Here is a 288,358-nt window from a genome sequence, read left to right as displayed (position 1 = left end):
TGTACCCAAGGCACCACCACAATGACTCACTAAATATTAATTAGAAAGGTATATGTAGTAGAAAGGTTGGAAATCAAGACTTTCTGGTTGACGCTGCCATGCCCTCAAGTTGTTTACGTCAATGGAAAAATTGGCAACCTGTGCTTTTGAAATGTATCCAAAATAAAAAAAATAAAAAATAATTGCTGTGCAATTAGGTCTCTTTTCTCACTCTGCTCGTCATCATCCAACCCAGCCATTGTTTAAAGATAAGAGGAGTTTGTATCACTGGAGGAAAGGCAAAGCACTGTGCCGCTTGCTATGGGGGTTGATGAGACAAATACTTCATCAGAAAGCTGAGAGAGATGACAGTTTCATCGGAAGATAACATAACATAACTGGTGTATTTGTAAAGCGCACGCTCACCCCTGCAACGGGGCATTTTGGCGCTGAAATAACAGATGTCTATTGCTATCCAACAGTACTGATTTTATTGACCACAAATGGATGAAAGGCTGAGTGAATTTTAACCTGTGGCCATGAGGTCGAACACAGGCCCCTGCATTGGATGCATTAGGCCACTGAGCCACCAGACCCTGAGCCACCAGACCCGGCTTCTACCCTGTGCATCAAAATATGTTTCCCTCCCAAAATTCCATGATAAATTAACCTCCAGTTTCCTATTTATCATATTCTTATCTGCCTCATTTTCCTTGTTTTACTGCTTGAGGTGCTTTTGAGCAGGCATTCATTTTAGCCTCTCTCCCTGAACTCTATCTGTGGTTTAGGCCTTCGGATTAACAACATGCTTAAAACACTCCCCTTGAGGATTCTATTGTGTGTGTAGTTGTCCACGTTGCATGCATGGATCCCTGACGCCCACCAGCACATACTTTAGAGTAGCCCACTACCAAGCCCTTAAATGAGAATAGGAGCCATATAGCAAATGGAACCTTATTCAAAACATATAAATAAATAAATCCGTATTTGTAAAGCGCAAACTACTCACCCTTACGGGTTTCAAGGAGCTGGGGAACCGTCGTGGAAAAAAAGTGAGCTGTTGCCCAGAGAGAAAGAGAACATCTGGTCTGCCAGCTGGTGGCCCGACTCCTTAGGAGCCTGCCCTTCCCCCACTACATCGGCTAAGAACTTAGGGGTGACTATAGACCCGGCCCTGGATTTGGGCAAACAGGTGAGTAGGACCATCTCCACCTGTTGGGGCCTAATCCACACCCTACGAAAGATCAGGAAATACCTTTCCTTGCAGTCCAGAAAGCAAATAGCGGCTGCACTTATTGGCTCACGCCTGGACTACTGTAATGCGCTGTATGCGGGGCTCAATAGGAGCCTCCTGCAGCGCTTACAGGTGGTTCAGAATGCCGCAGCCAGATTTGCACTGGATGCCCCTTGACGCTCCTCGGCCACAGTGGCCAGGAAAGCGTTGCATTGGCTACCAGTGGAACACCGTGTTCGGTTCAAGGTCTTATGTATGACCTATAGAGCCATTGCTAAAGGTAGTGACACGGGAGTTGGATCTATCATCTCCCACTATATCCCTGGAAGGAACCTGCGCTCCTCCGGGAAATTGCTCCTGACAGTCCCCCGGATTCGGAGATCCAAGTGGGGTGGTAAGGCCTTTTCTACCCTGGCCCCCAAATGGTGGAATGATCTTCCGCTTGATCTCAGATCTTTACCTTCCCTTCTGAAATTTCGAAAGGCTTTAAAAACTCGCCTCTTCCTACAAGCCTATGTGTAAGGATGGATGTTTTAATTTTGATGTGATTGTTAGGCGCCTTGATACCTGCGGGTTATTGTTTTTGCGCGGTATAAATTTTATTCAAATTAAATCAATCAAATCACATGGTGCTGAGCTGAGCTGCAGCCGGAGCCAGGGATCGAACTGAACTGCTGTGCTGCGAAGTCAGCTCCCTGGCCACTGCACCACACCTCTCCACATATAAACTATCCTGCCCACAACCTTTTCATGATGGGTGTCTGGTTCATCTGTATTCTGCCACAAGGGATGATTCAGGGTCAGAAGGATGTTTTGTTATCAGTAATTGGCATTTGGTTGTTTGATTTTAACTTTATTTGAACCTACATGTTACTCTCTAGTTCTGCCTTAAAGCTAATGGATATTAGACCCTCATAACAGTGATTGTGTAAACCAAATTAAGCTTACGAATTCTAAAGGTGCAAATGTGGGTAGATCCTGATTCACAGAATTAGCATCAGTGGATAGTCATTCCTGTAGATGGATCTTGGGACTGGAACATCTGCAAGTAGTGGGGCTGTTTCACTGTCCTATTTTCAGAATTAGATATTGAAACACGGGTTCCAAATAAAAGATAGGATGTGGGTAGTAGGAAGGTAATGAATATAGTCAGTCATAAATGTTGTTATAGTATTTATAAACCTTAGCAATGCTGCTTCACATCCAATGTGCAAGTGCACACAGAGGATCTAATTACGAATCTGGTGGTCCAATGACCACCAGACCTGCGGGGCCGCGGCGGTGGCTGTCCAGCCACCGGTGCACCGGCAGTTCAACCTCTCTATTAGGACTTCGGCGGTCGGACCGTCATTGCACCGCCACAGCCGCCAGAGAACCGCACTGAGGCATTGCCAAGCATGTTATGACTTTCCTCACCTCCTTCCTCCATGAAAAGGCTGGTGGTGAGGAAAGTAAGAGGGCCCTACATGGCCCCCTCTTGCCCCTGTGCACAGGGGGCATGCAGGGTAGCACATGTTGTGCTCCTTTTATTTTTGCACCCCCAGTTCCTGTACAGGAAGAGATGCACGACACAGTACATTTCTTCCTGTGCAGAAACTTGCACAGGCGGTGTTGTTTCAGGCTCACAATGAGCCTTTTAAACAACACCTCCGTGGGACTGCCACGCCTCCCGCTCGCCGGACTACAAAAAACTTGTAATATGGCAGGCTGGTGGTGGCAACTCTTGGCAGTACAGGGGCACCACGGTGGTGAGCCCCCCTCCCTCGCACCACCAAAAGGCATATTTGGGCCCTTGGACTTTAATTTAAATCTTGCTAGAGCAAGCAGCCAGCCTCCATTTACCAGCACCACCTCCCACCATCCAGCAGCAAATTCTAGTAGGTGATAGAGACACATATAGCATCTATTAGATGATGAAATCTCTGCATCTGTCGCTGTCAGTGACTTGCCATGTAAGGATTGGAAGCCAGTATCCGGCACACTACTTTTACATGGCCTGGAGAAGTACAAGGATTATGGTGGGTGGTGGTGGGGCCACCAGCTGTGGCTACAGACAGGCCCCTGTGCCTCATTCCCTGGGCCTGAGGAAATTTCCAGGCATTTACATCCAGCCTGTTGAACATCGGTAGTAAGCCAGCAGTGAGCCTTGGAGTTCTCTAAGTTGCAGGGACGGAGAGGTGGCTCCCTCGCAGCAAGACACCATGGCAATCCACTGGAATACCTCCCCTAGGCTGTTTAGCCAACCTCCTCATGAAAGGGGATTCAACATATGGTATGATGGTAATAAATCTGTTTTGTTTTGTAATGATCCTATATTTGATTATTAGGTTAGTGATGTCTCCTGGATACTGCTCTGTTCTGCTTTACAAACTACATATTTATGTGCTCTACAAGTGATAATGTTCTGCCTTGATTATTTCGAATTAGAGAATTGTGAATTCATCCATTTTGGGAGTTTGAGAACTTTGATTAGTCAACCCAAATTTAATTAATGACCTTAGTGGCTGAAAGGCCAGAAAAAGTGTTCAGATTGGGTAGCTATAAACGTCTCAACATCTACAATGTGTCTTGGAATCTGTCCACCTCGAATCTATTTTCCAGGTGGAGAAAACATAATAAAAGTTGAGCTGAATTTGCATCTTACCACTTACTGTAAACTAGACATTTTACTGATGTATGGTTAGGAACGCTCCTGGAAATCTACAATTCTGAAAGATTTATGGGCACAGGAAGTGGCACTTTGTTAAAAAATTGCAATCCTATGACATATAAAGTTATTGCTTCATTTGTGAGTCATCCCATTGCATCCTGGCAAATGTATTTTTCTATCTCTATGCTCGTGGAGCTAATAAATATTATGCTCAATGTAATGTATGCCCTAATGTTGTTTTATTACAGTGAAACCTTTAGTTTTAATCAACACTTTGTTTTCTGAAGACATACTGTGCTCCTTGACGCAAACTAAAACAATATCTACTAATTTCAGAAAGTTTGAAAACATATTGCCAAGGATTTAATTGCAGGTTTTTGAAAATTATAATGCAGCTTGTTTATTATAATATTAATATTGGTCAAAAAAAGATCATTTATTCACCCTTGCATTAGGGTATTGTTTATGATCAGTGGCTTTTACTACATATCAATACAGGCACCACTACACCTTCTATAATCATTCATTGAGTTGGGTAACAATAAACAACAGTTATTCAGCGCCCTGAGTCCCATGGGTGATAAGTGCGCTTTACAAATACATGTGTTTTGTTATGTTATGTTATGTTATGTTATGTTATGTTATGTTATGTTATGTTATGTTATGTTATGGTATGGTATGTATTCAGTAGAAATACCTCAAGAAATAGAAATGCAGTATTTGTTCAAAAAAACATAACTTCCTGTAGCAAACACTGAGAGAAGACTTAACAAAGTCGTCTGTATAAAGCTGAGGTGAACTCGATGGTCGTATCTCTATGGGAGGCAGTGAGTAGTAACGCTCAGACCTTCAGTCCAAGTTGGCCAACAATTGCAAATCTAGTGCAAACACCTTTTGTCCTTATCTGAAGAAAACAAGCTGTGCATACTTTGTGCATCCCTAAGCAATTTTCTCCAGGAACAAAGGGCAAATGTGCACAGAAAAAAATAAATCACTAATTGAAAATAAATTGATATTTTGGTAGCTGTAAAACCGCAGCTGCCTGTTATTCCTCATTCCGACCCCATTAACTGGTAATGGTGCATTAAATACGAGCAGAATAATAATAAGTGCAGTATCACATTTTTCAAGAGGTATAATTATCACCCTATAACACCTTGATACCCTCAACTAAGAAAATTGAAATACGCGCTCTAGAGAAATGGGAACAAGTAGAAAATAGCGATACAAATAATTCAACTGTAAGGTAGAGCTATGATGCCAGTAATACTTCATGTGCCTCATAGAAATAATAACAATGGGAACTGCCCATCACCTCCATCCGCATTTCATTTACACAGTCTACAAGCTTTGATCTTTCATATTGTGAATTAAATTTTGGGTCTGTCTTACACAGCAAGTAGAACAAGCCTAGCTCTAGCTAGCATATATCTTAAAAATATTTTAATTACTCGGAGTCCCTTGTCGTAAATGGGATGAAGGGCTAAATTGAGGACCTTAAACACTCTTATTTTGCTTATTGGAAATTAATTTAATTGGATCATTGCAAAATGAACATCTTTTTAGACCAATAGATGGATCTTACAACCTAATTTCAACGTTCTATGACCTGTTATTTTGCTAGGAGGTTGGCCTGGTATATGATAAATTCATATACGCTAGCCCAGACACGGTTCAGATTTTAATCTTAATTGTTCTTGAGGGGTGTCCAGGAATATTTGAGATGTTTTGTCGGCTGTGTCTGGAAATTACAACTTTGTGTTCTATTTGTGCATTTCTACATCTTGATACAAAAGGACCTTGGGGTTTTTCAATACCAGAAATCTTAATTGAAGGTCATCCTGACCCTCAGACCACACAATGGATTTAGGGATGGTCCCGCTGCTGTGAATAATATCTTTGTTTTAGAGCCTCCACGATCCAACCTACTAATCATCATTCATTTACTATGCAGATACAGATCCCCCCCACTTCACTCTCCTGAAATTCCAGTTTCACTACCAGCTGTAAGTCATTATTGGCACTGACTACCCAAGCGGAAATATACCCAATGAAAGGAGTGGAGGGACCTGACCGGTCAATTCCGTAACCAGGGGAGAGAATGGCCTAATCCTGCCATTTTGCCTACGCCCTGGTAGAAAATATATATGTCATTGATTATGTGGCCCACTTCATGCCAAGCTCTAGCCTAGAATATGATAATCAATGCTATCAAAGGATTATGACAATAGAGTGTATCACCAACATGTAATGCCGGCTGGGGTCACGGGGGCCTTGGGGTTCACTTTGGTCCCCCAAAGAGCATGTGGTGAGTGCCCAAGGTGGGTACCAGGACTCCAACCTTTCAGTAATGCGTGCCAGGGGATGATGTTCCCGGGGCCAATATTGGCTTAGGGTGGGTGGCTGCGTGCCCCCCCTTTATTTTAAATAGTGGCCCAGGAGGTTGGAGTCTCCCGGGCTTAACAAACCTCCCCTTTAAAAGAGATATGGTAATTGGGGGCAGGCCCCCAGAGTCTTTTAATTGCTCGGGGAGAGAGGGCCTCTTGGTCCCCTCCACTTAAAAAAAAGGCCTTGGGGATGGGGTCTTTTTACTTTTTAACTTCAGGACAGAGGACTAAATCCCTGAGTCCTGTAATGGCTGCCCGTAACATTTATCTTCATGTTTATGGCAGACAATCAGAGTGCTCGCTCCTGCCAGAACATGTCTCCCATGAGAGTGAATTGGCTCAAGGGAAAAAGATTCAAGGGCCAATCAGAATGCTTTATTTTTTTAAGTGGGTTTGAGGGACTCTAGCAAGAGTCCCTTGAATCCAACCATCTAGATAATATATTTTCCCCTTATTATTTTAAAATCTATTAAACGAATTTACACCAAATCAAAATGGCACGCTTTCTGCACTAAGATCTAGGTTCCTGCCAAATTTGGTGTAATTCTGTTAAGCAGTTTTTGCGATATAGCTTTCCAAATCAGTCTATGAAAAACGCAAATGGATTTTGTGTTTTGAGACCATCCCTTTTTTCCAGCTCCTGCTTGACGGATCACCCCGAAACTTTTCATCTAAGCCACTAACTCATTAAATGATCAACTCGGATGTATGACGGTACGAGGCGTACCGTTACAACGCATCCCTTTACCACGCAGTTTTAACAACGCAAGTCGTTAAAACGACTTGCGTTGGGGGGCGCTGATAGTGAATAGTTTAATTTACTATTCCATCACCAGTCCCCGTGGATAGAAGGGAAGGTGTTGGATAGTAAATTAAACTATCCCCTATCCTAGAGCGCCCTCCAGCGAAAGTCGTTGTAATGACTTTCGTTGTTAAAGCTGCGTCGTAACGCAACCGCGTTGTAGCGGTTGCGTTGTAAAGGATGTTCCCCGACCAACTCATTTGGAAGAAATCAAGACCTCTGAATTTGACAAATATCAGGGATGTTGCCCCCTTTGTTCCTTAACTGGGCTGTTATGGTTACCAGACTGGAAACAAGGCACTCAGCTGCCTCCTGAATGTGATCCCTGAAGAGCACACACAGTGCGCCCTCTAACCTGAAAGGGGCTCTCTTTAGCACCTGCAGCCCACTGTATGCCATCTTGGTGGGTTTCCATCAACCTGAATAGTTGCTGCCACTAAATCACCTTGCATCTGGGATTCACAGGGTCAGGAGAGACGGCTTAGTCCTCCCCACTACCTCTCCACAGTAAGTGAAATAACATTCTACAGTCAATGCCCTGCACACGCCTGCTCTATATGTCTGAAAGTCACAATTACTTTAGATTGGTGCATCTGAGAGGCAGGACTGCCTCACTATGTAATACATTAAAGAGAAGAGGTAGGAGGAGGAGGGGGAGGTAATATAGGAGAAGCTTAAAGCTGCTTATTTGCATATGCTTTTCTCAGGCCTGACGTCTTCCTTCTCAAAGATGGATTCAGAGTAGCCTGCTCCCATCAGTCGAAAAGGGAAAGGCAGCGCAAAGAAACCTTTAATTTTTACCTTGTTAGATTACGAAAGTCTACACTACTATCAACTGGTGTGAGACTGAATGCAGCAATATGTTTATCTAATTGTTCTACGGGGCTGCAGAATATTATTAATTCTAGTTATCATTTGTTTATGTTATTAACTGGAATTTGTGATAATGCACAGAAATATTAGCTATTAAGTCAGTAACAATTATTGTTATTTACAAATTTTAAAATATAAAAAAGACAATTATTATTCCGTTGTGAATAGGGTTGGCTCGTGGATTCTGCTTGAATATTGTGCTGAATTTTAACATTGTTCAGTGTTTCTATTTTGTACTGCAGCTGGATTTAATTTAATTCTGTTGGAGTGGTGTCTAGTGATGTGTTACAGTTTCATTTAAAGTCTTGTGCGTGACCCGTCTTCCTTCCAGATCAACAAAGGCATAAATTCCACTCCCTTGCTGGAGGGTCATCTGCCGAATTTAGAGATCCCTGTCTGCCTACCAGGTATATGTAAGCCCAGGAGAGTATCCAGAAAATTAAAATACTCCCTACTTAGAACTAAAGCTCTGATGACACCTTATAAGTGAAGCAAGTGAGCCCAATCGCCTTTAGAAGAGTCTCTTCCTATAAAGCATCTATCCATTCACATTTTTACCCTTCCGTCCACTATTTCACCTTTACATTCTGCCATCCATTCTTTCTTTTATCCAACATTCAGTCTTTCCCAATTCCATCCATCCATCCATCCACTCTGCCTTCCATGCATCCAGTCTGCCATCCATCCATCCACTCATCCATCCATTCATCTATTCATCCGTCCACCCTGCCATCCAACCATCCACCCTCTCTGTTATTCATCTAACCATCCACTTTGCCATCCGTCCATCCACTCTGCCATCCATACATTCATCTATTCATCCATCCACCCTGCCGACCACCCGACATTCATCCATCCACCCACTCTGCCACCCACCCATCATTCATCCACTTTGCCACTCATCTATCCACTCACTAATCCATTCCCTCTACCTTCCACCCCCCGCCTTACTTCCATCCATTTCCATTCATCCCACCGTTCATACATCCATCATACACTGACCCACTCTATCATTCACTCTGCCATCCATTCACTCATCCTTTCACACACTCATCCATCCATCTTTTGAACTGCCCACCTGCCTATCACTGCCCCGGTGTGCAGAGAGTTTTCCCCTGTGTGTGGGGCCAATAGGAGATTCCCTGACCGGGGACCACCATGCCTCACATTACAGTCTCGGGCAGGAAATATAGAGATGTTTCTCCACCCTAATCCGGACATAGTGACCATAATTATCACTTGATGACCCTGTGGCAAAAAAGGTTAGCAATGGTGGAACTAGCTACACCACTGAAAACCCTGCTTTTCCCACCTCTAAATGGGCAGCGGAATCAGCAGATTGGTGGGATGGGAGCACCAGTGATTTACTATATTGCTCTCACTTCGCCAAACTCTGAGTGCCCCTAGTTTCTCTAACATCAAATCTAGTGGAAAGTATTCGATCTGTATATGATGCTTCAGTACCCTTATGATGCAGTCCAGTGAGGTTGGTCAGTGTGCCTAAGATGTGCTGCATTGTTATAAGCTGGTGACCTTGGCATGTGACACAGTGTGTTATTTTAACAGCTATTCATTACTGTGCAAAGTTTATTAATCATGTTATAGTTCATGAAAACCTTTACATAATATGGAAGACAATGTTAAAGGAAAACTAGGAAACAACAAAAGGACAGGGACAATAGCAGACTCTTAGGACGGAGGTCCATACAGAACTGGTGAGTCACAGGTGAGGGTGGAGAATGGGAAGGGGTATTACCACTATGCAATCAGTTAAAAAGAACTATGACAACTTAAAACATGAGGTCGTTTTAGTAAATTACCTAATTACCTTGGGAGAGGATGTAGCCTAACGGCTAGAGCGGTCGACTTCGAAGCTGGGGAACCGGTTCCCATGTCTAACAACAAGCATTTGCAATGCAATAGGTCTCGCATTAGGAAAGTTTGAGCTATTGGTCTTGTAAATGACAAATTTTTTATTTATGTGTTGGTTTTGAAAATAGCGAAATTAATAGCTTTGCCATTTGCAATGCCAATACTTTTATCGTTTGCAAATGTGACACCTATAGCATTTGTAATGCAACATGTTTTGTATTTATGTGACTTAGGTGTATTGATATTACAATGGCTTTTAATTTTTCTAAATAATTAATACTTAAATAAAAGTTATTGTAATTTATAATGGCAATAGCTTAAACTTTTGTAAATAACTTTTGTGAAGATTATATTCAGTGTATTTTATTGTGACGAAAATCCAAGAACAGAAGTGAAATATTAACATCTTTTTATGACATTTGTAATAAAGCTTGAAACATTGAGAGAAAATATTTGAACCAGTTGTTGTTGAATGGTTGCACAGATTGATGCTGTGTTGGCGCTCAGTGATGTTGTGGTGGCGACGAGTGATGCTGTGGCGTTCAGTGATGCTGTGGTGGCGCATAGTGATGTTGTGGTGCCCCTGAGTGATGCTGTGGTACCCCTGAGTGATGCTGTGGTGATGCAATAGATAGAGTGAGTGCGATAGATAGCTAGAGGGAGTGCGATAGATAGCTAGAGGGAGGGCGAAAGATAGCTAGAGGGAGGGCGATAGATGTAATGTAAAAATCACTTATATAGCGCAAAAACTGTCACCCTATGGGTATCCTGGCGCTTTTAGAAATGGTGATGGTCAGCACGTTACCAGCCCGTAATAGGCAGTGAAAGAACTAGTTTTCCATCCTAGGAAACAACCAGGTTTTCAGATTCTTTCTGAAACAGGTCCATGAACTGGCCTGTCTGATGGTCTGGGGCAGCTAGAGGGAGGGCGAAAGATAATTAGAGTGAGGGCGAAAGATAGATAGATAGAGTGAGGGCGATAGATAGATAGCGTGAGGGCGATAGGTAGATAGCGTGAGGGCGATAGGTAGATAGCGTGAGGGCGATAGGTAGATAGCGTGAGGGCGATAGGTAGATAGCGTGAGGGCGATAGATGTGTGTGGTTGTGTGTGTGTGTGGTTGGGTGTGTGGTTGGGTGTGTGGTTGGGTGTGTGGTTGGGTGTGTGGTTGGGTGTGTGGTTGGGTGTGCGTGTGGCTGTGCGTGTGCCTGAGCGTGTGCCTGAGCGTGTGCCTGAGCGTGTGCCTGAGCGTGTGGTTGAGCGTGCGGTTGAGCGTGTGGTTGAGCGTGTGGTGAGCATGTGGTGAGCGTGTGGTGAGCGTGTGGTTGAGCGTGTGGTTGAGCGTGTGGTTGTACATGTCATTTTGCGTGTAGTTGTGCGTGTAGTTATGTTTGTGTGTGGGGTGATGTTTGTGTGTGGGGTGATGTTTGTGTGTGGAGTGATGTTTGTGTGGTTGTGTATGTGTGGTTGTGTGTGTTTGTGTGGTTGTGTGTGCAGTTGTATGTGTGTGTGTGCGTGGTTGTATGTATGTGTGTGTGCGGTTACAGAAGGATGTATGTGGAAGAGAGCAGCAGATCAGCACAGCAGAAGAGAACAGGGAGTTAAAGAAGGAGGCGGGTGGAGGAGAACAGCAGATCGGTACAGGAGAAGAGAACAGAACAGGGAGCTAGCGAGGGAGGCGGTGGAAGAGAGCAGCAGATCAGTACGGGAGAATAGAAGAGAACGGGGAATTAGAGAAGGAGGTGGGTGGAAGAGAGCAGCAGATCAGCACAGCAAAAGAGAACAGGGAGTTAAAGAAGGAGGCGGGTGGAAGAGAGCAGCAGATCAGCACAGGAGAAGAGAACAGGGAGTTAAAGAAGGAGGTGGGCTGGAAGAGAGCAGCAGATCAGCACGGTAAAAGAGAACAGTTAGTTAAAGAAGGAGGTGGGGTGGAAGAGAGCAGCAGATCAGCACTGGAAAAGAGAAGAGAACAGGGAGTTAGAGAAGGAGGCACGGTGGAAGAGAGCAGCATATCAGCACGAGAGAAGAGAAGAGAACAAGGAGTTAGAGAAGGAGGTGGGTGGAAGAGAAGAACAGATCAGCACAGCAGAAGAGAACAGGGAGTTAAAGAAGGAGGTGGGGTGGAAGAGAGCAGCAGATCAGCACAGGAGAAGAGAATAGAACAAGGAGTTAGAGAAGGAGGTGGGTGGAAGAGAGGAACAGATCAGCACAGCAGAAGAGAACAGGGAGTTAAAGAAGGAGGTGGGGTGGAAGAGAGCAGCAGATCAGCACAGGAGAAGAGAATAGAACAGGGAGTTAGAGAAGGAGGCGGGTGGAAGAGAGCAGCAGATCAGCACGGGAGAACAGAACAGGGAGTTTCAAGTAGGAGGAGGGTGGAAGAGAGTAGGAGATCAGCACAGGAGAAGAGAAGAGAACAGGGAGTTAAAGAAGGATGTGGGGTGGAAGAGAGCAGCAGATCAGCACAGGAAAAGAGAACAGGGAGTTAAAGAAGGAGGCGGGTGGAAGAGACAGAAGATTCGCACAGGAGAAAAGAACAGAGTTAAAGAAGGAGGCGGTGTGGAAGAGAGCAGCAGATCAGCACAGGAGTAGAGAACAGGGAGTTAGAAAAGGAGGCGGGAGGAAGAGAACAGCAGATCAGCATGGGAGAAGAGAACATGGAGTTAGAGAATCAGGTGGTGGAAGGAAACAGCAGATCAGCACAGGAGAAAAGAACAGAGTTAAAGAAGGAGGCGGGTGGAAGAGAGCAGCAGATCAGCACAGGTGAAGAGAACATGGATATAAAGAAAAAGGCGGGTGGAAGCGAGCAGCAGATCAGCTTGGGAGAAGAGAACAAGGAGTTGGAGAGGGAGGTGGGTGGAAGAGAGCAGCATAACAGCGCAGCAGAAGAGAATATAGAGTTAAAGAAGGAGGCGGGTGGAAGAGAGCAGCAGATCAGCACAGGAGAAGATAACATGGATATAAAGAAGGAGGTGGGGTGGAAGAGAGCAGCAGTTCTGCACAGGAGAAGAGAACAGGGAGTTAAGGAAGGAAGCGGGTGGAAGAGAACAACATATTAGCAAAGGAGAAGAGAACAGGGAGTTAGAGAAGGAGGCGGGGTGAAAGAGAACAGCAGATCAGAACAGGAGAAGAGAAGCGAACAGGGAGTTAAAGAAGGAGCTGGGGTGGACGAGAGCAGCAGATCAGCACAGGAGAAGATAATAGGGAGTTAGAGAAGGGGGCGGGTGGAAGAGAGCAGATCAGCACAGGAGAACAGAACAGGGAGTTAAAGAAGGAGGCGGGTGGAAGAGAACAGCAGTTCAGCACAGGAGAAGAGAACAGGGAGTTAAGGAAGGAAGCGGGTGGAAGAGAACAACATATTAGCACAGGAGAAGAGAACAGGGAGTTAGAGAAGGAGGCGGGGTGAAAGAACAGCAGATCAGCACAGGAGAAGAGAAGCAAACAGGGAGTTAAAGAAGGAGTTGGGGTGGACGAGAGCAGCAGATCAGCACAGGAGAAGATAACAGGGAGTTACAGAAGGAGACGGGTAGAAGAGAACAGCAGAACAGCATAGGAGAAGAGACCAGGGAGTTAAAGAAGGAGGTGGGGTGGATGAGAGCAGCAGATCAGCACAGGAGAAGAAAACATGGAGTTAAAGAAGGAGGCGGCGTGGAAGAGAGCAGCAGATCAGCAAAAGAGAACAGAGAGTTAAAGAAGGAGGCGGTGGAAGAGAACAGCAGATCAGCACAGGAGAAGAGAAGAGAAGAGGGAGTTAGAGAAGGAGGTGGGTGGAAGAGAGGGAGGGCGATAGATAGATAGAGGGAGGGTGGGCGATAGATAGAAGGAGGGCGAAAGATAGAGGGAGGGCGATAGATAGAGGGAGGGAGGGGGATAGATAGAAGGAGGGCTATCGATATAGAGGGAGGGCGATAGATAGATAGAGTGAGGGAGGGCGATAGATAGAGTGAGGGAGGGCGATAGATAGAGGTAGGGCGATAGAGTGAGTGAGGGCGGTAGAGTGAGTGAGGGCGGTAGAGTGAGTGAGGGCGGTAAAGTGAGGGCGGTAAAGTGAGGGCGGTAAAGTGAGGGCGGTAGAGTGAGGGCAGTAGAGTGAGGGCGGTAGAGTGAGGGAGGGTGGTAGAGGGAGGTCGTTAGAGGGAGGGCAGTAGAGGGAGGGCGGTAGAGTGGTGATGGTGTGTGAGAGGGTGAGGGTGTGTGAGGGTGTGTGTGAATGAGGGTGTGTGAGGGTGTGTGAGAGTGAGGGGGTGTGAGGGTGGGTGAGGGGGGTGAGAGGTGTGAGGGTGTGGGGGTGTGAGTGTGTGGGGGTGTGAGTGTGCGGGGGTGTGTGTGGTGTGAGGGAGTGGGGGTGTGAGGGAGTGGGGGTGTGAGGGAGTTTGAGAGTGAGGGGATGTGAGGGTGAAGGTATGTGAGGGTGAGGGTGTGCGAGGTTGAGAGGGTGTGTGGGTGAGGGTATGTGAGGGTGAGGATGAGGGGGGTGAGGGGGTGAGAGGGGGAGTGAGGGTGAGGGGTGAGAGGGTGTGTGAGGGTGAGGGGGTGTGTGAGGGTGAGTGAGGGTGAGAGGGCGGGTGAGGGTGAGAGGGCGGGTGAGGGTGAGTGAGGGGCTGTGAGGGTGAGAGGACGAGTGAGGGTGAGTGAGGGGCTGTGAGGGTGAGAGAACGGGTGAGGGTGAGAGGGGGTGAGAGTGAGTGAGAGTGTGAGAGACTGTGAGTGAGGGTGTGTGAGGGTGAGGGTAAGGGTGATGGGGTGTGAGGGTGAGGGGGTGTGGGGTTGAGGGGGTGTGAGGGTATGTGAGGGTGAGGAGGTGTGAGGTTGAGAGGGTGTGAGGTTGAGAGGGTGTGAGGTTGAGGGGGTGTGAGGTTGAGGGGGTGTGAGGGTATGTGAGGGTGAGGGGGTGTGAGGGTGAGGGGGTGTGAGGGTGGGGTGTGTGAGGGTTGTGAGGGTGAGTGAGGGTGTGTGGGTGAGTGAGGGTGTGTGAAGGTGAGGGGGCTGAGGGGGTGTGAGAGGGTGTGTGAGGGTGCTGAAGGGACGTGAAATAGCGTGTCCCATCTGTAATGTACTGGTCGGTGAAATAACGTGTTTTGCGAGTGCTGAAGGGGACCTTATAAGTGTTGAGTCACAGATATTGGCAACGTTTTTAAGGTATGTTGTAGAGCAACGTATCTGCTGTGTTCAGTACTGTAAAGTTTGTGTGCAAGTTGTGCTTAGTATAGTGACGTGAGGGCAGTGGCATGGTGTGGAATGTCATGGTGAGTTGTGATATGATGTGTAATGTTTTTAAAATTAAATAAATTTTTTTGTTGTGTGTTATTTTTCTATATTTACTGTTCAATCAAATATTAACCTATGGACGGGCTGGAACATTGTGTATGGTATTTCCACCGAAAACAAAGTGAATGCTCTTTGTTGTACTTACTGTACTGCAAATGCTGGTAAATGAAAGCCAACGTGAATATCTATTTAGCAGTGAAACTTGTATGTGTTTGCGCATTACCTTGCAATCCGCACCTTCGTTTAGCTTGCAAATCCAGTAAGTGAGGAAGGGGGCGGGAGTAAAGACAGCAGGGACAATGGGCGGGAGTGAAGAGATCACAGACAACGGGTGGGGGCGGGAGTAAATAGGGCACGGACAACGGGCGGGGGGAGGAAGTAAAGAGATCACGGACAACGGGTGGGGGGCGGGAGTAAAGACAGCAGGGACAATGGGAGGGAGGCAGGAGTGAAGAGATCACGGACAACGGGTGGGGGGCGGGAGTAAAGACAGCAGGGACAATGGGAGGGAGGCAGGAGTAAAGAGATCACGGACAACGGGTGGGGGGCGAGAGTAAAGACAGCAGGGACAATGGGAGGGAGGCAGGAGTTAAGAGATCACGGACAACGGGTGGGGGGCGGGAGTAAAGACAACAGGGACAATGGGAGGGAGGCAGGAGTAAAGAGATCACGGACAACGGGTGGGGGCGGGAGTAAAGACAGCAGGGACAATGGGAGGGAGGCAGGAGTAAAGAGATCACGGACAACGGGTGGGGGGCGAGAGTAAAGACAGCAGGGACAATGGGAGGGAGGCAGGTGTAAAGAGATCACGGACAACGGGTGGGGGCGGGAGTAAAGACAGCAGGGACAGTGGGCGGGAGTGAAGAGATCACGGACAGGTTTGTAAAGAGGGCACAGGCAACGGGCGGGAGTAAAGAGATCACAGACAACGGGTGGGGGGCGGGAGTAAATAGGGCACGGACAACGGGCGGGGGAGGAAGTAAAGAGATCACGGACAACGGGTGGGGGGCGGGAGTAAAGACAGCAGGGACAATGGGAGGGAGGCAGGAGTAAAGAGATCACGGACAACGGGTGGGGGCGGGAGTAAAGACAGCAGGGACAATGGGAGGGAGGCAGGAGTAAAGAGATCACGGACAATGGGTGGGGGGCGGGAGTAAAGACAGCAGGGACAATGGGAGGGAGGCAGGAGTAAAGAGATCACGGACAACGGGTGGGGGGCGAGAGTAAAGACAGCAGGGACAATGGGAGGGAGGCAGGAGTAAAGAGATCACGGACAACGGGTGGGGGCGGGAGTAAAGACAGCAGGGACAATGGGCGGGGGGGCGGGAGTGAAGAGATCACGGACAGGTTTGTAAAGAGGGCACGGGCAACGGGCGGGAGTAAAGAGATCACAGACAACGGGTGGGGGGCGGGAGTAAATAGGGCACGGACAACGGGCGGGGGGAGGAAGTAAAGAGATCACGGACAATGGGAGGGAGGCAGGAGTAAAGAGATCACGGACAACGGATGGGGGCGGGAGTAAAGACAGCAGGGACAATGGGAGGGAGGCAGGAGTAAAGAGATCACGGACAACGGGTGGGGTGCGGGAGTAAAGACAGCAGGGACAATGGGAGGGAGGCAGGAGTAAAGAGATCACGGACAACGGGTGGGGGGCGAGAGTAAAGACAGCAGGGACAATGGGAGGGAGGCAGGAGTAAAGAGATCACGGACAGCGGGTGGGGGCGGGAGTAAAGACAGCAGGGACAATGGGCGGGGGGCGTTAGTGAAGAGATCACGGACAGGTTTGTAAAGAGGGCACGGGCAACGGGCGGGAGTAAAGAGATCACAGACAACGGGTGGGGGGCGGGAGTAAATAGGGCACGGACAACGGGTGGGGGTCAAGACTGATTTGCATAATGCTGGGTCTGAACTGAGGTGGCATGGGGAGCACAAGAACTATGGCTGTTTATGTCTCATGTGGGACCAGCAGAGATGTCCTTGTGTGATACGCAATCAGCAGTGACGTACATTGTCTATACATGATAAGTAGGGATGATTGCCGGCAGATTATAAACCGCCATGAAGGTCACGCTGGGTTGATGCACACTGGGCGTGGACGTATATGATGTAGACATTGTAAGTTTGGTTATCCATGGTTTAGGAACGCTTACATTGATGTATATGTATTGTTTATAGTTAAGGAGCATAGAGGGGGGCGTGGCTTACGCGCCGGCGTGTGATGGCGCTTCACCCGTGAGCTCCGGACCTACGTGGGATTCTTCACTGCTTTTCTGCATTTTTCTCCGCACACGGAGTCTGGCAAACGGCATCATTACACGGCGGAACATGGTCCCCGTGTCTTACGAGCATCAGCGGCGCTCGTAATTGCCGCTTTCTTATCTTTTGGCTGCCGTCTCTTCTCCACTTGTCACGGGACGCGGGCGGCCGCCATTTTGTGCCGCCGCGCTCGCGTCCCGTTTTCTGGCATGTACACCGCTCCAATGGCCCGTCTGCTGCACTGAATGCTCATCTTGGGAAAAGGTATGTGCCAAGGTATGCGCCTCCTGCTACTAATACGTTTTCTTGACTTTTACCGCCAAAGTTCTCCTCAGGACTTCTAATCCTATTCACAATACATCTTGGCGGCCATTTTGAGGTGCTCCTTGCGCATTACCTCATACCTTCCTTTCATATGCTGTTAACCCTTCATGGTACATTTAATACTTACCTTGGGTCCCATATTTCATGAACGCTTTGCTGTCTTTTTGATACCATATTCCTGGATGGTTTCTTTGGCTTCGCTTGAAATTAATTTTTGCTGCATCTCGATGCATACCGTGTAGGCTTGCAGTATTGCTTCTCCATTGCCACATGTTACCTCTTACATGAACTCTTCTTTCCAGTACTTCGTTTACCTCGGCTCATAGGGTCTCAACGAATCGATTGTTACGGTGTGACTTTCATGCCTGTGGGCCTCCCAGTTTGCCCCTCTGTTGGCATCATGTCTCAGAACGCAGGCCATGCGAGGTCGTCTGTCACCGGTACCACACCGAAACGCCTTAAGAATGACCCTCCATCTCCAATTCGCTCCTCTCAGAACCCCGTGCTGGATTCCATTTTAGAAGAGGTTCGTGGCCTACAACCTTTCATGGTGGCAACTAATGAGAAGCTCAAGCAGATAGAAGACAGATGGGTCGTCATGGAAAATAAAGTCCTGCAACTAGAACAACGCATTAGTGACGTCCAGGATGTCTCTACAAAAATTCCTATTCTTGAAAAGGAGATACAGCAGTTGAAACTTCACACAGAGGACCTTGAAAATCGTAACAGGCGGAATAACCTCCGTATTTATGGTGTTCCGGAGTCCCTTGGGGAGGGTGATATGGTGTCCTTCATTCGCAAATTCCTCTACGAACTTTTGGAACTCCAACCTGAATCTATTCCCCTAAATATTCAGCGTGCTCATCGATTGGGACGTCCAACATCTAACCCGGCCAAACCCAGAGGCATTATCCTACTTTTTCTGGAATTCACTGAATTGATGACTGTTCTTAAGGCTGCAAGAGCGAAACGTCGCCTTATTTGGTCGGGCCACACCATCTTCATAGCCCAGGATTTATCGAATGCCACGAATGCACGCCGCAAGGAGTTCCTTAATCTGCGTCCACGTATGAGGGAATTAAGCATTCAATATGGAATTCTTCATCCTTGTCTCTGCAGAATAACACACAATGGTCGTTCCCGTACCTTTGATGATCCGCAGAAGCTTCGAGAGTATCTACAAACCGTCTCTACTTCCACGATGGACACTAATGACTGAAAATAACTCTTTTCTAAATTCTGCCCTCACTTTTCTTCTGTCATGACGACTGTTGTGGCCTTGTCCAGATCTCTTTCGTGTAATTTTTTACTATGACTTCTCTTCTTGTTGATTATATCCTATCTCTATTCCCGCGTTGTCCTTGCTCTGTGGGGTGGACGCCCGCGTTGGCGTCTCCATGCTCCTACTATCTAAACATTCTCTTTTTTCTCAGATCTGGCGTCTTTGCCTTGATCTGCTTCTTATCCATTTCCTTCTTTTCTTTTCCCTTCTTTTTCTTCTTCTTTTCACAGGCCATTCATGTTTATCCCTTGCTCATTTATGCTCCGTTCTCTTCTTTGTGTCACTGATTTCCTCTCTTGTTACTAACTCCAGTACTCCTCATTGTTCCTCCCCACATCTCCTACTGAATATCATGCTTCCTCGTCTACTGTTTCTCTTTTTTTACCCGATATGTATTGTCTATGTTTATATTGCGTATTTGAATCTCATTTTTGACATGTTTGTCTCCATTGTTTCTCCTTGTAGTTCCCTACCTGCAGTGTTTTGGATCCAGATGTTACCCTCCTCCCTTGTCTTCCATCATGTGTAACTTTGTTACGTGGAATGTTCGTGGTCTCGGCAACCCTGTTAAACGTCAAAAGGTATTGTCCCACTTATCCAAGTTAAACGCTCAGATTGCTTTTCTCCAAGAAACGCATTGTACAGATGTCGAATCGTTGAAACTTAAGAGGGCGTGGGTGGGTCAAGTTGTATTTTCTCCAGCTGTTGATAAAAAAGGTGGTGTTGCTATATTATTTCGTAAAGGTTTGGATGTTCAAATGTTATCCTCTCAATCGGATGCAGAAGGTCGTTGGGTTATGTCAAAGGTGACTATACAAAACAAAACTATGGTGCTCCTCAATATTTATGGCCCTGTCCGACCTGACCCTAAATTTTGGACTGATGTCAAAATCCTCATTTCCTCCATTGACTGCCCTAATATTGTCTTAGCTGGCGATCTTAACCAATGGTTAGACCCCTTTTCAGATAGACTATCCTCCTCCAAATTCCACCCTGATAAGTCACACAAATCCTTCCAATCAGCCATTGCTTCACGTCCCCTCTTCGATGTGTGGAAAACATGTAATCCAAATTTACTCGAATATACATTCTACTCTAATGTTCACCACACCAGGTCCAGAATTGACTATATTCTAGTCAGCAAATCCCTTCTCCCTGTGATTCAGAAATCTGAAATTGGTTCTATTTTTCTTTCGGATCATGCACCTGTTTATGCCACTTTTGACCTAGCCCAAACCTCCTCCTCTTTCAATCGTTGGAAATTTAACACTTTCCTTCTCTCCGATTCTGCCTTTATGTCTAAAGTTAAGGATTTTATCTCTGAATACTTCGCCCTCAATTTACCCCAAGACACGTCAGTTTCAAATAATTGGGATGCTTTTAAAGCTGCTTTACGAGGTTTCACGATTTCTTATGTGTCTCGGAAAAAGAAACTCAATCGTGATAAATATACCGCCCAACTTTCTAACATTAAGACCCTAGAACACTCTTACTTCTCGTCCAAGAATCCTGACGCTCTCCACCAACTTATTAAAGCCAAATCTGAACTTAATCAAATTGCCACAGTTGAAGCTTGCAATACCCTCTTGAAGGTTAAATCTAAATTTCATGGGGGTCAGAATAAAGCGGGGAAAATGTTAGCAAACTATCTCAAAATTAAAACTGAGCGAAAATTTATTGGATCTATTTTCAATGAGGCAACCAATACAACGGTTTCTTCTGATGAGGATATTGCACAAGTATTTCATAACTACTATAAACTCCTGTATACTGATGATACGCAACCTGATGATGATGACCTTTCCCGCTTCTTCCAAGACCTCCCCCCTCCTCCATCTCTCCCTACCGAATTCCATCAATTAGAGTCTGAAATTACCCCTCAGGAAATTCTCAAGGCAATTACCTCCCTCAAGAAAGCGAAAGCCCCTGGTCCAGATGGTCTCCCAATTGAATTTTACTCCAACATGCACGCTATTTTTGTACCCCATCTTTTACAACTTTTTAACTCCTTTATCGCAAATGCCAAAGCATCTGGCTCATTTTTGGATGCCCTCATAATCATAATCCCCAAACCTGATAAAGACCATTCCCTGTGTAAAAACTATCGTCCCATATCCCTTATTAATTACGATTGTAAAATTTTTGCCAAAATTTTAGCGGCCCGCCTTGAATCCCTTATTCCTCTGCTAATCACAACCGATCAAGTTGGTTTTGTAAAAGGAAGACTTGCAGCTGATAATGCCCGTGTTTTTGCCAATATTATCTCCCACAGTAAACGATTCAAAGCCCCTCTAGCTGCCCTATCCTTAGACGCTGAGAAAGCGTTTGACCGAATTAATTGGAAATTCATGTTTAAAGCATTACATTGGTTTGGGTTTGGCCCCCACTTCATTTCCTTAGTTAAACTACTATATTCTGCTCCCCGTGCTAGTGTATTTGTTAATAATCAATTCTCAAAATTCTTCCCCTTATCCAGAGGGACAAGACAAGGCTGTCCTCTTTCCCCTTTACTTTTCATTCTTTGCCTTGAACCCTTCCTCACTAAAATCCGCTCTAACCCCCTAATTCAAGGGTTCACACAGTCCTCGATTGAGACAAAAATTTCAGCCTATGCTGATGATGTCCTGGTTTACATGGCTAATCCTGTTTCTTCCCTTCCTCCATTTTTAGAAGAAGTCCGCTTATACTCGTCTGTTTCTGGCTATAAGCTTAATCTTTCTAAAACGGAGGTCCTACCCCTCAACTCATCTTGTTACCAATATATGTTTGCATCGACGGATTTTGCATGGTGTCCCGCTAAGATCAAATACCTGGGTATTTGGTTCTCCTCTACCTTGCGTGACACACTCAAACTGACCTTTACCTCCCTTACTCAAAAGATCCAATCACTCCTCCAATTATGGTCTCCCCTTTTCCTTTCCTGGTGGGGTCGTTTAGACACCATCAAAATGATGATTTCTCCACATATTTTATATACTGTATCCATGCTACCTGTGAAAATCCCTAAATTCTATTTCAATCGGCTGAACTCCATCTGCTCCAAATTTCTGTGGAATAATAAAAGATCTCGTATTTCATTACATAAACTTATACGCCCAAAATCTGAAGGTGGAGTCCGCTTTCCTGATTTTCAATCGTACCATTCTGCCTTTTTACTAAAACAAGCCTTCTCATTGGCGTTCGATTTCAATGATACCCCTCTACCTAGATGGATTGCTGTCGAAAGGTCCTTGTTAAAGGATTTTTCTTTCCAACACACCCTTTTCATGTCAAATTGTTCATTCTTGAATATACACCCTGTACTGAAATACTCACATACTCTGCTGCATAATATATTCTCGAAAGACTCGTCCCCACTACAAACTTTTCTTTCCTCTAGCGTATGGTATAACAAATATCTTAAGTACAAGGGTAAATCTTTTTACTTCAAGTATTGGAAAGAAAAGGATATTATGTTTGTGTACCAATTTTTTTCTGATTCATCTATTATTTCATTTGATATAATGCAAACTATGTTTGATTTACCTGCACATTTTCGCAAAGAAGTTGACATCATTACTTCTGCCATTTTATCTCACTTATCTACCCTTCCTACTTTTGATTCCCTTCCTTCCCTTACTCCTTCCACTCCATTGTATACTATGTTTACTCAACAAATACCCAAAGCTGCGTTAATTTATAAACTGTTATTAGAGAATGTAGGCCTTAGGCCTAAAAATGGTATTGAAACTGTTTGGGAAAATGATTTATCTTTCTCGTTATCTGTTGATGTTTGGGATCGCTTATGGTCTAAGCTGTTTAAGACTTCGATTTCAGCTCGTATTACTCAGTCACTTTTTTTTCTTTACCATAGAGCTCTAATTACCCCCGTAAGCATAACAAAATTCTCCCCTTCCTCCTCACCCCTTTGTTGGTCATGCTCCTCTCACCCAGGCACACTTACTCACCTCTTTTTTGATTGCCCATCAGTTCTCACTTTTTGGAACGCAGTTTGGAAATACTGCATGCGTATTTTTCATTTCTCTGAACCATTTTCATCGTTGCATATTTTTTTAGGTTCCCTATCTGATGTTTTGGATTTACATTCTTATAACGCAAAATTGTTTGATCTTCTCATTGCAACTGCTTTCAAAGTAATTCTGTCTTGTTGGAAGGATAACTCTAAACTGTCTGTGCATACATGGTGGAATTTTGTATGTGATGAGCACAGAATTGCAATTTCTTCCTCCTCTTCTGTCACCTTAAAAATTAAATCTGACCTTACCTGGCTACCTTTCTCTACCTTCTTATCCTCTTATCCCCCTCCCTAACCTTTCCCTCCTTTCTCTCTCTCTTCTTCTTTCTCTCTCTTCTTTGCTTCTCTTTCTTTCTCTTTACTATTTTCTTCCATTTCATATTTTCTCTGAACCTTTTTCATCTCCACTTATCTTTTATGATTATTGCATATTGGTTCTGTTATATGTCATGCTGTTATATTATACTGTACTATCTTTCTTAAACAAAATAAAAACCTTATTAAACTGAAAAAAAGGAGCATAGAGGTTCATGATTTATTAATGGTCATACCCAGGTCCGGTAGCTCAGTGGACTAATGCGTCCCCTCCAGGAGTGTGTTTGGGCCAATGGCCAAAGGTCCACTCAACCTTTCATCCTTACAAGATTGATAAAATGAGTACCACTGAGTTGGATAACAAACGCACCTGTTATTTAGTGCCAAGATGTCCCAGGGGATGAATGCGTGATTGATAAATGTATGATATGCTATGGTATGTTATGGCATGTTATGTCATGTAATGTTATGCTATGTTATGTTCTCATGGAAGGAGGTGGTTTATATAGACTTTAAAATCATTTCAACACTTTATACACTTTATACAATGTCAGCCTGGACGCCTGTCACTTACCTTTGTTGGTCCCGCCCATTTCAGCTGGAGGCTCAGCTCACACTCTGTATTTACTGTCTGTGCTAACATGCCATTCACATGACCTTCACATGAGCAAGGGTCCTTCCTGTCCTCTCCCTCCATCAGCACTGGCAGTGACAGTACCAGGTGCCACTGTTGTATTCGCAGCCCCGTCCCAGGGTCATGCTGCAGACCACGTGACGTGCACGGGCAACGGGCGGGGGTAAGGAGATCACGGACAACGGGTGGGGGGCGGGAGTAAATAGGGCACGGACAACGGGTGGGGTCGGTAGTAAAGACAGCAGGGACAATGGGAGGGAGGCGGGAGTAAAGAGATCACCGACAACGGGCGGGGGGAGGAAGTAAAGAGATCACGGACAACGGGTGGGGGGCGGGAGTAAAGACAGCAGGGACAACGGGTGGGGTCGGTAGTAAAGACAACAGGGACAATGGGAGGGAGGCGGGAGTAAAGAGATCACGGACAACGGGCGGGGGGAGGGAGTAAAGAGATCACGGACAACGGGTGGGGGGCAAGAGTAAAGACAGCAGGGACAATGGGAGGGAGGCGGGAGTGAAGAGATCACGGACAACGGGTGGGGGCGGGAGTAAAGACATCAGGGACAATGGGAGGGAGGCGGGAGTGAAGAGATCACGGACAACGGGCGGGAGTAAAGACAGCAGGGACAATGGGAGGGAGGCGGGAGTGAAGAGATCACGGACTACGGGCGGGAGTAAAGAGATCACGGACAACGGGTGGGGGCGGGAGTAAAGACAGCAGGGACAATGGGAGGGAGGCGGGAGTGAAGAGATCACGGACAACGGGCGGGGGGCGGGAGTAAAGAGATCACGGACAACGGGTGGGGGCGGGAGTAAAGACAGCAGGGACAATGGGAGGGAGGCGGGAGTGAAGAGATCACGGACAAAGGGCGGGGGCGGGAGTAAAGACAGCAGGGACAATGGGAGGGAGGCAGGAGTGAAGAGATCACGGACAACGGGCGGGGGCGGGAGTAAAGAGATCACGGACAACGGGCGGGAGTAAAGAGATCACGGACAACTGGCGGGAGTAAAGACAGCAGGGACAATGGGAGGGAGGCGGGAGTGAAGAGATCACGGACAACGGGCGGGATTAAAGAGATCACAGACAACGGGAGGGGGTCGGGAGTAAAGACAGCAGGGACAATGGGAGGGAGGCGGGAGTGAAGAGATCACGGACAACGGGAGGGAGGCAGGAGTAAAGAGATCACGGACAACGGGCGGGGGCGGGAGTAAAGACAGCAGGGACAATGGGAGGGAGGCGGGAGTGAAGAGATCACGGACAACGGGAGGGAGGCGGGAGTGAAGAGATCACGGACAACGGGCGGGGAGCGGGAGTAAAGACAGCAGGGACAATGGGAGGGAGGCGGGAGGCGGGAGTGAAGAGATCACGGACAACGGGAGGGAGGCGGGAGTGAAGAGATCACAGACAACGGGCGGGGGCGGGAGTAAAGACAGCAGGGACAACGGGAGGGAGGCGGGAGTGAAGAGATCACGGACAACGGGCGGAGGGAGGGAGTAAAGAGATCACGGACAAGGGGGGGAGGGAGTAAATAGGGCACGGACAACGTTGTATGGAAAACAAACGGAAGAGAAAGCACGCCTGTTCCTCTGGGAAAGGTGTTGTTGCAGCAGGCCTAGGCAAACACACCGCTCATCCACCAAGGCCTGGAAGACTTTGGGGCCGAGGTGACAAGGGAAGGGGTCAGAAAAAGCACAGAGCTGCTACTGCTCCAGCAACAGGAAGGAAACAACGGACATGCACTGGTAGCCGTGGGCTGTAACGGAGCCCCTAAAAACACAACTCTAACCACCCTAAGACCCCGGCCCATCATCGCTCAGTGCCTGCCTTCCCAGTGCGGCCCTGCTGAAGGGAGCGAGCGAAGGATAATGTCGTGAGCGTGCGAGCATGCGCCTCAGCTGTACGGGCGCACACTCAGTCACGCTGTGCGTGGTTCCGTGTACCGTGAGCGTGCACATTGAACGTCTAGGAAACTCGTCATCCGGGAAGCCAGCCAGGAAGATTTGCGGTGCGTGATCATGGAGAGCCCCGCCTGTTGCCAAGCCTGAGCCGCTGACACACACCTGAGGAGGAAAGACCGGCCTGGAGAGCAGCGGGGGAGTCCTGAGTCAGCCCGGTGAGTAGGGGGGACGTGTTTTTTGGTGCATCAGGCTAGCGAGACAGAGATGGGCACTTGGAGTGTATGGACGTGCGTGTGTGACTGTGTGTGTGTGTGCGCATGAGTGGGGGGGGTCACCTGTGTGTGTGAGCGTGTGTGTATACTGTATGTGTGTGTGTGTGTGTGTGTGTGTGTGCGCGCGCGCGCCCGCGAATGAGAGGCATGGCTGACTGACTGAGATGTGCACGGCTCGGGAGGCGAGGCATGCGCGTCCACGAGGTGCAATCGGCGCTCGTGCCCCCGTCTGTGGTCCCTTCAGAGCTAGGTGGGCAGCAATAGGTCTTTCGCTAACGCGAGACCTAAAAATGAAAGTGTCCTTCTGTAACGAAACTGGTGCTCATGTAAAGCGCTCTGATACCCGATTTGGGTCTAGTTTGCGCTATATAAAACTCAATTAAAAAATTAATACAAAAGTACACAATGTAAACTGCTAGTGCCTGGACTCTTCATTAATTGTCCTTAATGCTACCTTATAAAGATACTGTGAAGCCGATAAAACCGAAGGATGGGTCGCCTTTTACCAGAATGAAACAATTAAAAAGTGCAGTAGCATGCAAATTACTAAAGGACTCTTCATTAAATCTCCTTAGTTGAGACAGTCGAACGCATTGTAAAGTGCCGGTGCATGGAAAGTGCAGATGACAAGGGGAAAGCCTTTAGGAAAGAATTCATCCATTTGGTTGTGCGACCCCTTTAAATTGTTGTTCCACAGTGATAGTGAATTTTACCAGGCCAGCTATTACTTGTGGGCTCCGGCCTTGCAAGCAGAGCAGCAAGGCTTGTCTGCATGTTCTTACTCCATCAGCATTAAAGAGGTTGTGTAAAAGCTTTCTGCACGCTGGTTGCAAAATGGGACATATGCATAATATGTGCAAAACAGATGAGTCCGGGACCTGACACAGCCTGCATGAGGGTGAGGCCAGTTCTGGGGCCCATGGTGGCATTGCATCCTTTCCTGGTGACAGGCCGAGTCTTAACCCTAAAAATCTAGATTTGTAAAAGTCTTTGATGGTTTCGAAAAAATAGCTCTGCGGCATTTTAGATTTGTATGTGGTGATGTGTCAGTACTGTGCAGGTTTGTGAAACTAAAGTGCATTGTAGTGGTGGGTAGTTGTCCCTGAAAGGCAGTGCAGTGTGCGGATTAGTGTTACTTAGATATTGTGTAGTGGTTTAGTGTTCCCCACACAGTGTGGTGGATTAATGCCTCTGGAGTGCAATGCAATGCAGTTGGTTAATGCTCATTGGATTTCAGTAAAGTGCAGTGAGATATAGGTTCATGTCCATAAATTGCAATGCAATGTATGTGGTTAATGCCCCTTATGATGCAATGCAGAGCAGTCCATGAGCGTTCCAAGGATCTAAAACAGACTTTTTGGTTTATCACCCTGGCATGCTTGTTGTACAGTAAAACATCTCTCAAGACTGATATAAAAGAACAATAACTGATCCCTAAACTGACTGCCAGAGTTACTCTCTCTCTGGCAGGTTGTGCATCCTAAATATCGAAACCAGACTATCGATGGTACGGAAAATCGAGCAGAAAGTATTGAAACTGAAATATCGAGAAGTAAATCTAAATTTTCTATGCCTAACTCCACATATATTTACATAGGATACACACACATATATATATATATCGCAGACTTCGTCTGAAAATATCCACTTGAATTCGGACAGACGAATGCGGACCCAAAAGTTCTTCGTGCAGAAAATATTTTATTTGTTACCCTGCATCGCCACCATAACGCGTTTCCACCTGGGCCTTGATCACATGACGCGTTGCATATTTTTTAACCATTATTTAAAGTGCCAGTGCAAATTGAAAACAGTTGTTCAAACAGTAGACATCGAAGACATACTGCATAGTGCTTGAACGTAATACAAAGCACCACCATGTGTAAAGGTTGCAATACACTTGATTGTATATTAAATATATCAATAAATATACTCATGAATGCCAAAATAAATATGATTTCAAGTGTAAAATATGGGTCCCAACTTAGTGGCATTTAAATTCTATAAAAACATTCGGTCAAAAATGTAAAAAAGCTAAAAATGCCAAAATAAATAACATATATGTTATAAACATGAATAAATTGATCCATAATACCTAAAGACTGCTACTGTATGATATTTGACTTTTCCAATCTGTCAATACAGCTTAATGTAAATGCAGTTTCTTGTTGTCTATCTAGTGGCAAGATGGTAATATCTTTGCATGTATACGTTCACTAAAATCAAGCCCCAGTTGGCAACTGATCACTCCGTGTCTAGAAAGAACACCAATTGTGTTAAGCAAAAGAACGTGTTACCCACTTGAACCGGCCGGTTCAAAAAGTGCTACAGTGCCTAAAAGTACTAGAAATGTTAAATAACAATTTCATATGTAAATAAATGATTAAAATGGAATTAGCAAAAGCAAGGGAAATTATATCGAATATATACAAATATGGGAATTCATTTCCAAAAATTCATTTAGATCTAGTGCTTTTACAGTATTTTAAAACAATGGATTAGCTATACTATACATCCTATAGACAAGTATAAAAGTCCTCACTCGCATTGTGTCTTTGTGTCGAGCTCCAATATGTATTGTGTTTCAAGTAAACGGAGAAGGCCTTCATGATTCCCACCCCTTCTAAGAGGGGGAATGGAGTCTAATACAAAGTAAAGGAGGTGCGATGGATTGCTATCATGACTCCCCTCAAAGTGCCTAGCCACTGGATAGGCTTGGCCCTTGTTTGTAATGGCTCTAATGTGTGCTGGAGTATCCTTTTGTGTACTGGGAGCTTAGTGCTCCCAATATATCTTAAACCACAAGGACACTCAGGCTCAAATACAGCATACTCCATTTTGCAGTTCAATCTTTTGCTGACAACTACTGGATCTGGCTTGAAAGGGGTTGTGTAACTTGTCTTATTTTTAGCAAATTTACACGCTTTACATGACACGCACTTTATAAATCCTCTATGCGAGGTGAGCCAATTAGTAGAGGCTCTGGTTTCTGGACTATTTTTTACAAGCCTATTACCCATTGACCTGGCTTTCCTGAATGTTACTTCCTTTTTTTTGGGACAAATGATTGCCCACAACCGGGTCACTAAGTACCAAACCCCAGTTCTTGTTTAATATCTTTCTAATGGCTCTATGTTGTTTATTGTAGGTCAAGATCACCCTACAAGGCTGTTCCAATTGATCTGAACCGGTTTTTATTCGCCATTCTTAATTGCAAGCGCCTGGTCCCTAGTAAGGAGCCTGGTTTTATTCATAGCTCTGTCTATGACTTCCGGAGCATAGCCTCTTTCTCAAAATCTCTGTTTGCTAGCTTCCTGCGCTGCATGACAGTCATCTTCGCTGCTGCAAATACGCCTCACCCGTAGCATCTCCCCAAAGGGGATGCTTTGAATTAAATGACGCGGGTGATGGCTTGTGGCATGCAGCAACGAATTACCAGCAGTGGGTTTACGATACAGTCTGGTTGCAATGGTGTCATCCTTAATATAAACCTCTACGTCAAGAAAACACACTGAAGATTTGCTAATACTTGCCGTACATTGTAGGTTTAACTGGTTATTGTTGATCTGTTCAATGAACTGGACGGCAAGTGTCTCGGAACCCCTTCAGATCAAGAACAGATCGTCGATGTAATGCAACCATAAGGGTACATGTTGGTCTATAGTGATTTTAAGTTGCTTCATGAGGACATGCTCCTCCCACAGCCCCATATGCAAACAAGCATAGCTGGGCGAGAAGAAGGCCCCCATCACAACTCCCCTAGTCTGCTGGTAAATTTGCTTCTCAAAAGAAAAGAAGTGCTGCTCCAGACAGGTAGTGACCATATTGACCAACATTTTGTTATGCATGCAAAGGTATGCCGGTCTACGGTTTAAATAATGCTCTATGGCTTTAATGCCATCCTGGTGACGGATAGATGTACATAACGAAGTTACATTCATAGTTATTAAAATCAGGTCTGAACTCCATTCAATTCCCTTAACTTTCCTAAGAAAATTTGAAGTGTCCTGCAGGTAGGAGGGTAAGATCTTAACCCACTCTTGGAGAAAGTAGTCAATATACCTTGAGGTATTTTCCATTATACTGTTAATGGCCAACATAATTGGCCTGTCGGGGGTTTGGCTTCATTCTTATGGATTTTGGGGATGTACTAAAGGGAGGGGATAACTGGATGCTCTTTTTTTTTTAAACGGTATTCATCATCACACAGCAATCCCCCACTCTTCCAAGCCAATAGTTTACCATTATAGTCATTCCAAGCAGTTTTGACAATCTTAATGTTGCTCTTTTTATAGCATTCATTGTCACTCAATTGGAGGTGAGCCTCCTCCATATATAGTTTACGCTGCCACAAAACAACATTCCCTCCCTTATCTGATTGCCTCACTATTAGGTTATAGTTGTTTTGTAACTTCTTAATGAGTTGTATGTAGCATTGATGTTGATGACTACATATCTGGCTTGCATTGTTAATTGACTTGTACAGATGTTTCAACTCGAGTACAACGTGGTCGTGGTAGACGTCCAAGTTGTCATGAAGCATAACCAGTTGAAAAATGGACTTAGGTTTAAACTGTGTTTTCATAGTGCCACTCATATCGATCAGTTCCAAACCTAAATTGGTTGTCGCAGCCGATTGTTCATTTTGGAGAGACGCCAGGTCCTGGAATAGGTTAACATCACTCGCTGTAAAAAGGTATGGGCTACCTAGCATTTGTTCCCCAGGATCTGGTTGCGTTTTAGCCCGCAATAGATGAAATTTGCGTAGTTTAAATGTTCTGATAAATCTAAAAACGTCCATCCGTGTTTCCGAATAATTAAAACTACTTTCTGGGCCTTACGAGAGTCCTATGGCCAGAATTAGTGTTTCCGCTTTTGTTAAAGTAATGTCAGTTATAATGACAACCGTATTGGAATCCGCAATTTGCCTTATTTCTGTTTGCGGTTCCATCTGCCTGTTGCTGGTTTTTTGGTTGTCTGCATTGTGTCGCTGGCTGCGCATTCTTCTTTTGCTGCACTTTTGATTGACTCTTTTGTTTTTTGGCCAATCTGGGCTCGTGGTCTTAGCGTGTCCCTCCTGTCCTGGCACAGGCAGTCGACCTCCTGCGCCAGGGATAGTTTTGAAAACCCCAAACCCGAGGTTCTTGCCACTTCCCCCTCAGGTTCGCTTTCTGGGGCGGAACTTAAATCAGAAGCAGAGGTTGACGCCAAGGCTGTTTCATCAGAACCCACTTCATTTCTTGGCTGGCGACCTATGCCCGTTTTGGCTTTCACAGCTTCATACTGGCGGGCAAAGGTGAATACTTGTCCATTCAAATAATCAATTTTGTCTGGTTGAAACTTATTGGCTTTGTGTCTCTTAATTATATCTTTATCTTTTCGTAGACGTACATGCATTTCATCCCTTAGTTTTTTTTATATTGTCTGTCGTGTCCAATTTCCCTATTTCTCTCATTAAGATCATCTATTTTGGCTTGTAGCTTCACCCGGTCACTTTCATCGTATTTCACAAGAATCCGGACCAACCTGCTGGAGGACTCAAGGTTGCAGTCGGCCCACTCTGCCAGCATATTGGGGTCTGGATTCTCGTAACTTGGTGCCAGTGTGATCCGTAAGCCTCTAGGGATCCTGCCTACCCCCCGGTAACGTGATAGGGACCTGTGCTCCCACCACTTCGATTGCTCGGAGCGCATGAGCTTTTCAAGTCTTTTGAATAGATCCCTTGCATTTCCCAATGGTGCCCCCAATGGTGCCGTATGTTGTTGCACAGTCATGGCCAATCCCCCAGCCGGGGAATCACTAAACAGTCATCCGCTGCCTCCTCGTGGTTACGCAAAGCGCCCGTGGACATGATGCACTCGTGTGGGATAAATTCACTATTAGCAAAGTTAGACGCACAAATCAGTATTCGTGTCTAAAATGCACACACTCCTTAACTGGACAGTCAATTGTTTCCTACCTTCGCTGAATATCATATAGCGATCCGGTCCTAGAACTCCGGTCACATCGATTTCGGCATCCAGGTAGGAAAAGTTTCCAGCGTCCAGGGGCTTCCATGGTGTGCTCCTCACTGGAGCCTCTGATTCAAGTTCTGGTGCAACCCAAACCAACTGCTTCCTGCCACGATGTCCAAAGTAGAGGAGGGGTTTCCGCTGGTACCGCTGAAGCAACTCGGTACTATTAAATCGCAGACTTCGCCTGAAAACATCCTCTTGAATTCGGACCGACAACCGCGGACCCAAAAGTTCTTTGTGCAGAAAATATTGTATTTGTTGCCCTGCATCGCCGCCATAACGCGTTTCAGCCCCACCTGGGCCTTGATCACATGACGCATATTTTTTAACCATTATTTAAAGTGCCAGTGCAAATTGAAAACAGTTTTTCAAACAATAGACATCGAAGACATACTGCATAGTGCTTGAACGTAATACAAAGCATCCACCATGCGCAAAGGTTGCAATACACTTGATTGTATAATAAATATAATAAATACATCAATAAATATATCAATATATATATATATATATATATATATATATATATATATATATATATATATTTAGTTTTTTGGAGGCTATTCTATAATTTCCTATATGTATTAACTTTTAGATATTTTGTCACTCTACATTTTGTCGTGGATATTGTTGTACCACAATATTCTTGGGGTTCAAATTTAGCAGTACGACCCTCCGGCTTCAATTTGTATACACAACTGCACTCACCCTCTTTCGTTGTAAATGCATGACCTGTGTGAAAACATATTTTTGTGTTTATTTATTTATTTCGCAGGAGCCATAGCAATTTTCTTTAAACTGTGCAAAACACAAATCTCGGTCATAGCATAAACATCTGTTGTGGTTTATGTAAAATACAAATGCACAAAATTGATCTATGAACTGTGACCACAGCTGTAAGAGAGTTGGAACAGGAAAGACTGATAAACATTTTTCTTCATAATTACATATTTATACTTCAGTTTACATGGGCTGATCAAGAGCAGGGGTTCAGGGAAACAAGACATTTAGATGGTGTATTTGGGACTCATGATTTATGGTGTGATTTTTAAAAATCTTGAAGGTAGATGGGAATAGTCAGTGCAAGGGTGTGCTGATGTAGAGGTCTACTAGGTAGATGAGCATACGTGGAGCTGTGTGCTGAGACTTTTGGGTACCATGAGCAGGTGAAGGATGCTGCTTCATAATGATTGAGTTACGGTGTAGCTGGTGAATGAAGCAGCAAGATAAGGTGGACATAGGCCATGATTTGATTCTGAGATTAATGTAAGGAATTTAAACTTTTCACAGTGCAGGATTTTTTTTGTTGAGCACCGTATTTACATTAAACATTTAGGCATTGGGAGATTAAGTGATTTGCCCAGAATCATAGGATGTGGATGCGACCCCAAGGCTCAAACCCTGGTTTCCCGCACCAAAGTTCGCAGTCTAGCCAATGGACCACATCCTCTTCCCAATGTAATATGAGCATTAATGTTCTTGTTTTATTTTAAGGAGCTGATATCTTGTGGCTGTAGAAGAAATAAGTAGTCCAGCCTCAGTAGAAATTGGACAGCTCCCCTTGATTTTTTTTCAGTTTCTTTGTGATGCCTTGCCATAGTTGCCCACCCCCACTCACATCTACCTCTTGTACTGGGCCTTATTGCTAGCCCTGTCTACCCCTTGCTCAGGGCATTACCACTCAGAATGTCATATAGGCTGGTGTGATACTCCCCGGGATTGTGGCTGCCTCTTGGGTGTTCCACCATTTTGACTCTCCCCACGTCGGCACACCAAAAGCTGTAACAGGTGTACAACCTTTACAACGCAACTTTTACCGCGCAGTGCCTTTACGACGCAACTTTTACAACACAAACCATTACAACGCATTGCGCTGGGGGGCTAGGGAATATATTTAATTTACTATCCAACACCTTCCCTACTATCCACGGGGACTAGAGTTGGAATAGTAAATTAAATAAATCACTATCCAGCGCCTAAAATCACTATGCGTTGTAATGGTATTCGTTGTAAATACCGCGTTGTAAAGGCATGCGATGTAAAAGTATGCGTTGTAACGTCATACATCCGCTGTAACAGCATGCCCCATCTGAGTGGAGACTACAGCGGAGTTCAAGGCTCTACTGCAGGATGTAAGGGTCCTAGGTTTTGAGAATCTATCACAGGATTCCAGGATCTACTGCAGAATTCTACAGTCTATAAAAGCCGCACCCCAGGAACTTGGCCTTCTTTGCTATAGATGAGAAGAAGCCTCTTATAGTAACCTGTGTCCTCTGTTTGGTTTCTACTCTTCATCTGTGTTCCTAGCTCTCCAGCTGAGACAATCTTCAGGCTTGGTGCCAAGCTCCTCTTCCTATATATTTACTTCTTGTGACACATCTTGGAACTTCTTCTGCAGCACAAAGGAATTTCATTGAATCCTTGGAACTCCAGTCTCAAAAGTCACAAATGCAAAATAGTATATCTACCTAAATTGTGGTTAGAGTCTGCTGAAAAATGTACAGTTTTTCACGTCAGCATACAAACTTACAGGAAGGGTGGAAACTGAGAATCATTTCTTCCTGGTTTTCATAACTGATCCCTCAGAAGCAGCATAGCCTGTCCTGTGTTAAGAAGAGGATTCTGAATATGTTGGGACTCAGTCTACTGCCTTGACAGCACCAGAACAGGCCCCCTTTATGGTCTGTGGAACTGGGCCTGCATGTCCAGCATCAACCTAGAGCAGTGGTCAAATCACAGAGCTCAAATGCACAGGTTTCTTACTATATCATCCATAGAATTCCCGTTTGGAATAGCAGAGTCTCTGACATTTGGAGTTGTTTTGAGCCTTAGGTCTTAGCCCTCTCTTAATTTTCATATGATAAGGTTGTCACTTCTTTGCAGCAGCTATGTTTACGGCTTCTGTATCTTTTTGATATATATAATAAATAAACCATGTGAAATATATTTTCCTGGTGAAGAGAAAGTATCAGCAAGCCTATATATTTCTCCCAAACTATGTAAAGAGTAAATTAATGCTTTAAAAAAATTCTTCCATAAATTCCATCTTGCACCTGGCTATCATAAACACAACACAGGAGTTTAGAAAGATGAATCCTGACATGTTAATGTCGAAATAATATTGTGTTTTGTCTGAACGGTATGCACACTATGCGTACATTTACCTGTAGGGCTGCATTTTCCTGTAAGGAACTTTAGGATTGGTCTGTTTGTCAAGTCACAAGCCTTCACAGATAAGAGTGTTTTCTGAACTTGTTTTTACCAAGTAACAAGCTAAAGTCGTAAATCTCCACTTACAGGTATATGACCTCATATGGTTTCTCGAAACATTTCCGGGGGGTAGGGTGGGAAATCTTTTCAGCTTTTTTTTTTAATTGCACTTTGTATACTGTGAACCAGATCCAATGGGTATCAGAGCACTTTAGAGAAGAACAGATTTGTATTTAAGAACGGCTGTGTCATTATTTTACTTTACATTTGGATTCACCTTATATATAGATTCCATTCCATTATCACTAGAGATATAATGAAACAAGTTATTTCTATATACCTACTGACTACCCCAGTCTAAGCCGAAAATGATTACTTCAGAAGCAGACAGGTTTCAGGAGCCACTGAAGCAGTGAAGTTGTCTCCCATTCGGAGGGCTGCTGTGGATCAATATACATATAAAATAGACTATTTTCACCCAGACCTGGATCTTTGTGTATGACAGCTTTGCAGGCCTGAGCGGAGTTCTGCTGCGGGGAACTCCGCGGAGTGTCCAAAACACTCTGCTGCGCTATGTGGAGTTCCACAATCAGCGGAGTGGTTTACATAGCGCCGTTCGCACTGAACTTTTGCATCAGGTGTTTGTCTTGTGCTGTAAAATCAGCACACACGTCAGCACGTGCTTTGCAAGCGGGCTCTGCTTCTTTCTGCCTTTTAAGTAGATGTTCTACTCGAGCAGCAGATTCCTCAACACAAAAGGAATTTTCCTCAACGTGAGCAGTAGAAACCAACCACGTTGAGAAATCTCGCCAGGAGGTGGTCTGGAGTAAGATTTTCCTCGCTCCCGCTCGCCATCTTAGAGTTACAGATGAGCAAGCAAGGAAAAAACTCCACACTGCAAGTTTTTCAGAGTGGGAAAAACTCTGCAAAATTCTAGAGCGGAGGGAATTTCACACCCAGGTCTACAGCTTTGTTGCCATTGGGTCCTAAAATAAACAATATGGGGCTATTCACATATAGAATTACAGATAGGTAACAGTGAATTACAGGGCTGTTTTTCACCAAGGGGTTCTGAGTGACGTCAAACAGACAAGAGCGAAGCTCAAGTTTTCTATGATGTCACTCAGAACCCACAGGTGAAAAACATCCCAGTAATTCACTTTTTACCCATCTATGATTTTATGTTATGTATGGCCCCCAAAATCATCTGCCCCTGCCTTCAACTGCTGAGCAGGGACAGAAGATAATGGGAGAGCTATACATAACATACAATCTCCTTTTTGAAGCAAATGTGAAAAATAAATATCACACGTGCTATCCCTAACCAAAACCTGCTACCTTTCCTGCCTTTCTCCCCCCTCATGCAGCTGTGCTTTCTGCTGTCAGTCCCCAGAAAGCCTCGTCACCTGACCTGAAAGTCTTTTATGATATCACAACAGAGCACTTTACATGAGCACCAGTTGCGTTACAGATGGACACATTAATTTTTTTAGGCACACAGAGATTAAATGATCTGCCCAGAATCACATTATGTTGAGGGACCCTGCTGAGGCTTGAAACTGGTTCCCCAGCTTCAAGGTCGACTGCTGTAAGGGAGGTGTAATGCCACCTGATTACTGTATCCCCTAGTTTTCCTGATCCGATTGTGGGCTCTGCCTCCATACTTCCATGCTTTTTACATGCATGCTCCCAATGTCCTCTTGTGACTGTGGGAGCAGCTAACATGCACTAACAGGTCTTGCTGGGGAATAATGGAGTGAAAAAACAAGAACTGATACAGGAAGGTGAGGGGTTTAAGTGCAGTGGCATGGGAAGTAACTTCATGTCAAACTTGGTCTGTAGATCGGTGAGCCAAATTTCGATAACTACAAATCCAAGCAAACATACTATTGTATCTCCTGCTGGCATAGGACGCAGTGCCAGTTTGATGGTCAGGCTGCTAGCGACACCTGTGTCCAATAAAAAAGCAGAAAGCTTTTCTGGGTTATTGTTAGAAATGGGGGTCTCTAGTTGGCAGGGGTATGTACCCCTGTCCAAATAGGGACCATTGCTTCTAGTCAGGGTAAGGAGGAAACCTTCTAAGATAACCCCTGCTCATCCTCTAGGTAGCTTGGCACGAGCAGTCAGGGCTAACCAAAGGCAATGTGTAAAGTATTTGTACCAACACTCACAGTAACACAGTGAAAACATCACAAGCTGACTCCACAACAGTTTAGAAAAATAAAGGTATTTAATCTAAACTACACAAGACCAAAACGACAAAAATCCAACATACGCAGTTCAAGAATATGATTGCAAAAGAGTTCTTAATGTTAGTGATAACTTTATGCACAGTTGCGTCACGTTTTAGCCACAGTACCATTGTTAGCGATAAAAAGTTCCAAGCACAGAAGCTGTAGCGGTGAAAAACAAGCGATACGTTGCTCCTGAGACCCTGGGGAGGTGTTAGCGACATCCCCGCTGCAGCAGCGGGCGTGTTGCGACGAATCCGGTCTGTATGGGGAGGAAGGCCACTTGTATGGATTCCGGTGCATAGGTTCTGTAGGAAGTTTTCTCCCGCAAAGGCACGATGCGACGATTCTCGGGTGTTGCGACGATCTTCGGGGTGGCGATGCAAGGTCCAGCGGCGATCTTTCTCTCGCAGCTCCTCGTTACGGTGGCTCTGCGACAATTCTCGCAGCGACGTGATGCGATGGTTTCACCCAGCAGTAGCAGGCTCTGCAACGATGTTCGCAGCGGCAGAAATCTTCCCGCTAACGAAGGATGCGGCGACTTTGGGCAGCGCAGCAGCCGCTGCGACGATCTCGATCTTCGTCGCGGCGGGAATTTTCACGCTCGGCCGGGTTTGCAATAGATTTTCTGTAGCAAAGTCTTTAAAAGCATGAGTTCCAGCTCCCCTCCACAGATACAACTTCCAGAGCCGCCACACATGGGCCAAGCACTCCAGGAAGGACAGAGCTCTCTCAGCAGAGCTCAGGAAAGCTGGGGGTGAAGTCCTTTTGTTCCTGGGACTTCAAAAACAGGGAGCCAGCTCTTCTCAGGCCCTTGGAGATTCCTTCAAGACGGGGGACACAGCACAACAGCAAAGTCCTTCCCCTCTCCTTGGCAGCAAAGCAACAGCAGGTCAGTCCAGCAGAGCAACAGCAGGACAATCTTCCTTTTTCAGATTCAGCTTTCTCCTTGGCAGAGGTTCCTTCTTGATTCCAGGATGATCTAATTTTCTGTAGTCAGGGGTCCTGTACTTATACCCCTAAAAGTCTTTGATCCCTTTGTGAAGGAGGGCTCTGAGCCCGGTCTGAACCGGTTCTGGGTGTTTCTTGAGCACTTTGTTTTCCTGGCTTCTCCTTTCCTTTCAGAGAGAGGGGCAGGGTCGTCAGCCGCCCAGTAGGAGGTAGAGCCAGCATTGTGGAGGGAGAGTACAGCCCTGGAGCACTTTGTTGACATGATTCCTTCTCTCCTTTCACAGAGCGGGCAGAGCCATCAGACACACCACAGGGGGTGGAGCCAGCACTGTGGGGCATGCAGGCACAGTCCTATTCAGGTCCCGGTGCTATCCCCTCCTACCACTCAAGATGTAGATGCAGTCATTCAGCCTAGGGCTGACTCAGCCAGTATCCTGGGGAATCCCCAGCCCCTGTCACTCTCAAACCAGACAGTCAATTCACAAACAGGCCAAGGCACGCAGAAAGGTCAGACAGAGAACAGCAACTTTCTAAAAGTGCTGTTCTCAAACACAGGATTTAAAAACAACCTTTCCTAAAAGATGTGTTATTAAATTCTGAGTTCAGGGATACCAGACTTTTATGTCCTATCTTGTTCCTATGGGAAGATATGCTGGTAGCACTGTAGCCAGCATCCCCCATGATAGCCTAAGGAGCAAGATAGCCTTGCAGCAGTGAAAAACGAAAATGGCTGTAATTCACTACCAGAGCATGTCACCTGCACAAGTACATGCTCTACCTTTCACATACACTGCACCCTGCCCAAGGGGGTACCTTGGGCCTTCCATAGGGGTGACCAATGTGCACAGAAAGGGAAGGGTTAGGCCTGGTCAGTGGGGACACTGACCAGGAGGACATGGCTATTCACATACTGCACACAGGCACTACGGTGGCAGGCCTGAGACACCATTTTAGGGTTATTCATGTGGTTGGCACAATCAGTGCTGCGGGCCCACTAGTAGCATTTGTCATCACCAGCCCTGGCACACCCAGTGCACTTTACTAGGGACATCATGGTGATACAAATATGCCAATCATGTATATCCAATCACAATAACAATTTTACACAGGGAGCACTTACACTCTGACACTGATCATCAGTGGCAGAGTGTCCAAAGCATCTAAACCAGCAAAAACAAAATCCAGCACAGCATCAAAAATACAGGAGGTAGAGGCCCAAAAGACAGGGGAAACCACGCCAAAGATGCCAGGTCAAACAGTTATGATGTAGGGTCTGACAGTACCCTTTTCCCTGCCCAAACCGTTTTTCATGATCTCCTCTATTTATCACACGTTCCTAATGTTTCTTTTTCTAAACATTGCAATCTGGCCCATTGATTATACTTTATCCGGCGCCAGCCAGAGATTACGTCTCGAGCTGGAGAGTACGGGCCTAGTCTGAGAGTACGGTCTGGGTGTTGAGAGTACGGTCCGGGTGCGGCGAGTACGGTTCGAGTGCGTAAATTCCGGCCCGAGTGAGGACGTAAAGTTAGGATTCGTAACTGCGTTCTGTAAATACCAAAAATTGTAAGTGCCTTCTGTGAATGCCAAAAGTAGTAAGTTTAGGATTTTATCTCAGATTAGTTCTGGTAATCAGCCCCAAAGAAATTAAATTATGTTTGGGTATGATGAGTAGTGATGAAAATGAGGTTGAAAATAATTCTAAAATGATACGAATTAGAATAAAATAATATATATTAAGAGATGGCTTACGGGTCACAATCAATGTGGCTCCAATCACAGTGCTAGAAGCCTTCTGGCTGTGGAAGGGTGCTCAGGATGGTGCTTGGGCGGGACCCCCCCTACAGCACAAGGGTGGAGGCAGTGCTTGGAATGTCCGTGGGAAAAGTTAGAAGAAGGTACAAAAGGATATGGTATCAAGAAAAAGTCTTTAGTCTCCACAGGAGCTATGCGGTATATGTAGGAATCTGACTCTTTATGTGATAAATGAGTTATATTGTGTAAAGAGTCCAGAGATTCCCCCAGAAGTGTACAGGTCTTCTATGAGAACTCAAAGTGCTCTATTTCTGGCAGTGTGGCCAAGCAGCCTTAAGCCTAACACAGAGGAGTGTAAGACATGTGTTATACACATATTAACAACTGATTAACAACTGACACACATATCAAAAATTAAGATAAAGATTTACATTAAAAGCCGAGTACGTTTTTCAGTAAAAAATACTTTTCACTTTAAAAAGAGGACACTTAGGACCCGATTACGACTTTAGCAGTGTAGTGCTGGGCCCACCCCACTGCTGCACCGCCAAAGCGTGGTCAGACCACTTGCCAGATTAGGAGTGTCCTCCTATCTGGCAGGCTTTTTTGGGGCGTTCCAACAGCGGTGCCTCTAAAAACAGGCATCGCAATGGGAACACCAAAAACAGTGCATAAACTGGTGTGCATGCACACAGGGGGGCACATTGTAGGACCCCCTATGTTTCCTCTTTGCCAGGGTTTTCATGGAGGAAGAACCGTCATTAAAACCCTGGCAGAGAGGAAACTCCTAATACGCTTGATTGGACCACTGCGGTCTCACCATGCATATTGATGCCCTACACCACCGCAACACACCCAGAGAGTTGTGATTCTCTATCGGCTATGGCGGGTTATGGCGGTCCCACCTCCCAACTCATAATAGGGTGGAGGGGAGACTGCCACAGCCCGCGAGTCTGGTAGTCCGTGGATGCCAGATTCGCAATCGGGCCTTGGTGCAATTTTTTCAGGTCAGCAATGTTGACCTAGGGAGGAAAACAAGAATGCAGTTTTGCAGCTAAGTATACAACTTAGAGTCTTGGTTTTCAGCATAAAGAATCAACACAAGGCAAGGTTCAGGTAGGTAATAACTCTACACCTTCGGCGGCACAGGGGCAGCGGAGTACAGGGTTCAAATTCAGAATCTGGCACCAAATGTTATTCAACGGAGAAAGGGGGTAATCGAAGAGATGCTGCTCACAGGTAAGTAGCATGGTTTAGTAGCCCAGTCTCCGGGGATTAAGGTAAGCACAGGGCCACAAGTCAGCACCAAATGTACACCCTCAGCAGCACAGGAGAGGCCGGGTGCAGAGTGCTAACACATTTTCCCAAGCCCAATTCAAATCAATAGGGGAGATTGGTTTTGGAAAATTATTGTAGGGTATGGCCAGGAAGCTGGACGAAGAAAATCATCAGCTGCCCAGGTAAGTACTGATGCTTGGGGACATAGGGACACCATTGGTCGAGGTCCCTAAGGCCTAGGGGCTTTGGGGTGCAGGGGTGTCATTACATGTTCAAAAAGGCTTACCGGAGCAGGTCGCAGTTAGGGGGCCATCAAGCAGAGGCTGCAGGTGTCATCGTGTAGTCCGTGAGGAGTCATCACACAATGAACTCTTGCTCAGTCGCTGGGGAGCCTTCGCAGGACTGGTGAGCCACACAGACACGGACCGTGGGTGTCAGCTGCAGAGGTGGGTCCGGTGTGTGGTTTCGTGGATCCTCTGGGCTGAGCTCTTGTTCTTTAAAGATGCTTTCTTCTGGACAGGTCGGCTGTCCATGGGAGTTCTTGATCTTTATTGAAGGCAGGCAGTCCTCCCAGGGTTTTTGATGTTGCTTGGCCTGCAGGACGAGTTGACTTTTGAAGCAGGGGCGAAAGGCAGCAGAAAGGCCAGCAGGAATGGCGCTGAATCAGTCACTGGTCCTTCTTCTTTCTTGCTGTTGTGGCTCTTCGGTGTACGGGCTTTATAGGTAGTCAGCAATCTGCCTTCAGGGCCTGGGGATGCACCTAAATACTAGATTTAGGGGCATTGCAGGGGAGTGACAGGTAGGGACCAATGGGTCCCTTATCTGGGGTGTCTACACCCTCTATTATGCCACCCTCTTGTGGGAGGGGGCATAGTCCTAGTCCTGATTGTGTACATCCCACCATCTTCAAGATGGTGGGCACTGAAAAATGTGCTTCACTTCGCCTCCAGCATCTTAGAGGTGGAGTTGGCAAAGGAAGGCACGTCCCCTATTCCCACTTAGTTTTCCAGCCAGTTCTCCCACCAAAAGTGGGGGTTTGCACTGGAGGCTGCCATCTGCTGCTAGCAACAGAGGCTGGGTATACATTACAAATGTGGAAAGGCCTTTGATGCTTCCCTCTCGAGCACTGTGCCTGTCTGGAATAGGAGGTGACGCCTCTGCAGAGAATGGGCGTTGTTTCTGTTCTCAGAGAACAAAGGCTCTCATCCCATGGATCCAGAAACAAGTCTGGAAGAGGCAAGCTGCCTAAAGCCTGTCAGACACCACACCAGGGTTAGCATGTTTTCAGGGGGCACCTCTGGGGTGCCCTGTGTACACATGTTCCAATAAATCCAGCACTTGCATCAGTGTGGATTAATTAAGAGGAGGTGTTTGGTACCAAACACTCCTGGGTTCAGCGAAGCCATCATGGTACTGGGGAATTTGAGTTGCAGAGTTTCTAGCTCATGTAATCTCTGTGGCTTCCCTGGCACATACACAATATTAAGAATTAACTTAACTATTGTAGGCGCATATCTGCTCATGCAGATATGCCCACCTCCGAGTTATAGTGCACCCTGCCTTAGGGCTTGTACGGCCTGCTAGAGGGGTAACATACCTATACCTTAGGCAGTGCTGCTTGACATGGCACACCGGCAGTGTGCCATGTCGACTTTGTCATTTTTCTCTGCACCAAGGCATGCAGGCTGCAGTGGCAGATTTGGTGGCCTTGGTGAGCGGTCCATAAGGGACCCTTTCAGTCCCAATGCCCTAGCTACCAGGTGTACCATTTCCTAGAGACTTACAAGGGGGGGGGTGTCTGAAGTTGTGCCAATCATGGTACAGTTTTAGGGAAGGAGCTCTGGGACAAGGGACCTGGTTGGCAAGGACCCTGTGCACTTTCAATCAAACTCACATCATTTTACAGGCAATAAGTGCGGGGCTAACCTTATCAAATGGGGTACTTTCTCACAGAATGTATTTTTTTTAAGACCTATGATGGAAGAAAGAACACACAGCACTTTATTTAGAGTGAACATGTTTGATGATTTTGCACTTTTGCACAAATCACTAGGGGCCCGATGTAGGTAGGCAAATACCGGTCGGAAACGGCCGAAAATACCGATTTTCGTCCGTTTCCCACCGGTATTTGTATATTGAGATGTAGTGGCATGTCAAATTACAGAATCGGTAATTTTACCGATTCAGTAAAATACGGAATCGGTAAAATTACCGATTCTGTAATTTAACATGTAGGTAGCACTGTAATCAGTGCTACAAGGGTTTAAGAATTCGTTATTTACCACCAACTAGAAGTTGGTGGTAAATAATGAAAACCCTTCAAAAAGCATTTTTTTTGCTTTAAAAATGTGCCATGTTGCAGACATACATGCCCTAAGGGCATGTATGTCAGCAACGTGTGCACCCATGCACAATTGAGGGGTGCAACAGGGTGACAAAGTGACACCCTGTCCCCCTTGCAAATTCGGTAATTTTACCGAATCGGTATTTACCGATTCGGTAATTGCCATTGATTCCCATGGGCCTCAAGGCCCATAGGAATCATTGGCAATTACCGAATCGGTAAATACAGATTCGGGAATTACCGAATTTTACCGATTCGGTAATTTAAAAATAGAAATTACCTACATCCCAATTACCTACTCTTAAATACCGAATACTGATACGGTATTTAACCTGTTCCATGCTCATGACAAGGTCAGCTCGTCATGCAGTACACTGGATGTGTGCTTATGACGAGCTGACCTTGTCATGAACAATGGTAAATATCCATTTGCAGCACAGGAGAAAAATCTCCTGTAGCATTGAAGGTGTTAAGAGTAGGTAAATCGAGATTACCTACATCACGCCCTAGATTATTTAAGCATTGGTTTAAATTATTCTTTGTACTTTATTATTTACTATGTGGATGGTGGTATTATTTAGGATGATTGATTGAAAAAAAGTTGTGATAAAGGGAGGGCGCATTTAAGGGTGCTGAGTAAAGGCAGCACAATATTTCATTAATTGGCAGATAAAGTGAAGATTTTTTATTTTAATGTGAAGGGCCTAAACAATAAAAAGAAAGCGTAGAAGATTAGAGTATGGATCTTGGTGTCTATGATGTTATCAGATGTCTATGCTCTTTAGACATTTTTTAACCTTCATTAAGATAATGTAGAGTACAGCACATGTGCTATTATCCTCCCCTTTGACAATGGAAAATGGAAAGGCCCAGTTCCCTACATGCACATGCTCTAATGCTGATAATGAGAAATTGTTCAATATGGTTCAGATCTGCCCAAAACTGGAAATAAATTATGGCTACCCTATTAATTGTCTTGAAAATATCTGTTACCCAAAATTATGTCTCTTGGGTACTATGAGTGAGTAGGTTAAGACCCACCACAGCTGTCTCTTACTGAAAATGGGATATCTCTTTCCAAACGTTTAGACATTTTTTCTTGGTGACCATAACCCCTGTTTTTTTTTTAACATGATTATAGAATGTGAGTCTTGATTGGACATATTCTATTTATCTCCATCAATTATTTTGTGATGGCTTATCCTAGATTGTGTGCTGGTGCACTTGATGTAGTAAGGTTCCTAAGATTAAGGAATTGACACACCCTCTGTTTCTCTGAAGAACTGGGCAAGCCCTACTAGCTTTGAAATGCCTTGGTTCCCCGTCCCTTAAATCACATCATCATGCTACATCTGATTCACCTTATGTCTTAATATCCCCTGAGTTCATGACAAGCCTATTCTTGCCTCCTTCCTGACATCACACTGTAATTGCGTCATCACTAGATCTACGTAACTGCTGCTATGATGCCAGGCTCATTCGTTGAGGTTTGTTTCCATGGATCCCAATGCTCTTAATGTGTTTCCTGATGCCTGCGGTCCCCCACATGTAAGTTTAAGGGAACTAACCTTTATGGCCTTTACAGGTTGGTTGCCATTGGGAATACCTTCCACCCACTTCAGAAGCACGTCAGCCTCCTTGATTAACTCTCTTTGTTGAGTTTGCTCCCCGATGCTTCCTGTACAATCCTACAAATAAGAAGTATCTGTGGCATCACACTAATTCCATTGGGAAACTAAAGACTTTCAGCTGATATCATATACTTTTGTACCTTCTTTAAAATGTTCCCACTGCAAACTCAAGCACCGCCTCCACCCTTGTGCTGCAGTGGGTGTTCCGCCCAAGCACCCACCCAGTGCACCCTTCCACTGCCAGAAGGCTTCTTGCATGGTGATTGGTGTCTGCGTTGTGATTGATTGTGACTTGTAAGCACCATTATCTTAATAATTTAGCGACTGTAACCTAATTTGTTGTCTTTTACCATTATTTTTCAACCTCATTTTCATCACTACTCATCTTACCCAAACATAATTTAATTTCATATTTTTCAGAAAAAAATGTGCATCCTTCAATTCCCCAACAGTTGCTCTTAATAGTGGCCTCTTTTAATCACTTCTTGTAGCTTCCCATGGATCTCCATGGATGATAATTCCCCACATCAGGCTTCGTAAATGCAGTTGGAGGTGCCACATCAAGTGAGTTTCCCCCCTTTTATTTTTATCCCTTTTATTCACAAATTATTCATTGTTATGTGTGCTAAAAAATAATTCCACTCAAAGTAAGGAACTGGCGCTTCCTACAAAACAAATGTGAGTTTTATTCATGTGTGACAAGGTGGGCGCACATTTATGAGTTTGTTTCCATTTTTAAGTTTTATATGACAAATTGTATGACTGTTTCTTCTTATTTTTCAGATTTTATTAACATATGAAACCACAGGTATGTACTGAATGTTACTGTATTAATTTATGGACATTGACTTCTTTCCAACGAATAGTCTAGGTTGATTTTAATATTGCTTTATTCCATATATCATCTACATTCATTGTGCTCAGCTATTCTTCATTTTGTCCTTATGAAGACCCGTTAAATTGTCCTGGATTGAAAAGCAGTCAAAATGTACTAGCCAGACAAAGCAATCATTCATTGACTCTAATTAGAGAAGATTGTTTACAAATATTGAAGGAACTTTGTTCATTTGAAACACCTCCCTCCATCCACAAAAAAATATGTTGGTCTTCTCAATGATTCTTTTATTGTGATAAAAAACGTCTTTTTTTTTCTTCTTTTATTTTATAAAGTTTTATATAGCGCAAACTTGACCCAAGAAGGGTATCAGAGCGCTTTACATTTAGGATCGTTACGTTAAAAATTAGATCAGTTACAAGAGCATAGAAATGTACAGTACACAAAAATAATGTTGCAAGAATTCGTAAAAGGGAGGAAAGAAAGGAGTCAGTAGCAGGCAGACGAGGAGGAACTGTGCCCAATGTCCGGCTGGGTAGGTGACGGTCAGGGGGAAACCAGGGCCCATCTCCTCTGTAGCTGTCTAGCAGCTCCACCGGATATCAGCCATGTTGCTCAGGTCTCAGCGAAACAGGGGAACCAGTTATGAGTTTATTTGATGTGAAAAGTTTATATAGCACTGGCTAGACCTGGAGGTATCAGAGCGCTTTACCAGAAGGACTTTGCGTTACAAGCTACACCAGTTACCATAGCTTAGTAACGTAATAAGGTACAGTAAACAAATGTTGAAAGAATTCGAAGGAAAGGAGGGGAGGAAGGAGCCATAGCAGGGAGACAAGAAAGAACTGTGCCCAATGTCCGGCTGGGTAGGTGAAGGTCGAGGGGGAAACCAGGGCCAATCTCCTCATTAGCTGTCTAGCAGCTCCATGGGCATCAGCTATGTTGCTCAGGTCACAGAATTCAGGTCTTGTGCCAGCATTTCGCTCAAACCCTGCCTGTTCAACTGATACACAGGACACGTGCTACACTTTTTTCTTGTCTCCTTCATGCTGCTTTAAATATTGGTTTCATAAGGAAAACTGCAAATCAAAATATTTTTCGGTCATTTCCCTTCTTTGCAGTTGACTGCATGTGATGATACACTGCAGGGCATTGAATTAAATTATATTAATTATTTACTCATGGTCTGGTGAGGAGGGGAAAAGAGGCATCGGTCACTCTTCTGTGGTTCCTGATCAAAATTTACCTGGAGTTTTCTTTGCTCAAGAGATTCAAAAGTTAATCCAGGAAGTTGCCTCTAGTGCTATTGGCTGCAGAAAGAGCTAAGCAGAGAAAGAGGCATCAAAGCCTGTCTGCACATCATGATGATGTCTCCTCTTCCTCTCCTACAGAACCAGAAACTAGTACCTCAAGCTTGGAAAAATGCAATAGAAGAAAGCAGGTCAGACAAGTACTGGACCACATTAAAAGCAATTTCATTTTCTAGAGAATCCTGTTCTAGAGGTTTCACAAGGGCTGTTTATACCGTTCGGTAGACTTTCCAGGGTATCTGTTCCTCTCCATGAAAAGATGAAAGGCCTAATACTCAGGAAGTGGAAAAACTTAGAAAACATTAATATATTGTGTTTCCGGCAAAGGATGTATGTGTTGGGATATGCTCAAGAGGTTCTTCCTGACTCTAGCAGAACTGACTCAACTCTGGCTACCCTTAGGGCCTAATTACGAGTCTGGAGGTTAGGACTGCCAGACTCGTGATGAGGCGGTGGTGGCAGTCTTATGACCACCACATTAAAACTTTAGTAGACGTGCCTCTCTGGAGCTACCAACATCACCAGGGAACCGCCGCTCCCTGGCGGTGGCGTGGCAGTCCAGAGGCATCCATATGCTTGGCTGAACCGCTGTGGTCCCCCCAAACATATTACAAGTTTCCTCTCTGCCAGGATTTTCATGGCGGTTCCTCCTCCATGAAAACCCTGGTGGAGAGGAAACAAAGGGTGCCCTACAGGGCCCCCTTGTGCCTCACGGCCTGTGGATGCACACACGGGGGGCACAACATGTGCCCCCCTGTGTGCATGCACAGACGTTCCAGCATGGCATGGACTTTCCAGTCCATGCCGGGTTGGAACTGTTTTTGACGTTCCCATTGTGGTGCCTATTTTATCGGCACCGCCGTGGGAATGCCAAAGGAATCGTCTGCCAATGACTAAAACATAATTATACTGCAGGCGGTTCTAGCGCTGGTTTGGTGTTGTGGCGGCCGGGTGGTCCGGCCGCCGCATTGTCAAACTCGTAATTGGCCCCTCAGTGTTCACACCTATGTTATTCCAGAAGATTGCTGCCCAACTGATCCGGCGGTGAAACAAATTGAAAAAGCCCTGATGAAGGCAATAGTCTGACACTGAGAGCTGGTATTTATGTGGCATATACAGCTCAATCTCTTGATGAAGTGTTTGAATATTTGGCAACTGCTATGAAAGAATGGGGGGGGGGGTTCTCATAGTTATTGTCTTACATGGGCCCCCAGTCCAGATTTCTTGTAGCTATTTGTAATGCAATACTATCAGCTCATCAGCGTTTGTATCAGAAGTCTCTATTATCACTAAACACCAGATGTTGCTAAGAAACTGGAATGCCAACACATCTGAGAAATCAGCTTAGTGTAAATTCCTTTCATGGGGAAAAAGCCACATGATTTAATGGTAACAAAGACCCTTAAAAACAAAAACGCACTCTGCCGTATAAAGACAAATCTTCATCATCATCGTCTCAGTCATATGGTGATTCCAGAAAATTAACCAACTCCAGTCAACAAAATGGAAGCAGAAAAAATCAGTTTCTGTTTCTCAGTGGCCATGGCAAAGAAATCAGAGGTCCTGACTATCATGGAAATGGAGAAGGGTGGCTCCAGTTGGAGGTCATATTGAACACCTGGGAGACGGATGCAATGGACCAATGGTTGCTGAATATAATTCACAGAGACTTTGTCATCAAATTCGAATCCATGCTTCAAAACTCGAGTGCATCCTCACTGCCATTCCAAGGAACAAATCCAAAGTACAGACTTTGCAAAGAGGAATTTCATCATTGTTGGGGAACAAAGATCTCACAGTCACCTTGGCGAGAATGAGGGAAAGGATTTCTTTAAAAAAAATTCTAGTGGAAAGAGTTTAAGGAGGATTTGGGTCTGTGCTTGATCTAAAGGAGTCAATTCTTGGACAAAAACTTTCAATTTCAAAATGGTCTTTCTGCAGAACATAATTCCAATGGTGAGGCCAGAATAGTTTCTAAGAGTAGTAGACTTCCAGGATTCCATAGCAGTAGACTTCCAGGATTCCTATCTACATACCAGAGGTTTTAGCACCTTCACAAGGATAGAGGGTATCTGCTTCTGAATGTCCATGACACGCCGGTTCACTCTCCATCAAGGGATCAGGTTATCAGAGATAGAGAAAGAGTTCGGAAGTTGTTTATAAACCATGTTTTTTTATAAAATGCCAAAAGTCTCAATTAAAAGCTCCCAAGACTTGGAGCTTATAGTCTCATGGTTTCTTATGGACATGCTCATGCAGAGACTCCAGACAATCTGGGATGCGGCAGCCAGACTGACCCTCAACCTACCCAAGAGGACACACATCACCCAGCAGCTAAACGATCTTCACTGGCTCCCCGTCCCAAAGAAATGCCATTTCAAGCTCCTGCCCATGCCTACAAAGCCCTCCATGACCAAGGACCAGCCTACATGAACCACCGCCTGATCTTACACCAACCTACCAGAAACCTCTGCTCCGCACAGCTCACCCTCGCTCAGACACCACGTATCCACTGCAACCGCTCCGGAGGACGCTCCTTCTCCAACCTCGCCCCCAAAGCCTGGTACATCCAGCACCTCCACACTACACCCTCACTGACCCACTTCAGGAATAGGCTCAAGACCTGGCTCTTCGACTGATACGTGCAGCATAGCGCCTGGATAACCCCTGGGGTGATTAGCTGCGCTATACAAATACTACTTGATTGATTGATTGACATTGGTATCAGATGCCTCTCAGAATGCAGGCTACTGAGAATGAAGAGAGGTCTGGTTCAGAAGCCAATAACATCAGGAGCATTGTCACAGATCCAGGGAGAGATGCTGTCAATCCTCCATCAGGTACCCTGTTCCAGGTTTCATTTAGGAATCCCAATCACTCCTCAGGTGATAGAGATGGCAACTTTCAAACACCATAGCATGTGTTCATTAAACTGCTTTATGATAACTCCTGCCCTGGAAAACCTGAAAAATCCCTTTCTTCTGTGTTCAGTGGACCCACTCTGAAAAACTGGACATATGCTAAATTTGCTGGGATAGAAGGTGAAACCCCAGAACTGTCCTGGCAAATCCAGGACTCTGTTTTGAGCATATGGGTTAAGTTGCAAACAGCTTCTCCCTCATCCAAACCCACAACTTGAGAACAGCCACCAGGTGACCCTGGCAGTTGTGCTGGAGGGTGGAGGGTAAACACCCACGCTAGGCCACAAGAGACCCAGACCCTTGGAACACACTTCCACCAATAATTCACTCCAGAACACCCAGCTTGCTATGCAATTCAAAATAAATAAAACCATGAAAAGCTATTCCTTTTTGGGCGTCAGGTGCCCAGGCAACACACAAAGACACTTAATAATGCATAAGACTGGAAACAGCTGTAAAGCTATAATCAGTATACCCCAACGGAAATTAATTGTAAACTTATTTAATATGTTATACAATATTACTGGGTATTTTTTTAAATAAATATAGCATTTGCTACCACCGCTTCGCAGTGTTGTATGTGTCAGGCGTTGCTACGATGGTGCCCTTAGAATCGGCCTGAAAATGATGAAAGGCTGAATCATCCCTTGGAGGTTCCACACTTCTCATACAACTCTTAGTATCAGGCGCTTAACTCGCTGAGTTAGCCGCCTGTCACAAAAAATGAGTTTCTCCTTTCAAGAACTTGCTCCGAGGGTACTCCTCTCTGCAGTAGGAAGCATGGAGTGCCTGCCGGGCTGAGCCGTGCCAGAGTTTGTTCAAAGTTTAACCCGGTTCTTCGCGGGCCCGTCGGCTGCCTCTCGGGCAGGTATATTTGCACAGCGCGTCGCCTGGGTGTTGATGGCCGCAGACCTGCACTTATAAAGGGTGGATTTCCTTAAGACGCTGCTGACATCACGGATCTGCTCTCGGATTCCTCGCCCTGCCTCTCTCGCGCGCCTTCCATTCAGGTAATTTCAGCTCCAACGTGAACGGACCTGTTTGTGGGTGTCTCGGTGGAGAGTGCGGGGCCGGCTGCACTCGTCTTCCTTGCAGGGCAGGGGTGGGAGCTGTCATGCTGCGGCGTCCCTGGAGCAGGGCGCACATTGACCTGTCGCAGGTAGGCGGCGGAGCGCGGCGTCTTCCAGCTGCCTCCGAGACGCCTCGAAAAACATGGCATTTAAACTCCAAGCTTTCCCCCGTCTCGGATCCCTCACTGCGACCCTTCTGGCGATTCGGATTTGATTAATTGTTACGGAAACTGGGCAAAAGGGGGCTTCCAAAAACTTGTAAAACAGAGTCCGTGGGAGTCGAAAACTTTTGCACACTGACGTGAGAACAGCTCACGCTTTACGGCTGGGTAAGGTCAGTTTATCGTAATTTTTGCTAAAGGTGTCGCTGTGTAACAAACTTTTAACCTTTTAAATCCTGCCTTGATTTAATTTTTCTTACAGCACTTTAAATGCATTGTTGGTCTGGGTATTTTATGTCGAATTATGCTATGATATTCTGAGCTGTGTATGCTCTGTTATTTTATACCAAATTCTGTGTGGAATTTTATGCTATGCTGCTTATGTTATGCTCAGCGGACTGATTTTGGGAGCGCTTTTTCACTGGGAAGGCTGTCAGGTTGCTAAGCAAATGTTTGCGGTCTGGAGATTAGGTTTCTGTCTGTTGATTCGCGAGACCTTGTATAAAATCCCAGCTTCCCTATCTGACAACACATTGTGTGATTTGGGTCAAATGACCGCCCTCTCTCCGCCGTGTGTTAGATACATTTCCCACTAGAGACCTCAAGCAGTAGAGATTCGCAGTGGGCTAAATGCTGCGATGAATCGCCATATACATGCCTGGACATACATGTGTGTGTTATTGTTCCACATTTCATATGAAGGCTTGCTGCCAGTATTTTGACTGGAAGGCCGATGCAAATGCCAGTGCAAAGAATAATCGGGCTTGCTGTTGAGGTTTGTCATTCTGTATTTAGGTGCTTTTCTCTATAAGAAGTGTCTTTAGAAATCAGAGAGTTAGTTTGTCTGAGAAGTGTTCATTTTGAACTAGTGGCAAAGATGCGTATTTGGCACTAGAAGATGGGACACAGTTAGCTCAAAATGTGTGATCCTTTGTGATTCATGTTCAGTACAATTGATTCAGTTTAATTGCCTGCTACAATAGGGAGCACATAGAAAGAAATTAGCTTCTAGTATTACATGCTTTGTAAAAAAAGAACATTCCCTCCAGTGCCCTGGGGCCATCCGTTGACTTTTCAGCACGCTGTCATTCAAGTTTGTACAATCACAGCCATCCAGTGCAAAGTTCGTGTTCAGCTCTGATCGTGACTTTCCCGGCGCTCGCGCTCACACTGACTGCTAGTGTAGTGCCTGGCAGGAACGGATTGCTTTCAATGCGCTTATTCAAGACGCGGGGCCTATAAATCGAGTCTGCAGTACTTGTCATTGGCATCAGCAGGATGCAAGGCTGAATGGACCCTGTCGCAGCTAGCACGTGACAGTGCGGCCTCCTAGAGATCGCTGCAGGGGGCGCTCATCCTGCTGTTGTACATGCTGGATTCCCGCAAGGGCCCTCAAGGCGCCTTCTCGAACATGCTTCTGCTATTTCTTACTGTTTAGCTCTTCGAGTTCTCAGTTGGAGTCCCCCTTTTCGCGCTTGGAACTACTTTACGTCACTAAAAAGGTACCAGTAGTGAAATGAACGAGGCAGAGCTACACATGTTCACAAAGGCTATGGATTCCAGTGAAGCGCCTCCTGCGCGTGCTTCACCTGCCTGTGATGTTTGATGTATGTTGGTGCATCCGGCCAGTGCAAGGGCTAGTGTCCGAGGTACGAGGTCACTCAGTATGTGCACACACGTTAATGGACCGGCCAGCGAGACAAAGGGAGTGATACCTCTGCCCGTGAGCGCCCATATGCCTATAGAAAGGCCACTCAGACACCCACTGGGCCGCTGGCTGTTCAAACAATAGACACCGCTCCCAAATCGGCCCCTAGACTGCTCAAAAAAGCAGCCCACAACAGGAACTCGGGCACCGGCCCCTCGGGCATTGCCCGAATGCCCGCGTTACCAATCCGACGCTGATCTTTGCCATGCAGTCGGAGGAGCGCTGAGCAGATGTAAACACACGTGCGTTCCTCTCCAGTGACACAGACTTCAGGGAGCTTGAGCGCTGTCTCCATTCCTGTGAGTGAGAGGCCTGTATCGTGTCACCGTTGATGCCTCACCACGGACACTTGCCGCAGATACAAGCCTTGCATTGTTGTCACGGGTGAGATGACTTCAGGGTCAGATTGGTAAGGCGGGCACTCAGGCAATGGGCTGGTATCTGAGTTGCAGCTGTGGCCGCTTTTTTGGCCAATGTGGTGGCCGCTTTGGGCTCTGCCGGTGCTGCTCAGATGCCGCCAGCAGCCCAGTGGGTCCTGAGCGGTGTTTCTGGAGGCAGTTGGGCCATTATTACCTCCCTTTCACCAAGGGCTCAGAATGTGATTCCCAGTCTCTCACTAGGCGGGCCCATTAATGTACGCGGCCTTCGTTTCTCTTTTTTAGGTCCCACTTTCTGGAATTCCCTCCCTTCTTTCTTTCGCCATTGTCCCACCTACGAACTGTTTCGAAAAACCCTGAAAACTCACCTCTTCAAGTTGGCTCTTGAGTAATTCTCCCTGCCCCGGCTCGTCAGGTCTGTTATGAGCGCCAAGAAACCGTCTCGGTGTACGTGCGCGGTATAAATTGTTTAACATAACATAACATAACAGCAGGGCAGGCGGCCAGAGCAGAGGTGGCCTCCCTTATATTCAAAGTGGTACAAAAGGTGGTGGTGATGGACGGAGCATCTGAACCAATCAAACACTCACACCCAGTCAACAGATCTGGGTTTAATCCACCACCGTTCTTTAGCCCACTCGGCCACCCCAGTTCAGACATGGCCATATGCAAATCAGTCTGACCCTGTGCCTCATGGGAACAGTCTAGCCCGAACTGCCAAGCCATACCTTCCCTGGACCGGAAACAAGCTTCCGAGGACCGGTTTCTGGCATTTCAGCCGTCTTTAGCCCGGCTTGCTTGAATCCAGTGGCAAAGTGAGCAAGGGACTCACGTCTGAGCATACCCTGCCAACTTATGGCGAACAAAGTGGTACAAAAGGGGGTGGTGATGGACAGAGCATCTGAACCAATCAAACACTCACACCCAGTCAACAGATCTGGGTTTAATTCATCACCGTTCTTTAGCCCACTCTGCCACCCCAGTATATTCAGGCGTGGTTCACCAGTGTGAAATAATCCGTGCACAAAGAGTGCTGGCAACAAATGCATTTTGTTTTATCTCAGTGAGGTCAGGAAAACATGCCTCTTTTACATCCATCTTTTCATAATACTTAAAACACTGAAGCAGTGTTTTCCGAAAGCGCATTCAGCAAATGTGGCCCACTTTTTTTTTTTAGGATTCCCGGGCCAATTTATTTATCCCAATCCAACCCTGGATGACTTGTGGATTGTGTTCTGGGTAGCCACATGGTCCAGCTCCGTGTGGTCACAAGAGGACAGTAGCATGACCTCATCCGCCCCCAGGACTTCGCAGGGGCCCACCAGGGCCAGTCATCATAACTGTGCTATAGTGAGCCTCATCCGTCACCCAAGTCCCTCATTTCATCACCGCTCAGTCGAACCCTGCCTTTCTAGAGGAATCCCGGGTGCACCTCTATGAACTCCACACCATTGCATTGTTTGACCCCTGGAATGTCCAGTGCTTAGAAGTGTGGTATGAAGTGCTATGAAAAAACAAGACATAATTACAGATGCCCGTTGGAAAGCATGGCTGCCCGGGTAATGGCCATGTTGACACAGTGGTCAGATTAATACAGTGGCCATTCACTGTAAAGGGACTCAGGGTGTGACCTCTGTCTATCCTATAGTATAACTCTCCCATCTCTTAGGATGCCTTATTCCTTTGAAAGTCTTGATAGCTTTCTTCCAAGGCTCCTTCTCTACTCATATCTCAATCCTTAATGTCTTTCTTCTGTGATTCATCTGATCACCTTCTGACTTGAGACATCCTCTTCTTGTCCCTGCTTTTGTGGCATCCTCACTTTTCTTTTTGTCCTCATTATGGCCTTATACATTAAAATGTTATTATTACATTTGATCTTTTCACCTTTCATGAATACATAATAGTCACACATATATATATATATATATATATATATATATATATATATATCGTGACCAAGATCTCGCCAGAGATCGAAACGCGTCTTCTTTTTGCCAAAATAAGCCTGTAATATTTTCACCTTGAAAACCGGAGTGGCTTACTTTTTCCTGCCAGGATATACTCATACACCTATGCAGACAGTCACACACTGCCACTCATCCATGGAGTTACTCACACACCAAGTCAGTCCTGTAAAGAATCAATCACACTTCCATTTCTTCATCTATACAGTTAAATACAGAACACCATACTTCAGTGACATCACTGATGACATCACTAATGACATCTGAAATGACATCACTGATGACATCTCAAATGACATCACTGATGACATCATGACACACCAATACCAGTTACTACATACGCACTCACTGATTCGTACGTCTACACACACATTCACTCATTCGCCCATACAATTACTCATACATACAGTCAGTTATTATTAGAACACTATCATATGCACTCATACACCTAGTCAGTCCTGTGAAGAATCAATCACACTTCGATTTCCTCATCTATAGTTAAACACAGAACACCATACTTTTCACACATATACTAACACATACTTACTCTCTTATACAATCACTGATACAAGTACACATTGATATGCACAGCGTCACACACCTCCCAGCCAGCCACACACACACTCAGTCTTCCATCCATCCAGTCATTCTTCAATATGTAAAACGTATTTAAACTTTACAAAAACACACAGACACTAGATGATGTCATCAGTGATGTCATCAGTGATGTCACTGACCATGTCATGAATGATGTAATATGTGACATCATCAGCAGTGGATTGCGGGTGCGCAGGGATCCTCGTTTGCATATATATATATATATATGTATATATATATATATATATACAAACGAGGATCCCTGCAATCCTGGCAGGAAAAAGTAAGCCACTCCGGCTTTCAAGGTGAAAATATTACAGGCTTATTTTGGCAAAAAGAAGACGCGTTTCGATCTCTGGCGAGATCTTGGTCACGATATATATATATATATATATATATATACATATATATATATATATATATATATATATATATTCACTGAAAAAACCATAGGTTATAGACCATATATAGTTAGGAATTAGCATTTAGAAAACCTTATTTTACTCACACAAAACCATTGAAATTCCATATATAGTTAGTTGCACTAACTATATATCGCGCACCCGCAATCCACTGCTGATGATGTCACATATTACATCATTCATGACATGGTCAGTGACATCACTGATGACATCACTGATGACATCATCTAGTGTCTGTGTGTTTTTGTAAAGTTTAAATACGTTTTACATATTGAAGAATGACTGGATGGATGGAAGACTGAGTGTGTGTGTGGCTGGCTGGGAGGTGTGTGACGCTGTGCATATCAATGTGTACTTGTATCAGTGATTGTATAAGAGAGTAAGTATGTGTTAGTATATGTGTGAAAAGTATGGTGTTCTGTGTTTAACTATAGATGAGGAAATCGAAGTGTGATTGATTCTTCACAGGACTGACTAGGTGTATGAGTGCATATGATAGTGTTCTAATAATAACTGACTGTATGTATGAGTAATTGTATGGGCGAATGAGTGAATGTGTGTGTAGACGTACGAATCAGTGAGTGCGTATGTAGTAACTGGTATTGGTGTGTCATGATGTCATCAGTGATGTCATTTGAGATGTCATCAGTGATGTCATTTCAGATGTCATTAGTGATGTCATCAGTGATGTCACTGAAGTATGGTGTTCTGTATTTAACTGTATAGATGAAGAAATGGAAGTGTGATTGATTCTTTACAGGACTGACTTGGTGTGTGAGTAACTCCATGGATGAGTGGCAGTGTGTGACTGTCTGCATAGGTGTATGAGTACATATGATAGTGTTGTAATAATGAGTGACTGTATGTATGAGTGATTGTATGGGTGAATGAGTGAATGTGTGTGTAGACGTAGGAATCAGTGAGTGCGTATGTAGTAACTGGTATTGGTGTATCATGATGTCATCAGTGATGTCATTTGAGATGTCATCAGTGATGTCATCAGTGATGTCATTTGAGATGTCATCAGTGATGTCATCAGTGATGTCACTGACCATGTCATGAATGATGTAATATGTGACATCATCAGCAGTGGATTGCGGGTGCGCGATATATAGTTAGTGCAACTAACTATATATGGAATTTCAATGGTTTTGTGTGAGTAAAATAAGGTTTTCTAAATGCTAATTCCTAACTATATATGGTCTATAACCTATGGTTTTTTCAGTGAATTTTCAAGGTTTTGTAAATGCTAATTCCTAACTATATATGGTCTATAACCTATGGTTTTTTCAGTGAATTTCATTGGTTTTTTAACAGCTAATATCTGTAGCTGTAAAATGTATTCTTCTTTAAATCCAAAAATATATTTTATATGTTTATTAATAATTTTTTTTTAAAATATTTTTTTTTCTTCGTTCCCGCTTCGCGAATCGGGAAGCTTCCCGTTAGCTGACCTTGATGCCGCGAAATAGACCGCGAGCCGGTAAACGTTTCTTTACCGCAACTGCCGCGTTAGAAAACAACATTGTGACGCCTCCCGTCGTCATGACGTTTCGCGTTGTCGCGTGATACGTCATATGACGTGCTACGTTAGCGAACTGGTACGCTTACCGAGTCGCAAAGCACAGGTTTCTGGAAGCAAACCGGGAGGCCCTGCAAAGCGCTTAACGTAAACACAGCAGGTCATGTGACTTGGTAATAACACTTTTCATTGGTTCATTTCACTTTTGGTTTCCTAATGATGTAAGACTAGGTCATATAATCTAAAATGAACACTTTTCATTGGTTGAGAACTATTGTTTTTCCCAAATGATGAAAATCCCTCCTTCTTTCCTCACTCTGACTTTCATCATTGTGAGAGAAAGACCCTTTGTTACCAGTGAGCAATGGCTTCTTTAGTAGCTTCAGCTGGTGCTTCCCCACCACCTCCACCACATCCAAGGAAGAGTGGACCACCTGCTCAAGTTATAATTCAGCAAGAAGAGGAAGAAGAGGAACAGGACGACGAGCACGAAGAGAGGCACTTTTTGCCTGAGGAGCCCAGGACGTCTCACCGGAAAGAAAACTTCATTTGGCAATTTTTTAAAATTCCCAAAGGTCAGAAAAAAGTAAATGCAAGATACGTAACTTGCCTTATATGTCAAGATAGACTGTCCAGAGGGACCGACAAAAAATACAGTTTCGGAAACTACACAATGCATCGCCATATGACTAGGTGGCATCCTAACAACTACAGTGCTGCACAGTTTCGTAACGACCTAGATAATCTCCCTATTATGGCCAGAAGATCTGTTGTACCGGAAGTAACGGGACCAGAGGGCAGGGAGATGGTGCCAAATATACAAACGAGATTTCATGAAGTAAAACAAGTCTGCGTACATTGCAGTGGATTCATTTGCTACGGAGAAAGAAGCATCACTCTGATCAACAGAGCTATTGACTATCATATGCAAGTTTGTACGAAACGCCCCAAATAATAAATACTTTTTTTTTGTTTTGTTGCTCCTGTTGAGCCCTTTACAATGAATCGTTTTCATTGCCCCCTCCAAGAAAACCCCAAAAAAATATAAAACTGTTCAGAAAAATTCAAAAAAAATAAATAAATGTTCAGAAAAATAATAAAAAAAATATAAAACAACAAAAACAATAAAAAAAAAGGTTCTTTTCAGAACGACTTCCCCGTTATTAAAAAATTGGTACAATATTTGGAACTGTGCCAACCTCTATTTCTCGTAGTTCGCTTCCCAGTTCGCTCGCCGGTACGCGAACCGGAAGTGAACCAAAACATTTTTTTTTAAAAAAGAACAGTAAGTATAAGGGAAGGAAACAGACACTTATGTTAAAAGAAAGACAGCTATAGGGGAGTAAACTAGAGATACTATTACCCGTAATCCACTGCTGATGATGTCACATATTACATCATTCATGACATGCTCAGTGACATCATCAGCAGAGGATTGCGGGTTTTTTGGCAACGTGCCTTATCCACGGTTTAATAACGCTGCCTTTTGCTTTATATAAGTTTTCAAATTGTATGAAATATATACCAATAGGTCATTATGAACCTTTAGGTAGTGCTTTTCTTCATGAGGTCTGGTCGCTTCCATACACATACAGATGTTTCAAAGATGATCAAGAAGTTTATCTGAATGGAGAGGAATGCACTGAGACGCCAGATCATTCACTAATGTGTAGGCACATACAGTTGCACGGTTCATGCAACAAACACCGACCAAATATGGCTTGCGTGTTGCAAGGCACGCCAGTTCCTGCTATCATCCCCACGTTCAAGTTGTTGGAAAATGGTAGTTATTTGATGCTCAATAATGAAGATTGTTCTGGGTTAATTAAAAGTATTCCTTTTATCGTAACAGTAAGTGAACGGGTTATTTGCTGCAGAAATGTTCTATTTCCTCCCACACATGAACATAGGGAGTTTTCAATCTGGCCACAAATACCAACCTTGGGAGCAGATTTCAACGGCATGGCAAGAAAAAGAGCTCTTTTGTCTCAGAGAGAGGTGGCCTTGAGTTCGGCCCGTGAAACTTTCGTGCTTCACATAGCGAACACCCGTACAGAGGTGCAGACCCTTTTAAATACTGATTCGCCTTTGCATTTCAGCGAGATGGTTCGGACTATCTTTAACGCGTCCTCCACAAAGGCCCTGGCGCACTTTTTTAAAGTTGTTACCAGTGGTCTCGTGACTTCATTTGAGAAAATCTTTGGAGTCATCCCTGCTTTCTTTCATTCTATTTTTTCCACTGTGCTTCGTGGATTGCCATTTTTACTTGCATTACCAGCGGACGCTCTTGTGCTTTTTTACATTTTTAAATATGGATGTCCCTCCTGTGCAAGCTCCCGCCCTGCAGCTGCTGACACTGTTCCGCAATCGCATGCTAGAATATTATGGCACAATGCCGTTGGCGATATTAAGCACGGCATATGGATTATCTTTTCGATTCTCCTACTTCACCTGTGTCCAGCCTGTATTTCACTGCCTGACCTGTGATTTCGATTGGGCCATTGATTTGTGTCTCGGCGGACCGGTTTCTCCTGACGTCGACTTTAATCAGCTGATGACTCCTATCACAACCTATTGTTGTGAAGTAGTGTGGCTCACTGGTTAGAGGCGGCAGACCCGAGAGCAGAGGACGGCCCGGGACCAGGGTTCGATTCCCAGCGCGGCAGGTTTCTGGACCAGGGTCAGCGGACTCGATAATTCTCTCGCCTCGGTGCCCACTCTGATCAGCGTTCACACTCGGCAACTCTGGGCATTAGCTTGCCTCATCTTCACTAACGGCCCCACCAGACCGCCGGGGATGCCTGGTCTCACCCTGGAGATACCCATTAAGGGACCATCTCTCAGGGAAGCCAGGAAGGGTTTCGCAGCGGTCGAAGCGCCTTGGGACCCTACGGGTAAGTAGTGCGCTATATAAATGCCTATACATTTACATCATTACTCACGAGTTGGTTTGTCCTGGCGAAAGGATTATGGCTGTGGCATTGATGCATGGACTAATTGGTCCCTGGAATTTACTGGCGGCAACGCAGTCTTTCTTGGAACAGAGCTTTCTTGAAAACCCACCGAGCTGTCCTCTGATGGTGATAGAGGATCCGGTGCTGGGAGAGCACGTATGTTCTTTTCCGCTTTTAAATTGGATGGCTGAACTCTTTTCGGATGAAGACGGTGACTTCCTATTGGAGGCTGTTGCAGCTTATTTTGCATACACAGTTATGTCATAGACCTTTTTCATGTTTGATATGCTGAGTACTAGCATTTCATTGACAATTCATTGACTTATTTGTCAAGTTTTTATTATTTAGCTTGCCTATTGGCTTAAGACTCGATAAAGTACTTGGCTGTTTTATTTTTCTTTAGCATTAAATTTTCCTAGTTTTTAATGTTTTACCTTGCGGACCGTCCACATATAAAGTTGCAATCTGCTCTCATGAGATGGCACTTCTATTATCTTATTCAGTTCGTTTCCGGATCATGGGGAGGTGTCATCTAGGTCCTGGATATCTTTACACCGTGTTAAGTTAGCATGGGCTCATTACCGGTTTAAACGCCATTTTTCCTTTTTTGCAACTTCTGCACACGACACTTAGTTGTTGCTTTAGCTTTCAACCTAGTAGTTCATCGTGGTTTACATGAGAATAATATGTTATTGCTCTACTATCTGCTTTGCTTGTTAAACTATATCTGTACAGCGAGTGCTGAAGTTTCAAGAACAACACGATACAGAATTGTTATGAGGTCTGATCTCCACGACTTCATACTCATAACATAAGTGCAGCTTCTGCCAATTCTGGGCATTAGGCGGGTTTTATATTGCTTTGCCGAAAACACATACACAACAGTTGATGCGGTTCACATGAAGAGAGAGCTGGTGTATGCTGATGTGATTCCTTGAAATCTAAGACACTAAAGTATGGGCACGCCCTAAACCAACACAAACAGACCTTCTTAGCAAATAATATAATATGTGTATTAGAGAGGGTGAGATATAAGCAGCCGCGGGCCGTGGAGGCAGTTACGGTGGGGCAGGGAGGCGGGGAGGGGGAGGGGGAGGGGCAGGGTGGAGCCCTCTCCACCCTGCCCCTCCCCCTCCCCGCCTCCCTGCCCCACCGTAACTCCCTCCACGGCCCGTGGCTGCTTATAAGTGTTGCTAACTCTTATCCATTTACAGCATGTTAACATACTGTCACCATTTGCTTTTTATGTACTAGTAACTATGCTGATAATTTTGCTACTGATAATATGTGTACTTTTATTATCTAAGATACTACGCCTGAGAAGACGGCATTAGTAAATAAACATTTCAAATACACATGTGTTCTTCTTAACTCCATGTTCTGGTTTCTAAGAAATATATAACGACCGACTGTTCATGAGTTCCACGTATCCTGAGGTACTATAAGTTCATATTCTGGATTGTCTAAACATTGAGAGTTTGTTATATCCAATGTGACACTGTACCTAGCTTGCTAAGGGGTTTTTGATTACTAAGGTGAGTTTTGGGGCACCCTAATTCGCCGAGGTTCCAATCCTCTGTCCACAGTTCTGTGTGAGAACAGAAACCCTGCGACAGGGGCACCCCCGACCCTTGCTGGAGCTTCATCACACTTGCGATACAACTCCAGCAATGCGCCACCTTTACGGCACAGATACATCACGCATCTGTGCTGTTTTTGCCCCATGATGCGCCGCATTGTAAATGCAGCACACCATAGGTGACGGAACAGCGGCACAGAATGACTAACACATCCCTGGTAATGCGCCAGTCATCATAAATCTATCCCTATGCTTCTTATCTTGTTAGAGATGAACCGCCATATGTATCATCAAAGTTTTTTGCATTTCCTAAATAGCGAACTTTAAGGAATAAATAGCGATTCTTTACCATTCCTAGTTTGCGATGAGCTATTTGCTAATTACAAATTACCCATTCATTTCCTTCATTTCCATAGGGCGGTTGGACTCACTTTTAGCTCGAACGGCTGAATGGATTTCCACGAAACTTGGCAAAATTGTAGGGACTGGTAGCCCGATGTGCCTTTGCTATGTCTCAAGATATATGCTCCAGTGGTTTTTACGAAAATTAACTTTGAAAAATATATATTGAGCTACATTGGCCTATATATATGTTGGAGCCCAAATGTAGCCCAATGTAGCCCAATGAAGCCCAATGAAGCCCAATGTAGCCCAATGTAGCCCAAAGATGGCCGCCAGAGACAAAAAAAACAAATGTAGCCCAAATATCAGCCAGATGTAGCCCAACTATAGCCCAGTGACAGAATGACCAATCAGCTTCGCAAACCTCCGTTACGCGAAGCGGAGCGCTGTTACAGATATATATCTTTTTTTGAACGCTAATTTCTCAAAATCCACTGGAGCACATATATTGAGACCTAGCAAAGGCACATCGGGCTACCAGTCCCTAATATTTTACCAAGTTTCGTGCAAATCCATTCAGCCGTTCTATTATTATTATTTATTTTTTTTGCCCCGCGGGGCCCTTTTAAAACCTCCACATCAAACCTAGGGGGTCAGCGAGGATCTACTATGCCCCCTTATGGTCATTTGCCCCTTCGCTTTGGCCTCCTCTTGTCTCTCGATCCTACTGAGAGACAAGATGGCGGCCGCTACGGACTGTTTGGAATGTTTACAGACGCCGGAGAACCAATCAGCTTCGCTTCACAAAGCTCCGTTGCGCGAAAAGTACGCGAACTGGAGCGCTGCCTGGTCCGCTGTTACAGATATATATCTTTTTTTGAACGTTAATTTCTCAAAATCCACTGAAGCACATATATTGAGACCTACAAAAGGCACATCGGGCTACCAGTCCCTACAATTTTGCCAAGTTTCGTGCAAATCCATTCAGCCGTTCGGGCTAAAAGTGAGGCCAACCGCCCTATGGAAAACTCAATGTTAAAAACACGTTTTGGGACCCCCCTTTTTTCTCGGCCCCCCCTTGACGAACCCCCCCAACTTTTCAGGGGCTGCTCAGAAACAAAATGTTCCATTTTCCTGAAAATTTCAGCCAATTCCGTCCACAAACGCCAAAGTTATTAGACATAGAATTTTCAAAAATCCCATAGAGAAAAAATCCTAACTATATATACCTACTGGCGACCGCCAGTAGGTAATATATATGTGTGTGTAAATACATATATATATGTGTGTGTGTGTGTGTGTGTGTGTATATATATATATATAGGAAGCACCTTACTAGCTTACATTCCATACCATATCTATGTATGTATATTTAAAAAAGTATGTTTTATCATGTTTTTGCTCAATATCTATAATCCTTTTAATACTACCAATTTATCTATTTATACACCAACAACATCTAAGATTTTCTGTACCATTTTGTTGTTAACTTTAGGCATGGGTGAAATGTTAATTAATTTAGGATTTTTCGCATTACGCTTGTTGAAATTCTCGAAATTATGCCATTGTGCTAGTCACGAAATTACACCGCTATTTTTGTTAAAAAAAGAGTGTAGCGCGGTAACAATGCTAACAACTATAAAGCGAGCAGCTATCATTCACGGCAATTTTTATTTTCACACTATTTTTTCAGCACCATTTGCATCCTTACCTCGAAAACTGACACAAGGGTACATTTCGCGCTAAAATATAGCAGTAAATGATGGATTTACATTTTGTGTAATTACGGGTAATTTTCACAAAACTTCTTGGTAATACATGAAAGCACATTACACACATTTTGCCCACCCTCAGCTGTTATGAGTTGCATTTCTTGTTGAAAAGCTCTGTTGCTGCAGAAATATGTACCGAAAAAAATATAAAGAAACAGGTGTAAAGTTTAAGACGGTTATGGATGGAAACTGTGTGCCAGGTTTGGAACAGCGGAGTGCACAGATTTTGTTCGCAGGAGAAAAGCAGAAGTAAAATTAAACAAAAACTACCCATGAAACTAAGCATTATGTACCTGGCCCTAGACACGAAGTGGAAAGCACCTGTCAGAGAGGCGCATGAACCCCTACCTGTGATACTGTTAGCATAATAGGCTCTTGTGCTGCTCTCCTTGGTTTCCTCCTGGTGTACCAGGGGTAGGTAGTTTCTTACCTTGTTTCCATGGTGATGTGCTGTCTTCATTAAATCATGTGATGCCTCCTCCCCAACTGTAGAGTTAGCTTGGCTCCCTTGCTGTAGGGTCGCTGCTTCTGATCTCATTAGGTATTTGATTGTCTGGTCCACTGTCTTGACTGAGTGGTTCTTCTAAGCAGGCAGACCATCACGATTGCCAGTTAACACTCTGTAAAGTAATTTGCATACTTTTTTAACGATAGCTCAAAATTCTACTGGTTATAAAGCAAATGCTCTCAAAATCACCCTTATTTAGCTGGATAATACTTTACAGAGACTTATGGGCCGATTTCGGTGTACATCGAGCTGGAACTGGGACCGACTGACCTCCTGTCGGTGGTACCAAACCACAAATTAGGATGCGACCGAACACTGTTCGCACCTCAAGGTGCCTGCCACTGTGTGCAGGGATCAATGCCCCCTCTGCTGCCATCCAAAGGCCTTGCACCCATGGGGGCCCTGCGGGGGGGCCCTCAAAGTCAGATTCCGACAGCCTTTCTGTGTCAGAAAGGCCAGCACTGAAAGACTGTAGGAATCTGCCTTTGTAATCCCTTGGGCAGAAAGAGCCACCCTTGGGATTATTGGCCCCTTTCCGAATGGCAGACAGGCTCTCCCAGCCCGTCGAAGGCCATTTTGAAAGCCCGTTCGTATTCCTTTCCAACTAACCACATCATAATGGGTTGGTCGGAAAGGAATCCGAGCGGGACATTTCAATGCGGTCGGAGCCGCTTCCGACCGCATAGAAATCGGCCCCTAAATTGTAAAGGAAGGTAACAATGTGAACTTTCACAAAGTGCAGAAATCATGAATTTCACCCACTATGCTGGTGAATTATACATTTTGCTTACCATTAATCCTGGCTATTCACAATCCTCAAAGTCATCATATATCTTGATTCTGGTTGAAACCTGTCATGTAGGTCAGGAATATAAATCTTGGTACGGCCAACTCAACCTTTCAATCCAGTGGTTTTCAGTGAAAGGCTGCTTTTCATCTTCAATGTAGACATGTGATGGGCCAAGCAGTGATAGACCATAACAGTTCAAGTTGTTTTTTTTGCATTAATATATAGTCGCATCTTAGAAGTCTGAGGCACTAGCAAGAGGCGATGACTCGAGTAGTGCTAAAAATGGGCGGGTACTGTCCGGCACTGAGTGCCTGCACTTCTTTAATTTGTGAAGGAGAGTACCTGCACTTCTCAGCACAGCTGCAATGCATTTAAAGGGAGAGCACTGTCACTTCTCAGGATCCAACAGGTACTCTGGATAGTGAGTACCTGCACTTCGTTAATATGTGAGGGAGAGTACCTGCACTTCTCAGCACTGCTGCATCACATTTAACCACTTAACCGTGGGGGTAATTCCCCTCCTGTGAGGGGGGAGGGGGGGCTGCGCGCGGCGCCGCGGTGCTCATGATGAGCCCAGCTCGTCATGAGGCACAGTGCAGCTGTGCTCATGCCGAGCTGGGCTCGTCATGACTCCGCCCACTCCCATAGAACGTCTGCACATGTGTTGAATTCACCGCGCGGGGGAGTGGCGCAGCTGTTATGACGAGCCCAGCTCGTCATGAGCACAGCTCCACTGTGCCTCATGACGAGCTGGGCTCATCATCAGCAGGCAAGGACCGGTATTGATCAGGAGCCAAGAGGTACTTTGAATAGTGAGTACCTGCACTTTTTTAATTTGTGAAGAAGAGTACCTGCACTTCTCAGCACTGATACAATACATTTAAAGGGAGAGTACTGGCACTTTTTAGGAGCAGCATGTTCTCTGAATAGTGGGTACCTGCACTTATCTAATTTGTGAGGGAGGGTCAGGGCTGGACTGGCCATAGCGGGCACCGGTTTTGGGCCACGGGGGCCGTTTTTGTTACAGGGCCGTTTTTGCAGCAAATCGTCCTTGTACCAAAATTGGCCGAAAAACGGCCTCGGCAAAGCGCTCGGCTGCACCCCCAAACCCCCCTCCCCTTCGAGTGGGGAGGGGGGGGGGGGCCGGCCGAGCGCTTTGCCAGTGCTGGTTGTGGTTCCCAGTCCGGCCCTGGCGAGGGTATACCTGCACTTCACAGCATTGCTGCAATGCATTTAAAGGGAGATTGCCAGCACTTATCAGGAGCAAAAAGTACTAAGTATAGTGAGTGCGCACCTTCTTTAATTTGTATGGGAGAGTACCTGCACTGTTCAGCACTGCTGCAATACATTTAATGAGAGAGTATCAGCACTTCTCGGGGAAACAAATATTTTGGATAACGAATACCTGCGCACATTTATTTTCATTTAAAACACGGGATTAGAGGAATTGAAACACTAGACAGGCGTGAAAGTGCTGCTTTGGGAAACCAGTGCCCACCTCCCGATCAGAGCCCAGGCACGGAGTATGACACTTCTCTCACTTTCCATGGGCTGTACCTGCACCATGCCCAGATTGCTGAACATAAATACGCCCTCTATTATCCATCTTCAAAGTGAAACATAGGCCACCAGATGATTATATGGACAGGGTCACCACTTTTCCATTCCAGGTCAATGCTTATACAAATCACTGTTTTTGGGTGTTGTAGTCCAATTGTTGATAGAATGCCACGTACACTACAACTCCCAGAATTCACTGATTTGCTAAATGAAAAGCAATAGCTAGAAATGTGGAGTCAGATGGTAGCACCAGAAAAAAACGACAGTTCAAAACGGTACATTAGCTTACTATTAATTCACCTATATTAACTTTCATTAACCCCACCGCTGCTGCCGATGTTCAGCGGTCGTCGCGTGCACTACCTCGGTAGTGCTGCGCACGTCCCTTGAGCGTCGCGGCCCCGCCCACGCAATAGAACATTCTGCACTAGCGCGGAACGTTCAGCGCAGGCAAGGGGTTAATATATTGGTGACTTGTACTAGAACAGACAGCAGCACGCGCCTTACTAGCTGCCTAGCACACCTATCCATCTGCTGGGCAATGAGCACATGAGCCGAAAGAGAAGATAAGTGACCCTACAAGGCCCTCTGACATGACCTTACAAACCCAAAACCAATAAGGCTGACACACTCACCACAGAGGGGCTTTCCTTCACTGTAAAGACTGCATGACGTCAACCCAAATCACACTGCAGTCTGTTAAATTATGTTATGTTACCTGACATTTAAATAGTCCTTATACACCTGAGTATGTTTCAAGGCGCTGGAAGTGGGAACACAACGGAGTACTCGAGTAACTGCCCTCTAAGGTGGGCCAAATGCTCAAGGATTTGCAAAAGACAAAGAGATGGAATAGCGCTAAAGTTGAAAGGTACTGATTTAAAAAATTAGAGGGACAGAAAAACTGTGGCCTCCCAGGTAAGAACTAATGAATTTAGGGGTAGAAAATAAGAGAGTTGAAGAGGATGCATGCCCGGCTTTAGGGCGGTGCAACCGGTGCAGCTGCACTGGGGGAGTAGCAGGGGGCACTGTGCTTTTCAATAACACGATTTAAAAGCATCTGCTGCAAAGTTCCTTGTGGGTCCAGTTTTCAGGCACCAATAAAAATGTTAAGATAACTCTTGAGATTGATGTTCCTGCTATAGAGATCAGAGTTTTGTCTACTTGCAGTTTTGACCCGCCATAAAGTACTGCAGAGGGTTAGTATGCCTGCTGCAAAGAAAAGCTCTGTATTTTATGTGGATAGCTGAGTGAATAGTAAAGCCAGCCCTTAACAATGCTTTCAAACAAATTAAATGTATGTGAGAGAGGGGCTATGCAGAGATGAGGGGCACATTTGCTGGGTGGTAGTGCGAGAATGCGCGAAGGAGGCCATGGATGGAGACCCAAAAAAGATTGTTGCCCCAGGCGCCTCTAGCGCTAACGCCGCACCTGCTGCGATGTCGTAGAAATAGCACACTGTGTTCTAATTAAAAGCTAAATAATAACTTTTTAAGTCAAGGAACGTGCATCACCCGTTTGACTTTTCACGAGCAATTCAAGCGAACTTGTACTGTTTCTTGATTTTGTAGCTTTCGCCCTCGTTGAAGAACAGCATAACTATTTTCAGGAAGGCGAATTTTCTTGCAGTAAAATGTGATTGCAGGTGTTCTTTCGCACAGCCAAGTATTTTTTCTATACTTTGAACTTGGCCCAAGGGCATTAGAACTGTTTACATAAGCATCGGGTTGGATTACTCAAGGTAAGATTCGTCTATAGAGGCACGTTGAGATTAAGTGATTTGGCCAGAATCACAAGATGCTGAGTCAACGCCGGGACTCGAATCAGGTCCCTGAGTCCCGAGGTCGCCAGCTCTGGCCATTAGGACAGGTCTCCTCCACTTTCCATACTTTGACATCTGCCTAAATTTAGTTTGAATTGCATTGGTGTATTTTAGTAATTTTCTCTGAATCTCAGATCCATGTCTAATACCGAAAAGCTTATTTCTTTGAGTATTCATGGCCTCTAGTCCAGCACAGCACGTGGGCAAGAACATTGAACGTGTTTCTGTGTTCTTTTGGGATTGGGCTAGCTTGTCTGCCTCCTCTGGATTGGGCTAGCTTGTCTGGCTCCTCTGGATTCGGCTAGTGCCCCCGGATCCTCTGGATCGGGCTAGTCTGTCTAGCTCCTCTGGATCGGGCTAGCTTGTCTGACTCTTCTGGATTGGTATAGCGTATCTGGCTCCTTTAGATCGGGCTAGCTTGTCAGGCTCCTCTGGATCGGGCTAGCCTGTCTGGCTCCTATGGATCAGGCTAGCCTGTCTGGCTCCTATGGATCAGGCTAGCCTGTCCGGTTCCTGTGGATTGGGCTACCTTGTCTGGCTCCTCTGGATTGGGCTAGCTTGTCTGACTCCTCTGGATTAGGCTAGCTTGTCTGGCTCCTCTGGATTCGGCTAGTGCCCCCGGATCCTCTGGATCGGGCTAGTCTGTCTAGCTCCTCTGGATTGGGCTAGCTTGTCTGGCTCCTCTGGATTGGGCTAGCTTGTCTGGCTCCTCTGGATTCGGCTAGTGCCCCTGGATCCTCTGGATCGGGCTAGCCTGTCTGGCTCCTCTGGATCGGGCTAGCTTGTCTGACTCTTCTGTATTGTGATAGCGTGTCTGGCTCCTTTAGATCGGGCTAGCTTGTCTGGCTCCTCTGATTCGGGCTAGCTTTTCTGGCTCTTCTGGATCGGGATAGCTTTGTTTGGCTTGTCTATCTCCTCTGGATCGGGCTAGCGTGTCTGGCTCCTCTGGTTCGGCCTAGCGTGTCTGGCTTGTCTATCTCCTCTGGATCGGGCTAGCGTGTCTGGCTCCTCTGGTTCGGGCTAGCGTGTCTGGCTTGTCTATCTCCTCTGGATCGGGCTAGCGTGTCTGGCTCCTCTGGATCGGGCTAGCATGTCTGTCTCGCCAGGTTTTGGCTAGTGTGTCTGGCTCCTCTGGTTCGGGCTAGCGTGTCTGGCTTGTCTATCTCCTCTGGATCGGGCTAGCGTGTCTGGCTCGTCTGGATCGGGCTAGCACGTCTGGCTCGCTAGGTTTTGGCTAGTGTGTCTGGCACCTCGGGATCGATCTAGCATGTCTGTCTCCTCTGGATTGGGATAGCTTGCCTGGCTCCTCTGGAACGGGCTAGCATGTCTGGCTTCTCTGGTTTGGGCTAGCTAGTCTGGCTCCTCTGGATCAGGCTAGTGTGTCTGGCTCCTCTGGATCGGGCTAGCATACCTGGCTCCTCTGGGTCAGGCTAGGTTGTCTATCTCTTCTAGACTGGGATAGCGTGATAGTGAAAGGGTGAGATTTTGATCGATAACTTATCTCTATTGATCCAAACCTCGATCTGGTCGACTGAACCTTTATTGCCTGTCTTGGAAGGAAACAGTACACCTATCTGCAAATTAGTTCACCCAAGAAAGGACTCTGCTCTCAAAGATCACGGACAACTTCTAGGTTTCAAAAGTTTATTGTAAAGATATAATGAGCTGCAAATACAAGCATCTCAGAATGAGATTCACGAGATACACAGGTCCAATTACATACATGTGCTCTCGAAAAGCCCTCAGACGAGCAACAGAAATCACTAACACAAGTTCTAAAAATAGCAAAGCTATCAGCATAGACGCATATCTCTCCTTCATTTAGGTTGGAGGAAAACGAACACAGGTTAGGCGTCCCTACCCTGTTCTAGATGGTATCCCTACTTAACCAAATCCCAACCTAACAAAGGTGTCAGCAATGAATGACCCCCAAGGGAAGTCACCCACTCTAAGTCTCTTGGTGAAAACCTAAAGTTCTCCAGTCATGACCCCTCACTGCCTACCCATCCGCTCTCTAAAGGGTCCTCAGGTCTCTGCTCTAACTCCACCCAGGGGTGCTGTCCCTAATACAAAATAGTCAACAACATTTGAGACGCCCCTTGCGAAACGCCTCTCACGTGGTGCAACTTCAGGCTTTTTCCATGATGCTTTGTATTGGGCCTCAGACGTTAGAGTTGACCTTGCTTCTCAGTCTCTTCTCCGGCCCGCTGATACCCCTTAAACATTCCAGAACCCTCCTCCATGTCTGGGCCGTCTACTGAACAGGCCTCTATTCATTCACTTATAATTGGATCCCCCCTTTCCTGTTGCAGACAGATATCTGCCGCCAAGAACCCAACTCTCATAGACTTCTAAAAAGGCTTGCAACATTTCTCAGCCCAGACATGTACGTGTAAATCAATGCTAAAACATTTCAGGCCTACAATATTTCACATTATGATTATAGCATTCTATTTCTTCATTTAATTAAAGCATGTTAAAACTCTTATTCTATTATTTAGAAAACATTACTCTAAATCATGGCCCATTAATGCAATGACCAAAAACGTTAAACAATCTGTGTCGTGAAAAGAAACACCTTCCCTTTTAGCTCCAGCTCTGGCCCTGAGGCCTACCACGTTCTGCGTTTTACCACAGACCATCTTATATGTTAGCAGCTACACGACATAGATTCAAAATAATCACATCTAATAAAATCATATAATGTCACACATTTCTGTATTAGTTCCACTTCTACTTAAATCTCTATATTAGCTATACATTTAGAATATAATTTCAGATACTATTAGCACTCATGGCATTTCTCTTCATGAATTATGCTCTCTATAGGTAAATGTGATGTACTCATATATTTATATCAGTTTGCGCTCTCTCAGTTCCCCCCTTTGATGACCTCTCGGGGTCATCACTAACATTTAAACTGCAGTTATTGCTGGCATTCTCTGCGCTTCCAGAGCTCTCAGGCTCCTGTACTGATTATCTTGTATGGCAGCCAATCTCTGCAACTGTTCTCTTTGGGCCCTTTCTGACCTTCTTGCTCTGTACCATTTGAATACCCTCACCAATCCCCACAATATTATCCCACAGATCAATATTATGATGATAGGCTTTAGGATATACCAAATAAAGCTTTTGCCTAAGGTGGAAAACCACCCCCCAACTGTACTCATTCCGTGGCCCACCTTTTCCCAGACATTTTCTCTACTCAAGTCTTCGATCTCTTTGTGTATATTAGTTATGTTCTTAATAACTTTCTCAAGGGGCTTTGAAAGGTCTGGAATGTAAGTGCAACATTCCTGAACCTTCAAAGCCTTACAGACTCCGCCCTCTTTTGCTAATAAGACATCTAATGCAAGCCGATTTTGAAGAACCATAGCCCTTATCGATTGCATCTCTCCTTCTACCAGCATTAAGGACTGAGCAGTGCTGGCAGACAACCTGTCGACAACTGTTGCCAGTCGTCTAATTTTAACATCATTAAGGATTATTCCCAAAAGAGGGAACATAGCTCCAAAGACATCTCCAACCATTTCTGCATCGCCTAAATCCCTCCTTCCCCTCGATGATGTCTGGCCCTCAATGATCAATAAGTCTTGTGCATGATATATTTTGGGGAAGACAATTGCCAAGTAACATGATCCATACCAGTTGTCAGGTAGTCTCACGTAAGCATTTCTTCCACATACAAAATACACATTTGGAATCACTTGCATTCCCTTCAGGAAATCCTTAGTGTAGTACTCTAAATTAAAAGCATGTTCACAGTCAACTTCACCCACGTATACATTTTCATAATACGTTTTGGCTCGGTGAAGACATAACTTTCCTTTCTGTGCTTTATCTAAAGCTATTGGACCACTACTACCCTTTCTCTTATGTGACTTCTCTTCCTCGGTCCAATCTAATTTCCCTTGTCCTGATTTTTTCAAAATCTTTTGTCTCCTGTAACGATCATCCACCTGCCCTATGAACTTTTTCTCGACTTCGGACACCTTACATGTCAGGTTATTTCTACGGGCATGTGAAGTATCTAAGGTAATCCAAGGAATGAAGAATTTGGCCAATCTGTCTTCACTCTTCCAGTAATCCCATTTATTCATCTGCTTATAATTCGGGACTTCTGGCAACACAGAATCATAATTGGAGAAATAGTATTCAAAACTATCTCTCTCATAAAATATACTAAGCAATAAGCTACATGTAATGCCATATGTCAGAGGGAGGTGATGATATCGAATTCCTTCATCTACAGACGCAGGCAACTGCATGCAGACGTAGCAATCCTTAACCTCCATGGCATCCACGTATTCATACAAAAGTTTAGCATAAGCATTTGACCTAAAGTCTCCTTGGGACTCGTCTACATGTAACCTGCGGGCTTCTGCAGCCAATAACGCTTTCTCTTGAGTGTTTTCCCTTTTCTCACCTGCAACAGTGGGTGTAAGTGTTACTACAGAATTCGCATCAGTTACCTTTACCTCTTCCTCATGTCCCTTTACATAAGAAATTGTTACCACTAAAGCTATTAATATTATCACTCCTACTATTAGTGTACCTATTATACATTTAGCTCTGCGGTTCGGGGTGCCGGCCTCCATTTCGTCAGACAATCTAGCTTTTCCCTTTCTCTTTGCAAAAAAAGTTCTTTTCCTCTCGTTCCTTTACAGTCTCTTTCAATCCTTTTTTATCTTTAGAATCCACACAGCTGGAGGCTGACAGCCTTTTTCGCAAAAAGTCCTTTCACAGTTCAAAAGACAACCCTAGCCCTTCTCCATCCACTCAAGGGGTTCCCTAAAATTCTCTGCTTCCTGGGCGCTAGGTAATCTTCTTTTCTTCTGCTTGCTTTATTTACAAAGTCCTTTAACAATCGACTATTAGATTTGTGGTTGCAGCTTCAATAGCATAGTTCAATATTTCCAAGCGAAGAGTGTGCTCTTCATGTGCTGTTATCGTTGTACCAAAGTCGGGGAATTGCAATTCTGTAAGAAACATGTGCTTTAACTTGCTGAGGCGGGGAGGTCTGGGGAGCACGAATGTTAGTGACCCTTCTTGTTCGACACCGGGTACCAACAGTTGTATTTCCACGGTGATAATGGGCTCAGAACTGGACACCACCACCGCTCGGATCCTCCCTGTCTCTGGTTTCACAGACATTTGTCGCCAGATATGTCCACTCAGGTGTGGAGTATCTTCTGTTAGGCACACGCACTCTTCTTGACCTTCTTCGGTCCGGTGCTTCAGCGCCCTGAGCACTTTCTTCTGGGTCTGAGTCTTCTGATATCGGAGGAAGGGTTGCTTCTGGAGTTGACCTCAGGCTAGAACTTCTTCTTTGCGGCCAATTTGCTTCTCCACGTGCCCTTCTACTCCTTCTCCTTCTGGTCTGTTCTCGCTCTCTTTCAGACCTGTCAGGGTCAGACTCGTACTCCCAGCTGTCTTCTCCTTCTGTAGCGTCTTCTGTTTCGCTGTTGTACTGACCGTCCTCAGCTTGGTCAGACTCGTTCCCTGCTTCCACTGGCACCTCTACAGCTTGGCTAGCCCCCTCTATGGCTTCTTGGTCCTCAGCTGGACGTCCATCCGAGAGAGGAGCTGTTTCCAGAGGTGCTGGAACCCTTTTCGTATGCGACGCGTGTATCCAGTTGGGCAGGCCTCCCACCTTTACAGCTGTACTTGTGATCAGGATGACCTGGTAGGGCCCACGCCAACGAATATCCAAGCAGCTTCTTCTCACATGTTTCTTCACCAGGACCCAGTCCCCAGGATACAGGTCATGGCAAGGGCCCTGGCACGCTGGAACCTCTGCAGCCTGCACCTGAAGGGACACAGAACGCATGGCGTCAGACAGCCCCTTACAATAGTCCAGGATCATATCATCTGTGATATTTAACAGTGCAGTAGCTGGAATAGATGGCAGTCTCATTGCTCTCCCCATTAACACCTCATGTGGTGACAACCCTGTTCTTCTGTCTGGGGTACTACGAAGGCTCATGAGTACTAATGGCAGGGCGTCAGGCCAATTCAGAGTCGTTGAGGAGCAAACTTTCGCTATTCTGGACTTGATCGTGCCATTAATTTGTTCCACAATTCCTGAGGCTTCTGGTCGGTAACTGCAATGGAGCTTTTGGTCTATATTCAGTGCAACACAAATCATCTTCACAAGCTCGCTGTTAAAATGTGTTCCCCTATCTGATTCCAAAAAGGCCGGCACCCCGAACCGAGGGATAAGTTCTCTAAGCAGTAACTTAGCCACTGTGAGGGTGTCGCACCTACGTGTAGGGTATGCCTCAACCCATCTGGAGAACACACAAACAACCACCAGAACATAGCGGAGGCGGTTGCATCTTGGCATTTCAATGAAATCTATCTGCATTCTGTTGAATGGACCTCCAGACCTTCCTATGTGACTTAGTGCAACTGGTGTTCTTTTCCCTACATTCAGCTGCTGGCAGGTCACACAACGCTGGCACACTGCTTCTGCTGCTATTCTAAACTTAGGATTGTACCAAGTCTGTCTAAACACTCTCAGCATAGCATCTCTCCCTAAGTGTACTGGACCATGTATGAGTCTAGCCATTGGACTCACCATCTCATTGGGCAACACTGCTCTGCCGTCTGCTGAGACCCAAAAATGAGTCTCACCCATTACACATCCTGCCTTTTCCCATGTTTCTTTCTCAGAATCAGGAGCATTTTCTTGCATGGTTGACAATTCATCCCAAGTATCAACAGTTTCCAGTATCATGGCTAATTCAGTTCTTACATTTATTCCACCCACATCCACCTCTGTGAAAGAATAACCTTGTTCTGCGCAATACCGCGCAACTTCATCAGCATATCTATTGCCTTTTGAAACAAAGTCCTCATTTTTGGTATGTGCGATGCACTTTACAACTGCGATACTTGCTGGACATTGCAATGCTTCTAACAACAAGCGCACAAACTCTCCATTGCGAATGGGAGAGCCTGAAGAAGTCATGAACCCTCTTTGAGACCATAACTGCCCGTAATCATGAACTACCCCAAACCCGTATTGGCTGTCGGTGTAGATGGTGACTCGAATTTGATTGCCTGCTAAGCAAGCACGTGTTAGGGCAATAATCTCGGCTACCTGAGCGGAGTGTACTCCTTCCAGGCACCCAGCTTCCACAACTCCTTCAATTGTACAAACAGCATAAGCTGCTCTCAACTGCCCAACTTCGTCTCTTACACATGAGCCATCGACAAAGAAAACTTCATCTGGGTCGGTCAGTGGCTCATCTACGATGTCGGGTCTGGGTTTGGTGCATAGTTCAGTCACATCGAGACAGTCATGGTCTGCATATTCATCATCATCATCAATATCATTTGGAAGTGGCATTAAGGTAGCAGGGTTCAAAACAGAGCATCTCTTGAGGGTCACGTTCTCTGCAGCAAGAATAACTTGCTCATAGCGCGTGAGCCTGCTATTGGTCAGATGCTGTGTTTTGGTCCTGGTCATCAACAGTTCAACAGAATGTGGCACGCACACCTCTAACGGGTGCCCCATAACAATATTTTCACATCTCTCAATGCTGACACCCGTTGCAGCAACGGATTTGAGACATCCGGGCAACGCTGCGGCTACTGGGTCTAAAGTAGCTGAGAAATAAGCAACTGGTCTACGGGCATTCCCATGGATTTGGACCAACACAGACAACGCACAACCTTCTCTCTCACAACAGTAAAGAAAGAATTGTTTATTGTAATCAGGCATTCCCAATGCCGGAGCACGACACAGGTCCTCTCTCAGCTGTAAGAATGCCATCAAACAGTCTTTGTCCCATGGTACCGGATCACTCACCTCTTTGTGCGTCAGTTTTTGCAAGGGCTTTGCTTTCAGTGAAAAGTTCACGATCCACTGTCGGCAATAACCCACCATCCCTAGGAACATCCTGACCTCTCTCTGTGTCTGAGGCGCGTTCATTTTCATGATCGCCTCTATCCTGTCTGGTGACACCTTTCGTTTGCCTTTCTCAATTCTGTGTCCCAAGTACTGCACTTCTGTCAGGCAGTACTGCAATTTTCCCGGGGATACCTTATGCCCATTGGCAGCTAGGTGATTTAACAAAGCAATGGAGTCTTCCCTGCAAGCTTCTTCTGTGTCTGACGCCACAAGGAGGTCGTCTATGTACTGGACCAGAACTGACTTCTGGGGCAGCACTAGACTTTCAAGATTTTTCTTCAGAAGCTGGTTAAAGATCGATGGACTCTCTGTATACCCCTGAGGGATACGACACCATGTTAGGACGCGATTTTCCAGCTTAAATGCGAAAAGAAAATGGCTATCTTCGTCCAAAGGGATCGAAAAGAAAGCCTGACAAAGATCTATCACAGTGAACCACTCAGCTTGGAATGGAATCTGAAACAGTATCACTGATGGATTCGGTACCACTGGACAACATGAAACGACTATGTTATTAATCTTTCGAAGGTCCTGCACTATCCGAAATTTCCCATTTGGTTTCTGCAGACCCATAATCGGGGAGTTACATGGACTACCCACGATTTCTTTCAGTATTCCCTGTTTAATCATGGACTCGATCACGGGTTTTATGCCTGCAATCGTTTCTGGAGTCAATTTATACTGGGGTGTTCTTGGGAACTCAGCATGCGGTTTCACTACAATTTTCACTGGGTCCACCCCTTTGACCAATCCAATCTCTTCCCCAGTGAAATCCCATACCTCTGATGCCACTGTCTCTCTCAAATCCCAGGGAAGCTCGTCTACTGTCAAAGTAGGGTACAGCTCCACACATATTCTTGAGTTTGCAACTTTGAAATCTGCATCATCATCATTAGTCAATACCTCCACTCCCTGGGGTGTACAATATATAGTACAATTCAATTTGCACAACAGGTCTCTTCCTAGCAGACACACAGGGCTTGAATCGCAAACCACAAATTGGTGCTCATCGCTGTACTTCCCTATTTTCACCTGTACCGGTTCTGTCAATTGGCTGGTTATTCTCCTGTTTGCGACCCCTACCACCTGTATGGTCTCTCCAGACATGGGCAGGTCTGGAACTGCAGCTGATCTGATCGTGGATCTAGTGGCTCCTGTGTCCACCAGAAATGTCGTAGGGCACCCTGCTACTTCTGCTTCCACATAGGGTCCCCTCTGATCTACCTCTAAGGCTGCCCCGAGGGTGCAGTCTTCTCTTTCCACTCTCTGTCCGGTTAATGGGTCCACATAATAGCATTCTTCACCTTCCACAAACAGGGGCATTTGTCTATAGGTCTTACCCATACTCCCTACTCGAGGAGGTTGCGGGAACTGGGCTCGGGGAGGAGCCCCCCCCCCTTTGAGCACCTTTCCTTGGTATGGCGTCGCCCCTCTCATAGGTGCGCTCTGGACCTCTTCCTCCTCTATCTCTTGCTCTCCGATCTCTACATTGTAAGGGCACTCGCGTTTCCAATGCCCCAACTCGTTGCACTGGTGGCACCTAGTCGTTTTCTTCAAGGTAGCTATGTCTACTCTGGGTCTAAAGGTAGTACTCTCCTCATTACCCTTGTTCTGACTGTACTGCTTCTTACCTCCTGTACCTGTCCCTTGCTGCTGTTGTTGCGGTCCCCCCTTCCCTGCTGCCTGCAATTGTACCACCATCAGCTTCTCTTTTAGTTTCTTAGCCTTGGAGTCTACCTCATCACAGCAGTACCTGGCATATCTCAGTATTTCATCTAGGGGTCTACTTTGCCAACAAATCGAGTGTTGCTGAATCATTAAACTAATATCCGGTCTCAGTCCCAGGACGAACTTGGACACGAATTGCCCTATGTCCTTTGGATCCATTACATCCAAGCCGCTATACTGTTTAAACGCCTTCAGCAATCTCTCGTAATATTCATGGACTGTCTCTTTGGGTTCCTGTCTCGTTCTGTCTATTCTGACCCAATCTATGTCTTGCATAGGCACTTTTTCTTTCAGCCAAGTCATCACTCTCTCGAATTTTGCCATCACGATCTCGGACGGCCCATTAGTCCTAGCATCTCTCTCTGGCTCCGTTGTGGGCCACTCAGCGCTAACCTTGCATGCTGTCCACAGATCTCCTGGTACTACAATGTCAAACAGCGTGTTCAGATCTATCCAAAGGACCTTTGAGATTTTTACAAATCTCTCCACTTGCTTGTACCACTCCACGGGGCTCTCTCGTAACTTGGGGAAAGATGTGGTAAAAGCAGCTAAATCTCCCCTACTCCAAGGGACATGTACATAGCTCCCATTGGCAACTTCACGCAAAGGGTAAGCTTCTATTCCCTGCTGTCCTGGTGTTATACCAATCATGCTTCTCCTGCCGGTCCCTTTCTTGGACCACCTCTCTTCCCATTTATCTAGTGCCCTCCATGTCCTTATTCCAGTAATCAGTTCCCTTATGTGTGTTTTCAGCCCAATCGTTCTCCTCTCATCTAGATCTCGATCTGAGTAATGTAGCCTGTGGTTACCCTGTAATGCTTTGGTTCTTGACAAGTCCACCATATATTTGCCTGCTAGTTCGACTAACTTCTCATGGACTGCTCTCGCCTTTCGTGTGATGTCCTTTGCCATATACAGTATTTCATCCTGTTCATACATTTCCATTCTTTCCAAAGGCAGGGTACCATCTACCATGTCATCCAGATCTGACCTTAAGCTGGAGACATCAAGTCTCTTGGCTTTTATCTCAGCTCGCAATATGTCTTTTGAAGGAGGCTCACTGGTCTCCCTCCCATCCCAACTTCGAGCTCTGCGTTTGGGCTCAGGAGAATTAATGGGTGGCCTCCCTTGCTCCCATCTCTCCAGGTCCCATGCTCGGCCATCCGATCTTGGAAGGTGATGGAACACGGGCCTTTTATCCCTACTCTCTCTCTGCCCACTCTCGTCTTCTTCTCTCCTCTCACCGCACACCTCTCTGTTATTTTCCCTCTGGTCGCTACACTCCCTTTGCCTCGTATCACTCAGTATCCGATACGATCCTTCCTGGTTCCCCATATTCCCTGGGCTGCCCTCATTTCTGTCATCACAGGGACTATGGTGCGACCTCTCACAACTCCCATTCTGTTCTCTGGTGGCAGGCACACAGTGTGGACACTTAAAGCTGTTCCTGTACTCTTGCGCTCTCCTCTCCCCTTCACTGAGTATTGGGCACGCCACCCCTCCATTCCCGGGGCCCCCGTTTTCCAGGTCTGTTCTACCTCCACTCCGGGCCCAATGGGTGACTCCCCTACTCCCTCTACAGTCCCACTCCGGGCTACTCTCCCCAGCCCCGCAGTGAGTTCGTGCTCTGCTGTCCTGACTTTCCCTTTCTGCTTCTGCAGCATTGATGCACTTTTGAGCCTTCACTGCCTCATCCCACTGCTTCATGTACTCATTTAGCTCTTGAAAGGATCTTCGTCCAGATCCCCTCAGATCCATTGGCCATCTAGGGCCCCCAGGATCTCCTCCTGGGTCCCCTGCTGTGTGCATCGGGGTACTCCACTCTCTGGGTATCGGCATCTGACTTGGGGAATTAGTGGTATCGTTCCTCCTTGCCTGCTCTGCTCTTTCTCCGTCTTTCCGCTTCCGTTCTTCCCCTTTTGCTCTCTCTTGGTCATATATCGATATTATAGGACCTATGGTAACAGGTACCTGTAGTGCATCTGGTAATGGGTAGGATGTGGCGCTTTCCGTTTCCGGCGCTCTTTGTACCACAAACCTACCGACCACCTGCTGCACCTGACTAGGCTGGAACAACTCTTTCTTTGGCTCAGGATCCCACTGTGAACTGGGAAGCGGTCTATGCTCTCCTGCATTGCCCCCCTTTTCTCCTTCAGTATTCTCGACCTCTCCCCCTGCTCTATTATACGGGGGTGGCCTGTCTGTCAGTAATCTGTTTATCAGGCTGTCCTCTGTTTCGCTCTCATCATCTTCTTCTAGGGGGCTTTTATTTACTGGCGCCTCTAACACTGGGTACAGTTTATTTATTTCCAAATTATGCACTCTCCATCTTTTAGCATCCGCATCCCACCTGGCATCCTGTACTGCCCTTACCGAGCGTTTCACCCTTTCTTGTCGTCTGTTCATATTCCTTTCATGCGCTGCCCTAAGCCATGCTTCAAGGGCTTCAAACTGGGTTGGTCTAGGCAAGGGTCTCTTTGAGGTCATGACTGATTTCAATCGATGTAACACCTCTAATCTGAACGTCCCGTACTTCGGGAACGTCAGTTCCTCGTTTCCTTCAGTAATCTTACTCCACTCTGATATCCAAAGGATCGTATGCAACCCAACATTTACTGCCATATAACGAGCTGGCGTACCCTCCGGCGGGGCTTCTTCCCCTTCATACGATCCTCGCCTCTCTTTCTTAAACAGCGCTTTCAACCATTTAAAACACTTCATAATTATGCGCACAAAATTCAGCCTCGCTACTCTGTTTACTTCCTGATGACAATCCACCAATCCTGTCGCGGCTTTGCTAGCTTGGCCTATCACAGCGCGGTCTTTCTCCTGTTGGCCAATCACGTCGCGACCCTGTATGACGTGTTCGCTAGCTGGCCTATCACAGCGCGGTCTTTCTCCTGTCAGCCAATCACTGCGCGACACCACCTGACGTCTCTTTTCTCCGCTTCGCAGCAGCACCCCTCCTTTCTCAACTCGTCTCCCGGTTATGCATGCGTCCCATTCATACACTGAAAAATGACTACTTCCGACCAAGCGGTCACTTCTCTCGACTGTACGTCCACAGTCTATCTGTAATTGTCAACACAACTGACGAGATGTCTATCGTCTCTCTGATAGGTTACTTACACACACAGTAACTTCCGACCAGCGTCCGTTACTCACGCACTCACTCTTACGTTCCCCCTATCTCGGTCTCTCGGGTGATCAATGGTACCTCATGACCCCCTTCACACTAGTTGACAATTACTCTGGGTGTCCGATACACCCGAACCACTTAAGCTCTCCTTGAACTTAAGATTTCCACCGGTTGCGCGCGCTCACAACCTGTTCCACAGTCACTCTACAGACATTCAACTCCGCCAGACATTACAACATAGATACAATACAAAACACCGCAATCTAACACGCATAACCCTTTATACTCACTCTCGACCGATACTGCTGCTTTTTCTGTCTCACGTCATCCGGATCTTCATCTGCGGGCTGTTCTTCCGATCATCGATTTCTAGGGGCCTTGGGGTAAGCTAACCTGGCCTAGGTCACCGTCCTCAAGAAGGCAACCATCCTCTATAGCTACCAACTGAAAGGGTGAGATTTTGATCGATAACTTATCTCTATTGATCCAAACCTCGATCTGGTCGACTGAACCTTTATTGCCTGTCTTGGAAGGAAACAGTACACCTATCTGCAAATTAGTTCACCCAAGAAAGGACTCTGCTCTCAAAGATCACGGACAACTTCTAGGTTTCAAAAGTTTATTGTAAAGATATAATGAGCTGCAAATACAAGCATCTCAGAATGAGATTCACGAGATACACAGGTCCAATTACATACATGTGCTCTCGAAAAGCCCTCAGACGAGCAACAGAAATCACTAACACAAGTTCTAAAAATAGCAAAGCTATCAGCATAGACGCATATCTCTCCTTCATTTAGGTTGGAGGAAAACGAACACAGGTTAGGCGTCCCTACCCTGTTCTAGATGGTATCCCTACTTAACCAAATCCCAACCTAACAAAGGTGTCAGCAATGAATGACCCCCAAGGGAAGTCACCCACTCTAAGTCTCTTGGTGAAAACCTAAAGTTCTCCAGTCATGACCCCTCACTGCCTACCCATCCGCTCTCTAAAGGGTCCTCAGGTCTCTGCTCTAACTCCACCCAGGGGTGCTGTCCCTAATACAAAATAGTCAACAACATTTGAGACGCCCCTTGCGAAACGCCTCTCACGTGGTGCAACTTCAGGCTTTTTCCATGATGCTTTGTATTGGGCCTCAGACGTTAGAGTTGACCTTGCTTCTCAGTCTCTTCTCCGGCCCGCTGATACCCCTTAAACATTCCAGAACCCTCCTCCATGTCTGGGCCGTCTACTGAACAGGCCTCTATTCATTCACTTATAATTGGATCCCCCCTTTCCTGTTGCAGACAGATATCTGCCGCCAAGAACCCAACTCTCATAGACTTCTAAAAAGGCTTGCAACATTTCTCAGCCCAGACATGTACGTGTAAATCAATGCTAAAACATTTCAGGCCTACAATATTTCACATTATGATTATAGCATTCTATTTCTTCATTTAATTAAAGCATGTTAAAACTCTTATTCTATTATTTAGAAAACATTACTCTAAATCATGGCCCATTAATGCAATGACCAAAAACGTTAAACAATCTGTGTCGTGAAAAGAAACACCTTCCCTTTTAGCTCCAGCTCTGGCCCTGAGGCCTACCACGTTCTGCGTTTTACCACAGACCATCTTATATGTTAGCAGCTACACGACATAGATTCAAAATAATCACATCTAATAAAATCATATAATGTCACACATTTCTGTATTAGTTCCACTTCTACTTAAATCTCTATATTAGCTATACATTTAGAATATAATTTCAGATACTATTAGCACTCATGGCATTTCTCTTCATGAATTATGCTCTCTATAGGTAAATGTGATGTACTCATATATTTATATCAGTTTGCGCTCTCTCAATAGTTACTTGGCTCTAGCTATGAAACCCCGCAGGTTTAAGTTTGGGCAGCAAAAATTGACTAGATAGGCTTGTGGTGGTCTCAGTGCTTAAGGCAGTCTGATCCCTGGGTTAAGGGAAAGGATTTAGCAAAGGATAGGAAAGTTAGACAAAGCTCTAATGGGGTGCAGTGAATTCAAGGGGTGGAGACTGCGAACCTCCATTGCTTTGTCTCCATGTTTGTTCTACTTGAAATCTGCCTGGGAGACTGTCTCAACACACAACTGTTTATTTAGCAAGGTGGTTTTCCATAATTATGAGGCATATTAGCTTCTACTATCCGCAGAAAGTGCAGAGCCTGCGATATCAGAAAGGTAAACAATGAAGCAAAACCGCTCAGCTTCGTTTATTATTTAAATTAAGCATTACTTTTCCAGACAGCATAAGGGGTGTTATTGGAGGTCAGAAGGCAAGGGTAGCATTGCAAAGAAAAGACAAGACTCGTGGTTTCTCGCGTTTCTGGGAGGAGTTCCAAACTTTGAGGCACGTGTGCAAAAAGGTTTCCCAACTTTAGGTGTCAATGTATAGACAGGACTGGACTTGCAATTCCAGGGAAGTTTACAGTTCTACTGTCCGGAAACTTGAGCATTGAGTAAACGTATACAGAGCTTCTCCACGATGAAAGGATTGTGGTGTGGTGCCAGAAGTAGTCCGAATATCGCCTGACATAAAAAAACACATGTCCTAAATAGCACTAAAAAGTTATCGCCCCTGTGGAGTTAATAGAAAATCTACATACATATCTGATATTTATCAAAAGACAATATATAGGATAGGATGCAATATTTATGTCCGGTGATATTTCTGACTACTACGATATTTTGACATTGAGCCAAAGTTTGCTTACTCCCAGAATATATGGTGTGGTACCATTTTACCAATACTATAAGGGTAGCAAAATGCTACAACATGCACTTTCCCACCATGTAACGCGATATTTATTTCATGGCCATCCAGTCCATTGACAGATCTTGTTGTTGATGACCGTCCCAATACCCAGATAGTAAAACTACAAAAGAATAAAGGCAGAGTCTTAAAAGAACTGGGGACATATTCACAAATATACTTTGTATTCACAAAGTCAGAGCAGTTGACTGTGAGAATGCTGGTTACAACTTTGAGACGCACATAAAGGCTTTGCAATTTGAAATTGCCATTGCGGAACACCGTGCACACTTTGGGAAAATTTGTGGGTCCTAATGGGAAGTAAGTGGTGAACGGGTGTCCCCCCTCCAACTCCCCAAGACCTGAGACTAACAATAGAATGCACAAGTGTTTTTCAACCAATCATATGGTCGCAAGACATAGAGGCATGCAGTAACCATTGAAGTGTAACATACCTGACAACTCACACGATGCCACCGTATGACACACGATATCAGCTCCCATCACACGGTCTCCCGTTGAGGAGCCGATATCACAAGGTGACAAGGAGAACGAGTAGAAAACCACTGTAAATAGTGTTTTCCAGCTGTTGTCTGAGGCTTTGAACAGCCAATGTCCATTAGGGATGTGAAAACACCCAAAACCATCGGCACCAGCCTTAGCAAGCTTCTTTTGGGAGGGGGGAAGGGGGGCAGGAAGGTGCTTGAGGGCAGGGTGGAGTTTATAAGTGCCTCTTAGGTACTTCTTGGCACGGGGCCCGTCCCCTCCTCAAACTGTAAGATTTTTGTTCAGGTTGGCAAGTATGGTGTCAGCTGTCAATTACACACAGCTTACACTTTGATTAGGCACGCTGTGGGCATGAGAGCTGCTGATAGCATTAATCAATCAATCAGCAGATTTGTAGAGCGCTTCTTGTCACCCGTGAGGGTATCCAGGCACTGCCAATGAACCGCTGCTATGTGCCATTCAAAATATACAGATGAGGCTTCACTGTGTGCAAATTCCAAATTCAGATGCTGAGGCTGAAGTCGGCTGTCCTATGCAAATCTGCTCCCTCCACTTGATCTTACCTACAATGAAGAGTACAGCAGATTCCGGCCACATTAATATGAAAGAGGCTTGGCGTTTGCACCTGAGTGTGCATAGCACCATTGCACAGAAATGAACTGAGATTCTTTTGCTGCACAGACGCAGAAGGTCCTTGCAGTGCAAAGCCTTGCATTATGAGCTGCAGTCTCAGGATTTGCATCGGTCAAGTCATAGTGTCGTAAAGCATGGCTGGCAAGTAGCGGAGTAGAAGCATTCAACCCCAGGCCCTGTCTGTAGGATACTTCTGAGGGTGAATAATGGAACCTTCTACAAGCAATCAAGAGCTCTCATGTTATGTTATGTCATGTGATGTCACCTACATATGCATATCTGGGTATCTACCTTGGGGATAGCACTGCATCCCTTTGGGCAGTCCAGGGTGACTTTCCAAGTGATTTCAAGGTTTACAGTGCACCCTGGAGCCGGATTGGCCTCATGAAGTTGGGCTATCACTCAATAGTGTGAATAAGCACCAAGCAATCAAGTATTTATATAGCACTGCGAATCACTTGTATGGGTCTCAAGGCACTGGAGTTGCTACCTGCTTGGTTGTGCTTTGGGTATGTTTCTGTGTCATCCTCAATGAGTTGTGGCTGAATGTTCTGGTGTTTGACGGGTGAGACAGGAGCACTGAATCACTTGCACATCTTCTAGGGTGGTGGGTATGTCCACTGCCTTGACGAATCCTAAAGAAAGATGTAAATCGGCCCCTTCTTGTCTGGGACATCGCTCAGGAGTAGATTTAGACTTTTGGGAATTCTCAATAGGCCTGGAAACCGGCGACAGCCAGTGGTTTCCAGGTGTACTCCTGGAATCCTTCTTGGACGCTTCATGTTTGTGCAGTCACAAATTCACATGTATATTTGCCCATGTCAAAATCTGTTGAACAAATGGGAATGCGTTTGCAATCATTTTTTTCTTTTCCACATTTGAAAGATACATTTTCTGATTAAGACACAACTTCTCCTACACCCCCAAATATGCTGGGGGGTGTTGTCGCATTCTCAGCTTCCAAAGAGATTTACTCCTGCCTGCCCTTGTCGGTAGTTTTTTGCCCATTTCCAGGGCGAGCAGGACAGGTCGGAAAGAGTGTTTATGAATGGTTGTGTACATACTTTCAGGTCACCCCTGACCTGGAAGGCCCACTACCTGGCCTGGGAGTAGAATTACTCACACGGAAATATTTGCATGAGTAAATCGTTTTATCAGTTCAAAGACATTTTTGTGTATTCAGAAAGTGGTTTTGCACGTATAAACTGTTATGATCCCACGTTCTCAGTAGTATGATCCCCTAGGCATAGAGGAGGAGGATTCTAGATGGTCTATTCCAGCCCTTTCATTAGCCCCAATTAGAAAATGGTCAGCAAGGGCAATTCAGATCAATGCCCTGACCATGGAATTTAATTTAAGAGCGCTAAATGGCCGGACAATCTCTGATCGCGCCGGAACAATTACTTTTAATAGGCTTAATGGCCCATCCAGAATAGACTACATCCTATTGGATGTCACATTGTGGCCCGGTCTAATTGATATGGAGGTAGTACCTTCGCAGGATAGCGACCACAATCCTTTATGTATGAAGCTAAGGTGGGGTAAACGCAAGGAAAGTGGGATTAAAGTCCCCTTGAGGTTAACCAACGAGGTCATCCCCTACAATGGCAATCGCAGGTTGAAATGGGATAAGATCCAATTCCAGGAAGGGAAGCTTGAGAGGATTAGGGCACACGTAGCAGATCTGACTGTAAAGCTGGTAGACCTTGAACTGGAAAATGGTAGTGCCCAGGGGCCGTCCTTCTGCTTGGTTTATAAAAACGCAATAGAGGAAGTTGGACAATATTTCTTAATCCAGGGTAAAAGGGGCAGAGAGAATAGTAAACTGGCCAAATCCAGTAACCCGTGGTATTCGGACCAGTGCAAGGCAAAAATGAAAGAGCTGACAGTTGCCCTGCTTAAAAAGAATCCCTCACTAGTTAGAGCGGCTAGGAAGGATTATGCGAGGGTATTAGTGTTGGCCAAACGTGAGTGGGAGGAAAAATACTGGCAGGATCTTAAATCCGCAGCCAATAAGAAGAATGCCACGCTGTTCTGGGAATTGATCAACAAGGCTAGGCAGCAAACCACACCACCCATCGCCAACCATATAACAGAACAACAATGGTATTCCCACTTCTCTGCACTGTATGGCGGGATAGAAGTGTTATCTCCTTCTCCCCCAGACCCCGATATTAGGGCCCAATTTCCACTGGTGCTTGAAGAACCATTCCAGCCCTCTGAGGTATTACTGGCCATTAGACATCTGACCCCGAGGAAGGCAGCTGGCCTTGATGGGATACCAGGGGATCTACTCTTGGATGAACCTGCAGCCTGAGCCAGCCTCATTGCAATCAATAATTAATTTGATCTCCAAGGGTCACCCAGTGCCAGACTCGTGGAAGGGAGCAGAGGTGGTAACAGTGTATAAAAAGGGTGCCAGAGATGACCCTGCCAATTACAGACGGGTCAGTCTGATAGACGTGATCCAGAAGGTGGTTGGCAGGGTCATCATCTCCAGGGTGGGTGTATGGATGGAGAAGGAGCATGTCCTTTCACATTTCCAAGCAGGGTTTCGACAGAAGGTGGGCACGATGGACCAGGTCTTCCGTTTTTTTGCGATCTATTGGAAGGCTGTGACCATTAATAAGGGTAGTCTTTACCTGGCATTCATAGATCTCAAAACGGCGTTCGACCTGGTCCCTCGTGCAAGATTGTGGGATATCCTGGAGAAGATGGGTTTCCCAGGGCCACTTTTAGGACTTATTGTGACGCTCCATGAGGGGAACTACGCGAGGATCAGATGGGGCACCGCCAGGGATGTGTCATGGCACCGACCTTGTTCTTTGTGAATGGTGTGGTGGACCACCTGAGGGAGGAAGCGGCCGATGCGCCATCCCTGACGGGGGAAAAAACACCTACCCTACTCTTCGCGGATGACACCATCTTGATCTCCAAATCCCCCATTGGCCTCCAAAAGCTCTTGGACCATTTTAGTGTGTTTTGCACCGACAAAGGCCTCACCATCAACACCTCTAAAACAAAGCTTATGGCCATCTCACCCTCCAAGAGATTTAGGAATAATGTTGTGCTTAATGGTGACCCCTTGGAGATGGTAGACTCTTTCGACTACCTGGGTGTCAGGGTAAATAGCCGGATGAGTTGGAAGGATCACATGGCCAAAATGTTATTAAATCATAAAAGAGTTTCAGGGGTGGTTTTAAGGGAACAGCGGAAGTCGATGAGTAAACCCGTGGCACCGACTCTTGCAATCTATGAAGGCCAAGTATTACCGACTGCCCTATACGGATCCGAGCTGTGGGGGTTCGAGAACACAACGGATTTAGTTATATCCGAAAATACGTTTATGACAAATTTGGTGGCCCTCCCAGCTTCCACCCCGCTGATCCCACTGCGGCTAGATTTGGGTAGGCGACCCCTTAAAGATATAGTGCGCTTGCGCCCATTACTTTTTTGGGTGCGACTGAGAAGGACCCGGGAGCTGCATAACTATGCAGCAGTTCTAGATGAACTTATTCTGCTTAATACGGGCAACAAGATTAAATGGTAGTGTAATCTGAGGCAGTTGGTAGTGCAACTGGGCTTGAGTGATTCATGGATAAGCCAAACACCGCCCCCCAAGTCAGTGATTAAGAAGCTCTATTGGTACTGGGTCCAGAAGGAGGCAATATGTAGAGGTGTTGGGGGTCCCCTTTCTGAGCGGTTTCTCGAGTTCAAATGGACAAGGAAATTTGAACCCTTTTTAGACTTCATAGGGAACCCTTTGGATAGATCACTTTATTTGAAACTCAGGCACGGGACCCTCCCGGTGAACGATTTCACCTCCGGGTGGAATAACTTTGGTGGTCTATCGAATGGCTGCCCTTGCTGTGCAGCCCCTAACGAGTCTGTGGCGCATTTCTTCTTTGCCTGCCCGGCATATAGGGCTGCCAGGAAGACATGGCTAAAACCATTATGTAAGGGGTTGGGCCTCAGATGTCACAAAATGGCCCTACGGGTCCTCTGCACCGACACATCTTCTACTGCCATGGTGTGTGGGGTAGCTAAATACCTGGGTAGCGCATGGCAGATACGTATGAGGAGAGTTAAGCCCATCCCCCACACAACTTAATTGCCAGATGGCCCCCCCCCCGGCAGGAAGTTTTCATGGCCTTTTTGCACTTGTTTTTAATGTACATTTTAATGCTTTTAGATTTGGGTTGTATGTAATGATGTATGTATTTTAGGATTGTTGGATTCTTGTTTCTTATTCTCTTAATTGTAATTGTATTGTATAAATTGCATACTTTTATGATGAAACTTTTTATCGAATAAAGTATATCCAATGATTTGCTCCTGCCTGCCCTTGTCAGTAGTTTTTTGCCCATTTCCAGGGTGAGTGGGATAGTTCGGAAAGGTTGTGTACATACTTTGAGGTCACCTCTGACCTGGAAGGCCCACTACCTGGCCTGGGAGTAGAATTACTCACACAGAAATATTTGCATGAGTAAATCGTTTTATCAGTTCAAAGCCATTTTTGTGTTTTCAGAAAGTGGTTTTGTACTGTTATTTGATTCCACGTTCTCTGTAGAATGTGATATTTCCTGTTTTCTCTGATGAAACATGTAAATAAATCTTCCTGAATGTGTACTTTGGAAGCAGGTAGACATTGGAGCTTTGAAGTGCCAGACTGGTGGCGGTGCAGGCCAGTCAAGGCATATCCACTACTGTTTTCCTAAGGAGTGTGGAAGGGGTTGCAGAGAGGTTGTGTTTACCTTTTTTACATGCGGCAACACGGGCTTTCGGTTTCAATTATTTTGACGTTTCGATAACTCGTGTTAATGGATCAAACTGTGTATTTTTAGAATAACTGGAGAGAGAAAAAACGTCGCGGAAGATCAAACGGGAAACGCCAGTCTTTCACTTTGGAGCGAATGCATGAAATGTCAAACACGCGAAAGCCAACTTCCTGCTGCGCAGTCACCAACTCACTGAAAGCGCTGCGCATGCGCAGATGGAAGCAGGGGGCCTCTGCCAGGGCTGAGATGAGCATGCAGCCACCTTTGTGGTCCTTGGCACGGGCCTTCAAGTTAGGATTGCCACCTTTCCCAGAGAAAATGACTGTTATGAGTATGTACTGGTAAGGGGAAAAAATACCAGCTGATTTTTTCTATTCTTTTCAACCAGCTGGGGCTTTAAAATACTGGTAAAACTGGCCAGGTGCCGACCCTACTTATAGCAGGAAAGGCGCCAAGTTCAGACACTTGTGATTAAACATCGTGCGGCCAAGTCACAAAAGTAGCGATCTGTAAGCTATTCATGCGTAAGTGCATAGTGCATGACTTTTTTAGTGTTGACTTGCAGGTCGTTGAGCCTCATGTATGATGCATAAAGCACGTGCATATTCACGTATTTAGACACCTGGGCATATTTTATATAACTCTATTGCGCAAGTCTAGAAAACACGATGGGACTCGTCTGTTTTACTTTGTGTTGGCATTAATTGCTGATCTAATCACCACTTAAACGTATAGAATGTGCCTACACATAGGTTATCATGTGTAGCACATACAGGAATACGTTGAGATAATTTCCATGTCTAAACCAAATTTAAGCCTAAAAAAAAGCCTTGCAACCCCATTGAGGTCCAGTGAATGTGCAATCTCCGAATTTATGTCAGTGAGTTAAACGCTCACTGCTGACATCTTCTGTGATCCACCAGTTACAAGTTTGAATCCTGGTATGGGAAACCTAATCTTTCATCCTTCTGAGTTCAATAATTTGAATATTGGGTAACATGATGACCTGCTGATAAAAAAGCTTATAAATAGCAGAAGTGGAGTATGAGGCTCTATATGAACTTTGGGCCTAATTATGACGACCATCGGACATCATTTCGGAGCAGGAACCGTCCAACAATGAGTCGGCAGTTCTGCGCTCCTTATTAGGATACGACCACCGTTCAGGTGGTTGGAAAAAGCATTTTTCTAGTGCAGATTGTGCTGCGGCCTAGGAAAAGGGCTGGAGCACAAGCTGCACCGGAAAAATGCATTTTGTGCACATCCATGAAGCATGTGCACACAGGGCATTAATGTGTGGGAGGGCACTACATGTGCCCACAGTGCCACTTATCAGTGGCCCACAGGGGATGGGGACACCTACTTGGGGCCCCCAAAGTCCCTTTCCGTCTGCCTGATCATGGGGGTGGGACTGCCATGAATAGGCAACCTGAAAGGGATATCCTAATCCCTACGGTTGTGCCTGCGCAGGCACCGTCTCCATCGTGGAATTTAGGAATCTGACCGCCGCCCCACGGGATCTGTGATCCTGTTGGAGGCAGCGGTCCGACCGCCGACCTCTGCGGTGCTACTGGCAGCATTGTAATGCAGCGGTCAGACTGATGCCCTAGATGGCGGGCAGCCTGCCACCGATGGCCTGTCAGTGGGGGTCTGCCCGCCATCATAATGAGAGCCTTCATACCTTCATACGCCTGAAGGAGGTGGGAATAGAGGGAGAGGCTCTGGCATGGTTGGAGAGTTTCCTGTCCGGGCGTTCCCAAGAGGTTAGGCTAGGCTCCCACAAGTCCACCCATAGGGAGCTCAATAAGGGGGTGCCACAGGGCTCCTGTCTGAGCCCTACACTTTTCAACATATATGTGGCCCCCCTTGCCAACCTAGCAAGATCTTTCGGGTTCACCCCTGTATCCTACGCTGACGACACCCAACTTCTTTTTCCCTTTAAAACTCTCACACCTGCAATAAAAAGATCTTTTGCAGAGGGGATGAGAGCCATTGCAGACTGGATGTCATCTAACTGTCTGCAGTGCAATGTCGGGAAAACTGAAGTTGTGTTGTTCGGTCAAGCGACGACACACTGGTCATCTGACTGGTGGCCTCTGGAACTTGGCCCTGTTCCCACCCCCAAAAGTAAGGTCAAGAACCTGGGAGTTTTATTTGACCAACAACTCATTTTTAAGGACCATGTCAATCAAGTAGCCGGCACCTGCTTCCGGGCTATAGGGATGCTTAGACGTGTCTTTCCCTATCTCCCGGATCATCATAGGAAAACTTTGGTGCAGGCTCTTGTTATTAGCAGGATCGACTACTGCAATGGATTGCTCCAAGGAGCCAATGAGGAGCAAATCAAGAAACTGCAGGTCATTCAAAATACAGCCGCAAGGATCGTCATGAATGCTCCTCCCAGGACTCCATCCTGCCCCCTACTGTCTCAGCTTCACTGGCTTCCTGTGAAGAAGCGAGTTCATTTTAAGACTCTGTGCACCATACACAAGAGTCTAATGGGGATGGGCCCTAAGTATTTCATAGACATTTTTCAGCCTTACATCCCAGGACGCTCCTTGCGTTCCAGCGACCAGCTACTACTCAAAATACCTAGAATTAAGAAAACCAGGCAAGGTGGCCGTGCACTGGCCCATACCGGACCTATCTTATGGAACTCACTGCCGTTCGGACTGAGGTCAATCACCAATCACATGGCGTTTAGAAAAAACCTAAAAACCCATTTGTTTCCCAGCTATTAATTGTCTTCCCATCCTTGGACACTGTCTCTTACTCTCTCTCTACCTGCAGTTATAGCGCGGAGATACCCCTTCGGGGGTCTAGTCCGGCGCTCTATAAGCATATAAAAAAAAATAAATAAAAATAAAATAAACATGCTTGAAGAATGCTTAAAGGCAGAGGCCTCATAACCTTGAAACTATTTTCGCAGAGAGGTCAAACATAGAAGTGAATCTGGAATTCTAGGACGATGAAGCCGACCCATCCCAGCATACACATATGATCTGCGTGATCTGAGAGAGCGTTCTGATGAGCTCACCATGGAACACATGATTTTATTTTGACTAAAAATATACTGTGATTTGTGGTAAATATGTTGCTTTATTATTCATTTGTAGCAACATTTTTATAATTTCCTATTCCTGCGAGGAAAACGTATACTATCTCATACCAGGTATTAGGTTGACTGGCTCAAGTAATCTTATCTAGTCCAAGCAAGACCACTCACCCAGATATTATTTGAAAAGCCATTTTCGTGTCAACTTTACTTGCTCTCTTTAAAGTAGGCTTTGACATAAAATTCAAAACTCTGCTAGATTCAGATTCCTGCATATAGATTGCTGAGGAAATTGTCATTCACAGTAGAACTGGCTCCAATTACATCTTGTGGAGTATGTTCTCATCTTCTTCTGCGATACCTCAAAACTAACAAGCTAGCATAAGTGAGGATGAAGTCCAACTGCCTCCAGCTCAGTACGGGCAAGAGCAAAGTGGTGATCTTCGGAAAGGATGCCTTGCTGTGGAATTCTGCCTGGAGACCCACAGACCTCGGAACCACTCTCACCCCCAGCCCACGTGCAAAAAACCTCTGGATCATCATTGACAAGCTGGACATGTGTGCAAAGGTGAATACCATCACCACGTCCTGCTATAACACCCTGCGGATGAGGAAGAACACCACTCAAGCTCTCATCCTCAGCAGACTAGACTACTGGAACACCATCTACACAGGAGCCACTACGTAACTCACAAAAAAGCCATAGCCTGTCCAGGACACAGCAGCCAGACTGGTCCTCAACTTCTCACACCTGGCTCAAATCATACCGCTCCTGAGGGAATGCCACTGGCTACAGATACACAAACACGCAGAGTTCAAGCATCTCACCCACACATACAAAGCACTACACAACACAGGGCCAGCATACCTGAACAGCTGTGTACAACTCTGCCAACCCTCCAGGCACTTCTGCTCAGCCAAACTCTCACTAGCACAGGTCCCATGCAGCTGGTCGAGCTTTCTCATACATCACCTCTAAAGTATGGAACGTCCTCCCACACCACGTCAGAGCCTCCTCATCTCTTCTTGAATCCTGCAAGAAGTTGAAGACCAGGCTCTATGAGTAAGTCCCCGGGAAGCTAACCTTCACTCACCTGCAAAGTATTAGGATACCCTGTAGGGTGATAGTGTGCTATAAAAAACAAATAGCAAAATGTAACATAACAAAGCTATTGATTTAGTCAATGCCTGTTTAAGGCGTGGCTTCTCCTCAAGATCTATCGCTCTAGTAACTTCTCATAAAGTACCCAGGCAATCAGTGTACAATTCTCAGCTCCCCTCAGCTTTCAGCATTAAAATGCAACATTCAGTTGGATTGGCTGTTGATACACTCGCTTGTATTAGCACATAAAGATGCTATGAATACTGATAAGTACGGCTTGCATCATTAGCGTATGGAAGCCTTTAACAAAGTAACTTGCGGCCGTTAGTGAGAGTATCGGCCGGGCAGTGACGTGGGGAGGGGGAGGGGCAGGGTAGGGGTAGTAATGTATGGATTACGGAGGATTACAGGTAAGTAAACATATGAATAAATAAAACGAATTTTGTTGCGTGCACTGCATCACCAAATGCGATGCAGAGCACGCAACGAAATTCGTTTTATTTATTTATATGTTTACTTGCCTGTTAAACTCCGTAATCCATACATACTACCCCCCACCCTGCCCCTCCCCCTCCCCACGTCACTGCCCGGGCGGTACTCCCACTACCGGTCGCGGCTGGTAACTTGTGCGTCATTCTATTAAAAATGTCCCTCTCTGTGGGTGTGCCTCTCTGTGTGCCGTAATGTGAGTGTAAGTTCCAAAACTTGACAAGAACACCAGTCTATACTACTTTTATTGTGGACCTGTGCTATACGATCATACGTTTACTGTTATGTAATAACTTGTAGGCTGTGTATCTAGTGTTTGCTGTCTGTGATGTAAACGAGGTAATGTAGAAGTCAATATATCCCTTGTCTAGAATCTATGTAGAAAGCTCTAAATATTTATATGTACTGTCTTAGAATTTGCACTTTCTAAAACCTCTGCCAGTAACTTACATTTCCCTCTATGTTTTAAATATACTGAATAGTAAGTACACCATTTTATTGTTTTTTATCTGATCTATTGAGTAACTGGTTTTATATTGTAAAGGCAAAGATTTATTAACTACAATTGCCCAATTGCAAATTAAGGAAACGATAATTCAAACTGTGTTTATCTACTATGAACGAACTGTTTTTATTTTGTATCTTTTATGTTTTTTTTAAACCGAATAAAGATGAATGAATGAATGAAGTCAATATATCCATACAGTGCTAACGTCTGCATACAGTGCCTTCCATATTATGTTGGTATTAATGTATGTTTGCTCATTTGTTGTTGCTAGAACAGTTTGTTGCCCAGCCATTAGCTTTCAGGACCCTGAAATCTTTGAGTTGCAGTAATAGAGGGATTATGTTTGCGACATTGTTTGTTTTTTGCAAGTGCGAGTATTGCTTCCTCTTAGGATCTGTCAACTCAAATTATTGAAGCACCACTCAGTGGGTGAGCACATTATATTTACTTTGGGCCCACTGTACCACTGACCACACAATTATTCAGCGTAGGCTGATACTCCAACATTCATACAGAGTACTAATGCACACACACACTTTTCTGAACATATGTGCACCAAAGAAAAAGCAGACGTGGTATGCTCAATTACAAATCATTCTTCTACAGTATGTGCAATTCTTTATCTATCTATCTATCTATCTATCTATCTATCTATCTATCTATCTATCTATCTATCTATCTCTCCGTCTGTCTATCTATATATCTATCCATCCATCCATCCATCCATCCATCCATCCGTCTGTCTGTCTGTCTATACATTTGTAGTGCTGTAGAAGTAAACATAAAAGAGAATCCTGGTAGGTGCCAAAAAGACAACCCTTCATCTGATTGGTAAATCTGAGAGAGTCTATAGATTTACAATTTTGGGAAACTGAATACTTTGGTACAAAAGGACACACAAATATGTATGAAGTAAATAAAAGTTTCTCTCGAAATCCTTACAAGCCCACAAAGGGCTTCTGAAGTGTAACTGGATATCTGTGTAGCATGTATGCACGTTTGACTTACTAATGCATATGCAGGAGCTGACACATGCTTATACATGTTCTCTTTCACACCGTTAGGTGCAGACGTGAGGGCCGAATGAAAGAGACTTTGAAATTAACTGAGACATGCACTATTAGTATTTCTGTTTTCAAATAACTAAAAAAATAATATTTTGGATTGCCACTGATGCTGGACCTGATCTCTGCTCCATGAAGGCCCAACAAAACCCATAAACGTCAGAAAATTCTGGCGTTGGAGCAATTTAAAGGAGTGGTGGCTGGACCATTTATATGTTAATCCCCACTGATGTAAGCAAGGGGATGGCCTCCTACCTAATCAGCTCGCTTGGATCTACACATGTGCAAATGTTATCCCAAAGCAAGAGTAGTTGTGGCTATAAGCGGCCACACAGATGCTAATCTTATTAAATGGTAGTAGTAGGCACTCAACTTTTAATGGTCAAACTACTCTAAAACCATTAAGTACAAATAAACAGAAAAAAACACAAAGGGAATGCCTCAATAGTCCAACAATTTTACTACTGAGATTTTTCTCTTTCCTTCTGTTAGTACACTTGTTCAGTGTTGCCAATATCAATATATTCTTCTCCAGGTTCAAAAAAACAAGGGAGTGTGAAGTCTCAAAACAATTTTCTTTTTATTCTTCAAAACATCAATGATTCATCCCGGTGAACGTATTTCGTCTTCAAAAAGGACTTCACCAGGGTTCAAATATTTCTTTGCATCTACATCCAATTGATGTCTAAGTGTAAGGGAATCAGTTCTCCCCAAACTTCTCTGAATACTTATTTATTTCTTTGGTATCATGGGAGAATACTAGTAGGCCATATAGAAAAAGCAGCTTAATATCCACACCTCATGAGGTTCTGTAAGCTCAAATCGGATAATCCTGCTTGTAGAATACGTTGATATTGACAGCATTAAACAAGTGTACTAAAGAAGAAAAGAAAGAGAAAAATCTCTGTGGTAAAATTGTTGGACAATTGCGGCACTCCCCTTTGTGTTTTTTTCCACTACGCATGTGCAAACATGAATATGTTATGTTAATGGGTTCTTGGTATAGCGCAATTACTTGTGCTGAAATATCATCAGGGACCGCACTGACAGTGCTAACGTCTGCAGCAGAAAGAAAATTAGTATATTTTCTAAAAATTGAAACAGCAATATTGAGATACAATTAGGGCATTTTAATCATATTTCAAGCAGATATTTGAATTGTAACTTCTGCTTATTAGGGACAGATGTTGCTGAAGTTAATTTTCTTTGTCTTAGTTTCAATGGGATTTAATCTCACTCTTTCGGTGGTCATGATAGACTTGGCCCCTCTCTGCAGAGTCACCCACAAGCTTTTTGCCTTCACCCCTCCTGTTTACTGAACCCATTCTTGTTGGCTTGTAGGACTCTGTGCACTTTACCACTTCTAAACAGTGCTATGTTTTCTCCCCCTATACATGGTATAATTATTGGTACATTTAATTTACTTGTAAGTCTCTCAATATATAGTCACGGCCACTGGAATTCTGCGGCAGGATAGGTACAAATTATGCGGCAGTGTTGACATAATTATAGGACAAGAAAAGACAAATTATGTGGTGTAATATGCCAGATTTCCTGATAGTAATGCTTCATCATTTTGTCATTTTTAGGTTTGGCCTGCGTGAAATCTATTGTTAATATACATCTTAAAAAATACTGACATCCTGCCCACTTGCTTTTCATTGGTTCCTGTACTTGCCAATTAGTTTTCCTCCATTTCAATTGGCTATAGCATACTATTTCATGTTCTTCCTCGTGTGTTTGCTCTTATCAGTTTCCTGAGGCACAAGCATTTTTTACATCCACTATAGGGCAACTTTTTATAGTTTTGTCTGCACAGCGCTTGTGCTGTGCTTGTTTTTCAAGTGCTTGTTTTATTTACACTTTTGACCATGCACTGAGAGTGCATGTGGTCTGCAGTCTCTTGCTTGCACAAACTCTCCCTCCCACCACTTTCCTCTCCGCCTAGTTGCTTTTCCTGTTCTGCTCCGGGTAGAACCGCAAACAACTCTGTGACTTTTTTTAACATTTCCATTCTTCCTGTAGCCCCCCTCCCCCAAATTCACTGATCCCACTGCCACACGTCAAACCAATTACACCTGTCGACAGCTTGGCCATATTGGAAGTTGCCGATTATTTTCATTATCAATCTTGTCAAATACATTAAAAGATCATCTAAGCCTAGATCTGATTAGAACTTGCAGTAAGCCAGCCACTATACAATCTAGTTTTATTTCTGACTACCAAATTACTTTTGTCGTATTCTGTCAGCAGAAAAAATTCTAGGCCTGGGCTGTAGATTCTGGAGAACGCAACATTGCCCAAAATTCTTTGTTTCGCGACCGCGAAATGTTTGCTTGTTTGCGTTCTCAAAATGCGTGTTCGCGAGATATTCCCCCCCGAGCACGCAAACAGCGATTGCGAACAGTAAAAAAGCATTGCGTACAAGCAATAACGCATGTCTGCGGGATTTCTGCTTGTTCGCAGAGATTTTTTACCGTTTTGTGGAGATTTGCGTAACAAGATTCTGTAAATTCCGCCCACCCCTAAAAAAACCTCTGCTTAAAGTAGCCACTGAGTCTAGTCTACGGCCACAGGACTCATACTATATAAAGTGAGTCCACTGAATCTGGATCCGTAGTAAACAAAAGTCTCCTGACATAACGTACCATTCCATCACACACTCAGTCGGATTGAGAGTCCCTTGTTGAAGACTTACAGTTTTGTGCGAAACACATACTTGTATGTAGTTCCATGCTGTTGCAGGTTCCTAGTTTAAGGTGCGGTACTGGAAGCCGAGGCTGGGACCATCGTGAGTGTCCTGTCTGTGGTGCAGGGCCAGGCATAGTCCCTGCGCTGCCTACTGGAGAAGCTGCGTGGTAAGTAAGGGAACATGGGTACTTGATCCCTTACTTGTTGGCTATCTCTGATGTCCAGTCCAGCAACCGTCACTCATGTGAGCACCTCCACCAAGATGTAACACCTGTGATTACTAAGCAAAGAACCAAACATGCCTAGACAGGAGGAGATCAGGCAGCAAAGAGCTGAAGACTTAACTTTGGACACTGATGTGTTTACTCTGCAGTTTTATAAAGTGTAATACGTCTCCTTTGGTTACTTTAATCTACTGAATATTTTTGATTGAGGTGAGTCTGTTAATAAACCCTTAAAGATTCATTGTTTTACTCACAATCCAGACACTTAGCATAGATCCCTATATTTCATTTACGTGCATTTTTTTTGTTTTTACTTTGCACATACCATATCTGCGGAATGCTGGAAAGCCTTACAGCCATAGTAAAGTAGTTTAAATCTCTTTATAACGGATGCTGAGATATATAGTCAAGTCCTTTGTTCAGGATAATGAATAAATAACAGACAGACGTTTTTAGAGGGCAGATTGACTGGTTTTTAATATTATGTCATGGGCTGATTTGTAAAATTGCAGGCACATAGAGGTTAAAGAGAATTCACAAGTAATTATGTACTTCTCAATAAACAAGTCATAACACTTTTACGGAGTACACAACTGCTCACACAGGGCGTAGCGGTGTGGGCGTCCGGGCTGCGCACTTTATGTGTCTGTGAACTGGTGCCATAAGCTGTACGGTATACAACCTTTACAACGCAACTTTTACCACGACCTACCATTACCACGCATTTTTTACAACGCAGGATCCATGACAACGCATACCATTACCACGCATGTATTTACAACGCAGGTATTTTTACAACGCATACCATTACAACGTAAGTATTAGTAAGTATATTATTTTATTAAAAATATTATTTGTTTTTTTTTGGGTAAAGGGATATTTTTAGGGTTCAGGGTCAGTTTTGGGTTTTTGGGTAAAGGGGTATTTTTAGGGTTCAGGGTCAGTTTTCAGTTTTTGGGTAAAGGGGTATTTTTAGGGTTTAGGGTCAGTTTTCAGTTTTTGAGTAAAGGGGTATTTTTAGGGTTTAGGGTCAGTTTTCAGTTTTTGGGTAAATGGGTATTTTTAGGGTTTAGGGTCAGTTTTCAGTTTTTGGGTAAAGGGGTATTTTTAGGGTTCAGGGTCAGTTTTCAGTTTTTGGGTAAAGGGTTATTTTTAGGGTTCAGGGTCAGTTTTTAGTTTTTGGGTAAAGGGGTATTTTTAGGGTTCAGGGTCAGTTTGGGGTTTTTGGGTAAAAGGGGTATTTTTTGGGTTCAGGGTCAGTTTTGGGTTTTTGGGTAAAGGGGTATTTTTAGGGTTCAGGGTCAGTTTTGAGTTTTTGGGTAAAAGGGGTATTTTTTGGGTTCAAGGTCAGTTTTGGGTTTAAATTTAAATTACATTAAATTAAATTGATTAAATTAATTAAATTAAATTACATTACATTAAATTAAATTAATTAAATTAATTAAATTAATTAAATTAATTAAATTAAATTACATTATATTAATTTTAATTAAATTAAATATTAAAAAATATTATATACTTACCAATACTTAGGTTGTAATTGTATGCGTTGTAAAGGTATATGCGTTGTAAATACATGCGTGGTAATGGTATGCGTTGTCATGGATCCTGCGTTGTAAAAAATGCGTGGTAATGGTAGGCGTGGTAAAAGTATGCGTTGTAACGTCATACATCCAAGCTGTACTTCCTCAAGAAAGTGAGATGTGTAGCGCGTTGGTAATTACTGATCCAGAAAAGGTAGTAAAGACGTGTTTAATTAAATGTGTCATCTACAGGAAGTGGGTAGAGTTGTTGTCTGGGCATGTTAGTTAAATCAGTTTAAAACAAAGTTTCCAAGTCCGTTGAACACGATTGCCACTTACCTCATCTCCCACCAGTTACTGCACAAAGTATTGGCTTTCTCAATAAATATGTCATAACAATTTTATGGAGTTTCAGTAACTTATATTGCTTAACTGCTCAACAAGCTAAATCTTACAGCAAAAAAAAATTATATTAATCACATAGGCGAAACCTAATGCATTTACCAATGCTTGTTAAACTTGTTAACACTACCTGAGCATAGGTTACATCTCATATTAACAGCTACACATAGCAATAAGCAACATAAAGGTGAGAAGCCAACCGTTGCAAAGGACCTTCCACTGCTGTAACACGTGATGTTCCGATTTTTCTAACTTTTGAACCGTTTGAGCTAGAAACTATTATTTTTTTTGTCAAATCTGCATATTAGGCAGAAGATGGTGGTTTGTGCGGCAATGAGACAGGTCTCTAATTATGTAAAAAAACACTGCAGTCGCACAGTTGCATAATTCTGGGGGCCATGTATATGGTATCACGGGTACCCAGAGCCTGTACATTAAATGCTACTAGTGGGCAGTAACACCTATTGTGCCACTCACAAAAAGCAGCCTTTTAAAACATGTCTCAGCCTACCATTGCAGTTTTAAACTGCCAGGCCACCTGGAAAAATAAAACTTTTGTCAGGCCTCTTCTTTCTGCTGCTCAAATAGATTTTCTACTCGAGAGGCAGCTTTCTCAATGCGAGTGGCAGCTTTCTCAACGCAAGCGTTAGTGACCTGCATTGAAAAATCTCACTGGGAGGCAGTGTAGCGCTCAATTATCTCACTCACAATCATCAACTTACAGCCAGCCACAAGTGAGAAAAAATCTCCACCACATGGCGGTTGGCGGAGCGTGGAGTGGTCAAAACTCTGCGAACTCCGCCGAAGGAGCTGAGATTACTGCCCACCCCTAGTTGAAATGTCTTGTTTAGACTCAAATGAATTGTAATTTTAAGTCCTCTATTGGTAAAGTTGGATTTTAAATTTAAAAAAATAGAAAACACCCCTATTAGAAAGTTGTCATTTCCCTGGCCTAAAATTTCTGAGGCCTTCTAGGAGTTTCCAGCTACCTGTGCCTGTAAAAATATCCCCCATCAGGAATGCGTATTGGGCCCGGACAGTGAACCGTAGGACCTAGGTATAGCTTGGAGAGGGCCATACTGCCAGGATGGGAGGTGGGGCTGTTCCCTGCCCTATTTGCATTTCACAGGGCTGCTTCCAGCACACTCACAAAGGAACCTGTCACCAGCCTTTTTTCTCACACTAGACCTCTTGGACCCTTTCCAGGGGAAGAAATGAGAAGAAAGGAACTTCCCAGAACCAGATGTGGGGGTGGACTGGAAGTCTCCCCCAATTTAAAGGGTGGCATAAATAGTGGACCTCTTGAGCCACTCATCAGTACACTCCTGGACCTGTGGACATTGCAGACGAAGGGCTTTTCTTGTTTCCCTGAGGCCTGCCCTTTTGCTTGAGGCCTGTCTTGTTCACAAATGAACTGCCGAACTGCTTGAGGCCTGCTTTATACTCCACAGGACTGCCATGCTGCTTGAGGCCTAACCTGTTTTCTGAGCAGAAAGACTGGTCCTGCTCCCTTCATCCCAGGCCAACCTGAGTGACTCCATGGGTCAGTTGGCTGAATTCCTGTTCTGAAGCTCCAGAGGCCTCCCTACAGCTTTCCAGGTGAGCGTCTGCAGCTGGCCCTGCAACTGGCCCTGCAATTGGACCTAACTGGACCTGCCTGAGCCCTGCTGGCCTCTGCTGGAGTAAGTTTCTGATCTCCAAGAGGTGCATCCCTAGGTACTGGACATTTGGCTCGCATCAGTTGAACTCCTCCTGTGAAATCCTGAAGTTTTGAACTATTTGCAATGGATTTAGAGGAGGTAACTTTTTAGGCTGGACTAACCTGGTCCCTGTCTCCATCCTGCACTCCATCCCGGTAGGCCTGAACTTAGAACTTTACCCTGGTCTAGCGTGACCAGAACTTTCTACTTATTTATACCATTACAATTGCATATCTTCGGTTCTATTGATTGAGTTTTTGATGTTTTGGTCTCAAATTATTTATCATAATTTACTCTATTTTTCTAAGTTGTTTTGAGGGTTTCCTTGTGTTGTGTTTTCACTTTATTTATGTTTGTGTTCTGCATAAATACTTAGCACTGTGTTTCTAAGTTAAGACTGACCGCTTTTGTGCCGAGCTACCAGAGGGTTAAGCACAGGCTCATTTAGTAACTTTTGTAGTTCACCCTCACAAAGACTGTGGTTGTTGCTTGAGAAGGATCACCACTGTCCTCAATCAAAAAATGTCTTACATGGGACATCTGATGTTCTATATTAATAGCTTTTTAGGGCCATGTTATCTATAAACACAACTTATTAAGCCTGTCATGGGCTGCTGCGTTCCTTTTTAGTGCGCCCCTCATTTGCTTCACTTCATTGCAAATGGATAAATCCACTCACCACGAAGAAGCTCTCGCTGTTTAATTTAAATGCTAGAGCGCGCAGGTCACCCAACTCGGTTTACCATACTACCTGGGCCCATAAACAAAAATGTACTTAATACTTTATGTTTATCCAGGTAACCTCCACTCTATATGTGAGAAGTTGGCCTGATGTATGATGTTCATTATTCTAGTGAGCACCTTGTATCAGTCCAAACAATCCCTTATGGTGGTGGTTGTAAAGTCAACCTTATAGACACGCTATCCTAATGGTAGCATGGACTAAGCAGTCTTAGGCTTAACTCAAGAGGGCATGTAAAGCCAGCTGTTTTACCATATGCAGTCCTGTAATATCAAATGAAAGAACACCACACAAGTTATATATTATAAAAATATATGTATTTATTACTAGAATAATCCTCTATACTCTTTATGAGTCCAGAGGCACAATCGGTTAAACAAAAGCACAATTAAACATACACAAGTTGCACAATTATGGATAGGGCCGCTGGCCACTAAAACCATATACTAAATAAGTGGTATAAGTATCACTTTACGAGCAATAGTAAGGCCTAGGGCCTTGGAAATTGCTTGGACTACACTGGACTAACAGCAGTTAGGACGGGAGTAGCCCGCGGGATTCGGGTGCAGCGCTAAAAGCACACGCATGCACCAATGCAAAGTCAATGGTGCGTAAAAGTTACAAAGTTACTGTTTTGGAAGTCTTCCGACTGGAATAGAATTATGCCACTTTAAACTAGGACACTAGAGGTGTAAACCACTACAGGAGCACCGGTGTTAGATCGTTACCTCACCCACAGGAAGCGGGTGCATAGGTGCCAAAGTGTGTCGGGTTTCGTCGTGGAGTTCTATGGAGCCTGGAGATGAAGATGCTGCAGGCGGCCAGGAGAGAAGAGTCCGGTTGGATCCAAGGGTGGATCGAAGATGTCGAGTACCTGAAAGCAGAGGGGACAGAGTCTGGGTCACTAGCCAGTGACCAGGATGGAACCAGGAAGGAACCCAGCAAGGTCAGAGCGGTGGCTCCTTTTCAGGGAAGCGAGGGCCAGTCTGGAGAAACCAGACTAGCAGAGTAGTTTCAAAGATTCGTTGTCGTAGAGGCCACTAGCCAACAGGCAAGTGACCGGACAGATGCATTGATCAGGAAAATGCAAAAGGGCCCCACGCAGCACTCGGTGAGTGTGGAGGAGTGGTCTTCGGTGCACGAGCTGCTCGGGGCTGGGGCTTCTCAAACCCCAATGCACAGCTTCTAGGGTGCCTCGGGAGCTGCACGGTCAGCACTTCGCAGTCTTTTCAAGATGGCCGGCCCCACACTTCACGTCGCACCCACGGGTCTCAGGTTCCCTGGGACTGTGGATCGGGCTGTTATAAGTCAGGGAATCTGGGTCTTGTCGATCTCTGTCGCTCGAGTTCCAGCAGGAACTGCAACAAAGCAACCCGTTGGGCACTGGATGGTGCCTGTTTGCACAGGGTGGTCACTCCTTGACCACAAGGCAGATTCTTCAGTCTTCCACGTCGAGTGGGATGTCGAAGGGTCCAGAGTTCTGTATCAAAGTTTCAGTCCGGATAAATCTAATGCTCATGGGCACAGCTCCTACCTTTATTCCAAATCAAGGGGCTGGTTTACCTGCTAGGTCCCTCCTATGGGTGGGACCCAGGAAGGGGGTGGTTACACCCCTTTCCCTTTGTCCAGTTTCGCGCCAGAGCTGGGACTTGAGTGTCCCAGCACCGGTTTGAACCAGGCTATGCGTGGGACACCTTGTGTGCCCCAGGCAGTGTCTAGTTTCACTCGCCCTGCCTGCCTCAATCCACTATCTCCTGTCTGGGGTGGTGTGACACCTCCCTGTGACAGGAAAACCCTTTGTCCAAGCCTCCCCTGCCAGGTTTCGGTCAGCAGCAGGAGGCCAGACTTGTGTCGGTGGCAGCAGCATCCATTTTGTGATGCTGAGGCTCTGGTTAATTTTAACCGCGTTTACTGTTACCCACATGTCTTAGCCCTCTAGAAGGGTGGAATGCTATTCCAAAGTGTATGACACCTTACACAACATGTTTTGATAAAGCCAAACCAAAGTTAGCAATAACCGCGAGGATTATAATGCACTTAAGAGTGTATGGTATGGCAGTATCCCAGAACAGCTATAAGGAAATGGTTCCGAAAGCTGCAGACAGGCTCAGCTCATGCTAGAGCACCATCTCACATAAAACCAAGCATTCTGCCTCCAGGATTGTTAAGGCCTGCCATAGGAGTGACTTATAGGTATATATGTGTCCAGATATAGGTTTAGATATAGGTATACAATATCTAAGCAAGGGGTGATTACACGACCTTGCCCCAGCTGAGTGATCAGCCAGTTGTCAGTTTGAATGGCCAGCCAGGGGTGGCAAAAGATATGCTGCTGCCCCTGGTAGGCCTTGGATGCACCTATGCCCTGGGTACCTATAGTACTGTACAGGGGCTCATAAGGTGATGCAATACCCAAATGGTGATGTACCTAAAATACATGGTGTTGAATTTAGAGAGAGAACAGCAGGCTGTGGGTCTGATTAGCAGGCCCACAGCCACATTAAGTCGAAAACCAGTGAAGCAAAAAGTAAAAATTGGGGTGACCATAGGAAAGCAGACCCTACTCTCCTACACTATATCAGTTATTTTCTCATTTAGGACTCTTAACCTCTATACCTTGACTTACTAATCCTTGTCATCGGTACCTATTGTCCTAAGGGATCAAGGGAGTTAGCAAGATAATAGGTAGGAAAAAAAATAACATTTGCACTCATATAATAAACACAAACTCGAGAAAGGTTTAAACTCTTTATCTAAATTTCTTAAATGTCATAATCCAAACATTTGAAACCAAAAATCATTTGATTAGGAAATTAACGATTAGAATGAGAATATGCAAGGATTTTATAAGGCAGTCTTTAAGCATTTGACATTAGGACTGGTGCAGCCAAATTGGATCAGGACAGGACCACCACAGGCTAAGACCGGCACCCACAGTTAAAGTTGCTACGCCAGCGCTACAACCCTCTCTGCAGCTAACAGCCAAACCCCGATTGGGCTATCGAACTCCTTCCCAGAACCCCGATTGGGTTATCGAATCTTCTGACATAGTGCTCCGCGAGCACCTCTGTTCTCGATCACCTATTGAGTGCGTTGGGTCAGTGACAGGTCAGCTATTCGGACAAGCCGGACAAATTAACTAGCTAAGCCTACTCTAGGTAAACTATTTTCCAGGTCAGTGTACCACCCCCCAATGTTGCAAGTGTAAGGATCCCCAATTTTGATTGGACAAAGGATGAGGAGAGGTCATCACACCATACCCAAAAATGAAACTTTTTTCATAACGATATTGAAATTAGCGTTCCCGCCCATCATCTTTATTTTCCCATGCACTTTTATTCCACCCGGCAGTGAATGTAACAATATCATACAATGTATTTATGCATGTACAATCCAGCTTCTTCTTGTGGGGTTGAAAGTTCACATCACTGGTAGGACAGGAGCTGGCATGGGTTCAATGCCACTGACTTGAGTTTTCTTGCAAACTTTGCACATGCGCGGTGTGGGTTTCAAAAATGGAGTCACAGCACATCCCAGGCCCAAATGTGATACATGTAAGAATAGGAAAGAAACAGTTTTAGAACACAAAAATAAATGAATGCACTGTATACCATTTATCTCTACTCTATTCCCATTACTTTAATTTTAACTATTGCATTGATGATTAGGCAAGACGAACAGCTTAACAAAAACAGCGATGCAACCTTCTTGCACGTTAGGACACAGAACAGACATCTTAGTTCTAGTGTGCAGAAGCAAAAGTTTCCCACCAAAGCAGAGAGTACGTCATGTCACGTGAGTGTGACAGACGCATGCGCAGTAAGAAATCCCGCGTCGCAGCAGCCATTTTAATGCAAGCAGATTACTGTTAGTAAAAGCACATAGGCAAGCTTCCCCTAGATGCCTAGTATGTTGTGTAATGCAATTATTAGTACACAAAACATGTTGATTAATATATTACAAGTTATTTCGAGGGTGTTGAGTCCAAGCAAGTTGCTTTACGTGCACAACCTTGCTCCATCAATCCCCTCTTTGATGATATTTTATATCATCACCAATTAATTAAACAGATGCCAACTTTCCCAATTCAATTTCTTCAATCTTTCTTTTAGGGTCTTTCTCATTATTTAGATGAAAGGTTTTCATTTTCTTGTATATTTTCCCATTTAATTCCTCAAGTTCCATTACATTGCAGTTCCTTTTCTTTCCTCTTTCATTTACTGTATATCTCTTTGTGTGTTTATGACATTTGCAACAAAGTACCATCCCTAAAATTAGTAGGGCTATTCCCACCATTGGCATCAGTATTCTACCTACAAAACTGTTGCCTACATTAGAAAGCCATCTACCTATGGAGGAGAGACCATCTGTAAGTCTCTTCCATGCACTGTCAACCTCCAGTGGTTTGAGGTCTCTTTCCAAATGTGTAATATTCCTTACATACCCTTTAATTTCAATACTCTTGTCTGGTATGTAAGTGCAACAATGTTGCACTTTCAACATTCTATAGACCCCGCCCTCTTTTGCCAATAAGGTATCAAGAGCAAGTTTATTTTGGAAAACCATTGATCTGATCGCAACCAATTCAGTATTGATCATCAAAAATCCTCCAGCAGTGTCAGTCGACAAGCGATCCACTACTGCTGACAATTTGCAAATTCTTTGAGTATTCAGAATCACTCCCACTGAAGGTACTAGTGCACTAAATATATCACCTACAATTTCTGCAAAACTAGCTCTTTTACTTCTTATTAATCCATTAGTTTCTTCATTGCTTCCAGTGATTTTATTTACATGATATACCTTTCCAAAATAGCAGCTCCCATACCAATGGTCAGGCAATTTAAAATATGCTTTGTTCCCTCAAATATATTAAATTCCAGGAAACACTGGTTCAGTTCCATCTTTGAATCCCCAACCCCCAATTACCTTATAATTTTGTTCACACTCACTGGAACCAATGAATATATTGTTATAATAACTTGTTCTCTCTCTATGGAGACAGAGTTTCCCTTTCATTTCAAAATCCAGCAACATAGCAGCATGAGTCTTGCCATTTGAGGTAATCCCTATATTTTCAGCCCATTTAGGAACCTTGTTTTTCTGTTCTTTGGCTTTTCTCTGGAAATCCTGTCTCCTTTTCTCAACTAAATTCAAAAATATTTTCTCCTTTTCATGTAAAATGCATGTTAAATTATTCTTGTGTGCTTCAGCTATATCTATTGTACCTATTGTTAGGAAAAATTCACCCATATAATGTGTTACGTCACTTTTAGTATGTACAGGATTCAGGTTACCACGTATAGGGAGTTCCGAAAAATCAGATCTGAGTTAGAATAATAATACTGTAAAAGTCCTTTCTTATAGAATAGACTAGTTAAAATACTACATGAAATACCATATGTCTGGGGAAAATGATGATATGTAACGCCCTCAGCTACAGACGTCAGTAATTTCATACAGACATAACAGTCACTTATCTCCATAGCTTCTACATAATGTACTAACAGGTTAGCAAACATGTTTAAATGAGTTCTATTCTTAATCCTACCATAGTGTAATCCTTCCTCATCTGATGCTTCTAAACCTACTTTCTGTTGCTTAATACTAAGTACTTACTCATGTGTATCTATCTTTTCAAGTGCATCTACCTTCTCATGGATGTTAGTGTTATTCTTCATGTCTCTACTCATTAGATACAGGATAGCTACTGTCAGTCCTAACCATACTATGAGTACTATCACTATACTACATATGCATATTCTACAGCATGTTTTTAAACAGTTTATTTTCGTTCTTCCATTAACAGGAGATTTAACCCCTCTTTGTAACTCTTACACAGTCTTTTACCCTGTGGAATTTTCTCAAGTTGGTCTCACTTCTTCGTCAGCAATTAATTCGTCATCACTTTCGTCACTTATTTCTAAGTTTTCGAAATCTTCAAGGATGACATAAGTCCATTCAGGGCCTCTGAATTTATTATTCAGTCTTTTCAAACATGGACTCCTCCTTCTGGGTTGTACTGTGGATGGTCCAGTTTGACTTGTTATGTTATGTTATGTTATGTTATGTTATGTTAGGGCTATTTGTATTGCGCACGGCTGCTCCAGCGAAGGAGCGTCCCGGCGCACCGACAAGGTGGCGAACACAACACAACAGAAAACAGAAAATATTATTTAAAAATGGGGGTATGGATTTTAACATAACTCAGAGAACAGAAGGGTTTTAGCAGCCTTGCGGAAGGAAAGCAAGTCGCCAAGGGTCCGGAGTTTCAAGGGGAGAGCGTTCCAGAGCACGGCTGCCCGCACCCTAAAAGAGCGACCCCCCGCCCGACTGAGTTTGAACCGAGGGGCTGCCGCTAGTTCTTGGTCCAACGAACGCAAAGTGCGGCCCGGGATGTAAGAGCACAAAAGTTGGCACAGTAAGGGAGGCGGTAGGCCCTTCAGAATCTTGAAAGATATGCACAGTACTTTAAAATGGATCCGCTGCCTAACGGGTAACCAATGCAAGGCTCGCAAGGTTGGACCGGCCGAGCAAAACCTAGGAAGACCTACGATTGCTCTGGCTGCTGCGTTCTGCACTCTTTGAAGTCGGGTTAGCTCGGCCTGGTTTAACCCTATGAAAAGGGAGCTGGCATAGTCCAGCCGAGCCAAAACCGTTGCTTGTACCACAAGTTGACGGGTTGCGGCATCAAAATATTTAAGGGCAGGTCGCAGATTGCGCAAGATGCCAAAGCAGCACGCCGCCGTCCTTTTAGTGTGACCAACAAAGTTGAGGGAAGGGTCCAGCCAGACACCAAGATTTTTGATCTCCGCAACCGGAGTGGGGGTGGAACCCAACTCAGGGGGCCACCAGGTATCTCCCCAAAGGTCCGTCCGCTTCCCAAAGACCATCACCTCCGTTTTTTTGGCGTTAAGTTGGAGACAGTTGGACGTCATCCAACCAGCCACCGCCCTAAGTCCTTCTCTGAATCTTGGGGCATCCACCCCAGAGTCCCCGCTGATCGTGACCGCTAGCTGGGTATCATCTGCGTATGACACCATGGTCATACCACAGAGCTTCACCACCTCAGCCAGCGGCCTCACGTAGATGTTAAACAACGTGGGACTCAGCGAGGAACCCTGCGGAACCCCAAGAGACAGAGGATGACATTTGGACTGATAGGGCGGGGACGCCACACAGAAGGAACGATCCCTGAGAAACGAACGAAACCACTGGTGTGCAGTGCCAGTCACCCCTATCTCCTCCAGCCGCTGCAGGAGAATTTCATGGGAGACCGTGTCAAAGGCGGCGCTTAGGTCTAACAATACAAGCGCCGCCGTTTGACCTGCATCCAGAACTGCCCGCAGGTGCTCGACCATAAATAAATAACTTGATATTTTGTTTACTTGTTCTGGTTCTTCATTTATTGTTTTAAGGCGAAATTCCAGTCTTTTGACAAACCTAGGCCACTTGTCTCCCTTTTCTGAGTCTTTTAGCTGGCACTGTGCTCTGACTTTCTTCAGATGCTCTCTTATTTTCATTCAGTTGTGGCTAAAGGGTCAGAGATCTAGAGAGACAGAAGGGTTATCTGCCCTGGGAGATCCACAACCTGAGAGAGGCGTCGGTGTCCCAAGTCAGATATTCGGCTAGCCGGAGAACAGACCACGCTTAATGCCAGGCATCCGCAGGAGAGTTCTGCCTTAAAATCTGACGGTTGGGTCTGATATACCTGAAATTGAGGAACCAAGGTTCTATGGTGACACACTGGCCTACGCCCATTCAGTGCAGGTGGTCTAACCACATGTGTTCTAGGACACCGGAAGGACATCTTTAAAGAACATTTTGTTATGTACATTTTAAAAGAGAACATTTTGTACATTTCTGAAAAAAGAACATTTTGTTACGTACATTTCTAAGATCATCTGCACGTGCGAAACTTATGATAGATGCTGATTATTGCAAGAGGTTGCTGCTTTTACTTTGTGCAAGCTATGTTTCAAAATATCACTTTAGCAATGTTTTCAGGAAGCTGTACCAACGTGCACCAGTCTGTGTATGTGTGGGTGTTGGTCTTGAAGCTGGCTGTGAAACTAACTAATCTCTGAAGGCCTAATATCACCTCGTTTATTTCAATGCACAGTTCCTTAGGCCTAGTGGAGTTTAATGTGAGAGGCTGTTATCATAAGATGGTAGCCCCTGGACACGTTTTAGGCCTAAGCATGGTGGGCTCTTGGGCCTTTATTTATTTATGGTGCATGATGAGAGTTAGTCATATTAGCATATTTTCAGGTTTCTATCACGCAGGGCCTACATCAGACCTTCATCTTACCAAGGCCGATAGAAATATCCTTTCTGGTGATTTAGATGGTAGAACGGGACCCTCCATCACACACCTATTTCAATGCTGTCCTCTGTACCCCCGCTATCTGACTAGATCCAGGTCTTATTTCTGTTTCTTCTGCCTGGTTACTAATCTGGCCTTGTTCAGGTGTTTGCTGAATTTGAATTTGACTTTAATTTGATTCGCCTTCTTCTTCCTGAACACGTTTTTGTACACCTATCTGGTCCTGCTCAAGCTCTTCGAACCCTTGATTTTCTTCCGCCTGAGCTTTCTCCCTAGTACCTATCTGTCCCTCCTCAGACTCAGGAGTTCTTGGTGGGGTGTTGGTTGTCTGAGTATTTTTATCTTTCCTTATCTGGTCCTCCTCAGAATTACTACTGGCTTGGACTTCTGTAACCTGAGTACGCTCTTCTAGACCTATGTCATCCTCACTATCATTCTGACTGTCTAGATAAGTCTGACTTCTGGTTTTCACATATTCTGCAGGTATGTTGACTACTGGAATCCAATCATCCTGACTGGTACTCGGTTGTTCCTCTTCAGCTACTTCAGCACAATATCTTGGGACACCTCAGCTGCACAACCTTCAGCTTCAGTTTCATCAGGCTCGGTCACTCTTTTCGTGTGACTAGCATGGATCCAATTTGGAATTCCTTCACACTTTACAGCTGTGGTGGTAACCAATATCACTTGATGTAGTTTTCCCCACCTTGGTGCCAGGCAAGATTTTCGAGTATGTTCTTTTATCACTACCCAGTCACCTGGGTTCAGGTCATGTGCCGGAGTTGATTGTCTGGCGACAGCGTCTTCCCCAACCTGGTGAGATATAGGACGCACTTGGTCAGCCAGTTCTTTGCAGTACTCTAGTACTAAGTCATCAGATATATTTATCAGCTTGTGTCCTGGCACCCATGCCTGCCTCATTGCTTTTCCCATGAGTATCTCATGAGGACTCAAGCCTGTGTTTCTGTCTGGAATACTTCTGAGTCCAATCAGAACAAGAGGTAAAGCATCAGGCCACTCTAATCGGATAGATTTATACATCTTTCCCAATCTTGACTTAATTGGGCCATTCAGTTGTTCTACCACTCCAGAAGCCTCTGGGCGGTATGCACAGTGCAGCTTTTGCAAATTTTTTATTGCTTCACAGATTAGATCAATTATTTCATTTTTAAAATGAGACCCTCGGTCTGAATCAATCATTACTGGAAAACCGAACCTAGGTATGAGTTCTCTGAGTAGGAGTTTAGCTACAGTGATGCTATCATTCCTACGAGTAGGGTAAGCTTCCACCCATTTAGAAAACAGGCAGACAATGACAAGGATGTATTGTAGTCCTCGACAAGGGGGTGACTGGATGAAATAAATCTGCAGTCTTATGAAGGGCCCCTTTCCAATTTTTCCTGGTAATACTACCGTTTTCTTCCCAGGATTCATTTGTTGGCAGAGTAGACACCTCTGGCAAAGACTCTCTGCTACATTCCTGTACCTCGCATTGAACCAGCTCTGTCTGAATAACCTGAACATGGCATCCCGCCCTAGGTGGGAATCTCCGTGGTACATCCTTGCCATAGGAGCAAGCATACAGTCTGGTAACACAGGCCTACCATCAAGGTAAACAATGATACCATCTTCAGGCCTTCTCTGACAACCTATCTTTCTCCAATCTTCCCTTTCTTTTAGTTCTGCTTCATTTTGCAAGTCTTTTACTTCCTCCCACGTTCTCATACCTTCAAGCAACATAAGTTGGCAGCTGTTTCACATGCATCAATTTTCTTATTTACTGCCATTTAATATTTGGCACAATGTTGGGCTAGTTGCTCAGCATATCTGTTACCAGCTGTCACCTTGTCATTTCCAGATTGGTGAGCAGCATACTTGACCACAGCCACTTCCTTTGGTAATTGAATTGCTTCAAGCAAATCTTTTACATAATGACCATTTTTAATAGGAGTACCTGAAGAAGTCAGAAACTCCCTTTGCATCCAAAGTTGGCCAAAATCATGCACAACCCCGTAACCATACTGGCTATCAGTGTAAATGGTTACTTTCCAATTTTTCCCAAATTTGCAAGCATTTGTCAATGCAACCAATTCGTCTACTTGTGCAGATTTGACTCCAGGTAAATAGGATGCTTCAACTGGACCCCACACGGTGCACACTGCATAGGCAGCACTCAAACCTCTATCCTCATGTCTCATGCATGAGCCATCTACAAATAGCTCATATTTGGAATTTATGAATGGTTCTTCTCTTATGTCTGGGCGTGGTTTAGTACTGTATTCTGTTAGGTCGATTCAATCATGTTTGACTTCTCCCTTCACTTCTGCAAAGTGGGAATCAGGTAGCAGGGTTGCTGGGTTCAGAATATTACACCTGGCAATGGTTACGTTTCCTGCACCTACAATCATTCGCTCATACTTAGTCAGCCGACTAGGAGTTAAGTACTGAGTTTTGGTTATCGTCAATATTATCACAACTGCATGTGGAACATACATGGTCACTGGATGTCCCATAATAATGGACTCACTTTGCTCAAGACTCATGCAAGTTGCAGCTACTGCTTTCAGACATCCTGGCAATGCAGATGCCACTGGATCCGGTGTGGAAGAAAAATATGCCACAGGACGTCTCATTATACCATGTGTTTGGGTCAGAACTGAAAGTGCACAATTATCTCGCGTGTCACAGAACAGTGCAAATTCCTTTGAATAATTAGGCATCCCTAGTGCTGGAGCTGTACACAGACGCTCTCGTAATTTCAAGAAAGCAGTCATGCTCTCATCATCCCATTCTACTGGGTCTTTTGCTCTTTTCTTTGTCATTTGTATCAATGGCTTTGCTAGGACTGCAAATCCCACAATCCACTACCTGCTGTAACCTACAACTCCAAGAAACATTCTGATCACTTTTTGAGTCTGAGGTAGATTCATGTTTTTGATTATCCTGATCCTTTCTGAAGTAACCCTTCTGACACCTCTTTCCATCTGGCGCCCCAGATATTTCACTGATGTGGTGCAAAATTGTAATTTTTCAGGTGACACTTTATGTCCTCCTTCACCCAAATGATTCAGTGAAGCAATGGTATCCACAACACAGTCATTTCGAGTTTTAGATGCCACCAATAAGTCGTCTATATACTGAACCAGGACTGATTGTCCGGGCAGTACCAGAGATTCAAGACATTTTTTCAAAATCTGATTAAAAATCGAGCGGCTTTCTGTATACTCCTGTGGAACATGGTTCCAAACGTAGACATGGTCGTTGAATTTGAACGAGAAAAGATACTTGCTATCTGGATGTAGTGGTATGGAGAAAGTCAATTACAGTAAACCATCCAGCTTCCCACGGTATCTGATACAGAATCACCGCAGGATTTGGCACAACTGGACAGCATGGGACAACAATCCTATTATTTTACGGAGGTCCTGTACGACCCTGTACTTTCCGCTCGGTTTCTTTATGCCAATTATGGGAGATTTACATGGACTGCTCATTATTTCTTGTAAAATGCCTGTTTCAACCAAACGTTTTATTTCTACTGCAACACCTGCTTTTATTTCTGGGCTCATTTTGTACTGTCGAATATTTGGATAAACTGCACCTTCTTTCACTGTCACTTTTATTGGGTCCACATTTGCCATAAATCCTACATCTATTCCTGTGAAATCCCACACAACAGGGTTCACTGTATGCTGTAACTCACTTGGTATGTCTTCTATAATCAGCTTTTTATTTTCGGTTTCTTGTTTTGCCAACATTAATCTATAAATTCCATCTTCATCTGGGGTTTGAATTTCAACACCACTTGGGGTACAAAAGATGGTTCAATTTATTTTGCACAACAAGTCTCTGCCTAACAGATTCACTGGACTAGAATCGCACACAACAAATGTGTGCATTTCTTTAAAATGGCCTATTCTAACTTCCATTGGTTCTGTGACTGGGGTACTAATTTGTTTATTAGAAACGCCCACTACTTGGATCGCTTCTCCCGAGAGGGGTAGGTTTGGAACGTCTGCTGTTCTCACAGTAGAACGGGTAGCGCCAGTGTCCAACAAAAAGGTAACATCATTTCCCTCAACGTTTCCCCCAATATATGGACCTGACTGATCTACCGGCAAGGATGCGCCAAGTACGCATTCCTCGTCCTCCCCTCTTAGGCACCGTCAGTATGTCTCCTTCTCGAAAAATGTGTCACTCAAAAGAAATTGTGATGTCACTGTGTCTTTCCTACCACTTCCCTCCCAATTTGTGGTATCCACACTATAGTTTGCTTTGCTCCTAGGCTCTGGCATAGGTGCAAATGGTAACTGGTTTTGTATTACCTGCTGCTGTTGTTTCCGTGGCACCCCATTCTGCGTCTGAGGATTTAAATCGTTAGTTTGAACATTATTGTTTTACACAGCCTTACACTCGTTCTTCCAGTGCCCCAACATGCCACACCCGTGACAAGGGAACTTCTTTTTGGCTTTCTCTCTATTGAATTGTCCCCTTGGCTTGCCCCCATTACCATCTCCTTGAATCTTGTTATTGTTCATTTTGCTTAATTGAAGTTCCTGTTGCTCTGTTAATTTTACTTGTGCCCACATTCCTTTTTCCTTTAATTCTTTCCGCTTATTGGCAAGTTCATCTTCACAATATTTTGCATATTTAAGAATTTCATCGATCGGCTTGGCCTGCCAACATATTTTATGATCTTTAATCCATTGTGAAATTTCTGGTCTTAATCCTGACACAAACCGATAGAATGAAATGCGTCATGTCTTTCATGTCAATATTTTCCAGACCACTGTATTCTTTAAATACTTGTAACAGTTGTTCATAATATGCATGCACAGATTCATCTTTATTCTGGGTAGTTCTATCTATTCTAGTCCAATCAGTTTTCTTCGCAGGTACTTTCCCTTGAGGTACAGTATTACTTGATTATACTTCTTCATCACCTCATCAGAAGGGGCTCCTGTCTTTGGGTCTCTAGGATACTCATCACTAGGCCAATTAACAGCAATTTTGCATTCTGTCCACAAATCTACAGGAACAGCAATATCAAATAACCCATCCAAATCCTTTAATAAACATTTTGAAACCTTCACAAACCTCTCGACTTGTCTGTACCACTCTACTAGTTTCTCTCGAAGTTTTGGGAAATCATTTGTAAATGATAAAATATCCTGTCGGGACCATGGGACATGTACATAATCTCCACCTGGCACTTCTCTCATGGGACACAGCCTTTTTACTTTTTCTGCTTCTTTTAATACATATTTGGATGCAGTTTGTTTTGTTCGAGCCTCCTCCTTTTGCTTTGCCCATCTAGTTTTTCATTTTTCTATGTCACCCCGTTTTTGCAATAATGTCATAAGCTCCTTAATTATACTTTTCTACCTGATACATCCATATTTTCCAAATCTTTGTCAGAAAATTCAACTCGATATGGTTTTTGCAACACTTTTGATTTGCCAATGTCAATTCCCATATTAGATGCCATATCCATTAATTTTTCATGAAACACTCTTGTATTTCTAGTAATGCTTTTACTTATAAATAATAACTTGTCTTCACTGAATGTATTTAATCTGTCCAATCCCACATTTCCAGCAACCATTTCTTCTAATTCGACTCTTAATTTAAATATATCCAATACTTTTGACTGTGATTTTGGTCCTTCTATTTCTCGGGACCATCTCTCTATTTCTTCCGGAGTTACTACTGTGGCACTTCTCGTACCTGAGGATGTTTCCATTATCACTTCTCTTGAGGTAGTAGGGGTACTTTTCCTAATTGAACTAATTTCAGGTTCCCTTATAGGGAGATCCATTAAGGAAATTACTGACTCACATTCACTTGCTTGATCATCCACTATCAATATCTCTTCTCTTGGTTGCACTACAGGTGTAGTTAGAACGGGATGTTTAGGACTAGGCTGTTTATCTCCATACAAAGGAACAACTGGGCCAATGGTTACCGGAATTGTCAGGGCTTCAGGACTTGTATTCAATTGGGAAATTTTCTGAATTAACTCACTTCTTTGTTTATTCAATGCTTCTCTTTCTCTTTCTTGTAATACCTTTTCTAATGAAGTCTCGTGTATTACTTGTGGAATTAAATCTCGTTTCAAGAACGGAGCACTAGGATTAGCTGTTCTTGGTTCCTCATTATAAGGTGGTAGATTCTTTGTTAAAAAGTCTTCTAAATAGTCATCATCTGAATCACAAGTCATCAAATTTCTCATTTTCTCAGTCCTCTTACTTCCTGTAGGTTCTTCTAAAGTCAATACAGGGTACAATCCTTCCACTAACATGGACTGTCTCCATAGTTTCATTTGCTTATCTCTTGTCTCTTTTGGAAATCGGGGATAAAACTTACTCCAATTCCTGTTACTTCTGGGTCTGTCTCGCTCAAAAGCCTCAGTTTCCCATTCCTCTAATGCCTCATACTGTGTTAATCTTGGTCTGGGATCTAACTAATTCATGCAAGTCCTCAAATTGTACAAAATTCTACCATTATAGGTACCATGTGCTGGAAATGCCAAGACACCATCGTCTTTAGTGTACTCCATCCAATTTTCTAAACACACACAAGTATGATAGCCCCTTTCAACCATCATGTATGATGCGGGCGTATTCGGTGATGGAATAATAAATAATTCCTTCTCTTGTTTTAATCGCTTTATCTTTCTTTAAAAAAATCTTAATCCTTTTGATAAATGACATTTTTCTCTTTTCTCCGTACATGATATAAGGTCTTCCTCTTATGTACTGCTCTTGCGCAAATCCTACATACTTTCTATCAGGTCTACCTCCTACAATCGGACCTATATGCCACATATATTTCAAACCAAAACTTTTTAGGATGACACTCAAGTTGTTTACAAAATACTTCCAATACCAGCGTGTCTCTTATTTTTCAGTGACTAATCAAAATTTTGAATTCAAATAAATCCAACCAATAGTTGCGCGGCTTTTCTCGTGAGACTAGTTCTCACATTCCTACACTCACCCCTCCTTCACAATTATTACCTCAGCTACACACCTGCTGTCTCAACCAATACCAGCGTGGCTCTGAGTGACGTCAGCGCAGCTCTGCGATTGACTCCCTCCTCTGCAAGGTAATACGGAAACTTAATTGCTTCCTTTAAATGCAGATTTTATTTTTCAACAACGTAAAAACATTTGCCACTGTGCCTGAGTGACTAATTCAAAGGAAAAATAATTTCACTCACTGCGAGTAAATCCCTTCCGCTTACTATTCACACACTACGAGTAGATCCCTTCCATCTACCCTTCATGCAAGCATTAGAGAACCTGTTACTCCCTTGGACTTACCCTTTCTAGGTGTATTTAAGGCCAAAGTTTCACTAGCGAACCCCTTTGCTGTCAATCGAGCTTAGAAGAACCTGCTACTCCTTCAGTGTGACCCTTTCTAGGTTGATATCGCACCAAAGTTTTACCAGCGAACTCTTTGCTATCAATTATTCACACATTTATACAGAAAATTCCCTAAAACAGTGCTTCTGGTTCTACCTAACCATGCACTTAATTCCTACAGGCTAGTGACCTCGCTGCAGTGTGGCTTCCATTTACCACCCACAATTCTGCCCCCGGGGATTCCAGACACAACATAAAACAGGTACTAACAAATTTGGTTGACACAGAAAATCAATACAAATCAATATAAATCAATTACGATTCAATAATCAGAACACAACTAACTACCTATTTTAACTAATCCCTAACCTCACCTTTGCTACCAAAAGAAATACTGATAGAGCGCGCAGGTCACCCGACTCGGTTTACCATACTCACCTGGGCCCATACACAAAAATGTATTTAATACTTTTTGTTTATCCAGGTAACCTCCTATCTACATCAGTTATTTTCTTATTTAGGACTCTTAACCTCTATACCTTGACTTACCAATCAAGGGAAGTTAGCAAGAAAATAGGTAGGAAAAAAAATAACATTTGCACTCCTATAATAACTACAAACTCGAGAAAGGTTTAAACTCTTTATCTAAATTTCTTAAATGTCATAATCCAAACATTTGTAACAAAAAATCTTTTGATTAGTAAAATAACGATTAGAATGAGAATATGCAAGGATTTTATAAGGCAGTCTTTAAGCATTTGACATTAGGGAGGGTAGAGAGAAGGAAACAATACAATGACATACCCACATAGAATACTTATCTAGAATGGTGTGAAAACCAACCCTGGCCACGGGTCAGTTAAAGGACAGAACCCCGAAAGTGCAAGTGCCAGCAAGACAACAGGTGCCGACCAAAAATCAGGACAGGTGCAGCCAAATTGGATCAGGACAGGACCACCACAGGCTAAGACCGGCACCCACAGTTAAAGTTGCTACGCCAGCGCTACAACCCTCTCTGCAGCTTACAGCCAAACCCCGATTGGGCTATCAAACTCCTTCCCAGAACCCCGATTGGGTTATCGAATCTTCTGACAGAGTGCTCCGCCAGCACCTCTGTTCTCGATCACCTATTGAGTGCGTTGGGTCAGTGACAGGTCAGCTATTCGGACAAGTCGGACAAATTAACTAGCTAAGAATACTCTAATTATACTATTTTTCAGGTCAGTGTACCACCCCCCAATGTTGCAAGTGTAAGAATCCCCAATTTTGATTGGGCAAAGGATGAGGAGAGGTCATCACACCATACCAAAATGAAACTTTTTTCATAAAGATAAAAAAATTAGCGTTCCCGCCCATCATCTTTATTTTCCCATGCACTTTTATTCCACCCGGCAGTGAATGTAACAATATAAAACAATGTATTTATGCATGTACAATCCAGCTTCTTCTTGTGGGGTTGAAAGTTCACGTTCCCAGGAACATCACTGGTAGGACAGTAGCTGGCATGGGTTCAATGCCACTGACTTGAGTTTTCTTGCAAACTTTGCACATGCGCGGTGTGGGTTTTAAAAATGGAGTCACAGCACATCCCAGGCCCAAATGTGATACATGTAAGAATAGGAAAGAAACAGTTTTAGAACACAGAAATAAATGAATGCACTGTATACCAGTTATCTCTACTCTATTCCCATTACTTTAATTTTAATTATTGCATCAATGATTAGGCAAGACGAACAGCTTAACAAAAGCAGCGATGCAAGCTTCTTGCACTTTAGGACACAGAACAGCCATCTTAGTTCTAGTGCGCAGAAGCAAAAGTTTCCCACCAAAGCAAAGAGTATGTTATGTCACGTGAGTTTGACAGACACATGCGCAGTAAGAAATCCCGCGTAGCAGCAGCCATTTTAATGCAAGCGGATTACTGTTAGTAAAAGCACATAGGTAAGCTTCCCCTAGATGCCTAATATTTCGTGTAATGCAATTATTAGTACACAAAACATGTTGATTATTATATTACAAGTTATTTCGAGGGTGTTGAGTCTGAGCAAGTTGCTTTACGTATGCAACCTTGCTCCATCAGCTTGAGAAGGATCTCCACTGTCCTCAATCAAAAAATGTCTTACATGGGACATCTGATGTTCTATATTAATAGCTTTTTAGGGCCATGTTATCTATAAACACAACTAAGTAAGTCTGTCATCTGCTGCTGTGTTCCTTTTCAGTGCTCCCCTCATTTACTTCGCTTCGCAAACGGATAAATCCACTTACCACGAAGAAGCTCTCGCTCTGTCAAATGGCAGAAAGGAGGTCCAGTGTCGGGAATACTTCCCCTCACCGTCCCACAAGTACATGGCAAGGAGAGACACAGCAGATTTAAAGGTCTCTCTTTGGCGCCGTTCTTTGTCCTCCTCAGCAGCGGCAGGATTTCCTCCAACGGACCACCTCCTGTGAGCCTGGGTGGTTGGTGTACATTACAATGGTCGCACGCACTGACTAGCAAAATCTGCATGGCGCCACTTTGAGGTGTGGGCACCATCACAGCACAACTTTCACAGTGCACAGCATGACGCCTCATCATCATTACACTGCAACTGGGCCCGGAAACACAACAGAAGACGCCGGATCCACTTGAGGTTGGACTGGCAGCATTGCCATTTGATTTAACTGTGAGGGCAACGTCGCGTTTGTAAGCCTGAGGGTCAGCTGGTATGGTATGGAAGCTACCAATAACTTCAAATGCGCCCTGGCCGGTGCTCCCACAGGCAGTAGGAGGGAACTGACAGACACCATAATTTGATTGGTCACAGTCAGGGTAGGGTGGGGTTAACACTACAGTGAAACTTGCTCAACTGGCCTCTGCAGAGCTGAAGCCGACAGCGCCCAGGGTTAGCTTTATTGGCGGGGGAGCTCCTTCAGCATGGACTTGAATGGCATTGCCGAGCTGGTGATGTCACAAGCATCAGGGCTGTGAGTTTCCAGCCGGCAAATCTGTGTTGCTGGCACATGCTCAGAGTGCATGATTTGTGCCTGCCATAAACCTGGCTTGCGAACGCTGCCTGAAGTTACCAGACAGCCTGAGTCAGTTTACTGCCACTTTGGCACAAACTCGTCTCATAGTCGTAATTGTACAATAAAAAGCACAAATTAGGGGGCAGAAAAAGGACGAGGGCATAGCCCTTCCACCCATATAAAAGAACCGCCACTGACTATTTGCCTGATGCCTGCGCCTTAACAATACATTAAACCTAGCTCTGCTCTATTAACCCTTAAAATATGCCTAACTTGAACAATATCACTGCTACCTACTCCCTTAAGTAGATTATCAGTTATAAAATATGGCAGTTAATCTTGCGTCATAGTGACAGGATGGAAAAAAGCAAGTGACAGGTAAAAGTTAAGGGATATGGTTTACACTTTTTCAAAAATAATAGAAGGCAATATCAATTGTCCTACTTGGATAACTTAAAATGTGTGTAAAACCCATGGACATTTGCCATGTTCTTATGGCAACTGAGGGCCTAATTTTGAAGTTTGACGGACAGAGTAGTGTCCGTCAGTATTGCGGAGAACATTACTTCCACCATCCCAATGGTACTCTGTCCATCGGATTTAGAGTTGACTGCTGGCCCAGCGATCATCTCTGTACCTTCAAAGGAACCGCGTTCATGGCAGTTCTCTTCAAAGAACAAGTTTGGTGGACAGCTGCCGCCAGTTTTTATGGCTGTTTACCAAGCTTTTAATCCTTTTTCAATAAACAAACTCCTTCTCAAAGATGGACTTTGTTTTAGAAAGACAAAAATACTTATGACCCTCAACCCATACCAGGATGTTATCTTTTAGGTGTTGGGGAGCATTATTTGTTTTTACCTGGCGGCAAGGAACAGAAAAAAAGGACATACTCCATCCACAGTAAATGAGGTGGATGGTGTAATGCTTCGGAGTAAGCTTTCCATCGACTGAGCCAACGAAAAGCTTATGGGCGGCCTGTTTCTCGTGAGGTGGGCAGACAGAGTTTGGCGATCAGGGTACTCTGTTGCACTTGTGACCCTGTTCTGCTAAATTCCAAATCTGTAGCTGATTTCTAAAATGCAACTATTAGAGCCATCCATTTTTATCTTATTTTCCTCATGTTTTTCTCTGAGACAACAATTTTGCTCCCCTATAAGTAGGTTGATGTCATTCGGATTACTCACTCGTTCAGCACAGTTTGATAGGGCACTTACAACCCATCTCTAGGAAAGTGTCCTTTCGCACACGTTTCCTATTAAAATAAGTTGTTTTTAAACACAGTTTAGTAGCTAACAACATTATTATTATTTTATTATTATTATGTTCAACTCATTAATACTATTGTTATTATTATAAGTGTTTACGTGGACTTATATTTAGCATATATCGAAAAATGGTGAAATATGCTGAATTTTCCTCGTGTAATTTGCCGTAACAGGGTCACAATTCAGCAACACGTGCACATTGTCTGCTTTCTGCTTGGATCGTGCAGGCAGCAATCGTTTTTTATCATTTGCACCTCCTGCAGGCCCAAAACAAATGCGGAATTTAAAGAGCCATCACCCCTCCTTTTATTCCAGTATGATCCTGGCTGAGCGCCATCTGGAGCCGAACACCATGCAATGGCGGGGAAGAAAGACACACAGCTTGTTCTCACTTCAGAACTACTTAAGAAAAACTATGATTTGGAAGCAGGCTTTCAACTCTGTTAAATTCCTGTAGATAAGAGACATGCAGACTCTGCATGAATGTCAGATGTGTCCATCTGTACGGGAATTTACATGAATAACTATTTAAATAGCACTTACGAATTTTATTTATTTAATTCTTTTGTAGCACTACTAATCCAAATGTAGGGTGTCAATCAGAGGGCTTTACATCACACGCATACAATAAATTGTTCAGGTATGTAAATCAATGTGCAGGATGTTACATAAGACAATGAGGGTTTCAAGGTGTAGGAGTCGCACATCGACTTTATATTAGGGATTATATGTTAAGAGTGCGTTATTTGGGGCTGTCTGCACTAATAGGACTTTAATACTACTCAAAAAAACCTTTTAAGCAGCCCTTATCATAACAGATTAAGAAAAAAGCATGAAGGTTCTGAACCCATGACTTGCAGTTTGCGTTCAGGTCCTTGATGCAGGTTCATAGCTCACTGTGCTACATTAGAAGGACTGCAATTTATGAACTGAAAGTAACAATAGAATCTCAAAAGTAGTAAACCAATTACCCATCTACATATAATAAAAATATGTCATGCGCATGTTACAGATGTGCTTGCCAGTGGAGCGGGTGGGAAGAGACAAGGGGCTGGGGGATCACTATAAAAAAATGAATCACTTGCCTCCCAGCCGGCCAGCTGGCCGACCGCTGCCACCTCTCCTGCGTCCTCTTCCTGACTTCCTGCGAGGAACAGAAAGCAGGAAACACCAGGGCTCCCGTAGCCAATCACAAAGCTGCAATGCAGTGTTGTGATTGGTCTGAGCGCCGTGACACGGTGCTCAGCCAGGGGCTGGAGTGGTGGGCATGTTCTCCATGCAGGCTTAATGCAGACTGCATGGAGAAAGGAGAAAGTGCGCATGACTGGTTGAGAAGCGTGGCTCATTGGTTAGAGGTGGTTAGACCCGGAAGTTGAGATCGGCCGTGGACCAGGGTTCGATTCCCCGCCTCGGCAGGTCTCGGGCTCAAAATTCCACGGACTCGACAATTCTCGCTCCGGTGCCTACTCGACTCACGGGGTCACACTCTGCGACTCTGGGCAATAGCTTGCTTAATCTCCACTACGGCCCCTCGCGGCGGGATGCCTGGCTTTCACCTTGTGGATACCCTGCCGGGGTATCTCACAGGGGAATACCAGGACGGGTTCCCTAAGCAAGCGCCTTGATACCTTCGGGTGATACGTGCGCTATATAAGTCGCAATACATTTACATTTACACATTTACACTGGTTTGGGAGGCCCGAGAGAGCCGACTAAACATTCATTGCGCACTTAGGAGGGTTGCACCACTCCTCCCCTGCTCTCCAGCCCCACCCGCCTCCTCACGCAATCTGCCACAACAGGAGGACAAAATAAAATGATAATAATATTAGTTATTATCATTTTATTTTTTCCTTTCTTTTCTTGCTTTACTGCAGTGGGGCGACGCTCCTCCACCTTAGCGGAGGACCCACCACTGGTGGGCAAACAAAGCTCTCTGCTGCTGGCTTTTTAACCCCATTGTATATCTTAAAATACAACCTTTGCAACCTATTAAGCAAGAACAGATTACTGCTACTACTAATAATAATCTTGCAATGCTATCAATAACGTGCCTCTGAACACCTCATTTTACTCTATTTAAAGCGGTACATTTTGTGATAGGAAAAGTTCGTTAGCGGAAGGAGTAATGGAATAGGTTTGGACTTCAATCAGAAAATGTCTTCTTCATAGTGAAGAAAACCAGCATGGAGTGTCCGACGCACATTCCAGCTGTGGCGCGAGACGGCTCACGGCAAAGGGACGTGTGGATGTTGTGGCGCGCGGGAGAGATTCCCCACTGCGCCACGGCTCTGAGGACGAGTAGCCGAGGTTGGGCGCGCGCTGCGTGCTGAGACGTCACACCCACGAGGCCCCACAGCTCGTGCAGTCAGACAGATATCTTTTTTTATTACCCAGCAGATCGATGCCGGGTCACGGGCTGATACGGGCTATGTTTTCTTTCTGAAAGGCGCGCGCTTGACTGTCCATTGCTATCTGGTGAGGCGTCGTGCGGAGGGCATTGAACTCAAGAAAGGCATCTGCCTGTCGTCTTGTGCTAATGATTGATTTACATGACGCGATTCACGTCTTTGCTGCTGTAAAATTTACGAGCTGGAGACGTTGCTCAGGCGTGTAAACTGACTAACTTACTGTAGCCTCCGGCATGGTGCACGCCCCTGCAGGAGTGGGGACTCCATACCTCATGGGCAGCCTGAACTGGGCCTAGTGAGAGACCAAAGTAATCAAGGCGAATGTCCATAGAAAGTTTCGAAATAATAATAGGACCAAAGTATGTCCTTCCTTTGCAGCACAGTTCTTCAAAAAGGTTGACAGCCAGTGCTGAAGGGACACTCGAAATATGTTGATGTGCCTAACACGACGAACCATCTACCCTCTGCCGATTACGGGTTTTGAGAAACTCGAGGGTTCATCTTCCCGAAAACTCGAAACAACGTGCATAGCAGTGCATTCTGCTGCCCAATTTCTTCCAAAATTGGAAACAAAGCCGTCTGCTTCACAGGCAAGTCAAATAACCGGGATAATTAATGCCTCCTTTCATTTTTCAAGATTTATAAGCTACATTTGAGGGAGGCTCACACTATACCTAGGTTGGCCACATTTTGTCAAGGATGCCCCCAGTATGACCGATCTAGACCGCCTCATTGTGCCAGACCTGGCCCCATTATTCCAAGGAGGGAAACTGTTACGCCATTGAGGGTCCAGAAAATACCAATGGGCTCAGAACATGCCTTAGACGACCACCTTTATGCCAAGATTGCAATCCATATTCTAGAGCTTCCCCAATATGCCAGTATCTAGACTTCACCAATATGCAAGAGTCATTCCCGATACACCAGTTAGGGCAACCAGTATATACTGAAGCACACATTATGCAAGGGTGAAGGCTGTTATGCTAAATATGTACCGAGTACTCCAGAGCTGTTCCCTAATATGCCAGAGTTCAGGATGCCCCATTATTCCTTCATAACTCTCATTATACTGGTTAGGGGCCCGATTATGCCAGTGAGCACTCACAGTTCTACGAGGAGGGATCAAAATAAGTCAAGGATGACCAAATGCTAGATGTGCTCCATAGATAGACAGACAGATAGATAGATAGATAGAGCCATCATTTAACAGTACTCAAGCTTCTTAGAAGAGGAAAGCAAACCAAAGGTCCTTGGCATTTCCAGTTTCCAAGTGCTTCTCACCCAGCTGGAGTCACTGCAGCATGTAGAGAAGCAGCTGTGTTGTCACTCTAAAATGTCTGCATTTTCCACCTAACTTAGTTTGTTTTATTAAATTTGAGAGTAGGTCGCTAGCTAGCCAGAATTGTCAAATACTGAGATGGTGCATTCTCCAAAGGACCTCCCCAATTATAGCCAACTCATTGACACTCTACGTCTTCAAAATAAACTTTATTTTTCTCCTCCCTTAATATTTTTCTCACTGATTTCCCCAACTGCAGCAGTCCACACCAAGATGGACTATTACTGTCCAAGAGGTGGAACCTATCCATGCAAACATGTCTGACCACAAGTATGACCTGACCGTGCGTACTACATCAACTGACCCTATAGAGGCTGTCGCAACACTCAGGCTATTCTTGTACAATGTGGGCTCTAACTCCTTATTAAATCACACCTGGGGTCCAGTCTGTTGTTGACCTACATAGAGTTGACATGGTTCCCAAATACAGGCCTGTGGTAGATAAACTGACGTGGTTCTGACCCATGATCTGTGCTTCCCGATTGAGCTTAAATTTGGGCACGAGATTGGTAAACCTAAAATATTCTGCTAATTGTCGTTTTTAATTTTTTTTTATTTCAGGTCTTTCTCCCAAACTTCAAATGTCACACACGTCTGATCTGTGAATACCTCTAGTCTTTTGCAGGGGTTTAAGAAATTGCAAAGGGTATTTGTTCTTGCAATGTTGAAGAAGTTCTATGGAAACTTTACAAGCATCACAATGTTACAAAGTTGTATGCGTTTACCCATGCGTGCAAGTCTTGACTTGTAAAGTAATTTTTGTCACTAAAATAGAGAGTCTTTATGCATTTAATTATCCCCTTAGCTGGGGATGATTATAGTAAAAAAATATCATGCAATCACCTGATGCAATGCATCGAAAAAGGTTGTATAGGCAGATATAAACCGTACGTCGCCCACTTCATCAAGTGCGAAAATTGGAAATTTTGCAAAACTTCACTGACGTAAAATGAACTTTGCAATCTCCTATTTGCAAATGTGGGCATTGTGTTTTCGGCACCAACAACAGGAGGAAGTAGACATCAATGAAGATGTCGTCCCTTTCACAACTCGAGGATAGAATACTAGGGATTTTTCTCTATTAAAAAACTAGCAAGCTGCAAATAACAGAACCAAACTGCACTTCACTTCTCTCGCTATTTGTGAATATCACCGTCCACCTCTCCAGATATAGCTCCATTCCTCCTCCGTCCTCTGCCGCTGCGTTCCATTCGGGGTTAAGGAAGCCTTGGTCGGAAAACAGATTGAAAACAGTTTAACCAGGGAAACGAAAACATATCAATTCCTGTGACAATTGCGAACATTTCCCCTCTTTAAAATATATTCTGTCTCCGTCCCACTCCCTAAAAATATCTGAGATGTTGATTTAAATTACTGAGCCTAAAGGCCAAGGAAAGCAGGTCGTAAATGTGTTCTGACACTGGAGTACTTTTGTTAACGAGTGTTTTGATTCCCATCTGGAATGTTGAGGTTGTGGCACGTCGTGACCTTTCTACTCCATTGCATTATAACTTTCGTGGTTAATCAGTACTGAACGTCTTCAGATTCGAAAGCGGTAAATGGTAAATGTTTTCTTTCATTTAGTAATCATTACTGAGGCTGGAAGGAGTCGCACCTGGGTAGGACATCTTGGACAGCATCTCAGCAAACAGCTCTGCCTTCATTGCAATGTTTTCCTGGCTAGATGCTATGAGATAAAAAAAAAAAACGTTGCAGCTACATTTGAACAATATAAAAAAAAACGTTTCCATTTACTAAATTGTTGCAATTATGTTTTGCCCATTCAGTACTCCTAGATTATTTGCTTTTTAGATCACCCGGTTTTAGACTTTTTACTGTGGGCGAGTCTCACTACCTGTGTCTCACCCATGCTAATCACATGGCAACTTGACTGCACTTGTTTACTGTCAGTGTCCACCTTCTAAGACAAAGCCACGGCGATGCAGGTAATGTAAGATGCACTTGGCTGGTTACGCGTGAACACATGTAGACACGTGTGCGCATGTGTGAGGGCTGTGCATGTGAGACTATTGTCGTGCGCAGTCCACTAACTGTGCACAGGTAGCCTGGCGCACAGGGGATTCTGCAGGATTAGATATTGACCTGGGGTAGACCATATAATGTTGGTGTACATTGATAGAGAATATAAATGTGATATACTGTTTTGTCTGTAGACACTTTATTATAAACATGATGCGGGAACTGCGTTAGAGTGCAGTTTTGCTTTACTTTGCTCTACAAAGTCTAGGGACATATCAAAATGGGGTGCAACCTATCCAGGACAATAAAATCTGCAAGTTCCAAAAAAGATATTGCTATAACTTATTGATCATCCAGAGTTGTAATATTTCTCTGGCTCGGCTCAGGATCAGAATCAGAACCCAGGTCTTTTGTCACCCTGCTGTGCCAAGCTAATTACATTTCTCACCAGCATCAGGAGTAAAGGCCTCTCCACACAAAGAGAGCAATTAACAGTGTTTTACTCAACTCCTGGGGAGAAAATGGGTGGGGCTGAAGAATCTGCATCAGTCAATCAGCTGTCACACTGTACCGGGGAACACTGAATAAAGGGGGGAGTCAGACCTCTGGAACCAACAAAGGAGGGTGTGGAAGAGCCGAGGCCCCCAGGGGAGATGTGACTGGTGACTCCTGGATGACACCATTGTGAACAGTCCCAGCCAGTCACGGCTCGCATGACTCGCGGGTGGAGGGGTTGGTGGGGGGGGGGGTCACGTGGGGGTTCGCGCGGGGGCACCGCTGCTTCAGGAAAATAGGAAGCAGGCATCCCCCTCCCTTCCCTTAAGCCATTGCAGCATTGTGATTGGTGCGGACCGCGCCCAGCCGGGCGCCTGTATGGAGGCCATATTCTCCATGTTGGCTGCATGCAGCCTACATGGAGAAAATGTAGAGTGCGCATGACTGGTTTGGTTGGCCCCAGAGGGCCGACCAAACAGTCCGGGCCCACAACAGTGGGCTAACCACTCCTCCCCAACCCGCTCACCTGCCCGCCCCCAACCAGGCAGACCCTCTCACCCGCCCCCAACCAGGCATACCATTCTGCTTTCTTGCAGAGTGAGAAGCAGAAACATAAAACAGTATTTAAAATACCATTTTATGTTTCTGCTTCTTGCACTGTGAGAAAGCAGTGGGGCAACGCTCCTCCGCCCTAATGGAGGAGCCATCCCTGGCCCCAGCATGCTGTGCAGGAAGGTTGGGACAAGGGTGGAGAGGTGACATGGCACCCTAAGATTGGCCAGGAGTGCCTGGCTTCTGGAATCTTCCACTTTCCTTTAAAAATTCTTGCATGTGGGTGGACTCTCTTGATTGGTGTTTTACTGCCCTGTACTGCTCGATCCTGGGGCGGCCATGGACAAGTGGAAAGAGAAACACCCTTATGCCCATCATGGGACTTAGGGCTCTGTCCTAGTTGACCCCAGGACCAGTGAGTCTCCCTAAGGACCAGTGCAGCTGTTTCCCTTACACCCCCTGAGGACCAGTTGGGGAAAGCCCTGAACTTCTGCACCCAGAGGCAAAGATAAGGAAAAATGCTGGCTCTGGGAGTCAGGAGAACTAGCTCCCTGTAGATTACCCCACTTTGTAGGTGAGAAGGTCTGTTAAAACTGCTCCTGGCAGCTACAGCTCACCCTCCGGAGTGAAATGAACAGAGGATCGTCCAAAAGGCTAAGGGACTTCCCAAGCAAGATTAGGGAAATGGGGAATCCAACTAAAAATTCCTATCACCTACCTAATTAGAAAAACTGTACTTTTATTAAGACGGTGGTGAAGAGATGATTAAAATTAAGGAGCTCATGTCCACTTAGGTCAACATGTTTCAGACCTGAAAAGGCCCACTTTGGGGTCTGGGGTTTTCCTCAGGACCAGAACCCTGCTTATCCCAATTTGGTTACCGATCTTAATGCTCATACACTACCTCAGTGCACATACATTCGTACAGTACCAGGTGCTAATCACTGGCTGCGCCCAATAAGGTATTTTTCCTTGGCATAGTGGTCCCTAATTTGGGACAATAATACCCCGTGGAAGAGATGAGAGAGGGGAGCCTTGCAGTCAAACATTCGTCAAAGGTCTCACCCACGAGTGTACCTAATGCTGGTTTCCGTTCTCCTCTCAATGTGAAGTCCCTCAGCTTTTGATGAGCAGTACCGTGAAAACAGCTGAACAGAATGACACCAATTTTGGCAGAAAGCTAGATTGTGGTCCAGAAAGTATGTTTTTCTTGACTTCTTGTAAATCGGTTCTATAGTTTTTGAGAAATTAAAGTTAATCAACATTGTATATCTGAATGGTTGGGTTCGAAAACGTGCTAACAATCACACAACTTCAGTTGATAGAGCGATCTGAGTGGCTGAAGGGGCTTTTTTTCCTGTCAGCTGCTTTGCTCCTGTGGGAGCAACAGGCTCCAGTGAACTTGAGTAGGAGCTTGTGCTCTGATTGGCTGGCCACAGCTTGAAGAGAAATGTTGCAGCCGCTGACTTAGTTTCAGTGTCCTGAAAATAACAATCATTTGCAATGCAATAGGTCTCGCATTATTAACATTTGAGGTATTGGTGTTGCATTATTTATTAATGCCAATAGCTCATTGGTTTTTAAAACATAAATAAAAGGCATTGCCATTTACAATACTAATAGCTTAAACTCTGACAAATGCGAAACCTATTGTATTGCAAATGCTTGTTTTTTATGTGACAGGGTGAACGGATGTCACTGCCCGGGGCAGGATATGGTCCACCGTCTGTGGAAGGAGTCCGGGTGAACAGGTGAGGGGGGGGGGGGGCATTTGCGCAGATCAGGGTCTGCCCATGCTCAGTTTTCATTGACCCCTCAACCGAGGTCAGAGCGGGTGCGAGGTGTGTGTGTGGGTACTGAACGGAGGTGGAGACTTTTGAGTGCGGCGTGCAGTGCCGCCGGGGCCCAGGCCAGCAAGGGGTCTTTCTTTACATTGCGCCTCCGAGACTCTCGGGCGCCCCACAGGAGGCTGCTTGAGAGGGGGTGTTAATAGGAACGGGTGCCGCAGGACTCGGGGGAGGGGCAGAGACTAGGTTTGGAGTCCGATCAGTGATGGCAGGAGCTTATGAGTGGGGGGACAGGCCAGAGGTCGGCGGAGAGCAGATAAGGGTGTCAGCGGTAGGGGAGGGGCTTCTCTGGGTGAAGATGCTATGAGAGCTGGTTGGGGGTTCCTGCCCTGACATATATCCTGGACCCTTGATGCACACATGTGAACCTTATTAGCCGTTGTCATCGCCAAAGCAGGGGGCATGGCCCCCCTCGGTACATAAAGTACACAGAGCGCGTACAGAATGTGCACCGCGCCTCACGATGCACACGGGGTGGACCAGCTAGATGAAATGCCAGGGTGCCCGGGTGGCCACGATAGGGGACCTCCCAACAGGGCGGCCACCTTAGTGCCACAGGAAGGCACAGGTTTTAGCATACCACTGTGAAGCGCCCAGAACGCTGGCTGGTAACCCACCATTTTTTACTGTGAACAAAGTGCAGAGTGGCAGCACTCGCTCTATGCTGTTCCCGAAATGCTTGGGGGCCTCCTGAGCTCGAGGGAAGCTGCTACTATTTACAATATAACAGTCTGACCTCATTAGGATTGGGTTCAACGCGCGGCCGTGGCATTACACTTCACTGATCATGTGGGAGGAGTCGGCGAGTGCCCAGTGTGATAGGCGGTGGGTCCTGCTGCAGTTGACCTGCCAGCCGCTGTTGAATTAGAAGTTTGCATTAGCTGGCGGAAAAATTTAGGCTGCAGCCTGCTGATTGAACCACAAACCGGAGTGGTTTACAGTGCCCAGAAAACGTTCCTGACTGTGCAGCAGCTATGTAGCTGAGCCGTGACCCTCAATCAAGCCCGGCGGCCGGCGTTGCTCAAATGCTGCTGGCGGAGTCCGAGTTGGATTGCTGGAGGCCGGCCTTCAACGCAGGAAGTGCCCAGAGTTGCCCAGGTATCATTAATTTAAAGATTTACGGTCGAATGTGCTAGGACGCAGAGCCCGTGTGCTATGGCACGATACATTCCTCTTTCGCCTGACTGTTTCACAGCTGATCTTTATAGGCACACCACGCACCTACTTGCAGATAACGCAGTTATTATAGATGAAGATGGCTGTTTCTTGTGGCCATGCTGCACTGCTGTGCAGAGGGAAAAGGCAGCCGGCGCTGCCATGACCCTTAGGTGGGCTACTCAATTGCTCGCAGGTACTAGGAGCAGTAGGCGAGACTCCATGAGCATGTTCTCGGCAGGGAGGGAGGCGCGTCACACCCACATCGTGTGCTTCTGGGCAATTCACTTCGCCCGTGCCTAAACGTGCAATATAAGGCAATGTGCATGCTAGCGCTTCAATACAATGCTGTGCTTCTGGGCAATTCACTCATCCCCGGGCCTGAATGTTCAATGTAAAGCAATGTGCATGCTAGGGCTCCATTACCATGCTGTGCTTCTGGGTAATTCTCTTATCTCCCATGCCGGAATGTGCAATGTATGAATAGTGGCCTTTTGAAATGTAAGTGCTGTAAATGGCAAAGCACTCCGGTACCTGCTGGTAGAGTTCTCACAAAATAGACACTGCAGAGAAATGCACAGAGGTAAAAACAAAGCCTTAGCATTTCGTTGCTTCCCCGTGAAATAGATCCAAACACAGAAGAAGCCCGCGAGTGGTGTGCGCACGTGCGCGAGCCACAAAGAGACATGTGCTTTCAATTATCGCGCCTGTGTCTGGGCACGATAATTGAAACCACATCGCCTATTGGTGTCTATTACGCGCACCAAGCGCCACATTCATCACCACCTCACTCAGTTTGTGACCACAAACAACTTATTGCATCCTTCACAATCAGGTTTTCGGCCAGGTTTCTCTACGGAAATAACACTCCTGGGCGTCACAGAGAATCTTCGGTCCCTGCTTGACAGAGGTGAGACGGCCGCGCTGATATTACTTGACCTCAGCGCGGCGTTAGACACCATCTCACATAAAATTCTCCTTGACTCTCTATCCACCATGGGTATTGAAGGATCAGCCCTTGGCTGGCTGGCTTCCTTCCTCTCTGACCGCACTTTCCAAATTTTCTCTCACTCAGCCACCTCTAATATTTATTCCCAGCCTCACGGTGTCCCCCAAGGTTCCATTCTTAGTCCTTTACTTTTCAATCTTTATGTTACCCCTCTGGCCCACATAGCAGACAGCATCGGACTTACTTTGTTCACATATGCCGACGATTTACAGGTTGTCTTTTCCCTTACTAAATCTGAGAAGGCCTCCACCTCTCTCCTTCAGTTTGGACTTGGGGAAATTGCCAAGTGGATGAACCACAATCTTCTCAAACTGAATGGGGGGAAGACGGAGGTCCTCGTCCTCGGGCACAAACCAGATCTCTGGTCCCCCAGACACTGGCCTGCAGAATTATGCCCGCTTCCTTCTCCTGCGGAGCAGGTGCGAAACCTGTGTGTCATCATCGACAGGGGTCTGACAATGCAGGGTCAGGCTAATAAGGTGCCATCAACATGTTTTACCATCATACGCTGGCTCAGAAAGATCTTGTGGATGCTGCCCAGTGACGCCCAGAGATCTGTAGTTAATGCCTTGGTCACCTCCCGGTTGGATTATGGCAACATACTCTACCTAGGGGTGGCCAAGGCAGTCACTCGACGCCTGCAACTTGTGAAAAACACCGCGGCACGCCTTCTCAGTGGCTGCCGCAAAACTGATCACATATCTAGTCGCCTTCTTGACCTTCACTGGTTGAAGGTGGAAAACCGAGTGAAGTTTAAGGCGCTTAGCTACATGCATAAGATTAGGAATAAGGTGGCACCTAGGTACTTGCAGACCTTGGTGAAGTGCTACTCTCCTACCCGTTCCCTTCGCTCCTCTTCCCAAATTCTCTTTTCTGTGCCTAAGGTCAAACTCTCCAGAATGGGCGGTCGCTCCTTTACCTATCTGGGGCCCAAGTTATGGAACGCCCTCCCTCTGGATATTCGGTCAGAGGACTATTACACTCGCTTTCGTAAAGCTGTAAAGACCTGGCTTTTTGATCAAAAACTTAATGGCCTATTCTATCTTCCACTAGCTGCATTATCTTAGCGCCGGGAAACCCTTTCGGGTAGCTGTCGCGCTTTAAAAGCTCAAATAATAAATAAATAAATAAATAAATAGGCCATATATTATATATATATATATATATATATCAAAGTTCCGACTGCACCACAGTGCAGCACACTCCCGGACGGGTGCTTGTAATGCGATGGTGCATCCGCGTAAATATGCACGCTCATTCCTTACTCCTTCTTGGCCTCAGGAAAACACTCCACAGGGACTGCAACAGTCATAAATTACTTTAATCCATGATTAACAGGGACATGTATAACATGACGCGTTTCGGCGATGCCTTGTCAAATGTTTACAATTATGACTGTTGCAGTCCCAGTGGAATGCTTTCCTGAGGCCAAGAAGGAGTAAGGAATGAGCGTGTATATATATATATAAATAAATATATATATATATATTACCTACTGGCGGTCGCCAGTAGGTATATATAGTTAGGATTTTTTCCCTATGGGATTTTTGAAAATTCCATGTCTAATAACTTTGGCGTTTGTGGACGGAATTGGCTGAAATTTTCAGGAAAATGGCACATTTTGTTTCTGAGCAGCCCTTGAAAATTTGGGGGGGGGGTTCGTCAAGGGGGGGCCGAGAAAAAAGGGGGGTCCCAAAACGTGTTTTTAACATTGAGTTTTCCATAGGGCGGTTGGCCTCACTTTTAGCCCGAACGGCTGAATGGATTTGCACGAAACTTGGCAAAATTGTAGGGACTGGTAGCCCGATGTGCCTTTTGTAGGTCTCAATATATGTGCTACAGTGGATTTTGAGAAATTAACGTTTAAAAAAAGATATATATCTGTAACAGCGGACCGGGCAGCGCTCCAGTACGCGTACTTTTCGCGCAACGGAGCTTTGTGAAGCGAAGCTGATTGGTTCTCCGGCGTCTGTAAACATTCCAAACAGTCCGTAGCGGCCGCCATCTTGTCTCTCGGTAGGATCGAGAGACAAGAGGAGGCCAAAGCGAAGGGGCAAATGACCATAAGGGGGCATAGTAGATTCTCGCTGACCCCCTAGGTTTGATATGGAGGTTTTAAAAGGGCCCCGCGGGGCAAAAAAAAAAAAAAATAATAATAATCGAACGGCTGAATGGATTTGCACGAAACTTGGCAAAATTGTAGGGACTGGTAGCCCGATGTGCCTTTGCTAGGTCTCAATATATGTGCTCCAGTGGATTTTGAGAAATTAACGTTAAAAAAAAGATATATATCTGTAACAGCGCTCCGCTTCGCGTAACGGAGGTTTGCGAAGCTGATTGGTTCTCCGGCGTCTGTAAACATTGCAAACAGTCCGTAGCGGCCGCCATCTTGTCTCTCGGTAGGATCGAGAGACAAGAGGAGGCCAAAGCGAAGGGGCAAATGACCATAAGGGGGCATAGTAGATCCTCCTTGACCTCTTAGGTTTGATGTGGAGGTTTTAAAAGGGCCCCGCGGGGCAAAAAAAAAAATAATAATAATAATCGAACGGCTGAATGGATTTGCACGAAACTTGGCAAACTTGTAGGGACTGGTAGCTCGATGTGCCTTTGCTAGGTCTCAATATATGTGCTTCAGTGGATTTTGAGAAATTAACGTTCAAAAACAAGATATATATCTGTAACAGCGCTCCGCTTCGCGGAGATAAAATTATATCTGTATTACCTAGCTGTTGCTAACACCAGTTAGCGACGGCTAGTAGGAGATAGCGACCATCTTGGGCCCCACTTTGCATGTGAGTGATATTTATCACTAATGACATGGAAAGTGGGCATGCCAAGATGTTAGCGACTGGAAACAGTCGCTAACATCGCTATCTCCTATTATCAACTTTTGGAAATATTCGAGATAAGCGCGAATATCTCCAAAAGCTAGCACCTGCCCTGAGTAGTTCTTAGCCATGTTATCCAATGGGAGGTGGATAACATGGCTAAGAGCATTAGCTCGGTAATGCATGAATATCGCTGAGTTTTCAGCAATATTAATGCATTGCGGTCGTTTATTATCGTATTTGCGATAAACCTTGATAATAGCAAGGTTTATCTGCGATAATTTCTGACGATGCTTAGCGGTAAAAAAATCGTTGCTAAGCATCGTTAGGGATAAATATCGCTTAACTTTGGTAATATGCCCCAACGTCTGTTAACGTTCGATTCGAAGGAAATCAGGAAGTGTTGAAAAACATTGTCTGCGCCATCTTGTCTTTTTTCAAATGCCACACTTTTGTCGTGCACGGCAGCCATTTTAGATGCCTTGACCAGACCCACTCTGTGCACGCTGTCGATCCTTAGCATGGCTTCCCACCCTCGCAAGCATCTCCCCCAGGCAGTGGTCACCCCCGCTCTCTGTCTTATGCATGGGTAATAAACCTCCCCCCATCTGCGCTGCTCTTCCCTGAGAATCACACCCTGTGCCTGCCCGACACCTCCCTTTCGCCCTATTCACTACCGCACCCTCTGACACTCCTTTTCCTCTGTGTCCGATTGTCCAGACTGGTCCTACGGTATCAGCTAGCCCTGCAGATGTAGTTTATGGCCCCAGCTGTAAAGAATCACCCCTCTTCAAAGGAGTTATAGTAGATCAAGGCCCACACTCGATGAGATCCGTCACAGCAGAAGCGTTGCTATTATCTGAAAACCATCCTGTATTGTGATTGGGGAGGGGACCGAGCCTGAAGCGGAAGATTCCAGGGATGACTCTTTGTACATCAAAGTTTTTACAATTATGTGTCACATTAAAAATATATAGCACTCCGACAAAGTAGTAAGATTATAAAACTTTAATAATTTATAAATATATACAAGAAAACAAAAATAGTAATAACATATAAACATTTTTAGGGAAAAACAACGAAGTAGCGGTCGGCTGTGCGAATAGTCCCAACGCAGCACAACGTCCAGATTTCCGGCGTGGGGCGTCGCGGGGGGTGGGTCATCAGTAGCAAACTGTTGTGCGAATAGTTCCAAGGCAGCAGAACGATGGCACCAAGGTGATGTCCAGTAAGTGTCCGCACTGGTTTTGGTATCCTACAATGCTGCTCCGAATAACGGCGTGGGGCGCCCCGGGGGAGGCGGCGTGAACGGGCCTCTCCAGGTGGAGTGCCATCTGTTGTAGTGGGGCGCCCCTTTACCCTTTCAGTTGCCATTCCGTCCGTTTTTGGTCCACTGTGTCAAAAGCCGCAATTCAGCTGAGTTGCGCCCACTCTTGCGGTGCAGCGATAGGCGGCAGTCACAGGACTCTCAAAATGGCGGCAGGCTCTTTCCTTTTTGGGCCTGGTCCACTGAAATGGCCCTGGGACACCTTGGAAATCGGACGCTTGTCTGCTAGGTCTTGGACCCCATTCTCGAAAGCGTCCCCTCCGCCTTGAGAATTCATCAAAAGTTTTGGGGGCCCCCAACTCCTGTAGGCTTCTGGTGGGGAGCGGTTGCCATGATTGCTCGCGGAATGACCACGACGGAGCTACGAGATGGTGGTGCTCTCATGCTGACGCCAGCTTCAGTCTGAAACATCCTGAAACAATGTGGGGCTTTCATCGTTTGGGAAAAAAAAAAAGTTTTCATCCAATGAAAAGTGTTGTTTTTAGGTCATATGATCGAGCCTTCCATCATTAGGAAACCAAAAGTAAAATGAACCAATGAAAAGTTTTATAAACAAGTCACATGACCTGTTATGCGGCATAGGGTATAAAATGCGGAGAAAATACGTTGGCACGTGAGGCGGCGTCAGTAGCGGACCGATGTGCGAATAGGCCGAAGGCAATACAACGCGCCAAGATCCGGATGGCACCGAGGTGGTGTCCAGCAAGTTGCAGCACTGGTGTGGCCATCCTACAATGCTGAAAGTCGGCGTGGGGCGCCCCGTTGGCCTGTGAGTTTGCGTCAGTAGCGGACCGATGTGCGAATAGGCCGAAGGCAGCACAACGCGCCAAGATCCGGATGGCACCGAGGTGGTGTCTAGTAAGTTGCCGCACTGGTGTGGCCATCCTACAATGTTGAAAGTCGGCTTGGGGCGCCCCGTTGGCCTGTGAGATGGCGGCAGTAGCGGACCGATGTGCGAATGGGGCCAAAGGCAGCGCAACAATATTTTCGGAATAGAAGACACCACAAGGCGCTGAGATGCCAAGATCCGGATGGCACCGAGGTGGTGTCTAGCAAGTTGTGGCACTGGTGTGGCCATCCTACAATGGTAAAAGTCGGCGTGGGGCGCCCTGTTGGCCTGTGAGATGGTGTCAGTAGCGGACTGATGTGCGAATGGGGCCAAAGGCAGCGCAACAATATTTTCTGACTGACACCACAAGGCGCTGAGATGCCAAGATCCGGATGGCACCGAGGTGATGTCTAAGTTGCGGACCGATGTGCGAATGGGGCCAAAGGCAGCGCAACAATATTTTCTGTATGGAAGATACCACTAGGCGTTGAGATGCCAAGATCCGGATGGCACCGAGGTGATGTCTAGCAAGTTGCTGTACTGGTGTGGTCATCCTACAATGCTGAAACTCGGCGTGGGGCGCCCCATTAGCCTGTGAGATGGCGTCAGTAGCGGACTGATGTGCGAATAGGCCGAAGGCAGCACAACGCGCCAAGATCCGGATGTCACCGTGGTGGTTTCATAGTTGAGAGGCACTTCATCTGCAGTGGGGCGCCGAGATCCGGATGGCACCGAGGTGATGTCTAGCAAGTTGCTGTACTGGTGTGGTCATCCTACAATGCTGAAAGTCGGCGTGGGGCGCCCCATTAGCCTGTGAGATGGCGTCAGTAGCGGACCGATGTGCGAATGGGGCCAAAGGCAGCGCAACAATATTTTCTGAAGAGAAGACACCAAAAGGCGCTGAGATTCCAAGATCCGGATGGCACCGAGGTGGTGTCTAGCAAGCTATGCAGTTGAGTTGTGTGCGCACTTGCGGCGAATAGGTCGAAGGCAGCATAACAATGTTTTCTGAATAGAAGACACCACAAGGCGTTGAGATTCGGTTACCACCGAGGTGATGTCTAGCAAGTTGCCGCACTGGTGTGGCCATCCTACAATACTGCTCCGAATAACGGCGTGGGGTGCCCGAAGGGGGGGGGGGAGGCGGCGTGAACGGGCCTTCCTAGGTGGAGGCTCGTCTGCTGTAGTGGGGCGCCCCTTTACCGTTTCAGTTGCCATTCAGCTGAGTTTCGGCTGCTCTTGATGCTACAGCGACAGGCGGCTGCAACAGGACTCTCAAAATGGCGGCCTGTTCTTTGGATTTGGGCCTGGTCCACTAAAATGGCCCTGGGACACCTTAAAACTCGGACGCTCGATTTTTTTTTCCTTTCCTGTACATGCAAAAAAAGGTAAATGCCCGGTACGTTACACGCTTCATCTGCCACGAAGAACTCTCCAGAGGAACCGAAAAAAAATATAGTTGTGGTAACTATACCATGCATCGTCATATGGAGAGGTGGCACCAATTAATTATAGTGCTGCATAAAAGAGAGATTTGGAGGAGAACCCCTGACCTGCTAGTACATTCATCAAAGAAGTGGCACTGACAGCATCAGAGGCAAGGGAAACGGTCCCAAATATTTAGAAGAACTTTGGAAAGATTAAAATGACATGTTTAGATTGTGGCAAATTAATTTCATGTGGACAGATGAGTGTTACTCTAATAAATACAGCATATGAACATCATCATAGTCGATGGTTGGTAGAGACATTTTGACTATATCCTGGACCTGCCCGTCCTCGCCCAAAATGGCGCCGGAATAAATGGGACTCGTAACTCCTTGTTGTGTACTGGTTGCAGAACCTTGAAATCACGAGATACGTATGCAGTTTTGAAGCACATGGCGGGCGGGGACGAGAATTGATTGAATATTTCGACATCCCTATTGATATTAAGTTCTGATGTGTTATTGATTACTGTACTATTGAAAGTTCGAATTAACGTCACCCATGGTACTTGCCCGCAAATGTATATCTAGATAATTTTATTGTAACTGGCCCTGTCGTATTTTAATTATAAAATGTACGTCCACCGATTCCGTAACTGTTAGACACCTTAGTTCTTGCAACCTAATGGCCCGCCCGTTACGTTCCTCTACAGTGTAAATGTCTACTCATCATATACGATTACAGTTTGCTCCGTGGCCGGCCCACGTGGTTATAGGCTCGTATTTGTATAATGAAATTTTCACAATAAAGGTTTTTAAAAGAAAACATGGTAGTAGTATATACATTGGTAAAGTTTTTAATAATAGTCACTGTTTTAGAATCAGTAAAAGGCAAGTGAAATAAAGCAGACCAATTACATGAAGGGTAAAAGGTATAATTCGAAGGAACGCAGTAAAGATAAATGGTCAAGGGCTGTTGTGTTTTCTACTCCTGCAACATGGAGTGATCGATAAGAATCTCATATTCAGGCGTATCGGCGACTAAGACAGCAGGTCGACCCTCTTTTGCTCAACGGCTCCGTCATGGGACGAAGAAACGCTCTTTTTCTCGAAAAAAGAATATATTTTACTTGCAGGACAGTTGTAAATTTTCCGGGAAAGTACATTAGCCTGGAACATTATAACATATATTTAAGAAAAAATAATGTTCGGAAGTAATAAAAAGCGTAATTTTTAGGTCATATGACCAAGCCTTTCATCATTAGAATAAGAAAAGTAAAATGAACCAATGAAAAGTTTTATTAACAAGTCACATGACTTGTTATGCTTACGTTACGCGCTGCGCGCCCCGGATGACTTCCGGATGCGCTAACGCGGCGCGTCATATGACGCATTACGCGACAACGCAGGTCCAGAATATAGTCAAAATGTCTCCACCAACCAGCGGTTGGAACACAACCCCTTTCAGCAGGCTAAATAGTTCTGTTAAATGACAACAGAAGGGACAGGCAACAAGAACCATCAGTCAAAGAGGGGAGGGCTAGTTCTTCTCTACCGGGTCACATTGGGGCGCTACCGGAACTGATCGAATTGGTAGTCTACAGTGTTTCTGGATATTCAGACTGAAGCTGGGGTTAGCATGAGAGCAGCACCATTTCGTAGCTCCGTCGTGGCCATTCCGCAACCAATCATGGCAGCCGCTCTTTATCGTTATTTTGGGCGGGGTGGGTGGCGGAGCCGAGCTGTTTTGCAGCCATCATTGTGTGGAGTTCAGTTCATCTCACTAGTTTTGTATTTGTCATGAGGGGTTGTTCCTAATGTTTCTATTTTAGCGAGGTCAAAAAGAGATCCCATTAGTGGCCTACTGATTTTGCTCGATTCCTTTTCTTTTCTTTTTTACACGATTTTTCGTTATCTGCGAAGACTAAACAGAGTATTGCGACTCTGTGTTTGTTTGTAAATAGAGAATTAACCAAAGAGAACCAATTCTAAAACAGTAAATACTTGGATAACAATCAATCAAATGGAGAGAGAAGCAGGCACGACGTATTACAACGGGGGCAAAGGCCTGCGTTAACTACCCTTCACTATGTGCAAAGAGAGAGTACTCCTAATAGAAATGAGGGGGGGGGGGCACCATTCAAAGCAGATCAGTGTGCATAAACACGAAAATGTTTTCACTTACCACGTACTTGACATTCGACAGCTTATGATATTTGCTATTAAAAAACCATTGAAATTCACTGAAAAAACCATAGGTTATAGACCATATATAGTTAGGAATTAGCATTTACAAAACCTTGAAAATTCACTGAAAAAACCATAGGTTATAGACCATATATAGTTAGGAATTAGCATTTAAAAAACCTTATTTTACTCACACAAAACCATTGAAATTCCATATATAGTTAGTTGCACTAACTATATATCGCGCACCCGCAATCCACTGCTGATCATGTCACATATTACATCATTCATGACATGGTCAGTGACATCACTGATGACATCACTGATGACATCTCAAATGACATCACTGATGAGATCACTGATGACATCATCCAGTGACTGTGTGTTTTTGTAAAGTTTAAATATGTTTTACATATTGAAGAATGAGTAGATGTATAAGTGTCTGGACGAAGGATTTAGTAGGTGCATGACTGAATGTATGAGTGAGTGATTAAATGTGTCTCACTGAGTGCATGGGTTAGTGACTAAACTGTCTTAATTTGTGCATCATTATGTCTGTTGTTCTGTAAACTGCTGCATGTGTTGATCAGTAGCTATATGATTAACTATATGGGTTATTGATTGATTGTCCAAGTATTTGTATGGGAGACTGAGTGTGTGTGTGGCTGGCTGGGAGGTGTGTGACTCTGTGCAGATCAATGTGTAATTGTATCAATGATTGTATAAGAAAGTAAGTATGTGTTAGTATATGTTTGAAAATGTAAGGTGCTCTATGTTTAACTGTATAGACAAGAAAATGGAAGTGTGATTGATTCTTTACAGGACTGACTAGGTGTGTGAGTAACTCCATGGATGAGTGGCAGAGTGTGAGTGTCTGTATAGGTGTATGAGTGCATATGATAGTGTTGTAAAGATGAGTGATTGTATGTATGAATGATTGTATGGGTGAATGAGTGAATGTGTGTGTAGACGTAGGAATCAGTGAGTACGTATGTAGTAACTAGTATTGGTGTGTCAATGGTTTCAAAAATTATACTCTGTATTTAACACTGGGTGAAACAGAGGTTATATTAAAATGTGAGGAGATGCATTGTATTGTCACATGAATGATATCATCAGTGATGTGGTCATTGATGTCAAATGAGATGTCATCAGTGATCTCATCAGTGATGTCATTTGAGATGTCATCAGTGATGTCATCAGTGATGTCACTGACCATGTCATGAATGATGTAATATGTGACATGATCAGCAGTGGATTGCGGGTGCGCGATATATAGTTAGTGCAACTAACTATATATGGAATTTCAATGGTTTTGTGTGAGTAAAATAAGGTTTTTTAAATGCTAATTCCTAACTATATATGGTCTATAACCTATGGTTTTTTCAGTGAATATATATATATATATATATAGATATATATATACAGACACGCATATATATTATTACACACACACCTTCATATATATATACCAAGACAGAGTTTGGGGATTTATGTGTGGGTAGAGAGTGGTAACTGAGGAATTGTATTACACATGCTTATCTGACTGCCCAGCAGGAGGGAAATGAAGAGAATCATGAGCATTGTGAACCGCAAGCTGAGACACAAAAACTGTTGTTGGCGAAAGTGATAAAGTAGTGGATTAATGGATGAGTGACATAAGATTGGTTTTGGGCTTTCCCATTTTGTCTTGAAATGTTAGGGAGCTAAACAATATGATGAAATCAAAGAAAGTCCCTGTGTTTGCTTCTCGGCTTGTGAAATATCGTATTACTCACTTGGCTTGATAGGATTTGGCAACATGCTTTGGTGATGTCATTGATATATGACCTCCGCATCTGTCTTACTCTGCACAGCCCTTAAATAGTCCTTACATAGTCAGCGTCCGCACACTCCCAGATAAGAACTGGGACTCGGAGTAAAGAAGATTACCAGTAAGTAATTGGGCCATTCATATCACATATAGACATGGACTCTTTTAAGGATCACCGGGGGTCGCAGTTGTGACCCCTTGAACCTCTGGCATTGCATTGTTGGCCTCCAGCCTCAGAGGTGGAGAAATCAGTGCCTGGAACACAGTGGCAGCTTTATTCGGATGTCGATTGGGGCTCTACTCTCCTTGTTTTCTCTAATTATTTCATGATACTAATAGTGAATAATATTAGATTATTCACTATTAGTGTAAAAAAATGGAGTAGAATTAGCTGGAATATGACTTTACTTAGCAGCTGAGGAAAGTAAAAATTAATTAGTTGTATGCCTGCTTGCAGGTGAGAGTGGGATCATGTGAGTGAGAGTGCGTGCATGTCTGAATGTGAGTCTATGTGTAAGCATGCATGTGTGAGTGAAAGTTAAGGTCAAACGACGTGTGATGTCACGCCCGCTACCCTAGGCATTTTGCTGAATTGACGGTCCATGCAGTTAAGCAGTAGCTGTTTGAGGGAGATGCCCATGCATATGCCTTATTTTAAAATGAAAGATGACAGGAACTAGAAGGACCTTTCTCTGTTAATAGTGGATTGCTGTAACCCCATGTTATTCAATAGGAAATAAAGACATGCAGGGACAGGTACAAGTGAATTAGTATGCAGGAATGGAAAGCCTAGAGAGATTGCTTGTCTGATTTATGTTTAAGCTAACCCAGCATATTGCGCCCCAGTCAAAGAAGCACTTGCTGAAAAAAAAATTCACCTGAGGTGAATATTTTCTGTTGAGATATGGAGATAACTTTGGTTAACATTGTTAACATTGAATATTCACAATTCTGGAATTTTTGTGCTTTTCACAGACCTTGAATAATAAGAGGGAAGCACTTGCAAACAAAAAACCTCGGTGTATAGCCTGAATATCAAATCAACAGTATAGATAGGACAGAATATAAAAAATAAGATATCAACAGGTAAGTCTAGATTGTCTAAATCTAACTCCACATATAAGTACCTATGTGGTACATATTTAAGCTCAATTCAATAATCTTTATTTCGTTGCAATTGCATCATAAAAGATATACAATATACATGATATTTATACACAATACATAATATACGTGGCCACATTGTCATCAACAAGTGTACAAGAATGTACAATTCAAAAAGTGCTAGTGCATGACCGAATACTATCCCTGAGCCTTCACAGCTAAATCACGGGAGTGGGCTTAAAACATACATCAATAAATATAGTTAAAAAGAGGTTTAAAATATTTACACAATTAAAAAAGCATTAAACTAGTTTATAACAGCCAGACACTTAAAATGGCAGTGACAGTTTTTGTCTAATGAATTTTACTGCCAGGAGGAATCTACTGATACCAAACACTATTACTTGACTAGTGTCCGTAATTAATATTCTTCCCGCTTCCTTGTGCGAAGTTATTCCAATATTACGGCACAATGGCACTATCCATTTTCTTCTAGTTTCTACATAGCTTGGGCAGAAATGTGAAAAATGTCTTCTCTTACATTATTTGTGCATAAGGTACATTTATCATTACTGATATTCCCCCATTTTGACTCGGTTTCCCGAGTTCTTAGTATACCGTACCTATACTTTAAGTACAAGGTTTTTGCTAATGGTGGCTGAATCTCATCAAGAAACATTTCAAACTGGGCTACATTTTTCATCAATAAAAATTTTTCGGTTAAGGGGCCATGTGCTCCAACATATACAGCATCATGACTCACAAAAGCCCAAAAAGAAAGTTTAACTATTTTCTTTGAGGACACAGTCAATGATTCCGGCTGGCTCCAAAAATGGGATAAACCCAATTTTATTAACCAGCTTTTAACGTGTTTAAACCAAAGAATCTTATTACTCCTGTCTAATTTCAAAACTTCAACCAATCCATTTTTATATTCAGTTAGCTCTGGGGTAATCCACAACCTGACCCATAACAATAGTGGTCTTAATATTGCATGTAGGTCGGTGCGTCGTATATTCATATCAAGGAGTAGGGGTAATAGTGGAGTGTTACTAGGAACCTTTAATAATCCCCTTAAAAACTTATTCTCCAAGGTTTCAAATGTCTTTCTACATACGGGTCCCCAAAGTTCTGCCCCATACAGAACCGCTGACTGGACCTTGCGTTTAAAGAGTTCTAACGCTGGGGTGACTGATTTGTTCGCACAGTTGTTATGCCTTTTCAGTATTGGTAGACAATTTTGTTTAAACACAATTTTAGATTTTTCTAATTGGGGTCTCCAATTTAAGGATGAATCCAATAACACCCCCAAATAAGTGAAACTTAGTTCATAATCAAGTTTTTCTCCATTCATTGTTAAGTTTTTCCTGAAACTTTTATGAGGGTTAAGTGCCATATATTTAGTCTTTTTTACATTAATTTCTAACCCTTTTGTGATACAATACTGCTGGAACCTATCTAGTAGGATCTGTAGGCCCCGAGGGGTTTGAGAAATGAGAATCGTGTCATCCGCGAAGAGGAGGGACGGAACTCGTTCCCCCCCAAGCGAGGAGAGTCATTGTCACAATTCTCCATATAGACTGCAATATCGTTGACATAAAGGGAGAAAAGTGTAGGTGCCAGCACGCACCGTTGGCGTACTCCCCTTTTAATAGGGATTTCATCTGTAAGTTCACCATTAGGGCCCCATCTTACCCTGGCATAATTGTTCTGATGTAACCTAGTCACTAATTTCAATAATTCATCTGGGAACCCCTGGTTTTTCAGTGTGTTCCATAATAAGTCGCGGGGGATAAGGTCAAATGCTGCTCGTAGATCTACAATGGTAACATATAGATTACCTCTGCGGATGATGACATATTTCCAGTACAAGCAGCATAGCCTTAATACCTGGTCGATGGTCCCAGTCCTTTCCCTAAACCCTGCCTGATACTTGGATAAAATCAGGTTTTCCTCCAACCACGCATTTATGCGGTTTAGGATATGTCTGGCATACATTTTCTGCGTTATATCTAAAAGACTAATGGGGCGATAGTTCGCTGGATCCCCTCTATCCCCCTTTTTAAAAATGGTGATAAGTTCAGCCCCATCCCATGTATCAGGGATTTGGTCACCCGCTGCGATGACATTAAACAAATGGTTTAAATAAGGTGCCCAGATCTCCATATTGTGTTTATAAAGATCACCAGGGATCTTATCCAGACCCGGGGCCTTCCCTTGCTTCACAGAAGCAATTGCTGTTTCAGTCTCTTGTATATCAAAGATTACCAATGAGTTTTCAACATCCTCTATCTGGGTTACTATTTCATTTGGGTTTACCATAAGCTTTTCCTCTGTAATTTGGGCTGCATATAATGATGTAAAATGATCAACCCATATAGCTTCATTTAGGAAAACCTCCCTTGAGCCTTTATCTGGCTTATTCCCTTTGGCTACTAACTCCCAGAACTGCCTGTTATCTTTAGCTTTTGCAGCTGATAACATACTAGACCACAGATCCTCGTCCCAGGATGATTTTGCGGTGGCTATTGTTTTATTGTAAATTTTCCTTTTTGCTTTAAGATCTACAGAGCTTTTAGTTTTTACCGCATTAATCAGGTCGGTCTTGGCTACTCGGCATTCCTTGTTGAACCAGGGTTTGCCTACTGGTTTTATATTCGCCGACCCGTTTCCTTTCCTAGGTTTTTTAGTAATAAAATCAATCAATTTTTTACAAAATGATTTGTGTAGTCCAATAAATTCACCAGGTTTACATTCATCCATATTATAGGACTCAAATGAGTTCACAAATGTGGAATAAATGTTAGCCAACAAATCTTTTCTTTAATAAAAAAATAATAATAAAAACATTTATATAGCGCATGGCTGCACAACTGTGTATCCCCGCGCTGACTGCCAACAAAACTCACAGCGGAAAAAGAACGGAAGAAGAGCAGAGAATATTATTGGGGAAAGAGGTAAGTTTTTAGTTTGGCTCTAAAAAGAGTTTCTGAGGGTTCCATTCTTAAATGAACCGGGAGGGCATTCCAGTATTTTACTCCAAGATAGCAAAAGGAGCGGCCGCCTATTTTCGCTCTGTGGATACGGGGAATTTTTAATTGTGTCATTCCCGAAGATCTAAGATCTCTGGTCGGGCGATGGATAGGGAGAAGGTTTCTTAGATAGATAGGTCCTTTGTTGTGAGCAATCTTATGGGCGAAGCAAAGGCTTTTAAATCTGATTCTCTCCCTAACAGGGAGCCAATGCAGTTTGGACAAGGCAGCTTTGGAAGATGTTCTTCTGGGAAGACCCAGTACCATGCGGGCGGCAGCATTTTGAATGCATTGAAGCTGGTGCAACTGCTTTTGGTTCAGGCCTACAAGGAGAGCGTTTCCGTAGTCCAAATGGGGTGTTATGAGCGCATGTACAATAGTTTTTCTGGCTTTGGTAGGGATGAGATCAATGATTTTTCACAGAATTTTTAGCGTGCCAATGCATTTACCTATTATTTTGTTGACTTGGAATTTTCCTGAAAGATCCGAGTCAATCATTATCCCTAGATTTTTTACCTTTTCTACAGGGCGGGGGAGATCGCCCAAAGTTGTAGGCCACCATGCCTGGGACCATATTGAGGTTTTATTCCCTACCACCAACACCTTCGTTTTATCTCCATTTAAGCGGAGGCAGTTGTTATCCATCCAAGTGGCGACAGCAGCCATGCAGTCAGAGAAATTGATAGCCAATTTCTCACTATCAGGCGTGAGCTTGAACATGAGCTGGGTGTCGTCAGCGTAACTAACAATGCCCACCCCAAAGTTCTCTACGACTTGAGCCAGGGGCTCCATATAGATGTTGAACAATGTGGGGCTCAAACTAGAGCCCTGTGGGACCCCATAGCTCACGTCACGAGAAGATGATTTGAAGGGTGGGCAATGTATCTGGAATGATCTTTTGGTGAGAAAAGACTTGAACCAAGCCAGTGCATGGTCCTTCACTCCGATATCTGAAAGTCGGGACAGCAGCGTGGCATGTAGCACAGTATCAAAAGCTGCGCTTAAGTCTAACATGACCAGCGCTGCTGTCTCACCCTCGTCCACCATCTTGCGGATACATTCCGTGGAATACAGAACAGCTGATTCCGTGGAATAGTCAGGTCTAAAACCAGATTGTGTGGAATGAAGTACATTTTCTGTTTCTAAAAAAGCCATTAGTTGTTTATTGACTATTTTTTCTATTATCTTGGCACATTGTGGCAAGAGGGAGATTGGCCTAAGGTTTTGAAATTGAGTGACCGGAATGTTCGTTTTTTTTTTTAGAGGGATGACTTGTGCTGTTTTCCAAGCCTCTGGAACATAGCATTCTTGGAAAGATAGAGTTATCATGTGTCTTATTTGATCAATAAGAACATTTTCCATGATGTCTTTACTTTTTGCTAGAGGACACACATCATTGGGGGAACCTGAGTGGATACTGTTAATGATGTTGATCAGGTTTTCTTTGTCGGGTGTGGTAAATTGAGTGAGGGTGGTCTTTTGAGTAGGGGATGTTTCCTTTCCTGATATAGGGGGTTTAGGGAAAGTAGCATAAATTTTCTCAACTTTTTCGACAAAGAAATCAGCTATTTGTTCGCATATGTCATTTGAATATGTGTCCTGCGTATCTAGACTTGTAGTGTCTGTAAGTTCCTTATAGATACAGAATAGCTCTTTCATAGGATTAGTTGCTTCTTCAATTCTGATCTGATAGAAGGTACTTTTTTCCTCTCTTATCATTTTCTGGTATGATTTTAATTCCAGTTTGTAGATTTCCTTAAGTTCAGTAGAGTAGTTTTTTCTCCACTTGCGTTCTGTCGCTTTGCAGCGTGCCTTAGCGCTTTTTAGTTTTTCTGAGTACCAAGGTTCAGATTTGGTTCTCCTGACTGGGGGCTTGGAGGTCCACGGGGCGATTTTGTCTAGTGCCTTACTCAGCCATAATTCATAATTATTCCAGGTATCTTGCAAGGACTGTCCTATGGGGGAAGGGTATTTCTTTAATTCGCTGATCAAGCGTTCAGAGGTGTATTTTTTCCAGTTTCGACGTTTAGTATACAGTGGTTTGTTAGCAGCAGTCTTAATATTATTTATAGGGATGTTGAAAGTAACTGTATGGTGATCCGACCAGATTATTGGGACCGGGGGGGACATTTCAATTCCTTCCCAGGTGGCGAAGACAGGGTCGAGGAGGTGACCATGTTGATGCGTGGGGGAGGTTGATAGCAATGTTATGCCCAACGCATGTAAAGCTGTCTTGATTATTTGGGCTTCTTTAGCATTATTGTCTTCGAAGTGAAGATTCAGGTCACCTAAAATCATAAAGTTGTTGTGTCTTATAGCTAATTGAGTGGCTGTTTCTATGAACTGGTTGCAGAAAGGGGTTGCATTGCCAGGGGGGCGGTATATAAGAAGACCTGTAATGGTCGTCAACGGCGTCAGTTTTATAGAAAATGTCCCGCATTCACTGTTGATGATGGCTTTATTAGTGAGGGTACATTCCAATTCCTTTTTGCAAATCAATGCAAGTCCACCACCGCGTTGTTTGGGTCTGTCGATTCTAAGTAGGCTGTAGCTTAAAGGTACTGTCTCTGCGATATCGGGGGATGAGGATTCCTCTAACCATGTTTCAGTAAGAAACAGCACATCCAAGTCTTGTTTCTGCAGTAGATCTCGTATTTCCAGTTTGTGTTTTACCATGGATCTACAGTTAAGCAACATCATTTTTAATTTAGGCACGGGGGCATTGCCGATCGGGACCGTGGCAAATGAGTGGTTACATGTATTACAATATGACGTGAGCTTGATAGGATCAATGTAATGTCTACAGGGTTTGTTAGAGGTCTTACCCAGTTCTAATAGGGTTGCACTAGAATAATGGATTCTTGGCTGATCTTCCATCATATCAGTCATCAGATCTGTATCAATGGAGCCAAGATGTCCTGCCCCGCGCCCCGGTCGATCGCGGACGGGCGCAGACGGGCAGGACTCTGGCTTGACTCCGGCGCGCGAACGGCGCGCTCGCAGTGCGCGTCCGCTGCGCGGAGCCATAGACGTCTGTATTTATGCTCTCGGTAACGCGACGTGCAGCGCGAGCCCTCAGTAAGATGGCCGCTGCCTGACTCTCGTGCTTGCTTAGTCCCGAGTGATGACGGTCATAGGATCGACCGCACCCCCAAGGCAGGCAAGTATAATGTCTCCCGGTAAATTTGTGCAACAAATGTTTTTTGCCTAGTTCGGCGCTAAGGTGGCAGTCAAAACACTTTTAGCTCAGTGCAGGGGGGGAGGGAACGGACACACGGGGAGCAAATAGATTTCACAAGAACAGTAGTTTTAAAAAGATCCTCCCGGCTCAAGCCTCAGGAGTAGAGTAAAAGCAGTCTAAGATACCCACGAGCCTTGCCTGGATTTAAGCTCTTGGTAACGCGACGTGCAGCGCGAGCCCTCAGTAAGATGGCCGCTGCCTGACTCTCGTGCTTGATTAGTCCCGAGTGATGACGGTCATAGGATCGACCGCACCCCCAGGGCAGGCAAGTATAATGTCTCCCGGTAAATTTGTGCAACAAATGTTTTTTGCCTAGTTCGGCGCTAAGGTGGCAGTCAAAACACTTTTAGCTCAGTGCAGGGGGGGAGGGAACGGACACACGGGGAGCAAATAGATTTCACAAGAACAGTAGTTTTAAAAAGATCCTCCCGGCTCAAGCCTCAGGAGTAGAGTAAAAGCAGTCTAAGATACCCACGAGCCTTGCCTGGATTTATGCTCTCGGTAACGCGACGTGCAGCGCGAGCCCTCAGTAAGATGGCCGCTGCCTGACTCTCGTGCTTGCTTAGTCCCGAGTGATGACGGTCATAGGATCGACCGCACCCCCAGGGCAGGCAAGTATAATGTCTCCCGGTAAATTTGTGCAACAAATGTTTTTTGCCTAGTTCGGCGCTAAGGTGGCAGTCAAAACACTTTTAGCTCAGTGCAGAGGGGGAGGGAACGGACACACGGGGAGCAAATAGATTTCACAAGAACAGTAGTTTTAAAAAGATCCTCCCGGCTCAAGCCTCAGGAGTAGAGTAAAAGCAGTCTAAGATACCCACGAGCCTTGCCTGGATTTATGCTCTCGGTAACGCGACGTGCAGCGCGAGCCCTCAGTAAGATGGCCGCTGCCTGACTCTCGTGCTTGCTTAGTCCCGAGTGATGACGGTCATAGGATCGACCGCACCCCCAGGGCAGGCAAGTATGTCTCCCGGTAAATTTGTGCAACAAATGTTTTTTGCCTAGTTCGGCGCTAAGGTGGCAGTCAAAACACTTTTAGCTCAGTGCAGGGGGGGAGGGAACGGACACACGGGGAGCAAATAGATTTCACAAGAACAGTAGTTTTAAAAAGATCCTCCCGGCTCAAGCCTCAGGAGTAGAGTAAAAGCAGTCTAAGATACCCACGAGCCTTGCCTGGATTTATGCTCTCGGTAACGCGACGTGCAGCGCGAGCCCTCAGTAAGATGGCCGCTGCCTGACTCTCGTGCTTGCTTAGTCCCGAGTGATGACGGTCATAGGATCGACCGCACCCCCAGGGCAGGCAAGTATAATGTCTCCCGGTAAATTTGTGCAACAAATGTTTTTTGCCTAGTTCGGCGCTAAGGTGGCAGTCAAAACACTTTTAGCTCAGTGCAGGGGGGGAGGGAACGGACACACGGGGAGCAAATAGATTTCACAAGAACAGTAGTTTTAAAAAGATCCTCCCGGCTCAAGCCTCAGGAGTAGAGTAAAAGCAGTCTAGAATATACGCCCATTTAACGGCCCTTCGATTATTACTTAATACAACATTGTCACAGATTAATGGTACTTCTAGGCTATGCATACCCTCAGTGACACCAGATTCTTTCAGGATACTAGACAGAAAACTCATTTCCAACGGGAAGTGATCGCTCTCAAAACGTTCTCTAACCTTTAAGTCATTTGTATATGGCCACAGATTAAAAGAAACAGAAACATAATCTATCTTGCTACTACAATTCCCCCTACTAAAGGTAAATGCTCTCGGGGAGTCTGATGGCATGCGCCCATTACAAGCTCTTAGACCATAGCCTGTGAACAGCCTCGAAATCTGGAGGGCTAATATGGTCCCATGAACAGTTCCATTATTCAGGGCTGGTATCCCATTGGCAACGTCCTCATCCTCATACAGTTTAACCATCCCCACAATTGGCTCAAAATTGCAATTTAGGTCACCACATAGAATGATACTTTCAGCATGGTCTAAGGTGTCCATAAACATTTCCAATTTCTCTATACATGGAGATTCCCTATTAGCGGGACATGGTCTATTGTACACATTTATGAGATTGATTACCCTCTTGTCACTTGTAGTTAATTTCAATCCAAGTATGTCTAAGGAATCGGTATTTAACATATTTACCCCCACACCAATAGTTATACTGATCCATATTACCAACCCTCCCGAGGCTCGCCCTCTTACTGAAGGGACGGCCGCCACTTGGTAGGTTCTATATCCTATTCTATGGACCTGATCCGTGGCCCATGTTTCCTGTAGCACACAGATATCAAATGAATTAATATAACTATTCCAGTCAGGATCACACATTTTAGTTCCAACACCAGCGATGTTCCAAGAGACTAAGTTTAACAATGAGGGTCTCTCTTTTGAGCAAAGTGTACTAGATTTAACAGTGGGAAGTAGATTGTTATCAATAGTGGTCCGGATGTTTGAATACCTATCCACAAATAACCCACTGTTATCGCTATCTCCTTCGTTTGGATCACGCGATCTTGTGCGTATTTCATGGTCACACCCTGCTATATTATTGCTATTACAAAAATTTTCACAGCCAATCTCCTGGTGGTTAAGTGGTGTATTCACCTCCCCACTCTCCTTAGGAGGTATAGCATTAGGTATGTGGGTTACATTATTTAAAAAATAAGATTCCTCTAATCTAGTGGTCAGTGTTAATGCCTGTAGTCAATCAACTGACTCAAGGCAATCAAATTGATTGTAGGAGAGGAAGTTATAGAGGTGTTGGATTTGTCCTAACCAGCCTCCTCCTTGGTGTCTCCTTCCACGGTGTCTTACCGTGGTCCACCCATCAGTTCTAGAATGAAAGTGACCGGGTGGATAAAAATGTGTTAATTTGAATGGATGTATGGTGGTGGCTGGGTCTGGATTAGGATACTTCCAATTACAAATATAATTGACTATTCTTGAGTTGTCAAAATTGATAACTATGCTATCCCCTTGTATGTCTTTCGTCATGTGGCCCACCCATGATACTCGCCTAATACTCAATATGTTACCCCTCAAGCCAGGGGGCAACGGCCTATTGGTATTTAGCCATTGGGTCACCCTTTTCCAGAGGTAGGATGTACTTTCCAACTCCTGTTCACCTAGCTCAGGAACTCCAGTCAAGATAGCCACAAATGGGCAAACCTCCGGGGGAAGATTAAGTACATCCTTGACCTGGTCTTTACTAGGCCTATTTGCATTTATTACCCCCTTACTACCTGTTATGTTCGGTGTACTTTGCTTTTGCGATTGGTTATTGGGTACATCACTAGATGTCGTAGGGTCGCCCACATTTGGTTTAGGTACTACTTTTTCCTTTTGCGCAGGTATAGCATCTGAGGTTTTTACAGGAATAGCTGTTATCAATGTTGATTGCGGGTTAATACTGGACTTGCTCAATTGGATATCTATTCTCTCCTTTATGTCCCTCTCTATGCGTTTTAAAGATACCTCTATTTTACTCAGTCTCTCCTCTAATGGGTGGAGCATATGTCGTAGTGCTTCAAGTATAGCTATAGAAGCAGAATCCCCCCCTTCTGCACCAATCCCTGTTAAATTCATGTTTGTGTCAGCAGCCCCTTCCAGGCTAGTATTAGGTGACACAGGATGCTTAGGACCCTTCTTTCTCTTACCACTGGTATTATTTACAGGCCCTTGTTTATTCTTTGGACTAGCCCCTGCGTTCATCCCTTTCTGCTGCCTGGTATTATATACTTTAGCTTGCTCAACAGGTACCGGTGCAGCACGAACATTAGGTAGATTGTTAGGTGATTGTAAAATAGATTCAGAGACAGTTAGAGTACTACTCTCTGTAACATTCAGTATATCATTATTAATAATTAAATCCACATTAGTTCCATTACTTTGAGGACCATTAGACTTTCCTACTATTTCAAGTCTGTCTTTAGCAATAGGTGTTTGAACATGTGCCAATGGCCCAAGAGAAGATCTTCACGCAATATCCAATTCCTGCGAAACCCTCCTTTCCATGATATTTATGCTTTCATCCACCACACAGTTCATTCTTTTGATAAATTGGTCCATAGCTCCCGTAAAAGCAACAGTATCACTCTTCCCCTTACTTTCCTTTGGCGGCATAGCAATGGTAGTGAGGTTCGTATAAGCAAGAAACAAGTTAAAAGCTGATTAAATTCAGTTAGTACTCACGAAATAAAGTGTAACATGGACAAGGGGAGTGGCCCAACCGACCACTGAGGGCCACAGAGGGCCCGCCCTTTGCCCGGCCTTAGCCCCGGGCGCTCCCGCGCGCGACTCGCGGGGCGAGAGGGGGTGTCAGGCTTTTACTGGCGCCTCCGGGCGCTCTGCACGCGTCACGGGCGCGCCGCCGCCCAACAGGTATGCTTCAAGGTGTTCCCCCTCTGGGCTCCCGGGGGGTCAGGCTTTTACTGGCGCCTCCGGGCGCTCTGCACGCGTCACGGGCGCGCCGCCGCCCAAGAGGTTGCTGGGGAGTGTGGTCCGTTGTCTTCGACTGCCTCCTGCAGCCTCCCGGCGTGTTGTGCCTCGGCCGTTTCCCTCACGTCACTGCCCGTTGGCAGAAAGACAGGTATGCTTCAAGGTGTTCCCCCTCTGGGCTCCCGAGGGGTCAGGCTTTTACTGGTGCCTCCGGGCGCTCTGCACGCGTCACAGGCGCGCCGCCGCCCAAGAGGTTGCTGGGGAGTGTGGTCCGTTGTCTTCGACCGCCTCCTGCAGCCTCCCGGCGTGTTGTGCCTCGGCCGTTTCCCTCACGGCACTGCCCGTTGGCAGAAAGACAGGTATGCTTCAAGGTGTATTTAAGCTCAGAATAACTTTATTTGGTTGGTGAAACAACCATAAAAGCAAAGTAAGAGCATATTCAACAAATACATTTAGTATAATACATCCATATTTGATAAGAGTTAAAATAATGCCACATGCAGTAAGAAAATCCCAGAATGAAACCTTATATACATAATGTAGATAAAGTGCAATGTGGTACATATATCTTCTTGGTAGGTAGATATGGTGTTAGGAATAGTAAATCTATACTTCCCTATATGCACTTACCTTTCCTTATTTGTCACTCGATATTCTGTCCTCGATGTTAGTATGCCACAATTTTGTTGGTATCGATATTTAGCAGTACAATCCAAAATCTCAGAATCAACCTTGTACCTTTAGTTGGATGTATTAGGAGAAGATTCCATAGCGGTGCATCTAGTGCTGATGATTGAGAATGGGCCTTCAGATTACTTCAGCTTGTCTCTTGGAAGAAAGTGTGATCTCGTAGGTGATGCACAGGATTCTGAATCTGGCACCTGCGTGCGATCCAATTGGATAATTCATGGCTTGTGCCATGAATCACTTCTTTGCCTAAAATCTAAGGATCTGATTCACAACAGGCCTCCGAACTCGTGCCGAAGGTCCTGCAATCGTGGGGAGTCTCCACACTTTGGAGCAGAATCTCCACCACGACTGCGGAGCCTTCACCGTGAGTGCGGAGGTCCTTTGTGTATCAGGTACTAAGAGTTCATTAATATTATCCATTTGGTAATGTGCGCTGACAGAAAATGAATCAATGTATTCACATTGAGACAGTGTAATGTTATCTACCACCTCCTAACTTTCTATTTCCCTCAGAGTGACCAGCATAACATCCAAACTATCAGAAATTTAGGCAGGGTATTACAATATTTTAGGAAAGAATGGATACAGGTGAAGAAATTTGCCATTACAATCATTACAACGTTTTAATGTTATTTTAGTAAATGGTGTGACATTTCAGATAATGTGCAAATAAGCACATTAAAAGCACAAAAAATATGTTTGCGAAATACCTAGCAAAAACTGTTCCTTGTAGAGCTTGCCTGCAAAAATCTTAAGAGGAACAATTCTTCAATATAAAAAGACTATATGGAAAAGCCGTTGTCGTCATGTGCAGTACAATACTTGTGCACGTCCACTTATTCTTGACGAGTAAGTATGCCTACAAGGTATTTACTAATTTATGCACTATTGCGCATTCAATATGCAAACAATGGTAGCAAGCTCTATCCTAGTAGCTCACATTTAATCAATTAAAAATTAACTTGACTTATTTAAATTAGAATAGATCTACTACAAAACGTCTTACACGGGTGTATATATTTCAATAAAGTGAGTTTATATTGAGAAGATGTTTCAAAGGGTACAAAAGACTAGTACAAAAATCTATATAAAACAACACATAGCAACTGTGGATTTCCACATAGTTTGATGTTAGACACCTCATTGTTGCTACTGTGAGCACCTCTTTCAAATATTAACAGGAAAATGTAACTGATTAAACAGAAAACATATGCTTAAGTCAAATGATACAAAATGAAAGTAGGCGTGATTGTCGACGTTTTGGCCTATATGGTGTAAACATCAGCAAGACCACCTTCAGGACGTCAGAATCAAGTGATGAATGACCTGTAGGAATTTACACGAACAGTTTCAATTTGTGTAGTTGTGTCTTCTAAAATCAGGAAACAAGTTGCTCATTGGCAACCAGTACTTCACAGCAATTTATGCAGGTGGATTCAGTGAGTTATGACCCTCACCTGTCATCCTGGGGCACCTGTATATCAGGATCGCATAAGTCTTGATTCTGTCAGGGCCCAGCTTCAACGACTGTCTCTGCAGTCGGCGTCCGCGAATCAACTAATTCTGGCATTCAGAATTTACATTTCACCCATCCCAAAGAAAATATTGTGCCTTTCATTTACTTGAAATAGAGCAGAGTGAATTGAGGGAACACTGACCACTAAACACTTACCTGAATTGACCCCTGCCCCACCAAACCTACCCAATAGACTTCTCTGGGATGTAATAGGAGAGAAATACTACAGCTATCTAGCACTCTCAGTAAACTCTTGGGAAGAACAAAAGCAATGAATACATCGAACAGCCATTTTTTATAAGCAAATTAAGGTGACTCCTAAAATAAGGAAAGTGGAAGGAGCTATTTAAGTCCCATGTAAAATAAATGCTGTAGATTAAAGAATTTCAAAGAGGTTGCACAGTGCACACATGTTTGATTTTACCGGGATTAGCACAGGCAGTATATTTTTTAACATTGAGTGGAAGGTATTGGTGGTCTGCATAGGTAAGGGCTGAGAGGGGGATGGCAGGATTGGAAGTGATGCTGTGGTTTGGGAAGTGATCCCCCTCTACATTTTGCTCATTCGCCACCACCCAAAACCCATGTCAGACTTACTTTTTCACTCTGTATTTACTCTAACTTTTTCCCTCTCACCCTCATTCAGTGTCTCTTGCAACACATTCCTGGAAACATTTTCAGGAGTTCCAAGGCAATCAGTGGTTACTGGGCTTAGATTGTAACAATGAGAATCTCTTTCCACTGGTGAACTGTTTGCAGGGCCGGCTTTAGCGCTAGTGGCACCCGGTGCGACAATCCTTTCTGGAGCCCCGACACCCAGTGACCGCCTCCTCTGATTCCCTCACTTTCACCAGGCAAAAGTGCCCCTCATCTCTCCAAGCATAAATTATTGCTGAATTTAGCACCCCCACCTAAGGTCAGCACCCCTTCCACAGGCCAGCGCCCAGTGCCGCCGCACCAGTCGCACTGCCCTAAAGCCAGCCCTGACTGTTTGACTCGAGTACGAGAAACAAGTACATCCCTTAAAAACTTGTCACTCAAGGTAGTGAGTGAAATCTAGCAGGCCAAGATTTACACAGAGAGGTTTTATGGAGTGGAGATTCAGAACTCAATCAAGAAAATAACATCAATTAATAATTAATTGCAGATACTGATTTTACTTGGGGGAAAAAAGTACTTTAATCATTACACACATTTAAATACTATACCCAGAATGTCAGAGGACAAACATATCATATCCGGGTGATAAGGCCCAGAGTGACAAAGCAAACCTTTGGGGCTGGCTCGTCCCAGATACTTATGAGTGGTATGACAAAATCATTGAAAAGCAGCTTTAAGTTACTCCTAGGCTGAGGAATCAGTTCCTTTCATTTTCCTCAAGTCTGTTGACATGAAAATATTTAAGAATATAGCACTAAATCCTCTCCTTGTAAGCAGGCTGTTACTGCATGTCGACACATGCAAATTCCATTCCTTTGGAAATGGTGTTTCAAACGTTTCTTTCACTCTTCCTTCAGTGCTGGGGAGCTGCATACAATGTGACAAATGTTTTCCTTTGCATATTGGCACAGCCGGCATGCGGTCACCGTAGTTTGTCTAAGCCAAGCAGGGGAGTTGCGTAAGGTGGCAAAGTGCCCAGCAGATAGCTCAGCATCTTGCGCTTTGCCCTTAACCCAAATATGGCTGTGGTTTGAGAGGGCCACCTGTGCCTTTTGTCATCCATGCATGTGATCTTTTTTAAAGCAAGACTTTGTCGGTGAGGGAAGATAGTTACTTGGCTGCTGAATTGATTCTTCTGTTAAAAGCAGCTTGGGTGAGAGATAAGGCCCAGAGTGACACAGCATGTAATGTTGTTAAAGTGAGAGTCATATAACCATGCACCTGGGTGTTATCGGTTCGGATTTAGCACTCCACACAACACTGCTTAGTGTGCCTTCCAACTCATTTTTAGGTCTCACAGGCCTAGCGTTGCAGCGCGCACGCGCTGATCGCTCTGCGAGGCATATTGTAGTAGAGGAGAATGTAGAAGGGGAGTTGAACCCCCCCGATATTTTTGATTGGCTTGTGTCATCGTCCAAGCTTTTTTTTAAACATTTTTATTAGCCATCAGTATAATACCATTGAACTGAAATAGTACAGAAAAAAAACACAAGTAACCGAACTCAAGACACATGAGAGCACAGAGAGTAAAACATACATTGACAAAATTAGAAGATTACATTAAATCAATTAATTACACAAAATAACTTAAACTAAATGTCGTAGACCATGCCGCTTCTTAATCCCACTGAAAACTCGACCATACCCTGTTAAATTTTGCCCAAGACCGTGGGCCCCTGGCTTTGGCCAAGGCCAGTTCTATTTCATAAATTCCTCTCAATAATACCCAAAATTCAGCATTACTTGGACACACTGTTTGAATCTATGCCCGAGCAATGCATAGACAAGCACATGCTATAATAATCAAAACTAAAGATTTCATTAGATTACCCTGATCTGATATTACCCCCAATACAATTTCCTTCTCTGTTATTTGATTATCAAAAACCCATTGATGATTTATTTCCACTCTGTCATCTAATCATCTTGTGGCGCCTATGTACTATTGAGATTATCTGTGTGTCTGATGTATGAGTTGTGTTTAATTGTGGAATGTGTGATGGTCTGATTGTGAGGTATGAACTGTGTGTGTGGGACTTGAGTTTATGAGATATATTTCCTTGCTTTAAAGTAAAACAACCTTGACATGGCTTGATATTTATAATGTTTACATATGAATAAAGAACAGATTTTGAAAATATAATGTTACTAGCAGCCCGCCCCAGCGTTGCCCGGTGCAGAAGGGGGCTGGGGGGCAGCATCGCAGCAGGAGAGGCGCAGCAGAGCGGCCGGGAGCAGCAGAGCGTACTTACAGTGTTCCCTTGCTCCGGTTTTGTTGGTCCTGGCCGCTTCTGCCCATGCTCTTGTCTGCGGTTTCCCCCGACGTCCCGACTTTGAGGAAAAGGCTTGCGAGAACTCATGGCCCCCGCCCGCCCGTCCCTCCGCCCGTCCCTTGGTGTGCACCCGCGGCTCTTGTCCGCTGTTTTCCCCGACTTCCCGACTTTGAGTAAAAGGCTTGCGAGCACTCATGGCCCCCGCCCGTCCCTCTGCCCGTCCCTAGGTGCGCACCCGCGGCTGCTTCACTTACCTCATCCGCCTCTCCTCCCCGCGCTGCTGAGTTTACCGCTCCACTGCTCCTCCGCTTCTTGCCGCTCCTCACCGCTTGTCTGCCGCTCGCCGCTCCTCCCCGCCTGTCCGCAGCTCCTCCCCGTGCTCATGTCAGCCTCTTTTCCTGTTGCTCCTGAATCCCGCTCCTCCCCGCGCTCCCGATGTCATCACGCACGTTGCGGCCGGCGCTACTTGCAAGGGTCTACTTTTTTTTATTCCGAAATTTTTTAAAGAACGTATATTTTTTATTTTTATATAGCCTATGTCCTTCTGCTTGCCCTGAGGTTTTCAAAGATGTCTTGGGTGTTTGGATTGGTGGTGTACTTTTCGAGTTTACCTGGCTCAAAGGACACAGTTCTCTCTTTATAATAGTAGTATAGATATACAATTTTTGATTTGATTATTTGACCTTGCCCTTGGTTGCTCCGATGTTAATGTATGTATTCTAGGATCCTCTCGTAGGGCCTCATTCCAATTCTCCTGGCAGACATTTCCTTCTTTCTGGTTGTTCATTATTTCCCCTGCCTACCTGCCTCTATCTCATTGGGGGTCCCCCTTCTTCATAGCATTTGGTTATCATAGCCTGATAGTATTACAAGCTCATGGGTTACATAAGACCAGAACATATTCAACTTTGGACATGTGACAAACATATGGCGGAGAACAGCGGCATATTCTTGACACTTCGGGCAACGTCAAAGGGCCATGGGTCGTAGCCCACTTAGAGTTAAGCTCTGGGTTATAATACAGCGTAAACATAATCCGGTGTTGCTGTAGTTTCAAATTGACTGAGGTAACTGCAGCATTTATGGTTGCCAAAGATGCATATACGTCCTCTTTTGTTATATCCATTTCAAAGATCCGGCTCAGTTTGACTGCGATCTGTATGCTGTCATCACTAGCGGCCACTAAGAATTTCTATTAAACTTTATCAATACAAGCCCGGCCAGAAATCTGAAAGATTGCAGATAATACCTCAGACGGGCTGGGATCGTCCATGCTAAACACTGGCTTTTAATTGTAAATGAGGCTTCTTAGGCCCTCCTTGTTACTGCCCTGTCTCCTTTTGGGACTGCCCATCTGAGCTGGATTTTTCACTTGCGGCGTTACACTGTCTCCTTCAATTACATGTGGTAGGCAATTATTCTTTTCAGCCGCTTATGCAAATGGTGGCCGTGTGTATATGTTTGCATAGCGCTTTCACTTTATCAATAGCTGCCGCCCCACCCTGCAAGTGCTGTGTGGGGCGGCAGCTATTGTTAAAGTGAAAGCGCGATGCAAATATAAACAAGCAGGCTGCCTTTGCAATGGCGACAGCTTGTTTTGTATTTGCAGCACGCTATGCACACTTTCACTTTTACAATGGGGCCACACCCACCACTAGCGGGAATGGCTTTTTTTTTTAACATTAAATAAAGGCGGCACCAAGTCTTACACGCAGCTCGCCCAACTCCTTCTCTTTCATTTTAGGGGGTCGTGGGGTGGTTGGCGACTATGGAGCTGGGGAACCATGCGAGTGAGTCTCTGCGTTAGCTCGGCATCCTGTGATTCAGGCCAAATCACTTAATCTCATGATGCCTAACAAAAATGAATGCGTACTCAAGTAAGGTAACTGGTGCTCATGTAAAAAGCTCCAATACCTTCGAAGTCGAGGTTGCGCTATATAAATCTGCCACAAAAAAAGGTACGGTGCCTAGATGTAATGACTGGTCATTCCACACAACACTTTCCAATGTCTCACACCTCATGTGCACGAGGTTCCCTCTACACCTCCAAGCAATCAATTTTCGTGTATCACCACGTCTTGTGGTCAGTCACAATCAATGGGGCACTAAGTGGTTGGGTTTTTGTGTTTATTTATGTGGTATCATAACTTTGTTATTGAAACTTTTTCAACTCTGAATGAAGCAAACAGAGAAGGGCCTGCAATCTGGAACACGGAATTTGTTTTCTGTATTTATTTTCTAATTAAAGGGGGTAAACTGCATATATTCTTAATAGGACACCCAGATCATAGGAGAGTTTGAACAGATGACTGCAGCGAATCTGGCCCTGCTTCTGACACATATGTTATGTGCCTTTGCAGCGAGGAATGTGCTAGGGCACCAGACCCTTCTCATGACCTGGGATCCCTGCATGTCCACAGTTCACTGGGTGTGATGCCACGGGGTCCACGTTCATCCGTCATTGTAGCCTTATTTATGTATTCATGATATGTGATGCAGCATAGCCGGCAGGCTTTAAAAAGACTAGAACAATTTATCATGTTCGATGTGTTGCTGTAAAACCTCCCCTTGTGTAATGCTTCTCAGATGCAAAGACTGAGAGCCTAGCTATGGTGGGTAGGGGCTGGGGAAAGAACCACTTACTCACCGGTAATAACATTTTTTAAATCTCTGGGACTCCAATTAGGCCTAGAGGCCAGAGTCTATGGGGTTAAAGTAGAAGTTATATTTTCGGAGAAAAAGTGGCAAATGCATGGAACTGTGTCTTAGTGGAAGTGGTGGAACGAAATGACAACAATGTAAATGATACTGTGGCGAGAACAGGGAAGCAGCAGTTCTGAGAAAATGATATGAAGCAATAGTTCAAGTAAGCACTTATTTATTGCTTTCTCCTGCTTGCTGTTGCCGGCAGGATACGCTGTCTCCTCTAACGCTTTCTGTTTATTATAGCAGGGGTGCCAAGTGCATTTGAAATGCAATAGGTCTTGCATTTGTGAGAGTTGGAGCTATTTGTGTGCATTGTAAATGACTATGCCTTTTATGTATCTGTTTTAAAAACAACACGCAAATAGAAGTTATTGTCATTTACAATGCCAATAGCTCAACTCTCGTAAATGCAAGACCTATTGCATTGCAAATGCTTGTTCAGTTTGTAGCACATTTTTTAATAATTACCAAGGCTAGTTAGATTCTCCAAATTCAAGGCTTTTTTGGGCTGGGGAAGTATGCCTCGGGAGGCTGAATACCGCCAATAGGGGCCAGCTGCTGCATTTTCAATTACTTTATCTGCTATCCCCCACAGAGCTTCAGCTCCATATGCTATTGAGGGAACATATTTTGCAATCATGAATTGCAGTAGTGGTTGGAGAGACAAGCCCTTTAAGGTGTTCCTCAAGAAACAGAAAGCTAATATTAGGAAATTATATTTTCTTTGAATCACGGGGCAGTGCCTAGTGAGTGTGCCACTTGAGTCAAAGATTGCTCCCAAGTACTTGTACTCTGTCACTGATTCCAAGGACGAATCTTCTAGATGCTATATTGGTGGTGGGCATCGTCTTGTGGTGACCTGCAAAGTTTTCGTTTTATTAAGATTAACTTGGAGCTCATACTTTGCTGTGCACGTTGCTGTGGCATGAATTGGCGGTTGCAGACCAACCTTTGTGTAGCTGCTCGGAACTACATTGTCAGCAACAGCGTATGTGAAGCATTAAACCCGGTCAGTGTAAGTGCATGAGAGTTAACTTTGTTAAGAGTTGTTGTTAGCTCTGCCAAGTACAGGTTGAACAGGAATGGGGCAAGGACACATCCTTGCTTGAGACCGTCACTCGTGCAAATTTTCCTTGAAACGGTTGACCTGGAGCCCAGTCTTACCTATGTCCATGGATTGGCATATAGCAATTCGGTCGCTCTAAGGAGTGTTTGAGAGATTCCCCAGCCTGTGAGCTTGTGCCAAAGGATGTTGCGCTGTACTGTGTTAAAAGCGGAGCACAAATCCACAAAGCAAAAGTGATGGTTTTGAGAGCAAGACCTGGCTTTGCCAATTAGGAGAGTGAGCACTAAGATGTTTGCAAGTGTTCCTGTGTTTTTAACATACCTGTTTGGTTCATCTGGACCAGCAAGTTTTGCGCTGCCCATTCTATTAGTTCGGCCAGCAACATTTTGGGGAAGTATTTTGCTTCTTCATCTAACAAAAAAACTATTAGCCAATAGTTTGACGATAATGACTTCTATCCTGTTTTGTAGATCAGGGAAATAATGATGTCCGGTTTAACCTGATGAAGAAGAGCATAGTTGTAAAGATGGTAGAGGTGTTCAGCCCAGTATTGAGGTTTTCCTTTATAAATGGCTTTCAAACCACCCATGGAATGCTCCCTGATGCAAAGTATGGCAAAGTAGAGCATAGTGTTACTTTGGCCAACTTTCCAGCACAAATCCTAATTTGTGCTTGAAAATAAATGCCACCAAAGTACTTTATGCTGGGTTTACATTCCAACAGTAGCGCAACTCGGCACAGTATTAGTAAATCTAGTCCTGCATCCCTAAATGAATACACAAATTCAAAATCTCTGACTCGATATTTGTCTGTAATCACCGATAGAATTTGTTGCTCGCCTAAGTTGAACTTTGGTGACGAAAAATGTTGACAATCGGACTCACCCTTCCTCTGCAATCGTGGTTAAATCTGTAAACAAATACACATTGCTTGATAAGATTCCTGGTGGTGGAATGCTTCTGGCAAGCTTCTGCCTTTGCACTGAGCCCTGCAGTCTGAAGTGATTGTTGTCTTACCTGCTTAGCCAACATAAACATACTGCTCGAGGTCTTGAAGATAATATACCACGAGTGATTTATTTACCGCCAAGAAAGTACTAAACCACCTTTGAGGGTCTCGAATCAGATGAACCTGAAGGTATTTCTGTAGTGTAGTTCCTATATTCCCAATAGGCTCTGCGCATTGGAATAATATAAACAGCAGTGTAGACGTAGGACTGAGGTCGACTAGGTCTCGACTGACTATATTAGACTTAATAAGTTTTGCCAGCTAGCTCAGAGGTCACTAGAAACGTTCTCAAATGTTCAGGAAAGAGTTAACTCTCCAGATTTAGACAAGAAGGGATTAGCTTCTGACAACCGCATAAACATGACAACTTTGCTCCCTCAGAATAAAGAGTGTATCTCTAGAGTCGTGTGAAAACAATAGACGGTTATTTCACTCAGTCAATCGTGCATACTTAGTTTCACCAGAGTGCAGAGAAATAGAGAGACGGGCGTTTTCAATAAAAGGTGTTATTTATTGAGCAGTCTTCTTTCTCATGCAAGAGAAATGAATTGCCACAATTGCAATACTTAACATGAAGTAAAGTACGTACAGTAAAAGTAGTATTATGAAATAATACTGTAAAAGCATTGATATGGTTTCTTAGCCATATGATACTTTAAAATGGATAAAATATATACATACATAAAAACATTGGCTAACGTACTCAACTGGTGCTTCTAAGATACGCCTACCCCGGTGTACCTGACCTAAGCCTAATATGTGGGAAGGAGTAAGTAAGTTGCAGTTTAAGTTAAGTTCCTTATTTGCCAAGGAATCTGAATCAAGAATTCTCTCAAGGGTTTAGTCAGCTCCGTACCTTGGTAATAGAATGTAGGAGGTCTTGTATCTCTCTCTCAGGACTCGATATCCCAGCAACCCGCAAGGGTGACTGAAAACACCGGAGCTGGAATTTTCTCGGCTGGAGAAAAAGATAGCGTCTTTCTCAGTGCATCAAAAGGGGGAGGGGCGGCATCCTTCGGCTCCTCGCATCAGCTGGGCTTCCGGGCAAGTAGATAGCCGCTCTGCTCCAAAACCACCACGTGTTTGCTTAAGGCAACGTTGGTATATTTATACCTGAAAGGTGCCGGGTTTGACGTAAGGTTGGACATAAGACGTCACTAAGAACTAACAGTTCTTTCTGGACTCTAGGAGTTCTTGTGCAAATCAAAACAAGAGCAGGGGGATTTCCCGGTTGGTTTGTTTAAAGAACGCGTTCTACTTTCTAGGAGTGTAGGGGAGTAGCCTTGCCGTATTTGGACTGCATGGGCTATTAATAAATATGGATATAATTCTTATGCCTTTATAAGGATATTATTTATTATAACCATATAAGGGCATAAATCGGGAATATCGAATTAGGGTCCTAGATAGAAACACAACATTTCGACCCCTTCATAGACATAAATTAAATAAAACAAATGAAGCAATGGGGAGGCACATTTGATTTCTGGGTTGAATGAGAGCTGAACATCACACCTCTAGAAGCTAAAGGTTGATGTGCACTAAAAGTCTGTATTGGACATCACCCAGTTAAAAGGTTTACACTGAATAGAACACCTTTAATTCTTTCATAGGGTCCTCGTGACCCCCTCCATCTTTTTTTAAATATCTTAAAAATAAAAGACTGTTTCCCAGAATAGTGACTTAGAGGTTCATTTGAAGCTCCACACCTATTACAATAACCAGTGGTTCCCTTTTTTGTTTGCCTATGTTTTCACTATGTGTGCCCTATTTGAAGTTGAATGTGAATTGTGCTTGCTAGTCATGTTTTGCTCTACTATTTGCCTGCAGCTGTCAAATTCATTAAACAGAGGACAACATGGCCTCAATAATGAGCACAATAAACATTTGCACGTATGTGTTCCCTATTTTTATTAATATCTCGAAGCCTCCTGACCAGATTTACATCAAAAAACAAAAAGCATGCTTTCTGGGCCAAGGTCTAGCTTCCTGCCAATTTTGGTGTAATTCCATTTAGTGGTATTTACAGCTGTGCTTCTTTAACCCGTTGCCTGCTTATGACAGAACCACGCCGTCATGAGTCACGGACAGTGTGTGCTCATGACGGCGTGGTTAGGTCATGCGGCTGCCGCTCCTCCCACGCGGCATTAATTCCCCGCCTGTGCGGGCGAATTAATGAGCGGGCGGGGCCGTGACAGAACCACACCATCATGAGCACACGCCGCCCATGACTCATGATGGTGTGGTTCCACTACGAGCACAGCAGCGCCGCGCTCACCCCCTAGCCAGCCGGCGCCACGGTGAAATTTGCGCCGTGGCGAAGTGGTTAAAAAGTCCATGGAAAATGAATGAAGATTTTGCATTTTGCCCTCCCTCCCCCTTTTCTTGGCCCCTGCTTGATGGATCACCCCAAAACGTTCCATCAGGAAGGAGCTGAGGTGGCGACCGAAATATTAAATATATAAAATGTTTAATCATCTAATTTTTGCAAATCAGTAGTCTTAAAAACGCATAATCATCCAAACTAAATGACAAGGGTGAGCAATGAGTGGGCACTTTATACAGAATTAAAAAACTTATTAGACACTCCATTCCATACTGGGACCTAATTTACTCCTTAATCTGAAGACTGAAGGCAGTACATCCCCAGACTATTTATGATATTGTATGGTTAAAATTATGGCGTTTATATAATTGAATACAGAGAGCATGGTGCAAAATAATAATGTAATTGGTTTCAAACGTATCTAAATATTTTTCCATATAAAAGAAAACCACGTAACCTCCAAAAGAGGATTACTATTATATTTTGTTGTAGATAGAATTTTCTTGGCAACTGTAGGCAGAGGGCAGTACTTTGGGAGCATTTTTTGTATTGACCTCATGTCACACGAGAGCGGTCTCCATGGATCTCAGCATGCCCCTTGCCCCCTAACACATACCAGATGACCCTTATTTCAAGTGCAAAAAGGTGGGAAGATAGGTTTGATTGACCCGCACCATCACTTGGTAGCTGTTGGGATTGGATATCCTCTGCAGTGAGTGCACAATTGCGAGTATCTAGCATCCTGGTTTCTAAATTTAGCCTGAGCCTTGCATGCAAACAGTTGTCCACAGTAGTACCCATAACAGGTTCTTGTCCTTTCAAGATTCCTACCACATAAATCAGACTGTTTAGAGCAAACAGTGGATCCTTTACCAAATTTGAAGGCTAGCTTCAAACCAAGCGCACCTAAAAGTGGAAGGAGGGAATTAAAATGTGTAGCTTGCTAATAATTTGATGGATCTTCAAGAAAGGCTCTGGGTAGCTCACTTGGTGGTACTTGAGCTAGTGGAGGGACTGGGAACAGGCCAGATAATATGGCTATAACCCAGAGCACATGACCAAAGAAAGCGTATGGCGAGTCTGGTGGCAGGGGGCAGCCACAGGATGTGCTAAGAAGGGGATTGTGTGGGGACTGGTGCTGGCCTGTAAGCAGGCTCTCCTCTCATTGCCTATTGCGCACAGCCAAAGGCTATGCACATTTAGCTTGGGGGTACCAGGGCATGTGCCCAGGGTCAATTGTACAGTACCAGTGACATAGGTGACTGTTGCAGTACATTGAAAAATAACATGGAGATTTTCTGAGAAAATGCCAAAGGTAAATTATGGTTACCTTTGCTTGCATTAACATATGTTTATCAAAACTTATGAAACACTGAAAAAGAACCCAATTAAAGTACAGTTATTTTTCCAAAGCAAAAAAACGTAAAATACTGATATTCCTCAGTTATGATATCCTATGCATGCCATAAATTGCACCACCTCCAATATGCAGTGATCATGCACAACCTCACACATATTAACAGTAATGACCTATCAGAAGAATTAATTGATGACATCACAGGTGACATCTCAAATTAGATCACTGATGACTTCACGTAGGAGATCACATATTACCTCACCACTGAAATCATCAATGACATCATAGTGTGTGATGAAGTGTATGTGTTTGTAAAAGAAAGCACAAACATTGAGTTACACGCAATCTGTACATTTTAAAGAAGGAAAAAAACAGCAATCTGAAATGTTATTACACTGCAGAAGGGCTAAGATCTCAAGAATGTGCTCGAAGAATATAGTGATATTATAACATGTATGAGGTGCAACTGTTCTATGTGTGCTGAGTATGCAGAGAGATGATCAAACTAACCTAAAGCTGTAGATACCTAACACAGGAGTGAAGGAGTGGGACCTCAGACGATGATTGAAGTATATACTGTACGCAAAATACATATCACTTATCAATGTACTCCATGTACACAAGATGTGGAGATATGGTCCAAAGGATTACAATGTGTTTAGAATTGATATTGATTACATGCCAAGTAGAGTAATTATCCCATTCAGAATGAGGTTAAAGTTAAAGTTTGTGTTTAAGGTTTTTTAAGATACGTCTATGTAATATATTTCACATGATAAGCCATTGGCAGTGTGGTAAAAATGGTAAACTAAGTACACAAACCCTCATATGGAGTATAGTATCTACCAATACCTAAGAAAATATACATGTAGTGTGAGCGAAGGGTAGACCACTAGTAAGATTAAATGTGCTAAAACACAAATTCAGCACGTCCGGTGGCTTAGGCAAAGCCAATAGGTGTGGCTAATCTTATTGTTGACAACATAAAAGTCAGAACCCCTTTCAGAGGGCCACAGGGCAGGCAGAGGCTAGTGGACACATCCATGGGGGCTGAGGCCTTTTGATCCTGTTATTACGGGACCTGGTTAACTACGGATTCTGACCAACTGGGTCAAATACCCCTTCTGCACTTGACTTTCAATAGTAGACATGGAGCTCCCAGCTCTGCTTTTTATGATTCTCTTATCAGCCCCAACTCCTTCTTGAGATGTGTCCATGCCACTTCCTTGTGACCTCTCACTGAATCAAACAGCACCATTTGTTCTGGGGATTTGGGGAGAGGAGTTGGCCTACCGGCTACGGCGGTCGACCTCGAATCTGGGGAACTGGGTTTGAGTCTCGGCAATGACGCTGAACATCCTGTGATTCTGGGCAAATCACTTAATCTACCCGTGCCTAACAAATATGAATTTGTCCTCATGTAATGCTACTGGTGCTATGTAAAGCGCTCTGATACCCAATTCGAGTCAAGTTCGCACTATATAAAACTCTAAAATAAAAAAAATAAAAAAATTTGTGTACAGGGAGACCTAGTCCTCCCCTACCCAGTGTGTGTCCCACCCAGCTTATGGGAATGCAGCAATCCACAAATTTGTCTGGGGGATCTCTATACCACCACTCCATGTTTACAGGCATCCCCCAAAATGGAACACAAGGCCCTCCATGTATTGTACCATCCCCAGGCACACATACTGAGCATACACACACTGTCCAGTACTGTATCCTCCATGCACTAAACCATTCAGAGGCACACATACATCCAGCACTTGCATTTAAAATGCATGCACTGCACAGCACTGTATCCTTTATGTACCATACCACTCACAGACACACATACACCCAGCACATGCACCCATCCTGCACACACTGCACTTCTCATTTATTGTACCACTCCCAGGTACACAGACAACCAGCACATCCACTTATCCTGCACTCACTGCACACTTCAAGTACTGTACCACTCATAGGTAATCATACACCTAGCATATGCACATATCCTGCACTCACTACTCAGCACTATGCCCTTCAGCTACTGTACCACTCGCAGGCGCATGCACCTCCAGCACATGCATACACCATGCACACTCTACTCAATACTGCTTTGTACCTGTATACAACCCTCCCCAGGCATACATACACCCAGCGCAGACACACTACTTATGTGCTGTGTAGCACTTCATACCTTTCTGAAGTAGCCAAGGGTGAGTAAAGCACGCGGCAGCGGAAGTTTAAAAAGTGAGTGAGCCTGTAGGCCTCACTCAGGCGACACAGGTTAAAAAGGACCTTCTCACTCTTGCTGGTCATTACACTCTATGCTGCTGCCGCAGTACAGGTATTGCTTAACTCCTGGTGAAGGCAGTAACCTTCCACCATTATGAGGGTAGCACTTTGGACACCTCAAAACCACAATCCATGAGACAGGCCTATGGTATGGTACACATGCATGCGCTGTGTTTGCCTTTGACAACAAAAATCATCATTAGGGATCCAGGCATCAGTACATTTGGTCACTCCCAGCAGGTGTGCACATCCTTTACCATGCAGAGGACTTGTCTGTCCCAACAATAAATAAGTCTGTTGTTAAATTGAACAGAAGGCCACCCATATCTTCTTCTTATGAAACCACCTCTGTGATTGAACGATTTTAAATACTTGTCATTTCAGTTATTTGTAATAATTGACAATATTTTTTAGTTTGTAATAATTTTGTAACCTTGCTAATTTGCTCCTTCTATGAGCACTGAGTATGTCTTCAGTTTTCAGTGTGAAAAATGATGACAGACTTACTACTTTGCCTCAGTATTTTAGATGGAACAAAAGTAGTTCTTTGAATTTTGGTACTATGCTTTGTGCAGCAAGGGCTGCTGAAGAAAGGGAGAAGTGTTGGAACTGAAGCTTCCATGGAAGGTTCGGCATTGGCTGGATTTAACAAAGGGTTGTGAAGAAATGCTGATAATTCTAAAACTGGAGTACCTAGCCCTCGTGGTAAGCACTAGCCTATGTATCATAGAGATGTGTGATGAGTGTGAAACTCAGGACTATCTAAATATCAAAACAGTCAACTCAGGCCCTCCTTACAAGTAACCTCTTAATTCTCCAGGGTACTAAAACCCCTATGACTTGCTCCATTGGAATTGTGAGACCTGCAGGAACACCACAGATCAAATACTTACACCCAGAGATTTCACCTGCTGAACAAAAGCCAAAGCTCAGTGTGAGGAAAATAAGTAATTACCAGTAGCGACCCTTGCAGGTAAGAGTGGTGTGGCAGGGTGGGGGGAGTCGACAGATGATGACGAGAGAAACTGAAATTTAAAAAAAAGAAAACCACTTACCTTGCACTTGCTGCATCGCTGGGTCAGCAATGCTGTGAGCGTAAGGTAACAGCCGCGGCCGGTAGTGGGAGTACCTGCCGGGCGGTGATGTGGGGAGGGGGAGGGGCAGGGTGGGGGGTAGTATCGTATGGATTACGGACCTTTACAGGTAAGTAAACATATAAATAAATCAAACAAATTTCGTTGCGCGCACTGCATTGCATTTGGTGATGCAGTGCGCGCAACGAAATTCGTTTTATTCATCTGCGGTCCATCTTGACCTCTCAAATATTTGACAAGTGAGCAGCTCGGCCCATACCTTAATTTGAAAGGGATATTTGCAAAATATAATTGTCCTGAAGATGGTCTTATAGACAACTGCCAGAAAGACCGAAACGTCGACTTGATCATCATCTCCCAAAGAAAATTACTTCTGAAGAGTAACAATTGTACATAGATGGTTTTAAGTTGCTCTCCTCTGATTTACAGGAGTTGATGTTGTGTTATGAATTGATTTGTCTATTTTGTTTATACTTCTTTTCATGACCTTTTTTGCTCAAGATATTTACACTTATTGTATCCCCTTTAATGAATTTATGAAATATAAACTATAAATATTTTCATAAGAAATAGGATTCGTTTACTCTAATGCAGTAGTCATATGGACACACAGTGAGTTAGATCGTTGATGACAAAGCTCCACGAAATTATACTAAAAATAATGTGAATCATACTATAAACAAAGTCCCTTGTAGACAATCTCTACCCTGTATTGTTTAAGGAGAGCCAGCAGTTGGGGGAATGCAGTACTTAATGTGGGCAATAGCAGAAAAAAGGAGGCAGCTGGGTGCAGAAATTGCCCTGTGCAATTGTGCAGTTAACAAATGGGCACTTTTTGAAGAAGATACCTTTCTTGGGTTTGCATTCACCAACAAGCCGCAAAATAAGAACAGAAACTCGGAGGCAAATTCATGTTTGTAATTGAGAACTCTGGTGTGTGATTATTTAGAGAGTGCATGATATGTGAATTAAAATAAAACTAGAAGTGAACCCTTAAAATGGAAAATGCAGCCCAAAATATGACATTCTCATTGGTTATTCCAGTACACAAAAAGGGGAGGGAGGTACATCTCCTTTTCCACCCTCCCTAAATATGAAATGAAATCTTTCACACACAGAAACTAAAAGGAGGGAATGTGAATATTCTAAATGTAAATGTATGTATGTAAATGTATAGGCATTTATATAGCGCACTACTTACCCGTAGGGTCCCAAGGCGCTTCGACCGCTGCGAAACCCTTCCTGGCTTCCCTGAGAGATGGTCCCTTAATGGGTATCTCCAGGGTGAGACCAGGCATCCCCGGCGGTCTGGTGGGGCCGTTAGTGAAGATGAGGCAAGCTAATGCCCAGAGTTGCCGAGTGTGATCGCTGATCAGAGTGGGAACCGAGGCGAGAGAATTATCGAGTCCGCTGACCCTGGTCCAGAAACCTGCCGCGCCGGGAATCGAACCCTGGTCCCGGGCCGGCCTCTGCTCTCGGGTCTGCCGCCTCTAACCAGTGAGCCACACTACTTCACTAAATGGGTAGTAATCGAACATAGGAAAAATGCAAGGTTACCCTCACCCACTAGTCTTGTCTGTGCAGAGATGTTGTAGCAGCTTTATGATAAGGCATACTACTACTAGTGGGTGGGAGCTATTTTAAAAAAATTGCATCTTTCCTACGTGATATTCTGAAACTTTTAGAATATTCACATTTTCTTTCTGATATTCTTACCCCTTTAGCATATTCACATTTCATCCTTTTCATTTCTCTGAGTGAATGCCTTGTTTAGCCAAGGACCCTTGATCCTCAAGAGACTTTTAATTTGCCTTTTAAATGGTAACCATGCATAACAGGTCCAAAGGTTGCCTCTGTTTGCTAAGGATATATACAACACATTGGCGTAATAGGTAACTTCTAGATCCTCTGAGGGTGGAAGTGGTGATACCTTGTTTATGTTTTCAAAACAACTTTGGGAAATCATCATAAGACTTGGTTAGCAGCAGTATTTTTAACAAGCTTTGGCAAAGCCAATAGGTATTGCCTGTGGTAGAACTATTAGTTTTGTCAATGTCTTTTGACTATGTTGTACAGCATGCACGCACTGTGCAGCATAGCTGAAAGTTAGAAAAAAAGCACTGTGGTGCAGCCAATGTCAACCATGTTATAGCACTTTTTTCTGTCGGGACTAGAGAGTGTAAGAAACAAAGTGGGGGGATGGATGGATAAAGCAAGCAGGCAAGAAACAACATAGGAGACAGGGCAAGTAAACAACAAAACAGGAAGGGTATGGGAGGGACGGGGCAAGCAACAGTGCAGGAGGGGTGGGGAAGGAAGGGAAAAGCAAGCATCAACGTGAGATGTTACAGGAGGAATGGGGCAAGAAAGGAAAAACATGGGAGGAGTGGGAGGGACAGAGTAAATAAGCAACAAAGCACTAGGAGGACGGGAGGGTCAGGGCAAGCAACATGAGCGGAACAAGCAACAACCGGGCAAGCAACAACGATGGGACAAGCAACAACAAGGGAGGGGACGGGTGCAAGCAACAACGCGGAGCAGGATGGGGGAGATGACCTGCAAACACATGCACTCATATGGAGTGCTGCAAGTTAAAAGAAAATGTAGCTCTGAAAGTGTCAGCAGTGGAAGAACACAGGGCAATGTAGAGGTACTGGTTGCATGCTCCAGGTGTGGGTCAAACACACAAGGATGAAGTGAAGCTAGTAAGCACTGGTCAAAGAGAGACAAGGAAATGTAGATATCCAATAGTGAGTAATGGGCAGGGACTACGCTCCCTTTAAGTAAACAAAATGTCACACAGCCGACAGTGCATGCACTGTCTCAGGCAAGATCTAAAAAATGGCTAAATTGCTAATCCGGAGACCTGGGTTCTAATTGTTTTTTTTCTGCTTGACCAAAATATTAGTGATTCTGGACAAATCCTCTGGTGCCTATCAAAAGTAAAAAGACACAATTGCACAATCTATTTTCAGTTACTTACTATCTTTGTTAAATGTCCTCACGTTCTGTGTCAATATCACAGAGAATTAAACATGACTAATTGAATAACGTGGATGCTTTCACCTCAAGTTTCTAATTAATATTAGACAATGCAGGTGAGGCTTTAGTGGTATATATTGTCACTCAGAACGTGAAGTAAAAAATCACAGTTACCGTCAGTTTTATGTTGCGTATGGATTTCGTACCTGTCCACTGCTATGAACAGGTTTTTCCACATGGTCAGCGACTAGCTGCCGCCTCCCCCCCAATCCGGCACCCAATACCCAGGAACGTGGACACGAGACGTCTTTACTTTTTGGAAGGCGGGCGCTAGTCGCCCGGCCGTATTTATTAAAGTATGAAATTAAAAAAGGTTTTAATTGCATAATCAACAATTTATACAAAAATTCAGCAGGACATTTAGGTACATACTCTTAGCAACAAGTTTGAGAGCCTGACTTTAACAAAACTCTAATACATGTTGTACCTAACTTATACTAAACATCCTCATCTAGAATTTTGGTACATTTCTGGCCATATGGCAGGGTCACTACCGGTGTCAGGTCCTACAAGCTGCGCCTCCCCTCTGGATGTGCGCATGCGCAGTGTTACCCCGGGAATTGCCCGGTCTACGCCCTGAACTCCATTTACCCACTAAAGGAGGGCCCTTACTCTGCGCCGGTGGCGTCATGAGTCCACGCGCGCGGGGTGGCTACCAGCCTAAGGAAAGCGTGAACTACTCCTACCCGCGCTCCTTTGCTTTGCAGCATCTATTACCTTGCCCCTGGAGTTGTGGGAGTGGCCCGCAGGCTCCTCCCCCTGGGCGGGAACCTCCGTAGGATGATGCCCGCCCCCTCAGACCTCAAAATATGTGCTCACCGATAATGACCTTACCGCATGCCCCATACCTAATAAATACGACGACCTATGGGAAAAAATTCTAAAGGACAGCTACACTGGCTAATAAAACAGTATCAACGTATAGCTACAAAGGGAAAAAAGGCCTAAAGACATATAGCATTAAATACAGTACACTTCAAACAGTATCAACGTATAGCTACAAAGGGAAAAAAGGCCTAAGGACACATAGCATTAAATACAGTTCACTTCAAACAGTATCAACGTATAGCTACAAAGGGAAAAAAGGCCTAAAGACACATAGCATTAAATACAGTTCACTTCACACATGACTTGCTAAAAGGGGGAAAAAATTCCTAGACAAAAGCATCAACAAAATACACCAACCGTTCATCTCTATTACCCTGTGAGACCCGTGGACCGTACATCCAGAACTGACCCTTCAACCAGAGATAAGAACTGTTACCAAACTTTTTGTTCCAAGGGATGGTGGGTGGGAAAACAAAGAAGCCCCGAGCGCGGGGCACACCGTTTCGGCGAGGGAGCGTCCAGGGACAAGGGGGTCTCCTGGGCGCTCCCTATCTCTTTATTCCTGAGGGGCCAGGTGGCCCCTCCTCTAGCCCGCCCCCCCTGACCCGGACCCACTTCCCAGGATCCGGGTCAAGGGGGCCACCAGCCAATCGGCGGTGGGCCGCGCCCCCCAGGGCACGCCCCCACCGCCGAATGGCAACAACGGAGACAGTGGGGGCGACGGTCGCCGCGCCGCCATGCGTGCGGGGGGGCCGAGGGCCCCCCCTTTTCACATGGTCAGCGACTAGCTGCCGCCTCCCCCCCAATCCGGCACCCAATACCCAGGAACGTGGACACGAGACGTCTTTACTTTTTGGAAGGCGGGCGCTAGTCGCCCGGCCGTATTTATTAAAGTATGAAATTAAAAAAGGTTTTAATTGCATAATCAACAATTTATACAAAAATTCAGCAGGACATTTAGGTACATACTCTTAGCAACAAGTTTGAGAGCCTGACTTTAACAAAACTCTAATACATGTTGTACCTAACTTATACTAAACATCCTCATCTAGAATTTTTGTACATTTCTGGCCATATGGCAGGGTCACTACCGGTGTCAGGTCCTACAAGCTGCGCCTCCCCTCTGGATGTGCGCATGCGCAGTGTTACCCCGGGAATTGCCCGGTCTACGCCCTGAACTCCATTTACCCACTAAAGGAGGGCCCTTACTCTGCGCCGGTGGCGTCATGAGTCCACGCGCGCGGGGTGGCTACCAGCCTAAGGAAAGCGTGAACTACTCCTACCCGCGCTCCTTTGCTTTGCAGCATCTATTACCTTGCCCCTGGAGTTGTGGGAGTGGCCCGCAGGCTCCTCCCCCTGGGCGGGAACCTCCGTAGGATGATGCCCGCCCCCTCAGACCTCAAAATATGTGCTCACCGATAATGACCTTACCGCCACAGGCCAGCATTGTTAACCGACGATCTGGCCTCCCCCTGCCTAGACCTATCCTAGAAACTTCTCACTTCGGCAACCTCTTCCAACCAGGCCCCGACTTCATCCGACCACAGGGCCCTTCCTTCATCCGTCAAATGGACTCCGCTCACCAGTTAGAACAAACACACCTATTTTTGAATCCTCTACCACCGAGGGGGGGGGGGGGCTTGAAATAATTTGTCCCACTGTGTGTTGATCCTCTTTATCGAATGATTCAACGCCCTGACCGAGTCCCCGCCACCCCGTGATGAGTTGAGACCCTACTACTGTGCCACCCGGGCAAGCCCTGAAGACCCCCCACAGTGGAGATGGACTCATCAATGAGTATTTGCTTCCCCAGTTTGGCCAATTCAGTCCCCCCTGGGTGAAGTATCACCACTGACAGGGGGTCAGGCTGCTGAGCTAAAAAGTCCCTGCACTGACCATGGCACAGACCCTCAAACAACCTCTTCCCTGTCCTGCGTCCAGCCTGTGCTGGCACATTGTGGCTCCTCAACTTCTGGTGATGAGTTCCTCCCCTGCGTGACAGGTTCGAGAACTGGAAGAACCAGGAAAAGACCAAGAAACCTGTGTGACAAATTCCCACTTCCACCCTACGGAATGGGTAGCTCTTACACCTGCCAGCAATACCTGGGCCCTTGGTGTCCTCTTTCTCGACGTATGCTTGCTTTTTGACGTCCACCCGCTGCTGATGTTGCGGTGCGGAGCACTCCTCGCATATCCGCCATGGACCCCGCCGTGACTGACGTAAGCCCCCCTTGGGCTGTCCACCTGTTGCAGCTGTTGTGATGTGGAGCCCTCCAGGCATCCACCATGGACCCGGCCATACATAAATTGGAAAGATAGATACACACCATTAATGTTTCCGGCGATACTCGCTGTACACGCGTTAAACTTACATTACCATCAGTTGCTAAGTTTCAGATAGTCTAGTGCCATATTACTACACATTAACACGTCGACAGTAAATGTTCAGCATAGCCTCCTTTTGTCTGTTTGGTAGTGCAGCAGCTATGTCGTTAAGCATAGGATCAGCGCCGCCCTAACCCTGGCAGGCTGTAAAATTGGCTTCCTATTTTACAATGCTTGTTACACAAGAGAGTTATGCCGTAGGCGAGGACATTGCCTCTTAATCCTAACTTCCTACCCACGTCCTTATGCATAGGATCTATGTGTAAAAACGAGACAGTCTACTTAACAGTGCAGCACCACAGTCACTAGCAAAAGAATTAGCACAGCCCTAACCCCGCCAGGCCATAAGCTGGCCCACGGACCCTTTCCACTCACCACTTTGGCTTCTGGGGAATAGCATCCTAGCCAACCGGACATGATCACATGCCTCCCCAGACCTATGTGATGCCGCAACTAGGCTCTTGGGCACCTTTAGGTGTGACGTCAGGGTGTGTATCGTTATCAGGACCCCAAGTAGTCTTTCTACAGGCTCCAGGCCCTGTCTCAATGCCATTCGTGGTTCCCCTACCACATTATTAATGTAAAGCTTTGGTACACCCCCAGAGCTCAACGTATATGGTGCTAAATCACTGTGTGCTACATAAGTTTACCCACCGTAATTATTCGCCTTTAATCTCATCATAGGCTCAACGTATATTGTGCCAATTCACTTGTATGTTAAATAAGTTTACTGACTGTAATTTCACGCCTTTAGCCTCGGAAAGGAATAAACGGGACGTGTTTTAGAACTAATACATATATATGTTATACACCTGTTCTTTTCCATTTACTCATTCATGATATTATAGACTGGGAAAACAAGCTGCTCTACATTCCCTCAAGACTTAGCCTGAGGACAGCACGCCAAACAGTTACCAATAAGATAGCTCACTAACAATGTTGACTTTACCTGTCATCAATGAATAGTCAATTGGACTGGTGCAACGTCCCCCCCCCTTATAACAGTGAACATCACCTCAGGTGTCCATTACCTTTACAATGAAATACGCCCCTTGTGTGACTTACTGCTAATGGGAGACTGGCCTTCTCAGTCTTGTCAAGCCCTACCCTTAGATGTGTATTAATCCCCAGGAGGACCCCAATAGAAGGGGGAATACCCTATGCGTGAACCGTTCCACTATTATTCTAACTATCCCCTCAGCAGACAACAATGATAGTAATTCTAGAGTGTCAAAATTGACTTATGTCAATGGCCGTTCCTCAAGTAAGTTCCATAAGCAGCAACCCTGATTTGGATCAAATTTTGAAAGTGTGTGTTCTGCTTCTGAAACGTGCCCTGTTCCATTACAATACAGTGGATTCCCTTGGAAACGCTAAAAAGTTGTGGGACCTTGGTGGGCTGCCCACCCAACATTGTTTGTATATTTGGCCCTTAATACAGCTGTTACTACTAGGAAAGCAGCCGTATAACCCTCCTTCCGCTATCCAGACCGTCATCCTTGTGTGGTGCCCTCCCTAAAGTATCCTGGCTGGGAGCCTCACACCTAGATGTAAATATAATGGAGGCGAAACAAAGGCACACAGCTGAATCTCGCCTTCCCAGTACCTAAAAGAGGCATTGTTTCGCCCTTTCTGACATAGAAAATAGATTGTGTGTGTAAACCGATGCACTGTGTGTGTTACTTAAGACCAGGGCCACGGCAATGATGCGTCTATGACGTCTTAAACTTAAGTAGCAGGGCTCGTTAAATTATGCAGCATAATGCGGCACATCTTCGAGTTAGTACCAGTTCCTTATTCTGTCACAAGTTCACCTCTGAACACTACCTGGATAAAAGGTCTTATCTTATGAGTGTTAAGTTAGCACCCCAGCACACAACATGCATTTGAAAGGTGAACAGTCAGCCTGTGCCAAGTGCATTCCGCTTCCTAGGAACATGCGTTTCTAGTAAGTCTTGTTCAGTTAGAGCTAAGGACAACTTGTAAATTATGCAGCAGAAGATGTTATATGTGGCAAATGTAGCCAATCCAGAAATGTGCGAAAAAATTGCAGTGGCAGCAGAATCACATAACGCCAGTGGGCCTGTATGAGATCGTGAGGGGTACATGATGCAGGAGACACACGTCCTCCCTAGCTCACTGTGCAATGTTAGAAGGGTTGTGAATTATGAACTGCAAACAACAAAAGGATCTCTGTTTTTTATACTTTCGCTTCCAGTGCCTGAGTGCATTCTGTTTCATGCAGCAACACATTTTGGTGTCGTTAGCGAGACTCGAACCCAGATCCCCAGGTCTGAAGTCGAGCGCCCTATCCGTTAGGCCATCTCCTCTCCCCTGCTAAAGCGGAGTTACCGACTCACCTACCTACATAGATGAACTGTGTAGGAGGAACAGTAACCCCTGGGATTTGGGTAACGTTTAACGTGGAACGTTTCACAGACCCCCTCCCCGTTTGCCACTTACCCCAATGCTACCATGAATGACCGTTCTATAATTTATTGCCTCATGGCAAGCAGGTAGTGAGTCTGTTTTTACTGAAGATGATGATGACACGACCTTACCTTGAGGACAACGAGCATGATTGTTCTCTCAGGGCTGGTAGTCCCTTTTCTCCCTCTAGGACTAAACATGGGTTTGGTTGTGCGAATGTGTTTCAAGGGCTACAGAAAAAGGCGTTCTACTTTAACTCCCACCACCCCCTTCCCTATTTCTTTATTGCTGTTCTGTATTGGACCAGACCTTTGACTTGAAGGGAAGGACCGTGTATTGAGATGTCTGCAAGAGACTTTTGGGTCTTTAGTTGTTGTTAGCATTTTCTTAAGATGCTGATCCGCTCGATAGTTGCGGATAAATCCCAGCTTATTTGCCTTTACGCCCATACACTGTCCAGAAAGACTTGGTATTTTTTGGCTCTGTTTTAAATTCGCACAGTGTGTACATTGGCCACCTAGTGGCTAGAACTAAAATTGCCTTCAGTATTTCCAAGTGAAACAGAAGTGTACCTCGGCTGGGCCATGTCCAGGATGCAACGACCCAAGGCTGGCGCTATCTTTAGAATTCCTTTCTGCCCTTACATTGGGTCCAGGGATCCACAGTGTGGAATAAAACCGTTATCAGATAGTGCCCAATACAAATGAAAATTAATTTCAAAATAAATACTTTAGAGGGCAAATAAACGAAAAATTACACCCTGTCTTATAATTAGACTGTCTGTGCTTGTGAAAGAATGCAAGGCAAACTGCTGTCAATCGGCAAAAAGACCGGCAAATACCGTACAGAGTGCTCGTGTTCTCCCTGCTTAGTGCCAATCATCACAGATCAACACAATTTACGTGCCTTTACGTGTTGGCGCTTGTCACTGTTCTTCTACACTTGAGTATTTACTAAAAAGCAATCTTTCACGAGTAAGGCAACATTATTGTGGCCGCCCTAACAGCGGGGGGTGCGTGATTAAGGATTAATCCAATGCTTCATTAATTAGAAGTGAAACAACCAGTAGAAACCCTCAATAGGGGCTCATCAATCAAAAAAGAGGTTACAGTGCCACGATGATGGACTATTCTAGGCTTTATCGCGCTCCTCGTTCAATCCCCTGCGCAGAAAAAACATGACCTTCTCTGCCGTGCTGTCTGCCAGTAACCTCTACTGTTCAGTATGCAGGTAAAACAAAAAACAGCGGCCTACACAGACATTATTCAGACGAAGACAGATCCACCTCTAATTTCAGCTAGGCGGGGAGAAGTGATACCTAAGGACGATTGTTATGTTGCTGCAATACATCTGATTTGGTCTGAGAAAGAACTATCACACCAGAAAACAGTTACTTCCTGAACGTGGACCCTCGCCTACTTAAATATTGACTGAGCCTTAATGAGCGCCGCGCAGCCCCTGCCTCCTGGTGTCGAGCACTTTAGGGGCCTGTAAAACAGCGTGCGCTCCCCATTCATCTTCTCCGTCCTGTCGTGACATTTTCAAAATGGACTTAATAACTGCATTAAACCGTTAAATTCGAATGGCTCCCATTTCCTTTGTCCATCTGTAACCACACATCTATTTAGGGCTGCCAAATCCTAGTTCTAGCATTGTACCACTATCGAGCCGGGCACTTCCATTCAATATAATTACCTCCGTTCCGCCTGAAGCAGCCATGCACTGCCCGTCCAACCGCCCACCGGCGATGCTCCTCCGACGTTTCTTCCTGGGCCCTTTCCCTGTTCCGAGTTGCTCGTCCTGCCGCCTCTTTGTTCTAAATCACAATCCAAATTTCGATCGCCCCCAGGGAGAACTGTACAGCCGTCCTGGCTATCAACCCTGCAGGGAAATAAAACAGGAGACAATTACTCCGCCCCGAGCGCGGGGCCGTGGCAGTCGCGTGAAGGCTCTGCCCCTCCTACGAGTCTCCGGAAAATTCCAACTTTCTCGGGGTCTCACTCCAATCCCCACCTCGCACGCCCGGAGACAAAGAACACAAAGAAGCGGCTGGCTCCACGCGGCCATCTCCCGGAACAGCTTGCCTGAAAAAGAAAGGGAAAACAAATCACTAAACAAAGAAGCCCCGAGCGCGGGGCACACCGTTTCGGCGAGGGAGCGTCCAGGGACAAGGGGGTCTCCTGGGCGCTCCCTATCTCTTTATTCCTGAGGGGCCAGGTGGCCCCTCCTCTAGCCCGCCCCCCCTGACCCGGACCCACTTCCCAGGATCCGGGTCAAGGGGGCCACCAGCCAATCGGCGGTGGGCCGCGCCCCCCAGGGCACGCCCCCACCGCCGAATGGCAACAACGGAGACAGTGGGGGCGACGGTCGCCGCGCCGCCATGCGTGCGGGGGGGCCGAGGGCCCCCCCTTTTCAGTTGTTGTATTTTAAAAATTGAAATAAACATGGTCTGAAAGAGGCAGGCTCCAACTCCAGGACTGGCCAGTGTTGCACCACAGCAGAAAACACACTATGTTTCTCTCTGCTGAGACATCCTTGAAGTGAATAATAGCAAACAAACCCTTCACCCAGGAACCCTTGTCTGTTCAGCACCTCATATTCAAAACACTCCTGCTACAATAAAAACGTCACAGCATCTCCTTCCTAGTGTTTTTAAGACAACCATTTGTGTAAGAAACCTTTTAACAAGAACATACCCCAAGCATTTGAGATATATTAAAGTGATTGCCAGATTGTTCATTAGAAACCGTTTATAATAATACAACTTCTTATGTGTGACTTAACATATTTATTGTTTTCTTGCAAAATGGGTGATTTGCTCTGGGGGGGCGGGGGAGGGGTGGGGGTTATTAAATTATCATTTGCAATCCTGAGTTCCTAATTAGAGAGATTCTATGTTGTTCTCCTTCACATTGCCAGTGAGTGTTAAAGCCACTGAAATGCAAGGTGTAGGATTTAAACATTTTACACCCGTGAGCAGTACAGATGGCAGCTGGTCCATGTCACGTTGGCATCAAACCTACACTAAACCACCAAATGCATTTCAATAAGTGGTGGATGAAGAGGAGCAAAACACGACCCTGCCATGAACCGCAGTCAGGAATCTGGGTGGGATGTGAACCAGACACAGGAATGAGGGTGGGACGCAATAACAGCAAAAAATAACAAGTAATGAATAGTGCACATGGGCACGGAGAATAAAAAGAACCCTGGAAGAAGAACAGACTGCGGGCAAGCGGAACATTTCCTTGTACTACCGGCAGTAATGGAAGCCAGCTGGTGCTGCCAGAGCCGCCTGTGGTGGCTGCATTGCATGAAGAGCTCAGAAGTGAAAGGGGAGGTGTGCAGGCACACACGTGTTTGTTCCAGCCTTGTGCAGGCTTCTCGTCCGCGGGAGTGCTTCAGCGTGATCTCAGCAGATGGGAGCAAACAAAGACACGTCTGTGATGAGGAGGGCATCGCAATGTGATTCTAGCGAAGAGTTAACTTCCGAACGAGTGACAAGCTGGCTCCGTGATTTAAACGCTCGCATCTGGCATCAGCTGTGACCTGCAAACCACACAAAGTGAATTCTGGCAGCCAGTCGCAGTTCAGACTTCCCTCCTTCTGAGTTTGCGACAATGAGGAAAATTAAATTGAGTTAACAAAACCTGCGCCCAGTGCTTCGAAACCGCGGAAATATGGTAAGAAACGCTCTATAAAGGAGGGAATTCAAACCTACCTTCAATGAAAGAGAAATTAAACAAATCGATACAGAATCATGAAAAAGCCATGTTTCTGCAAGCCAGATGTTTGATAAATTATATATTTTTTACGTTGCAAAACACAGTTCATTTGTCAGTCAGATCGGAGCACAATCAAAGCATTGTGCGGGTAAGTTGTAAATATAGAAACAGTCAAACTTCCACAGCAGGCTTCCCACAAGCACACCTCCCTCTGCAGGGGTGTAGCCAGCCTGATAGAGCACGTGTGGGGGGTGGGAGTGCAGGGGGGATCCCTGATGTGCTGTGGGGTGCGCTGAGCGAGACGCCTAGCTCATGTATGCAGGAATCTTTTATGCACGTGGGTAAACTTTGAATTACAACAAGCTTTGGTAAACCCACGCGGTCTGGCTTTAAAAGAACATGTCCTCCTTAAGAAACACTGCAATGATGAGGGGGAGTTTGCATAGGAAGCCCTCCTCAAGCACCACCATCATGCTGTCTGTTTCAACTCACACTACGCTGTTCGGCCCCTACTCGCTTTCACTGGGTGTTATTGACGGTGAGGGTGTGCACAGGAACACTCCCTGCATGCTAATATCACAAACAGTAGATGTGGCTTAGTTTATTTCTATACCAGCATAACTTGGGTGACTGGAATATCGTGTCACCATTGAACCTATATCACAAAGAGTGGGCTGCGGGTCAAAACATAAATAATGCTCCTGTGTACGTGATAGACAATGTCATAGTGATGCCACCTGACAGTGATGTCCCGGCCGTGTAGTTCACAGCCACCTGTCATTCATCTACCGCCCCCTCACTGCATTGTTCGACATGGCCAGTCCCCTGGTCCACTCACATCCTTACCTTCCATAGGTTTCGATTGCACATCACTTACCCAGGTTAGCTGCACTTTCACAAATTGGCTGCTCTTGGCATCCTGACCCTCAACCTTCTCCTCTTCCACCTTGAGGATTGGAGCCGAGTCCTCCCTTCCTCCTGTTCACTTTATTCACTCTTACCTTTCGCCATCTTGTACTCATGAGGCCCCTTCATGTGTACCTCGAATGCATCCCACCTCACAACCCAAGCAGAAATACGCGTTTTATGTACTTAGCATATGCAATATATGTGTTATCAGTCTCTGCACCACATCAGTGACCAGGTCCTCTAACTATTACCACAAAATGTGCAACATTATCTTAGGCACTTTTTTGTCCTATGTAAAATGTGCATTATGCTCATGGCGGTTTCAGGGCATTCACCATTCATTGGAATCAGTCCACGGGGTTCCACTCCTGTGCCCTCATTTGTGTCTGTCCACTTCCCGCATTTCATTCTCATGCTTTCACCTCCTCAGCAGTACATTTCAAGTCATTAGTCAGTAGCATAGCCGGGTTCACGGGTTGTTTAGGTTTAGGTATTTGGAACCCAAAACCTAATACTTAAATATGAACCTAAAAGGACATTTCTCATGCATTTTAATGAGTTCCAGAGAAGTACTGTATTGCATGCATTTTATTAAATTTCGATGGTCGTGTCGAACGCTGGGAAGTCTGCTGTCTCTGCTTGAGCCAGGGTGTCACTCATATGTGCTTTCGCCCATCATTTATACTCAGTGGGAGTGACTCTAGCATGACCTGTTAGCATGAGGTCACACCAAGCGTGCCAAACGTGCACGGAGCCCGGAAATAGCTAATGCAGTCAGCTCTCTGTTGAGGGCGATCTGCAGAAGATAGTGCATAAAAAAAAGCTCAGATGAACTAATGTAGCTTGGATGGAAGCTAAACTGGACTCATGCACATCTGCTATGTCAAAGAAGCTAGGAATTCAATTGCCTCCAAGTTTTGTAGGATTTCGGGTCAAGGTTTTTTGTTGTTGTGAATAACGAGGTCTTTTTTGAACATCAAACTGTTTGCTTTAAGGAACAAGCAATAAATGCTATTTAAACAAGAACTCTTTTATACAATTAAGCAATAAGGTGGTTTGGGTGCAATATGAAGGGGGCAGTGAGGGTGAGCTTGATTGTGGCAATGGAGTTATGTCATCGAGAGGAAAAGAGGGTGGCTACAGTGTTGGTCTTGTTGCCAGATTCTTCGGGGGTTGAGGAGTAGAGGTGATATGCTCCTGTTAGAAACTGGAGATTCTAATTGTGAGAATTATTATTTCTCTCTGTGTGGCAGATAATTATGGTTTTATAGGTGACAGAAAGTGTAATTTGATGTCCTGTAGTAGGATTATTATGTTATTAGATTTCAAGTTCTTAAACAAGTCTTTTCAAATTAGCTGCACTTTATTTCCTGTGAAAACCACCAATTTTCTTAATTTCCCCAGAATGTTCAGATGTTGGATATTTTTAAATGAACTTGCATGTTTTCCCTGTTTGCTATCTGAGTCTCATTGGACTTCCAAACAGGGCGAAAGGGCAAAGAACCATGAGATAGGGAGGAGCCCTGGAGGTGGTGCAGCAGCATCAATTATTAAGAATAGCACCACCACCGCCACCCACCGCGGTGGCAGTAATGCATTGTGATGGTACATGCTAGGCCGAGCAGTGGGCCGTGTGTGGAAGCCTTCATAGGCAAGCCTCTCAGCCAAGGTAGTGAATCAAAAGGGGAGGGTTTCTACTCTGGAGAGTATTAGCAGTGGGCCTTGTGTGGAAAGTCTTGGTAGGCAAGCCTCAGCCAAAACTATCAGTCCTAAAGGAGAGGGTCCTGCTCGGAAGAGTCTGCATGTGCTGTGCTTCCTGATACTCATTTATCGACATGAGGGGGGGCAATACGGGTGCTCTTGGGCCACAAATCCTGAAAGCTGGACAGAGAGTCAGAGATACTAAAAGGAGACAGCTGGAAGGCCAGGCCAAAATCACAATGCTGACTTGCTGCATCAGAGAGACTACCTCACTGAGGTAGGGCTCATGGCTTCAAGTAATTGCTCTTCTGCCGCCCCCCCCATGAACTCACTGGACTCCTCAGCAGAGACAATACATTACTAATGCTTTATTAGCATGATTGAAGGGACAGGTGTTGATGTTGATTGGAAGTCCTTGATTACTTATCTAGGCCACATGGACACTGAGGCATGGAATCCACAGTGGCACATGTGGAGTGGAACTAAGTCTATATTTATATTCCGGCCCAACAATGTACCACTTTTTTTTCTTTTTTTAGAGTTTTATATAGCGCATACTAGACCTGAAGATATCAAGTATCAGAGTACTTTACATGAACACCAGTTTATTGCAGCTTATGGCATCCCACCCTGCCCCAGAAAGGAGGCAGGACACAACTATGGCACCTGGGAACAGAAAGGGGAGCAGACAAGAGATGTGGAGAGCCTAAACATGTCAAATGGCGCCCTTAACCGCCGAGAATGCTGGGAATAATTAATACAGTGAATGTAGTTTAGTTTAGGTGGTGGTCTTTGACTTTCAGTAGAAATAATATAGGAGTGTGCCTCACCGCTTCGGCTTACTTCATGAACTTCCCATGGATTTTACATTTTCTTGCCACTGAATGTGTAACATGTAAATGTCGTTCAACAGATGTGAGCGATCTGATTGATGATGGTGTCTATTTGCACACGAGGGGAAGGTTTTCAATTGTGTAGGGATCATGATTTCAGGATGTCAATATTTTTGTTGTTAAAGTGTTTTGTGGATTTTGCTTGTTTTGTATGAATTTCCGATTTAAATGATAATGATAGAAAAAAAATTACAATTTGAAAGAGGAGGAGGGACTTGGGGGTCGTGGGGGCTGAAAAGGTGGGTGGGGTTTTTAGGCAATGACTGCATGAGCAGCCATGGAGGGAGCCTGGTGAGGGTTGGACCTGTAGATGGGACAGGACTTTGCCATCCGCACTACCCCAGCAGCAACTCTCAACCGTCCTTGCATGGGCCTAGCACAGAGACCTTCAGCCCAGTAGCGGTCGGTGGTGGGAGTGCTGCCGGGCGGTGACGTGGGGAGGGTCAGGGTGGGGGGTAGTAAACTACAGACTATGGCCAAATACAGGTAAGTAAATATATCAATAAATAAAACGAATTTTGTTGCATGCACTGCATCAGATTTGGCGATGCAGTGCGATCAACGAAATTCATTTTATTTATTTATGTTTACTTACCTGTATTTCGCCGTTTTCTGTAGTTTACTACCTCCCACCCTGCTACTCCCCCACCCCACGTCACCACCCGGCAGAACTCCCACCACCGACTGCTGGTCAAAACCTGCAGCACAGGTGGCCCCCAACCTCTTAGGGCCCTACAACTCATGAGGGCCCCCATTCAGCACATGGCCAAGGAATATCTGAGATATTGAAACACAGTGGTCCCTTGTCACATTCTGCAGGAGGGTTCCTGTCATTTTCTGTTATGCCACCTTGTAAACAAAAGGCTTTTAAAGCCATTTCATGTATCTTGGGGAGAATTTAAAACCTGTAATGGACTTTACCTGTGCAGAGCAGTGCTTTGCTTTAAATGGGCCGGTTCTCACCGGTACTGAATGCCGGCACCTTTAATTTTTTTTCTGTTGAGTACTGGAATTTCACCTCAGCCAAGGAGCGCACTGGTACTCATAGGTGCCCAGCATCAGCGCTGATGCTATTCTGCTCAACAACGAGTATTCAAACCATCACGGTCGGGGGCATCATGAAAATTTACAATGGACCTTCCCTCAAGTCAAGACTGAACCACGTGTCGTCTGAGTGGCTAACTTAAGTACGTGGTCAGCCAATCATAATTATAGAGCAGTATAAATATATAGCTATCACTATGATTGTGCAGTGCCTGCTCCATAAATCTTGTTATACTGTACTTTCCTACCTATTCCAAGTGCTTTCACTTGGCTGGTTATGTTCAGCTGGGCCCGGTGTGGATGTGTAGGCTGTTGCAGAGGCAATCTTTGCCCTACTGGGTCTACTTCTGCTGTTTGGTAACAGACTGCCCTCATGCCATCGTGCCTAGCTGGGGATAACTTAACCAGGCTGAGGTTAGCTGGCCGAAGGACCTATGTTGTGCCTGACCATAACACAGCTTCCAGGCTCTCGATCAAGCCTCAGGAGGAGTCGGATTAATAATGCCATCAGCTTCTGGTACCCTAAGGCCCATAGCTAGTAAAATGACACACTTTCTTAATTGCAGGAAAGCTACCTGTAATTAGCAGGCATGGACAGACTCTAACACGGTCCACAAGAACAATTGCAGCTGCACTCCGTGTAGGTGTCTGAGAGAGCTTGGGCCCATCTAGACATTTATTCTCAACCCAGGGACCTTTCTAGCTGCGTGAGTGGTAAGGGGAAGAACTCAAACACAAATTAAAATTTTAGTACAGAGTACCCAATTGAGTCATTCAATCCAGTCCACAACTGAAATATATCAGATGAGTAGGATTTTTAAAAAAAATCTTTTTATTGACAATTTTTACATAAAAAATACATTCCCACCCTCCCCACCCCCCCTTGCCCTGACCAAGAACAAGTCAAAACTAGATAAATAAACAGCATATAATATACATACAACAGAAATTAATCCCGTATGATATACTTTGCCATAAGGATACAAAGAAATAAAGATGAAGATAATACTATATACACAAAATACAATCATGTATGTCTCTGGATCCACAATAACATTGGTGACCAAATCCGCATACCCATTAATCTTTTCTTAGCCCCTTTGTTTTTATAAATTGCGACTTCCAGGCTACAAGTGGCTAATAGCCTAGACCTCCATTGTTGAAATGTAGGTGGATCAGGATCTAACCATGCTGAGGCAATAGTAAGTCGAAGTATAGCCATGGCCACGAATATTAAGCCCTTAGTGTTTGTCTGCAATTCACAGTTTGCTACCCCCAGCATGATTTCCTCCGTTGAGATTTCAATTCTTGTTTGACAAACCTCTGATAAAAATTCAGAGATGTCATTAATCAGCTTAGTCAGCGTGTTACATGTAGCAAATATATGTATAATATCAGCCCCGTATAATGCACAACGAGGACATGTTGTTCCCTTCCCTGTTCCCCATTTAGCAATTTTCTTAGGGTTGTAATATAGGAAGAAAAAAGTTTTATAAAATTGCGCCTGTAGCTTTATCGACATTAATGAATGTAGTGCAAACTCATATGCTATGCAGGGGATATTGGAATGTACTCCTAGTTGTTCCTGCCAAATTACGCATTGTTTGTCCATATCATCTGGGGCCATTAAATTCAATGTTTCATAGATTTCCCCAATCCTGGGAGTCGTTTTTTTACATAAATTATCAATCAATTGATTGTTCCGGAAGTTCTCCCGCCCACCAGTTTTCTTTATTAGGAAATCTCTAACCTGCAAGAACTTAAAAAAATCCCTATGGCTGATATTATATTCCTCATGCAGATCCTCAAATATCTTAAGAGGTTAGCTGGCCGAAGGACCTATGTTGTGCCTGACCATAACACAGCTTCCAGGCTCTCGATCAAGCCTCAGGAGGAGTCGGATTAATAATGCCATCAGCTTCTGGTACCCTAAGGCCCATAGCTAGTAAAATGACACATTTTCTTAATTGCAGGAATGCTACCTGTAATTAGAAGGCATGGACAGACTCTAACACGGTCCACAAGAACAATTGCAGCTGCACTCCGTGTAGGTGTCTGAGAGAGCTTGGGCCCATCTAGACATTTATTCTCAACCCTGGGACCTTTCTAGCTGCGTGAGTGGTAAGGGGGAGAACTCAAACACAAATTAAAATTTTAGTACAGAGTACCCTATTGAGTCATTCAATCCAGTCCACAACTGAAATATATCAGATGAGTAGGATTTTATTAAAAATTCATAAATCGGTTCACATATATCATCCTCAAAATAAGGGTATAAAAATACAGAACAAATAAGATTTGTCCAAATCTCCTAAAGAGATTCACTCTATATAACAAAAGGTAAACAACTAAATATTTTGCAAATCCCACCTATTCCTTATTTGCGAATCGCAAATTGAGAGTCGCAAAGAAGGAATACCTTCCCATTCATTCCTATGGGCTTGAAGGCCCATAGGAATGAATGGGAAGACATTCTCAATTTGCGATTCTCAATTAGAGAATCGCAAATTGAGAATGCAATTTCAAGGTTGCAAGGGTGTCAATAGGACACCCTTTTGCACCCCTGAAATTAACATGTGTGCACATGTGGTGCACATACATTCGCTAAGGGCATGTATGTGTTCCACATGGCACTTTGAAAAATGCAAAAAAAATCATTTTTCAGAGAAATTGCAAATTACCACCAACCTGAAGTTGATGGTAAATTGCGAGTCCTTAAGCATAAATTTGCACAATTTGGGTCCTACCTACATTGCATTTAAGGAATCACACTTTGGGATTCCTTAAATGCATTAGCAAAATAAGGAATCGCACATTTTGGGATTCCTTATCTTGCGTGTGGGTGTTTGTGTGCTACATAGCACACTGCCCAAATTGCGATCGATAACGCAGAAATTCCCGATCGTAATTGGGCTACCTACATATGGCCCTAAGTCTCTCAAAACTGGCACACAGCCAACGCGTTTCGTTCCCGAAACTTTGCCAGAGGGAACTTAATCAGGGCTCCTATATTAAAAGAATCCAAGCACAAGGGGCGTATATTAGGCCTCAAAAAGTAGTATGTAAAGTAAACTCTCTCAAAGAAACAGCTAAATGTAATATGCTCTATGTTGCACTGCCATGCACCTCCCTCTTTATCTGATATGTAAAAAATCTCACTATTCCAGTTATAATAGACGTAGGAAGGTCCTGTATAGCAAATGGCATCATGGTTTTGACAACTATGGGGCCCATTATGATGTCGGGCGGATTGCTCCCGCCAGGCTGGCGGTAGCCACTGCCAGCCTGGCGGGGACAATCCGCCCGACATCCACACTCGTTTCCCCCCCCCTGCCATATTAGTATGGCCGGGGAGACCTCGGCGGACAGAAAGACCGTTAGCCACTTTTACGCCCCGGTCGCCTTGCAGCCAGGGCGGAAAAGGAATAATACGGTGGCGCTGTCTATCAGACACCGCCAGCCATATCATGATTGGTGTTCTTAGGGTAGGCAGGCACCGCGTGGTGCCTGCCGCTTTGTTTATGCAAATGCTGATATGCATTTTTAGCATTGTGGCGGGCGGTGCAGAGAGCACCGCCCGCCACAATGCTAAAAATGCAGGATGTGCCCGCCACTGTGGCGGGCACATCCTAATACCCCCCCGGGACTCCCGCCCTTATGGCGGGCGGTCCCGAATTCCGACAGAATGGCGGGCAGATAAAGTCCGCCCGTCATCCTAATGAGCCCCTATGTGTCACCTCACTGCTGTTGAAGAAATTCCAATTTCTGTTTTCAATTTTGGCTTTCATTTGACATCCCTGGACGGCGGGTGTTGGGAAGAGAATGCACTACTATTTGAATTGCTAGTACTTATGGACTGGATGTGCATGGTCTTGGCCTGCCGTTTGTTCTTTCTAAACTAAGAGTTTGCATAAGCATGAAATTAGATAATGTGTCAGTGTCTTCAGTAGAAGCAGTCCAACCATGAGTCATGTAGCATGAAGTCACTCAAAATAGAAGCAGAAGCAGAGGTCTGTATCCCATGAAGTCCTAAGATGTCTCCCCTTTCCCTCACTAAGTTACAGCGTAAATAAAATTATAGCATCCAAGGTAGACGATCCCTTGTGACGCCTTTCCAGTATATTTCAATCACAGCAGCACAAATTTGATACTTTTACCACCTTTCCCACATTGATAAGTTACAATTTCATTCGTCCTTGGCCGTTCTTCTCCTCCTCCATGAGAACTCGTCTCTTTGCTTGTTACTGCATTTCTCCTTGCCAAACTTCATCTTCTCATACCTTGCTATATAATGAAAACAAAATCCTTCTATGCTAAGTAATGAGGCTTTGTCCCCACCTGCAGTGGAAACAAAATGCCAATGAAAAAATTCTACATTGAAGGTTACACACAAATCAAATGTTAAACTGCTACATGCATTTGCACTAAAATTATAAATGAGGCCTTAAAGATTTTAGTCAGCTTTAGAAACGAACAGTGCTCTTGGTTGCAGATACTTGCACAATTGTAAATGCATAACAAATGAAGTTTCTTAACTCATGAATAATGCAAAAGTCAAGTACAAACATTAATTAAAACAAACTCAAGCGGATATAATGTCGTGTTACACCCAAACTCTAAACATTAGTTACACATTTTACATCTAATTAGTCTCAAAATAAATCATGTCAGGAACTTAGACTTCTTTTATAATACTAATAAATAAGTACGTTAGCTCCTTCTATTAGACACGCTTAAATACTAAATTTATAATATCGTATCTGTTGCACGTGGAGCCCTTTACATATATGGAACTCCATTTTCTTTAGTAATGTTAATCACAAGAATATATTCAAGTGCTGACTAACCATGAGCATGTGTAAGGAAACGTCTGAGACAAAGTAAAAACAAAAAATGTGTTTGTGCGAGTACGACTGAAAAAGAAAAGTAGTATAGTGCAAGAGTTATGTGTGCAATTGACAGAATGTTTGAAAGAGTATGAAAGGGAAAAGTTTTGATGAGCAAAGAGGTGTGTTTGAGTGTGTATAGGCGCGTATGTGCCTGCATGCGTTTTTGTGTGTTTGAGTGAAATCGGAGGCTGTATTTTGACATGCATGATTGAGAGAGCAAACATGAGTCTTTAACAGTCTGTTTCTTCCATTGCCAAACCAGCCAAGTAACTATCTTTTCGGCATAAGTAATTACCTCAGCAGTGCCGATTAGAAATGAGGTTTTTGCTGCAGCATTTCAAGTCAAGTCAAGTCAAGTCTAAATTTGTAAAGCGCACTACTCACCCAGAGGGTCTCAAGGCGCTTGAGGGAGGGGGGGGGGGAGCTTTACTTATCAAATATCCAAGTTTTTAGTTGTTTTCTGAAGGAGAGGTGGTTCTGTGTGAGGCGGAGGTGGGTGGGGAGGGAATTCCAGGTCTTGGCCGCTAAGTAGGAGAAGGATCTTCCTCCCATGGTGGATCTTTGGATGCGTGGAATTGCGGCGAGGGCTTGATTGGACGATCGAAGTTGGCGGGTGGGGGTGTAGAAGGACAGGCGCGTGTTGAGGTATTCGGGTCCTAGGTCGTAGAGGGCTTTGTGTGCGTGGGTGAGGAGGCGGAACATTATTCTCTTGTTGACGGGGAGCCAGTGGAGGTCTTTCAGGTGACCGGAAATGTGAGCTTGGTGGGGGATGTCTAGGATGAGTCTGGCTGAGGTGTTTTGGATGCGTTGGAGTTTTTTCTGTAGTTTGGCTGTGGTTCCGGCGTAGAGGGTGTTTCCGTAGTCCAGTCGGCTTGTAACCAGTGCATGGGTGACCGTCTTTCTTGTTTCGGTGGGGATCCAACGGAAGATTTTTTTGAGCATACGTAGGATGTTGAAGCATGATGATGAGACGGCGTTGACTTGTTTGGTCATCGAGAGGGAGAAGTCCAGGATGAAGCCCAGGTTACGTGCGTGGTCCGTTGGTATGGGTGCGGTTCCCAGGGCCGGTGGCCACCATGAGTCGTCCCAGGCGGAGGGGGATGATCCTAAGATGAGGACTTCCGTTTTGTCCGAGTTTAGTTTTAAACGGCTGTTCTTCATCCACTCGGCTACTTCTTTCATCCCTTCGTGTAGGTTGGTTTTGGCAGTGTTTGGGTCTTTGGTGAGGGATAGGATCAGCTGAGTGTCGTCTGCGTAGGAGATAATGTTGAGGTTGTGTTGGCGCGCAATGGATGCGAGGGGACTCATGTAAACGTTGAAGAGGGTGGGACTGAGTGAAGATCCTTGGGGTACGCCGCAGATGACTTCGGTGGCCTCTGATCTAAAAGGGGGAGGCGGACTCTCTGGGTTCTTCCGGCGAGGAACGAGATTATCCAGTCCAATGCTTTTCCTTGTATTCCGACGTTGCTGAGGCGTTGTATGAGGGTGCTATGACAGACTGTGTCGAAGGCTGCGGAGAGGTCGAGTAGGATGAGGGCAGCAGTTTCTCTGTTGTCCAGTAGAGTTCGAATGTCGTCGGTTGCTGCGATGAGGGCGGTCTCGGTGCTGTGTTTGGCTCGGAAGCCGGACAGTGAAGGGTCGAGGGATTTGTTGGATTCAAGGAAGGCGGCGAGTTGACTGTTGACGGCTTTCTCAATGACTTTGGCAGGGAATGGGAGGAGCGAAATGGGGCGGTAGTTCTTAAGTTCAGTGGGGTCTGCTGTGGGTTTCTTCAAGAGGGCGCTGAGTTCGGCATGCTATCCGGGAAGGTGGCGGAGTTGAGGGAGCAGTTGACGACATCTCGGAGATGGGGTGCGATAATGGAATCTGCTTTGTTGAAAATGTGGTGGGGACATGGGTCGGTTGGCGATCCAGAGTGAATGGTGTTCATCAGGCGGATGGTATCTTCAGTGGTGATTGGGTTCCAGGTGCAGATATTGTTGGAGGGGGTTTTAGTTCAGAGGTGGGTGGGGTGGGCTGGTCTCCAAAGCTGTTATGTATGTCAGCGATTTTGTTGTGGAAGAACGAGGCTAGAGAGTCGCAGAGGACTTGGGAGGGAGTGATGTCGTTGGTGTCGGCGGTGGGGTTGGTAAACTCTTTGACGATGTTGAATAGTTCTTTGCTGTTGTGGGCTTTGTTGTCGAGTCGATCCTTGAATGATGATTTCTTGGTGGATCGGATCCGTTGGTGGTGTTTGCGGGTGGCGTTCTTGAAGGTGGCCAGGTTGTCTGTGGTTGGGTTTTTTCGCCAGGCTTTCTCGAGGGTACGACAGATCTTCTTGGATTTCTTAAGGTCATCATTAAACCAGGGGGCTTTTTTGCTGCCTTGCTTGATTTGATGGTTTTTCAAGGGTGCTAATTCGTCAGCGCTGTGGGTGATCCATTGTGTGAGGTTGGTGGCTGCTTGGTTTGGGTCCGATGATTTTGCAGGAGGGTTTTGGTGAAGCGATGTGAAGAGCTGGTCGGTGGTAATTTTATTCCAGTTTCTCCGAGGAATTGGTTGTGGGTGGTTGTGGGTCGTAGTCTTTTTGTAGTTGAAGTGAACGCAGCTGTGGTCCGTCCAATGGAGAGCTGTGGTGTGATTAAAGGAGATGTGCTTGCTGGAAGTGAAGATTGGGTCGAGTGTGTGCCCGGCAAAGTGGGTGGGGGTGTCAACAAGTTGTTTGAGTCCGAGATTGGCGAGGTTGTCCAAAAGGGTGGTGGTGTTGCTGTCGTTGTTCTTTTCCAGGTGGAAGTTGAGTAGAATGTAGTCCTCGGAGGGGAGGGCGTGAGGGCTGACGAAGTCAGTGCTGTCTTCGCTGAATTGCGTGCGGGGTCCGGGTGGTCTATAGATGAGGGTGCCTCTGAGTGTGGTCTTAGGGTCGATGTGAATCTGGAAGTGAAGGTGTTCGGCGGTTCTGAGGTTATCATCGGAACTGGTCGTGATGCGGATGGTGTTCTTATGAATGATGGCGATTCCTCCTCCTGTTTGGTTGATGCGGTCCTTTCGGATGATCTTGTAGCCATCCGGGATGGCTATGGCGATGTCGGGCGCATATGAGGCGTTCATCCAGGTTTCTGTAAGAAAGGCGACGTCCGGCGATGTGGTGTCGAGTAGGTTCCAAAGTTCAATGGCGTGTCTGTGGACCGAGCGGGTGTTGAGCAGAATGCACTTCAGGTGGTTAGTTTCAGAGCTCTGCTTGGAGTTTGTGGAATTGGTGTGGGTCCTGATGCAGTCGAGCTTGCAGGAGTGGCAGGTGAAGGGTCCATGGGTGTGTCCTGGGGCGGCTTGGTAGCAGTTTGGGAGTCGGCCGGGGTTAAGCGCTGAGAGGGTAGCGGCGTCGTACGTTACGTGGGTGGAGTCGATTTTGCGGGGGTCTGGCGCTGGGCGCGGTCCAGGCGCGGACGGGCGTAGACGGGCTTACCTTTGGCGCCCGTCCGGCGCGCATGGGGCGCGACCGCTGCGCGCAAAAGCATCTGCCATAAGTGGATAGTGGAGGGGGGTGGAGCGAGGAGGGAGCAGCTGGAAGGCGGGAGCGGGGTGGAGGGACGGGCTGGGAGGCAAACAAACAACAAAATGGCAGCAGAAACAAAAGCGAAACAAGGCGAAGCAAACACTCAGGCAATGCGATATAGCGCTACGATACCAGTGTGGCACAATTGAAAATGCAGGCAATGTAGCAGTCCAGCGCTCCGCTACGATACCAATCTGGCACAATTTAAAAGCAGGCAATGTAGCAGTCCAGCGCTACGATATCAGGGAGCGTGGGGAGCGACCACCTCTGCAGGAGTCAGGATGGTCACAGCGCTAGGGCAGGCAGGATGATTCCTATGCTATCTGTGGGAGGGAGGAGCTGCTGGGAGGCGGGAGCGGGGTGGAGGGACGGGCTGGGAGGCAAACAAACAACAAAATGGCAGCAGAAACAAAAGCGAAACAAGGCGAAGCAAACACTCAGGCAATGCGATATAGCGCTACGATACCAGTGTGGCACAATTGAAAATGCAGGCAATGTAGCAGTCCAGCGCTGCGCTACGATACCAATCTGGCACAATTTAAAAGCAGGCAATGTAGCAGTCCAGCGCTACGATATCAGGGAGCGTGGGGAGCGACCACCTCTGCAGGAGTCAGGATGGTCACCAGACTGCACAAACCTTGAAGCCTGGGTGCAGAAAGCATCTTTTCCCTTTTCTTGGCAGAGGAAGTTGAACTGACTGTTGGGGAACTGTTGACATTTTATGTGAATTTCATTAACAAAATATCGTCAGCTTTGTGAGCAAATCATGTAGCAGGTTTACCACAGTGGAGTCAGACAGTCAGTCACCATTCTTTAATCGTTCAAGATATGACAATAAAAGCACATTTACAAATACATACATCACTTCCAAGAATAAATAACATTTTAGATTAAGAACACTAAGCACAGGTTATAAAAAAGATGCACGGATAAAAACGTATTGGGGAGCCCTCACCCTAATAGCCATAGAAAGAGGGCAGTAAATTATAATACAACTTTGAACTGAATGTTTCAATTCATTGCAGGTAGGCGGCTTATGACCAATATATGCATATTACACCAGACTGCAAATTATTCAATAATCATAATCAGCTCGTTTATTTCAGTCTCACTATTAAGGCTGATGAAATAAAATTAATATCCATAAAATATAAAAAAGGTGAATTTAAGCCTTCTTTGTGGATTGAATGGACACACCATCACAAGGGCAACACGGAAGAGAGGCAAACCATGTACATGTCTGGGGAAAAAGCTACTAGATAATGAATCAAGCTCACTCTTAAACATGTTCGATACAATCTTAATTCAGGATTCTCTATCCAAGACAGGTATAGTCCACGCCAAGGGGTAGTTGACAACTGTACATATTGGAGAATAGAGATTATATTAAGGGATTTTGTAATTCTCTCTTTCTCCCTCTGTGCAAGAAATGTGTTTTATCATCTCCTTATAATGAATGCCAATACTATGTGGGGCATCAAAAAGTTGACTCAAGCCCAAGTCGCAGTGGGAGTTCCTAACATATGCCAGTCAAGGAATTACTGACATATTACTTAAGTTAAAACATTCCTCTACAACCTTGTGTGAAAAACTCAACTTGGGAGTGACCCATATTTTTTGCCATAATAAGATGGGGGCTAGGCTCAGACTATCCTTTAAGCAGCCTAAGCCCACCTCATGATGTGAGATGATGCTAGGTGTTGTTTTGGGGATTGCCAGAAGTCTGCAGAGAAATTTGTTTTCAGCTACCTGCAGGTGACCCAGACTTGCATATCCCCAAACCCTGCCCCATGTGTGCCTGTTGAGAGGCATTTACTCTTATATAGTGTGGCCATCTCTTGAAGTACTTTGTGGCCTAAATTTTGGGAAGCTAAAAATCGCACAAGTCTACCATGTTTTGTGATCTTTGGGTGATTAACCGATTCCAAGTCATGTTGGTGTAAAAAAGAATGCCCAAATAGTTAGAATGAGGAATCTTGTTCCCCAATATAAAATCTTTTGGAACAAGTGGTTTTTGGGCCGCAAGTGAAAATAAAGGATTGTTTTCAATTGAGGTGCAGATATGGATTCCTTATAAACTCATAACCATTTGAAAGTGTCTGTAACCCATTAGCTGTATGTGCGATAAGAACCAAACTGCCTGTGTACAAAAGCACAGGGACAAAGCGGGAGCCAATTTTTCTAAGCCAGTCTTCCGATTCAGCCAGAATTACTAGCCCGGGTATTTTAACAGAGGAGTCTAATAATGGAATAGGGCGGTGATTTACAGGAAAATTCCTATCCCCTTTCTTGAAGATTGGTACCATTATTGAATCCCTCCATGATTCGAAGGGTCCCTCCTTGATAGTGTTCTAAGGACATTAGTTATTAGGGGGCCAAAAGGTAGGGTTGTTCTTAAACCTATCAACAGGGACCCCATCAGGCCGGGCGCCTTCCCAGCCGCGGAGCTAAGAATGGCTTTTGATACATCTGCCTCAGAAATTGATTCACTTAGAGATAAATTTGAGAGTGCACAGCTTGATCTAAAAGGGAGAGGTTCTCTGAAACTGATCACCAAAATCAAAGATTTGAGAAAAATGGTTGACCCAGTCATGTTCTAAAATATGGCATTCGATACCCGACGTGGTACCATCAGTAAACAAGGGCTGATATATAACCTCCCAAAAATCTCTATTGTAGATTGAATGAACAGCCTCTTCTAGATCTTCCCATGCTTTTGATCTATTTTCCTTCCTATTTTCTACCACTTGTTTGTACGCTATCCTGGCTATCTCAAAGGATGCTGAATTATGTGGGATCCTATTGGTAGCCTTTTTTAGAGCTTTGTAAGCTTTATTACAATCTGAGTCAAACCTCCTCTGGCCTGGATGGTCTTTTGTGGGTTTATCCTTGATTAACATTCAGGAGGCAGTTTGACACAAAGTTATATAACTATCTTGGATTTTAATTGGATCTTCCTTTTCTGAGGGACAGCATAAAATGTCCTCGTAATTTTTGGTAATTATATCTGGAAAAAAATTATTTGGCTCCATGAGTTCCCCTTTCACAAATACCTTACTATTAGCAGAATAATGTAAAGTGGGATTATTCCGTGGCCTGGAACTAGATCGTAGAAGGAATGAGAAACTAATAATAATTGGGTGATGATCACTGAATGGAGAGGGACACACTTCGTGGTTTCCTAATATCAAAGTGGAGTCAAATGTATTATAAAAATTATCACTTTTGAGGCCAACACCACTTCTATTAATCAGGAAGGTTGATATTGAGTATTAGAAACGGGGAAAAATACTTAGTGATCCCATAAATTGGGACTAACATTTGGCAGCAGAAAGTGGACAAAGTCAGGAATAGCAGAGTCTGACAGTCCACCTATACATTCTTTAGTTTTAAACTGAGCCCCAAATAGACATTAGCAAGAAGAACAAATGTGAGAGTGAGTATTTATTAAGATGTTGGCATTTGTTCAATTGAGGAATTTGGTGATTCTCTAAATTTCTGGCATCATTATGAGGTTGTTGAAGCACTTTCAAGAATGCTTTAATTGGCTATGGAATCCCCACTGAGCCCAGATATTGTATTTGTGTGTGTCTGAATATAGGGAGTCAACCATATTTATTGTGTAGCAGAATTGCTAAGATGATAATTTCTTTTCCACATCTCATCCAACATACTTACAAATCATGCAGATGCCTTGCATTAAAGCTTGGGGAAGTTTAAAAACCCAGCCCTGCCCCTGGTCCACAGCCACTAACTCTACACCTAGTCCACAGCTTTATTTGGTGAGTACCTGCACTTATTTGTTTCCACTTAAAGCACTGGTGCAGAGCCATTGCAAACAATCTGCAAGCCTCCTGTGCGTAAGTGTTTCCAGTTCATCCCTTTAAATGGTGTGGTATTGGCTCTCCTTGTTATAGAGGATTACGTTGTGTCCCACAGGAAAAGGGCCTCTTGGACGCACACAAAATCCATCAGGTTATTTTGCTTCTTTCATTCTTGGGACTTTTTTGGGGAACCCTCAGTTCAACTTCAGGAAACAGGACACAAATAGGACAGGCCTACTTGTGTGTTGTTTCCCCTCTGCTTTTGTTGGCTATCTAATTGGACATTTAATAACAGAACCAGTAGAGGTAGCATCTTAATGACATCTGAATTGGGTATCCTTGTATGTAATTGTGGCCCTACCCATCCAGTAGAGGTGACTGGTGTTCTCTGCTGGTGGGGGAAGGCTCCTTGAGAAGAAGGCTTCTCAGCATCAATCACCGATTATCCAACTCGCTCTGTGCCACTGTACGTGTCATACGATATCGTCTCCCTTCACACTGTCACCTGATGAGGAGCTAATGTCACACAGTGAGAACACAATGAATTGGAAACCCCCAAAGAAAGAACTTTGCAAGTAATTGTTTGGAGGTTCTGCGCAGCTGATGTCTTTTTTGGGGATTAAAACCTCACCAGACATCAACGGCAGACTCACATTTTCTTTCTTTCTTTTTTTTTTTGGTGATGAAGGGGGCTATCATCAATTTAAAATATGTAAGCCTGTGCTTGGCACAAAGCACCACTCCCACCAAGGTACCGCCGCACCTAACACCGTGAAACATTTCCACAAATTGGCTGCTCTGCAATCACCATTTGCCAGACCAGGTAGTAATATGGTTATTCCTAGAGACAGCCTAAAACTTTGCTGCATAGGTCTACAGATTTCTGGTCTCAGTTCTCGTTCAAGCCTGTTTATGAAAAGTTCACGAGGAGTCATTCAATTTCTTCCCTGCGACATAACAGAGAAAGTATTGGGGCAGAGCAGCAGTAATTACTTAATTGCTATTGGGCAACGGAAGGCACACCTTGCAGAGCAGAGACAGTGACAAACTTGTACAAAAACAATAGATGTCTTGGGGTTCAACAGGTTTCTCCTAACACTGTATATTGTTTCAAAATGTATTTGATTTAAAATGTTTGTTTGCTTTTGAAATTAGTTTTAAAAAAAGCATTGACAAAGCCAATCGGTCTTCACTTTAGAAGTGTTAGGCTAAGCGTCTTGTAGGGAGCACGCTATCACCAGTGATGATATGCTTACAATGAGCATGTTTTCTGTGCCTAGCTTGTCTAGGGCAGGATGTTTAGTTGAATAGCCAAGTCTTCAGCTGTTTGTAGTATTCAAGAAAAGATGAGGAGGTCCTGATGTGAAGTGGGAGGTCGATTGACGCTTTAGGAGCAAAGTTCGAAAAGGCCAGGCTTCCGGATCTGGTTCTGTGTATGCTTGGAAGGTGTGCGAGTAAAGGTTTAGCAGAGTTTAGATGTATTGGTGATTGGTAGATGGAGATTTGACTGTTCAGGTAAGCACGGTCTATGTTGTGAATTGCCTTGAATGTGCAAGTGAGAAGTTTGAACTGAGCTCATTTGTTCTTTGGGCATGGCATTTTTTATAATAATTTTTCCTTGCAAGAATAGGCAATCGAAATCAAAGATTAGAGGTAAAACATATTAAATATGCTGCCACCAAAAAGTGGCAACCATATATTTAGAAAGAAAAGTAAGAACAAAGTTCACTCCTTCGTAGTCGGTTGTGCCCAAGTGAGCAGGAAAAAGTGCTGTCACTTATAGTGCAAGCCAGTCAATTGACTAAATGGACTCACTCGATACCCTATGCTTTATGCTATAGCGGGCGGAAGCAAAATGTGAATGGCACTTAAACAGACTAATGGTTGAAAAGGGCAGACAAAGAGCCTCCTTTGTATATGTATACATGCATGTATACTTGTTATGAATTTTTTTAAAAACATGATTCTGGTGAGGCAACTAAAGCTGACTCTGGAAAAGACATAAAAAAGAACCTACATTTGGTTTTTAAATTGAAGTTCCGAAAGAAAGAAAAAAAATATTTTAAAGTCTTCCAAATTGCAGTCATCTCAAAAAAAGGCACACGCTTTGAAATGCAACAAAACACATTTGTAAACGTTTTATTAATGTATGGGTACTCCATTTGACAGTTACAAGTCAGGCTTATGCATTTTTAATCTGTAGTCTAAAACAGTGGAACTTGTAGGTCAAAGATCTAAAACATGTTACAGCATTTGTAGTGCAGTCGACTGGAAGCCACGATTGACTAAAAGTTATTCACATGACGCAGACTTATTTAAAAGTTATGAGGCAAAAACAAGAGGCTATGTATGTTCTTCTTCTTTCATTATTATAATTGTCCAATATTGTATTACCAAAAAATTTAGGAGAGTGTACTCGGAACAGAAATATTTAAATGCATGCATGTTTAAATGAAGGTGGCAAGTTTCATTTCATTTGTGACACCTTCCACAAGTCCACACCTTACAGACAACCACATGTTATGTTCTACTGTAACATTGACAATATGGGTTCATAAATCCCAGTCTGCAAAGTTCTACTGGCTAAGAAAAAAAGCCAGCAGTGGATGATGAAGTCCTTCATTAAATGAAGTCACTTTTCACCTTCGACTAAATCTTCCCGAATAGGCATCTCAAATGCACAAAGAGAACACATTTTAAAGAATTACATTTTATATGTTTATCTGTCAAGTAATGAAATTGGAAACTATATTTCCTCAACTTCTTTACATTCATTTTCAAGATTTCTCTGCAGGTTGTAACTATTGTTTCTGCAGATATTGGCCAAGTTTTCTACAGATTCGAGAACCCTGCAAGTTAGACCCAGCGGTTTCCGGCTGGCTGGAACGAAATTGAGCCAATCCACCATCCTAGATAGGATGAGTATGATACACGTGTCCGATACTCTGTGCTCACCCTTGTGTAGCTTGGCACTGAGTTGTTTGGCTTAGCCCAAGTGTAAAGTATTGGCACAACACCACCCTCGCTACACACTGCGTATGCCACATAAGACTCCATGCTGTATGTATAAAACACTGGTATTTGTATTACACACACATTGAAATCAAAATGAGATACACATTGTATATATACTTTACAGTTATATGCAATTGTTGAAGCTTCCCATTAGCAGCTGTTACTGGTATGAACATACATGCCCTAATCAGAGGTATCCATCCAACACGACACTCCCCAATATCACATACGCCTCAACAGTTGCAATTGTCAAGCAATCACAGGTCTTTGATTATGCCTCATGTCCCAGCCCCTCAGTCACTCAACTACACCAGCCAATTAGGCATATTGCCCCTTCTGGCGGCACATTGATGAGATTGTCGGAACCACCTAAAATGGAAAGAAACAGTTACTTGGTTTCGTCCATCTGGATTGGATCTCCTGGCACCCAGGGACACCTGCATGAGTGTGGGACTGTGGTCTCCCCCCCACCCTTCCCGGAGACTGAAGGTTTAGACCCAGGAAGCTGATGAGCTTCCAAGTCTGGAGAAATATTTCCCCTCAAGCTCAGGTGCAACCTGCCGTAGCTGCAGACAGCCGACCTTAGATGCCTACAAGGCACAATGAAACCCCTCAGAACTGTCACAATGGTCTCCACAACAAAGTACAATGTAAGACACTGTTGTCCTCCTAATCAGAAGGTCAAAGACAGTCTCAGCTCCCAGCTCAAGTCGCCCAACACGCCTCGGACACTACGCTCTCCAGACTGCAAGCCAGAACAGGTCCCCTCATTGCAAGCACAGGTCCCTCTAACTCTGCAGCTTACCCTGCACTCCTCGAGCTCCTCCTGTTCCGGCACCTCAGGTGGGCTGCAGTCATTTATGAGCACACTCCTCTGCAAATTGTGATGACGGTGTACATCAGAACAGTCCTCGTCCCGACCAGCAATCACTTCCACCCGTTACTGCCACACCCTGTGAGGTCCTGACAATCTCGTGGATATGGGGGGGATCCATTGTGTTACAAACAAACCTGCCCACGGGTCTATGACAACTGTAGAGATAGGCAATATTGTATGGATTTTTAGGAGAAATAGAGAGTCCTATTCAAGAGGACGTAATCCCATCACCCACCGAACTGGCATGCTTAATCATCTGGGATCTCCTCTTGGTTGCCAGGCCTAGTGGAACCAAGGGCTGCAACTCCCTTTCTAAAAGAGAGGAGCTTGTGGATGTTTTCACTTCAGTCAGTTCAATTGATCTCCTAAGATCTGAAGAGCATGAGCAATAATCTCAAAGGTGGGTGTAATGCAGTGCAAAAAGAGATATAAGAGGTGAAGCTAAAATTGCACACCACAAGTCTGCAGATAATCCAGTTGCAGTCCCTCCTGGCATAATGTTTCCTTGTGTTGATATCCCAGCATCGAACCAGCGTAGTATGGTTCCAAATCTAAAAGCATCTCTAACATCCGAGGCCAGAACCCCAGTATTTATACCCACAATGGCCTTTGAAGATGCAATCAGTTCAAAAAGCCACTTTGAAATGCACAGGCCCTCTCTAAATGTTGTCCTATCTGCCATCCTACCCTGGAAGGTTTGATCACTATCTTTAGTGGGGCAAAGACCCTGCCACTTGGAATGCAGGTACAATTCCACCCCCACGTAACCATCCCAGAAAGGCCCCTCAGAGTCATAGGTCTGCAGTTTCCTTTGAGCCCCTAATGTATGGCCTTCTATGAGGAATGCACAGATGTAGCTGTCCCCCAGCACCCAGATGTGAATTGGAGACTGGCCGACAGGTACACAGAGCCACAAGCATCGAAATGCCCACTTTCCCAAAGTGACATTTCTCATATGTAATGTTGGATCCACTTGCACTACCTGAGAGGAATCACCATTACAAACTCTTTGATATCAAACTCTATGCTGCTACTATACTGCTCCGTAGGCTTTCCTTACATTCCCCCATGCTAAACCAATGCGAGAAATAGGTCCCATCATACCGAACACTCCGTCCTGTGCCATTCACCTTGCGTGTAACGCACACACACACACACACACTTGCCCGACCTCTTCCCAACACTGCACGCTGTCCCAAGGGAGAACTCCGATATAGCAAAAGCCATGCAGAACATTGGCATGTAGTTTTTTTAATATCAGGCCAAGTAACAGTATTTAGCGCACACAGGCCCCACAAGGGCAAACCTGTGGCACGATCCATGAGCTACCTCTGTTAATGCACAACAAGTGCTGCAGGCCCACAGAGGTACATGCCCGGGGTATATGTCTTACCCCTAGACAAGTGACTTACAGTGAACTCGAAACAGCCAATCATGTATACACCAATCACCAGTATGAATATCACAAGCACAGCGCTTTGGCACTGAATGGCAGTCTCAAACGCGCTCAAAGTCCTAAGGCTAGCACGTAGACCAGAGAAAAACAGGGAAAAAGAAAAGCAAAAATCAAAGGAAAGCACCCTAGAGAGGGCTATTTACAGATGTGAAATTTAGGTGACTAGAGCTCTAGATATCAACCATGTTAATAGAGGAGCTATAGTTTTGCAGCTGAAGAAGACCTACTGCCATCTATACTTTTCTAATTCCAATGCTGTGTAAAAATATTGCCCCCCTTGCCAGTGGCGTCACTAGGGGGGTGCGGGGGGTGCGGACCGCACCAGGTGACACCAACACATGGGGTGACACCAATCTGCAGTGCAGCCTCGCCTCTGCTCTCACCTTTACTGTCGCTCCCTGTGCAAGCTTGTTCCTCATGCTGTTCACACTCGCCAGCGTCTCGCAGGAGATCTGCAATGCTTGACTGCAATTTTCTTTGCTCACAAGGCAACTCTATAGCAGCCTTGCTCTTCACTACAGGGCCACCTGTTGCTCGCACTCTTGTTTATACAAATCCAGGGAAGACAGATGGCTGATGGAGTAAGAGAGAGAGGGAGCTAGAGGGAGTAAGACAGAGAGAGAGGGAGACAGAGGGAGTAAGACAGAGAGAGAGGGAGACAGAGGGAGCTAGAGGGAGTAAGACAGAGAGAGAGGGAGCTAGACAGAGAGAGGGAGTTAGAGGGAGTAAGATAGAGAGAGAGGGGGCTAAAGGGAGCTAGACAGAGTGAGGGAGCTAGAGGGAGTAAGACAGAGAGAGAGGGAGACAGAGGGAGCTAGAGGGAGCAAGACAGAGAGAGAGGGAGCTAGAGGGAGCAAGACAGAGAGAGAGGGAGCTAGACAGAGAGAGGGAGCTAGAGGGAGGAAGACAGAGAGAGGGAGCTAGAGGGAGCAAGACAGAGAGAGAGGGAGCTAGAGGGAGTAAGAGAGAGAAGGGGAGCTAGAGGGAGTAAGAGAGAGAGCGGGAGCTAGAGGAAGTAAGAGAGAGAGAGCGGGAGCTACAGGGAGTAAGACAGAGAGAGGGAGCTAGAGGGAGTAAGACAGAGAGAGAGGGAGCTAGAGGGAGTAAGACAGAGAGAGGGAGCTAGAAGGAGTAAGAGAGGGAGAAAGGGAGCTAGAGGGAGCAAGTCAGAGAGAGGGAGCTAGAGGGAGTAAGACAGAGGGAGATGGAGCTAGAGGGAGTAAGACAGAGAGGGAGCTAGAGGGAGTAAGACAGAGAGAGAGGGAGACAGAGGGAGCTAGAGGGAGTAAGACAGAGAGAGGGAGCTAGAGGGAGCTAGACAGAGAGAGGGAGCTAGAGGGAGCTAGACAGAGAGAGGGAGCTAGAGGGAGTAAGATAGAGAGAGAGGGGGCTAAAGGGAGCTAGACAGAGTGAGGGAGCTAGAGGGAGTAAGACAGAGAGAGAGGGAGACAGAGGGAGCTAGAGGGAGCAAGACAGAGAGAGAGGGAGCTAGACAGAGAGAGGGAGCTAGAGGGAGTAAGATAGAGAGAGAGGGAGCTAGAGGGAGGAAGACAGAGAGAGGGAGCTAGAGGGAGTAAGACAGAGAGAGAGGGGGACAGAGGGAGCTAGAGGGAGCTAGACAGAGAGAGGGAGCTAGAGGGAGTAAGACAGAGAGAGAGGGAGCTAGAGAGAGTAAGACACAGAGAGAGGGAGACAGAGGGACCTAGAGGGAGAAAGACAGCGAGAGAGGGAGCTAGGCAGAGGGAGGGAGCTAGAGGGAGTAAGACAGAGAGAGAGGGAGCTAGAGGGAGCTAGAGCGAGCAAGACAGAGAGAGAGGGAGCTAGAGGGAGTAAGAGAGAGAGAGGGAGCTAGAGGGAGCAAGACAGAGAGAGGGAGCTAGAGGGACTAAGACGGAGAGAGAGGGAGCTAGAGGGAGTAAGACAAAGAGAGAGGGGGCTAGACGGAGCAAGACAGAGAGAGAGGGAGCTAGAGGGAGCAAGACTGAGAGGGAGCTAGAGGGAGTAAGAGAGAGGGAGCTAGAGGGAGTAAGACAGAGAGAGAGGGAGCTAGAGGGAGCAAGACAGAGAGAGAGGGAGCTAGACAGAGAGAGGGAGCTAGAGGGAGGAAGACAGAGAGAGGGAGCTAGAGGGAGCAAGACAGAGAGAGAGGGAGCTAGAGGGAGTAAGAGAGAGAAGGGGAGCTAGAGGGAGTAAGAGAGAGAGCGGGAGCTAGAGGAAGTAAGAGAGAGAGAGCGGGAGCTAGAGGGAGTAAGACAGAGAGAGGGAGCTAGAGGGAGTAAGACAGAGAGAGAGGGAGCTAGAGGGAGTAAGACAGAGAGAGGGAGCTAGAAGGAGTAAGAGAGGGAGAAAGGGAGCTAGAGGGAGCAAGTCAGAGAGAGGGAGCTAGAGGGAGTAAGACAGAGGGAGATGGAGCTAGAGGGAGTAAGACAGAGAGGGAGCTAGAGGGAGTAAGACAGAGAGAGAGGGAGACAGAGGGAGCTAGAGGGAGTAAGACAGAGAGAGGGAGCTAGAGGGAGCTAGACAGAGAGAGGGAGCTAGAGGGAGTAAGATAGAGAGAGAGGTGGCTAAAGGGAGCTAGACAGAGTGGGGGAGCTAGAGGGAGTAAGACAGAGAGAGAGGGAGACAGAGGGAGCTAGAGGGAGCAAGACAGAGAGAGAGGGAGCTAGACAGAGAGAGGGAGCTAGAGGGAGTAAGATAGAGAGAGAGGGAGCTAGAGGGAGGAAGACAGAGAGAGGGAGCTAGAGGGAGTAAGACAGAGAGAGAGGGGGACAGAGGGAGCTAGAGGGAGCTAGAGGGAGCTAGACAGAGAGAGGGAGCTAGAGGGAGTAAGACAGAGAGAGAGGGAGCTAGAGAGAGTAAGACACAGAGAGAGGGAGACAGAGGGAGCTAGAGGGAGAAAGACAGCGAGAGAGGGAGCTAGGCAGAGGGAGGGAGCTAGAGGGAGTAAGACAGAGAGAGAGGGAGCTACAGGGAGTAAGAGAGAGAGAGGGAGCTAGAGGGAGCAAGACAGAGAGAGGGAGCTAGAGGGACTAAGACGGAGAGAGAGGGAGCTAGAGGGAGTAAGACAAAGAGAGAGGGAGCTAGACGGAGCAAGACAGAGAGAGAGGGAGCTAGAGGGAGCAAGACTGAGAGGGAGCTAGAGGGAGTAAGAGAGAGGGAGCTAGAGGGAGTAAGACAGAGAGAGAGGGAGCTAGAGGGAGCAAGACAGAGAGAGAGGGAGCTAGACAGAGAGAGGGAGCTAGAGGGAGGAAGACAGAGAGAGGGAGCTAGAGGGAGCAAGACAGAGAGAGAGGGAGCTAGAGGGAGTAAGAGAGAGAAGGGGAGCTAGAGGGAGTAAGAGAGAGAGCGGGAGCTAGAGGAAGTAAGAGAGAGAGAGCGGGAGCTAGAGGGAGTAAGACAGAGAGAGGGAGCTAGAGGGAGTAAGACAGAGAGAGAGGGAGCTAGAGGGAGTAAGACAGAGAGAGGGAGCTAGAAGGAGTAAGAGAGGGAGAAAGGGAGCTAAAGGGAGCAAGTCAGAGAGAGGGAGCTAGAGGGAGTAAGACAGAGAGGGAGCTAGAGGGAGTAAGACAGAGAGAGAGGGAGACAGAGGGAGCTAGAGGGAGTAAGACAGAGAGAGGGAGCTAGAGGGAGCTAGACAGAGAGAGGGAGCTAGAGGGAGTAAGATAGAGAGAGAGGGAGCTAGAGCGAGCAAGACAGAGAGAGAGGGAGCTAGAGGGAGTAAGAGAGAGAGCAGGAGCTAGAGGAAGTAAGAGAGAGAGAGCGGGAGCTAGAGGGAGTAAGACCGAGAGAGGGAGCTAGAGGGAGTAAGACAGAGAGAGAGGGAGCTAGAGGGAGTAAGACAGAGAGAAGGAGCTAGAAGGAGTAGGAGAGGGAGAAAGGGAGCTAGAGGGAGCAAGTCAGAGAGAGGGAGCTAGAGGGAGTAAGACAGGGAGAGGGAGCTAGAGGGAGTAAGACAGAGAGGGAGCTAGAGGGAGTAAGACAGAGAGAGAGGGAGACAGAGGGAGCTAGAGGGAGTAAGACAGAGAGAGGGAGCTAGGCAGAGAGAGGGAGCTAGAGGGAGTAAGACAGAGAGAGAGGGAGCTAGATAGAGTAAGACAGAGAGCGAGGGAGACAGAGGGAGCTAGAGGGAGTAAGACAGCGAGAGAGGGAGCTAGACAGAGAGAGGGAGCTAGAGGGAGTAAGATAGAGAGAGAGGGAGCTAGAGGGAGCTAGAGCGAGCAAGACAGCGAGAGAGGGAGCTAGAGGGAGTAAGAGAGAGAGAGGGAGTTAGAGGGAGCAAGACCGAGAGAGGGAGCTAGAGGGACTAAGACGGAGAGAGAGGGAGCTAGAGGGAGTAAGACAAAGAGAGAGGGAGCTAGATGGAGCAAGACAGAGAGAGAGGGAGCTAGAGGGAGCAAGAAAGAGAGGGAGCTAGAGGGAGTAAGAGAGAGGGAGCTAGAGGGAGTAAGACAGAGAGAGAGGGAGCTAGAGGGAGTAAGACAGAGAGAGAGGGAGCTATAGGGAGGAAGACAGAGAGGAAGACAGAGGGAGCTAGAGGGAGTAAGACAGGGAGAGAGGGAGCTAGACAGAGGGAGGAGCTAGAGGAATTAAGATAGAGAGAGAGGGAGCTAGAGGGAGAAAGACAGAGGGAGAGGGAGCTAGAGGGAGTAAGAGAGAGATAGAGGGAGCTAGACAGATAGAGGGAGTAAGACAGAGAGAGAGGGAGCTGGAGGGAGTAAGACAGAGAGAGGGAGACAGAGGGAGTAAGAGAGAGAGAGCGGGAGCGGGAGCTAGAGGGAGTAAGAGAGAGAGAAGGGGAGCCAGAGGGAGTAAGAGAGAGAGCGGGAGCTAGAGGGAGTAAGACAGAGAGAGAGGGAGCTAGAGGGAGTAAGACATAGAGAGGGAGACAGAGGGAGTAAGAGAGAGAGAGCGGGAGCTAGAGGGAGTAAGAGAGAGAGAAGGGGAGCCAGAGGGAGTAAGAGAGGGAGAAAGAGAGCTAGAGGGAGTAAGAGAGAGAGAGCGGGAGCTAGAGGGAGTAAGACAGAGAGAGGGAGCTAGAGGGAGTAAGACAGAGAGAGCGGGAGCTAGAGGGAGTAAGTAAGAGAGAGGGAGCTAGAAGGAGTAAGAGAGGGAGAAAGGGAGCTAGAGGGAGCAAGTCAGAGAGAGGGAGCTAGAGGGAGTAAGACAGAGGGAGAGGGAGCTAGAGGGAGTAAGACAGAGAGGGAGCTAGAGGGAGTAAGACAGAGAGAGAGGGAGACAGAGGGAGCTAGAGGGAGTAAGACCGTACCTAGCGCCGTACATTTCCGACAGAGGTGGTCCATGCGGTAAGTCGTGAGGGGGTGACACCATGAGTTACCCGCACCGGTTGACACCAACCCCAGTGACGCCACTGCCCCTTGCATTATGCATTCCAATAATATCCAAATTGCACTGATTATGCATCGCACCAAAACATATCCTTGACTGTTTATGTACTATCCTTATAGCGCTCCAAAGTCCACTTGTGTCAGGCCCGCGCTCTATAAAGCAATGTTTACATAAAAAGTAAATATACGCATGCCTGGGTCTTTAAGCATACGTTAGTGACGCATAAAACATTTAGCAAGAAACAACAAGTCTTGCTGAAGGATGAATCCAATGCAGGCAGCCACAACACAGCATATTCTTTCTTCTTCGCGGGGCTAAATGATAAAAGCAAATGTATACACTGAAACAAAAACAATGTATATATGCAAGTCATAGGTATGTATGTGCTGCATGTTAGGGGCACTGAAATACGTGAGAGGAAACGAACTCTTTGAAGAACATTTCTGGGAGTTAAGCACTTAAAAAATTAGCCCGCAAGGCATTAAAAACCACATCGAACTGGCTTTTTAAAGCGCTGAACGCGTGTAAAACACATGCTGAAGTTCTACTGTGAGACAGACAGGCCTTAGAAATGTAAAACTTGCATCCAATTTCAGTGCTTTTCGCCGTTTCTTTTTTTCTGTGTGTAATAGATCTCGGCGGTGTTACTATTGCGCATCCTCCTAACACAGACAACAGGTTTGTTCTGGAATCAACGTGTTGCTCAAACTCAAGTTCGCAGGCCAGAAACAAGAGATAACATTTAATTATAAGTTCTTTAAGTCATGTCCAGCCCCAGGGAGGTGAGAACTGGCCCATCCAGTCCGTGCAGCTCACGGATGTATGACTGGAACAAACCGGCTGTCTTTAAGTGGAGCACCGGGGCGGCGGGGCCGCACTGGACGCCTCGAGCGCTCGTGAAGGATGTCCCTCTCATAGCCCAGCACACTGGAAATACGAGAGGTTCAGAGGTGTCAGCGATGGGCCAATGCTTGTTTACAAGTTGGCTTGGAGGGAGGGGCTGCAGAACGGAAGCCGTGCTTTCGAAACACGTACTTTAATCTGTAGGAAATTCCGACGGAGAATGTAAACACCTGACCTAGTTCTAGGACACCCCCGCGCCGCACGGCCACCAGCTGCTGCGTGTGCCTACCCTGCCTGACTGCCTCGCTGCCACCGCGTGACCACGCCCCCTGCCTTCGAGCGGCGTGGTCCGTGCTCGCCTGACCGGCCCCTGTTGTCTTTGCTGTTTTTGAATAGTATTTTGTCGTTCTGTATTGCCTGTTTTTCTAGTTTATTGTATTTTCCTTTCCTTTCTGCATTGCCTGTTACTTAGCTGCCCTTCGTCCTCCCTCCCCGCTTCCCGCCACCGCCGCTAACCCCGCCCCTTTTTGCCTTCTGTACCCTCCCCGCTCCCGCCTCCCAGCTGCTCCGCCCCCCCGCGCACTTGGCCATATATGGCGACCGTGCGACGCAGGTGAGTGTGACCTAGTTCTAGGACACCCCCGCGCCGCACGGCCACCAGCTGCTGCGTGTGCCTACCCTGCCTGACTGCCTCGCTGCCGCCGCGTGACCACGCCCCCTGCCTTCGAGCGGCGTGGTCCGTGCTCGCCTGACCGGCCCCTGTTGTCTTTGCTGTTTTTGAATAGTATTTTGTCGTTCTGTATTGCCTGTTTTTCTAGTTTATTGTATTTTCCTTTCCTTTCTGCATTGCCTGTTACTTAGCTGCCCTTTGTCCTCCCTCCCCGCTTCCCGCCACCGCCGCTAACCCCGCCCCTTTTTGCCTTCTGTACCCTCCCCGCTCCCGCCTCCCAGCTGCTCCGCCCCCCCGCGCACTTGGCCATATATGGCGACCGTGCGACGCAGGTGAGTGTGACCTAGTTCTAGGACACCCCCGCGCCGCACGGCCACCAGCTGCTGCGTGTGCCTACCCTGCCTGACTGCCTCGCTGCCGCCGCGTGACCACGCCCCCTGCCTTCGAGCGGCGTGGTCCGTGCTCGTCTGACCGGCCCCTGTTGTCTTTGCTGTTTTTGAATAGTATTTTGTCGTTCTGTATTGCCTGTTTTTCTAGTTTATTGTATTTTCCTTTCCTTTCTGCATTGCCTGTTACTTAGCTGCCCTTCGTCCTCCCTCCCCGCTTCCCGCCACCGCCGCTAACCCCGCCCCTTTTTGCCTTCTGTACCCTCCCCGCTCCCGCCTCCCAGCTGCTCCGCCCCCCCGTGCACTTGGCCATATATGGCGACCGTGCGACGCAGGTGAGTGTGACCTAGTTCTAGGACACCCCCGCGCCGCACGGCCACCAGCTGCTGCGTGTGCCTACCCTGCCTGACTGCCTCGCTGCCGCCGCGTGACCACGCCCCCTGCCTTCGAGCGGCGTGGTCCGTGCTCGCCTGACCGGCCCCTGTTGTCTTTGCTGTTTTTGAATAGTATTTTGTCGTTCTGTATTGCCTGTTTTTCTAGTTTATTGTATTTTCCTTTCCTTTCTGCATTGCCTGTTACTTAGCTGCCCTTCGTCCTCCCTCCCCGCTTCCCGCCACCGCCGCTAACCCCGCCCCTTTTTGCCTTCTGTACCCTCCCCGCTCCCGCCTCCCAGCTGCTCCGCCCCCCGCGCACTTTGCCATATATGGCGACCGTGCGAACGCGCAGCGTTGACGCGCAGCGGGCGCGCCGATTGTGCGCCGAAGGCGCGCCAAAGGTAAGCCCGTCTGCGCCCGTCCGCGCCTGGACCGCGCCCAGTGCCAGGACCCCTGGCCCCCACCGACGGAAGCCGACCCGACGAACCTACAACGCCGCCGAACTCATCGCACTCAACACCGGCGGCATCCCGGGATGTCACCGAGCCACCCCGAAGCACACCCACGGACCCTTCAGCTGCCACGCCTGCAAGTTCACCTGCATCCGGACCTACCCTGCACCAGCACCCGCCAAGCCGAACACCAGCAGCAACCACCTCAAATGCATCCTGCTCAACACTCGCTCGGTCCACAGACACGCCATCGAACTCTGGAACCTCCTCGACACCACAGCCCCTGACATCGCCTTCCTCACGGAGACCTGGATGAACGCCTCCTCAGCGCCCGACATCGCCATCGCCATCCCAGAGGGCTACAAAATCACCCGGAGGGACCGCACCGCCAACCAGATGGGAGGAGGCATCGCCATCATCCACAGAGACACCATCCGCATCACGACCAACACCGACGACACCCTAACCACCGCCGAACACCTGCACTTCCAGATCCACACCGACCCGAAGACCACCCTCAGAGGCACCCTGATCTACCGACCCCCGGGACCACGCTCACGATTCAGCGAGGACATTGCCGACTTCATCAGCCCGCATGCCCTCCCCTCCGCCGACTACATCCTCCTGGGGGACCTCAACTTCCACCTGGAGAACAACAGCGACCGTAACACCATCACCCTGCTCGACAACCTCGCCAACCTCGGACTCAAGCAGCTGGTGTCCACCCCCACCCACCTCGCCGGACACACACTCGACGCCGTCTTCTCATCCAGCAAAGACATCGCCTTCAGCCACGCAACAGGACTCCACTGGACGGACCACAGCTGCGTCCACTTCACCTTCAAAAGAACGACGATCCACCACCACCAGCAACAGGTTGCCCGAAGAAGCTGGAACAAGATCACAGCCGACCAGCTCACCGCCTCCCTGAGCCAGCACCCTCCTGCCGGCTCTGCGAACCCCAGCTAGGCCGCCGTCAACCTCACGAAGTGGATCAGCAACTGCGCGGACGAACTCGCCCCTCTGAGGACCCCGCCCAGCAGACCCGGCAGCAGAAAAGCCCCATGGTTCACCGACGAACTCAAGAGCTCCAAGAAGAACTGCCGAGCCCTCGAGAAAGTATGGAGAAGGGAACCAACAATGGACAACATGACCACCCTCAAGCTCGCCACCCGGAAACACCACCAACTGATCCGCGCCACCAAGAAAAATATATACAAGGACCGGCTGGACAACAACGCACACAACTGCAAGGAACTCTTCAACATCGTGAAAGAGCTCTCCAACCCCAACGCCGGAAACAACGACATCACCCCGTCGCAAGACCTCTGCAACTCCCTCGCCTCCTACTTCCACAACAAGTTCGCGGACATACACAACAGCTTCAGCATCCAACCAACGCACGCCACAACCGCAGCAACGCCACCCACCACCACCCTCCGCGCCTGGACTCCGATCAGCACCGAAGACACCATCCGCACTATGAACTCCGTCCACTCCGGATCTCCGACCGACCCCTGCCTTCACCACGTCTTCAACAAGGCCGACGTTGTCATCGCACCCCACCTGCGGGACATAATCAACACCTCCTTCGACACCGCCACCTTCCCGGAGAGCTGGAAGCACGCAGAACTCAGCGCTCTACTCAAGAAGCCTACAGCGGACCCCACCGAACTCAAGAATTACCGCCCCATCTCGCTCCTCCCGTTCCCGGCCAAAGTCATCGAAAAGACCGTCAACAAACAGCTGGCCGCCTTCCTCGAGACGAATGGATCCCTCGACCCATCACAGTCTGGCTTCCGAGCCAACCACAGCACCGAGACCGCCCTCATCGCTGCCACCGATGACATCCGAACCCTGATGGACAACGGAGAAACAGCGGCCCTCCTCCTCCTGGACCTCTCCGCGGCATTCGACACTGTCTGCCACCGCACCCTAGTGCAGCGCCTCGGCAACATCGGAATCCAGGAGAAGGCACTGGAATGGATCACCTCCTTCCTCGACGGAAGAACACAGAGAGTCCGCCTACCACCGTACAAGTCAGAGGCCACCGAAGTCATCTGCGGCGTCCCTCAAGGATCCTCGTTGAGTCCCACCCTCTTCAACGTCTACATGAGCCCCCTCGCGGCCATCGCACGCCAACACAACCTCAACATAATCTCCTACGCCGACGACACCCAGCTGATCCTCTCCCTGACCAACGACCCCGCCACCGCCAGAGCCAACCTGCACGAAGGGATGAAAGATGTAGCCGAGTGGATGACGACCAGCCGCCTGAAACTGAACTCAGACAAGACGGAGGTCCTCATCCTGGGCTCCTCGCCCTCCGCCTGGGACGACTCCTGGTGGCCCCCCGCCCTGGGCACCGCACCCAAACCGACGGACCACGCACGCAACCTGGGCTTCATCCTGGACTCCTCCCTCTCCATGACCAGACAAGTCAACGCCGTCTCCTCGTCATGCTTCAACATCCTACGCATGCTACGGAAGATCTTCTGGTGGATCCCCACCGAGACCAGGAAGACTGTCACCCCGGCCCTCGTCACCAGCCGACTGGACTACGGAAACGCCCTCTACGCCAGAACCACCGCCAAGCTCCAGAAGAGACTCCAGCGGATCCAGAACGCCTCAGCCAGACTCATCCTCGACATCCCACGAAACAGCCACATCTCCGGACATCTGAGAGACCTGCACTGGCTCCCCGTCAACAAAAGAACCACCTTCCGTCTCCTCACCCACGCACACAAAGCCCTACACGACCAAGGCCCAGGATACCTCAACAACCGAATCAACTTCTACGCTCCCAAGCGCCACCTCAGATCCACCAGCCACGCCCTCGCCGCCGTCCCCCGCATCCGAAGAGCGACAACAGGAGGAAGGTCCTTCTCCTACCTGGCCGCCAAGACCTGGAACTCCCTCCCGACCGACCTGCGCCTGACCCAAGACCAACTCTCCTTCAGGAAGAAGCTCAAGACCTGGCTGTTCGAGCAGTAACGGCACCCCCCCCTCCTAGCGCCTTGAGACCCTACGGGTGAGTGGTGCGCTTTATAAATGTCTCGATTGATTGATTGATTGACCTGGAGTGACGTGGCACCACGGCTGCGGGGGAATGGCTGATTAATGGTCAGTCAGCGTCTGCTACCGCCCATTGAAACTGCGCCAACGCGACCCGAAGGGATTGAAGCGCAAAACATGAGCATCAGTTACGTACTACAAGGACACATCAGCATGGGGTAATTAAGTGATTTTCCCACAATCACAGAATCCTGAGCCGACACCGAGGCTCGAACCTGGTTCCCTAGCTCCGAAGTCGGCAGCTTTGTCCCCACACCCTCTCCCCTTGTCTTTCTGTGCATGTCATCCTACCTGGTGTATTTCCAGTGCTGATTTGAGCATTTGATTTGTTCCAGAGTAAATGAGCAGAAAGGAGGCCCCCTAAATGCCATGTCTCATACTGAGTCCGTGCTCTCCATGCCACTGGAGTCGAGCTTTCCTGGCTGATGAGGGCTGAAACCCCGAAACCAGTCCTAGGATGCTTGTTTCCAGTCCAGGGTAGAACTGGCTTGACAGTTCGGGCTGGAATGTTCCCATTGGGCGCAGGGTCAAGACTGATTTGCATATGGCTGGGTCCAAACTGGAATGGCATGATGAGCAAAAAAACTATGGATTTAGACCCAGATCTCTGTACTGGGGTGAATGTATGACATTGTTCTGCATTATGTCCATCAATTGTTCTTTTTGCATGTCTCATACTGAGGCAGGCTTCTACTGGAATGTGCAGGCTACATAGTGCCAAATGTGGTTATCTCATAGTACCAGCCCGGGATAAGGTCAAAAGTTCAGGCCGACTGCCATGGAGTGCGTGCTGGATACAGTGACCAAGTTAGACCTGCTGAACAAAGTACGTTAAATCCGGATTAAGGTGCATTGTGAGATCCCATATGGGGGATGTATCTTTCAACAGTGGTTCCGAAGGGCTGTTATACGAGGTCCTGCGTTGAGGATGCATTGTGCAGCTGCAATTTCTGGAAGCTACAAGGCAGTGATATGAGATCCTGCATTGATGATGCATTGCTCAGCAGCAGCTCTGAGGAGCTGCGAGGTCCTGCTTGGAGGAGACTGTATCCTGCCTTGGGATGTGTTGCACATCAGTGGTTCCGATGCAGAACTGCTAGGCAATGCATTGTGCTGTATTGGTTCTTCTTGTACCACAGCTGGGCTGGCAAGGCACCTTCAGGACCACTTCCAATGGTCCAGGACTGGAGTGGCACCACTTCATCGGGAAAGTATCACAGCAGACAGATTGCAGGTACTACGTGCTAGGTTCAAAGTGATCTGAGCTTTTTTGTCCCTGAGGCTCTGATCAGGAGGCAAGCCAACTAGCTTTTGGAGCCACTCTGGTGGTTCTGAGTTCGAGATGTAGGTCTAGTTCATTTCATTCAGGCAGCAAGGCAGCAGTGCAGCAGAGTAGCAGTCCTTCTCATGGCAAAGCAGCACTGCAATCCTTCTGAATCTTCCACAGGTCCAGAAGTGTACATAAGAGTTGGGTCTGAGGGTTAATATGTATACCTGTGTCAGCTTTGAAGTAGGAGATGGTTCTGGAGGTTTCCACCCCAGTGGTGTTTGGAATTCCCTACCCTAGCCCCAGGTGGCAGGGGGCACAAAAGACTAGTGCCAAACCCTTTGTGAGTGAACTCAGGCATAGCCTCAGGGATGTGCAAGTGTGTGGGTGACAGCTCCGTCCCCATATCAAGTCAGAGATGGCCAACCCTGCTAACCCTTATTCCTAATTTGTTGTGCTGTCTGGGAGAAATACACAAAAGCCAACTGCAAGTTACACCTGGTCATGTTAACAGGATACAGGCTGCAGGGACTGAAATGTTAGGACAAGAAAATGGCAACTTTCTGAAAGTTTGAAAAGAAAGAAGAGGTTGGGCCCGTATCAGTCAGCAAGGGTAGGCCCTACAAATTGTGTACAAGAAAAAGTGCCAATGCTGATGGTCATTTAACACTCACACAGACTTTGAATTTAGTGAGCGTTCAAATCAATTAACGTGGCCATCATTTACTTTTTATTATTTTCTGAAAAAATTAACAGGTCATTTATATACATCAAAATCATACACAGTAAACAAACACACATTATAGAACAATCTATCAATCTTTTAGCAGGAGTTTAAAACCCCAAAAACATTTCACAGTACATCACATGCAACAAAAAACAAACTGCAATACTATTTCACCTATGTGTAAACATATACCTATTTTTGTATCCTGGTTCTGATTAAATCTGTCAGGAAAGAGCTGGACCAGCTGCAGTCATTCATTGCTCATGCCTGGAAGGCCTATGCCAGGAGTGGAAAACACAAATTCAAATAGTGCTCATAACAGGAGTATTTTCTTCATACTATTTCCATAATTTGCCCTGTAAGCCCAAATTCACTTATTAACAACTCTCTCTGGGTTGTGGCCTTGTCAACACGTTTCGAACCCTGAAACACTTGGTAGTTCTCCTCAGGACTGAGAACAGATGAATACTCTTCAGCTAACAAGTGGATATGAGTTTTTGGGTCTTCCAATTCACTTCAGGAAGAAAGGAAAGCAAATCTTTTTCTCTTTTATGGTAGCCTGCCAGCCTCTAATTGCTGCTTGTCATCTTCTGAACTCTCTTGATTGTCATGAATTGTGTCTGTTCAGCATGGGGGATCACTTAGACCATGCTGGAGGGGATTCTTCGTGTGGATTTCTCAAATGCTGATGCGTTTTTCTTTGCACATTCTTTCTGTGACTATGCTCTCGAGTAGGTGGGAAAGGCTGTGTGGGACCCTTTCTGAAAGTAGCATTTTCAGAATTGTGACTTAAAATCCAACTTTATCATTAAAGAGGATTTAAATTACAATTCCTTAGGCCCCAAACTCAACATTCCTACTTGTTTCCAATTGAATGTAATCACTTGTTAAATGTAATAAGATAACCCAATCTTATCCTAAGGGAGACCTTCCAGTAGGGAAAAACAAATGTAAGGGGTTTTCACCACCAGGACATGTAAAATTTAAAAGTAATACCCAACTTTTTAAACACACTGCAACCTGCTCTCTGGGTTGTTTAGGCCTATCTTAGGGGTTACTTATATGTATCCACATGGAAGGTTTAGGCCTGGCAAAGGTTTATCTTTAATAACACAAGAAAAAAACGTGGGTCTATTGAAACTAAGCATCAGCAACAACAAGCTAGTCTGAATTAATTAAAGGAGTCCACTAAAAGAGGATAGAATCCCATCACCCACTGAGGTGGCATGCTTCATCATCTGGGATCTCCTCTTAGTTGCAATCCCGAGTGCAACTAAGGGCTGCGACCTTCTCAACAGAGGAAAAGAGCTCACAGATGTTTTAAGAAGTAGTGTAAGGTGGAATCTACTATGATCCCAAGATGTGGAGTCTGAAATGTTTCCAAAGGTGATGGTTGCAGTGCATGTAAAGAGTGTGTGTAAAAAGTGATTTTAAAAGTTTTCTACCAGGACACAGAACAATTTTAATAGGTGCTGTCCTGGTGTCAAGAGCAAAACAGTGCATATGCAGTTTCCAACAAATAACTGCAGAAGTCTGAAGAGATGACACGTCTACATGTTTCAGCCTATAGATCTACTCTGATCAAGGCTTTCATCAGGACCTAGAAATAGAATTGCTACTGCAAATAATATGCTTAGTGCAAAATCAGGTAGAGTCGCAATAAGAGTGGTTGGTCTGATACAACCTACTTTCACCTGAGAGTCCAAAATTTGGCCTACAGTCACAGGAGTATTGGACACAATCCCATCTTTATGCGGGTGCACTCCTCACCTCACATGGCACCCACTCAGGAAGTGATGCACTGCTCTGTCCGTCGGTACCCCTTGCCGGACGTGAGCTGAATGGGGAGGTAGGGGATATAATTCCTTCTCATCTCAAAATATTTCTCCCTAGGACCCCCTGTTTAAATATTTTTGTGATATAAAAGGTTTATTTTGCCAGGTCGAAATGGCAGCTTTAAACTGCACACACCTTCTGCTATGGCCTGTTTGAGACATGTTTAAAAGGATACTTAAGTGGGTGGCACATTACACACTGCAGGTCCACTAGTACCTTTTAATTTACAGGCCCTGGGTACATGTAGTAACACTGTACTAGGGTTTTCAAATGAAAATAAAGTGACAATTGGTAGTAAACTAATGTTACCATGTCTAAAGGAGCGAGCACATGCACTTTAGTACCGGTTAGCAGTGGTAAAGTGTGTAGAGTCCTAAAACCAGCAAAAAGTAAGTTAGCAAAAACAGGAGGCTGGAAGGCAAAAATTTAGGGAAATACCATGCCAAGGATGTCAGGTCTAACACTCTGCTAAAGGAGCTGATGGGCAGTGGTCTCAAAGGCAGTGGACAAATCAGGTAGGACCAATCTCCAATACCTCCGCTGTAGACAACCCCCATAGCTTGTTTAAGGTAGAGAGACGAGTGAGTTCAGTACTTCAGCCCAGCCACAGGCATACTTCAGCAGAGTTAAGGATGTGATTGCTCTCTACAATGGTCTGGTGCTGTGAAGCCACAGGTGTGCCGATAATTTTCACAAACTAAGGAAGGAGGGAAATAGGTCTAAAAGTTAGTCACTACTACAGGATCAAGTAAGGCTTCTTCAACACAAGCGAGACAAATGAATTGATCCAGGTGCTTGGAAATGAACCTGACTCCAAAGATCGATTGAACAGGAAGCCTCGGTGCTCAATAATGATAATGCCTATTTCTTTCAACAAGTGGGCTGGACAAAGGTCAACTGGGGAGCTGGACAATTGTGATGTGCCAAGGAGTGAGGTATAAAGAGTGAAGCAATCAGAGAGAGGGATTGGAGACTTGAGTAAAATGCAGGTAAGGAGGAAAATCTTGTGGACCATGCAAGCTTTTTGGTTCAATATCGTGGCAAAAAGAGGTTACCTTATCACCAAAGAAAAAGTACAGATTATCACACATTTTAGAATAGAGACAGCATGGATTGGTGAACTCCCCAAGAATTCTGCATAATTATTTTGCTTTACAAGAAGAGTAGGCACATAGGTTTTTGCTGTCTTTACAGCCTGTCTGTGTTCTAGTTGTTGCCTTTGGTATGTAGTACGTGGGTCTGATGAATAGGTCTTCCTCCAGTTTCCTTCAGTATCATTGATGAATGATGACTCATGAGGCGTTCAGTGAACCAAGAATTTAACATGATGCTCTAGGCTGGGATGTGCTTTGTATGCATTGCAGTCGGCCTGAACTTTTGATCTTGTCCAGGGCTGGTGCTATGAGATAACCACATTTGGCACTTTGTGCTTTAGGTGCTATTTTCACTAAAATCGTTAAAATTGGATATCTACAGTTCTACTGATTGGATTGTTGCCGCATTAGTCTAAAATTATTTATTACACTTTACTGAGGGCCCGATGTAGGTAAAAGTCATTTACCGATTCTAAAATACAGATTTTTACCGAATCGGTATTCTGAAATCGGTAAATGATATGTAGAGAAAAAAATTTGTTAAAATACCGATTCGGTAACAATCGGTATTGTGTTTCGACACTTACCGAATCGGGAAATAACGATTCGGTAGATACCGAATCGGTAATGGCAATACAACCGTATGGGCCAAAAGGCCCATAGGAATGCATTGTCAAAACCGAATCGGTATTTCCCGAATCGGTATTTCCCGATTCGGTATTTACCGAATCGGTAGATACCGAATCGGAAAATACCGAATCGGTAAACACGTGATCGGCAAACAAGGAAGTGAAATTAATGAAAGCAGCCAATGAGGAGGAAGCACCCTCCCCCACCCTAGCAGGGAGTGGCAACCCAGGCAAGTGCAACTCATCAGAACTTTCTGGAGAGGCAGCCAGAGCTCAGCAGTGAGAGGGAGCAGCAGAGAGAGTGTTGGGAGTACTTTGAAAACAGTGGAAATGGCAAGCAGCTCTGAGAGCCAGAAGGCTGACAGAAAGCGTAAGGTCAAGTTCAGCAGCAATGAGCTGCAAGTATTGGTGGAGGAGGTGGTGAGGGTCCACAGGCAGCTGTATGGGAGGCTGTCCCTCACAGTCTCTGAGTCAACAAAAAGGAAACTGTGGAGTGCCATCAGTGAGAGGGTCAATGCAGTTGGTGTGACCCCCAGGACCATGGATGACCTCAAGAAGAGGTTCTATGATATCCGGAGCCTCACCAAGAGGAAATTGGCGGAGATCAGCAAGCAGGCAGGACTGACCGGTGGCGGCAGGAACCCCGCGCCCCCCCTCACAGAACTGGAGGAACTGGTGTCCACAACAATCGAGAGGGAGAGCGTGGTTGGAGTTGGGGACATGGACAGCTCAGCCAGAGCCAAATCAAAAGGTAAGAAACATGCACAGCATGACACACCCTACCAGACACCTCCCCATTGGCCCCCATGTACAGCCAAACCCCAGTCCAGTACTGCTAGCAATATAAATGTGCAATGCATGAGGTGAAATGTAGCCAGCTAATGTAGGAACATTTAACAGTGCACATTAAACTGCATTGCACCTTAAGAAATAATCAGAGTAATGAAAATGACATGTGCAATGCATGTATTGTAGTGACAGGAAGACATTTCCACTCAGTTGACAAATGCTACTTTATTCCTAGGGGCGCCATCAGGTAGTGGAGCAGCAGCTGCACAAGTGTCAGCTCCAGCAACAGCGGACAGTGAGGTGGCAGGGCCAAGCAGCATGGATGAGTCGCAGGAGGTGGAGGACAGCAGCGCCATGACACATGAGGATGACTCAGGACATGCCCTCATATTTCCCCACTCCCCCCAATTGTCACTATCCCCAATATTGCATTTCTCACCAGAGAAATCACCCACACGGTCACAGCCAGCACCTGCCACTGCTCCAGCCAGGAGGAGTATTGTGGCCCCATTGTCCATCATGGAGGGAGCTGCGGGTCAGGCACCAGCACCCACACCTGCGACACCTGTGGCACAGCAGGCCACCCAGCACACCAGCCCCGAACGCCGGCGTCCACGCACTTCCAGCAGTGCTATCCCATCACGGGAGGGCAGCGTCTTCCAAGGGCTTGAGGGGAGCATGGTCCGAATACAGCGGATGCAGGCCAAGTCCATCCTCGCTTGTCACCGGCAATTGCGTCAACATAACCTGCAGATGGGGGAGTTGACAAAGGGAATAGTTTATTTAGTTGCAAGCAACCGGGAAATGGCTACAGGCATGGGTAGAATGACAACTGCCATGACACAGCTGTGTGCCAAGTTGGACCAGCATGAGCACATAAGGCGCAGGGATGCCCGAGTTCAGAACCGGGCAATTAACCGGCTTGCCGCATCAACAGCCCTGCTGTGCCGCCGAGGGGCAAATATGGAGGAGTGCCTCACTAATAACACTGCGGAGGTGACCAGGGGCATGGTCCGCATCACCAGTGCCATGGAGACACTCATTATTTCAAACACAGTAGTGAATCCTGCCCTGGACGTGGCCGAGGCTGGGGACAGCAGCAGCCGCAGCAGTCCTGCCAGCGCAGTGTCCGAGCCGCGCCGGAGCTCCAGGCGCTCCGCAGAGGCAGCCGGACATGCAGAAGGGGGGAAGCCGCATCCCAGTGGGTCTGCAAAGCGCAGCAAGAAATGACACTGCCAGTGTGGGTGAGTCAACCCGGCCTATTTCCTGACCACATATTGTTGTTATTCTTTTCATTAGTTGCACATCAGTGCTGTACCGTTGTACCACAATTAAAATTTACATTTCTTCACATACATAACGTGTCTGTGCATCTGTACTCACTCAGAAATAGTTGTGTGTTATCTCCTCACGTCTGACCCTGCCATCACTTGGTGTAGACACTCCAGCAGGTTGTGGTTGTGGCACAGCAATGTCATCGTCAGGGTCCTCGTAGTCAGACAACTCTACCTCTGTGCCCTTCTTGACTGCAAGGTTGTGCAACATTGCACAGACTGCAATCATCTTGCAGCAGGTGATGGGGGTATATTGCCTTGCACCTCCGCTCTTGTGCAAGCATCTGAACCTGTTTTTCCAGATGCCGAAGGTCCGTTCTACTACATTCCTTGTGCTTTTGTGCGCACGGTTACACCTCCTTTGGCTGGGTGTTGAGGGGTTGAGGTAGGGGGTGAGAATGAATGAGCGGAGGGCATATGCACTGTCGCCTAGAAGGAAAAGGGGTAACATTACTCACATGCATACATGTACTTCACACTGCTATTTAGGTTATGGGGGTCTGACACTGTGTCTTACCTAGGAGGTATCCTTCACCGAATTCCCCTGCCATCAGTCGTGCATAAATTCCGCTATTTTGAAAGACGTAGGAGTCATGGGTACTCCCTGGAAATTTTGCTACCACGTCAGTGATGACACACTTAGCATTACAAATCACCTGCACATTTATGGTGTGCCGTGACTTCCGATTGCGGTATACGTATTCCGTGTCAGCAGGGGGGCAAATCGGAATGTGTGTGCCATTTATGCAGCCAATGATGTGGGGGAATCCTGCCATGTGGTAGAAGTCTGCTTTTGTCAGTACCAGTTCTGCATGGGATGCAGGGAAGGAAATGTATTGGTCCATCCTTTGTATCATGGCGTCAAGGAACTTGTGGAAGAACCTTGACAGGCTGCTCTGGGTCACCCCTCCTACCGCAGCTGCTGCACTTTAATAGCTGCCAGACGCAAGCAGGTGTAGGCTGCATAGCACCTGCACGTGCACTGGGATTGCGTGTGCCCTTGGGGTGGGGTGCTGCAACAGGGGTTGGAGGTCCCTAATGAGCTCTAGAATGGTCTCTGGGTCCAGCCTGTACCTCTGTTGGATCTCTGCATCTGTCTGCATGAACAGGGTGATCCGCTGTCTATACACCTGCTCCTGTCTCAGCCATTCCCTCTCTCCATCCTGCTGTAGCCGTAGCCGTCTTGCTATGACATAAAATGCCGCCATGGTGCAAGAAGAATTGCATTTTGGGTCCTTTTTTTATAGGTCGCACCTGGTTACCACCTGATTCCAATCTATGGTAAATACCGATTCTTAAATACCGAATTTGACGCTAATTCGGTATTTCAGAGCTTTCTTACATCTCAATCTTCAGTTTTTCCCACAGAATCGGTTTTATACCGATTCGGTAATTTTACCGAATCGATGAGTTTACCGATTCGGTTTTTGTTTCCGAATCTGTGTTTATCCGAATTGGTATTCTACCGATTCGGTGATTTTTCCGATTCCCAATTTTTTACCGATTCGGTTGGTTACCGATTCGGTATATTTTCCGATTCTGTGTAATTTACGAATCGGTATTATACCGATTCGGTAACCTTTCCGAATCGGTATTTTCACCGAATTGGGCGGTTTACGGACTGCTACATCCCGAGGGCTCGATACCGGTCGGTAACGGCCGAAAATACCGATTTTCGGCCGTTACCGACCGACCTACATCGGGCCCAAGATTCTCTAAATTGGTGTGGGAGTTCTTCTGTTTTGTGTTTTCACTTTATTACTGTTTGAAGTGCTGCATAAATACTTTAAACATTGCCTCCAAGGTAAGCTTGACTAAGTTTGTGCCAAGGAACCACACGGCTCAGCACAAGTTAACTTGGGGGTTGCTTGTGTTTCACCCTGACAGGAATTGTGGTTGCTGCTTGAATAGTGTTTCACCTCCTTCAACTAGTAGCCCAACTTCTTACACAGAGGCTTCTGAAAATTGGCTGGCGAGACCAAATGTTTTTACGCGATTTAGCCTTTTCTTTCTAGATGACCTGAAAGAGTTGCTCTGTCTCAATTTCCTTCATCTTAATGAACCTTAAAAAGGGGCATACTCCCAAGGTGCCATTCTATCTCCTGTCCTTTTCAATATCTACTTGTTACCTCTCAGCTGCTGCACACACTTAGCCCTAAATTCTATAATTAGGCACATGACCTTGAACTCCTTTTCAAGGTCACCAATCTAACTCTTCTGTATTTCATCTTGTCTCCTGCCTTAGAACTGTAAAATGGTGGATATCCTCAAGCATTCTAAAGCAAAATCCTTTCATAACTAAGACCTTATTAACCAATTTGTTCATAATAGAAGGCTGCTGGAATGCCTGTGACCATAAACCCAAAACCTATCCCCACCAAAACTGTGCATAATCCAGGTATCATTTTAGATGAAAAGCTCTCTTTCAAACCCATGATGTCTGCAGTGTCCAGCTCTAATTTGATCCACCTTAGGATTCTTTGCCATGTTCTTCCATTCATGGACACACAGTGCCATTTGCACTGGTTCCCCGTCTCTATGTGCATACAATTTAAATGCCTAACAATATTTCATATAGCTGTTTGTTCCTTTTCTCCACAGTTTTGGTTCCAAAAATGTAATTTGTATGCTTCTTCTCATTGTCTGCAAATCAAACTCTTCTTCGTAGTCCTACCTCTCATAATGCACGCCCTTTTGGCGAGTGTTTCTTGGCTTTGGAATTCTCTACTACCACTGGTTGAAAAGGCATTAAAGTGTAGTGTCATTGCCCCAACACTACCTGTGTGGTACTGAGAAGTGCCAGTGCTCTCTATTAAAAGTATTGAGCCTCCACTGAGAAGTGCAGGTATTCTCCCTTTAAAATTAAAGAAGTGCAAGTACTCGGATGTTTAAAGGAAGATTGTTTCAATGGTGCGGTCCAAGGTAAGAAAAGGCTCGCACACCATATTTGGCTGTACGAATACAGCAGGAACATAGACGCGGCGGATTATTAGATTTTAGGTACATGTTCAGAAGGTACAGATTAAGTCTGTCCTGAAGGTACCTTGGGCAGAGCCTGCCAAAGCTTTGTACGTCAGGCAGAGCAGTTTGAATAATGCTCTCTTTCGAATGGGGAGCCTGTGTAGGGCTCTAAGCATAGGAGCTGACGGTGTCCTTAGAGGCAGATGGTTTACCATACAGGCAGTGGTGGTTTGGACAAACTTCAATTTTAATAGGAGGGATTCATTAGAAGCGAGGATTTGATTTTATTGTTGAATAACGGTGCTCCGTCCCCCTGTAGTTTGGGGCCCTCTCTTGTTGTATTGATGTGTCTGAGGAGTAGGCAGATAATGACCTTTGAAAGTTAACAAAAAAAAACTAGTTCTGAAACCTTAAACAACTGACATTCCCTATATGATATGTATTAGGGTGAAATCCAACTTGCTCCACTTTATTCTATTTGCAAGTACTTCTTACTCATGGAAGGGAACCCTCTGCAGAGTAATTCAAGAGCTGCTGTATGACCTGGTCTGGTGTCTGCATGACAGACAATCTCCCAAATGTGAGGGACATCACCTTAAGTCTGCACAACTGGCGTGAGAAGCTGAAGTTCAGCCTAGCATTAAGAAGATTGCCTCAACGCTCAGAGAGCAGCTTGGTCCTGCAGGACGAGAGGCTGACCTACAGGAGGAGAATCCAACTGTGTTCTCTCCATGAGGAACGCCCAGAAGATGATGACTTCCATTGAGAGAGAAGCCAGAGCTCACTTGTGTTGTGGGACGTTGTCTGGTCTCCCGTTATGGTCCCACACTGAACTGCATAGCAGGAAACTGTCATCGTCAATTAAGAAGATACCGAAGACTGCAACTGCCTTCTGTTTGAGCACTTCCCGGTGGCTGCAACTATTCACAATGAATACTAATTGGATCTCAGCTTCGAAACTACACAGCCAGGACAGAAACCTTCTGAACGGACCTACTTTCCCTCCTTGAGAGTCCAACGAGAGCACCAGCCAAAGAGGCACCTATCAGCATCAGGTGACCGCAACCACATGAGCAGATTACAGGGCCTTGTACGAAAGACTGACCTAGAGCATAGACCATGTTCTACAGAAGAAAGAGGTACTGTTGCCTAAGGGATTCCTTTACTTTGATCACAAACTACTGAACTATGCTGTGAGCTATTTCAAGTGAGTAATAATAATAATAATAATAAATAATAATCCACATTTGTAAAGCGCACAATCACCCGTAAGGGTCTCTAGGCGCTGGGGGCCGTCGGGAAGATTAAGCAAGCTATTGCCCAGAGTCACATGGTGCTGGGCTAACCTGCCGCCGGAGCCGGGGATCGAACCGTGACCCCCAGATTCCAACGTCAGTCGCCCTGGCCGCGGCGCCACACCTCTCCTAGTGAACTGCACCTGTGCCTAATCTGTGCCTATGACTATATTAAAGTATGTTTATAGACATGATAACCACACCATTAATGAAGATACTGACTTCCATTTAATTTGGTATTGTAATTTGGTTCACAACCTTGCCACTCAGGTCCATTGAATCGTGCAGCATATATGTTTTGCTGTGATAATAATGTCCTTTCGGTTTAATAAGATAAGTACTGGACGACACATTTATTGTGTCTGTTGTGTGACTGTTGAGTTCGGAGATCCTAACCTCAGACTACCTATCTTAGAAGCTTGTGACTGCTCACTCTTGCTACTCTGAGAGTCAAGTGCCAAAAGGGTGTACTTGGCCCAGTTTGAAAACCTATGTTATAATGGACCCCAAGTCACCAGTGGCAAATGACTGGAACCTTCACGGATGTGACTAGTAATTCCAGTCTGCCCTGTGACCCCTCCCGAATGTGATCTGATATGCTGCAATAATATAACCGTGCTCTGGGCATACCAAACTTTGAATCTCTTCAAAATGTACATTAACCTACTTTTCTATCGGACTGTGATTGGAACTAGTGACTGACATTGTAGAAACAAGTGGACAGTAGGTACAGTAACCCACAGGCTTATCATTTAAGATGTGAAATCAATAAACAACAGATTACACAGTAATATCTGTTTTATGTGGATTAACCCACTAAGATATCTCACTTATTCATATATTAACCAATGAAATGTAGATCCTCTCACCGATTCGGGCATTATAAATACTTAATATAGCATTAATACTTCAGTGACATTATTGCCATGCAAGTGGGAAAATACTTTACAAGGTCTGAGTCCATATATTATTTCAGTGTGAGATTTTTTTAAAACTTATCGATAAATTCATTTTAGTGTATGCATTCAAGAGGGAAAGAAAGGTTGAAAAGATATATCCGAAAAGAGGATGAAAAATTACCTCCCCATGAGGCAAAGTAGAGCGCCCCACAGTTCGAGAGATCCAAAACAGTATTCCGGTAGTAATATGTATCCCGGTGTCATGCCGGCATTCTGCCTCACCAATCATATTTCAAACCGTAAACCCATGTGAGAGTTATAATTTCAATATTTTTGTGCGTTGACTCCCACACTGGTTAATAATTAATGTTTGTGCTCAAGATGTTATAGAGACTGAGCTGGTAAGCTCAGGCTTACCTGATAGTAATTCCCAGATAAGTAATATGCCTGTGAATGTTGTATAGAACAGCTTCACGTCAGTATCATAATGGTAAATATAGTGGTCATCTATATAATATAATTCAAGCGACCCAGAAACGTACCTTCTGGCTGGTTATAATTCCGACCCAGCCTCACGTGGCTGGGTTGATAATTGTCTTTTAGTAAGTTTTGGTCCGTTCTTATGATGCAACTGTGGGAGAATATGTATAGGTGAGTATTACCCATACAGTTATACATATTATGGACATAAATAGAGAACTCCGTTGTCAAACAGTTTTGTTTATAGTGCGAGAATATATACTGAGCTCATGGCTAGAGAGTTACTGTATCTGTATTATGTATCTTAATGGCTTACCTTCACGATGATGAGTATATATGTGGCCAAAATTGTCGTATATAAAGTTCATTTAATCCACAAGGCTTTCTCCAAGTCCAGCCAACACGTGTTTCGTCGAATGGGTAGGTACCCACGACTTCGTCAGGGCTGGGAAAAAAATAATACAAAACAAATATTGTAGTCCCGCCGTACATCGGGCATTATAAATACTTAATATAGCATTAATACTTCAGTGACATTATTTCCATATATGGTCTGAGTCCATATATTATTTCAGTGTGAGATTTTTTTAAAACTTATCGATAAATTCATTTTAGTGTATGCATTCAAGAGGGAAAGAAAGGTTGAAAAGATATATCCGAAAAGAGGATGAAAAATTACCTCCCCATGAGGCAAAGTAGAGCGCCCCACAGTTCGAGAGATCCAAAACAGTATTCCGGTAGTAATATGTATCCCGGTGTCATGCCGGCATTGTGCCTCACCAATCATATTTCAAACCGTAAACCCATGTGAGAGTTATAATTTCAATATTTTTGTGCGTTGACTCCCACACTGGTTAATAATTAATGTTTGTGCTCAAGATGTTATAGAGACTGAGCTGGTAAGCTCAGGCTTACCTGATAGTAATTCCAGATAAGTAATATGCCTGTGAATGTTGTATAGAACAGCTTCACGTCAGTATCATAATGGTAAATATAGTGGTCATCTATATAATATAATTCAAGCGACCCAGAAAAACTTAACTTAGCTCATAGGAACGAAATAAATAATGGACTTCCGTACTAATTTCATTTCCCCCTCCTCGTACCAATTTACAGCTGGGGTCCAAATAATTATACCCACGTGAGAAATACTCATCTTATCTACAGTACGGATCCCTTGAGTGGCACAATACGACAATTTTGGCCACATATATACTCATCATCGTGAAGGTAAGCCATTAAGATACATAATACAGATACAGTAACTCTCTAACCATGAGCTCAGTATATATTCTCGCACTATAAACAAAACTGTTTGACAACGGAGTTCTCTATTTATGTCCATAATATGTATAACTGTATGGGTAATACTCACCTATACATATTCTCCCACAGTTGCATCATAAGAACGGACCAAAACTTACTAAAAGACAATTATCAACCCAGCCACGTGAGGCTGGGTCGGAATTATAACCAGCCAGAAGGTACGTTTCTGGGTCGCTTGAATTATATTATATAGATGACCACTATATTTACCATTATGATACTGACGTGAAGCTGTTCTATACAACATTCACAGGCATATTACTTATCTGGAATTACTATCAGGTAAGCCTGAGCTTACCAGCTCAGTCTCTATAACATCTTGAGCACAAACATTAATTATTAACCAGTGTGGGAGTCAACGCACAAAAATATTGAAATTATAACTCTCACATGGGTTTACGGTTTGAAATATGATTGGTGAGGCACAATGCCGGCATGACACCGGGATACATATTACTACCGGAATACTGTTTTGGATCTCTCGAACTGTGGGGCGCTCTACTTTGCCTCATGGGGAGGTAATTTTTCATCCTCTTTTCGGATATATCTTTTCAACCTTTCTTTCCCTCTTGAATGCATACACTAAAATGAATTTATCGATAAGTTTTAAAAAAATCTCACACTGAAATAATATATGGACTCAGACCTTGTAAAGTATTTTCCCACTTGCATGGCAATAATGTCACTGAAGTATTAATGCTATATTAGGTATTTATAATGCCCGATGTACGGCGGGACTACAATATTTGTTTTGTATTATTTTTTTCCCAGCCCTGACGAAGTCGTGGGTACCTACCCATTTGACGAAACACGTGTTGGCTGGACTTGGAGAAAGCCTTGTGGATTAAATTAACTTTATATACACGCTTTCCATTTTTGATTTTGACTGTGTTGGATATACTTGTATATTTGTATTACTGTAAAATACTATAAGTTGGTGTGCCAGGCTTGAGAAAAATACTTTGGATCCGCGGATCATTATTGGGCCAGGTTGATGACCCATACCTAGGCACCTAACAACAAAAATAGTGAGAACTACAATTTAGAACATTGCTAATATTTGGTAAAGCGCCACAACCATCCAGGAATATCAACCTCCCTGTGTCTTCCATCCTCTCACCGATATTCACCTACCTTTTCTCCACCTACTTTTTTACAATTTGCTTATGTGGGTGTGCGTGTATGTTATGACAGAAACGCTTTTCATTATGCATTAGTCAAAATATTGCATATGTCAACCTTTATCCATTTCTGATGTTTACTTTTGTTATACGTTTGTTCTCTTAGTTACAATTTTTGTTTTCATTCTCTAATTAATTTTAGAATTTGTACTGTTTTTTTTTAGATTTCGCTGCTGAGATCAGTCTCTTTTCATTCTTTTGAGTTTTTGTGTGTGTCTATGCTAGTCTACATCTGCTTTTAACTTTATGCCTTTTATATGCATTTGCAGTTTTCTTCAATCTCTTTACATTGATTTCCCTTTTTAGCCCTGCTCTAGATCAGGCATGTTTTTGCAATCTTGTTTTCTGTCTTTTCTTCTTTCTTATTATTTTTCTCTCATGTGCTTTGTCCTCATTATTCTTCCTTTTTTCTCCTTTAATTCCCTTTTCCTGCTCTAACCATTTGGCGAATTTTCTAACCACTCGTATATTTCCTTTTCTATATGTTCTCGGTTTCTTGTCTGCTGTGGTGAGCTTCGGCCACTAAATGCAATTATTAATACAGAATGTTGTCATGAGCCAGTATATCATCTTATTCATTTCAGAGCGCTGGCAATGAGGAATAAAAAGATAAAGACAATAGTACAATTGAAGACAGGGAGGTTACATTGCAGTCAGATTTAAAGGAAGGTGCAGAAAATGGCCTTTTGTTTATGCCCCCCTATGATGCAATTCGGTTCTCAGGTGCTTCCTAAAATAGTTGTAATCCGTTCGGAGCTAAGTGGATTCAAAAGCCAATTGCTATCAATTCTGAAGGATTTTATGCCACTTTTTGAGCCTCTTCAAGGGGGTATTGTTGGATCAGATGAGAGTCAGCAAAAAAGTAGGTTCCTTGCTGGTACGCACTGTTGAGCCATTATTTGAGGTATCCTGGCCCTTCTTCCCAATATGCTTTGTGCCTAATTCAGTGTGTTTAATTTTTCTGGATTCCACCGAAATTAGGTGGAGCGCTGTCAAGGCTGCCTTAATATGGTCAATCTCCTAAAGTTTAGGCACAATCTGACTGCCTGATTTTGAGCTCTTTAAAATATAGCAATGGATCTTTGGGGATTTGGTTGGAGACGACATTGAAATAGCTCAAGCACCAATAACAGAGCTCTAGTTACCTCAATTCTGTGTATCATCTAGTTCACTGACACAACATCGAAGCCATAAATATTGTGATACCAAAATATATTGTCAAAAATGTCAATCACAAAAATATAATTTTTCTAAACATATAATGGTAAGCACAAAAATATCGGAAAAATATATAGTTTTACACTAATATCGAAAAATATATAGAAACATATTTTTTTTAACTATATATTTAGTTTGAATATGTAAAACTTAAATATGTTAACATATAATATTGATATAATGTAAATTAAATATGTTTAAATAATATTGAAAAATATATTTACTAATTTAAACAAACACACATATATATCAGTGTGCATTTTTATAGCCCCATATATAATGTAAAACTATTGAAAATATATTAATTTTAACTTATATTATCATTTTATAATTGTTTCCAAATGTACCAATATAACAATTATATGAATTTACATACATAGAAAAATTGTTGGCAAAAAAACAGCAAAAAATGTAAAATGTTTCCATTTTAATTATACATAAAAAGTAAATTATATATAAAAATATGCTTTGCTAAAAAAATCTTTAAAATGAGATACATTTTTTATATATATTTATATATATATATTTTTTTCATACATTTAAATGCACAAACATTTAATAATATATATTTAAACAATAAAAAATAAACTTTAAAATCATAAATATACTACACCCACTCCAATTTCTACAACAGTAGAGAAAGCGTTAAACTCAGCAGAGGTAAAATGTACTATTCCCACTCCAGTCAGTTGAACAGTAAGGAAAGCCTTGGACTCAGGAGGGTTGAATTTACTACTCCAACTCCAGTGTGTGCAACAGAAGGGGAAGCCTTGGACTCAGGAAGGGTACAATTTACTATATCCACTTAATTTTTTTACATATGTGACGGTTCTGTTTCCAAAGGGTGGAAAACATGGACGACATGGTGAATATGGGCAAAGCCCTGCTGGCTGAGAGTTCCAAAGCAAAACATGCATAGATAATACCAAATAGCTACAAAGATCTGGAGCAGAGTGTGTGTGGCCTGTAGAAAACCAAAGATTGAGAACTGTTGTTGCATCACTAGAGGGTGAACGATGTGACAGTGACAGCAAGGCGCTGCAGCTTTGTTGAGCCTACATCCTCTGTTGACCTGACTCATTTACACCAACCCTATAACCTTTGAGAGCTCCTAGGCCAATGACTTAGTGGTGGACAGGAACATCCCCTGAAGAAGGCTGATAAACCAAACCTTCCTGAATTCAAAGGCCCTGTGGATTCCTTCTTACAATGTGACAACGGGTTGTCACCCTGAATTATGAATAGTTAGAACCATCATTGTTCAAAGTATGCGTTCAGCCATATTGGAATAAAAGGTATAGTTCCACCACATCCCTAGTTTAAACGTCACCTTGGCATCCAGTTGGTGCCAATCAGTTACAGTGGGTGCCCTGTATCCCATGGCTGCCCCCACCATTGAAAAATTATGTTTGTGACTAACCGTTGCAAAGTTATAATGCTTGAAGTTTTTCATACCCATTGGTTGCAATTCTCAAGTTCAAACTGGGTCAAGGAGGATGACCGAATATGAGAATGTGACTTTTCAGTTGCAACCACTAGCTCCTGTTTTGTGGTTTGTTTTTCATATTTCACTTATGGCTACCAAGCTGTTGGGTTTTGTGCTTGATCATCCATTGGTTCTTATCCCCTGAGCTATCTCCCAAACCATACACTATGGAAACTAGAACAAAGGACAGAACCGGTACAATGTAGCAATACAGTGACAGTGGAGAAATTGGTGCATTTGGAGTAGTCCTAAAGGTTAACTGGAAACAGAATACTGAACTTCTAAAAGCAATAACTGATGATCGTTAGTGTAAAACATAATATTGTCTTTGTTCTTATTTCTAGAACATCTAAGTGCTATTACAGAGTTTGGGATCATAAACCACCTGCCGAAGGTTCTAGCATTATTTGTGTTGTTTTATACCTTAAGTTCCATCCTTTCCAGCATGTAAATAAAGCTTTGTTTTCTTTTCATAATAGCACTGACTCACTATTGATTGTTTTGTGTATGGCTACTATATCATACATCACCTAAGTTCCAAATCTTCTACCTCTCCTGGAGTAAGCCCAAACTAAATTTCTGAGTAGTAGGCTGGTACATACTCATCCCTTTGGAGGGCAATAGTATTAAATGTCCGTGATACACAAACAGAATCAGGGATTTCCCCATATCTCAGTTGCTGTTGGTCTGAGTGGTGTTTCTGCTTCCTCTGTATGCACTGTAATAATAATGTGGTTTGCAGCACACACAGAAGAAGAGATGAGCCTCAATTGCATGCAGCAACATCTCCGTGGGAATGTGGTACTGCACGTGGAGATGAGCGGTGTGCTCAGTTGGCAGCAGTTCAAACCATTGTAGCAAAGCTGTCAGCTCAGTCAGGACATTTTTAACTGGCAGTCAGTGACACTGGATTGTAACTGTGGTTACAGCCCTGTAATACTGAATCAAACAAAACAATGGCCAGGATGTTTACAGAGGTGGAATAAATTATTTTTCAGAGCTGGAAACTGGTTACACACCATTCCACCAAGTTCAACAGGTTCTTCTTGCTCTCATTCATTCACTAATTAATATTTTTCCCCTTTTGAGGTGATGGGTAAAGAGGAATACTACCAGAATATTGATTTTGCAATATGATGAAAAAAAGTCGCTAGAATATCACCCACAAAACAAATTGTGACAGTAGTAGGACACAGAAGTACAGATGTACAATTTGTAACTCCTCATCTATGTACCATTGTGATACCAAAATATATTGTCAAAAATGTCGATCACAAAAATATCATTTTTCTAAACATATAATGGTAAGTACAAAAATATCGGAAAAATATATAGTTTTACACTAATATCGAAAAATATATAGAAACATTTCTTTTTTTAACTATATATTTAGTTTGAATATGTAAAACTTAAATATGTTAACATATAACATTGATATAATGTAAATTAAATATGTTTAAATAATATTGAAAAATATATTTACTAATTTAAACAAACACACATATATCAGTGTGCATTTTTATAGCCTCATATATAATGTAAAACTATTTAAAATATATTAATTTTAACTTATATTATAATTTTATAATTGTTTCCAAATGTACCAATATAACAATTATATGAATTTACATACATAGAAAAATTATTGGCAAAAAAACAGCAAAAAATGTAAATTATTTCCATTTTAATTATACATAGAAAGTAAATAATATATAAAAATATTATTATATAGATCTGTTATATTATGTCATATTAATTATATAGATCTGTTACTACATCATAAAGGGATATCAGGCTGATCTGATAGGCCTCTCTCAGAGACTGTCTGCGCAGTGCAAGCCCCCTGCTTTGAGGTAGGGCAGAGTGCTCAGCTTTGTGAGTGAAGGAATCGGAAGGGAAGGGACAGAGTGTGGAGGGGCTGGGTGACAGGAGGCCAGAATTGTCTTTTTTACATTTGAAACAGGGGGAAGGAGCCATGTTATATACGGCTCTCCCATTACTCTTCTGCCCCTGCACAAATGTATTTGCACTTAGCTTCCAAAACCTCTCAAAATTAAACTGGGGAACACAGCTCCCACACTTCACACACCAATCCCAAATCTAAACGGGGCACTCAGCTACACCACCCCACAACCTCCCCGCAAAAGGGAACACACCTCTCTATGATGCCATAACTGGGGCACTTAGCTGCCACAACTTTACACACTACTCCAAGAACTAAAATGGGCAACAAAACTCACCACGCTGCACCCACCCCCACAAAACAGTATAACAGTAAAAACAAAAACAAAGAGAAAGTCTCTTAGTGCGGTGAGCGACCTCTCACCCGAAGTCCTCACCCAAAGTTCCAAATAGCTGTTGGCATCAAATGCGGTGTAGCGCAGTGACATCCTCCTGGTAACGTTTCACGTTTGAAGAGCAAAGTAATTAAAGTTGTGTCGGGTGCGTCACTCAGGATCTCCTGGGGAATTCAGTGCAATCATAAGGAATGTTCCGCATGGTAGGAAAGGATGTCCGCATCCAAAGAAGAAATGCCACAGTCACAGTCATCATGAGGAAGAGGTTCCGAGCAATTTTGTTATAAGGGCTCTCCCCCACCAAAAAACATGATTTGCAGTGAAAACCTCAATCACTGTAGAAAAAGGAATACATTGACTTTGATGTGCATTTTCCAATCACAAGATGGCGGCATGTCCGTGATGCTGGGCCGGATGGCTCACAGCATCACCGTGCTGCCAAACGTGCCAGACAACAAGGACCCTCGTGGAGGAAAAAAAAATCACAGAGGACTGAAAAGAAGCATCGCCAGACATCTGAATGTAATTAATGCGGCACCAAATGTGGTAAATTGAAAGTCCATGGAGCCAGGTGTATAAAATAGGTTGGATTTATTTAAGCTTAGTTCCAGGTTAAGTTCATTAGAAGAAGATAGGTAGATGTAAAGTAAACCCCACCAGGAGCAGCCTCCCTGCCGCTCAGCCTGCCTGCCATCAACTGCCCCTCCACACACAAGCCAGGCACCAAGCATTCCATGATGTCATCAGGCATTCTATCTGAGCAACAGGGAAGTCACAGCCAGGGAAAGGAAAGACACAAGTCAAAATAACAGAGGCCACCAATAACAAACGTATAGATGGGTAAATCGTGAACAGTGGGGATGTATTTCACCACGGGATTCTGAGAAACACAAGGGGTAACTTGAGCTTCACGCTTGTTGTCTATTTAATGTCAAACAACCTTGTTATTCCCTCCTACCCATCAACAAAGTGTACCAAATGTTGAATCTGGATTCTAAGGAGCCTGACAACATTGACCTGAGGTCTGCCGCTGCGTTTAACAAGGTTTTTCCAGAAAATAACCTTGGACCCAGGTAGTGTGGGGTAAAGTGCATTTCTCTAGTCGGTGGGACGTGGGTGGGGGTACGTTTCTTTTCACATGGACCAGTGGAGCGTGCTCCCAGTGGGGCTGATAGAGGTGCCTAGGCTGGTGGCCTTTAGCAGCAGACTCATACCAATGCTGTTTTTGTGCTTTCATGTGACGAGTTGGGTACATTTTGGCCGTGCTCGGATTTTGTTTTAGTGCTAGCGCGTGTATCTGTTGGGTTTTCGGTGGCACATAACTTCACGTGACTGTGACAGTGACTAAGATGGAGCAGGCCGAGCTCGAAGAGTAACATTCCTTGTGCCTAGCAGTGGTAGACGGGAGAGACACAAGAACCAAGTACGGCAACACACCACAGGATTTTAAATACATTGAAGTGTCAGGTTGGAATTGCGTGGTTTGAGTTAGAAGCTTGCATATGTTAAACTAAATTATTCTTGCATCCTGTTTCTCCGAAGAAACATCCTGCTTTTCAGTGACTCCTTTCAGTGAAGAGCAGCAAACTCCTTTAGGGCGTTTTCTTAAGAGAATTCTTCCAGACACTCACACACTTAGATTTTGCTTTGTTAGCTCTGCTGGATTGGTAACAGTTCCTTTTTTTTTGTTTTTTACGTTAAAAAAAGATTTCTTAAATCTGCGCAAAAAAAGAACCAAACATTGCAATTTTTATAGATGTATTTTTTGTGTGTTGTTAGCGAGCTATCTGCCAGTTTAAACCACTTGAAAGTAATACAGAGTGCAGTGGCATTAATGATATGGCATACTACGATGGAAGAGTGCAAGAGTGGAGAGTATCAACAATTATTGCTTGAAAAAAGGTTGGCGCCAACATCTGATTGTCTGAAGCATCAGCAGCCTGATTCTCAAAACTGTTTGCGCCCATAGAGTGTATTGGTGCAAAATGACTTTTTTAAGAGTATAACATCGGCGTGTGCATTTCACACAAGATAGCTTTGCATTCATACAAGAATTCACTCACCCAAACGTTTTCGTGTGAGCAAATCTGCTACCAAGAGAAGGAGGTGGGAGAAGAGGTGGCATTGCAGGATGGGAATGCCCCGTATGTTTGTGCAGACTCTCAAAAAATAAAACATTGATGTGTATTCACAAAATCATCTTTGACCGATTCCTGTCGAGTAGTAGTACAGATGTATTCTTTTCAATGGTATGAATACATTCCCTCTCTGTGTGTGGACGGCAAGATAAACACCCCAGATTTGCTGAGGTTTGTGGAGTGGTGTCTCCACAGAAAAATAATCCCCTTGGAGATTTTTTTTTTTAATGTAGCAATGTAAATGGCCTATGGCACTTCTGTATACATGATTTTAGAACATAGACATTGTCAGAAAAAAGGAATTGTGAAAACTATTCCAACAATACTGCTGTGATTGTCATAGGTGAAATACCATCAGAGCGCTTGAGTTACATACACCAAGGTAAAATGCGAAAACCTGCACATAATGCGAATCTTTCCATGATATGCATATATTTCTGCATTTCAAGTGGTTCACAAAAATCTTCAGGGGTATACATAGAAATCTTAGGATAAGGTTGATTTCCATATGTACACCCCTGATCTGTACCTCTTGCTTTATATTTAAGTCTATGAATAAACTTTATAATTGACGAGCAGATTCCCCTATTGGACACACTGTCTGCCTGAAAAACAAATTGATGGATAGAATGCTTGCATCAATCTCAGCCATGTATTACCATGGACTCATTCCTATCCATTGTTTTTTTGCTCCCTGCGTCCTAGAGACAGGATACAATCCTATGCCAACATGCCTTTGTCCTTCTCAACATGAACTCTCCAGCTTGGACTGCCATGCCAGGTCCCCCGCGGATAGGAACGCAAGCCACCACAGATCAGTTACTTCCTGTCTGGCAGCCTTGGGCCCTCAGTTCAAAGTCTGGGAGTGGTGGTTTTAGGTGTTACTGAGGTGCTCCTGAATGAAGTCATCGAAAAGTGTTGGACACCAACTTTTCAATAGCATTGATAGAGCCAACTATTCACTAAAGAAATGGCTCAGAGGAGGGGAGAAACTACTGGCGAGCTACAGCCAAGAAAGAAGTAAATACAGACTCAGAGAGGTGGTGTTGAGTGAAGAGTGGAACGAGGGAGGAAGTGAAGCAAATTGAGTTAAACAGGTTTGTTATGAATTGCGATCAAAGCACAGCTATGTTGTTACAATATTTTCCCAAACATACAGTGACACTAATCTGCACTGACTGAAGCATATTTTGTCAACAAAAAGAACATTATGAGTAGTAAAGCAAGATTACCAGCCATGGCGCGGTGCCACTTTCAGCTTTATTTTTGTAGAGTCCCGCCAAGAAGTGCATAGCTTTTCAAAATGAACCAGTTGGCATGGAGAACAGACAATCCACACTGAGGCAGCTGGTGGGAAAGTGTACCAGAAAGAGGATGGTTGAAAACTGATTATGACATTAGATTATACTTTGATATCTTCTGTACCAGGTCCAGGATTGCCGGATCCATGGTAGATTTTCTAAATCTACATAGAAATATTATACATAAAAGGGAGCAATTGGAACTATTGACAGCCATTTTTTGCAGATCTTTTCGGGGTGAGCCAATCTCAGTGCACAAGCATAATCCAGGTCTGTGAGGCCCATTTCTAATGAAGCCACAGGCATCAATCAGTTTCAAGTTTCTTTATTTCCTGCATAATATTGCAATATTACTGCATAAAATACAAAAATATATGTAACATTTTCAACAATGTATGTATGATTTCCTCCATTTTCGCTGCCTTTTTGTTTTTTTTTAATTATGAGAGGCAATCGTCAGTTTAAAACCAAATTAAGACCCAGATCATTGAGGCAGAATGATTTTTAAAAAAAAGGCAGACAGAGTAGCATGGAACTCAATTAAAAGTAATGATGGTTTGCCGCCATTGAGAAACAAGGAACGGCGCTTCACCTGCCGCTGTATGTTTCTTTGTAGCGGTTCTCACTGAGCCATGAGGAGCCCCTGCAGGCCCCCACTAGGTGGTCTGATCACAGATGTCACCGATCCTCTTCTTCGGGTGCAGGGTGACCGTGCAGAGGCAATGACAACACAGAGATTGCGCAGGACCTCAAAACCTGGCTCTTCGACTAAACCGCAGACACGGACCCCCCCACCCTTCACCTTGGTACCCTTACAGGTGAGTAGTAGTGCTTTATAAGACTCTGATTGATTGATTGATTAATAGATTATGATAGAGCATAAGAAATCTGGGAGACCAGGCATTTTTACCAGAATATCTCCAGGCACATTATTAAAACTAGCATGACCCGAAGTCTGGATCATATGTACACACTGGGGCCTTTTCACAACATTCATGCATGAATGGCACGCTAAACTGGTACAAAAATAGGGAAAAACAACAGTGCCTACCAATCGCAGATGCTTTGCAAAATACGTGAGTGCTGTGATGTGGGACTGTGAATAAAAGGGTCAGACTTCAGTCTCACATCCAACTCACACTTTCACGCAGCAGTGAAGATCACCTACATGATAAGAAATGAAGGATTTAGCTGGACACAGCAGATGAATCCCAACACATACTGTGCTCAAAATGTTTATGCCACACAATGAGAAGACAGACATGGAAAACCTGTTCAATATGGGCAGCTCAGAATGAGGAGGGAGTGAGATGGAGGTTCAGTTCAACAGGCTGTTAAAAATGCACAATTTCACCATTTCTAACCAGTTCTGCCTGGGTAAATTCAACCAGGTAATAGCTATAAGAACATGTGTGGGCCGTAATCCCGGGTCCGAGCATTATTAGGAATAACAAATAAAAAAGCATTCTCAGTCTTTCACCCCTCATTTTTAAACCATGCCACCCAACCAGTAAGCCCGCATGACCATTACTTGCAATACAACTCACTATTTCCCCGCACGAGAAATCAAGATCCCAATCCTAACCCACCTAATGCACAAGAATTTTCTTTTTTACTAACCTACTAATTACTTACCTTGGGTTCCAAAACAGCATGCTACTTGAAGCAAAAAAGCGCTTCATTGCCTTGTCAGGGGCCATAAGTGTTATATAAATACATTTACAATTCCCTACAGGAATAAGCTTGATTCAGTAGGAATCCATTTCAAACTACCAAAGGAGGGTATGGAATTATCCAACTCTTTCTCATCAGGTGGCCTTTTCATGTAAAAGAACAAACCCATGCCATTCATGGCAGATCAGGCATAAAGTTGGAGGCTACCTGGTGGCTTAAATACTGAGCTCTAGTGAGAGGGAATTATTACAATTAGCTAGTTCATCTACTTTGTCACCATTTTCATATTTCTTGGACTTTTCATTTTTTTTCAGTCAAATAATTGCTTTTTACAATTGTGCATCATCTTCTGTCTGTTTTGCTGGAGCTCTTGGAGCGCTAAGTAATTTCTTTGTACTAACTCCTTCTCCCCTCCCCAGACAGTCCCTCTCCTTGGCTAGCCTATGAAACTCCGACCTCTGTTTTAATTCTACAATGAGACAGTTAAATGGGCCAAGAGAAGAGCCTGGCAGTCCTCCTCTTTCATCAAATTGCAAGTTACTTTCTTCTGGTGCTTCCATTTTGGATGGGGTCCAAACTTCTGAATTGATGCACAGAAGAGATGCTCACCGCACTGAACTGTGGGCGTTTCTATTTTAGTCTGCTCTTTTGTTCCCTTTCGGAGTATTGTCTCTGGTAAGACAACCTTTGTGCAGCAAAATGTTCTTTAAACAGAACAGAACAGCAGGAGAACAAGAAAAGCCCGTGCCTCGTGTGAGAAAACTTGCACTTTTGTCCGCTAAACCCTCGGAAAACTTTCCACTCTTGATCACTCATTTAGAAGAGGCGGTTTAGTTCACCGAGGCCCTGAAAAGATGTCCTTTTGATTTTAAATAGCACAGTGTGCCTTTTCATGGTGGATTCCTTCCATCCACCAGACCAGCTATTTTTTGCTGGCAAGAAATTCTGATAAGAAAACTGTTTAGGTGGACCTGTGTTTACTCTTGGAAACTCAAAGAGCGCTGGCTGATGAGCTGGAAAGTAGGATGCCAGAGTAAGGCTGGCATGTAGCGGTGAGCAGGGCCGATGTAATTAAGGGCGTGGCTCAAAAACACGTAAACTAAACATTTGTGCCTCTTAACACAATGTGTCCCCACCTGGTATTCTGCTGCGTCTGTCATTGCATCTATATATATATGATTAGGGCTCCCAGTTTTATGGTATTTTTTTTTAACATTTCCGTGTGTATTTTTTTAATTAATTTTTAGCTAATTGTACCTGTATTATCCATATTTTGGGGGGTTTTGTGGCAAAATGAAGCTGAAATTAGTATAATTCCACGTTTATTTAACCGGTATGTATGCACTCATGCTTCAATGCCTACTAGGTTTCAATGCTGTCAACATCCACAGAAGATAAATAAATGCACTTATAAGAAGATATGCAAATTTCAGTATCAACATTGTGCATATCTATTTCTGCTAAAGACTCTTTCCTAAAATTCCTTTCTTTTTATAGCCCCCTTACTTATTAATTCACACAGCTAGTGCCTAGCAGTCATGGCAGACAGTATTTAGAATTACTCAAAAAGCAACTCAATTTCCGTTGTTATCCACATTAAAAAATAATTAAAATAAATGTTTTCTGTCTGCATTTATATATAAAAATCAGTAAAAACGGAAAGCAGGGAGCCTTATATATGATACTACAAGAAACATCATAACTACAACAAGTAAGGACTATTGGCTTTGTCAATAGATGTTAGTTGCATACGATAAATAAGCAGCAACTATGGCTTGTTGAGTATAATATTGAAAAAGCTTCCACTTAAAGCCCTGGTGACACCACAACGATATTGCTGCTCCTGCATTTAAAACAAAGAAGGAAAATCCTGAGAGTAAATTAAAAGATTTCCCTTACAATACAGCGCTCACCTGGCATGACGTCATGCTGTAACTTCACCAGTGAGAAGTGAGCAGTGTGAGCAGCGCACATCATGTGCCAGCTGTCACTGTAGTCTGGAAAAAAACGGACCGCCTGTGCCAGGACACAAAACTGAGTCTGATAGCGACGCTTTTCAAAGCCCCCTTTTAAAAACTGTCAGTGCACAGCACCGGCAAGACCCGGCCCACTTAAAGCCCTTGCGGTGAGACCACTGGTATGCCTGACTCACTTTTATAAACATTCTTGCAGTGGTTAATTTGAACCGGTGGTTTCAGGTGCTCGTCACTGACACTTAATTGTCAACACAGGCACTTGTGGCAGTCTGCAAGGTGGTGCCATGTAGCTAATTTAGAGAGGACCACAACAACAGTTAATTATTATTTCAAAATACATTAAAAACGACTATTAGCTGCTGCCCAAGCCATTCGTATATTACCGGGGGCCTGGCCTAGTCCAAATTGTCACACTTGTAGGAAAGTGATGGTTAGTAGTTGTGTTGGTACTTTCATTGGCAGCATGGCGGGGTAAAGGTAACAAGACAAAATATAGAATTCAAAATATAGAATTACCAAAATATAGAAGTCAAAATATAGAATGGACAAAATATCGAATGGACAGAATATAGTGGTGAAAAATATGGAATTGAGGGTAAGTAATTTAATATCCAATAGTCATTTTTACCCCTACGCTATCCAACGCTTTCCCTGCTGTTGCACTCTCTGGAGTGGGAATAGTAATTTTACCCCTACGCTATCCAATGCTTTCCCTACTGTTGCACTCTCTGGAGTGGGAATAGTAATTTTTACCCCTACGCTATCCAACGCTTTCCCTACTGTTGCAGTCTCTGGAGTGGGAATAGTAATTTTTACCCCTACACTATCCTACGCTTTCCCTACTGTTGAACTCACTGGAGTGGTAATAGTAAATGTTATATTTATTATTTAATTAATTTAAAATTACGTTTAAGACATTTAAAAACATTCGACATTTTGACTAACTATATTTTTTAAAACTATATTCTTGATTCAATATTTTTGTACTTACCTGTTTGTAGATAGGAATTCGATATTTTTGCATTCCATATTTTTTCTTTGATATTTTGGTAATTCAATATTTTTGAATTCGATATTATGTCAGTGATCCGGGGCAATGTGTGGTGCAAGCTGTAGTGGTCTACTGACAAGAGCCCTGGCAATTTTCTTTTTTTTTTTTTTTTTTTTACAAATTAAGCACTGCATTCATCCTTCCTTCTATGACAATACTTTGTACTTTTATGAAGAGCTTCATACCACATACCTGCCACTTTCCAAGCGCTATAAACAACAGCTGTCACTGCTACATAATTTACCGATGCTCAACAACCTTGCAAGGAGGGACTACTGAGGTAGCTTTGGCATGATTTGAACTTGTAGTCTGCAGCTCACTGGAGGTGTTAGTGGTGAGTCTGAGCATAGCCATCTTGCTGGCTATACATATGTGACTCAAGAGTTATCAGCAATTGGTGACATTATGCATGTGAATGTGACATCCGTAACTGTGGACCATCTACATATTGTCCTGGGTGTTAAGCATTCGTAAGTTCCTCATTACTTGGAAGACCTGAATAAGGGCCAGATGTTCCCCAGCCTGAGAGTTACTGATACCTGGGGTATCAGTAACTGAAAGGTGGGAAAAAGCAGCCCTTTATGGGTTGGACCCTTGTATCACTAAGAAATGAGGAATCAGCAATTCAAGACCTGATTTTCTGGTAATTCCTCATTTATTTCCCTGGACTTTAATAGAAGCAGTTGACATCTCTCATGAAAGTTAAGACATCTGAGATATTCCAGCAGAACCCCTAATTCCGATAGGGCCATTAACTGCTCTCAATGGTCCCTTCAGAATTATGAGGATACTCATAATGAGAGCCTAAAATATGTAGATGTGCACATTTATTTAACAGAATTCACCATTCCATATATCATCACAGTTCTAACACTTCCCACATGCAGAATTAGGAAGACCAACAGGCCAAGGCAGTTAAGTAATTCAGAAAGTTCCCTAACACATAACAAACGTTTTGTAAAGGGGTCAGGCAGTTAGAAGTCTGCACAATTCATGTGCAGCTACCACGTATTCAGAGATGTGGGACTTTTTTGCAAAGGGGGACGATAGGCACTGATTATACATGTGGTGTAATCAAGTTAAATTATTGTAATGAGCAGCAACAACGACTTCCACCTAGCAATGATGGCAGAAATCAACAAGCATTGACAATGCCCATAGATCTGGCGGGCACCCAGGCAACGGGCCGGTATCTCAGTTGCAGCTGTGGGACGCTTCTTTGGGTAGCGTGGAGCCAATATGGGTTGCGTCTGTGCTCTTACAGATGCCGCCTGCAGACCGGGGAGAGGGGGCTTGAGCAGCCTTTCTGGGGGCAGATGGGCCTCTATTAGCTCCCTTTGACCAATGAGGTGGAGGTGTTATTCCCAGTCTCTCGCTGGCCCATTGAAGCATGCAGATTGAGCAGGGGTAGGGGGCTTGAGCAGAAGTGGCCTCATTTATATTCAGGTGTGGTTCACCATTGTGAGCTAATCTGTGTATAAAGTGTCCTGGCGAAAGGGGGGCGGAGCTTGCCGGCGAGCAAGATGGCTGGTTAATCCCGGAGCTCCGCTAGTGGTGGCTCCCTATCCTCTATTATCCTGCACCAGACGAGACTCTAAGGGGGAAAAAACCGCTCACTGGTGAAGTCAGATCCTGGATAGTGCATCGGTGCTCCTCCGCCGGGAACTGCAGCCCCGGTCAGGCACTGCGGAGAGGAGGTGGCAGGCCGCGGAGCAGTGGAGTAAAGTTTATGCCCTCCCCCAGCGACGCCGCAGTGCGTGCGGCGTCCGTGGGAAGCGGTGCCCGGTGATATTGCGTGGCAGCCCGGACCCCCCCTGACAAGTGTCGCTGCTTGGTGGGAGATGGCGCCGCCCCCCCCACCCCCCACAGAGAACGATCGCTCTCGGCCCCGGAGGGAGCATATATAGGCGGCGGCTAGGGGGGCAGGCCCGGAGAGGAGGTGGACGCAGGGCCAGGCGAGGAGGAAGCCACATAACGGGGAAGGCCCTAACTGGTGGCAGTGCACCTAAGGAGGTCGCCGCCTCTGAGGAGACATACTTCCAAGGGCCACGCTAAGTGCCAGATTCAGGCCCAGCCCCGAGTGTGCAGTGGGCGCAGAGCACAATATACCCACAATAGGAGGGGGAAGCTGATAGATGGGGGTGCCAGCCCTGTACTCTGAAACAGACCCTGAGGCTCGACAATCGGCAGACGCAATATAGCGAATAGGCGAGGGTCGACTGGGGTGCACGCTAAGACAGGGCACAGAATAACCAGGGGCCCAGCCTACTTATGGAAGTCTCTGGAGATGCCCACATGAGAACTCGGACACGTCCATTCCCCCACTAGAGTAGCTGGATACGGAGGCAGCGACCGATTTGACGCGCAGCCAGACGCCGATATAAGCGCGCCACGTAAGGCCTGATATGCTTGGCAAGATCTAGTGCTGACCTGGAGATATAGAACGACGCATTAGCACCCGCAGCCAGCGATGAGGGTGTTCTGTGCCCACGAAGGTGTACGTATAAATACACTACAGCGACAACCCTGCAAGTAAGTCCGGTGCTCGGCATCCCTGGGGGTAGCGAGATTTTGCTTTCACTCCGCAAGATGGGTCGGGGAGACAAAACGCAGACAAAGCTCCCCTTTGGTCAACGTCGTGCGCAGTCTCATGCGCCGCAGGCACGGGCAAAGATGCTATGAGGGATAGTGAAGAGCCCTCGGACACCTCAGACATCAAAACTATGCTAATGGCTATGGAAAAGGGCATCCAAACCAGTATGGCTGCTATAGGCACGAAGATTGATGCCCTATCTTACAGGATGGACAGGATGGCAGAGCGCATTGACAAGCATGCAGAGAGACTGGACATGTCGGAGCGCAGACTGACCGAGGTCGAGGAGGCCCAAACGGAGCGTGACATATACCGCAAGAGAAGCGAGAAATTGATGCAAGCCCTACTGGACAAGACTGAGGACCTTGAAGCGAGGTCTCGACGCTGTAACCTGAGAATCACGGTCCTTCCCGAGACGACGCAGACTGGCAATATGGAAAGGTTCGTCGAAAAATTACTGACCACTCTGCTGGGCGAGGAATCGTTCTCCCAGGTATTCATAGTGGAGCGCGCGCACTGATCACTAGGCCCCCGTCGCGCCCGGGCGCTCCACCTCGCCCAATAATAGCCAAACTGCTCAACTACACAGACAGAGATGCTGCACTGCGGATAGCTAGCGAACAGTCTAAGCTCCAATATGAGGGTTCCGAAATATCACTATACCCGGATTTCACGGCCAAGGTGCAAGAAGCCCGCAAGCACTTTGCCCCCTATAAACAGCAGCTCAGAGAACAGGGATTGGAATATGCGATGCTGTACCCTGCGAAGCTAAGAGTAAACAGGCAGGGGCACTCTCACTTATCCGCTGACCCTCGCGCGTTGCAGCAAGCCCTCAAGCGATGGTCTAAGGAAAAACGCGCAGGCAAAGCGGATACCCCGGAAGCGGGGGACGGGAGCAGCCACCTCGACGATCAGGAGTGAACACCCACTCACAGTTTGTGGACGCTTGCGGTACGGACCGACGGCAGTGACACTCTGAAGGCAGAAATAAAGTACTGCTGCTGGAGACCGACACTGCAGGTATGGAGACTACTGGGTGAGGGCTGGGGAAGCATAGCATGGCCCAGCGGGACACCAACGCTGCCGAGGGATGTCTACAGATAAAATAGCTTGGGTATAATGCACGGGACAATGTACAGCGATCTAGGCTCAGAGCGCGAGACGGACTACACAGGAGGGCCGTAATCAAGGCAATGAGGCTAAGTGAGCTGACACGATCTCCTTTGCTATAACTGGGCGGGGGCAGCATTGCCCTTTGCCACAGTATAACTGGTGCAAATAGGAACCACGGCGGGGAAACAAGAGGTGCAGCTGTGAACAGGTGCTTGATAGCACTAACCATTGAAACTTGGCAACCTCGGCCCCCACACACATTGCTCCCGTTTTCTTTTTCTTTAGAGTTCAGGGAGTTTGAGGTAGAGTTAAGTGGGAGGGAGGGATGGAATGGGATCGGTATGGCCGAATTGGGGGTGGTCTGCTGTGGGTGGGGTGGATTGGTTTCAGCTATGAACACGAGAGAGGGTAGGGGGGATTGTTGTTGTTTTTTTTTGCTTGTGCACACTACTAGACCTGAGTTTTCAATACTGCATAGCACACACATTACACCTATTAGAACTGTATGGCAAACTCGCCTAAGATGATGAGACCAGACACGCCAGCTGTGCTACGCGCTCTCACGTGGAACGTGCGAGGCCTCAATGACCACCGGAAGCTTAGAAAGGTGCTCCACTATCTGCAGAGACAGGATGTGGACTTGGCACTCTTACAGGAGACCCATCTTCCACTAGCGAGTAGGATTCTGCTTAGTAAGGGACTTGCAGGGCACATCACAGCGGCAGGTTTCACGACGCACTCCAGGGGTGTGCTGACATGGGTTAACCCCAGATCAAAGCTTACACTATCACTACTGAAAGCCGACTCGGAGGGTAGATATGTAATATCACAATGCGTGGGACCGGGGCTGGATCTGCTGGTCATTAATGTGTATGGGCCAAACTTTGACTCCCCTGGATTCTATCAGAACCTGGCGCAGCCTATACGTGCATACCCTGCTGCGCAGATCCTGTGGGGTGGGGACCTTAACTTAATATTCGACCAGGCTTTAGATAGATCGTCAGGCCCCCCCCGCAGGCCCTCTGCTGCGGCACTAACATTACAAACTGAGCTTACGCTGCTAGGGCTAGAAGATGTTTGGAGACACAGGCACCCAGAGAAGGGAGGCTACACGCACTACTCGGCATACCATGACGTCCACACTAGAATAGACTATTGGATGGCATCACCACCCGTGCTGAGGTGTATAAAGGCCTGTACGATCTTGGCGCGCACCCTGTCTGACCACTCCCCTATACTACTCACACTCCAGTTGCCTAAGAAATCCATCCCCCCATTTACATGGCGCTTTCCGCCACATTCGCTACTGGACCCAGTATTCAAGGGAGAACTAGCGGAGGAAATAGACAACTTCTTTGACAACAACATAGGCTCCGTTGATGACTTTGGTACGGTTTGGGAGGCCTTCAAAGTGTTTATACGAGGAATAGCGATGTCGAAACACTCGAGCGTCCTAAAATCTATTAGGCAGAGATTGTAGACGTTAGAGAAACAACTGGCTATCCTGGAACGGAGACAGCTAGACACCCCAGCCCGGTCATAATGGAGGAAATTAAGACACTGATCGCTGAATACAACGAGGAAGCGGATAGGGAAGTCCAACATATGGGGAAATATGCGGCAGCCCGCACGTATGGGGAGGGGGAGAGACCGAGCTCGCTCTTGGCAAGACTGCTCAAAGGTAACAGGGGGAAACCACTGGTCACAGAACTGAGAGACGTAGACGGACAAGTGATCTTGGAAGAGACGGACATTGCAAATAGGTTTCGAAACTATTATTCTGACTTCTACTCCTCCAAGGGTGGTAACCTCGCTGATTAGGCGAGAGACTACCTGGAACATATAGACCTACCCATGCTCTCTAACACACACCACGAATTCCTATCGCTTCCTATAGAGAGAGACGAAATAACAGAAGCCGATCGGTGAGCTTTTATAAAACTTTCCAGGAGAAACTGATTCCTCACTTGGCCAAGCTATTTGACGATATTTGCATTAATGGCAATATGCCGCCTTCCATGAGGGAGGCCCTCATTGTCACTATACTCAAACTGGCAAGCCGCCAAGTGACTGCAGCTCATACAGGCCGTTGTCCCTCTTGAATGTAGATGCTAAAATATAAGCGAAGATATTGGCGACCCGTCTAGCACTCCTGGCCCCAGTATTGGTAGCTCCTGAACAGGCGGGCTTCATCCCCAGTAGAAACTTAACGTACAACATCCGCACGGTCTTGGGCACTATACAATATGTCAGAACAAGATACGAAAGCTATAGCGGTCTTTCTTGATATGGAGAAGGCCTTCGACTCTGTCGAATGGACGTTCATGTCGTTGGTGCTGAGACGTCTGGGTCTGGGTGAGCTGTTCCTCCAAATGATAGGAGCATTATACCATAAACCTGTGGCTAGGGTGCGAGTCGGAGATCTAGTGGCAGACCCCTTCCTTGTTGGCAGAGGCATGCGACAGGGCTGCCCTCTGTCCTCACTGCTATATGCATTGGTAGCCGAGCCGCTTGCTTGTGCGCTAGATGAGTACCACGGTAATGAGGGCATTAGTTTCCCGACATACAAAATAGTGGTCTCGACCTATGGCGATGATACACTATTATATATTAGAGACCCAGAACGGAACCTGTTGTCGATGCTCAGGGAGCTAGTTAGGTTCGGGGCGCTCTCGGGTCTAAGAGTTAACTGGACCAAATCGGTTGCGTTCCCTCTCACCCCGATCACAGTGCGATTCGATATGAAATACCCTTTGCAGTGGTCCCAGGACTCGGTTAGATACTTGGGAGTCAAGATACACTCGGACCCTGAAGTATTGCTCAGAGAGAATTATGGCACGGCCTACTCCAAGCTAGAGGACGATGTTGAGGCCTGGAACAAACTCCCACTCACCCTTATGGGACGTATTGCCATTATGAAAATGGTAGTGTTGCCTAGATTCCTATTTCTGTTCAGCGCCATTCCGATGGTATTGTCTAGGGCCTTCTTCCAAAACATGACGCAATTAATGATAAAACTGGCATGGGCTGGCAAACAACCGAGAGTGCGTTGGACTCTTATGACCCTCCCATATAACATGGGAGGATTGGGCGCACCAGATTTGGAGCTGTACTACAGAGTGGCACAGGCCGCACATCTCCATACCTGGATACACGGGGACTCACTTATTCCACATATCCAAATGGAACGACTCTTTGCGGAACCGTGGCCACTTCCGGCTACAATCTGCCGACCGGTTGACAAGCATCCTATGAGAGATCTAGGGCTGGGGCAGCAAAAGGTTATATGCAACAAGGGACACGAGGAGGGGTGGCAGCCACATGCCAGCACCGAGGTCATACAAATAAGCGACGGAGACTAGTTGTTATCTTACTACGCAATGTATAACATATAATTATTATTGAATGCATTGAACAGTGCGCCGCCGGACCTCCGGGTTGTCGGCTAAACAGCTGTGTCACCCCACGAGAATAATTGTTTGGCACCTGTTTATCCGCTGCAGCCGGCCCCATGGGTTGTAGGTTAGGCAATGTGTAATGACTTTGTTACAATAAAACATTTAATAAAAAAAGCAAAAATAATAAATAATAAAACAAGCATTTACAATGCAATAGGTCTCGCATTATTAAAGTTTGAGCTATTGGCATTGTAAATGACAATGCCTTTTATTCATTTGCATCGATGCATTGTGTTTTTTTGTACATTTTTTTTGCATAATGGGACAAGAGTGGGCTGCTAGTTCCTGACCTTCGAAAGATGTGATCACCCGAGCAGACTCATGTGCACTTAGGCGTGGAGTCTGCTGGCTCCAATGGACAAGTCATACCGCGCACCCCTAGTGCATAAATGAAAACCGCCCTGAGGCAGAAATAAATATCAACATGCAGCTATATACAGGTTCAGGAATTGCAAATAACTTATTAAATTTGGCAGAAAAAAATTGAAAGAACAGAGTCGCAGGCATTTTGAAGCAAAAAGTAGCTCCCCCTGCAATACTCATTCACATGCTCTTATATGCCTTTGTGAATTGACCTCAAAACATCTAAAATGGGAAAAATTGTATATTCATATACGCTAAATGCAAATCGAAAGGAGTCTGTCCTCGTTGCACTTTTGACAGTAGGGAGTTGGACATTCTGGGATGGGTATAAGAGTATGTAAACGAGTACTGCTGAAAGACTAGTTTATGTATTTATAAATGTGTGTGTCAGTCTTAAAGCGCCCAAAAACAGCAAAAGAAGAAATCAAGAACAAACACGGACTACAGGGCAATGAAGGGGGAAAAAAGAGCGTGCACTCGAGTGCCCCTTCCCCACCCTTCTCAGAAGTGCAACAAGCTTGGGTGGAAAAGGGGAGAGACAACGCTCCCCTCCACTCTGCCAACAAGCTGTCTGACATTAATCACTGTCAAAGGTGCTTTTTCAGTGTGCCCTGAAACCTTCCAGAGAAGCAGATTTTGAACTTACAATGACAAATAAAACAAGCATTTACAATGCAACGGTTTCGCCTTGGCAAAAGTTAGAGATATTGGCATTGTAAATTACAACATTTTTATTTATGTGTTGGTTTTGAAAACAGATAAATAAATGACATTGTCATTTACATTGCCAATAGCTTAATCTCTCGCAAATGTGAGACCTATTGTACCCTACTGGACGAGCTCAGCAGACAGCAATTACTACCACACACACACACCCAGAGCCACAGACACCCAGAGCCACACACACACACAGCCAGCCACACACACCCAGAGCCAAACACACACACACACACACCCAGAGCCACACACACGCACACCCAAAGCCACACACACACACCCAAAGCCACACACACACCCCCAAAGCCACACACACACACACACACACACATCCAGAGCCACACACACACACCCAGAGCCACACACACACCCACACCCAGAGCCACACACACACACACACCCAGAGCCACACACACACACACACCCAGAGCCACACACACACACACCCAGAGCCACACACACCCAGAGACACACACACACACACACAGAGCCACACACACACACACACACACCCAGTGCCACACACACCAACCCAGAGCCACACACACCCACACACACCCACCCAGAGCCACACACACCCACCCAGAGCCACACACACCCACCCAGAGCCACACACACCCACCCAGGAGAGCAAGCACAGCGAGGGGGCAGGGAAGCAAGCACAGCGAGGGGGCAGGGAAGCAAGCACAGCGAGGGGGCAGGGAAGCAAGCACAGCGAGGGGGCAGGGAAGCAAACCAGGGGGCAGGGAAGCAAACCAGGGGGCAGGGAAGCAAGCAAGCACAGGCAGGTTGCAGGGGAGCAAGCACAGCCAGGGGCAGGGGAACCAGGGGGCGGGGAGCAAGCACAGCCAGGGGGCGGGGAAGCAAGCACAGCCAGGGGGCGATGAAGCAAGCACGGGCAGGGAAGCAAGCACAGCCAGGGGGCAGGGAATCAAGCACACTAGTCACTAGTAGGTTTCAAAAGAGATCCTGGGCTGCACAATTTTGAGATCAAGTATTTGTGCAACAGCTGGCCGGAGATCCCTACTGGAATACTGGGAGAGGGCATGAACCCTCTGCCTACTCAGAAACGCAGATAAGGAGCAAGATTACACTTTCAAGCAGGATGAAACAGAAAGCATGAGGATCAACGCATAACCAGTGCTGCTGCCACAGCCAGAGTTAAAAAAACGTAAAGAGTTTGTTAAATGTTACATTATTTTTCTAATTCGGTTCGGGATTTTTATTGTTTTGCATATTGACTTTATTACGGTTTTGTTACTAAATAAATAGTGTACACATTGCCCTAAATTATGCATGTCTGCTTTGTGCCACACCTACCAGGGGTCTAAGATCGGGTTAATTTAGTAAGTTTTTTGGCTTCACCCTGTGAAGGGATGTGCTTATTCTTTGAAATGGGCATCCACCCCAAATAATAATCCAAAGTATTTATTATTTAGCTTTGACAGCATTTCAGAAGAGGATCTAATGAGTCAAAGGGTGGTTAAGAATGCACCATTTGCAAGATTACATCCTGCAATGTCGCTAATTTCTCTGCCTGTGACATCACTCAATGGGAAGTCAGTGGGCCAAAAGTCATCTGATGTCACTTCCCTTGATGTTATCAAATATGCTAAAGTTAGTGAGAACTATGGGTTACCAAAACCATACACCACTGTCAGAGCTTGAAATGTAAAGGTGTAGGTACTCACTATCCCAGAGTACCTACCTATGTGCTGCTGGGAGAAGCAGGCACACTCCCTTTCAAATGAAATAAGTGAAGGTACTGAGTGCTTTCCCATTTTAAGAACTGACCCTGGGACAATTACAGAAATCCCCCTAAGCGCACAACCATACACAGGGATCCTTTTACGCAGGGATACCTCAAGCACGAGATCGCAGTTAGACAGGAGGTTCCGCACACTGTCTCAATCACAATGAGAGTTCTTACAAACACACAGTACCACAGCATGCGTGCAGCGTTTGAATATGCACGCATACATTACTCCACCCCGGACATACGTATCCACACAGGTTGAACGTGACACGATCTGAGCTAACAAGAAGGGGGGTTCAATCTATGCACACGCACTGCTTTTTTCCTCCACACAGCCCTTGTCTTACTTGCGCAAACACCTGGTCGGTCATCTCCTCGGGTTCCCCCATGCTCTCCTTTCTGCTCATTGAGGCTCTTGATTCAGCACAGGCTAGAGAAGGGTTTGTGCTTCCTGCTTTTGCTGCCCCTGCCGCTGTACAGTGAAACTTAACTGACATCAGAGCTAGCCAATCAGGAAGTCGAAATCACTTGCCGCTTGCCAGTGAACTTTGTTTCCTAGAGGGGCCGGCCAATCGCTAGCCAACAGCCACTTTTTCCTACATAGATCAATCTAACTTGTTATGCAAAATCAACAAATCAATTGCAGAAACCAGCCCACCACGTTAGAGTGACATGTACACTATACAATCAACGGGATAAACCTGCAGAAAGGCACGCAGTTATTGGCTGACCAGCATTTTGGTCATGTTATTTGCTCCTAGGGAGAGTGTTTTCTAATTTCGTTGTCAGTAAGCCTACAAGCCATCAAAGATGATAACAAGCACCTACGAGGACACAGGGGGCGGGAGAGGACACGGACGGCGGGAGGGGGCGGGAGAGGACACGGACGGCGGGAGGGGGCGGGAGAGGACACGGACGGCGGGAGGGGGCGGGAGTGGACACGGACGGCGGGAGGGGGCGGGAGAGGACACGGACGGCGGGAGGGGGCGGGAGAGGACACGGACGGCGGGAGGGGGCGGGAGTGGACACGGACAGCGGGAGGGGGCGGGAGAGGACACGGACGGCGGGAAACGTGCACAGGACAGCGAGGGGGGGGCGGAAAGGCACACGGAGGGGGCGGGAATGGACAGACTTTCAGTGAAAGGGGAGGGAACGGGAAAAAACGTAACTCCGCCCTGGGAAAAAATCTCGGGAACGCCCCCGAATCTGGTCCGGCCTTGACGGACAGAACTCTGTTCCAATGGCTAGCCTCCATTTATGGAGCTAGCCAATGGGACAGGGGGGCGTATTCCATTTTCCTTACTGAAATCAAGAGATTTCTCTGGAGGCGGAGCTAAGAGCTCCGCCCTCCAGCGAAACCTAATAAATGGCAAGGTGGCCTTCCAGGAAGGAGGCTGCAGCACACCAGTGGAATGGGAGCTTGGACCAAGAGAACCGGGGAAGGAAGAAAGAACAGGGAACTTGCTCTCCAGGTATGGCACACTGCCAAGAGCGTGCATCTTCGAAGCGCTGTAAATTAAAGGCGCCTTTGTTTGCCCAAGAGTAGCCTTCTGATTGACTCCTGAAGGATGAACGGGTCCGTAGGCCCGCTGTTAGCAGGCCCCAGTTACTCATGCATGACACGGGGCATACTTAGATTGCTGCTGCAAACTGGGGTGCAATATGCAGGGTACGGGCTCCGCCATCTTTTAGCTTGCATTCTATTTCTTACAGTGCTGGGAAAAGGGAAATACTTCAAGTATGTCAATAAAAACCTGAATGGATGCAGGACAGGATAAGTACTGGATCATGCATTGGAAATCTCGAAGCTCCTGTCTCAGGAGCAGGTGCTTTACCCACTAAGCTTACCTTTTCAAATTTGTTCAGCAACTCCTGCAAGCTGAAGTTCATGCCAATCATTATGACTCATCCATTGACAGCTACATCTTTCTTGTGGAGGTCCAGCAAGCAAGGCCCAGGCTCCTGCAGTAAAGCGCGCACCCCCAGTTAGAGGGGCCCCTTTAAAATCCGAGGCATCTCCCGGGCTCGCAGGTCCCACGTACCGCACGCCATCTTCAGGGGCGCGCAATTCAGCATGGCAGTGGCCCTCACTGCCGGCTTTTCCAAGGCGCTGCATGCGGAGGCCCGGCCGGCCGGTGTGCTCAGGATCACAGGCGCGCTCTCGGCGTAGGCCCCATGGTGCTGAACGGGCGCGGCAGGCCTTCTCGGCGGGGCCGGATCCCTTCTGCTCACCTCACTAATGACCTGCAGGCCCCAGCCCTTCTCTCCTGGCGCCCAAGGCCCAGCGTTTGGTCTCAATTACACACAGGAAGAAAAGTCTACTCGCTGGGGAGGGGCAAAGTGCCCCGGACGAGCTCAATTCACAGCAACTTTAGTCTGACAATAAAAAAAAAAAATTGTACCTGCTTCCGCTTGCAGTTTGCAGGCTGCGCGGGGCCGCCGCTCTCCGGCGGGGCTGTGCTGCTGCTGCAGTTGTCCTCGTGGTAGGCGCCCACGTGGGACGTGCTCGTGGTGCCTTGGCGGGGCTTGCTGGGCTTGCTTGTGTGCTTCCCAGAGAGACAGGAGATTGGGAACGCGCGTGCGCGGCCGGCTCCAATCGCTTTCCTGAGCGTGCGCGTGCCAGTCTCCTGTTTCCTGGGAAGCAGACCCGGCAACTATAGTATCGCGCCTGCGCGATGCGCATATGGCTTCGCCATATGCATCGCAGGCGCGAGACCTAAAAAAAGTGTCCTGGCGAAAATATGCATTTTCTTTTATCTCCGTGAAGTTAAGAAACCAGGCGTCTTTTAGAGAATCCCGCCCTCCTCCTTTTCATAATACTTAAAACACTGTTTTGTAAAAAGGAGCAATCCGCACATGTGGGCCACTTTATTAGGGTGCACCAGGCCTATTTTACATCCCAATCCTACCCTGGGTGTTGACTATCAGACTTTTGGTTTTGCCAATAATTTCTTTGTTTCATTATTGATTTGGTAAAATGTTATTCTTGGGGGAGCTGCCAGAACTAAGCCAATATAAAAGAAACTGCCTAAAAGCAAAAATATGTTGTTGGTCTCAAAAAGCACAAAGTACTATAGTAGTCTTTTGCATTACTGAAACTACTTTGGGTGCGGATGTGCTCCTTGTGAAAAGGCAGAATGCTGTCACTCACAGTCAAGTTATCCGATGGCTGAAGTGGACTTTGAATAGTTTGGGGCCCCCTAAATGGTCGAAGGTTACCCTGCACTGCAAGAGCTGCAGGGGCTGTGTTGCACTGCTGTAAGTCATCACAGATGCAAACAGTCTGATACAGAAAGAGTAAGTCAAATATTATTTCCAACAGTTAATTAGTCTGATCACAGATTGTAAATCAGTCAAATGGACAGACAATCATATAAACAGAAGCACCATGGGCCATATTATCAAGAAAGGGTGATACATTATCGCCGCTTTTATCGGCAGGAAACTGCCGCTAAAGCGGCGATAATGGGCTTGATAATATACCCTTGTGAATTCCCATAGAAGCCCAGGTTCTGATATTACCCTGGGCTTCTATGGGAATTCACAAGGGCATATTATCAAGCCCATTATCGCCGCTTTAGCGGCAGCTTCCTGCCGATAAAAGCAGCGATAATGTATCGCCCTTTCTTGATAATATGGCCCCTTATGTCTACCCAAAAGAAGGAGAAAAAAAGCAGACACTCAGAAACCTAGACCAAAAAGCCACAGGTTTATGCTATCAATAATTGTGTGAATTTATTCTTGTTAATTCTGTTGTTCATGAATTATGCAATCTATATTTGTATGAAGAAAACATAGAGCATATACTTATACATAATTCAGCAAATACATTCAGTTTACTTCATCAACAGATGACATTCACACCTTTTTAATTGTATATTTATTTCTCCTTTAGGTCTTTGCTGGGACTTGCAATGGAAGTTGCTGAAGTCAGTTTGTCAAATGCCCCCCTTATTTCGGAGAGTGTTAATGGGGACGTAAAGACTAACAAACTGCGGGTAATGTCTAAGAGTGGCCACAGCAATGTCAGGATGGACAAAATTGAGGGCGTCTTTTTTCTTTACCTCCAGGATTTATGGACCACTGTCATTGATATGAAATGGAGATACAAACTCACGCTGTTTGGTGCCACATTTGTGGTCACCTGGTTATTTTTTGGCATAATTTATTATACTATTGCATATTTTCATGGTGATGTAGAAAGGCCGTACCTACAAACCAATCATACGCCATGTGTGATGAATGTCAACTCCTTTACGGGTGCATTTCTCTTCTCTTTGGAGTCTCAGACAACTATAGGCTATGGTTTCCGCTTCATTACAGAGGAGTGCCCACATGCCATCTTCTTACTTGTTGTCCAGCTGGTCCTCACAACCCTCATTGAGATCTTCATCACAGGGACATTCCTAGCCAAAATAGCAAGACCTAAAAAACGAGCGGAGACGATCAAGTTTAGCCACAATGCAGTGATTACTAACCACGATGATAAACTGTGCCTTGTGATGCGAGTGGCAAATATGAGGAAGAGTTTGTTGATCCAATGCCATCTATATGGAAAACTTCTTTCCACATATGAGACGAAAGAGGGAGAAAAGATTCTGCTGAACCAAGCCAACGTCAGCTTCAAGGTAGACTCCTCTTCTGAAAGTCCCTTTTTGGTCTTGCCTTTAACATTTTACCATGTCTTGGATGACACGAGCCCACTGCGAGATCTTACGGCAGAAAACATTAAATCTAAAGACTTCGAGCTGGTAGTGGTCCTCAATGCAACTGTTGAGTCCACCAGTGCTGTTTGCCAGAGCAGAACTTCATACCTCCCAGATGAGATCAAGTGGGGACATGACTTTGAGCCAATAGTGTCCTTATCTAAAAGCGGAAAGTATGTTGCTGACTTCAAATATTTTGATAAAATCAGGGAATGCAGAAATTCACTTTCACATTACTCAAACAATGAAAAACAGAAATTAGAAGCAGAATACAGAAAAGAAGAACAACAGGCCAGAAAATTAAGGTCACTCTTCATGAGGCAGAGCAATGTCTGATACTGCACTAACATTTTTGAACACTGACGAAGAATTTTAACAGATGAGATAAACATTTTTTAATAACCACCATCCATGGTATAAGAACATTTTGCATCATCATTTACAGTACACAGCTTCTCAAAGGATGGACTTTTAATTTGATGTATCAAATTATTTTTTCTCAACTTTTTTAGATTCTTTTTATTTTGGTAAACCGTGTTTTTATTCTTGTAAAACTAATTTAAATTACTTTTTCTGGAATTGATGAAAATATGAGCAGGAAGAAGTAGAAATAGACATAGACAAAAGATAATTTTTTTTGCTCATCAAACGCTTACTTTTTGGGTACTGACATATGGACATGGTATTCCTGGGTCTTATAATTATTACCAACAATTATATCTATCAACTACAGCACAGGACAGGGATTATTTTATTTGGGTTGTGAAGTTATTGTTGTTCACAAATTGTTGGAAGTTTTTTTTCATAAATAGCAAATGTGGTTTGCCTGCTCAAATTTATGATTACAGTCTATTTTCTTTCCTGTGAAGTTAGAGGCACTTTCTCAATGAAATAGTTGTGACCTGAACACTGACAAGCATGTGGGCATTGCATTCCCATAAGATATACAATAGCAAATTAAAACCCAAGTTCCTCTAGTTAATAAAAGCCAACTGAACTTGTGATTTTAAATTGGAATCATTTGTAAACATATTTTAGTATTAGTTGCTATATGTCCATTTAGATAGTTCTCCAAAGATATAGTTTTAGGACGTAGCATTTGATTATGGTGCCCAAAAGAAAGTAAGAGCAATCTGTGTAAATCACAATCAAATCAAACACTAAGTGCCGCACATCTTGCTTCAATGGTATATCAACACTGTTGGACAAGCAGATGTATAGTTATTTATGAATCTATAAGGTCTATTCATGTGTTGCCTTCTTAAAATCAGTGGCGGCGCGCAGAGGGAGTGCTGCGAGGTGTGGGGTCAGAGCAGGGCAGGGGGGGAGTGGACTCGGACATACGACGGACAGGAGTAAAGTAAGTAATTAAATAAATAAAACAATTTACTTGCGCCCGCTGCATCGCCGAGTTGGTGATGCAGCGAGCACAAGGTAAATAGTTTTATTTATTTAATTACTTACTTTACTCCTGTTCGTTGTATGTCCCAGTCCACTACCACGCAGCCTGCCCCTCCCCCTCCCCGCCCCACTGCCCCGCAGCACTCCCTCTGTGAACCGCCACTGCTTAAAATCGGTTAGTCGGTCTAATGACAAATCACAAGCGAGGTTTGTTCTTGAATAGCACATATACTTTTCTCGTGTCTGCATCAGACATACATATGAGCAATTCATATTCTGCATTTATACACAACTCTTTCCATGATAGTGGTAAGCTCTCATGAGGACCTAATACAATTTTAAAATTCATGAGAACTCCAAAAGCGAATGGCATTTGAAGCAAAACAATTTTGGCTCACTACCTTCTTGTATGATAGCAGACCATTTGTTCATGATCTAAGCAGTAAATGCAATGCCTAATGCACTTCCACTTTTGACCAGCACTTTTGTGCATACATCACATTATGTTTTGAATGACTGAAACAGTCAACTATGTAGCAGCAATCATTTAAACTGGAGACATATCAGACATGCTCGGATGGACCTATTCCAATTTTGCTACTGAATGATACGAATAGTTTTCATTATAGGAATAAAAAAGTGAAAAATGGAAACATATATGTTTAAGGAAATAATAAAACATATTTTTTTAAGCTCTGAACCCATCGTTGTGATCCTTGTCCGGTAAAGGTGGCATATGTAAAAATATAGGTAAGAGAATGCAAGACAAGTAGGGAAAGAAAGGTATGATCAATATATCTAAATGATGTCTATATCTTCTGGAAGTGATTAGAGTTTATAAACTGTTTCATTCTGTTGTAGACTGTAGATGCTCCTCTATGCAGTAATGAATAATGAAAAATAAAACAACTCTGATGAATGAACAATGTAATATTTTTTAGTGTTGAGCAGGGAGAATGTCTGTATTCATGGAAAGGGCTGGATTCAATGCCTCAATGCTTTTAACCAACATCAGCACAGTGCATGCTTTATTTTCTGAAGGATATGCTTTGTTTTTTTAATGTTTTCATCCGTGTCTAGCATTTAAATCTGCAGGTGCTAAGGAAATCTTGAATGACCGATTATGATCAAGATCATTTTAACAATTGTCAAACCAGTGTATATTGATTCAGAAACTAACTGAAATAACATGTTATTGAACAAAAAGCTCAGAGGAGTCAGCTCCAGGACTACAGGGATAATTATAAACAGAATACAGTATTCCAACACCTCCCTTTGAGGACATGAGGGAATGAGCCAATGATGGAGACTGGAACTTTGATCGCTTTGTCCACAATAAATCTTTGCCAAATACATGACCGTGTAAAAGTTTTTTCTACAATTTTTCATCTATATTTCTATTTCTGCAAAATAATTTAACAAGTATTCTGAAATGTCATTTGCAGATATGTACCAAATCTAGGTAATATGTTCCCAGTGATCAGGTTTGTGTTTGGATCGAGGAATATGTACTTTTCTTAATTTTCACATGACATTTCTCCGTTTTGTTAAGGGAGACAGGAATTTCTTTTCTAGTGTTATCAAAAGAAGGACAACTGGCATAAGGCAAGTGTTTATCTTTTGTCCTCTTGATTATTTTTTGTAAATCCAATAGTGCTGTGATGAGTGGCAATTTATTGTCAGATATGTTATTGACCCCTCCATTAACGTATTCAATCCAAATAACAGACACACATGTCCACCACTGAAATTAACTTGTATTTCCCTATACTAATCCACCGCTAATCATTTTGGGTTCCAGAGTAGCATGCTGCTCGCTGAAAAGCCGCTTTGATGCCTCGTCAGGGATAGTAAGCGCTATATAAATACAATTACAATTTACAATATTCATGCCTAATAAATAACAAAACTTCGAATTACATACACTGCTATCTTAAAATATGTTAAACAAGGTTAAGTTTTCCCAATAGTATTGCTAGTACTGGTTCAAATTATGACTATGCTCCTGCTTGCGAAAGGTGACACAAGAACTGTCCTGTGGGCTATGGCAATGGGTAAGTCAGTATGAATATTGTATTAGTCTTGCTACAATTTAAATGGACATGTATATAGTGCCTTCAACATTTCCATGGAGTTAATAATGAAAGCAGCATAGAAGCTTAAATATTTTTATTATAGGGTACCACAATATATTGCAAAAGAATAATAATTATTGCAATTATTAGTAGACAACACAGGCAAAGAAGAAAGAAAATATTCCCAACATTGTAAAGGATTAGTCTGACAAAGCCGACATGTCATTATGTTGTACTGAAGAACTGCGAGTGCTTTCTTCCTGCGTTCTCTGCAGTTCAAGACCCTCAAGCATTAGGTAGCTTGTCCTTTTCAGACCGCATGATGATCTCCTTTTGTGAGGAGATGAGTAAAACATTGGGGGCCTCATTTATGAGGCCGTGCGTCACTTTTACGCCGCTGGTGCGTCACTTTTTGCGACGCACCAGCAGCGTGAAAAATGTGCCTTGTTGCACCCTATTTACAAAGTGACGCATCTAGGTAGATGCGTCACTTTGTAAACCCCTGCGCTAAATTATACCTACGCAAGGTATAATGTATGCAGGTGGGGTGTTCTGACGCAAGACAGGATCATAGAAGTGACACAGTGAAATCTATAAGATTTCACTGCGCCACTTCTAGGGCACAAATGTGTCAATTTCTTACCCCTGCCTCACAGCAGGCGTAAGACTGACGCAGGCCCTTTCACATGGGGCTTGCCCCATGTGAAAGGACACATTGCTGGAGTTGCGTCACTTTTGTGACACACTCCAGAAATGCATCACTTTTGCACCGTACAGATACGTCAGAAATACTGACGTATCTGTAATTCCTTACGCCATGATGCGTCATACTGTAAATATGATGCATCATTGGTCTCGCAAAGAGGGCGCAGTGAAAAGTGACGCATCGCTGTTTTCACGCAGCGATGCATCACTTTTCATAAATGAGGCCCCGGATTTTTATTATGGACGTCAATTCACCAAAATGCCTGGAGTAGCAGAAGTGACAGTACCTACCCATTGACTCCTTATGACATCACATAAAATTGCACCAGATAGCCCGCTGTCTTCCAAGGAAGTAATGTAGGGAGACATTTCCCCCTGATGACATATCAGGAACTACATCAGCAAACTCTACAATAACTACAAGAGAAATAAGTTAACATAACTGTTACATAATCAGCTACATACCTATTTTATTTACCAAGTACATTATAACTTGAGAGGTTGCATGATATGCTAGAGGCAAAATAATATCCTACTCACATAAAGCCGTTATTGGCCAAACAGGGTCCTATGCAGGGTCCTATGCAATTACAGGCCACACTTTGGAATCTAATTAAGTGCTTTGTGCTGCATAGGCCTGCTATTTGCTCTGATGCAAAGATAAAAGCTAAGGATGGATAGATAGATGATCTCAGCCCTCATCTTTCACCTTTCACCATCTCTGCCACTTTCACAACTCATGAGCTGTATTCTTCTCTCCTCCACAGATGATATCCTGTTATGTCCTTTTTTCATAGTTTCCTCGGCTCCCCCCTTCTTCTATCACACTTACCTGTAACTCTTTCTTACTTCACTCGCCCTGTACCTGCCTGAGTTCCAGTCCTGTTTCAATCACACCACTGTAATCCTGTTACAACCAACTTAATCCATTTTTCGATCACTTTAAAATGTATCTCATGTTCTCACAGTCTTGCCCCATGTTCCTTCCCACCACTACCTCTCTTTCATCTTTTTCAACACATCTACCAGTTGTTCTCATAATTCTGAATCTGGCAATATCACTCTTACCTCCATTTCGACTGTGTTGCTTTCCACCTTAACTTCTCTAATGTATTCCCTCTCTCTTGCCTATTTAGCCTCTTAACTCCAACTCTGTCATATTCTTCCCTATCAGTCCCTCCCTTACCTATATTTTCCCAGATTCCCTCCCACATTCACATCTCTTATCTCCGTTCACTATTCCCCTTTCTCTTGCAGATCCAGAAATGTATCAAATGAATTTGATCCAATCACTATTTCACCTTCTCACTTATCTTTGACTACTAATGATCTCTATCTCTCCAGAGTTTCTTTTAGTTTCAGTTCTATCCCTTTCACTCTCTAAACATCAGCGCACAATGTGAATTTGAAATTCACTCATATTTCTCTAGTACTCTCACTTCTATATCTGCCTGAGTTTCACCATGTCCTCACCTCTTTGTCAAATATTCTCTGACATCTAACTTCTAGATTTGAATTTTCCCTATGAATGGATGAATATTTGAATACCTCCCCTCTTACCTCCGTCTTTCACAGTTTTCGTCTCAGCTTCCTGTTTCTCCTTTCAAAAGACTTATTATTTTTGGCGTGATTCATCTGCCTCATCACTCTGTCACTCCCTTTCCCAATCCATCTCTTAACTCATCGCACTATGTCTTTGTTACCCGCTATTGCCATCTTGCACTGGATAACTACCTTCTTTTCATTAAAAAGCATGAAACCAATATTACAGAAGAGACAATGCTGACAAGTACAGATAATTGAGAAATGGTAGGATTTATATTCAATTGCAGATGCATTTAAAGCTATTTCTTGCATATTTGTGCTGGAATTGGCACTTCATTGAGACAAGATCGTCAATGAAGTGAAGAGTTTAAAATCGTCCCACCAAGGTCCCCCTATTTTCTTATGTTTTGCTTTGCATACCAGTCCATGCTTCTAAGGAGCAATCGCTGCTTTCCACTGTCTGGCAATATCCGTTTTGGAAAGAAGAGTGGACTGGAGTCCGTACACTACTTGAATCTGAGGCCCATAAATTCATTCTGGACTTTTCTAGAGACACTTTCTTATAGATCTTTTTAGCAGTATGAAAGTGTAAAGGGGAGAAAATCATTAATACACAATCAATTTAAACACTACTTATGAATACATAATAACCAAAGGACAAATTTAGAAAGGTTAGTGTGATTTATTACTAAGCCAAAACATAATTGGACATAAACACACCTGAACAGGAGGGGTATAGATACAAAAGAAACAGCATAAAGCCAAATCTAAGCACCCTATTCAGATGGTGCAACATGAATAAAACTATTAGTTTAAGAAAGAGGATACAGATGATTAGGAAGCAATAGTCCAAGTTCCGCTGCATCGAGGGTTGGTACTATCACTAGGATGACATCCCTATGTCAATGGGTAAACATTTCAAGTAAAGAGGAAAAAGGTGTCAATCGTGGAGTCTTCCTAAGAATTCTCTCCAGCGTCAAGATGGGCCAGGTGGCATAAAACCACCATCACAAAAGGAAAAGCTCATTCCGGGAAGCTCCCTCTTTAAAGGCAAGAAAGATGTGGGTACTTTCCCTAATTCCAGCAAAGAGTTATCCATAGGTAGTTTTCAAATGATGCACAGCTTTGCACGAATTCCATGATGGGTACAGTCATGAGCTTACTTTTCCACGGTGTTCTCCATGTACTTCTTTTACAATACCTTGTCCTTGATCCCCAGGCCTTCTCCAATGGGAAACCAGCACCCTCGAGTCATACGATTGTGACAGCTTCTCTCCTTGCCTAGCTGCTAAAACAAATACATTAATTTGCCTAAAGAATGCGTCTCCATCTGCAGTGCAAAACATGAGGAAAAACAGCTTCCACAGTGGACATGAAATTCTGAATATTATTTCTAAAGCAAGAGTTGTCAGGGGCTTGCATTTCAGACCTACTGCTTTGGTTAACATAAGAACACATCATATTAAGCATTACAAATTCACATAAACATTATTACATTTCAACCAATATATTTACCTAATTAGAGAAAGAATTGTTATTAAAAAGATTTAGTACATGAGTAATGTCAAGCGTCACAGCACAGTTTCTTCAAGTTAGCGTTTCTAATAGTTACATTCATTTTCCACATTAACTCTTTATATGAATTGTCAGTAAGCTAAAATACATCATGTAGAAACGTTAGCACTGTTCACAATTCTAACACTTTATGTTTACACAAACTATGATACACTGGTGCCCTCTACACATGATTATGATGCACCCCTACAAATGAATTGAGGCTTCCGCTCCATCAGTTCCCCCCTCCAATGACGTTGAGTTATCATAAAATCCTCAACGTACCCCTGCAGAATAGACTGATCTAAACAGATGTCGGTCAACCTTCTCTTTTTGAACTCCTACATTCACTTCAAATTTCCATGGTAATTGTCCAGCAATCTTTCCATCCTTCTTTCCCTTTCTCCTAAGGCGTACTCCAAATGCCTCTCCTTGTGCCATTCATATGCCTTCAGCATTCCAATCAAAACAATGATACAGATTATGAAAATCAGTATTGGTTTCAAGATGTATTCAAAGATTTTTCTTCTCAGGTTTGTAAACCATTTTCCAACTGCACCAAATCCTTTTCCAACCTTATCCAAAACTCCTTCTGCTGCCAACTCCTGTATTTCCTGATGTATTTTAGGGATATTACCAATATATCCCTTCAGATCTTTACTTCTATCAGGTATATAAGTACAACACTGTTGGACCTTCAGCATTCGACAGACTCAGCCCTCTTTTTCAAGTAAGACATCTAATGCAAGTCTGTTCTGCATCACCATCGCCCTTTTCGAAACCATCTCCCCATCAATGAGCAGCAAGGACTTAGCTGTGTTAACAGACAACTTATCCACTATAGTGGGCAGTCTTCTAATCTTGATGTCATTAAGCACTACTCTCAGGCTAGGAATTATTGCTCCAAAGATTTCTTGCACAACCTCTCCAGCACTCAATACTTGTTTTTTCAAGTCATTCACATTGTATATTTTCGGAAACACAACCACCAAGTAACATGTACCATACCATTTGCTCGGCAACCGAGCATACGCATTCTTTCCACACACAAAATATGCTCCTAGAACAATGCGGATTGACTCTTGCAACAATGTTTGGATCACTATGCGCTGAGGTGGTCATGAGGCTGACGAGGAGTTCTAAGCATGGGAAACCCCAGGAGGCCCGGTGGTTTCATTCCGATTGTTCTAGGGCCCACAAAGATTTAAAAAGGGCGCTTCATGTTATTCCCTGTAACAGAGATCCAGTTAAAGCAGCAAGGCACAAATATAAAACAATAATCGAGGGTAGAAGAGCAGAACTGAGAAGCCTAGCATGGGAAGATCTAGAGAGAGCACAAACATTTTGGGGGAAATTATAAATTGCCCGTTATTTACTGAAGAAGCTAGGCAGATGGATTCATTGATCCTGGCAGACGCTTGGGTAGCCCACTTTATTGGCATCTTTAACCCCCAAAATAAAAGGGTTGAAGAATACATAAGGGATTTACCTGTAGATTTATTTGCACCTACCCAACTCAATCTATCTATTACACTAACTGAGGTTGAAGAGGCGTTAGCCCAGGGGTCCCGTCTGAAAGTACCAGGTCCTGATAGGGTCCCCCTTGACCTATTAAAAAATAATCCAAACCTGTGGGCACTCCTGTTGACGAATGTATTTAAGACAGTAATTACTGGCCCAATACTCTGAATCCTGGAAGGAAGCACTAGTGGTCCCCGTTTTTAACAAGGGTATTAGAAGTGACCCGGGTTGTTACCGGCCAATTTCACTTATTGATGCCACAGCTAAGGTATTTGGTAGAGTTCTCCTCGCCCGTTTGGAGACCTGGGCAACAACCACAAGAGTGTTGTACAATACGCAACATGGTTTCAGTAGGGGACTTGGCACAACCAAGCAATGCCTTAATTTGTCCTTAATTTTCAACAAATACGTGAAGGCCAGGAAGTGCTTGATCCACCTGGCCTCACAGATTTGTCTAGTGCCTTTGACACTGTTAACCGGGAGAAACTATGGGATATGCTGGAAAGTTTGGGTGTGGAACAAGCACTGGTGTTGCTCATCTGTAGGCTACATTTTAATACTTCAGTCTCCATAAGATACGGCACTCAAGGGGAAAAACTCAGCAAATAGCTTCAACAGAGGGTGTCCGTCAAGGGTGCATCCTAGCCCCTTTTCTGTTTTTAATATATACAAATTGTCTGGCTGCTTCCCTATTAAGTAGGAAATTAGATTTTCCCCAAATTGGCAACAAATCTGTCCCTTTGCTATCTTATGCTGATGACACGGTGCTAATGGCCACAACAGTGAATTGCCTTCAGAAATCCCTGGATAATTTTATTGGTTTTATGTCTTATTGAATCATATATTATGGTATGCAGCCACTTTAAATAAAATGGCATGGAGTAAGATTGTAATCCAACTGTTAAAGAACATTCACCCTTGTACATATGTTGATGGTTATACATTTTTGCACTCACTGGCTACCTCTGACATTTGTATTGCTGTAGCCAATTATATAAAAGTATCTTTGGCCCTTAGGAAACGTTATGAGTAAGAATTCCCTGAGTTGTCTCACTGTAACTACTGTATTCAAAGAGTCGCACGTTCCTGGTACTTTATGAATTGTTTTTATCATATTGTTAAGAACTGTTAATATGCTGTGATAATGTTTTTGTAAATCCTAATGGTGTTATGAATTGATAGTAAATTGTTTTTATTGAATTTTAAGTAAATGCACTTTTGAAGGTGATGGATTTTAATCAACTTGGACATTTTGGAGGTCTATTCAGTTGCCACAAAGGCCACTAGAAAAGCACCTTAACTAAGGAATTGACATGGCTCAGTTTCCCTTCATGATATTTTTATGTGTGTGTTTGAATATTGTATGTTGGCATTTGAAGCCATCATGTTTGACCAAGCAAATACATTTTAGTGAAGTATGTAACGTTATTGTATGGTCATTTGTCCATGGCTGGAAATCGATGCTGCTGTTGTTGATGCCCTGAATGCCCTTTTTTTGTACTATTTTATGGCTGGTTAAGCCGAATAAAGATTTATTGATGATGATGAACTACATTTGCTTCAATTCCAGGAACTCTCAGCAAGATCTTGACACCCAGCACCGAGATCTTGAACCTCGTTCTCCCTGACATTTGCGACCAGATAAGTCCACTTAGGAGAGGAATACCTTTGACAAGGCACTTGGGCTCTTCTGGCACTTTCTGTGTTCTGCTCAGTTTCGTTCAGATCCGACTCTGAATGTTCACTTATTGTGGCAAGTTCTCTTTCGGATACGAGTCTCCGGTTCCTTCTCCACTGCCTTAAAGGCCAGACTTCTCCTGCGGACTCTTTTTTCTTTAACTGCACCTTACTTCTTGTTACCCCAGTCTCTTCTTCTGAGCCAGACTCTTTCACTCGCAATGATACCGTCTCCATCATAGTCTATGCTAGCGTCTTGTGTGGCTTGACCCCCCTCCGATCAACCTGGTGTGTGTCCAGCGTCTTCAGATACCTCTGCAGCTTGGCCTGTCCCTTCCCATGACCCTTCAGTCATGGCTGGAAATTCTTCTGGGAGAGAAGCTGTTTAATCAGAGGGACCTAGGCATCAACATGCGTGAGAGGCATTGATTCAATTTGGCACTCCGCCACACTTCACAGCAGTCATAGTCACTAGTATCTCTTGGTATGGACCATGCCAACAACAATCAAGACAGTTATTCATCATGTGTCTCTTGATGGGAAATGGCAGTGGTTCATTGATGTTGGTGCAGTCGCTGCTTCAACCTGATGAGACAAAAAATGCACCACTTTAGGGAATCATTTACAGTAGTCAAGGACCAAATCATCTGAAATGTTCACAAGCGCATTGACAGGCATGCCAGGCAATTTAATCGCTCTCTTCACAAGTGTTTTATGGTACTACAACTTCGCTCTCCTATCATGGATACTGTGCAGACTCATTAACATTCGTGGTAATGCATCAGGCTACATCCAGGATGTCGAAGTACACACTTTAGCCAACCTCAATTTCAGAGTACCACTGATCTGCTTCACCGATCTAGATGCCTTTGGCCTGTAGCTACAATTTCGTCTTTGATTCACTTTCAGAGCTGTGCACAGTAGCTTCATGACTTTATTATGGAAATGTGTGCCTCTATCCAACTCCAATGTAGTTGGAAATCCAAATCTAGAAATGAGATCTCTTAGCAATAGCTTAGCTACTGTGAGACTATCACATCTCCTAGTCAGGTAAGCCTTGACCCATCGAGAAAAGATGCACACAACAACCAGAATGTACCTCAAACCATTACACACAGGCATCTCATCAACATTAATTTGGATCTGATTAAAAGGACCTGATGACCTGCCAATATGGCTCAAGGCAGCAACAGTCCTCTTCCCAGCATTCATTTGTTGGCATCTAACACACTGATTACACACAGCTTCCACAATCATTCGAAACCTAAGATTAAACCAAGTCTGCCTGAACAATCTCACCATCGCATCCCTTCCATGAATTAGCCTTGCCATCAGGTAATACTTCCCAAAGGTCATCATTCCCCTTCTCACAGCCTGTTCTGATCCAGCCCGCTTGTTCCTCCTCTGTGACCCCATTTGAAAATGCCTCACTTCATCCCATACGTCAGCAGCTGCTAGCATCATGTTGAAATCAGTCTTCTCTGTACTCTCGCCAGTATAACAATTAAAGACACATGCATTAAAAGAACAGTAGCGTGCAACTTCATTCACATACCAGTTTCCAATAGTCACAAAATCATTCCCCTTTCCATGGGCTGCACACTTGATGACAGCCACTTTCCTTGGCAATTGTTAGGCTTCCAACAGTTTTCTCACATACTCCCCGTTTTTTATAGGAGAACCAGGTGCCATTAAGAACCCTCTCTGTGACCATAGCTGTTATTGAAATTGTGGACCACAGCAAAACAGTACTGGCTATCAGAATAGATTGTGACTCGTATTTGTTCAGAAACACAACATGCAATGATTTGGCCACTTGTGCAGAGTGCACTCCCTGTAAACAAGCAGCTTCCACCACTCCAGAGATGGTACAAACAGCAAACACTGCTCTCAGATTTCCTCCTTTGTCTCTTACGCATGAATGATCAACAAAAAGGACTTGATCGGGAACAGACAATGGCTCAAGTCTTGGTTTTGTACACAGTTCAGTGACATCCAGGCAGTCATGGTCTTCACATTCTTCTTCATCAGCTGTTGGAATGGGTAACCAGGTAGCAAGATTCAGGACTGAGCACCGCTTCACAGTGACATTCTCAGCAGCAATAAGCACCTGTTTATACGTTGTCAACCTGTTATTAGTCAAATGCTGTATCTTGGTTCTTGTCATCAAAAGCTCAACTGAGTGTGGCACATATACTGTAAGAGGATTGCCTATCACAATGCTTCCACATTGTTCAATACTGACACCTATTGCAGCAATGGATTTGAGACACCCGGGCAATGTGGAAGCTACAGGATTTAGAGTAGCTGAGAATTAGGCCACTGGTCTACGGGTACCTCCATGCATCTGTGTGAATACAGATAAAGCACAACCTTCCCTCTCATGGCAGAATAGCAAAAAGACTTTGTTGTAATCTGGCATTCCTATAGCCGGAGCGCGACACAGGCATTCTCTCAGCTCCAGAAAACCAAGTAAGCAGTTGTTATCCCATGACACTGGATCGCACACATCTTTATGGGTCAGCATCTGCAAAGGCTTCGCCATCAGGGAAAAGTTGGGAATCCACTGTTGACAATAGCCAGCCATTACCAAAAATACTTTGACCTCCTTTTGGGTACTAGGCGGATTCATTTTCATGATCACCTCCACTCTTTCCTGTGATACCTTCCTCTTTCCCTTTTCAATCTTCATTCAAACAGTACTAATGCTTATTTGGAGACACCTTGTGCCCATTGTCATCCCAATGATTCAGTAAGGCAAGGGTATCATCCCTGCAAACACCACACATCTCAGATGCAATGAGAAGGTCATCAATGTATTGGACTAGCACCGAGTTTCGAGGTAAAACCATGCTTTAAGGTTCTTTTTCAAGATCTGATTGAAAATGGATGGACTTTCAGTAAACCCTTGAGGGATACAACACCATTGTAAGATATGATTTTCCAGATGGAAAGCACACAACAATTGGCTTTCCTCATGCAATGGAATAGAAAAGAATGCCTGACAGAGGTCAATCACCGTGAAACATTTAGCCTCACAAAGAATCTGGAATAAGATCACGGACGGATTCGGTACTACAGGACAGCATGGAATCACTGTGCTATGAACCTTCCTAAGATCCTGAAAAATGCGATATTTCCTGCTAAGTATCTGCAATTCCATGAGAGGAGAGTTGCACAGGCTTCCCAAGATCTCCTTTAAGATGCCCTGCACAATCATAGACTCAACTATGGGTATAATTCATGCCACTGTTTCTGGGGTCAGATTTTACTGAGGCATTCTTGGAAATTCTGCATTTGGCTTGACCTGTATGTGTACTGGCTCGACTACTCAAATCAGGCCAATCTCTTCTGCTGAGAAGTACTACACCACTGGAGAGAAAGTGTCTCTCAGATCCAGTGGCACGTCTTCCACTGACAGTAAAGGAAACATAGCAGTGCAAAGTTTCTGATTTACCAATTTGAAGGCAATATCCTCCTCATTGGTTTGCAATTCAATTCCCTTTGGAGTACACTAGATGGTACTATTCAGTTTACACCACAGATCACACCTTAACACACCAGACTCAAATCACACACCACAAACTGATGGTGATCCTGGAAGGTTCCGATTTTCACCGGCACCTCTTCTGTCAAGCGGCTCATTATTTTCTTATTAGTGACTCCTACAACTTGGATACATTTTCCTGAGAGGGTCAGGTCTTTTGTCTCAATAGATAAATGGGTGAACCATTTTTCTGAAGTTTTTAATAGTAATGGGGACACGACAGAGGTGCAGGAAGCAATGTCAGAAGAGGGAAGAAACCTCCCCCTGAACATCACTAATGAGGAAGTCATCCAGGCAATTCATGCAAGCGCCGGCAGTCGGGCCACAGGGCCGGATGGTGTTCCAGTGGACGTGTTCAAATCTGGCCCTGCTTTATCGGGACCCATCCTAACTAGAGTGTTAATACAGCTGCCACAGATATAATCCAGAAGACATGGGGAGATTCTATTATTATACCAATATTCAAAAAGGGGAATAAAGAGGACCCTAAAAATTATTGTCCAATTGCGCTTTTAGATACTGCCATGAAAGGGACGAGAAGGGTCCTGTTGTTAAGATTGGAGGAATGGGCAATTGAATACTCTGTTTTAACCCCGGGGCAGTATGTGTTCAGAAAGCAAATAGGGACAATTGAGCAATGTACAAACTTGGAACTACTTATCAGCAAGTGTACCAGGGCAAAGGCAGGCTCTCTATATCTATGCTTTGCCGATTTAAGTAGTGCTTTTGATCTGGTGGACCATAATTTGCTCTGGTCAACTTTAATCTCGATGGGAGCGCCAAGAGCTATTATTGGGTTTCTCTCCCATCTGTATGAGAATTTATTTAGCCAAGTTCGCTCCGGTCCACAGGGGAAATGCACATCTAAATTTAAAGTGGGACGGGGGATATGGCAAGGATGCGTCCTTGCACCAATATTATTCTCCCTATTTATTGACAGGATAGATGATTATCTGCAGAAGATACAGTCTGATGCCCATATGGTGGCAGGCCGTGCGATACCTGGTTTATTATATGTTGACGATGCCGTAATTCTAGCAAGTACTCCGATAGGTCTTTAGAGATTGATGGACGCATTCTCAACCGTTATGATACAAAAGACAATGGTTATAAACAAATCCAAAACATACACTATGATTTGTGGGCCCAAACCAAAACCTCTTAAAACTTTTTTTATTGAAAAAAGCTCCATTAAGACTGTTAATTCCTTTTGCTATCTTGGTATTTCTTTCATGGATATTGGCTCTTGGACACAATGCATTTAAAATACCAGAGCAAAAATGAACAGGGCAACTCAGGGAATTGGTGGTCCTATACAAAGCTAAAGGAGTAAGCCTAGCCCTTTATGGGGCAGGGCTTTGGGGCGATGTAAAAATCAAGGACCTGCAAACACTTGAACATCTTTTGCTGAAACGTCTGTGATATCTGCCATCATCTGCTTCGAATACTATTGCCCATTATGAGGTGGGTCTTAAGTTTTTAGAAGAAATCCCATGGTTGTGACATATTACTTCTGACCTAGAAAATCTGTATAGAACATCCTTTTGGTCTGAAATACCAAAAACCTTGTCCTATACCAAGAAGGAGATCAGGGATACTTTTTTACAACATAGGTTGGACTTGAGACCTAAGGCTGAGAAAGATACAGCTGTTGTCACCCTGTATATATATCATACAGCTTAGATGCAAGTACTAGTAACTATTTGACATATGTGTTTATGCTCAGCACCACTTTGTGCTAATTAGATTGAGATGTGGCATAGTTCACCATCTCGTAGCCTTCCCTAAAACGAGGTCTCATCCGACGGAAGAGTTTTTATGCCCATACGATAATAAATGCAAACAGAGCACATTGCACTTTATGTTGTTTTGTAAATGTTATCAGAATTGTAGATGTTTCTATTTAAAGCCATTGGTTGTCACCCACAATATTAGGTCACTTAAAAAAAGTGCTATGAAACTTTGGTGACATTACGGGATCAAATACAAAACACATAAGGGATGCTAAGGGTCTGTGAAAAAATACACTCAACTGTAGTGTGACCACAATGAGGAGAAATCAGAGTAGTGTAACAGGAGAGAATAAAGTTAGAAAGATACCCATCAGCCCACCCATTGGCGGAGTCTCATCATATGGGTTTTTATTGAAAACTTGTATCTACTAGGTACCTCACTTGGCATGTGTTGAGGAATACTAGTATTCGATCCACCAGTAGGAGAGACAGCCAACAGGCTATGTTAGTGGGTTGAAGGGGAAAAAGGGGGTTGCAATGCTCAAAGATATGTGATAGTGAAAAAGTGATAGTTATGATTGCCTGTTATGGTGCCAAAAGGTAAGACTTTATTAAGAAGGGTCAACATAACGGCAAGATTAAAAGCAGAGTGATGATAGTGTGTTAAACAAATACTACTATCAGTTGTGGAAACTTGATGGTCAACATGTTTCAGCCTAACCGGCTTTCTTCAGGACCTTAAAGTATAACACTACTGCAACAGTGAAAAAATTAGATAAATCAAATCAAGACCTACCAGTAGTGGATTGCTATATGGTAGTCTTGGATCATGGTGAAAAACTCTCCTGGAACACAAAACAACAAATACAACCAAACAAAGTAGTGGTTTAGAAACAACAAAACATATCTATATATTTGTATATCAACACGCAACAGTTTTGTTGGGGAAACTCACCTATAGTTTATAAGGAGATTGCCTCACCTCGCCTGGCGCTCGCTCAGGTCAAAGAGGCCCCGCTCTAAAAAGATGGGGATGGAAAATAAGATCTCATATGTACATGTTTGTAAATGCAGATCATTGGTGTAAAAAACCTTTCATTTGTGCCATTCATTTAAATGTAACATCTGGAAACGAATAAACCAAGGATGAGGCGACTTTGAACAGACTATGCAGTTAGGGTCTCTGGGTGTTATATGAGAAACCCAAAATGAGTGCTGTCTAAGTTTGTCAATATTTAGTCAGGAATGAAAACTAATACAGGGAATGACAAAAACACTCTGTATTGGTGTTTGCAAAAAAGCATTTTAAACAAAGCTAAATGACAACAATCTGTCATTGATCTAGAAAAGAGTGTATCGAAGGCACCCACACGAAGTGCACATCAAATGCTCTTTACAACAGTAAAAGTCACTAAAGAAACCACACAGCAGGCTTAGTTTAAGTTGGCCATATAGAAATCCAAAGCAGACCTCCCAAAAAGTATTATATAAAATAATAATATGCCCCAAAAGCAGGCCCTTACCTATCCGTCGGTACCTCTGGCTATCGTCTGAGCCGAGAGGAAGGTGACGGACGTGGCGGCCTGTTCGCGTTAAATTGGAGACATGCGGACCACAATGGGAACAGCGCAGCAGTCGTTCGAGCCCCTCCTTCTGACTGCTCATAGGTTCGTTAGCTAGAACCGGAAACCGGAAATGCCCCGGAGACCGGAAGTAAATCGAAATGTGGACTGGTTATTTAAAGGCCCGCATGTATTAAATTAGAAGCATGCGGACCGGCGAGGAAAACGCATCACACAACTGGAAGCCCCTCCTTCTAACTATTTAGTGGTTAATATAGTAACCCGGAAACCGGAGGTGAAAGAAATGAAATGAAATGACGTGCGTTCGAGCCACAGAGATTGTCAATAAACGCCACTTGCGTGTTTGGTCGGTTTTTTGTGTGGCACAAAAACCGGAATTGTTGGAAGCCGGAGATGAATAAAGTAAAGTAACGCACACCCAGGACTGGAGGGTAATAACTCATTGTAAATAAAACAAAACTCTTGCGTAATTGGTCACTTTTTTATGTGTTTATATAGTGAGCCTAAAATACAGAGAAAAAAAGGAAATCAATCCTTTATTTTGTTGATGATCCTAGTTGGACCTACGTGTTTGATTAATTATAATGGTGCCTCTTATTGATGATAACCACGGAGGTGATGTGGAGGTATAAACTTGGAAATATTATTGATGGTAACCTTATTTCCATGGAGGTGGTGTGGAGATTCAAACTTGGAAATCCCTGCAATATTCTAGGTAGTTGAAAATAAATGACCTGTTAAAAGTGACAAAATAAGTTACAGCAGAAGCAGTGCTGGACAACCAAATGATCAGTTTTTCGGGGAGGATATATCAATACACAGTTTCTTTCCTGACCAAACTGCGGTATAAGAAGTGGCTTCTATGTACAGTTGAACTGACATATGACCAAAAGGTTTTGAAATCAGTAGAAAGGAGATGTTAGTAAAATGCTCGGACGTTCTACTAATGATCAAGTTAAATACCAGATCTTCACAACTGGGTCCAAGGAATCTTGTCGTTCAGACCCATAGTGTCACATCTCAATTTAAAAATCCATTTCTGTTCTTTAATGAACAGGTATCAGGAAGTGTCACTCACATGTTGAGGAATGAATGGCTACTTCAGGACCAGCCACTCCATGTCATCAGGGGAATGTTTCATCAAAAGAAAATGGTTAGTCAGTCGTGTGGCCTGTTTGTTACGCCTGATGGTGCTTTTATGTTCTTGTATTCTGAGTTTAATTTTTCTGGACGTCATGCCCACATAGCGAAGGGAGCAGGGGCATGTGATCAGATATTTCACCCTCTCACTGTTGCAGTTGGTGTGTCGTTTTAACACCCAAGGGCGTGATGTTCCAATGTCGACTGTGAGGGTTTTTTTGGTTTGGGGACATACTGAACAATTGCCACACGGGTGGTGTCCTTGGACAGGCGAGAGATTCCATAATGTTGTGATGGATTCTTGTGGAGCAACTCGAGGTCTGGTATGTACCAAGTCATCTCTAAGATTTGAACTCCTCTCGAAGGAAAAAAGAGGGGGTGGAATCTTATCGCCGGCTGTGTTAAGAATACGCCAATTCCTTCGTATGATTTTTTGTACCAAAGTGGAAACCGTGCTGAAAGTAGTGACGAAGGTTAATTTCTCCAAGGGAGGTTTGACAACAGGGGGGGCTAATAAAGCCTCTCGATGGTTGTTGGATGCCCTCTTACATGATTTTCTAACCAAAGTCCCCGGGTACAGTCGTTGTTTCAATTTAGAAGCTAGATCTTTCGATTGGGCCTCAAAATCAGTTTTTTCTGAGCAATTTTTTCGAATTCGGATAAATTGTTCGAAGGGTAAATTTTCCCTTAAGGAGCGTGGGTGGTTGCTGTCAAAACGAAGCAAGGAATTCCTTGACATCGGCTTGCGATACAGCTTACTTGTAAGATGTCCATCCCCATCCATCCCCTTCCCCAAGTCAGGATCCCCTGACTTGTTACCGTGTCGCCCTGTTCATCCTGAAAGCAATCCATTTGAGGAAACAATTAAATATTGCAGAATGGAACTGATATGATTCTATCACATCCATAGCTGATTCTTTGATATGTAACAAAAATGTTATGTTTCCTTTTCTTTGACGTCCTGATATGAGATTGTGTATGGTCATAACTCAAGAAATGGAATTTTAATAACTCTTATCTTATCTGTTTTCATATATTTTAAATGTAATATGATTGTACTTTTGTGACTACCTTTTGATAGTCGAATAAAGATATCGAAATGAGAGGGTCAGGTATGGGGTGACTGCAGATTGCGCAGTAAAACTGGTAGCACCCGTGTCAATCAAGAATGTAATGGGATGACCATCCACGCCTGCTTCTACTTAGGGTCCATTGTGGTCTACCTCTAAGTGTACAGTCTTCCTCCCCTCTCAGGCACCATCATAAGGATGGGTCTGGATCAAATCCATCCAGAGAATCCACCAAAGGATCTGATTGCGCCACAGTATTTTCAGATGCTTGGGCAGTTGCACTAATTGGTTCTGACTCCTCCCCAATTAAATGATCATTCCGTCTCCTTTATGGGCATTACTCATTGGACATAAATTTCTCCTTTATCCTCCTATGTTTAGATTCCACCTCGCCACTGCAGTACCTGGCATACCTGAAGATTTCATCCTTGGGGTTGTTTTGCCAGCAAATCAGATGCTGTTAAATCGTGAGGCTGATCTTCGGCCTCAGTCCTGTCAAAAATCTGGACACAAATTGTCCCATGTCTTTGGGGTCCAAGGTATACAACCCACTGTACTGCTTGAAGGCTTGTAACAGCAGTTTGTAATAAGCATGTACCGACTCTTTAGGTTCCTGGGTTGTACGATATATGTTGACCCATACGATGTATTGTGGGGCTATTTTGAACTGCAACCATGTGATCACCTGATTGTACTTTTTCATAACCGTCGGCGAAGGGCCATGAGTTATTGAATCCTTCTGTGGCTCTGCTCTAGGTCACTCACCAGTTATCTTACAAGCAGACCATAGATCACTAGGAACTACCATTTCAAATAAGGTGTTTGAATCAATCCATAACCCTTTCAAGATCTTATTGTAGTGATTAACTTGCTTATACCACTCAGCAGGTTTCTCTCTAAACCTAGGAAAATCATTTGTGAACGCAGCAATATCACCCCGACTCCAGGAAACATGCACGTACATTCCAGTGGGCACTTCCCGCAACTGTTATACCTATATTCCCTGTGTTCCCCTTCCTGATCTCCTCCAATTCGGCTTTCATTATCACCACATCCACTAGCTTCACCTTGGTTGTGGCTTTGATGGTATCCTGACTTACTATTCTGGCTCGCCTAGCTGTTATTATGGTTCCTCAACCATGATTTTATGTCCGTGTCATCTAAGACGTGCTGATTCCCAAATGTTCTCTGACTCATGCCCGCTTCTTGAGGCATACAATTCAGTCCTGTCACAGGAGTTTCCCAAATTCGCAGATCTGCACCGGTGCTTACCATGGGTATGGACCTTATAATGCTGGAACCAATCTGTATTCTGCAAGGGTTGGCAGTAACCACTGAAGGGATCCTGGATTCCATTGGCACTAAAGGATGGAAACCCCAATTTGCATTCCCTGTCCTTCCCAAAGCAGTCCCTTCTACATTTATAGATCGTTTCTGGCTAAGGTTTCCTGTTGGGTCTGAGTCATAAATGGGAACAACAGGTCTAGTGGTGACCGGTACTGGAAGAGCTTCCGCCAAACGTGAAGTAGCAGTAGCACCATTCTGATCTCCTATGACAAAAACTCTGGTTCCCCCTGGTACTTCGGATATCATTCCCACGACACCTGGATCAGCAGCCACTGGGGCTTCCCACGTTATCAGTGCCACCAGAGCTTTGTCCTGCTTCTCCCGGTTGTGCACTGTAAGGTGGCCGATGCTCAGCTAGAAACCCTTCCAACAAGTTGTCTTCATTATCACTACTGCCACTCCCATTTGCCCTTCTCACTGTTTCTCTGTTTTGTGACTATCCATCAACCAGCACTGGATTTAACCTTTCTCCCTAAATGGTATCCACTCTCCACCCACTTAAGCCTAGCATCCCACTACGCATTCTGATATTCCCTCATTGTTTTCTTCATTCTCCCTTGGTATTTCTCTTGCTGCTTAGCATGAGCTGCATGCATCTAATGCTTCAATCTGTCTGCGTCTTGGCAAGGGTTGCATCACTAACATCATCCCTCTAAGTTGTTGCACTACAGCAAGCCTGAAGGAGCCAAGGCGTGGAAATGAAAATTCCCCTTCTTTTTCAGTGATTTTATGGCAATTTTGGAGCCAAATTATGGTATGTTGCCATATAATGAGCTGGAGTATCCTCAGATGGCACCCCTTCGTCCAGTCAAGTAACAACCCCTTCATCACCTCTGAAGAGATTCTGTAACACCCTAAAGCATCACATGATTTCTGACACTTTCAACATTCCCCTCAGAATGCCATGTTGTGGAGTTAATTACGGTAAAATAATCCTTTTCCATCACAGAGTTCCTGACGACTGCCAATGAAATCCCAACGTGGCATTACACCAACTGACCTATTGCAGCACAGCACAATTTTGACGTCAGCAGCTCACCATTCTTCACAATCTCTACGTATGCATTTACTCACACAATCACCTTAAATCTGTAATTGTTTGCCATTTGAAAATTTGATAGCATTTAATCATCCAAGAGCATTCACACACAGTAATCCTTCGACCAACGTGGATCACCTCAATCAATATAGTTAAACCCTGTACACAAGTTCTACTAGACAATTCCCATACGTCCCATTCACACAAAGTTCCCTGTCTTAGGTGGAACTACCTCTGACCTCTCACAACAACTCCTCAATTCTCCGGACAGACAATCTCAATCTTGTTGTCTGCTATACCTTGTAATATCCCGGATTTTAGGCCACTTCGAGACCTGCAACTCAAATCTCAATCCTTGGGCCACATCCAACCTGAAACCACATTCACTTGACTCTCAATCCAACTCTGCAAGACATCACACAATCAAGTAATTCCCACAATTTAACATTCCACGTGCATCCTGTTAATGCTCAATCCAAGTCGAGGGGATACAGGTGTAAGCTGTGAAGTCTTCCTAAGAAGTCTCTCCACGGTCAAGATGGGCCAGGTAGCATAAAGTCACCATCACCAGAGGAAGAGCTAGTTCTGAGATGCTCCCTCTCCAAAAGCAAGAAAGATGCATGCACTTTCCCTAATTCCAGCAACCAGTTATCCACATGTAGATTTCCCATGATGCAACCTTTACATAAATTCCACAATGTGTACAGTCATGAGCGAACTTTTCCACTGTGTTCTCCATGTACATCTTTTGCAACAATTTGTCCTTGATTCCCAGGCTTTCTCCCATGCGAAACCAATGTCTTTCCTTTATTGCCCTCAAGTCATAAAATTGTAACTTTTCTCCAAGCCTAGCTATTAAAACAAAGACATTCATTTGCTTAAAGAATGCGTGTCCACCTGCAATGCAAAACATGAAAAAGAACAGCTTTCACAGTGCACATGAAATTCAGATTGTTAATTTTAAACTGAGAGTTGTCAGGGGCTTGCATTTCAGGCCTACTGCTTTGGTTAACATAAGAACACATCATGTTAAGCATTATGACTCACATAATCATTATTGCATTTCAATCAATACATTTACCAAATTATAGAAAGAATTGTTATTAAACACAATTAGTACATGAATAATGTCAAGTGCCACAATGCTGTTTTTTCATGTTAGCATTTCTACTAGTTACATTCATTTTCCACATTAGCTCTTTATACCAATTGTTAGTAAATTAAAATGCATCACGTAGATACGTTAGCACTGTTCACAATTCTAACACTTTACGCTTACACAAACAGAATTATATACTGGTGCACCCTACACATGGTTATGATGCACCCACACAAATGAAATGAGACTTCTGCTCCATCAGACCCCACTGTCTTCGGTTCTTCGTGGGATTGGGTGCTGGAAGAAGACTTTTTGGGCCTGATTCACAAAGGTAAACTTACACTTGAAGATAGGTCGTTTTATGTGTGGGCACTCCACACTCAGAAAGATACTACTAGTAAATCCCATTGTGAATAGCACATTGTGAACTACACAAAAGTGTAAGTTTACCTTTGTGAATCAGGCCCTTTGTATTTATTTTCTCCAACAGTTCTCATCCAGAGGTAGAAATGCCAGATGCTCCCTGTACCAAATAGCAAATCACTTGTAAAACACAGTAGCATAGCATAACAGTAGAGATGCACTTCTGCCATGCTGAGCCCTTCTTGGTATATTGAAAGGGCACATTTGTTAAATGCAATCTTGAGGTGTTTATAACCCCCAAAGATAGTGAATTTGCCATCTTTTTCTCAGCTCCACTCTCCTGCTCTCTATTTCGCCCATGCTTCAACCTTTTTCTTAAACAATGTATCGTATCGACTCCTCTCTATCCATTTCCTTTGTTACTTCCGTTCAGTTTGCTGTTGTTTTCCTTTAGATATTTCTTCTTTCTAAGCCAATAATGTCTTCGTTCTTTTATTTCCTTGCTGATAATGTTTTCATACAGAATTTCGCTTTAACCTCTTAGCTTTTTCTCTCTTATTTCTTTCCTCGTCACTTCAGATATTTGTATCTCTTTCATTTTCTTTTTCACTAGCTATTGTATCTACTTTTTTGTTACATCTTACACTTACACGTTCTGTTTCTTTCTCTTGCTAGTTCTTCCATTCCCATCTCATTCTCTGTTTCCTTTTTATTTCATTCTTTTCTCCCTCATTTACATTATTTTTATTTAGCTGTAACATCAAGTCCTTTGCTCCACTTCAGGCCCTAGTGTTCTGCACTTTTAGAAATCAAATTGTTGGCAGATAGCCAATATATGTAACAGGATTGAAGGTCAGTGATGGGGAACAGATATGGTACAGGGAGTAGTAATGCCTCTTCACTACAATAAGTACCATTTATGTGCCAATAATGCAAGCTTCATATTTACACAAATGTGGAGCAGCATAGGCAGGAGTGTATG

The 288,358-nt window shown here is 44.8% G+C and overlaps 1 protein-coding gene across 4 annotated transcripts; it reads left to right on the top strand.

Moving 5' to 3' along the window:
• Positions 1–51,086: 51,086 nt before the first annotated feature.
• Positions 51,087–266,733, top strand: KCNJ15 (potassium inwardly rectifying channel subfamily J member 15). 4 transcript variants are annotated; one of them, XM_078656850.1, is made up of 2 exons: positions 51,087–51,545; positions 263,167–266,733. In XM_078656850.1, the coding sequence occupies exon 2, from the start codon at positions 263,186–263,188 to the stop codon at positions 264,311–264,313; it is 1,128 nt and encodes a 375-aa protein (XP_078512976.1). In that variant the 5' UTR covers positions 51,087–51,545; positions 263,167–263,185; the 3' UTR covers positions 264,314–266,733. The 4 variants fall into 4 exon arrangements, with proteins under 4 accessions (XP_078512976.1, XP_078512974.1, XP_078512975.1 ...); XM_078656848.1 differs by having other exon boundaries at positions 51,544–51,934; XM_078656849.1 differs by lacking the exon at positions 51,087–51,545 and adding an exon at positions 51,556–51,939.
• Positions 266,734–288,358: the final 21,625 nt, after the last annotated feature.

Source organism: Lissotriton helveticus, chromosome 8 (genome assembly GCF_964261635.1).
Source record: "Lissotriton helveticus chromosome 8, aLisHel1.1, whole genome shotgun sequence".
NCBI classification, from domain to species: Eukaryota; Metazoa; Chordata; class Amphibia; order Caudata; family Salamandridae; genus Lissotriton; species Lissotriton helveticus.
The sequence above is the reverse complement of the archived record's forward strand: the minus strand, read 5'-3'. Positions and strand labels throughout refer to the sequence as shown.

Excerpts from the sequence above, each read along its gene's own strand:
- KCNJ15 (XM_078656850.1), top strand. The coding sequence starts at position 263,186 with ATGGAAGTTGCTGAAGTCAGTTTGTCAAATGCCCCCCTTATTTCGGAG.